The 284,417-nt window shown below is 39.8% G+C and overlaps 3 protein-coding genes, 1 non-coding gene and 1 pseudogene across 4 annotated transcripts; 2 read left to right on the top strand and 3 right to left on the bottom strand.

Moving 5' to 3' along the window:
* The first annotated feature begins 97,677 nt into the window (after nucleotides 1-97,677).
* Eif3m (eukaryotic translation initiation factor 3 subunit M) lies at nucleotides 97,678-121,168 on the top strand. Its single transcript, XM_004660836.3, has 11 exons — nucleotides 97,678-97,812; nucleotides 100,003-100,135; nucleotides 101,099-101,237; nucleotides 101,459-101,582; nucleotides 102,133-102,227; nucleotides 112,621-112,704; nucleotides 114,098-114,197; nucleotides 115,376-115,457; nucleotides 119,024-119,167; nucleotides 120,458-120,518; nucleotides 120,976-121,168. Exons 1-11 carry the CDS (start codon nucleotides 97,771-97,773, stop codon nucleotides 121,094-121,096), a joined length of 1,125 nt encoding a protein of 374 aa, XP_004660893.1. The 5' UTR covers nucleotides 97,678-97,770; the 3' UTR covers nucleotides 121,097-121,168.
* A 153-nt stretch (nucleotides 121,169-121,321) lies between these two features.
* Ccdc73 (coiled-coil domain containing 73) lies at nucleotides 121,322-255,905 on the bottom strand. Its single transcript, XM_045156599.1, has 17 exons — nucleotides 255,765-255,905; nucleotides 233,836-233,907; nucleotides 219,905-219,976; nucleotides 217,426-217,461; nucleotides 215,479-215,553; nucleotides 211,956-211,994; nucleotides 195,802-195,937; nucleotides 195,499-195,578; nucleotides 181,799-181,927; nucleotides 181,319-181,378; nucleotides 179,646-179,750; nucleotides 166,543-166,653; nucleotides 162,613-162,744; nucleotides 138,583-138,763; nucleotides 133,788-135,242; nucleotides 132,482-132,615; nucleotides 121,322-121,694 (listed from the first exon to the last, which is right to left on the bottom strand). The coding sequence occupies exons 1-17, from the start codon at nucleotides 255,903-255,905 to the stop codon at nucleotides 121,473-121,475; spliced, it is 3,180 nt and encodes a 1,059-aa protein (XP_045012534.1). The 3' UTR covers nucleotides 121,322-121,472.
* LOC105944181 (cytochrome b-c1 complex subunit 7) lies at nucleotides 126,274-126,698 on the bottom strand. Its single transcript, XM_045156600.1, has one exon. The coding sequence runs from the start codon at nucleotides 126,691-126,693 to the stop codon at nucleotides 126,358-126,360; it is 336 nt and encodes a 111-aa protein (XP_045012535.1). The 5' UTR covers nucleotides 126,694-126,698; the 3' UTR covers nucleotides 126,274-126,357.
* On the top strand, nucleotides 150,703-150,806 carry LOC123463113. Its single transcript, XR_006638725.1, has one exon. It is a non-coding gene; the product is annotated as a U6 spliceosomal RNA (small nuclear RNA).
* Nucleotides 156,741-158,164, bottom strand: LOC105944180 (annotated as a pseudogene).
* Nucleotides 255,906-284,417: the final 28,512 nt, after the last annotated feature.

The following is a 284,417-nucleotide window of genomic DNA, read 5'->3' as shown; positions in this document are numbered from 1 at the left end:
CCCAAAATCAAGAGTTCTACAGGTGAGAGGCTTTGTTCTATCCAATGCAAGCAAAGAGATTTAGGTAGTAACTGATTTTCATTGTTATTTATTGCAAATGATATGCATCCCTGGAAAAATAATAGCATTAAATAGGATTGGGGATGTAGCTCAGTGGTAGAGCACTTACTATCATAAGAAAGTCTCTGATTTCATTCCCAACACTGCAAAGAATGGAATAGTTGGATAGAATGTTTTTCATCATGTGACTAATAGAGTCTTTAAATGTCCCAACAGACTTGTCTATTCTAAAAAAAAAAAAAAAAAAAAAAAAAAAAAAAAAAAATTCTAAGAACAAAATGATTAGATTCACAAAAGTATAATTAGGAGGTTATAAGATTACATTATAGAGTTGGTTAGTTACATAAAGGTTACAGTGCTTTACAAAACTATAGAAACAAATTTTAAATGTTTTTGAGACAAGGTTTCACATTATAGCCCAGTCTGGCCTGCAGGTTATGGCAATCTTCCTGCCTCGGCCTCCTGAGTGCTGAGCTTATGGATAAGTGTCACCTTGCTGGGTTAACTTTAAAGTTCTAACACCCTAGACTACAACCCTGCAACACAAAACATTATAGGAGCATCCTTTGGTGTCAGAAAAATGTAAATTAAAACTGCTTTGTGATTCCATCTCATCCTAGCCAGAATGGTTATCATCAAGAAAACAAATGAGGGTCTGAAGAGATGGCTCAATGGCTAAGAGGCTTGCCTGCAAAGCCCAATGTCCTGGGCACAATTCCCTAGTACCCATATATAGCCAGATGCACAAAGTGGTGCATGAATCTGGAGTTGATTTGTAATGGCTAGAGGCCCTAGTGTGCCCATTCTTTCTGCCTCTCTTCTCCTTCTCTCTGCTTGCAAATAAATAAAATTATTTTTTAATGACAAAAGAAAAGGCTGGATAAGCAGAACCCTTATGGAAATCAGTATGGAGGTTCCTTAAAAAACTAAAAATATGGGGCAGTCATGAGCCCTAAGGGAGTAATGCCTGCTGTTGTCTGGCTAAATGCATGTATTATGCCCACCAAACTGTCCTGAAAGCACTTTTCTTAACATCTATGGCCATATATTAAGGCTCAGGGTCCATTGCAAAAGACATGATAGAAAGAATGTCAGAGCCAAGGAAGTGTACAACTACTTACAATGCAATCTTCCAGACACAAAAATGGTGTTGATATTCATAACTCTCAGTGCTTGACACTACCTACACAAGACTTTCATAATAGGAGAAAAAATGATGATATCAAAATAGAAGAGAGACTAATTGGAAAGTGGGATGGGATTTGATGGATGGTGGATTTGAGAGGGGGGAATTATGTTTTATTGTCTGTTCTTATGGAATCTGTCAATAAAAAAACTAAAAAAAATAAAACAGGGGGCTGGAGAAATGGCTCAGCAGTTAAAGATGCTTGCTGCAAAGCCTCTTGGCCTGGGATTTGATTACCCAGTTCCCATGTAAAGCCAGATGCACAAAGTGGCACATGCATTTGGAGTTTATTTATAAAGGCAAAAGGCCCTGGCATGCCAATTCCCTCTCTTTCTCTCTCAGTCTCTCTCTCTCCTCATATAAATAAATAAATAAATAAACAAGTAAGTAAATAAAGTATTTTTAAAAACACAACTAAAGAGCTGGAAAGATGGCTTAGTGGTTAAGTCACTTGCCTGTGAAGCCTAAAGACCCATGTTCAACTCCCCAGATCCCATGTAAGCCAGACACACAAGGTGACACATACTCAAGGTTGCACATGCGCACAAGGTGGTGCACATGTCTGGAATTCAATTACAGTGGCTAGAGGCCCTGACGTGCCAATTCTCCCTCTCTCTCTCACTCACTCTCTCTCTCTCTCTCTCTCATTAAAAAAAAAAGACCAGTCTGCTGTGCTTGCCTCATACCAAAAAAAAAAAAAAAAAAAAAAAAACCCAAAAAATAGGACTACATTATTACCAAGTTCTGCCACTCTGGGGTATGTACCCAAAGGGTTTTAAGTTAACATACTACAGAGATACTTAAACATCCATATTTACTGCTATACTATACATAATAGCTAAGAACTGGAACCAGCCTATATGTCCATCAACAGATGAACGAAGAAAATGCAGTACACATATACAATGACTTTTGAGCTCACTAGTCAGAAGTTAACTTAAAACATTAACAATTATAATCCAGCACCTAAGAACCCACCTCTGAAACCTTGGATGAACACTTGAGATTTTTATAGAAGGTTCTGCCTACATCTATAAAGTGTATAGCATAGGCTAAAAATAGAGTAAATCACCAGGAGTCTCCAGTGATATTTTACTAAGGATAGTAAATTCAAGTTTTAAATGTTACAGACTTGAGAGAATCTATAATTATCTATAACATAAATAATAATCTAATAGATCATCAGTTTCTTTTATTTCATGATAAGCTTTTGAAACTCAAGGATAAAGAAGGAAGAAAGCAATTAAAAACTTTTTAGAAAAGAAAATCAAAAGCTTTCCCCTTCTGTATCCCTTCCTCTAATCTCATCCAGTTTCCTCAGAACCCAGAATATTTCAAAGCATTTATTTCACAGTTGTAAGGAGCTGAAAACCCCACCATCTAATTTAGCAAAGTCCGGGCAGTTAACAAGAAAAACATTACAAAATTCATTATATCAATTTTGAAGTTTAAAGACAAGAGAAAAAAAATACCATTCATGGAGCGTTCACTGCTGTTTGCCAAACCTCCATTCACAGAATTTCCATACATTCCTTCAGCCAGCCACCACTGCTCATATCACAGTTGGTATGATGACTTATTTTATTTAAAAAAATATTTATATTGTTTGGGTGATACTGGAGATTGAATCCAAAACCTTGTGTATACTGTAAGCATACTACTAATGATATATATCCCTCATCCTTATTTATTATTATTATTTCTTGAGACAAATTCTCACCATGCAGCTCAAAAGCTGTCCTTGAACTTGCTACACATCCCAGGTTGACTTTGAATTCTCAATCCGCCTGCCTCAGCCTCCCAAGTCCTGAAACTGCAGGTATATACCTATAGTCCATCTATGTGATAACTAACAATTTTAATGTCAAGTTGACTATGCTACAGGAAGCCCAGCTACCTGGGTGAGTCTGGAAGAGATCAGCATTTGAATTGGTAGACTAAGGAAAGATGACCTGTTAACCAGTTGGTAGGGATCACCTATTCCACCAAGGACCTGAATACAACAAAAAGAGGGGAAGCAGGGTTTGCTTCCTGTCTGAGCTGGGACAGTCATTAGCACTCTTTGATTATCAGCCCTCTGAAGTAATGTTAATTATACCCAGTTTTCCTGGGTCTCTAGCTTGTGGACAGCAAATCAGGGACCTTGTTGGCTTGCACAATCACATGAATCAATGATGATAATACAATATATCTCTGTGTCTAGCTCTAGCCTATCTGTCCCACTTCTTTGGAGAACTCTGACTAAATGAAATGGGTGGGCAATTTTTGAAGGATGGTCAGGGGAAACATCCCTGAGAAGGTGGCAGACAAGCAGGTGGAGATATGAAGAAAGTATGAAAGCCAGCCAGGTATAGAGAGAAACTTCCAGGCAGCCAGAAAGCAAGAGCAGAAGCTTTGAGACAGGGGCAGGCCTACTAAAATACTGGAGGAAGAATCTAGAGCCTATGGCAGAGTAGGGGAATGAGTAAGAAATCAGAGCTCCCATGTCTTGAAAGCTTTGTAAGGGCCTTCCTTCTCACAAGAGATGGGAAGCAGCTGGAGGGTTCTGCCTTGCATACCTGATAGCATCCTTGATCTCTGTGTTGGGAAGAGACTGAAGGGGAAGGACAATGAGGAAGACATTCTAAAAATTAGGGCCCTGGGAGACGACTCAGCAGATAAAGGCACTTGCTTGCAAATCCTGCCAGCCCAGGCTCAATCCCCCATCATGCACACAAAGCCAAGTGCAAAAAGTGATGCAAGCATCTGGTGTTTATCTGCAGCAGCAAGAGACCCTGGCACAAGTGGGTGCACCCACACCCACACACAGAAGTGCAAATAAATAAATATTTTTATGTAATATTTTTTATTATGTAAGATATACAGATTAAGACCAAGGGAGTGGCAGGGTAAGTAGTTTTTAAACTTCTTCAGAGGTGGAACAGATCTCCATAAGAAAATAGAATAAAAAATGATTATTAAAAAGTATCAAAATCTCATTTCAGTTATGATTTTTTTTTCAAGGTAGGGTCTTGCTCTAGTCCAGGCTGGCCTGGAATTCACTATGTAGTCTTAGGGTGGCCTTGAACTCACAGAAATCGACCTACCTCTGCCTCCCAAGTGCTGGAATTAAAGGCATGTGCCACCACACCAAGCAAGTCACAATGGAGACTGGGAGTATAGCTCAATGGCAGAGTATGTTTAGCATGCATATGGCATTGGGTACCATTTCCCCCTACTCAAATTAAACACATACACAAAAAGATCTTACTGGCTCACATATATTTTGAAGGTATAGTCAATAGAATTTTCCAATTGATTGGATAGAGTATTAGGGGAAGAGAGGGGGGAAAAAAAATAAATAAACCAAGAACCAAGAGGAATACCAAAGTTTTTGGTTCCAATACTGGCATGAAAAGAGATTTTGCTAACAGATGGAGGGTATGAGAGGCTTGTTAGAGACCAGGATTAGAACAAGCCAGATCATAGGTTATCAGTGAATTTCAAAGCCCATCTGCTGGCTAATAGCTCAGAGCTTAGAAATTAAGGACTTGTCCCTGTGTCAGAGGTGGAAGGAACAGATCTCCATAAGAAAATAAGATAAAAAATGATTATTAAAAAGTATCAAAATCTGGGCTGGAGAGATGGCGTAGCAGTTAAGCGCTTGCCTGTGAAGCCTAAGGACCCCGGTTCGAGGCTCGATTCCCCAGGACCCACGTTAGCCAGATGCACAAGGGGGCGCACGCGTCTGGAGTTCGTTTGCAGTGGCTGGAAGCCCTGGTGCACCCATTCTCTCTCTTACTCTCTATCTGCCTCTTTCTCTCTCTGTCGCTCTCACAAAAATAAGTAAAAATCTTTTTAAAAAAAATTTTAAAAAATATCAAAATCTCATTTCAGTTATGATTTTTTTTCGGTTTTCAAGGTAGGATCTTGCTCTAGTCCAGGCTGACATGGAATTCACTATGTAGTCTCAGGGTGGCCTTGAACTCACAGAAATCGACCTACCTCTGCCTCCCAAATGCTGGGATTAAAGGCATGTGCCACCACACCAGGCAAGTTATGAATTTTTAACTCCTGATGATCTGGACTCTTTACATTTCCTAACTCTCCCACTCCAAATAAATCTGTCAGGACTAGTGGTGCACGCAACGCTTGAGAAATGGGAGCAAGAGGATTGCTAGTTGAAGGCTAACTTAAGCTATACAGTGAGAACCTGTGTCAAAAAAAAAAAAAAACAGGAGGTTGGAGAAATGGTTTAGCAGTTAAGGCACTTGCCTACAAAACCAAAGGACCTAGGTTTGATTCCCCAAGATCCACATTAAGCCACATGCACAGGTGGCGTATGTGTCTGGAGTTCATTTGCAGTGCTGGAGGCCCTAGAGTACCCATTCTCTCTCTGCCTCTCTCTCTCTCTCTCTCTCTCACTCTCATAAACAAATAAATATTTTTGTAAGAAAAATCCAGGGCTGGGAGTTGTAGCTCAATGGCAAAGATGCTTGTCTAGCATTTGTGAAACCCTGGTCACATCATAAATAAAATGAAACAAAGAAATAAATACATAAAATAAAATCTCTAGAAAGTAAAAGCCTATCTCAAAAAAAAAAAAAAAAGAAGAAGAAAAGGGGGACTGGAGAGATGTCTTAGCGATTAAGATGCATGCCTATGAAGCCTGAGGAGCCAGGTTTGATCTTCCAGGTCCCACGTAAGCCAGATGCACATGCTGGCGCATGCATCTGGAGTTGTTTCCAGTGACTAGAGGTCCTAGCACACCCATTCTCACACTCTCTCTCCCTCTCTGTCTCTAATAAAAATAAATAAATCTTTAAAAAAATTTTTTTAAAAAGAAGAAGACGTGAGTTCAAGGCCACCCTGAGACTACATAGTGAATTCCAGGTCAGCCTGAGCTAGAGTGAGACCCTACCTTGAAAATCCAAGAAGAAGAAGGAGAAGGAGAAGGAGGAGGAGGAGAAGAGGAAGAGGAGGAGGAAGAAGGAGAAGAAGAAAAAGAAAGAAACATCTCTATATGCTCAAGTAGGCTCTGGCATGATGACAAGGCCATGGCCCCCAGGGGAATGGATGTCCCTTTCATAGTAGATTTCACAGAAGCAGTGGCTCTGTGTTTGCTGACACCTTTTGAGAACCACCATGAGCTCAGGCACTCCTTCTACTCTGCTTTGTTGGGCTGACGACTGTCCTGGACCTCTTGACCATTTCAGAGTTCCTCTGGGCTGGCGAAGGAGGAAGACTGGGAGTCAAACTAATCATTCCCATAACCTTGCAATGTGTCAGGAGATTCATGTGTGCCCTTATCATTTGTGCGTTCTTATCTTGGTTATAAGTCAGGGTCACTGTGAGTTTCTAGACAGCATATGAAAGGGAAAGGCAATTGATCATTGAAGAAATAAAAGACCAGACTATACCCCAAAACAGATGTCTCTTCTCATTAATGCAGGAAATTTTATGTGCCCAAACCCTCATCATTCATTGCTTGGGGGTGGGGTTGAGACATCTGGGTTCAGCGACATTTACTGATTCCTACACTGCAAAGGTTAAGTGCTCTTGCTTATGTTAATCACATTTAATCTTCACAACCACACTGACAGGTGAACTTATTATATTTTAGTAGGGGAAAGTGAGGCTCAGAGAGTGTGGGCTTGCCCAGGGACACTGCCTGTGAGTAGCAAGAGCCCGGGGACATTATGGACTCATAGTAGGCTGATGACAGAAGCAAATAAGGAAATATTTAAGAGTAGAACATACAATGTCTAAGCCCACTGTTAGCCAAAGATAGACTGTCTTTGATTCAAAGTGGAATTACCGTGTAGCAGAAGTGCACTTTTCAACTTGGACACTATACTCTCCATTATCAAGAGGTGATAGTGGAAAATCAGGAGCAAGACAAGGGTGTCCACTATCCCCACTTTTATTTAATATAGTTTTGGAAGTCTTAGCCATAGCAATAAGGCAGGAGACACACATAAAGGGATACAAATTGGAAAGGAAGAGATCAAGTTATCATTATTTGCAGATGACATGATTCTATACATAAAGGACCCTAAAGACTCTACTAGCAAACTGTTAGAGCTGATAAAAACCTACAGTCATGTAGCAGGATACAAAATAAATACACAGAAATCAGTAGCCTTCATATATGCTAACAACAAACACACAGAGGATGAAATCAGAGAATCACTCCTATTCACAATTGCATCCAAAAAAATAAAGTACCTTGGAATAAACCTAACCAAGGAACTAAAGGATCTCTACAATGAGAACTTTAAAACACTCAAGCGAGAAATTGCAGAAGACACTAGAAAGTGGAGAAATATCCCTTGTTCCTGGATGGGAAGAATCAATATTGTGAAAATGGTAATATTACCAAAAGCAATCTACACATTTAATGCAATCCCTATCAAAATTCCAAAGGCATTCTTCATGGAAATAGAAAAAACAATCCAAAAATTCATTTAGAATCACAAAAAACCTCGAATATCTAAAATAATACTGAGCAACAAAAAAGAGGCTGGTGGTATCACCATACCTGATTTTAACCTATACTACAGAGCCATAGTAACAAAAACAGCGTGGTACTGGCACAAAAACAGACATGTAGATCAGTGGAACAGAATAGAGGACCCAGATGAAAGTCCAGGTAGCTATAGTCACCTGATATTCAATAAAAATGCCAAAAATACTCATTGGAGAAAAGACAGCCTCTTCAGCAAATGGTGTTGAGAAAACTGGATATATACCTGCAGAAGGATGAAAATAGATTCTTCTCTTTCTCCATGCACAAGAATTAAGTCCAAATGGATTAAAGACCTTAACATCAGACCTGAAACTCTGAAACTGCTAGAGGAAAAAGTAGGGGAAACCCTTCAACATATTGGTCTTGGCAAAGATTTCTGAATACAACCCCAATTGCTCAGGCAATAAAACCACAGATTAATCACTGGGACCTCATGAAATTACAAAGATTTTGTACTGCAAAGGACACAGTGAAAAAAGCAAAGAGGCAACCTACAGAATGGGAAAAAATCTTTGCCAGCTATATATCTGATACAGGATTAATATCTAGGATGTACAAAGAACTCAAAAAGGTAAATAATAAGGAAGCAAACAAGCCAATCAAAAAAAAAAAAAGGGCTACGGAGCTAAATAGAACATTCTCAAAGGAAGAAATACGAATGGCATTTAAGCATCTAAAAAAGTGTTCTACGTCACTAGTCATCAGGGAAATGCAGATTAAAACTACATTGAGATTCCATCTCACTCCTGTCAGATTGGCCACCATCATGAAAACAAATGATCATAAATGTTGGCGGGGATGTGGAAAAAGAGGAACCCTTCTACACTGCTGGTGGGAATGCAATCTGGTCCAGCCATTGTGGAAATCAGTGTGGCGGTTTCTAAAACAGCTAAAGATTGATCTACCATATGACCCAGCTATAGCACTCCTAGGAATATATCCTAAAGACCCATCTCATTTCCTTAAAAGTACGTGCTCAACCATGTTTATTGCTGCTCAATTTATAATAGCTGAGAAATGGAACCAGCCTAGATGTCCCTCAACTGATGAGTGGATAATGAAGATGTGGCACATTTATACAATAGAGTTCTACTCAGCAGTAAAGAAAAATGAAGTTATGAAATTTGCAGAAAAATGGATGGATCTGGAAGGGATTATACTAGGTGAGGTAACCCAGGCCCAGAAAGCCAAGCGCCACATGTTCTCCCTCATATGTGGATCCTAGCTACAGATGATTGGGCTTCTGTGTGAGAAGGAAAATACTTAGTAGCAGAGGCCAGTAAGTTAAAAAGGAGATATAAAAGGGAAAGGAAGGGAGGAGGGTACTTAATAGGTTAGTATTGTATATATGTAAGTACAATGATTGTGATGGGGAGGTAATATGATGGAGAATGGAATTTCAAAGGGGAAAGTGCAGGGGGGAGAGAGAGGGTATTACCATGGGATATTTTTTATAATCATGGAAATTGTTAATAAAAATTGTGAAAGGAAATAAAAGAGGTGATAGTGGAGACAGGACTTTTCCTTTTTCCATGGCTCAAGGGAGTATCCAAGTCTGAGGGTGCGGGGAGCAGATGTCATGCTGAGTGCTTTCTGTACACAATTTCTCAACCTCAGCACCAATTCCAGGGTTCAGATGCTGTTGTCTCCTCACTTGTAAGGTGAGGAAATGGTACCTTTCAGGTCAAGTATCTGCAGCTTGTAAGAGGCAGACTCAAGATTCCAGCTCTGGTGGCCAGGGTGTCAGCCGCTGTCTCTGCAGCCCAGACCACGCAATGTGAAACCAGCACTCCTTTCAAAATAGCTTAAATGTCACTCATGGATTTGGGAATTAGTATATGTTGGTTGATGCTTCAGCACTATTGATCCCATCATAGAAACAGACATATTCTTTTGGGCCAGAAATTTCATTTCTAAGGGTGTTTCCTGAGGAAATACCCGGGTACATGAGCAAGTAAGTGATATCTATTGTATGTGAATTACTTACTGTGTGGCTAAAATTGTTACTGCACTATTAGCTAAAGTTTTAGACCCAAATATCTAATAAGAGAAAGGCTAAATCCATTAAAGCACATCCATACTGATACCCACCTGGCCTTTGATCCATAAAAATGTCTTAAAGTCATATTTCAGAAGAATATTTGATCATGGGGAAAATATCTATGACACATTTAGTCAACAGCAGGTGACCTATGTGTACAGGGTACATAATATGCATTGAAAAGGTATTAAAAGAAACACACTCAACATCCCCGAGATGTGATGATGTTTCATTTGGTTTAACACTGACAAGGGGGACTGGAGAGATGGCACAGTGGTTAAGGCACTTGCCTGCAAAGCCTAAGGACCTGAGCTCAATTCCCCCGTATCCACATAAAGCCAGATGTGCAAGGTGGCTCATGCATCTGGAGTTCATTTGCAGTGGCTAGAAGCCCTGATGTGCCCATTGTCTCTCTCTCTCTCTCTTTCTCTCTCTCTCTCTCTCTCTCTCTCTCTCTGCCTCTTTCTTTCTCAAATAAATAAGTAAATAAATTTAAAATGAAAAGATTGACAAGAGGCTGTCTTTGTGCCGAGGTTCAAGGTGAGGATCAACATGTCCTCCCACCACTCATAGAACTCCAGACTTCTTAGTGGGCAGCCAGGCCCTCACAATGCCAGCCACTGACCACGTGTGCCCTGTACACGGCTGGCTCTGTACACGGGTCTTGTTGAGCTCCTGCATGGTACCCACTGTAACCTCTTCCCACACAGGGCCTTTGCACATGCTGTCCCTCAGCCGAGGTGCTTTTCCCTGCTCTTATGCTGCCTCCTTTCCTCAGGTCTCAGCTTAAATGTCGGCTGCCCAGGGCTCTTTCTTCTACTACGAAGCCACCCTTCTGTCCTCTCACATAGCCACCTGGCTTTTTTCCTTTTTAGTACATGTCACGCTTGTAAGGACATATTTGCATGTATTGCACTTTTTTCATGTCTGCTTTCTCACAGTCAAAGTTCCAGGAGGGGAAGACCCAGATCTGTTTTTGTTTTTGTTTTGTTTCGTTTTGTTTTTCGAGGTAGGGTCTCACTCTAGCTCAGGCTGACCTGGAATTCACTATGGAGTCTCAGGGTGGCCTCGAACTCACGGTGATCCTCCTACCTCTGCCTCCCAGTGCTGGGATTAAAGGCGTGCGCTGCCACAGCTGGCTCCCACATCTGTTTTCATGACCATATACTTCAGGTGCCTACTCATGGCAGACTCTGAATCGACACCTGTTGACCAAATTAGTGTGTTGGGAGCAAAGATAATAGAAAGTTCTTAGGCATGGAGTCTACCTAGCAAAGTTTCATGGAATGTTTAGAATATTGTTGAAGAAAAATGAGAGGGACTCAAGATAACACATGTCTGGTAACAGTTTGCACAAGGAAATGCTTCACTTATTTCTAGGCCATTTTCTATGAAGTGTGGCTTCCATCCTACAAATAATATGAGCTGACGAGAAACATCAGGAACTCAGGTCCCTGTTGCTGTAAGAGGATCAAGGGCTAGGTGGGTAGAAGAGTGTGGAGCCAGCCTGTGCCTCTGTGCCTTGGCTCACAGGGACAGGACCCTTTTACATTGTCACTCTACAGTCTTAAGCTTTTCCAAAATCCCTAAAGCAATGGCTCTGATATAGCAGTCACCACCCCCCTGTGAGAACCACATAGAAAGCACAAATGGGGGTTGGGGGTGGGGCTGAAGAGACGGCTCAGGAGTTAAGGCACTTGCCTGCAAAGTCTAATGACCTGGGTTTGATTCCCTAGTGCCCATATAAAGCCAGATACACAAAGTGGCACATGCATCTGAAGTTCTTTTGCAGTGGTGGACACTCTGGTGTGCCCATTCCCTCTTCCCTCTTCTCTCTTCTCTCTTCTCTCTCTCTCTCTCTCTCTCTCTCTCTCTGCTTGTAAATAAATAAATATGATGGGGCAAGGGGGAGAGCAAGTCACTCCTGTGATTAAAAAAACAAAAGCTTTAGCCCGGCATGGTCGCGCACATGTTTAATCCCAGCACTCGGGAGGCCTCCTTAAGACTTACTTCATAGTGAATTCCACTTCAGCCTGGGCTAGAGAGACCCTACCTCAAAAAATGACAATAAAGAGCCGGGCATGGTGGCACACGCCTTTAATCCCAGCACTTGGGAGGCAGAGGTAGGAGGATTGCCATGAGTTCAAGGCCACCCTGAGATGACAGAGTTAATTCCAGGTCAGCCTGGACCAGAGTGAGACCCTACCTCAAAAACCAAAAAAAAAAAAAAAAAAAAAAAAAAAAAACAATAAAAAAAGCTGTGTATATAAAGTAGCATAGCAATTTTGAGAAAATAGAAGAAATAATATAAAATACCACACATTAACTTCTCTTTTTTCCTGTATACTAGAACTGGAAACCTTTCTCTGGCTCCAGAGGAGGAGGCTCTAGGCCTAGCTTAGGCTACGCAGCGTTCTCAGGGCATGCTGCTCAAGGGCACCAGAATTGGGCATGTGTGGTGGGGGCTGGGTGTGGCATAAATATTTCCCAAACCCTATTCAAGCAGCAACGTCTATCTCCTACCATGTACTCTACACTGCTATCAATTTTTCCAACAGTTGATGGCAAATTCACCTCATAAATCAGTCTGTACAAGAGGTCAAAGGCCAACCACAACCAATTAAAACCGCTTTGCAATAATTCAACCAAGATCTCAGTCAGGATTTTTCTCAAGTCCTAAGAGGCTCTTGTTTATTCTAATCAGATCAGTAGAGGAAGAACTAAATTGAGTAGAACTCACATTTTTCTCTTATCCCAAGCCACAAACTCAAATGTTTTTCAAGAAATGTAAGAGGAGGGCTGGAGAAATGGCTTAGCAGTCAAGGTACTCGTCTGCTGAACCAAAGGACCCAGGTTCGATTCCCCAGGACCCACATAAGCCAGATGCACAAGGGGGGGCTCATGTATCTGGAGTTTGTTTGCAGTGGCTGGAGGCCCTGGCACGCCCATTCTCTCTCTCTTTCTCTGTCTCTCTCTATCGGCATATTTCTCTCATATAAATAGAAATAAAATATTTTTTTAAAAAAAAAAAAGAAATGTAAGAGGAAAGGAAAAGAGATATGAAGAAGTAATGGGCAGAAGAAATGGAGGCACCTTTGCCACTTAGAGTGATGTTACCAAAACTGCCCCACAGGGAGACCAGCTGCTGACTGCCTCGTCCTGGAGGCTCTGCCCAACTGTTTGTGATCTGAGACCTGTCAGCATTCCCTCCAACAAGTAAACTGAAGGACGACTTATATGCCTGTGACTTGTGAGGCGCTGTAGAGAATTAAAAGGACTTCTGTACATTAATTACTCTTCAGAGGACTTGAGTTGAGGGAAGGTTCCCCAGGCATGAGAAAGTCCTGGGGTGGGGGGGACAGGAGTCTATATAGCATGTTAGTATATAAATATATACCTATAATCACTTGCATCTAAGTCCAAGGGGTTCCATGTGGCCCAGCCCATTCTCACTGATTAGCAAGACTCTGATTTAATCCTCTTCTCAGAAGACTGCTTCAAAAATGCATTATTTTTTTCCTAAATTACATGTGAATGATCATGAGTATTTATACCTTTTCTGGGACTCAGTGCTGGGGACAGAACCCAGTGCCTGATGCATGCCAGGTGAGTGCTCAGATACTGACCTGCACCCCAGCCCCGCCATGAATAGATTTTTGCCATAGACTCACATTGCCCACAGACAAATTACTGAGCTCTCTGAATTTGTGTTTTTCAACCTATAACGTGGGCAATACTGGTAGTACCAGCTTATCAGCATGTGTAATTAAACAAGATCTTTGCAAAGTGCTAGCATGTTCTCCAGCCCTCAGAGTACCTGCTCAGGGCTGACTGCAACTCAAGGGACTGTTAGTCGCTGGGCCTGCTGCAGGCTCCCTGGCTATCAGCTCATTCAGACGAAGAACCTCCCTCCAGGCCCGGGTCGTGGTCAGACTCTTGAATCATCACTCACAGTGCCTGCGGTGACATCTGTGGAAGGTCAGGGCTGAAGAACTTCAGGCTCCTGCTGGGAGTTGCCATCCGCTGCCCTAAACCTCCTACCTGTGACAGTATGGCACAGTGAGCAGCTCCTGCCTGATCCAAGGGGCTTCATATCTCACCTGATTAGCAAGGTTCTGATTGAGTGTTCCTCTCAAGGAGACTGGGACACATAAGCAGCCTTTCAGTAACTTTGGTTTTCTTTTCTTTTTGAGAATAGGGCTCACTCTGTAGCCAAGGCTAGCCTCAAACCTGTGCTTCTTCATGCCTCAATCTCCCCAGTGATAGAATTAGAAGCAACTACATGTGTGTGCATGTGGTCTATGTCTGTATGTGTGGGAGGCACATACATGTGTGTGCACATCTGTGTGAAAATGCATGAGCCCCACGTGCGTACATACAGAGGACCAAGGAGGACATCAGTTGTCTTCCTCCATAGCTCCTCTGCCTACTTCCTTCAGACAGGATCTCATTGAATCTGGAGCTCACCATTTTCCTGTCAGACTGGCTAGCTAGTGAATTATAGTGACCCTCCTGTCTCTCCCTTCCTCACCACTGGGCTTTCAGGCATCTGTGGACATACCTGGCTGTTTAAAAATATATATTTGGGCTGGAGAGATGGCTTAGAGGTTAGGTGCTTGCCTGTGAAGCCTAAGGACCCCAGTTCAAGGCTCAATTCCCCAGGACCTACATTAGCCAGATGCACAAGGGGGCTTACACATCTGTAGTTTGTTTGCAGTGACTGCAGGCCCTGGCGCACCCATTCTCTCTCTCCCTCCCTCTCTCTCTCTCTCTCTCTCCCTCTCTCTCTCTGTCTCTGTCTGTCTCTCTCTGTGTGTCTGTTGCTCTCAAATAAATAAATAAAAATAAAAACAAATAATTTAAAAAAATTAATATATTTATTTATTATTTAAGAGAGAGTGAGAAAGAATGGGCACACCAGGGCCTCCAGCTACTGCAAACGAACTCCAGATGTATGCGCCACCTTCTGAATCTGGCTTATGTGGGTCCTGGGGAATCGAACTTGGGTCCTTTAGCTTTACCAGCAAGAGCCTTAACTGCTAAACAATCTCTCCAGTCCAATACCTGGTTTTTAACATGGGTGCTGACGATATAAACTTGGATCTTTGTGCTTGCATAGTAAGTGCTCACCTACTGAGCCGTCCCTCCAGCCCACAGCTACTTCTTAAGACAAACTATTTTAATCATCTACTCTTGTATTGCTATGCTAAACAGACGTGCTGTCAAGCTACCTCCTAAACACTTATCTTTATACCCACAGATCAGCTCTGGTCTGAAAAGCTTTTTGTTTTCTCGGCAGCGGAAGTCAGTTAATTCAAAGAACTGTAACTGAAAATAAGTGACTGATGAGTGCCTGGCCCTGCAAGGAACACATACATCTCTCCCACCAGGGCTCAGGAAATATCACAGAAAATGGGATGGAAAGAAATGAATGAAAGAACTGGAGAATGGGGAAGAACACTGTGGAACTCTGTCACCTGGACATGACAAGGCCATTGCACTCACGAACTCACAGCAGCTGTCGTTATCTGCATAACACCTGCACATGATGAGGCCAGACAGCATTCTGGTATGGACAGGGGATGAGCTTAAAAGGCCACTCTCCTCCCTGCTGAGCTAATGATGGAGATGAGAAGGAAAAAGCACTACAGTGGGACTGAGAGAGATAAGATAGTGGAGTACATATGCTCAAAATACAATGCATGAAAAAATCACATTTACAGATGTTTTAATTAAAAAATCTTGGCAAGTGTATATGTGGCATGTGTATAGACATGTTCATATATGCATGGGCACACATGGGTACATGTCTTTGGAGGCCAGCAGTTGGCATTATCTTTCTTTTGCAATTGCCCTTCTACCTTATTATTTTTTGAGCCAGCGTCTGTCACTGAATCTGAGACTAACTGATTCTACCAGACGGACCAACCAGCAAGTGTCAGGAGTCCCTCTGTGTTGCAGTCAGGTTTGCATTGCTGGTAGAAATCACCCAACCAAGAGCAGCTTGTGGGAAAAAGAGGTTTATTTTGGCTTACAGGCTCAAGGGGAAACTCTGTGATGGCAGGGGGAAATGATGGCATGAGCAGAGGGTGGACATCACCCCCTGGCCAACATAGGTGGGCAGTAGCAACAGGAGAGTGTGCCAAACACTGGCATGGGGAAACTGGCTTTAACACCCATAAGCCTGCCCCTAACAATACACTGCCTCCAGAAGGCATTAATTCCCAAATCTCCATCAGCTGGGAACCTAGCATTCAGAACACCTAAGTTTATGGGGGACACCTGAATCAGATCACCACACCATGACTGTCTCCCCAGCACTGAGATTATAGATGCATGCCACCACCCTGATTTCACATGGGTGCTGGGTATTGGAACTCAGGTCCTCATATGTACACAACAAGCACTTTCCCCCTGAACCATCGCCCCAGCCCTTAAGTTTAATTTTAATATTTTAGTCTTCCAAATTATAAATGTGAAAATCATGTACTCATAATAGGTGGAACAAATTTTAGCTGTATAAAGAAAAAAAAAATAAGACTTTCTCCACTTTCTTCTTTCCCATCCTACATACTCATTCTGAATAGCCAATGGTTAACTGTCTTCTGATATCCTTCTGTGGCTCACACATGTCTGGCCTTCTGTACTGGTAGGTTTTCTCTCTCTTTCTCTTCTTCTTTTGTGTGTGTGTGCATGTGTGTACACATGTGTGTGCACACACGTGTCTTTGTGTGTGTGTAGAGTATTCACATATATGTACCCACGCAGTGCCCCATGCATTCGCCTGCCACAGGACTCACTTGTGGCGTCTAGAGTGGAACCTCGATGTCCCACTCCATTGCCCGAACTTGTACTTGAGCTGGAGTCTCTTAACTCTTCTGGGAGCTTCTTTTTTTTTTTTTTTTTTTTTTTTTTTTTTTTTTTTTTTTTAGTTCTGGTGATTCTCAGGTCTCTGCTACCCAGTAGGACTGGGGTTACAGGCATGCGTGATTATGCCTAGCTGTCTATGTGGGTGCTGGGGAATTGAACTCAGGGTGGATCAGGCCCTCATGCTTGAGTGGCAAGCATTCTTACTGAGCAACTTCCTCAGCAACTCTCTTCAATTTCATTTAAGGAAGTCCAAGGTGTTGAGCTCTGAAACCTAGTTTGGGGTGAGGAAGTATGGAAAAGAATGCAGAATTGTTTTATTTTTCTGCAAAGCCAGCATAGCCTTTATAAAACCAGCTTTGTCTTTCCTATGACAGATTCTCTGTTCCTAGCTTCCCTCAAGATTTTAGGTATGTGCAAATGAGACAAGAAACATTTTCTCTCTCTTTCTCTCTGATGCCCAGGCCCTGAACTAGTGAACTGCACAGTGCCCTCCAGAAAACACATTAAACGTGGTATACCCAGGATGCTCAGCTCTCAGAACAGCTGCCATTTTACTGAAACTAGCTAGAGCGAGTACAAAAGTGGACTTAGAAGTCACCTTTCTCACCAAGCTTTAGAATTTTCTCAAGAAAACAAACACTAAGTGGTGTTCTGTCACACATCCAAGACTCCAGAGAGACAGGAAGGAAGAGCGGAGGTTCACAGTGGTCACATGATCCCAGAAGTCCTCTCCTGTTCTGTGATCACCTGTGTTGGCAAGGAAAGAACCATCTGAATCCTGTGGTGAACTCTGGCATCTCTCTTGACTTCACCAAAAAGACAAGACACTACCACGACCTCGAAGTCACCCTGCGCTGGCACGGGAACATAAATGAGAGTCACGATTGTGTGAATCAAGATAAGAGAAAAGAACAAGTCATGGATCTTGGGAGAGAAAGATGCTATAAGCCCCTAAATTCTGCCTTGCACTAAGCAGGACAGGAGGCCCCTTCCAGCTGGAAGCAGAGCAGCTCCCCTCCAGCTATTTATCACTCTCCCCGCCATGTTTATTACTGTCCCAGAGCCAGAGAAAGTGGCTGTGTTTACAGTGGGTTAGAAGGAAGTCAGGACACTTCACATGGGATTCATGAGTCCTGAGTCTAAGAGAGATTACAACGCAGAAGGCACACGGCCGGGAGGCCCTCGCTGACCAGCACACGTACACATTCTCTAACCGTGCCGTGTGTGTGTTTGTCACCAGCCAGGAATTTCTTGGAGATAGGGAAGGAGGCGTGTTGCCCGTGCATCCTGTATCAGTCATTCTGCAGCAGGAAATGAGATTTATGGAGCGGGGGCACAATAAATTAGTGTGAAATGGACTCAATCGGAGCACACAATCTGGAAAACACAACTTAGCCAACAGATAAGATTATTCAGAGTCTAGGGACTGGACTAGGCAGGCATGAGGAAGAGACAAACAGTAGTTAGCCAAGATGATGTTGTCTCCAATCTTCCCAGGGAGGTCAGCAGAGTAGCCAGCTGCTTTCCCAAATACATGGCTCCCACCGGTTTTTTGTTTGACATGTGGGGTGTGTGTGTATGTGAGTGTGGTGTGACGTGGGGTGTCTGCCTCAATGGCTCTTCTGTGTATATGTATACAGTGAGTATGTGAGTCTGTATGGGTGCATGTGTGCCACTGCACACGTGTGGAGGTCGCAGGACAACCTCATGATGTTGTTTCCCACCTTCCACCTTGTTGGAGGTAGGGTGTGTCTTGTTCGTTTGCCACTTGCAAATGAGTCTGGACCTTGCGGTTCAGAATTCTCCTCCCTTCTGACTCACCAACCACTGTTATAGGTGAGTTGGGATTACAGAAGTGCTCTGCTTTATGTCTAGCTTGAGGAGGGTTCTGGAGATCCAAACTCAGACCTTCAGGCTTGAGCAGCAAGGATTGTTAACCACTGAGCCATCTCTAGTCCCTTGACTACCCTTCTACCATATTTATTGAAGCAATAAATCCAGAGCTTGTGGGTTCAGCAAGTCTAGCTGGCCATCTTGCCCCAGGAATTTTCTTCATCTCCCACATGCTGGGAATTACAGGCGTGCCACTACGCTTACCTGGCATTTTTACGTGGGTGCTAAGGACTCGAACTCAAGGCATCAAATGTGCATGGCAAAGTTTCCCCACTGAGCCACCTCCCCAGCACCAACTCCCTTTGTTTAAAAAAAAAAAAAAAAAAAAAAAGATGTTTGGGTCGAGAGAGGTGGCTTAGCAGTTAAGGCGATTGCCTGTGAAGCCTAACGACCCAGATTCGACTCCCCAGAGCCCATAGAAGCCAGATGCACAAAGTGGCACATGCTTCTGGAGTTCTTTGGCTGTGGCTGGAGGCCCTGGCATGCCCATTCTCTGCACCCCCCTCTCACTCTTGCATAAGTAAATAAATAAAAATAAAATATTTTAAAATAAAAAGATGTTTAAGTTCCTCACGGAAATTCTTTTAGGGTGGTAGCCAGGTCTTCTCCATTCTTCCTTTGAAACATGAGGTTTTATGATCACATATCTGTATAAGCATACACAGGAATAAATGCAGACCTGTATCCCCTAGCCTAGTGTCTGGTCTTTGCTTCCAAGAGTGGATTTCCTTCTACTTTTCCCGACCCTAGAGCTTATAGCACTAAAGTTGAATACATTATGCAAATTCTTTCCTGTGAGCAGAGGGTATCTGAGAGTCAGGAGTTGAGGACCTGGAACAGGATATGCTGGGACGAATGTTCCCACTTTGTCACAAACAACAGTGTGTGAAGCCATCTGTCCCATCAAGGCTACTTGACACAGGAAGCCCAGGCTGAGCTGAGCAGGATTATTTCAAGGATCTAACCAAGTCTCTCCTAAGAAAACTATTTTCAATATACTTTCTTGTTGGTTCTAATGTATGCAGTTCTTCATTCCCCTACATTAGTGAAAAACCGTGTTTATACTTGATAAAGAATAAATGCCATGCTTAATTTCTGTGACCTATAAAAGCTGGCAATGGAGGATTCCCTATAAAAACAAATGATAAAAAGAGGGAGAACTAAAACAGAGGTGACAGAGAGAGGGGGACTGTAATAGCAGGTGATAGAAACACGGGGAGCCATAGCAGCAGGTGACAGAAATACAGGGCACTATAACAGCAGGTGACAGGAACAGGGGAAGCTTTCACAGCAGGTGACCATAAGAAGAGATGATAGAAAGATGAGGAACGATAACAGCAGGTGAGAGAAAGAGGGGGGATTATAAAAGCACATCATCGGAGAGAGAGGGGAATTATAACAGCAGGTAATAGAAAGATGGGAACTATAACCACAGGTCATAGAAGGAGGAGTTACTGCAACAGCAGGCAACTTAAAGAGGGGAAACCAGTCCAGCCAGATGCGGTGTCTCATACCTTTAAATCCCGTTACTCAGGAGGCTGAGGTAGGAGGACTGCTGTGTGTCCAAGGCCAGCATGGGCCACAGAGTGCCGCTGCAGATCAGCTTGGACTAGAGTGACACCTTCCTTCAACACCTTCCCCCAAAAGGAAGGGAACACTACCACAGCAGATAATAAAAAGAAAGGGAACTATATGTAACAGCATAAAATAGAAAGGGGGCACTTTCCTCAATTTTCACCCTCCCCCCAATTCCAAACAAGGAGATTCACATTATTTGGAAATATATTTGTGGCCAACTCTAACATTTCCTTAAGAAGTAATATACAGATAAAGTTTGAAAGGTCCTTAAATTCTTTTTAAAATATTTTCGGTGAGAATTTGCATACATGCACATACTGTAATTTGATAATATTCCCATCCAATTATCCTCTTTGGGCACCCTCCCTCACCCCAACTCCACTGAGCACTCTCTTCTTTCCAAGTAGTCCTTATTCTGTTCTGATGTCTCATTCTTTTGTCGTCCTCCATCCTCTATGTCCAAAATGTTGATGGGCTCAGAACTGTCAGGTATTGTAGCGGTAGCAATAGTCACTGAGAGGTCATGAATGCACCAGTCAGTTCTTATCTGGAAAACAGTACCTCAAAGTATTCCTTCCTCTTCTATGGCTCTTACATTCTTCCCGTCCCCTCTTTTGCAATCTTCCCAGAGCCTTGGACTAGGTGACAGAGGTGTCTCTTAGTGTTCAGCTCTCAATAGCCTCCTATTTTCAGCTTTGTTGAGTTTTGAGTCTTCTTAGCATCTGCTGCCATCTCCACAGAGAAGCTTCATTGATTAGGAGCAAGATCAGCATTCATATTCTTTCTGCTTCCTCCTCTGAATTGTTCCCTGAGCCCTGGAGCGTATGGTAGAGATAGATGACTTGTCCAGCTCTAAGCAGTGGGCTTTCATTTCTGCTTATCACCTTGATTAGGACAATGGGTCTCCCCTTTAGTCACCGCCATCTGTAAAAAGAAGTTTCTCAAACCAAACACTGAGATCAGCATTGATCTATGAGCATAAACATGTACGTTTAGAAGGCAGTTTGATGTGTTCAACATATCCATTAGTCAAAAAACAGTGGTAACTTCCCTCAAGGGTCTATGTCCTTCCAAGCCTTAGGCTTTTGATTTTATTTTTATTAGGAGGCATGGAATTCCTTCCCACTGAGTGGGCCTCAAGTCCAGTCAGAGAGCAGTTGGTTACCCCCATAATTTATATGCCACTATTGTACCTAGCCACCTCTTGCCTGGCTGGTTGATTGTGCAGCACACAGAATTCACTGCTGGTTAAGGCTGTTGATGACTGCCCTACCCTCAGCAGCCAGGACACCACTTTCTATCACGATGACAGCTAGCCAGCAAGGAGGTGGCTTCCAGCTCAGCTCCAGCTTAATTCTTCAGTGGCCTGTGACCTCAGCATGTGGTGTCTTTAGCAATAGGATCTTACCATTTAGTTCAAGTGGGTAATCAAGAGCATTGGCAATGGTCTGTGTTGCTTTGCGAACCTCATGGGCCTCTCTGATCAACAGCTCACTGGGAGAGAACCACATCTGGCCCTGGAATTTGCCTGAAATGACCTAAGGCTTCACCCCAGCATGGTATTTCTGTTCTCTTTCTCCCTCCCCCTCTCTTTGTGTGTGTCTATTTTTAAAATATTTTTAAACATACTATAATTTAATTTATTTGAGAGAGAGAGAGAGAGAGAATCGGTGCACCAGAACCTTTAGAGACTACAAATGAAGCCACTTTGCTGAAAGAGATTATCAGCTCTAAGTTTTCTGGTGGAGTCTTTAGGCTCTCTTAAATACAGAATCATATCATCTGCAAATAAGGATAGTTTGACTTCTTCCTTGATATTTTGTATCCCTCTTATTTCTTTCTCTTATCTTATCACACTAGCCAAGACTTTAAATATTATATTGAATAGAAGTGGGGAGAGTGGAACCCTTGTTTTGTTCCAGATTTTAGTGGAAATGCTTCAAGTTTCTCTCCACTTAGGATGGTATTGGCTTTAAGTTTGTCCAATGTAGCCTTCATTATGTTGAAAAATGATTCCTCCACCCTCAGTCTATCCAGAGTTTTTTTTTCATGAAGGGCTGTTGTGCTTTGTCAAAGGCCTTTTCTGCATCTATTGAGATAGTCGTGTGGTTTCTGTCCTTAACTCTGTTTATGTGATATATTATATTTATTAATTTTCATATGTTGAACCATCCCTATATCCCAGAGATAAAATCTGCTTGATTGAGGTGGATGATATTTTTAAAATTTATTTTATATTTTATCTTTTTTACTTATTTGAGAAAGAGAATAAGTGCATCAGGGCCTCCATCCACTGCAAACAAACTCCAGACACATGTGCTGTCTTGTGCATCTGGCTTATGTGGGTTCTGGGGTATCAAACCTGGGTCCTTTGGCTTTGCAGGCAATTACCTTAGCTGCTAAGATATCTCTCCAGCCCTGAGGTGGATGATATGTTCAAAATGCTCTTGAATTCAATTCAACAGTATTTTATTTAAAAAAAATTACATGTATGCTCATCAGGGATATTGGTCTATAGGGTTTTTTTTCTGTTATGTCTCTGTCTGGTTTTGCTATTAGTGTAATGCTGACCCACAGAAGTTAGGGAGCATTCCCTCCTTTTCAATTTTATGAAATAAGTTGAGAAGCAGTGGCTTCAGATCTTCTGGGTCTGGGCTTTTCTTAGTTGGGAGATATTATTATTATTATTATTATTATTATCATTATTATTATCATTATTATTGCTTCAGTCTTGCTGCTTATTATGGCCCTATTTAAATTATTAATCTTCTCTTGGTTTAGCTTTGGTAGATCATATATATCATGAAATTCACCCACTTCTTCTAAATTTTCCTGTTTGGTAAAATATAGCTTTTTAAAAAATATGGCCTAGGGCTGGAGAGATGGCTTAGCAGTTAAGCGCTTGCCTGTGAAGCCTAAGGACCCCAGTTCGAGGCTTGATTCTCCAGGATCCACATTAGCCAGATGCACAAGGGGACGCACATGTCTGGAGTTCATTTGCAGTGGCTGGAAGCCCTAGCGTGCCCATTCTCTCTCTCTCTCTCTCTCTCTCTCTGCCTCTTTCTCTCTCTGTCACTCTCAAATAAATAAATAAAAATGAACAAAAAAATATGTCCTAATGATGCTCTTTATTTCATTGGTATTCATTGTAGCATGTCCCTTTTTCATCACTAATATTATAGATTAGGGTCCTCTCTCTCTTTCTCTTGGTAAATTTGGCTAAAGGTTTATAAATCTTGTTTATCTTTTTGAAGTATTGACTATTTGTTTTATGATTCTTGTAATGTTCTTAATTTCTATTTCACTTGTTTCTGCTCCAGTGTTAATTATTTCTTTCCTACTAGTATTTTTGAGTTTGATTTGTTCTTGTTTTTCCAAGCCTTCAAGTGGATCATTAAGTTATTTATTTGTGATCTCTCTACTTTTATAATGAAGGCATTTAAAATTATATACATTCCTCTTAAGATGTCATTCCTCATGTCTCATATATTTTGGTAAGTTGTATTTTAATTTTCATTCAGTTCTAGGAAAATTTTAAATTCCCTTCTTGATTTCTTCAACAACCCATTAACTATTAAATGTGTGTTATTGGGGCTGAGAGATGGCTTAGCAGTTGAGGTGCTTGCCTGTGCAACCTAAGGACCAAGGTTTGATTCTCCAGTACCCACATAAGCTAAATACACAAAGTGGAACATGTATCTGGAGTTTGTTTACAGTGGCTAGAGGCCCTGGTGTAGCCATTCTCTTTCTCTCTCTCTCTGCTCCCTCTCTGTCAAATAAATAAATAAAATATTTAAAATGTGTGTTTTTGAATCTCCAGGAGTTTGTGTATATTTGTTGTTTGTCTTGTTGATTTCTAGCTTATTACATTGTGGTCAGTTAGAACAGGAGTTATTTCAATTTTCATAAATTCATTAAGATTTTTTTCTGTCTTAATATGTGATCTACTTGATAAAAAGTTCCATGGAGCCAGGCATGGTAGCACACGCCTTTAATCCCAACACTCAGAAGGTAGAGGTAGGAGAATCACCGTGAGTTCAAGGTTACCCTGAGACTCCATAGTGAATTCCAGGTCAGCCTGGGCTAGAGTGAGACCCTACCTAAAAAAAAAAAAAAAAAAACACAAAAACAAAAATGTTCCATGGGCTGTTGAGAAGAATATGTAATCTGTAGTGCTTGGATGGAATGTTCTGCAATTGTCTGTTAGGAACCTTTAATCTTTGGTATCCTTTAGTTACTTTATTTCTCTGTTTACTTTCTACCTAGATGACCTGTCTATTGGTAAGAGGTCATCCAATATCATTGTGTTGGGATTTATCTCTGATTTTATATCTAATAGATTTTGTTTTATAAAACTAGTGCACCTGTGCTTGATGCATGTATGTTTATAATTTTAATGTCCTCTTGGTTTATTGTTCCCTTGAACAGATGTTGTGACCTTTTTTTTCAATCTCTTTTGATTACTTTTAATTCGAGGTCTATTTTGTTAGATATTAGAATAGCTACACCTCCTTGTTTCCTAGTTCTCTTTACTTGGAATTTTCCACTACTTCATCTAAGATAGAGTGTCTTGTCAGTGAGGTGAGTCTTTTGAAGGCAGCAAAAAGATGGCTCCTGTTTTCTCATCTAGGCTGTTTAGCCTATGTCTATGTTAGCTGAGGCCATTAATATTCAGAATTATCATTGAAAAGTATGTGTTAGTCTTTGTTATATTGGTGTCTTTGTGGAGTTTGGTGTTTTCTTGGTCTTCACTTGTTTAACAAGTGTTCTCGCTTTGGTTATTGGGTTTTTTTTTTTTTCTTCCCTCCTGCAGCTTCTTGAATATGTTTATTCTTCTCTATAATGTGTAGTGTTACATTTGGTATTCTCTGTAGGGCTTGTTTAGCACTCAAAAATTCCTTTACCTTATTTTTAATCATGGAATGTTTTTCCTTTCTCCTTCTATTACAAGAGATCATTTCCTGGGTATAGTAGTTTGGCAGCTGTGATCTTTCAAAACTTGAAATATGTCATTCCATACCCTCTGGCTTTTAGTGGTTCCATTAAAAAGTCAGTTGCTCTTCTGATGGGACTGCCTTTGTATATGACAAGATGATCCTCTCTCATAGCTTTTAGTACCCTTTCTCTATTCTTTGTATTTGTTATTTTAATTATAGTATGATGTGAGGGATTTCTTTTCTGATCTGATGTTTGGTGTTCTGCATACCTCTTGTACCTAAATGGGCATTTCTTTCCCTAGGTGTGGGAAATTTTCTTCTATAATTTTATCAAAGTTATATTTTATGCCATTGGCCTGAAGTTCTCCTTGTTGTGTGCTCATAATTCAGACATTGATGTTTTCAAGCTGTTGCGCATTTCTTTTGTGTCACATTCATATTTTTGAACTTTTCATTGGATTCTACTAGCTGATCCAATTCCTCTTCTTTTTCTTCAAAACTTGCTGTTCTGTCTTCCAGTTTATCCATTCTATTGGTGAAGCTTGCCATGTAGCTATTTAACTTGTTATATTTTTCATTTTAAGCTTTATTTCAGCTTGGTTTTTCTTCATGATTTTTATCTTTTTGTTGAGTTACATTTTCATATCCTGGTTAGGCTTCGTTTTATGTAGTTGTTTGTTTGTGTCCTCTTCAAACATATTGGGGATTTTATTCATGTGTTCATCTGTGTCTTCCTTGAGTTCTTTGTACATATTTGTAATTATTTTCTATTGAGATCTTTGTCCAGAGTTTCTTCTAGGCACTCTCATGGTGTCTTCTGCTATAGGATTGGCATTTTCTTGGGGGAGACATATTGGCTGTTTTTTCATGTTGAGTTGAGACCCACCTGGAGACAGCACTTTGGTCAACTCTTCCGGGTACACTTGTGGTGGAGGGGAGGGGACTGCTGGGGCAGGCAGCTGCTGTGTCTTATGTGGGAGCCATCCCAGACAAGATGTTGGGTTCCCAGAGCTGGCTGGTGGGTGGGAGGGGATTGCTGGGGAGATCCAGCTGCTTGGATTTATGCACAAGCTGTTCCAGCCAACATGGCAGAAAGTTCTTTAAATTTGACAAAGACATACAAGAGATGGTGGGGGGTGGAAAGGCTACTTGGATTCCTTAGAAATAATAGGAATCAGGCTGGAGAGATGGCTTAGCGGTTAAGCGCTTGCCTGTGAAGCCTGAGGACCCCAGTTCGATTCCCCAGGACCCACGTTAGCCAGATGCACAAGGGGGCACACATGGCTGGAGTTCGTTTGCAGTGGCTGGAGGCCCTGGCGCACCCATTCTCTCTCTCTCTCTCTATTTGCCTCTCTCTCTCTCTCTCTCTCTCTCTCTCTCTGTCACTCTCAAATAAATAAACAAAAATGAACAAAAAAATAAAAGAAATAATAGGAATCAAGTCTGTGAAAATGGTATCATGGGTAACTCTGCTTTGTGGTTAACTTAAACTTCAATGTGAGCATCGCCCAGTATTTAAGAAGCCTTTGGCTTATCTTGTGTTTCTCAAATTTGTTCAAAGCACATTAGCAGTTCTGACCGAAAAAGGCATAGAAATCAGTCAGAAAAGCCGAACAGGTTCTGAGGCCATTTTTCCATGCAGTTTAGTTTGAGTCTGTTAATATTTGTTGTTTAAGGACTTTTATCACTGCCTTCCCAAGAAGCTGAGGACACTAAGATCTACTCTCTTAGGAAATTGTGTGTGTGTGTGTGTGTGTGTGTGTGTGTGTGTGTGTGTGTGATATGTAGGCACATACTTGTCATGGCACACATGTGCATGTCATGGAACAACCTCCTCAGGGTGTTGGTCCTTGCCTTCTACCTTGTTTGAGACAGAGTCTTGTTTTATTTTGTTTTGTTGTATTGTTTGTTTGTTATTGCCACTGTGAAAGCCAGAGCAGTTGGCCTAAAATCTTTGGGATACTGCGGACTCTGCCTCCCATAGCAGTAGGTGTATTGTGATGACAGATGCATGCCCTACTTGCATCCAGCATTACATAGGTTCTAGGATTCCAAACTCTGGTCATCATGCTTGCACAGTAAGCACTTTTAACCCCCGAGCCAGCAGTATCTGCCAAGATTATTTGCATTTGCCTTGACTCAGTGATCTCAATTCTAAGAATCTTCTCTGAAGATAAACTTCCACAATTATGAAGCAGTGCATGCACACGGTTATTCACTGTAGTGTTATTTAACAGTTCAAGATGGGAACAGCCCTTATGTCCACAATGGGGGGCAGTGTGAATCTTCTAAGCAATAGAGAATTCTGCAACCACAAAAGGGAATGGTGAGTCAACACAGGGAGCACTCCAGGATATTGTGTTAAGTGAAAAAAAAAGAGAGAGATATACAAAACTATATGTATATTATAACACATTGTATGTAAAAAAAAAAAGAAGCATGGCAGGAGAGACTACTTAGCAGTTAAGGTGCTTGCCTGCAAAGCCTAAGGACCCAGATTTGATTCCCCAGTACCCATGTAAGCCATTTGCACAAGGTGGTACTTTGAGTTCGTTTGCAGTGGCTGGAGGCCTGGTATGCCCACTGTCTCTCTATCTGCCTTTCCCTCTCCTGCTCTCTCTCTCTCTCTCTCATAAATAAATAAGCAATTCTCTTTTAAAAAAAAAGAGGGCAGAGTAAGAATAATCTTGCATCTTTGTCTAGTTTCCTAGAAAGGAATACATACCTAAACTGGTAGCATGAAATATTTATTTCTGCAGAGAGAAGCTGGGAACAGGAATGATTGTGACTTCTTTCAGATACACTTTTATTGTTTTAGCTTCTGAACCTCTTAAATATTCTAAATGTAAACTTTAAATGGAAAAAACATGTTCTAAAACTGAAGCACAAAAGAAACAAAAGAACCTAAATATACATTAAATTGATTTCATAATTGTACAGAAAAAAAAGAATTTTTCAAAGTGCCTTTCAAGCATAGTATTCTGTTTATCCTTCATGGTATAAAATAACATTGGAAATGGCTCAATGGGTAAAATATTCACTGAGCAAGCATAAGGACCTGAGTTTGTTATGCCCAGAACCCACATAAAGCCAGATGTAAAAGCACACATCTGTAATTCCAGCTCACCTACAGAAAGCTGACAGGAGGAGACAGGAGAATCCCCCAGAAGCTGACAGGCAAGCTAGCCTGGCTATGTAGTGGCAAACAAGAGACCCTGCATCAAACAAGCTGAAAGGTAAGAACTGACACCCAAGGCTGTCTTCTGATCTTAACATGCATGCCATGGTACACACATATCTGTGCTTTTGCATACAGACACATACCATACACACAACATGCACATATCACACACACTTGTACACACAAAGGTTAAAAAAAAACTGAAAATAAATACATTTTAACTTAACTCAGGTCAGGAGGTAGACAGAGCAAGAGAAATCAAAAGTAGCATATAGTAAAATTTTTCATATATATGTAAAGGATATGAAAGCCATTTTACTATTTTTTCTGCTTTCCTGTACATTTTAATTTATGAAAATAAAATATTTACTGATGTGGGTACTACGATATCTGGACTTAATGGTATAATCATGCTTAAGAATTGAACAAGTAATTTACTTTTTTTTTTTCCTCTAAAGTGAGAGTTGTGAGCTCTGTGCTGTCCCAGCTTCCTTCCAAAACTGTCTTGCCATTAGCTTCTACTTTGGGAAATCACTGCAAAATCTAGCCAGAGTCGGTGGCTCTATTTATTCTCTGTCTTCATTGCTTGGATCATGGCCTCTCTGAGACTCGGTCTCCTGTTTAGCCAAATGGGGTGAGGGTTTCAGAAAAGGACATAGTACGAATAAAAATCTGACACAGCTTATGCCAAAGTGGCGAAGAAAACTGGTGCTGATTTCTGAAAGGTCTAAGCTAACTCCAGCTTTCCTGCGTGCATTCTCACCGAACAATAAATTTATTTAGCGTGGCTGTGTGTGAGTGTGTATGGGTGCACATGGCACAGCTCATGTGAGGAGGTCTGAGGCCAACTTCAAGGAGTCTGTGTTCCACGGTCTTTGAGGCAGGGTTTCTCACCACTACAAATGAATTGCCAGGCTGCAAACAAACATCACACTAGCTGGCCCATGAACTTTGGATTCTCCTGGCTCTGCCTCCCTCTGTTGTAGGCACTTGGGATCACAGATGTGTGGGCCACTTTGCATCTGGCTTTTACGTGGGTGCTGGGAAATTGAACCTGTACTGGCAGGCCTTGAAAACAAGCTCCTTTAACCACTGAGCCATCATCTCCTTAGGCCCAAATTATATGCATTCTTTCCCATCACCCTAGGAGACAGTTGTTACACATGTGATCCTCATTTCACATTAAGAAAACTAAGATTTCAAAAGGTGGGAAAACTTGCCCTGGTTCACTCTGTCAATCAAGAATTTAAATATGCCGGGCGTGGTTGCACACACCTTTAATCCCAGCACTGGGAGGCAGAGGTAGGAGGATCACAGTGAGTTCAAGGCTACCCTGAGACTCCATAGTGAATTCCAGGTCAGCCTGGGCTAGAGTGAAACCCTACCTCGAAAAACCAAAAAAAGAAAAAAGAAAAAGAAAAAGAATTTAAATCCAAGGCTATCTATGACCAAATACTATGTTCTTGACTGTGTGTGTGTGTGTGTGTGTGTGTGTGTGTGTGTGTGTGTGTGTGTGTGTGTCGGGTACGGAGATCGCTAAAGAAAGACCCGGGCCTCAAATAGAATGTAAAAACAAAGAACTATTATTCTGCAAAATCAGCCAGCATGCAGGGCTCAACCATTCATACAAAATGGTGACCCAGAGAGGAGCACACAGGCTCCTTCTAAGCACAACTAGGGGAATTCCAGGTGGGGTTAGGTAATCTTCTAACCGTGATTGGCTAGGGAAGCAGCAATTACAGTTGAAGTCTCTGATTGGCTGGAGCAAAAGGAACATGTTTGGGCATGTCTGGATATGTCTGGGCATGTCTAGATATGTCCCCAAGAACTGACTCCGCCCCAGAGCACAAAATGGTAGCTATCTACCCCTGCCACATGTCAGGGTCACTGTTGGCTAGCAGCCCGCCCTTTGTGGTTTTTCCCAGAAGTCTTGCCAGCTTCTCCAGGAAACTGAAACTTAGGCATAGCTGTAAACTGGAGCAAATTTGATCCTCTCAGTGGATGAACATGTATGTGCCCATGAGATGCTTTGTGCACTAGTCTGCAGTGGGTCCGTTTGCCTGTGATGGTTGGAAGGGAACTTTAGGCGTCCCTCTCCATCACATTTTTTTTTTTTTTTTTTTTTTTTTGCCAGTTCTTACTTGAGCCCTGGTGTTTTATTGATCCTGGAGCTTCCTTTTGTTTGTTTCATGAGCCCTGGAGATTCTCCAGTCTCTGCTACCCTCATGACTTGGGGTTACAGATGTGTGTGGCCATGCCAACCTATTTATGTGGATCCTGGGGAATGAATTCCATCCAGCAGTCTCTCTGGCCTCCTCGGGCCCTTATGCTTGTACAGGAAGTGCTTTTAATAGCTGAGACATTTCTCCAGCCCTATGTTCTTGATTTTTTTTTTTAATGCCATGATACTTGTGGGAAAAGTCTATCAAGGATTCCTTGTGATCTGACAAAAAGGAATTAACTTATAAAATATCTTCCCTTTTAATGCTTTGAAAAATAGATTTATTAAGCCGGGTGTGGTGGCGCATGCCTTTAGTCCCAGCACTTGGGAGGCAGAGGTAGGAGGATTGCCTGAGTTTGAGTCTACCCTGAGATTACATAGTGAATTCCAGGTCAGCCTGGGCTAGAGAAAGGCCCTACCTTGAAAACCCAAATGAAAGAAAAAAATTAGATTTATTTATTTGAGAGAGAGAAAGAAACAGGCAGATATGCCGAATGGCAACAGCAGGTCCACTAGCCACTGCAAACAAGCTCCAGACGCATACACCACCCTCACCTTGTGCGCCTGGCTTTACATAGGAATTAGGAAATCAAGCCCAGGTCCTTAAGCTTTGCTGCCAAATGCCTTAACCACTGAGCCATCTCTCCAGCCCTAAAACATCTTCTTGGTATATTACTGAAACTCCAAAGGTGCTAGACAGTCCCCTCAGCTAGGTGGATAGAGATGGCAATACTCTAACCCAAAATGGTGACCAAAGATGGCTAAGAGGGTAATCCCACTTCCTCCTTCTTCATGGCCTAAGTGACTGTTCCCACCAGCGAGCTGGCTTGGCCAACTTTCTGGGACCTGCACAGTACTTCAAGCATCACGGACCAAGCAGCACTTCCCTCTTTGTTTTAGCTGACCACTCATGGACTCTGGATGGGCAGGCTTCCCTCCTTCAATAAAAGTCCAACTCCCACTGGGCCAGTGAATTTCCAGCTCTTGATCCCCATCCTCCCAGGAGTCTGTTCTCTCTGCTTTCTTTCATCTTAATGTTGAAATAAACTTTATTCTTTTAAACCCTTTCATGCCTTTTAATTTTCTAATCAGCAGAGAAAATGAACACAACACCTCTAGACAGGATCATTACCATTTAATTTTTTTTAACCACTCAAATTTTTTAAACCTTATTCCTACAAACCAGGAATTAAAAGCTGTTCTGGGGCTGGAGAGATGGCTTAGCAGTTAAGTGCTTGCCTGTGAAGCCTAAAGACCCCGGTTCAAGGCTCGATTCCCCAGGACCCACGTTAGCCAGATGCACAGAAGGTGCACGCATCTGGAGTTCATTTGCCATGGCTGGAAGCCGTGGCACACCCATTCTCTCTCTCTCTCTCTCTCCCTCTTTCTCTATGTCACTCTCAAATAAATAAACAAAAATGAACAAAAAAATTAAAAAATATTTTTTAAAAAAGCTGTTCTGGTGGCAAATTGTTGTAGTCCCTGCTCCTCCTTTTTGTCTGGCACCTGCCCTTGTTTCTCCTTTGACACTTGAGCTTGTGGCCTTGAGAAAAATTCTTTACATTACACACACACACACACACACACACACACACACACACATAGTGTTTTAAAAGACCTGATGCATCTACACAAATACAGTGAAATTTATTCACATTAAAGAAAAGATGAAATCCAGGTATGATGGCTCATGCCTTTAATCTCAGCACTCAGAAGGCAGAAGGAGGAGGATCACTGTGAGTTCCAGGCCAGCCTGAGAATCCAGAGAGAATTGCAGGTCAACCTGGGCTAGAGTGAGACCCTACTTAAAAAAATAAGAAAGGAGGGAGGGGAAGGAAGTAAGAAGGAAGGAAGGGAGGAAGGAAGGGAGGGAGGAAAAGAAAGGAAAACATGTATATGTGTACACAAAAAAAATATTTGGGGAAAGCCACAAACGTTTATCAACTCTGAAGACAACAAATTTGGCCCATCCACATAGGGGAATAACACTGACCAATGAGTAAGAAGAAATTACTAGTACATACAGCAAAGGGACTGCGTTTCAGAAGACACTTTGCTGAGTGAAAGAAGCCCACTATGGAAACTGCATGCTATATGATTCCTTTGGTGTGACAGTGTGATCTATAGTGATGGAAAACAGACCTGTGGTTGCCTGAAGCTGGAAAGAAGGATAGATGAATGGTGAAGATTGGGAGGCTCTGGGTGACAAAAATGTTTCATATCTTCATTGTACTGTTGGATATACAACCAAGTGTATCTGTCAAGACTCACTGAAGTTCATGCTTGAAAAAGATGCAGTTAAATGTATGTAAATTACATGTCAATCAAGTTGAATTTTTTAAAATATATTTTATTTATTTAGTCATTTGAGAGGGAGAAAGAGGCAGAGAGAGAAAGACTAGATGTACCAGGACCTCCAGCTACTGCAAACGAATTCCAGACCTTATGCATCTGGCTTATGTGGGTCCTGGGGAATTGAACCTAGGTCCTTTGGCTTTGCAGGCAAGCGCCTTAACCACTGAGCCATTTCTCCAGTCCCCCAAGTTGAATTTTTAAAACAGCATTCATGTGTATTTTTTTTTTTTTAAACTTGCCTGGCATGTGTTATGAAGGTGTTCTGAGAGGCCTGGGTGCTGGAGTTGCTGTGGGTTACAACCCAGATCTTTCTGGGCAGGATCAGATTGGTCTGTTTGCAAGTCACTGATGTTTTCCCATCACCAAGGTGATTGCCACGGAACATCGCCTGCAAGTTCATCATCTCAGCACTTAATGTTTCGTTTTTGTTTTTTCAAAATACAGAAAAGTAATTAGAAGACACGCTGAACAATAACCTCTCTGCCAAATTACCTTGTTTTAATTTTATGGTGCTTTTGAATTGTTAAAGCTCAAATAATTAATTTGAAAACTGCCAGTCTCCAGGCAGGATTTCTTTTTTGGGGGGTGGGGGACAGTGGTGTGCAGGGCCAAGTATTTTAAGGACTGTTTTTCATGGTAAAATCTTAACCCTGGAAGACACACAGTGACCACTGGCCCACTGATCTGTTCCAAAAACTCCATAGATGATAAGCCACAAGGAAGAAACAATTGTCCAGCCAACCTCTAGCAGCAAGGTTTGACTATCTCTTTAGTAACATTGAGGAAAGACCATTGCTTTAATCAGATCTTGAGAAGACTGAATCAGATTCACTCGGGTTTGGTAATTCAGCTCATTCCTGGCAGGCCTCTGGAGCATGAACACGCTAAAGTGAAACCTTGGAAATGAAGAATTCAAGTTGGGGAAATGGCAAACTTTGGTAAAGAAAACATTCCGACCTCATGGGACAAACTTTGCCAAAACCTAATGAGATCAATGGAGGTAAAAGTGAGGAAAAGACCATGGGGGACAAAGAGAAGGAGGAAAGGTCAACATCATTTGCATGGCTGTGCTGACAGTGACCCTGGGAAGGACCCTTGGTTGATCCCTCTTACCAAGACAGCACTGCGGGCTCCCGGCTCCGCGCACTGTCAACAGGGTTTGCATTCCATCTAGCTGGCCTCCCTAAATGAAACCACTGCAAGATTCCAGGCCATCCTTTGTAAATGTTTGTTCTTCACAAGGGCAGGGCGACTTCCTAACTGGGTAAGCTGGCTGAAGATCTGAGTGAGCTTAGAAAAGAAATCGAGGTTTGCCCTTGAACTCACAGAGCAGGGTACGGCAGCACACCAGGTCATCCTGGCGTGGGGCCCTGAAGCACAGCCTCAAGAGGCCTCAGAAAAATTATGTTGCTTCTAGAAGATTGGCTCACATCTCCCTCTGAGTCTCCGTCCTTTGGTTAAGGGGAGGTGGGGAACAAGCCTTTTAAAATCAGGGTTTTATTTTACTGATGGAGTCTTAAGAGACTGTCTCACACAACCTGGACTCGGAGAAAAGAGTGGCCTGGTTTTAATGTCACCTTTAGGATGGCTGGCAGAGCCTGGGCATGTATAGACTTGGCAATGGATTCTACACACCTAAGTCTCTTGTCCCAAATAGTTTAGTCTTCTTTTTTTTTAAATTTTAACTCATTTATTTGCAAGCAGAGAGAAACAGAGAGAGTGTAAGAGACAGAGAGAGGGAGGGAATGGGCGCAGTAGGGCCTCTAGCTGCTGCAAACGAACTCCAGGTGAGTGCATCACTTTGTGCCTCTGGCTTTACGTGGGTACTGGGTAATCAAACCCTGGTCACTGGGTTTTGCAGGCGAGAGCCTTGACTGCTGAGCAATCTCTCAAGTCCCCCAAATACTTTAGTCCTAATTAAGTTCTGCTAATAAGAAATATACTTTTGGAAAGTGCTGTGGTGGTTGGGGCTCACAATAGAGGTTTTGGATTGCCCCAGAACTCTGCGGCAACATAGGAATGAGATAGAAGGTGGAATTGAGGCTATTACCCAAATCTGAGCTTTAGAAAAGAGGAAGTTGATGTCAGGTAAATAAATTATAAGGACTTTTTTTTTTTTTTAAAGAATCCTATTATAGTCTGTCTTATGGTTACACCCCTTTGCTCTGCTATGGGTTCATGTGACATAACTAAATCATAAGACTCACACAGGTGATAAAACTCACAGAACGGCGGGCCAGGGGCAGAGGGAAGGTGCTTGGCGAGATGGCTCAACAGTTAAGGCATTGCCTACAAAGCCTAATAACCCAGGTTCAATTTCCCAGTACCCACATAAAGCCAGATGCCCAAAGTGATGTATGCATCTGGAGTTCATTTGCAGAGGCTGGAGGCCCTGTCACACCCATTCTCTCTGTCAGTCTTCTCTCTCTCTGCTTGCAAATAAATAAATAAATAATTTTTTTTTTTAAATCACAGAATGGGATAAGGAGTGTCTGTTTGTTTATTTAGAGCCTCTTCAAATGCTTACGCCTTGTTCTAAAGTCTTGGTTTCTGCTGGTGGGTGCCCACACCACTCACAAAGGCCTCTGGAAGCCATGGCCTCTCAGCCACGTGTAGGAACGTCAGTGCATCAGGGGGCTTGCAGTCATCCTTGCCTTCTGTTTGCAGTTTTCTCACCTCTTCAAGAATCATGAGAGGGCCAGGGAGATGGCTTCGTAGGAAAGTGCTTGCAGTACAAGCATGAAGACCTGAATGCAGATCCCCAGTGCACATGTAAAACGTCTGGTATGGTAGTATCTGCCTGTAATTCCAGTACTCAGAGGCAGAGACAGGATCCCCAGCAACTTGCTGGCTACCTAGACTAGCCAAATTTTGTGAGCTTTGGTTGAGTAACAGACCCTGTCTTACACTAAGGACACTCAATACGTATCAAAGCAGAGGTCCAAAAGTTGTAAGAGCTCAAAACTAACATAGACTAATAACACACCAGCCAAGGCTCAGGGAAGGTTGTAAGAGTCACAGGGTGGGAAAGAGTATCCTGGCCCCCAACCTGTCATAGGAACCCAAGGCTGCATTCATAACCCAAAATCCCATGATGAATACTAGAAACCACACTGAAAAAGGGACCTCAGTGGAATGGGAGTGGGGAGGAGAAGATATAATAGGATAATACTTGGGGAATGAGACCAACACATGTTTTGTCTATACAACAAAGTTTCTAATTATTGTTTTTTAAAGAGGGCTGGAGAGATGACTTAGTGGTTAAAGACACTTGCTTGCAAACCCTGATGGCCCAGATTCAACTTCCCCAGCACTCATGCAAAGCCAGATGCACGAAGTGGCACATGCGCCAGAGCAACAGCATCAAGAGGCCCTGGTGCATCCACACTCCCTCTGTCCCTGTCTCTGCCTCTTTCTCTCTATCAAATAAATAAAGTAGTGTTTTAACGGCACATGCCTTTAATCCCAGCACTCTGGAGGCAGAAGTAGAAGGATCACTGTGAATTCAAGGCCAGTCTAGGACTACAGAGTGAGTTCCAGGTCAGCCTGGGCTACAGTGAGACCCTACCTCAAAAGCAACAACAGCAACAAAAAGAGATTCTGTCGTAAAAAAAATAAGGTGGCGAGCCACTGCAATGACCATCTGACATTGACCTCTGCCCCTCCACTTGCATCCACATACACTCATTCGCATGTGTGCCCACACACATGTAAACATGCATACAAACACGGATGCAAAGCACAAATACATCTACATGCACATGCAAAAGTCATTGTGAATATTTGGCTTTGATTACTCTGCTGCACTACCCAACTGACACATTTTGTCTGGTATGCTGAGAAAGCCCATGTTTTTACTAGTTTTGTGTAATCCTCTGCACCTAACAACTAACCTTCCCACACTTCTGTCCAGCCACCTTGGGCTTGCAGCATCCCAGTCTCCACAGTCCTTCCCAGTGTTCAAAGTCCAGAACTACTTTGACTTCTCTGCTGAACCAACAGAGAGGCTTCACTTGTGATCTCCCTGTAAGCCACCTTCCTGATTACTACCTCCCTTGTCCCTAATATCCGCGCTTTTCTTCTCCATCCAGGGTCCACCCTGTCACTTTTCCACCCTCCCCCACACCTCTCCTTGTACTAGCTGTCCTGCCCAGATTTCACTCCACCTGATGGGGTGCATCATGTCTGGAACTCACTTTCTGGCCCTTACTGTCAGACAGTTGACAAGGCACAAAGAACCAATGATGGCTTGCAAGCCAGCGCTCCTGAAGCCAGAGTAAGGAGTTGGGGCTGTAATATCTGGATGAAGTTCTCACAAACAATCCACACAGTACTTGCTGATGAACCCCAACCTCCATGGAAAAACTTAACGTTAGCCCATTTAGTTCTTCTCCAAGCACAGCACTTCCTTACTTTCTGAAGTACACAACTTGATTTTGGTGTATTTATAGTTTTCCATCATTTTTCATTTTGCAAATATTTCAATATTGCATCAAAAAAGAAAAGGATTTACAATTTTTAAGGAGTAAGAGCAGTGTCCCACATTCCATGTACATATCGTGACAGTTTCAGGAGATGGCTGCCCTGATACATACTCAGGGCCTGGTCAGCGCTGCTTGATTGGCACATAGTTGTTTAAATTCAGCTATGAGCTTAGGGAAGTGGTGCAAAGGGTGTGGAAAATGTGGGCCTTGCTGGTAGATATGTGTCACTGAAGCTAAATGTTACCTCTGAAAGCTGAACTTAGCAAGCTGGGAGACTACACAGGACAGCACTCCCACATCCCTGGAAGGTACAGTTTCACAATTGCGGACAAAAGGGCAGCCCTTCCTGTTTTATGTGATGATTAGATTGTTCACGCATTTGTTAATTCAGTGAATTATTTTGAGTCATGTGCATGTGCTATGAGTGAGGCAATGTGGAAGACACACACAGAAATTCTGAGTCCTGCAATGTGGGGTGTCAATGCTCAGTGGAATTACAATCAGATAAGATCCTGGCTCTTCCTTCTGGAAGAACCTTGGAGTCAGGATCTGCAAACAATGGGCATCTTACGTCAGCATCTGGGCCACTGGCTGGATCCCTGCCTCCAGTCTGGACCATCCTGTCCCAGTGGAAAGAGAATCCATGGATTGGACCTTGAATAGGAACTCTTTGGAGCTTCCTTCTTCCTTTAGTGGAATGTCAAAAGTGTTTTAATCAAACATGAGCAGTGGGAAGAAATGAAAAGGATTTTTAACAGCTTGGTGCACACAGATCTTATCCTCAAATGAATCTGTAATTTTTGTCAATGTTTACACATCTAATTTAAAAAGAAGACTTCAAAATCCATGTCACTACACCATACATGCCAATAAATCAGCTGTAGTGGGAGCTGTGTTCAGCACCAAAGTTAAACAGAGGATTCATCCATCCACCATCCCATTCATCAATTCATCCATCCATTACTTTCTTTCACATATTTGTTCACTTAGCAGATGTTCAATGAGTATGGCATTGTGCTATGTACTGTGGATGACATGAAGATGAGCCACTATGTGTTGCCTTAAAGCATTTGAAGAAAAAAGAGGGCATAAACATGCACTTTAAAAAGTAGAGATAGGGGCTGGAGAGATGGCTTAGTGGTTAAGGTGCTTGCCAGCAAAGCTTAAGGACCCATGTTTGACTTTTTATTTTTTACTTTTTAAATTTTTTGGTTACTTTTTATTTATTTATTTTAGAGTAACAGACAGAGAGAGAACGGCAGGTAGATAGAGAGAGAGAATGGGTGCATCAGGGCCTCCAGCCACTGCAAACGAACTCCAGGCATATGTGCCCCCTTGTGCATCTGGCTAACGTGGGACCTGGGGAATCAAGCCTCAAACCGGAGTCCTTAGGCTTCACAGGCAAGCGCTTAACCACTAAGCCATCTCTCCAGACCCATTTTTAACTCTTTATATCCCATGTAAGCCAGACACACAAGGTAAAAGTGTACAAGATTGCACATGCGTACAAGGTGGCACATACGTCTGGAGTTCGATTTTGGTGGCTGGAGACCTTGTTGGGCCAGTTTTCTAAAGGCCCGTCTGTTGGGCTTGCCTCAAAAAAATAAAATAAAATAAATTAGATAAGGCTGGAGAGATGGCTTATTCGTTAAGACACTTGCCTGTGAAGCCTAAGGACCCAGGTTCTATTTCCCAGTACCCTGTAATCCAAATGCACAAAGTGACACATGTGTCTGGAGTTCATTTGCAGTGGCTAGAATGGCATGCCCATTCTCTATCTGCCTCTTTCTCTTTCTCTCTCCTACTCTCTCTCTCTCATAAACAAATAAATAAGATATTTTTAAAGTATAGATACACACATTATAAACAATCTGCCTTAGTTACTGTACTGTTGCTGTGACCAAATACCTGACCACAGGCAATCTCAGAAGGAGAGGGTTTATTGGAGCTTACAGTTTAGAGGAGATCCATTCCATCGCCGTGGGGAAAGCGTGCAGCAGGAGCAGGGAGCTAGAGTCAGACAGCAGAGGATGATCAGGAAGTGAGACTCAGTTATAAACCTTGAGCCCAGCCTCTAATGACTCACTTCCTTTTGCCTTCTCCCAAAAAGTCCACAACCTTCCCAAACAGTGCCACCAGCTGAGATCCAAGTGTTCAAATTCATGAGCCTCATGAGGATATATTCAAGCCATCCAAAAAACTGAAAGGCCAGGATGCCAACAGAGATCTAACTACAGAGAAAGGCTTCATAGAGGAGGTAATGGGTGGGGTTTGGAGAAAGGATAGGAAACCAGAATATGGAATGAGGAATGATAAATTGTAAAGGGAGATGATGGTGGTCCTGCGAGGAACCATTAGCCACCAAGAAAGAGGGACCAATGGTTAAATGCTACTCCTTTCTGTGCCTTTAGAACTATTGGCAGAGGAAATGAATGTGGTTCCTCAGGTAACCCATTGGGATTGACTGAATGAGTAACATGTACTTGTGGCCAACTTTGATATCACTTCTATATGGTGAATCACTCTATTTTCCTCCATTGGCTTTCTTTTCCCTTATTCCAACTTCCCAAATCACATTCATCAAAAAAATATTTAAATATGAAAATCTTCCCTTTAGGGCTGGGGTTAGCAATTAAGGCATTTGACTGCAAAGCCAAAGGACCCAGGCTCAATTCCCCAGGACCCACGTTAGCCAGATGCACAAGGGGCACATGAATCTGGAGTTCATTTGCAGTGGCTGGAGGCCCTGACGTGCCCATCCTCTCTCTCTCCTCTCTCTCTCTTTCTCAGTCAAATAAATAAATAAAAATCTTTCCTTTAGAGCTGGGGAGATGGAAAGGTTAAAAGTGTTTGCTTACAAAGCCTGATGGCCTTGGTTTGATTCCCCAGTACTCACATAAAGCCAGATGCACAAAGTGACGCATGCATCTGGAGTTCATTTGCTGTGGCAAGAGGCCCTGGTGTGCTCATACTCATTTATTCTCTCTCTCTCTCTCTCTCTTTCCAAATAAAAATAGCTTAAATTGTTTTTTTCCTTTATGAAGAACCTAGGCCAAGATAAGTCAAGCTGAGTAAAGTTAATTAATTTTTTGAAGTCTTCCTTTAAAGAATAACTCACAAATACAACTTTATAGATGCCTATAATTTTCTGCTTTAGGCACAATCTTGTTAAAATATAACTGAATATTTCTTTAGCATATTTATGTCATTTGGTTTCGTGAGTCAATGGTATCACTATGGAATGAATAATTCACAGCAAATGTTCACAGCTATGATGAGCATGTTATAAGTTCATAATGTTCTTGAAATATACAGAAACAACATTTCATTTTTCATGAGCCAGGTTTCCTTTCTTCCTTCCTCCCTCCCTCTCTGACTCTCCTTCCTTTCTCACCTCCTCCACTGCTACTGTAGTGGGTTCTGTGGTGTGCTGCTTAGATGCCCCTGTGGGTTTGGCCATGGTTACCCCAACTGCTGGCAGTGTAGGCAGCTCACAACACACCCACCTCCAGAAATGTTCCTGGATCATGGTGCCTTTTCCACTAGCCTCTCTCCCTGGGGACAGCCTCTGTCCTCGACTACGTCAATGACAGAGACGGAAGTTAGAGGGAGAAAGAAATATCTGGCTCCCTTGTCTCATTTCAGCACAACCCTGCCAGGCCACCCAGCTCCAGGACTCCCGTGGGCTCCGAAATGGCCTTGGCTGCACTAAATATCCAAGTTCACTTTCTCCCTGTGCCTGATCCAGCTGCCCTCTCCCCTTCACAATTGTTCCCAAGAATCTCCCTAAAAGAGTCCTTCAGCAAAACTTCCATTTCAGTTAGTTTACTGTTGGTTGCAATATTTAAAAACAGTTGCCAGGGGCTGCAGAGATGGCTCAGTGGTTAAAGGTGCTTGTTGCAAACCCGCTGGTCAGAATTTGACTCCCCAAACCCGGCGCATAAAGCCAAGTGCAAAGCGGCACAGTTTTCTGTTATTAAACACACCTGCAGCAATGGGAGGCGGAGTTAGGAGAGTTCAGAAGCTCATAGGCTGGCTAGACTGGCACACAGGAAGTGGCAAAAACAAAATAACAAGGGGGCTGGAACGATGGCTCAGTGGTTAAAGGTGCTTGCTTGCAAAGCCTGATGACCTGGGTTTGATTCCCTGGTACCTACATAAAGCCAACTGCATAAGCCAGTGCATGAGTCTGGAGTTCATTGGCAGTGGCTGGCAGCCCTGTCATGCCCATACGTCCCTCCTCTCTCCTATAAAAAATAAATAAATAAAAATAGTATCAATAGAAAAAGGCTATAAGGGAGGGAGGAGAGGGAAGGTCTTAAGGGGATTGTATTGTATATATGTAAGTAGAACAGATTACAGGGAGGGGAAAGGCCTAAGTGAGGTCAGGGGAAGAGATTGTATAACAGAAAGATGGGGGGTGGTCAATCAAAATTCAAGATATTCTGAATAAGACATATGAAAATCTATTTTCTTGAATAATGACATATCCAGAAGCCATAGATTGTTACTAGAAAATTTTTAGTGCCAGGGATGGGATACCTTTCAGTGAGTTGTTGGCCAGGGAGGTCCCTGTTGCCTCCAAAACATTATAGGCTATTGCCAAGGCCCTTGGTTTCCCATTAGAAAGAGATGGTAAGACCCTATTACTGAAGACTTCACATGCCTGAGCAGCAGAGTCACTGAGTAATCAGCCTGGTACTGAGCAGAAAAACCTTCTCCCTGTGGCCTAGCCAACTGAAAGCTGGAAAAAGCTGCACTGTATGCAGCCTTATGGGAGACAGAAGTCATCAGCAGTGAAAACAGTGAACAGTGGAAGCCTCAAGTTTGGCCAGAAAGGCCAAATGACTGGACAAGTGCAGTAGTGGCATGTCTGTTCTGGGGGAAACAAACTGTTCTCTGATCAGACTGAAGGCCCACTCTACGGGAGGGAATACATGCCTAGTACTGGAAACTTAATCAAAAGCCTATGGCAGGGGAGGTCATGAGCCTTAAGGGTATAAAGCTTGCTTTTGCCTGGATAAATGCATATATTACTCTCACCAAATTGCCCTGAAAATGCTGCACTTAATGTTTGTACTCATATATTAAAGCTACTTTCCCTTCTAGTTAGAGAAGCTTCTCTTTTCAGATGGTGATGACCACTGGGATGACCCAAAAGGCAACATAGTGTTGAGAAGAAGGGATGGAGGAGTGTCCAGCACTGAAACATCTCTATCACACCCTCCAAAGTTCAGGGTCCATTGAGGAAGAGATGGCAGAAAGAATGTAAGAGCCAAAGGAAGGCTATGACTACTGACAATGCAGCTGTCCAGACAGAATTTGGCCTCTATATCCAAGACCTTGCAGTGCCTAGCAATACCTACACAAGACCCTCTTAATAGGAGAAAAACATGATGACATCAAATTAAAAGAGAGAATAATGGAGAGAGGGAGGGAATATGATGGAGAGCAGAGTTATGAAGTGGGGCGGGGGAGGGAAATACCATGGCTTGTTGTCTGCAAGTATAGAATTTGTATATATATATATACAAAAGTAACTTTAAAACACAGCATCACCACTCAGACTCCATAGTGAATTCCAGGTCAGCCTGGGCTAGAGTGAGACCCTACCTCAAAAAACCAAAAAAAAAAGCATCAAGTGAGACCCCATTTTAAGCAAGGTGGAGGGAGAGGACCAACCCAGAGGTTTTCCTCAGACCTCCATCTCAAGATTATCTTCAGACACACACACACACACACACACACACACACACACACACACGTGTCATACACATCCCCGTATACATAAAGACATATACATGCATAAAATAAACTGAACCAGATGCAGTGGCACATGCCTATAATCCCAACACCCAGGAGTCTCAGGCTGGAGGATCACAACTTTGAGACCAATGTTAATTAATTAATTCACTAGAGTAGCAAACAATGAAGTAAATGCAATTTTCATCATGTGATAATGATCAAACCCCTGCACTGAGTTCTCAGGTAACTGTACATTTTTTAAAATGTTTTATTCATTTATTAGAGAGAGAGAGAGACAAATGGGTGTATCAGGGCCTCTAGCCACTGCAAATGAACTCCAGATGCATGCACCACCACATGCTTCTGTCTTACATGGGTGCTGGGGAATTAAACCTGGGTCCTTAGGCCTCATAGGCAAGTACCTTAACCTCTAAGCCATCTTTCCAACTCGACTGAATCTTTTTGGCAGGACTGCTCAACCTGTGTTTCCCATGCTTCTCTTGGACCTTCTCCATTTCTTTTCGACCCCGGCCCACAGCTGGTCTGGCAAATACAATATACCTAAAGACCAGCAGGCACAGCGTCACTGATCTCCCATGATCACTGCAGATGGGAGAAATTTGCTGTCACTAGCTGCTTCTGTCCAAGGGCAAGTTTGTTTTTCTCAATAAGTGATCTGCACACCGCCTTTGAAGGGCCAGGGTTGACTGGCTTTGCACACTGACAGAGTATCCTAACTAAAGGAAAGTGACTGTACCAGACGGAAGCAGACATTCGTTCCATGTGCTACATGTACATCTCATGTACATTAGAAACCACAACATGAGCTTGAGATGGCTCAGTGGACAAAGCACGTGCCACACAGGTGTGAGCACCCGAGTTTAGATCCCCAGCCCCCACAGAAATGACAGGTGAGCATGACAACCTGACCATAATCCCAGCGCTCAGAAGGCAGAGACAGGGGACTCCCCAACACAAGCTGACTAGCTAGACTAGCCAAATTGGCAAGCTTGGGGTTCAAGTGAGAGATCCTACCTATGTAAATAAGGTGGGAAAACCCCCATATCAACCTCTGGCCTCTATACACACATGCACATGTAAATGTGTACCTACACACATGTGAACATGCATGTACACCCAAACACATACCATACACCCACCCACAAGAAAAAAGGAAGAAAAGATACCCACAGCAAACCCGGATGTTCAAAGTGAAGGTCTGAAGCAGAGCATGGTGGCTCATGCCTTTAATCCCAGCACTCGGGAGGCAGAGGTAGGAGGATCGCCATGAGTTCCAGGCTACCCTGAGAATACATAGTGAATTCCAGGTCAACCTAGGCTACAGTGAAGCCCTATCTCGAAAAACCAAAGAAAATAAAGTGAAGTCTGTCCAAAAATATCTCAGAATGGAGGGCTACCAAAGCCATGTGCCCAAGAGTTTGATCTCATTCCATAACCTCAAATGGATGGCATGTAATTTGTTATTGATTTTGTATTTGAAATAATGAGAAGTGTGACAAGACATTCATGAAGTAGACAGTTTAGAGGGAATTTTCCAGCCACCATTCAGAAATCTGCATTTGAGATTTTCCTATTGCTCATTAGTTCACCGAGCAAGCTTTTGTTGAACACTTCTTCCTGGTAACTGTATAGTCACTGTCATTTAATCTCATCAGCAAATTATCAATGCAACCTTATTGCTGCATCTTGTTCTTCCACCATTCTTAACTGAATTCTATAAAGCATACAATAATAAAAATTTAAGAAGAAATTAGTTTTTAGATTAAATGAATTCATTCTGGTGTTCAATTTCCAGACAATAATTGCCCTTCAGAAATGCCAGCAGGATACAAGAAGCTGTAAAGTCAGAGAAATGTGAACATTAACAGGACAAACATCTCAGTTATGATGTCATTAAGTAAACACACACTCACATAACCAGAAGCCAAGTAGACCATAAAACAGCTGATTTTTTTTTTTCTCACAAAGACCAAGTACACCTACTTTTAGAGTAAGGACTTATTTTACCGATTAGCAAGGTTCCATCAATTCAATGAAGATATTCTGAAGTCCCAAGGAGTTAATAAAAAATAAAGTATGTGGCAATCCCAAATTAATTTAGCAAAAAATAGCATACTAACAAAGGAGTACTGAAATAAAAACACACTGTTATTCCCTTCTCATCTGAATGCAGTGAGTTAAATGAGACAGATTATGGAATAAGTGAAAGATTTGCTTTAATGAAAAAAGGTTGAAATTAACAAAAAATAAAACCAACCTAATGTGGGGGCACACACTTTTAATTTCAGCTTTTTGGTAGGAGAATTTCTGGTAGTTCAAGGCCAGCCTAGGGCTACAGAGTGAGTTCCAGATCAGCCTAGGATACAGTGAGACCCTACCTAGAAAAAACAAAACCAAACATACAAAAGAAAACTTTAAATTTATATTTGAGGAATTGAAAAAAGTAAGTAATGCTAACAGCTGAAACTCAAGCTTTTTAAAATAAGATTAAGAGATAAAAATCTAAGCAGGGCTTTGTGGTGAAGGCCTGCAATCTCAGGCTCTCCAAAGGCTGAATCAGTTAAAACACTGTAGGACGGAAGTAAACTCATCAATGGAGCCAGGAGCTGAGTGTGTCATGTCACTCCAACCACTGTCTCTTGGGTAGGTCTGAGACTAGAGCCACCAAGAATGTCCCTAATAGGCTCTCTCTCTCTGTGCTTCAGAGAGGCAAGAATAGGGCTCTGCACAAGGGCAGACAAGGCATGAGATGCCTGGGACCCTCAGGGGCCCAGCAGATGCCTCCCTAGCTGGAGCTTAGAACAGACTCACCATTAGCCAAGTGAGTTCATAAACAAACAAAGCAGCACAATGTACGTCTTAGATATGTGCGAATATTGTTGTCAATAAAGCAGGGTAGGGAAAGGGCGCTGGGGACATCAAGTTAGAGAAGTATTTAAATGCCACTGGATGTACAGTAGTAGTCAAACAGTACTGTTGCTGACAGCTCCTCCTTGCTGCAACAACCAGACATAGCCTATGGGAGAAAAGGGGTTAATTTCAGGCTTAACATATTTCAAACACCATCCATGGCACAAGCAGCTGGCTCAGTTCCATAGGTCAATAGCAGACAGCCATCATCACACAGCCAGCACCACCAGCAAGCACGAACCTCCAGAGCTCCAACGGCTCTCTCCACACCTTAGGAGTGGACTCAAGACCTGCCCCAAACACACCTCAGGGCTGGACTTCAAGGCCCGCCCTCAGGGACAAGACTGGTAGTTGGGATCTGCTGGCTAAGGCCTCAAGTAGGAAGTTTATTCAAAAATGTCTGAGGCTATGGGACCATACACTCAAACTACCAGCTTCAAACTGCTAGCAGAAACCACCCAACCATTTTATTTCCTTTTAAAGGAGCTTTATGAATTCCTTATAAAGGAACTTTAAACCAAAAAAGAAAAAAAAAAAAAAAGCACCCAACTAAAGCAGCTGGTGGGAGCATAGGGTTTATTTTTGTTTATATTCCAGGGGTAGCTCCATGATGGCAGGGGAAAACATGGCATGAGCTGGACATCACCTCCTGGCCATCAGGTGGACCACAGCAGTAGGAGAGTGTGCCAAACACCGGCAAGGGACAGCTGGCTGTTAACACCCATTATCTCATCTCCAACAATACATCACCTCCAGGAGGATCCAAGTCCCATATGGAGGCCTAACTTTCAGAACACTTAGAACACATGAGTTTTTGGGTGACACCTAATTCAAGCTACCGCAACTACTATGGCAGTTTTATGTTTAAATATCCATGTTGATAATGATCCATATATTATATTATACCTTTTGCAGATAAAATATCTAAATTTAGTATAACATCTCCCAACCACACATACACACACACATACACACACTGCCCATAATGCCAAGGATGGAACCCTGGACTTCACACATGATAGGCCAATGCTACCATTAGAGCCCAGGCAAATACTTTCTAATGGCATTCATTATGAAAGACGTTACATAGTTTTTCAAAATTAGTTTAGTATATTGTGGTAGATTGAATAGATGGCCCCCAGTATATTCAGTGTTTTATTTGTACTGTGCATCTGCAGTCACCTGGCTGGAGGCGGTGTCACTGGAAGGATCTTAAGGTGTGTTGGTGGGTTTGACATTTCAATCTAAAGATATGCAAAGTGTGCCTCGCTGGAGTTCCTGAAGTGTGCTGTGCTGTGGTGGCTTTTGGCTTTTGACTTTAGGCTTGTGCTTCTCTCTGCTGGGACCTGGGAAGGAAAGCCAGCTTCTTCGGCCATTATGGAATTTCCCCTGGAGCTGTAAGCTTTAATAAATATCCCTTTCTCCATAACTGTGCCTGGTCTGGAAGTTCATCTCAGTGAACCTGAATCTATCTGCTATATATATACCAATTTTTTACCTTTTGCTGTGGCACTAAGGTGAAGGCCAGGCATAGGAGGGCAGAGAAGACACAGGTACATCAAGAGAACTGAAGAGAGTTTCACAAAAGAGATTGACAGCAGTGTGCACTGGATTTCAAGCATCAAAGGTCCACTGATGAATCTGGCAGAAACTCCACATAGTAGTGCAAGCAAGAAATGTGGCCCTTGCAAGAGTCAGAGGAGGAGATGAGCCCCCAGGCGAGGGTCCATGCAGCTGTGGGAACTCGGGTGTTCAAGAGCACCTGGAGGAGCGCACGCTTCCATGGGCGCCATTTGCCAGCTCAGCCCCAACAGCCTTTGGCTTCTGGATTTCTAATCATGTTTCAAACTTTCCTGTTCAACGTGTCCTTTTTGATCATTAGCCACTGCAATGGAGTCTGGTCAAACAGCGAAGAAATGACCAGAGTGAGCCTATTCCTGTAAACTGTACTGAATTGCAAGAAGGGTAGCACTATGAGCTGAGAGCCACTTAGAGCCAACTGAAGTTCTTGCCTTGGCAAGAAAAGAGGTGCAGACTGCAGACTTCAGAAAGAGAGGTAAGAAAGTGTCTTTTTATTTTATTTTATTTTTATTTATTTATTTTTTGGTGGTTGTTGTTTTGTTTTGTTTTGTTTTGTTTTGTTTTGTTTTGTTTTGTTTTGTTTTGTTTTGTTTTTTTCAAGGTAGGGTCTCACTCTGGCCCAGGCTGACCTGGATTGGAGTTCACTATGTGGTCTCAGGCTAGCCTTTAACTCATAGTAATCCTCCTACCTCTCCCTCCTGAGTTCTGGGATTAAAGGTGTGCACCACCACACCCAGATCAAAAGTGTCTTTTAAAGCCTTAAAAAAAAAAAATAGAATTTAGCCATGATAGGCAATCGAGAGGGAAGATGGTGACCAGTGGAGGGGTCACTAGGGGAACATTCTATAGATAACAAGTGTTCTCCTTCTACCCAGTGCATTTAAGAATCTGGACTGAGCAGGGTGTGGTGGCACACCCTTTTAATCCCAGCACTCAGGAGGCAGAGGATCTGCCTTCTAGGATCACCATGAGTTCGAGGTCATCCTGAGACTATATAGTGAATTCCAGGTCAGCCTGGGTCAGAGTGAGACCCTACCTCAAAAAACCAAAATAAATAAATAAATAAAAGAATCTGGGCTGAAAATTCACTAGTAATGATTTCTCAACATGCCTGAACCCTCAAATAGAAGCCATTGTGTGACATTCGGGAAACAGCAGACTCTGCAGCCAATGAGACCTGGATTTGGGTCTTGAATTATTCTCCTTAACAGATGAATAACTTTGGTTGCTTAGTTTCTCCAAATCGCAAGTTTCTAATACGTAAAATATGCATAATAAGAACTGTGGCATGATCAGATTATAAAATTTATTAAAAGTTATATTTATTTTATAATTTATTATTTTTATTAATTATATCTTTATATTTATTTATAGTAATTTCTTTTATAAAAATTTATTAAACTGGAAAAAGCAAACAGTACCACGACACATTGTCACATGGGCATCAACAACAATGTTTTCACCCATCCTAAAATGCTCTCAACTAGTTAGGCTAATAATATCTTTTGTTTTGGAAGACAGAACTTTGGTGCTGTAAGTCATTGCAATTATCTAATAAGACTACCTTATTTTATTTTATTTTTTTATTATTATTTTTTTTAATTTTTTAATTTATTTGTTTGAGAGCGACAGACACAGAGAGAAAGACAGATAGAGGGAGAAAGAGAGAATGGGCGCGCCAGGGCTTCCAGCCTCTGCAAACGAACTCCAGACGCGTGCGCCCCCTTGTGCATCTGGCTAACGTGGGACCTGGGGAACCGAGCCTCGAACCGGGGTCCTTAGGCTTCATAGGCAAGCACTTAACCGCTAAGCCATCTCTCCAGCCCTTTTTTATTATTTTTTATTTATTTATTTTATTATTATTATTTTATTTATTATTTTTTTTTTTTTTGGTTTTTCAAGGTAGAGTCTGACTCTAACCTGGACTGACATGGAGTTCACTATGTAGTCTCAGGGTGGCCTTGAACTCACAGTGATCCCCCTACCTCAGCCTCATGAGTGCTGGGATTCAAGGTGTGCGCCACCATGCCCGGCTTTATCTAATTGTATTAAAAAGAGCTGATACTCAGACCGTTAAGTCTGAGTTTTAAGTCCAAGGTTACATGGCGAGTGAGGGATGGGGTGAACGGGACGAGGCGCTCCCGGCTCCTAAGCTCCCTCCGACCCCCTCTACTTCCTGTGCCACTATTCACATATGATTTGTATGTTGAAGCACAACATGCTGCTTTGTGATGTTTCCCTGTAGTTTTTCCACATTACAGGGAAATTTGCCTCTCTTAGTGAAGAGAGGTCTATACTACATTGTCTTGATTGGAAACAAAAAACTTCCTATTAGGTCACAGTGAGCTTGGCATCGGGATGTGGGGAGAAAGAAATAGGCCAGCAAAGCTGAGGGCATGGCTGTGAAGGGTCTGAAGCATGGCAGGGTCCACATGTGAGCTTAACCTTTCAAGGCAGGTAAATTGAGTCCCTGTTTAGCAGATGCATAGGGTTCGTTCAGATGAGTGAAGCTGGGTCTCCCCAAAGCCAAAGTCTGGGATAGGAAGTTGAGTCAGTAACTCTTAATTTAAAGGGGATAAACGGTTGTATTATTTGTTTATGGCAACATTACATTGCAAAGTTCAAAAACTACCTACACATTCAAAACTTAAGAAGTGTTGAGGTAAATTTTGATTCACTGCTAGGAGAGAATATGTTATAGATAAAGAATACTTACAAGCCGGGCGTGGTGGCGCACGCCTTTAATCCCAGCACTCGGGAGGCAGAGGTAGGAGGATCGCCGTGAGTTCAAGGCCACCCTGAGACTACAGAGTTAATTCCAGGTCAGCCTGTACCAGAGTGAGACCCTACCTCAAAAAAAAAAAAAAAAAAAGAATACTTACAAATCAAGCACCCAAGCAGGGCATTGTGCACACACCTGTGACTCCAGCAGTTGGGAGGCTGAGGCGGGAGGACCAGAAGTTCAAGGCCAACCTGGCTATGGAGTAAGATCATGGCTCAGAATTTAAAAGTAGCCAGGCAGGGTGGTCCACACCTTTAATCCCAGTACTTTGGAGACAGAGGTAGGAGGATCGCTGTCAGTTAGAGGCCAGCCAAAGACTACAGAATAAGTGCTAGGTCAGCTGGGCTAGAGTAGGCCCTCGAAAAAGCAAAACAAAACAAAGTAATAACAATAAATTAAATATAAAAATAAAATGACTAGGGATATAGCTTAGTGGTAGAAAATTGGTATAGCATGCTGGAAGCCCTGAGAGATAGGGATGGGGGGGTAAAGGAGAGAGGGAGAGAAGAAAGAAGGAAGGAAGAGAGGGAGGGAGGAGGGATTAAAGGAATGCAAGCACCTTAAGTGGCTAAAAAAGAAGTAGCAACATGCACTTGACAAATGTTGGCACAGAACTGACCCAGCCCCAGTGAGATCTAGTATGAGTTCTTTATAATGTTTCTATTTGCCAGACATCATGGTATGTCATCCATCTTGCAGCCTCCTAACCATGACTTATAGAAAACTTCTCTCCCAATGGGATTTATGGGAATGTGGGTATAATTAATCCTAGAATTGGTTTTTAGTCCTTTATACTATACTGAAAGAGATGAAGCTCTTGAAAAAGTAAATACATATTTACTCAAATGACAAGTCTGTCAAATATATTTCCTAATAATTATTTAAATAAATTATAATAAGTAACCACTGCTTTCCAGTCTAATGCATTTTCAGAGTCCACTCCTGATACCATAGCAATGGTACAAATGCATTCAGAGACTACAATCAAAGACTATAATGAAGCTGGGTATGGTGGCACATGCCTTTAATCCCAGCACTTGGAGGCAGAGGTAGGAGGATTACCATGAGTTCAAAGCCACCCTGAGACAACATAGTAAATTCCAGGTCAGTCTGAGCTAGAGTAAGACCCTATCTTGAAAAACCAAAAAACGAACAAACAAAAAAAAAGACTATAATGACACACTCCACCACGGATGTGGAGAAATCAGAATTCTCATCCATTGTTGGTGGAAAGAATGTGGCAATTCCTCAAAACATTAAATACAGAGTTACCATAGGACCCCAAAATTCTACCTCATGACACCCCAAAGAAATGAAAACATGTGTCTGCCTAGAAACCTGTACATTTTTTAATTTTTATCTATTTATTTGAGAGAGAGAGAGAGGCAGATAGAGAGAGAATGGCCTAGGGCTTCTAGCCACTGCAAACAACCTCCAGACACATGCTCCACCTTGTGCCTCTGGGGACGGGGGGTCATCAAACCTGGGTCCTTTGACTTGGCAGGCAAGCACCTTAACCACGAAGCCATCTCTCCAGCCCAAAACCTGTACATAAGCACTGTTCATGTGAGCCAATAAATAAATAAATAATACCCTAAAAATGTCAAATTTCCATCAACTGATAAAATAGTGCATATCCATATGATGGAATACTACTGGGGCATAAAAAGAAACAAAGTCTCAGTGAACCCTACAATGTGATGACTTTGAAACACTGTGTTTAAAGAAAGATGCCCTCCAAAGATCATATGTAATATGATAACATTTATATGAAACAGACCATAGAGTCAGAGCATTTGAAAGAAATGGGAGTTTCCTTTTGGGATGATGAAATGGTATAACCCACTCTGAATATATGAAAATATTAAATGGCACTTTAAATGGGTGAATTGTATAGTATGTCAATTACATCACAACAGAACCATTTTTTTTAATTTTTACAAAATATTTTTTTTTATTTATTTAAGAGAGAGGCAGATAGAGAGAGAGTGAGAGAGAATGGGCGTGCCAGGGTTTCCAACCACTGTAAATGCATGAACCACCTTGTGAATCTGGCTTATGTGGGTCCTGGGGAATTGAACCTGGGTCCTTTGGCTTTGTAGGCAAGGGCCTTAACCGCTAAACTATCTCTTCAGTCCCAAAGCTGTTTAAGAAGTAAGCTCAGCGTTGGAGAGAGGGCTCAGCAGTTGTAGTGCATGTGCATCCAGAGTCCATTTGCAGTGGCTGGCACCCCTAGTGTGCCCATACCCTCTGCCTACCTCTCTCTGCTTGCACACAAATAAATAAAAATATATTTTAAAAGATAAACTTGACGAATAAACAAACTCAGAGTAAAATGCTCTTTGACTAAATGTAAAATCTTATACAGTGAGAAATAGATGTCTTATTTCTTTCCTGAATTTGAAGTTGGAGGCACCTAAAAGTCAAGATTTTAAATGCACAAAGGAAGGGACATTGAGAGTCAGCAGTATACATTTGAAAACTTAAATTGAAAAGGAAGACACTTAAGCTGATTTTTTTCTCAAGAGAGAGAAATTGAGAATGAGCACACCAGGGTTTCCTGCCCGTGCAAATGAACCCCAGATGTATGTGCCACTTTGTACATCTGGCTTTATGCGGGTACTAGGGAATTGAACCCAGGCCATCAAGCTTTGCAGCAAGTGCCTTTAACTATTAAGCCATCTCCCCAGCCCCACCCAGACTGATTTTAGGCTATCACCAACCAGTAACTGATGAAATTAATGAATTGAAACAAGTTAATGTGCTGATTTGTACCTTTTTTAAAAAGATTGTCTAAGCCATCACAGAATTCAGTGGAAAACCATAATTTGCATGGTATTTAGTGGTACCAGCTCTGTGATTGCCTTAACCAATTGATCCTAATCTGCTTATCAGAAGTAAAGCAATTCTGACATCTCTTTCGCTTTAACCAGGGGGAGGAAGACATTCCCACATCCTTATAGAAATTGAAAACGTATGTTCAAGTCATGGTGGTCCTGCAAAAATATAAACTCATATAGGGTTTCTTGGTTCATTGTCACCATTCATTTTGTTCAACAGAGTAGTCAACGTTGGACCAGCCTATACAATGACTGATAGTTTTTTCATAAAAGGATATTTTTACAAAATATTGAAATGTAACCCATTTCTACCTGATAAATGCCTGGACCTGTAAACTTTGAACCCAGGTTGGCCTCTGTTGCTTGTGACCTTGCTTAAATGATTAATGTCCTTTTAACAACGGCAGGCCTTGGAAGGCAGCATGCACTCCCTGTGTGCAGATTCTTTATTTGTGGCAAAATGAAATGACTCAAATGTAAAACTGCTAATAATATCCCCCCCCAGAGCATATTTTATTTCAGATATCTCATTAAACAGCAGCGGTTTATCTCAGATATCTTATTGAAAGGCAAGAGTTTTTAGGTTATGGATTGTTTGAAATACATACTTTTAATTTTAAGTTGAAAAGGGTCCTTTGGGTTGGTTGCTTGTTTGTTTGAGACTGGGTCTCAGTGTGTAGCACAGGCTGACTTCAAACTTGTAATGATATTTCTACCATAGCCACCGACTTTTTTTTTTTAATTTCTGTAAAAGAATATGAACAATATGTTGACACAACTCATTCATCATCTCTAAATCCAAATTATGGATAATTATAATTGGACTACCGCAACTATTACTGTTTTATCAATGTTTTGTAGCATTTGGTACCACTTTGCTGTTATCAAGTTGATTAATTATAATTAATTAATTATATTATATAAATTAACACATAAAATATTATAATTAATTACTGAGCTATGTGAAGCCTCAATTCCTTCCTCAACTCTACCTACTGTTCAAATCAAAACCTACAGGTTGGGCCAGAGAGATGGCTCAGTAGTTAAGGTGCTTGCCTGAAAAGTGTAATGACCCAGGTTCAATTCCCCAGGACCTACATAAAGCCAGCTGCACAAAGTGACACATGCACCTGGAGTTTTTTGCAGCAGCTAGAGGCCTTGAAGTGCCCATTCTCTCTGTTTCTTTTCTCACTATTCATCTCTGCTTGCAAATAAGTAAATAAAAATAAATTGAAATTTCAAAAACTACAGGTTGAAGGTGTGACTTATTGGTAGAATGCATACTTAGTTTGTACAAAGCCCTGGATTCATTCCTTATAACCAAAACAAACAAAACCTCTGAGTCTTAAAAATGTGCTTTTACCAGAGCCAGCAGTATTTTGGGGGAAAGGGGGGACCGGATTAAAATGGACTGGATCTTTCTTAACTAACATGAGCTATAGAGAGTGAAAATATAACGAATTTCCCTCATTGACTTTATACCAGCTTTGAAAGCAAGAGCTAGTTAGAAAACAAGAGAGCAAGAAAGAAGAAGGGGAAAGGTGGGGGCCATTCTCTTGGCTTACAGAATGTTTTATGACCCCATGTCTCCTCAAAATGTTCATAGGAAATAAATTAAATGTCTTTAGCAACATGCTTAGTATACATCACTATTCCCAGTGGGTAAGAGGATATTTGCAACTCTGCAAATGAATGTGTTTGATAGAATACATTTTCTTATGACTTGAGCAAGGAAAGTCCTCCTTGTTTAGAAACAAAGGATGGTGGGGGTGAAGAGAAGCCTGGCGGTTGGGAGTGTGGCTTTGTTTAAAAGACCCCATCTGCAATGAAATCAGTGGATTACGGCATCAACACTATAAACAAGGCATTTCCTACCTCACCAGGACCCACATCACTATATGGAGAGTTTTTTGTTTGGCAATTTACATGAAACATAACTAACAGTTTTCTTCTTCTTTTTTTTTTAATGACTCTTGGGGTTAAAGTTGAAAATACCAACTTGAGGCTATGCAGCGATGTGGCCATATTGAATGTCATTTCCACGTTCCCCACTAAATCATTTCATTATCCATAATAATGATCTTCACTGGCTTTACAAATAATTGCTTTGCTAAACTTAAAGGAAGTCAGATTTAATATGCTATCTACATCTACATTCTCATATTCTTTTTATAGATTTTTTTTTAACCAAGTTATCGGTAGGATCTTCCTCTGCTCAAACATAAGTGAAAGTTTTATCTATCTTGAGATATCACTAAAATAATTTATTGCTGGGGAAACAAAACCTTTTGTCTCAAAGTATATTTCTTCCCGACAGCTGTGGTATTTCAGGGAAAACACCAAAGTCATGATGGTCTGGATTGCAATCAACCATTCTTAATAGGAAATTTTACAGACTTTTAATAAGATATCCTCAAATAATTTATGGGGAGAGGTTTTGAAGTGAAGAGGCATTGTTTGGCAATATGTTCTTCCTCTAATCTCAGGAAATTTAAATAAAAGAGTACTCATTTCCTCTGAACTCAGCAGCTCTTCTTAAAAAAAAAAAAAGATTAAGAAAAACACCTGCTACAATAGTCCCCAAACATGGCTTACATGTATCAAACACAATTGCGCTAAAACAAACAAACAAACAAATACTTCAGCACTAGGGCTTTCTTACAGACTTCCCAGTTAGGAATTTCTACTTAAGAAACAGTAAGGAAAGGACTGTTTGAAAATCATCAGAGAATCTCCTTTGTTTATAAAAAGTGCAGATGAATCTCTGTGATTCTGCTGTCTTGGGCCAGTGGGTCCTAATCTGTCCCATATGATCATGTTCATCTCCTACACTGCTGTGTTTTGTTTGTTTGTTTGTTTGGCAGGGGAGAGGATACATGTATGGTCATATGTGTGAGTAGGGATGCGTATGTCCGTGGACAGAGGTCAGAGGACAACTTTCAGTTGTCACCCTCACCTTGTTGTTGGGGGCGGTATCTCTTTGTTCATCACTGCATTCACCAGGCTAGCTGGACCACAAGCTCCCAGGACAACCTCCTGTCTTCACCTCCCTTCTCACCACAGGCACGCTGGATTACAGACGTGTCCGCAGCTTCCGCTTTGTTCATGGATTCTGGAGAGCTGTACTCAAGACTCACATTTCTGTGGCAAGCACTTTCTCTGCTGAACCATCTGCCCAGCTCTGTTTTCTTGATATTAATGCCATGCTATTCTTAATTATTCAATATTCCATGTTTGCTGTCCTTTTTTTCCCTACCATTTTGTTGTAGGGGGTTGTTTGCTTTAACTTTTACTGTTGTTTTCCTACTTAAAAATGGAATTTGAATTCTCCTCACCTATATGCGTAATGATAGTTTCATCACCTTAGGTCATACCTGTGTCTAGTCCGTGAAATTCTTACACAGGCTAGAAGATGGACTAAACATGCTTTTTTATTTAAAAAATTAAATGTTTTACTAAAAATATATATACACCTGATGTACCCTGATCATAATCCCCTCTCACGACCCTTCCTTGTCACCCACTTCCATCTCTACTCCACTGAACCCATTCTTCCCACCTAGTCCCTCTTCTGTTGCTTGTTGTTTATTTGTTCTCTTGTTTTTTCAAGGCAGTGTTCACTCTAACTCAAGCTGCCCTGAACTCACATGATCTTCCTACTTCAGCCTCCTGCGTGCTGGGATTAATGGGCCACCATGCCTGGGCCTTTTCTTCTTCTTCTTCTTCTTCTTCTTCTTTTTTTTTTTTTTTTTTTTTTTTTTTTTTTTTTTTTTTTTGGTTTTTTTAGGTAGGGTCTCACTCTAGCCCAGGCTGACCTGGAATTCACTATGGAGTCTCAGGGTGGCCTCGAACTCACAGTGATCCTCCCACCTCTGCCTCTCGAGTGCTGGGATTAAAGTGCACCACCACGCCCGGCCACTCTTCCTCTTTTTTAATGTCATTGTTTTCCCTCCTCAATCCTCCATGAAATATGTTGATGGGCCCAATATCATGCAGCTCTTGTGCAATTAACAACAGACACTGTGAGGTCACAAATGCAGATATCACTTTGTGTCTGCAAGACAGCCTTCTAAAGCACATCTCTCCGTGCTTTGGCTCTTACATTCTTTCTGCCACCTATCCCAAAATGGTCCCCAAGCCGTGGAGGATGTGGTAGATATGGCTTATAGCCATTTAGCCAAACAACAGTAGTAGCTCCTCCACTAGGGCTTATGACCTTCCCAGCTCAGGTTTTCAGTATCAGACATGAATTCCCTCCCATGGAGCAGGCTTAAAATCCAATCAAATGACCTACATAACTAACCTGAGAGTTTTCAAAACACATAAATGACCTATAAATATTTTACTTATTAGCAAGGAGGGAGGGAGAGAATGAGACAGAGACAGAGAGAAAAAATGAGTTTCTGGGCCTCTTGTCACCAAATTCCAGATGTATGCACCAATTTGTGCATCTGGCTTTACATAGATACTAGAGAATCAAACACAGGCTATCAGGCTTTGCTAGCTAGTGCTTTTAATCACTGAACTATCTCTCTAACCCCAATTTTTTTTATATGTTCAACATCTTTAAGCCACCTGGAAAATGAAAATTATACTACTTTGAGATTCCATCTCATTCTAGTCAAGATGGTTATCATCAAGAAATCAAATGGCAATAAATGCTGTAAGGTGTGATAAAAAAGGACTGCTTGTCCATTGTTGATGAGTATATAAACTGCTTGCTACAGCCCTTGTTCACATCAATATGAGGGTTTCTGAGATAACTAAAAATAGATCTACCATAGGAACCAGCTATACTACTCCTGGACACATTATCTAATGACTCGGCACTTTTCTGTAGAGATACTTGCTCAGTCATGTTTATTGCTGCTCTATAGAATCAGCCTAGATGCCCATCAACTGATAAATGGATAATGAAGATGTGCTACATATACAAAATGATGTGTAATTCAGCTGTAAAGAAAATGAAATTCACTGGAAAACGGATGGATCTGGAAAAGTGAGGCAACCCTGGCTCAGAAAACACAAAGGCAATATGTTCTCTCTCATATGCGGATACTAGCTTCAAATTTTCAGATTTGTGTGTGAGTAGGAATAAGTTGGTAGTAGAGGAAGATAGAAAGGAGCCATGAGGGATGGAGGAGAGGGGAGGGCTTGAGGGGAAGAGACAATAGCTTGTGTTTTTCATGCTTTAATGATTCAGGTCACTTGAACTCCTTGTTTAAAAGGTGGTTCTGGGGCTGGAGAGATGGCTGAATAGTTGTGAAACCTAAGGACCAGGGTTTCCCCAGAACACACATAAGTCAGGTGCACATGGGGGTGCATGAAGCTGGGGTTTGTTTTGCAATGACTAGAGGCCCTGTCATGTCCTCTCTCTCTTCAAATTAATTGATTAATTAATTAATTATTTTTAAAAAAGAAAAGCATAGTAGGGGCTGGAGAGATGGCTTAGCGGTTAAGCGCTTGCCTGTGAAGCCTAAGGACCCTGGTTCGAGGCTCGGTTCCCCAGGTCCCACGTTAGCCAGATGCACAAGGGGGCGCACACATCTGGAGTTCGTTTGCAGAGGCTGGAAGCCCTGGTGCACCCATTCTCTCTCTCTCCCTCTATCTGTCTTTCTCTCTGTGTCTGTCACTCTCAAATAAATAAATAAATAAATAAATAAATAAATAAATAAATAAATAAATAAATAAAAATTAAGAAAAGCATAGTAGGTCTGATTTAGGGCCAGAAATCCTGCATCTCTAACCAGCTTGTATGATGCTACTGCTGCTGGTCCTGGGACCACACTTTGATGACCAAGGAGTAGATGATAACCAAAGGTCCTTTCCAACTCTAGATGCTATAATCTGGGGTTCCAGTGGGATTCCTGTAGGGTCACTGGAGAGTATAAATGGCCCAAAATCCTGATGAGAAAAGTTCAGAAAATTTGACAACCACACATTAATCACTCGTTTCCAGGAAATGCAGTTAGGAAAATTAAGAGAAAACCAACACCAACTGATTAGCAGTGAATGTAACATTGAGTTTTCTTTTCTGTGGGTCCAGAAAATATTATTCATTTTCATGCCATCTCTTTCTCTCCCTCTCTTCATTTTCTTCAAATAGACTTGACCCCTTTCCTCTACAAACATTCAATTGGGCAGCTCCTATACTTACATGAATTTTGCTTTCATAATCAAACATCATTCATAAACACACAGCTGTAATGTTAAAAAAAATACCAAACAAGATCTCTGATAAGATGTACACAAATATATTCAAAGCAGGAAGCAAGGCAGTATGGGAGGGAATATGAATAATCTTATATGTTCCCAAGATATCCTGAGGCTTTGATCACATGCAAGAGACTTCTTTCTTCATTATCTGTTCATTTCTATATCATCCATGCTATGTCTATAGCTAGGAATGGATGGCTTTTAAGCCTTCAGTCAAGAAAGGAATAAAAGACTCCCTCCAAGTTCAAAAATCAATTGATTAACTCAAAATCCATTGATGTGAGCTGGGGTTCATGGGTTTTTCTTTTCTCTGTTGGATAGGAAATATGTTACCTTAAAAAGATAGAAAACTGAGATTTCAGTTTTCTTCTCTTTGTTTCCATTATCTGCTTTTATTTTTCAACAGAGATCAAGGCTAATATTGACCTTACTTTCCCACTTCACTTTGTAGATGAATATCCAGTTTAATAAAACTTCAAGACCATTAATGTTCATTGGGCACATGTAAATGGAAAGGATTCTCAAGAGACTTTTTTTTTTTATTTTTGGAAAATTTCCAAATGCATTTGCATAAGCCTTAGGTCCTATTAAATTATTCAGAGATCAAGACAACTATAATGCCTGACATCAACCCAAAGGCCTTAGCAACTACAACAAAACAAACAAACAGAAGGATGGACAGGAGAGAGGAGGGTGGGTGACAACCAGGAGTCGTCTTTTCCTTAGGAGATTTCCCTTTGAAGGAACATGGGAGGGAGACTTGGCCCATGTCATCAACCTAAGGGACCTACAGTAACAGATGATGACAGATGGCCTGGGTTTAAAACAATGGCTCTCACCAGTTGTGGTTGTGCACACCCATAGGAAGTTGCTGAAGAGGCAGAGGCATGAGGATCAGGAGTTAGAGGCCAGCCTGGGCTACATATTTTTTTAAAAGGGGGGCTCTCTATTATATCTCACACATTGGTGGGTCAGGGTTTCATCAAGGCTTCTCTTATGTTAAGAGAGGCTCCTGGGAGTCTTCATCTGGGGGGTGATTTCATCCATTTGAGCCACGGTAAATTCACTGACCTGTCTGGTAACTCAACAAAGATGCCTCAGCTCTACTGGGGTTTATGACTAGAATGCTTTCCAGAAACTTCTCCTGCAACACAGCTTGAGGTGCTAGACTCCTTAATGGTGCCAATGGGGCAGTGACAGGGAGGAATTGATGACATTTTATGGCCCAACTTTGGAGGACACAAAATGTCACTTGTAGGGCTGGAAAGATGGCTCAGTGGTTTAAGGTACTTGCCTATAGAGCCTAAGGACCTAGGTTCTATTCTCTAGGACCCACATAAAGCCAGATGCACAAGGTGACACACGCATGTGGAGTTTGGTTGCAGTGGCTAGAGGCCCTGGCATGCCTCTCTCTGCCTGCATCTTTCTCTCAAATAAATATATAAAGAAATACATCACTTCTCTGGATTTTTTTTGTCAATATAGTCATAAATATACTATATTTAAAAAGAGGAGACACAAACCCCACCTCTTAGAGGAATGTAATTCTTGAAAAATTCTATGGCCATTTTAAAAACTGTCATACCCTACGACCCATTAAGTACTTCTAGAAGTGGTGGTGATCAATAGTTACCTTCTTCAGATTTCTATGCATAATTACTATGGTCAACATAAACTCAAGCAAATAAGGAAATATATACTTTTTTCCTCGGTGTATGCATAAAAGGACATATTTGAAACAAAAATATGCATGATATTTAGATGTGCAAAATCAGTCCTTTAAATGGCAGAAATTCAGTTATGACATGGTAATTCTTGCTAATAATAATACCTTTAGCTATTGTAAAGTACTTTTCATTGTTAGAATTTTATTCATTTCCCTTGGGGGAAAAATAGATAATTAGATTAGAAAGTGTTTTAAACTGAGTGTGGTGGAACATGACTATAATCCCAGCATTTGGGAGGTAGAGGCAGGAATATCAAGAAGTCAACGTCATGCTCAGCCACACAGTGAGTTCTAGGTCTGAACGAGATAAGACTCTGCCTAAAACAAAACAAAACCAGAAAGTGTTTTAAAGTCAGGCACATTGGTGAGTTCCTGTAATCCTAGGATTGGGAAGGCTAACGCAGGAGGATTGTAAATTTGAAGGCAGCCTGGGCTATACAATAAGTTAAAGGCTGGGTAAGCAGGGCAAGAAAAATTTGAGTTTTGAATTAAATATTTTATTGGGACACAAATTAGTATCATCAGTCACAGTACACAAGGTTTGTTTAAGTTTCATTTTTCTTTACAGCTGAATAAAACTCCATTGTATAAATGTACCACAGCTTCATTATGCATCCATCATTAGATGGCCATCTAGGCTGATTCCATAGAGCTTTGTGCCAGTTATTATATTAGATCTATACTTAATGCTTCCAAAATCCTGCCCACTTCACCTACTTTACAGAATAGGTGCTAAAGGTATTGCTGTTATTGTCTAGTAAAATAATCTAAGGAATATTTTTATTCATTTTTTTGTTTACTTATACATGCAGGGAGGGGCACACCAGGGCCTCTTGCAAATGAACGCCAGACACTTGTTCCACTTCTTGGGTCTGGCTTATGTGGATGGCTTAGGATTGAACTGTGTCAGCAAGCTTTGGGAGAAAGTGTGTTTAATTTCTGAGCTATCACCTGAGTCTCCCCAAGGAAGATTTTTTAAGGGAAATGATAGACAATAAGATGTTTACACTTTTGGTTGTTGGCTGTCTGTGTAGCATTTCCCTGCTCTGACAGTCAATTGGATTTGCACACAGTTATTAAAAGTAGATTTGGGAGGATGGAGATATGGCCTAGCATTTAAGGTGCTTGCCTGCAAAGCCTAAAAATTCATGTTTGAATCTCTCTAGGTCCTATGTAGCCAGATGCACAGTGATGCAAGCATTCAATGTCATATATGTGCACAAGGGGGTGCACACGTCTGGAGTTCATGCCCATTCTCTCTCTCTCTCTGTGTGTGTCTCTTTCTCTCTCTCTCTCTCAAATTATGAAACTAGACCCATTCATCTCACCATACACGAAAATCAAGTCCAAATGGATTAAAGACCTCAATATATGACTTGAAACTCTTCACCTGTTAGAAGAAAAAACGATAAGAATAACTCTCCATGATATAGGAATGGGGAAAGACTTTCTAAACAAAACCATAGTAACCCAGGAAATTAAGCAATCACTCAGCCAATGGCATTTCAGGAGCTAAAAGTTTTGGCACAGACAAATATACTATAAGCAGAGCCAATAGATTACCCACTGAATAGGAGAAAATCTTTGCCAGCTATGCCACTGGCAGAAGCCTAATATCTAGAATCTACAAAGAACTCAAAAAACTAAACAATAAAAAAAAAATCAAACAACTCACTCCAAAAATGGGGCAGAGAACTGAATAGGCAGTTCTCAGAGGAAGAATTACAAATGGATAACACATACTTATGAAAATGTTCAACATCCCTAACCATTAGTGAAATGCAAACTAAAACAGCCATGAGATTCCACCTTACTCCAGTAAGGATGGCAATCATTAAAAAAAAATCAAACAACAAATGTTGGTGAGGATGTGGGAAAAAGGAAGCCTCATTCACTGTACAACCACTATGTAACTATGTAAACTTGTACAACCACTATGGAAATCAATTTGGAGATTCCTGAAAAGGTTGAACACTGAGCTATCAACAGACCCATTATTCCCTTATTGGGCATTTGTCCTAAATGCTCCATACATCAATACAGAGACATGTGCTCAACCATGTTTATAGCTGCTCAATTCCTTATAGCCAAGAACTGGAAATCAGCAATAAGAAAAAGATTGATAAAATGAAATCTGTACAAATACGGACAGATCGGGAGCAGATAATACTCAGCAATCTCATACAATCACAGAGAAACAAACGCTGCATGGTCTCACCTGTGACCCCTAACTTGGACCTGCTAGACTTGCTGACATACCTGATAGGCAAGTCATGGCCCAGACCATAGGAATGGAAGGGTTGGGGCAGGAGGAAATGGAGGGTGGCAAAAAACAAACACAAAAGTAAATCCAAAATGAACTGGTACCTAGAAACCTTTATCCTTGGAAATAGACTAAAAGATACAACCCTCAACAGGAGTAAGGGGGGAGCACCTGAAAATAAGGGGCCTGCAGAGGATGGGATGACACCTAAGCTTAATGTTTTTTAAGCTGGGCGTGGTGGCGCACGCCTTTAATCCCAGCACTCGGGATGCAGAGGTAGGAGGATCGCCATGAGTTCAAGGCCACCCTGAGACTACAGAGTTAATTCCAGGTCAGCCTGGACCAGAGTGAGACCCTACCTCGAAAAACCAAAAACAATGAGCTGTTGATGGCAGAAACCTACGAGGTCCCCAAAACAAGACAGATTTCTGTCAAAACACTTGCTTCCCCATTTGAGGCAAAAGGTAAGACCCTATTACTGAAAACACCATATGCTGCTGACACAGAATGGGGAGACGTAGCTGGAATCCAGAACAGAGCCAGTCCCCAGACAGCCCATCTAGTGCAGGAGAGCACTACATGAGCTAGTGGGGGAAAGTGGCCAACAATGGCCTGAACAACCAGAGGTCTAAGATACTCATAAGCAAACACCCTGACAGGATGTACACGCCAGTGCAATAGTGGCACACAGCCTTTGTGGGCAACCCAGAGCTTTCTGATTGGCTAAGAGATCTGCTCAGTGTAAAGGAACCCATATCTGGAATTGGGATCCAGATCAGAACCCTATGGAGACAAAGATTATGGTCTCCAGTGTCAAATCTTTGGCTAAAAGAGGGGTTACATATATCAAATTCTCCTAAATTAATGCTTATCCCATTTGAACTATGCTGACTTCATTCTCCATTGGAGAATCTGTTCTCCTTTTTCAGAAGGTAGCGAGACCCAAGGAGATAAACTACCCCTCACACTTCAGCCAAGCCCCTGCTGAAACCACAGAGGAATTGGGGAGATGAGCAAGAGTGCTGCTTCCATCAAGAACCTGACAATCAGCACCAGGGTAAAGGAGACAGACCCTGAGGATACTCAGCACCTGCCAAAACAGAGAACCAGAGGCTCCTAAGAGCTCATCACTGAAGTAGATTTAAAACTCACCCACCACGGCTCAGGGAATTTTGTGGAACAAGGAGCAGAAATACTGTAAGAGCCACATGTTAAGACATCATGCCCAGAGGCACTGCCTCCCCCTAAAAAACTGACTGCTGCTCCCACAATGCAGAACCCACAACTCTGTGGGGAGTACCTACAACCCCATTGGGTAGGGTCTCCAGCAAAATGGGGGCAAGGATGAGGGAAAAGATGGTATTCAGACATGATGTATTCATACAAAATATGATGTAAATAATAATTAATTAATTTTAAAAAAGAATTGGGGGCTGGGGAGATGGCTTAGTGGTTAAGGTCCCATGTAAGCCAGATGCACAGTGATACATGTATGCAAGGTCGCTCATGTACACAAGGGAGCACGCATGTCTGGAGTTGGATTGCAATGGCTGAGGCCCTGGTACACCAATTCTCTCTCTTTCTCTCTCATAACAAAGGCCACTCTCTTGGGATTGTCATAAAGGAAGAAAGAGAGAGAGAAAGAAGAGAGAAAGAAAGAAAGAAAGAAAGAAAGAAAGAAAGAAAGAAGGAAGGAAGGAAGGAAGGAAGGAAGGAAGGAAGGAAGGAAGGAAGGAAGGAAGAAGGGAAGGAAGGAAGGAAGGGAAGGAAGAAAGGGAGAGAGAGAGAGAGAAAGAGGAAAGAGAGAGAGAGAAAAAAGAAGGAAGGAAGGAAGAAAGAAAATTAGTAAAAATACAAAAAATTGAGGACCTGAAATAGGCTGATTAATGAGAGAAATAGATACCCTCACACCAACTTAAGCATACAGCTCAAACACTTAGCCCTCTTAATGATGTCTTCCTAAGTAACCTTTATCTGGCTTCTTATGTAAAAATCAATTAAACCTAAGTATGCTTGGTGTGTGATAGCCAGGATTCCTTCTAGGGGTGATGAAAATGTTATAGAATTACATACATGTCATGGTTGTTCAGTTTTTGGAAACAGAAAGCATTGAATTGTGCATTATAATTTTACAGTAAGTGGATTATATCTGAAAAAATAAAGTATAAATAACACCTTAGCCTTATGAAAATTAGGAAAAGGATTGTTATGGCCTAAAACCTGGTAAATGTTAAGAGTTTTGCTAGCTGAAATGTTTTAACTAGTGGCAGTATTATGTATAATATGTTATGGCACACGGTCTAATTTATATTTTCTACCATGTGTGTTGACAGTACCAGCAACAGTGAGGTATTAAATTCTGCAGTCAGACAAAATGAGTAGTGAGTTAATCTTTGCCACTTGTCCCCACTTACTATCACCTCACCAGCCACACTCCCTAAACTGCTCATTAAAATGTCATGGAAAGAATGTGACCCAACCTCTTCGACCTTGTTCTAATAGGACTATCAGCGCTACCAAATCAATATGGGAACTCACATACTCTGTTTACTTTGAAACTTATTTGAAACCAGCATACCAAAAAAAAAAAAACTAGAAAAAACAAACAAACAAAAAAAATCCCCCAGGACACTCCCATACTCTAAACTGCAAACTCATGCTATTCATGGTTATTAAGATTCATTTGTTTATGCATAGCTTCTCTTTTGTTTTTCATCTACTGAAATAGTTCTACCCATTATTAAGCATCATATTATGCTAAAAAAAAAAAAAAAACAGGGGGGGTATGTTTGTTTTTCAAGGTAGGGTCTCACTCTAGCCCAGGCTGACCTGGAATTTACTATGTAGTCTCAGGGTGGCCTTGAACTCATGGTGATCCTTCTACCTTGGCCTTGAGTGCTAGGCTTAAAGGCCTGCACCACCATGCTCAGAAAGTTCATACATTCAAGTGTCTAAATACTTGTGTTTTAAGTATAGTTCACCATACTCTTCCACAACAAAAATATGACTTGAGATTTTTGCCCCAGTAGGGCTGGATTGGCCTCTGAAGATGCCAGGGACCATGTGTGGAGGACAATGAGAGAAATCCAAGTCATATGGTAGGGCAGCAGTACACCATGCTCTGAGTGTGACCCTGAGGTCCGCCTTGCCTACTCTCGCTGTGGAGCTCCATCTCTGAGTTCTCAGGCACCTGTAAGCTCTGGGTTCTCTTGTGGTAACTAGAGTCCCCTGGTGTGCTTCTCCACTCCAGCTGTCATTTCTGACCATGCTCAGTGCTCCCAAATTAGTCCTCCCATGTCTCCACCAAAGCTCCAATTTCCTCACTGACTTCTCCCAAGTGCTGTCAGAAAAGTGATTTGGACAATGTGTTAATTAATGCTCTGAAAACAGCACAGCTTGATAGAGCCAGCCTTAGCTATTGTAAATAACCTGTTTTCCACTCAATGTGGCTCATGTGCATGTTAAGAGGCTGCTTGCAACACTACCTTGGCCCAAGGGGTAAACTATAAGGTAAGAATGGTAAATGGAAGCCAGCCACAAGTCATATCACACACATGCTATGTGCTATATGATAATGTTAAACATAGGCTTCTAAATTTTATTAGTTTGTGGTCCACGGCTGATCTATATATCTTTAATGCTAAATTGTTTATTATGGGGCTGAGTGCTACTGGGTGGCAGTGAATAACAAATAAGTAACAATAAATGATAGTGTATATTTGTCAAAGCCCATAGATTTTCTATGGGCATGAAATTCTCAAGCCTTTATTTATAAGGCTGAGGGAATGTAGCAGTCACCTTCTCATTGCTGGGACAAAATACTCAACCATCTGAGACTACAGAGTGAATTCCAGGTCAGCCTGGGCTAGAGCAAGACCCTACCTAAAAAAAAAAAAAAAAAAAAAAAAAAACCACAACCAGAAGCATCTTATGGAGGAGAGGGTTTATTTTGGCTTATGTTTTCAGGGGAAGTTTCATCATGGCAGGGGAAACATGGCAGAGCAGACAATGAGGACATTATATCTTCTCTCCATAGCTGGGGGATAGTAGTCTGAGTGAGTTCTGAACAGCCAATGGGGCTGGACTAATAAGCCTCAAGCCCCATACCCAGTGACACACTTCTCCAGCAACATGTCTCTTCCCAAAGGCTCTGCCAGCTGGGGGCCAAGTTGGAGGCTCAATCACAAACACTTGAGGCCATGGGGGACATTTTACATTCAAACCACCACAGAGATCCTCCTGAAGAATGTGACAAAGTAATCTTCACTACTCTATTAAAATTTTATGAAGGTCTGGAGAGATTGCTCCGTAGTTAAAGTGCTTACCTGAAAAGCCTGATGACCAGAGTTCAATTCTCCAATACCCACATAAAGCCAGATGCACAAAGTGGCACATGCATCTGGAGTTGGTTTGCAATGGCTAGATGCCCTGGCATGCTCGTTCTCTCTTTTTTTTTAATGTTTATTTATTTATTTGAAAGTGACAGACAGAGAAAGAGGCAGAGAGACAGTGAGAGAGAACGGGCATGCCAGGGCTTCCAGCCACTGCAGACGAACTCCAGACGCATGTGCCCCCTTGTGCATCTGGCTAATGTGGGTCCTGGGGAAATGAGCCTTGAACCGGGGTCCTTAGACTTCACAGGCAAGCGCTTAACCACTAAGCCATCACTCCAGCCCTCTCTCTCTCTTTTTCTCTGTCTATCTCTCTCTTCTATCTCTCCTGCTTGCAAATAAGTAAATAAAAATGTTTTTAAATTGTAAAAAAAATATATTTTTAAATGTTTTCTTTAGACAAGCCCAACAGACTGACCTTTTTTTTTTTTTTTTTTAATGAGAATGAGAGAGAGGCAGCACGAATTGGCATGCCAGGGCCTCCAGCCACTGGAATCAAACTTCAGACATGTGTGCCACCTTGTGTGCACGTGCAACCTTGCACGCTTGCGTCACCTTGTATACCTGGCTTATGTGGGACCTAGAGAGTCTAGAGTTCATTTGCAGTGGCTGGAGGCCCTGATGTGCCCATATTCATATTGTCTCTCTCTCAAATAAAAATAAAATTAGTTTTTGGTTTTTTTTTTAATTTTTTTTTAATTTATTTGAGAGCGACAGACACAGAAAGAAAGACAGATAGAGGGAGAGAGAGAGAATGGGCGCGCCAGGGCTTCCAGCCTCTGCAAACGAACTCCAGACGCGTGCGCCCCCTTGTGCATCTGCCTAACGTGGGACCTGGGGAACCGAGCCTCGAACCGGGGTCCTTAGGCTTCACAGGCAAGCGCTTAACCGCTAAGCCATCTCTCCAGCCCAAAATTAGTTTTTAAAAGAGAGAGAGCTGACTGAGCAGCAGCCTTCACCACTCTGCTTCCTCACTGAATAGAATGTGACCAGCTCTGCTTCAAGCTCCCGCTGCCACTCCTTCGCCTCCATTTTAGACAGGAACCTGGAGCTGTGAGCTCAGATAAACCTTTCCTCCTTTAAACTGGTGTTTGTCAGGTATTTTATCAGCAACAAGAAGGTAATTGATACACCTGTCCCCATAGTCTACCTCCTCTCACCCATTCCCCATCTTGCAACCTCATTTTACCCCTACTCCCCAACTTTTCTTAACTTGCTCCCTATTGTTCCAGAGGAAGGTAATCCGACCATGCATGTATGGCTTAGCATAGCCTGTTAGCTACTTTCCCGTTGCTGTGAACAAATTTGTGGTACAAAACTGTGACCAGTTGGAGGGTACAGTCATTCATGGTGGAGAAGTCGTGGCAGCAAGAGCTTGAGGCAGCTGGTCACATTCAGTCCACAGTGGCAAAGCAGAGCAATGAGTGCTGGCACTTAGCTACTTTTTCCTTTTTCTGCAGTTCATTTAGGTTGGGCCTTTCCACATCAAACAACCTAATCAAGAAAAATCTCTCACAGATATGGCCAGAGACTTGTTGTCATGGTGATTCTAAATCCCATCAACTTGATTAACTATCAGACATAGCTTTTGTCGAGCTGCAGAAGCTACAAAAGAGAATTTAAGTGTGAACATTTAGTGACAGCATTCTGAGCATGGAAAAGCACATTCTTGTCCAAGAGACTTTTCATCACCATTCTCTCTGTTCATAAGATAGACCTTGAGTACATCCTCTGTAGGAAAGTTTGCAAGACAAAGAATTTTGTTTTTCTTACCCTGGACACAGTAATGGTGAAACATACCAACTAGGGAGCCTTTACTGTTGAAAAGAACTCATTAAATTTATTGATCCTTTGATGTCTGATTCATGGCAAAACTCTCATAGTTATTTTGCCAAAGGAAGTCAAGGTCATCAAGTTGTGTTTTTTAATGGGGATTGACATACTTTTATGAAAAGAACTTGGTGGAATTTTTAGAGAACATCTATTTCTGTTCCTCCTAAGTACAGTAACCTTGCCTTGGCCCCTTGCAGCAACTCAACACCAATGTGAATTTGCCACTCTCTGATGAATTGCACAACCCATCTGATAAAGTATTCTGGCTTTTCACCTAAATGTCAAAAACTTTCAGCTATCCAAGAGAAGAAAACATCATTATCTAAAGCCTTTTTCATACCAATTCTATGGAAACCACTGACCATATTAGGGAAAAATAACAGGCAGGCAAAGTTTAGATGGGGGCATTCATCTTTCCTTCGCGATCAAAACTTCGCCTGGGACTTGGGAAGTCACTGCACGCTTCATTGGCAGAAAAGCTCTCTTTCTGCTTGAAAGCGTGGGGACTTCACATGGGCCTCCCCTTGCTAGGATGAGTAAAGACAATATCACTTTCCCTGATTGCTGCTGAATTGAAGGCAAGGATTATTTATTTAAACTTCTGAAGCATGAAGCAAAATGCACCCAGGGTATACTGTGTCTGTCTCAGAAGCCATAAGTCAGCGATAAGAGCTTACCAAGCATGATTCCCACTTTCTCATGGAAAGTGCACAGGGCAGACAGCATGCAGTGGCCCGCCTTCTTGAATCCTCACTAAAGAAGCAGTTTCAAAGCCTGGCGTGGGGCACACATGTTTAATCCCAGCACTCTGGAGGCAGAAGTAGGAGGATCGCCATGAGTTCGAGGCCACCCTGAGACTACAGAGTGAATTCTGGGGTCAGCCTGTGCTAGAGTGAGACCCTACCTGCTGGGGGGTGGGGGGCATACAAAACAAATCTCTGAATTATTCCATTACTGATGGCCTATGAAAGGCTCTTTAAAACTTGCTAAAATTTGTTGTTATTATTAAGAACAGTGGCATCCCACTGCCAGCCCACAGAACACCTAGCACTGAATTGCTCCAGGGAGTTTCCCTGCACTGCCTGAAGCCTGATCTTGCAGTCAGAGCCTCCAACCACCTTGTCTCCAGGGCTGCTTCAGCCAAACTTCCAGTTGCTAAAATACAGATGACAGGTAACATTTAATGACCTGTTAATGACTGTCAACCAGTTTTACTTTCATCTGAGCCCAGGCCCTTCACCAGGTCCCAGTAGACTTCTAGAGCTCCCAGTTCTCATATTTTCTGTTATTTCCCCAAAATGTAGTGTCTCTGCTTCTCTCCCACTTTTCTGTGAGATTCAATATTACATTCTATCATTACTCTCATAAACATAATAGCTTGAAACAAAACGTCAATATTGTCTTACAGTTCAGAAAAACAAATACAGTAAAAGTCTCATGGTGCTAATCCAACTGTTGGCATAAGTGGTTCTTTGTAGAGGCCCTAGGAAAGAATCCGTTCCTTGTCTCTCCCAGCTTTTAGTGGCTGCTGGCATTTTGGGGCTGGTAGCCACATCACTCCAACCTCTGCTTTCAATGACACACTGTCTGCTCTTCTGTAATCATAGCTCCATCTGTCTCCCTGTCAAAGTTACTTGGGGTTACGTTTAGGGTTTACACAGATAATTCAGAATAAGTTCCCTATTTACAAAGCTTTTAATCACATCTATAAAATTTCTGTTGTACCTGGCGTGGTGGCTCATGCCTTTAATCCCAGCATTCTAGAGGCAGAGGTAGGATGATTTTTGTGAGTTTGAGGCTACTCTGAGACTACATGATGAATTCCAGGTCATCCTGGGCTAGAGTGAGACCCTACCTCAAAGAAACAAAAACAAAACAACAGTTTTTGTTGTTATATAAGGTAACACTCACAGGGATATTCTGGGGTTAATTAGGACATAGACATCTTGGTGAGATGGGGAACTTAACACACAACACACATTTGGCCTATTAGAGGCCCCAAGTGTGAATCAATGATATTACAGTTATTTCTCTCAGATAATGTGTTTTCTTCTTGAAATTGGAAGTTCAAAGAACAATGCTTTTTAAAAATAGTATGTTTCTAAGAACAAGATGTTCAAGAATCTTAGATGGTACTCTAAATGCCACCTAAATATTCTAAATACTCAGCCTGAGCCAGAGTGAGAACCTACCTTGAAAAACCTAACCAAAAAAAAAAAAAAAAGAGGGGGTGCTGGGCATGGTGATGCACACCTTTAATCCCAGCACTGGCACTCGGGAGACAGAGGTGGGAGGATTACTGTGAGTTCTAGACCACCCTGAGACTACATAGTGAATTCCAGGTCAGCCTGAGCTAGACTGAGACCCTACCATGAAAGACCTAAAAAAAAAAAAAAAAAAGAGAGAAGGAAGAAACTTTGTTGTATAAACAAACCATGGGTTGGTCTCATTCCCCTCCTCCCACCTCCATTCCACTGAGGGCCCTCTGAATAGTTTTTCCACACCCTGTGGCTCTTATGATCTTTCTGCCCCCTCTTCTAGAATGTTCCCTGAGCTTTGGCCAGGTGTGTTATGTCTACTTTTGTGTTAAGCTCTCAGCAATTCCTGGATTTCTGCTTTGATATCACAGGTTTTGATATTAAAAGAGTTGTTTAATTCATAGAAATTCTACCATACCAAATTTTCAAACTGGTTTCTAAATACCATTTCCCTTTAAAATGAGTCTCATCTCCTTGAGGAAATAGCTGACTCCATGTTTGGGATACAAAATTAACTGATGAACCCAAAACACCTTTCTGAGAAAGTCAAAGATTTCTGAGGTCTCTGGAAAGGATTCACAAGATGACCATACAATCAGCCACTGGTCAATAGTCTCAAGGAACTGAGATATAGCAAGTATATAGAAATCCATACAGACTGATAATTAAGAGCAACCCCCTTCCAAGCCATCTTTATAGAATGCTACAAAGCCAACTTTCTGCCTTAAAATCTGATAAGGGGGATAATGGCTTGGTAATTCATTGGTTTTTAGGAGTAAAGAACAGACTATTGACTGGATATGTTATAGTTCACTTATGGATGCTTTGAAATTGGGGCAATTATGAACGGAAATTTCTTGAAATAATCTTGAGCTAGTTTTTGTGTGATTGTAAGTTTTCAGTTCATTTGGATAAATACTAAAGAACATGAACGCTGGATTACATGGTAATGATAAGCTTAGTTTATATAACACTGGCAGACAGTTTTCCAAAGTGGCTGTATTGTCTTGCATTCCCACCTGCAAAAAAAAGGAGACTTCCTGTTGCTGTACTTGCTGACCATCATTCTGCATTGTTAGTGTTCTGGATTTTGGTCTCTGCAAAGGCATGTAGTGATGTCTCATTCTTGTCTCAACTTGCATTTCCCTAATGACACATGACACAGACTATCCTTGTATGCTTATTTTCCATTTGCATATCTCTTAGTGATGTGTGTAAGATCTTGGACTCATATTTGTAAAAATCTAGGCTTAAATTCTTTTGTCTGTACATGTGGTATGCATGTGTGCAAATGCATGTTCATGTATGTGTGGGTGCATAGGTGTGTGCATATGCATATAAAGGCCAGATGTCAACATCAGGTTCTTTCTCAATTGCTCATCACCTTATTTTTTTGAGACAGGGTCTCTCACTGAACCTGAGGCTGATGATTCAGCTAGACTAGCTGGCCCACAGTCCCCAGGGATCCCCTGTGTTTATTTCCTCACTGGTAAGATTACAGGTGTGGGCCACTATGCCCAGCTTTAAATGGATGCTTGGGAAATGAACTCAAGTCCTCATGTTCACAGGGCAAGCATTTTGCCAACTGAGTCATCTCTCCAACCCCCCCTTTTTGTTATTGTTGAGTTTCATAATTAATATTTTATCCATAAAAAACTGGAAAGTTCTCATTATTTAGCACTATTTATAGACAAATGATATGATATATGGAACTTGCTTCAAACTAATCTGGGTTGGAGTAAAGATTAATAGATCAGCCGAGCATGGTGGTGCATGCCTTTAATCCCAGAACTCAGGAGGCAGAGGTAGGAGGATTGTCATGAATTTGAGGCCATCCTGAGAATCCATAGTGAATTCCAGGTCAGCCTGGGCTAGAGCGAGACCCTACTTTGAAAAACAAAACAAAACAAAAAGATTGATAGATGAAACAAATTAGCTATAAATCAATAGATGTGGAAATTTTAGATAATGAATACTGAGAGTTCATCATATTATTTCTTCCACTTGTGTATATTTGAATTTTTGATATTTGTCTTTGGGGTTAAATCTTGCTTTTGTGCTGGACTTACAACAACATTCATAATAACAAAACCATACCAAACACAAATCATTCATGGCATTTTGTTTTATATTATATGCAGTTCAGTGTGCTAACCAGAGTGCATCAACCATCCAAAATTCCCCCATGGACTTGTTAGTAGGGAACATAAGATTCTCAATTTGCTTTCTCCTCCATGCTCTTTACATTCTGCATGGAGCTTTACTTGTCCCACTGTGTTTTCTTATATATTAAGCTTAGACACAAGATTTAAACATACTATAAATCCCACCAAGATCATAGATTATTATTACCTGTTCTCAAATATCTTGATAATATTCAAAGCTATAAATCTCATATCAGCTTATTCCCTATGTGCCTTGCAAGTGAAAAGAAACTATAAACAAGTTCAGCACATATCCTATGGCAGATTTTTATTAGGAAAATTTTTTTTTAAACTTCATAGCAGTAGTATGCTTCCTGAACTGTAAAGATATTCCACATAAAGTGATAGCATTCTCTCAACACATCTTTCTCTCAATATTGAACTCAAAACCTTGGAATCATCATTGCTATCATATCTCATGTGACCTCTTTGACTGCTTTTGTATTTAAGTAATGAATATATATCTATCTGGTGGTGGGAATTCAGAAGGGATATAACACATTCCTGTTCACAAAGATGCAAGCTAGAGGGTAAGGAAAATACACGAACAAAGACACCTGGTAATTGCTTGCCACAAATGCTTATTTTTGCTCAAAAGGCACAAACTTTACCTTGTAAGGATGAATAAGTCCTGGGGTCTAGTGTACAACCATGGTGAGGATGGATATTATAACTTAGATATGATAATCATTATGATAATCCTTACACACACACAGTTTCATGTACATTTTTACTTTACACACTCTTTGTTTGCCAATTAAGTTCTCCTTTTTGATGTAGGATGTTAGAAACAGAAAATATCTTGCAAAGGTTCTGATGGAAGTCCCCATGTTCTACAGCTCTTGCATGTCATGACTTCCCTCTGGTTCTGTGTCCATTGTCAGAACCATCATCCTTTGTGACTGCCAACAGTATGGTCCCTTTCAAAGAGACATGAGACATGAGACACACAAGCAGAAGCACAGGCTTGGGCACCAGGCTGTGTAGGCTTGAGTCCTGGCTCTAGAACAATAAGAAACTTAGCGGCACATAGCATTGTTCTATCACTCTTTCCTCCCCAACATGTATTACTCATGGTTCTCCAGAAGAACAGAACCAGTAGAATGAATTGCTATTCAAAAGGGGAATTTACTAGATTAGCTTACAGCAGTCCAGCAATAGCTATCTGCAGTCTTGAGTCACAAGGAACCCAGTAGCTGTTCAGCCCACATGGCTGGATGCCTCCAAAGTCCCCACTTGGCACTGAGAGCCTGGAGGCTGCCTGGACAGCCGCTGGCTTCAGTCCATGCTGGGAGACTGATGAGATTTTGTTCCAATGCTGATGAAGAACAGCTGAACAGAGTTCATGCATACATATGTACAAGTGAGTAGCAGGGGCAGCTAGGTCAGTGAGTAGAACAGGTAGCCAGGTGAGAACCGACTGTGTTCTCTCAGAGCTTCCTTGTATATAGCTGCTGCCCACTCTGGAGGAACACTTTCTCCTTCAGTTAGTCCCTCCTGAAAGCAATCTCAGAGACCCACCCAAGAGGAACATCTCTGGATTCCTAATCTGATCAAGCTAACAAGAGAACTTAACCATCACACAGTATGTACCACCTCTTAAGGTTGTTGCTATGGTAGATGAGTCAGTATCTAGAAGAAGCGTCAAAATGGCATTTGATGTAAGGACCATACAGGCGCTCACTCATCATTGCTTTTTGTGGGAATCCTCAAGCACCCTTCTCTTTCATCACTGCTTACACACCGTTGACCGCCTCCTCTTGAGTCTTGCCGTGATTCAGGCTGCAGTCCTGGCTTTCTTTAATTCCTCAAAGCCTTGCTAACAAAAGATTCTCATGCTTGCCAAACCACTCTTAGAACCTGGAGCACACTGATGAAGACCCCTTTCAAAAAGTTACTTAAAGGATATCTCTGTCCAGTTCTCAACCATCTGTCTTCTCTTAAATACAACACAGGGGTGTACAGACTGCCCCCAGTCCCCACCCCACCAAGGTGTGTCAAAATCTCTTTCTTGGCCCCAGCAAGTATTCGCTCTGTTTCAGTAATGGCTTCTGTAAGAATGCTCCCTCCTCCCAGGAACACTGACCTTTAGTGTTCAGCAACACAATTTAGTGACTCATCTGGAGCCACTCTATGCTGAAGCAGCTTTGTCTTTTCCTCACCATTAAAAACAATTCTCAAGCCAGGCGTGTGGCGCATGCCTTTAATCCCAGCACTTGAGAGGCAGAGGTAGGAGGATCGCCGTGAGTTCAAGGCCACCCTGAGACTACAGAATTAATTCCAGGTCAGTCTGGACCAGAGTGAGACCCTATCTCGAAAAAAAAAAAAAACAATTCTCCAGCCACCTGTAGAGTAATTGCCATTAACTGCATTTCTTTCCTTTTGGTCCATATGTATAAAATATAAGTACAAAGGGCGGATTCTGTAAGCAAATCTAGGAAGGCTTCTGACTCATTGTTATATCAATATTCTTCTCTCCAAGCATCTGTAATGGGGTGCTAGGGGTTCATGAAAGTCCTTGAACCCCAAACCCTAGGTTCATGTCTAACTTGAAACAAAGAATTGAATAAAATAGGACTGAGAAGGATAATTATTAAATTATTTTATTTATTTAGGGAAGTATAGTTAGGGAAGTAAAGAACCAGGGGAAGACACCCACATAGCTTGAGAGGCCACATGGTGGACCTGGAAAAACCATGGGAAGGACAGAAAAGAGAGTTCAAAGAGCTCCTGCCATGTGGAGAAAGAGCCCAAGTGGAAAGTCAGGGCTAGGGGCACTCTCCCCTCAACTCGGAAAGTCACCAGCAGCTGGAGGTTCCCAAGTGTTCAGGCAGCTCAGAGATCTTGTACTCCCCTCAAAAATTTATTTATGGGCTGGAGAGATGGCTTAGCGGTTAAGCACTTGCCTGTGAAGCCTAAGGACCCCGGTTCAAGGCTCAGTTCCCCAGGTCCCACGTTAGCCAGATGCACAAGGGGGCGCACATGTCTAGAGTTCGTTTGCAGAGGTTGGAGGCCCTGGCGCGCCCATTCTCTCTCTCTCCCTCTATCTGTCTTTCTCTCTGTGTCTGTCGCTCTCAAATAAATAAATAAAAAATTTTTTAAAAATTTATTTATAGGGCCCTATCTTCCAGCTCAGATGAGCTGAGGGACAGCTGATTGGTTAGTGCCAGGGACTGTCTTAGGAAGAGGCTGGCAATGACACTAAGTTCTGGGGTCTAAGCTTGACCCATCAATATTTAGGGTAAGATTTAAGTCCTAGGAAAGACCTCCCTCCCAGGAGGGGCCCAGGTTGCTTGTGGAAAAACAAGTCTCCTTTAGGCAAGAGACCAGAATCCAGATCATCTTTTGATCTTTAGCAAGTGTAGACTGCAAGGATAGGCCCAAAGACATTCTTGTTTCTTACTTTCAGGGGCCCAGTCACCCTAACTGCCTAAGAGAGTTGCCTGACTCCCTCTCACATCTATCAAGGATGATGAGCATGGAGAGATGAGGACACATGTGGCAAAACAGAAGCAGCCAGCATCTCAGAATGAAGAACTTTCCATGGCTATTTTCTTCTCTATATTTATTTTTCAAATTGCTGCAATGCATGTGCTACATTTAGTAAAAGAGAAAAATGGTGTTTAAACAAGTCTCATCTGAATTTTTCCTTTTGATTCCTATTACCCCCACCTGCTCCATTCTTGTCCCTGCAACTTGCACTTCCTTACTTATACCTAGAGATAGCCTTCCGTGGCTTTTCTTGCCCAGCCCTTTGAACTGTGTACAGCTCTCAAGTGTAACTGTAATGTGTCCTACCCAACTATCCAATTCTATTCCCCCTTCACACAGTCATCATCCGGTCTTAAGTTTCCAAGGGAAAGTGACTGCTCTTTCCTTGGCTATGAGGGCTGTAAAGAAAATACCCTTCAGTATTTGGATCCCAAGCACCTTGTAAAAGCAGGATGGAATGACATGCATGTGTAATCGCAGCATTGGGAGGCAGAAACAGGAGGATCCATGGGGCTTGTTGGCAGCTAATCTAGCCAAATTGGGAGTCCCAGGTGAAGCATGATGGAAGAAGACACCTGATGTTGACCTCTGGCCTCCACACACACTCACACAATATGTGCACACTCACAAACACATTATACATGAACATATTACACGATATACACAAAGAACTTCATTTTAGTTTAACACTCGCTTTATCAAAGACTATACTTAAGGGGCTGGAGAGATGTCTTGGTAATTAAGGCATTTGCCTGTGAAGCCTAAAGACCCAGGTTCAATTCCCCAGAGCCCACATAGGCCACAAGGTGGCTCATACATCTGGAGTTCATTTGCAGTGGCTGGAGGCCTTAGTGTGCCCATTCTCTCCCTCCCTCTCTCTCTCTCTCTCTCTCTCTCTCTCTCTCTCTCTCTCTCTCTGTGTGTGTGTGTGTGTGTGTGTGATCTGCCTCTCTCTCTTTCAAATAAATAAATAAAGTATATAAAAATACTATAGTGAAGGTTATATAGTTCCTGTTTAAAAGCTTAAAGTAAAAAGATAATAGGGCTGAAGATATGGCTCAATGGTTAAGTATGCTTTGTGCGCAAGCACAAGGATCCAAGAAGGCCTGAAACTGCTGGAGTTCAAATCCCTAGAACCCATGTAAACATCTGGGTGAGACCAGGTACACTGGTAACCCCAGGCGTGCTAAGGAAAGCAGAAATCAAGGAATCCTCCAGTATCAGTAGGAGACTACCAGCTTAAATAAGGGTGGGGAGAAAATAGATGGAGCTGGACACCCGACGCTCTGCTCCAGCCACTGCAGGCCCTGCTGCGGGTGAGTACGTGGAGCCCTGCAAGGGCACACGCATGTGCATACACACCACACACACACACACACCACATTACACACACATACAAGCAAAGAGAGAGAGAGAGAAAAAAGAGGGCTGGAGAGATGAAGCAGTGGCTAATGGTGCTTGCCTGCAAAGCCTGCCAGCCCAGGCTTGAGTCCCCAGCACACACTCAAAGCCAGATGCACAAAGTGACACATGCCTCTGTAGTTTGTTTGCAGTGAAAAGAGGCTCTGGCACACCCATTCTTTCTCTCTCCCTCTCCATTTCTCAAGTAAATAAATAAACAAAATATATACTATTTTTGAAAAAGAAAGAGAAACTATATAATAAATTAATGTATTTCAAAGGCTAGGAAAAAGCTAACAGATCATTTATTATATCATTTTCTATCAATATTTTCCACATACTGAAGTTGCTACCACTTTAATAAAGATATATAGCTTGTCCTTGTAATCTACAAATGGAAATATAATTGAAAATTGAATATATTCACAGAAGGACTTGGGATGGCAGGTGTGGTAGTTTGAGTGGATGTCCCCCAATAGATTCAGGAGTTTTATTTGGATTTCCAGCCTCCTGGCTGGAGGAGGTGTCACTATGGGCAGATCCTGGGGTCCAGCCCTAAGGTGCATTTGGGGTGGATCTGGGATTCCAGCCTGAGGTGCGCAGAGAGCAGCCTGAGTTCTGCCCGCTGCCCTTCTGCTTGGCTGCAGGTTTTTGCTCTTGCTTTTGGTGGTGGGTTTTCTCTTTTCCACCATTATGGAACTTCCCTAGATCTGTAAGCTTCAATAAATCCCTTCTTCCCATAAACTGTGCCTGGTTTGGATATTCATCCCAGCAACGTGAAGCTGACTAGGACAGCAAGGTATAGAAATATATTACTTAAGAGATGTGAAAACAACTCAAATGGGTATGCACGAAGGAACACAAAGAGAGTCTTTAGCCACGCTGGGATCTATTGCTATTCAAAAAATACCCAAGACAGAGAAAGCACTCGGTAGACTAACCCAAGATGCTTCTGTAATGAATTGTTACCAAGCAATTCGTGGTTTAAAATATCAAAGTATCAGAATTTGTTAATAAAGTACTGATTTTGGAAGGATGGGCTGCACAATACAACCAATTATGAAATGAAATCTTCTACCAGGTGAGACGTGTCTCTGTTTTCTTATTGTACCGCATGAGAGGGAATAGGACAACAGAGGTGTCATTTGGCAGATGACTTCATTAGGACAAATTTCATGACATTGCTTTCTTACAAGGAGTCTTGACTCCTCCAGTCTCCACCCCTTCTAGCATTTTCCTTTTGGCTTGGATTCTATTTTCACTGCTTATGTACCTGTCTTGGTTTCTTGGAGGGATTACATCTCTCCAGTTAGACCATATACTCTCCCAGTGTTGATTTTCTCTATTTTCCATAAAAATCCCTTTATCTCTTTGTGCAGTGAAGTGCCAAAACAGGCATCCAATAAATTAAAGTCTTACTGGTCTTTGTTTTCGGAGGGAGACAGGACTGGAGCCCTCTTCTGCTTTGCGCCTCGCGTCTGTGGACTCATCTAACACCACATTCCCACACACCAGCCAGCTGAAATAACAACAGCACTACTTACATTTTTATAGTACCATATACTTTTCAAAGTGTTTTCACATCTCTTATCTCACTTGTTCCTCGCTAGGATCCTGTGAGGTAAGTAGAGCAGATAGGGTTGGTCTTACTTGATAGATGGTGGAACAGAGGAAGAGAGAGGTTAAGTGACTTGCCCAGTCTCTCACCACCCCACTACATCTGCCAGAATTATCTTCCTCAGAATAAATATAAACACGTCATTCCTCTGCATAAAATCATCAACAGGACTCTGGCTGTCTGCAGGGTAAAGTGCAAACGCCTTAGCAGGGCATGTGAGTCCTCCACATCCTGGCCCTCTGCTCCTCGGCAGCTTCATCTTCCCTGACTACGCAGCACGCCACACTCCTCCAACTCATCCGGATCCCTCCACTCCCCCCAGCCTCATCCACTGTCAAGACGCCAGCCCATGGGCAATGGGGCTTCCTTGACTGGAATGGCCTTTGAACTTAAGGCTCTACTACTGCCTGAAAACATGAGAAATTCTGACTCATGTCGCCGTGTGTAAGTGAAATAAAATTTTTTCTACCACCTCCCCACCCAAGCTGGAGAAGTCAGTCACTATTCATTCACTCAATCAATCAATCAGAGAATCTTACCACATAGCCAGAATGACCTCAGACTCATGATTCCACTGCTGTAGCCTCCCCAGTGCGGGGGCTGCAGAAATGCACCAACTTGCCAGGCAATTCAGCCACCAACTAGACACAAGCAACCCTACATTGATACTCAGCCTTACCTTGCCCTCGATGTTCTTTTCCTTTTTCTCCATAGAACTTCTTACTTTGTAATATAGTATATGATTTGCAGGTGTATTAAGTCTCTAAGCCTGTCTTCCTCTGCTAGAATGGAAGCCCCACACTGGCAGGGACCTTGGCTGGGTTTGCTCATTGGCATATTTCAGGCATCTGCAACAGGGTCTGACTCATAAGTACCTTCAAAAGCACCAATTAGGGGCTTGCAATGCAATCAATGCTTGAATGCTTGCCTAGCATACAGAAGGAAGGTTTGATTCCTCGTGCCACAAACAAACAAACAAATGGCATTAATAAAGTAACTGCTGTTCAGGCATTGATGATCCCCACATGACAAACAGTCCCTTCAGCTTAGATCACAGAGAAATGGTCTAAACTATCACCACACACTGTTAAGTGAAGTGACAGAAAAAGTGGTGTGTTCTGTGAGAACTGAGGAAGGAAACAGACAAGGAGCAGTCAAGGAGCCAGGACCCAGGGGCAGGATGTAAACGAAAGCAGCACACAGGAAAAACTGAGATTCCTCCAGCCAAGGAGCTAGGAAAGGCATCCGTGGCCCCCTTGCAGCGGCCTTGGTATCCACAGGCAAATCAGTCAAGCTGTGAGGGAGGGAGGAAGAACCATTGTATTGGAGGAGTTACAGGTAACCTTTTCCATAGCTTGATTAGGATGCATACGGGGCAGGGTAAAAATGAGACAAGTATTATCTGTTTAGTTCTGTGTAGCAAAGGGAGTCAGAGCTCATGAGCAAAGAGGGCCTTGTCTTGGCTTCAGAGTCACATGAGGTGGGTTGTTTCAACCTCCAGAACAACACAGCTTCACAACACCCTCTCATTGTAATGAAAGCCTGCCAGAAATGATTAATTCTGATGTGATTAGTTTAGGGAAGAAAACAGTCTGGATTCAAGACATTTCACCTTGATTCCCTGCAACTTTAAAAAGAATCTCAGAGCTCCTATCTTGAAATATTAATCCTGTTCAATTCTTGGAACTTCTGGACCATAGAAATTTGATAGCATTTCTTTTATGAGAGCCCTTTCTTTTGCTCTCTTTTTTAGTTTGAAATGAAGTTTCATAGCTAGAGTTATATCTAGCTAGAGATGAATTGTGATGTTTGGCTTAATTTCCAGAGGCTAGTATTTTTATTCTTTGACTAGCTTGACATTTTCAAGCTATCTAATGGATATCAGGAGTTATGCTAGACCTCTTGCTCCAAAGACGAATGACCAGGTCACAGGTATGGCTATCAGGGGCTCATAGACCGACAAGGAAAAGCAGACATTGAAGTGTAATATGATGTTACAGAGATTAAACATAGAAACAGGTCCAGAGGGCAGACAAAGAAGGGAGTAATTCATTTGTCTAGAGAGAGAGAAGAGGAAGAAGAGAAGGCCTCTGTCTTCGAAGAGATAGAGGTCTCATCGGAGTCTTGAAAGGCTGTGTGTGTTCATCAGTGGATGTTGGACATTGAACACTCAAGGTAAAGAGAGAAGTATGGGTGAAGCTTGAGGTCTGAGCCAGGCTGACATGCTCAGGAAACTACAAACTTCAGCAAGTCTGTAAGGAGTTGGCATTTTATTCAATAGGTCAATGTTTCTCAAACTGTGGTCTGAGATACACCTGCCTCAGACTCTTTTTGAGATTTCTTGTTAAGACATAAATCTCTAATGATGCCAGGTGTGGTGGTGCAAACCTCTAATCACCGCACTCAGGAGGCAGGAGGATCACTGTTCAAGGCCAGTCTTGGGCTGCAGGGTGAGTTCCAGGTCAGCCTGGTTTAGAGTGAGACCCTACCTTAAAAAACTTAAAAAAAGATATAAATCTCTAATGATTCAGAATCTTGAGATTGATAGACAAGTGGGAAAGAACAGAATCTCCACACCTCTTGTGGTGGTTGGATTCAGGTGTCCCCCATAAACTTAGGTGTTCTGAATGCTAGGTGCTCAGTTGATGGAGATTTGGGAATTAATGACTCCTGGAGGCAGTGTATTGTTGGGGGTGGGATTACGGGTGTCATAGCCAGTTTCCCTTTGCCAGTGTTTGGCACACTCTCCTGCTACTGTTGTCCACCTGATGTTGGCCAGGAGGTGATGTCCACCCTCTGCTCATGCCATCATTTTGTCCTGCCATCGTGGAGCATCCCCTCGAGTCTATAAGCCAAAATAAACCCTTTTTTCCCCAAAAGCTGCTCAAGGTCGGGTGTTTTCTGCCAGCATTGCAAACCTGACTGCAACGCCTCTCCAGGTGATTCCAAATAAAATGAACAGTTGAAGACTGCTATCATGAGCAATGGTCAACCATGCCAAGCTTTCTTTTTAATGTTTTTAAATTTTAAAAATTAGACTTTCTTTTTAAAAAATTTATTGAAAACTTTATGACAATATTGCAAATTGGTCATATTCCTATTGAGTTATACTCTCATGTCCCCTTTTCCCCCACCCTACTTCCGGATTACATGAGTGTTGCTCACACAACTAGCCTGAAACCTCTTCCCAGGAGATATGGTGGTAGATACCAAAGAGACTCAAAACTCATCAAAGCAGAAAATCTGAGGCTGCCGAGAGTTCAACACTAAAGGAGACTTACAACTTGCCCTCTTAGGCCCAGGGAACACTGCAGAATTGATTTTACCAAGAGTTTTCTCTGAGCAAGAACATTGTGCAAGACTCTAACTCGGATGCTTACAAGGGTTAGGCACGTAATATAAATGACTGAAGTCAGTTGCAAAGATAATAAAATGGGGACTAGTTGGAACAGAGGGAAAGAAAAGAGCACAGACTTTGCTAAAGGAAGCAGTGACCATTGCTCAGCTAACTGTTGACTAGGAGGAATTTCAATCCAGGGCAGTCAGACTTTTCACTGTTTCAAAATAAGTGACTTGGTCTTAGCCCTGCACTGCTGCCTTAATAGAATAGAAGATTGGAGGCTCAGTAGCTTGTGAAGAAAAGCAGTTTATTGGGCTCACCGGTCTGGATACTGGGAAGTTGAAGGATACGGTGGCAGATTCTGGTGAGAGCTTCTGTGCTGCATCATAAAAGGGTGGAAAGAGAGCCAAGCAAGCAAGTACATGAGAAGAAGGGAGCAGGGAAGGGTACCAGATCTGCTTCATAACAACCAGCCCTTGTGAGAACTCATCTACTACTTCAAGAAATGTTTTAATTACCCTAACAATCTACTCACATCTTAAAGACCTTACCTGTCGACACTGCTACAGTGGTAATCAAAGCTCAATACATGTTTCAGACAAGACAAAAGAAATCCAACCATAGCATAGACCATACATATTTAACATAAAATCTCCCATTATTTAAAAAGCAACTATCTCAGTGAAAGTCTAAGTTGTAAGGAACAGAAACCTTTGGGGTGATAAAGCAGAAAATAAATTTATTGGGCCACCAAGATGGCTCAATGGTGAAAAGCCCTTCTGGCACCAGCCTGTCCAGTGGAGTTCAGTGCCCCCAGACCACATAATAGCAGATGCAAGTAACATATCACAAGTGTCTATAATACCAGTGCAGCTACAGCAATGGGATGCAGGGCCAGGAGAGTCCTGAGGCCATCGGGCCAGCTAGTCTGTCATTTGCAGTGGCAAAGAAGAGAAATCTTGTCTCAACCAAGGTGGAAGGTGAAGACTGACTCATCAAGGTTGTTCTCTGACTTCCACATGCACGCCCCAGCACGAGCACACCAACACAACACACACAGAGATGGTTCGTATATGTTATCAACTTAACAGGACCTAGCATCATCTAGGAAACAAGCCTCTGGGCATGCTTGTGAGGGATTATCTGGGTTAGGTCAGTTGAGATAGGAAGATGGGAGACACAACTTAATGGTGGGCAGTACCGTTCCATGGGCCGGAGTCCTAGACTGTATAGAAAGAGAGAACTAGCTGAGCACCAGCATTCCTGCTCTCTGCTTCCTCACTGCAGATGGAATGCGTCCAGCTGCCTCAAGTTCCTGGTGCCATGTCCCCTCACCCTGACGGACAGTGCCCCCTCAAAACTAAACCATAATGAACCCTCTTCTTCCTGAAGCTGCTTCTTGTGAGGTATCTAGTCACAGAAATGAGTCAAGCAACTAGTACACACGCCATCCACACATCCACACATACGTACCGCACAAAATACTACAAATATGCACACAAAGAAAGCATTTGTTAAAAATGTATTTGAGGGGCTGGAGAGATGGCTAAGTGGTTTAGGCATTTGCCTGCAAAGCCTAAGGACACAGGTTCGATTCTCCAGAACCCATGTGAGCCAGATGCACATGGTAGTGCAAGCTCTTCCTCTCCCTCTTCTCTCTCATAAATAAATAAAAATAAAATTTAAATGTATTTATTTTTAGTTTTCATTTGTTTTTATTTCTTTGAAATAGGATCTTCCTGTATAGTTCAAGCTTGTAACATACTGAAAATCTCCCTGCCTCAGCATCCTGAATACTAGGATTACAGGCATGTACTACCATGCCAAGTTTCAGGTTGGTCCTCACCTATACACCTTATTCAAAGCAGAATTTCTTGCCCTGAATTTTTGCTCTGCTGTTCTTGGCTGTGCTTGCCATAAGCTTATGGGTAATTTTTCTGTCTTCACCTCCTATCTTGCCTTCAGCGTCAGAGTGCTGGAATTACAGAAGCTTACCATGGCTTCCAGCCTTTTATGTGGAATTTGGGGAACAAACTTTGGTACTCAGTCTGAGTGGTGGGTCCTTTATCCACTGAGTACACACAGACTCATATATATATATATATATATATATATATATATATATATATATATATATGCACATATATGATATATCCTATATTCCAATGGCCCAAAAATCTTACAAAAATGGGAAGCCATCCAAATGTTCCATTAACACTAGAAAAGACAACACAGCAGAACATGCTTACATGATGGAGCCTACATGTAATAAAAATCATGATATATGACTACACAGAGAATATTGACAAGTCTCACAAACACGATGTGTTACTTTGAATGTCATAGATTCATATGTTTATGATTAAGCATCATACTTGGTCCCCAGCTGGTGGCAATTTGGAAAGTTGTGTGTTTGGGAGGTGGAGCCTTGCTGGAGGAGGCGTGGCCCTGGCATCAGGCTTTTATAGCCCAGCCCACCTGCCAGTGCTGGCTAGCTCATCTCGACTTCCTCCCTGCTGACACATAAGATTCGATGTCCTGCTGTCCGCTCTTGCCATGATGTTCCCCACCACAATGAAACTTTCCCTCAAAACTGGAAGCTGAAATAAACCCTTTCCTTCCATCAGCTGGGTTTGAGTACAGTGTTTTGTTCTACTAACAAGAAGGTAACTGCTACACATGACATAGAGCAAGAGAAGACAGACACAAGGGACAGGCACGTGGTATGATTCTGTTTATCATAAAAATAAAAGTAGATAAGCTTTATTCATGCTGCTAAAAAATCAGAATGGTGGCACTGGAGAGATTGCTCAGTGGTTAAAGGTAATTGCTTATAAAGATTCACAGTCCAGGTTCAATTTGCCACTACCCATATAAAGGCAGATGCACAAAGTGGCACACCCATACTGAGTTCATAGGCAGAGGTATGAAGCCCTGGTGTGTTAACAGACTTTCTCAACTAAACAAACAAGCAAATAAATAAATAAATATGTCATGATGGTGATTCCTGGGTAGAAGTGTTATGATTTGAGGAAGGTCCTATATTGTCTCTTGATATGACTGCTGGATAAAATGACATATTCAGGAGCTGGAGAGATTGCTTAGTGGTTAAAGGTGCTTATTTGCAAAGCCTGCTGGCCTGGCTTTGATTCCCTAGTACCCATGTAGTTTGTTTGCAGTGGCAGGAGTTCCTGGTATGCCCATTTTCTCTTCCTTTTTGGCTGTTTGTGAACATAACTAAATAAATAATTTAAAAATGACACGTTCAGCTTTTACAGATTTATTGTCCATATGTTAAGAATAAAGAGTAGGCACAACTGGGCATGGAGGCTCATGGCTATAATCCTAGCACTCAGGAGGCTGAAGTAAGAATGTCACAGTTCAAGTCTAGCTTGGGCTATATAGTGAGACCTTTCCCCACCCTTCAAAAAAAAAAAAAACAGGTGTTAAAAAAATATCTTGGGAAGTTCACAGAATTTTTTTTATTTATTTATTTGAGAGCAACAGACACAGAGAGAAAGACAGATAGAGGGAGAGAGAGAGAATGGGCGCACCAGGGCTTCCAGCCTCTGCAAACGAACTCCAGACGCGTGCGCCCCCTTGTGCATATGGCTAATGTGGGACCTGGGGAACCGAGCCTCGAACCGGGGTCCTTAGGCTTCACAGGCAAGCGCTTAACCACTAAGCCATCTCTCCAGCCCTTCACAGAATTTTGAGGGAAGTTGGACAAAAGGCTGAGGTTATTGTAGAAAGAACACCCCACATGGCATGAATGTACTGACCTAACAAGGAAACCATCACTGTTGCAGCTCCAGAGAGCAGGGCAGGTGGCCACTGTCACTCAGGTCCAGGGAGCAGGAGAGTCAGTCCTGTCACCCAGGCCCAGGGGCCCTGCCAGCACTTTTGCTGGGCAGACTTTACATAGGACTGTCTTCTTCATGTGGGTGTATTGAGCCCAAATGATACAGCCCATGTCAAGGTTTGGGAATTTGGTGCCTGGGTTTCTCCTTAGGGGAACTGGTCCTCAGAGTGCTGGTAATCATAACAAGTTTTCAAAAGGTGTCAGATGGCCAAACAATTGTGAGGAGGTCGATTACAATACACACTTAAGCTGTTGAGCATTGAGATGTGTTGACTCTATGTTTAGAACTCTGGAGGTGGATACAGGGAAGCCCTGGGCAAGCTGGCTAGCAGGTCTAGGCAAATCAATGAGAGAAACCCTGACTCAAGTAAGGGGGAGAGAGATTAAGGAAGATACCTGACATTGAGGTCTGGCCTCAACACAGGTGCACCCACACACAAGCGAACACACACATACATGCACACACATATAGACATGTGAAGAAAAAAGAAAGAAAAAGAGAAGAAAACTGCCTCCAACACAATGAAGATACTGATGGAGGAGGAGCCTGAAGGTCGCAACAAACCTGAGGGTGGAAAGGAGAGGCTGAGCAAAGAACAGCTGGAATGGGAAACACTGTTGTGACAGAGAGGACAAGGACTGCCCTGGTGGCACAATTTGATCATTGTTAGCTAGCACTTCAGAGGCTCCCAGCTCTGCCCTCTGGGTGCCTCTTAGTCCCTGATGAGCCATAACTTCATCTGAGAAGGGCTTTGGAAGAGATGCCCTTGCCAGGGTCACCACAGAACCTTTCTGGACTACTTCTAGTAGATGTGAGTCTACGAGCCTGGCCTGACCACAGGAGTTGAAACATCAAAGATGTCTGGAGTTTCCTTGATAATGCCGATGGGTTCTCAAGTCATGATGGTTCAATTTCGGATTGTTCTGCTTCATAATGGTGCAAACGAAATATACATTCAGTACTTTCAATTTTTTTAAGTGTTTATTTATTTATTTATTTATTTATTTGAGAGAGGGAAAGAAGCAGATAGAGAGAGGGAGAGAGAATGGGCAAGCCAGGGCCTTTGCCCATTGCAAATGAGTGCCAGATGCGTGTACTACATTGTGTATCTGGCAGATGTGGGTCCTGGGGAATTTACAGGCAAATGCCTTAACCACTAAGCCATCTCTCCAGCCCCATACTTGCAGTTTTGAATTTTAGCCTTCAGTGTCCAGCTGACGATATGCAAGGGATGCTCTCTCGTAACATCAGGCAGCTGTGGCAAACCAGAGTTCCCACAGCTGTGTGCCCATGAGTGTGAATGCACACTCTGCAGTGTGCTGTGTGACTAAGCTAGTCCATTCTGTGGCTTAGGTGTACTAAATCCCCTTTCAACTTAATGATATTTTCAAATTATAATTTGAGCTGGGTGTGGTGGCACACACCTTTCATCCCAGCACTTGGGAGGCAGAGGTAAGAGGATCACCATGAATTCAAGGCTATCCTGAGACTACATAAGTGAATTCCAGGTCAGCCTGGGTTAGAGCGAAATACTACCTTTAAAAAAAAATTGCAAATTGGGTTTATTAGAATGTAACTCCACAAGTATCATAGTGCTGGGAGACAACTTCCCACGGGTCTCTTGCAGGCAGTCGCTCCATTTCAGATGGTCTTTTCAGGAGTACTTGATAGCAAAAAGCACAGGACAGAGACCACATGTCCATACTAAGCAAAGAGCAGGTATGATTGTTGTGTATTATAAAATATTTGGGTTCCCTGAGCTTCTGTTCCTTTCCTTTAATGCAACCCACAGTGCAAGGTGACATCTGGGCCCATCCACACAACTTCAGGAGAACTGATGCTCCTGCTGTGCTCCTGCTGTGTACCAGGAGGGCTGAGGTAGTAAACCCATTATGAGGCGGGGCCTGGTGCAAGGTACTGAGATACAGCTGCTCTCTCTGGACGAGTGTGGTTTAAAGAAAGTCCGCCTCATCTTCTTGGTCCCTTCTGCATCACCCAGCTTTCTGCTTCTGTTTCACGTTCGGATGCAAAGCAGAGGACCCTCACCAGGACAGTGGCACTCTGTTATCGGGTCTATAGAATTATAAGCAAAACAAATCTCTTTTCTCATGAAATCCCAAGTCTTGGGTATTTTGCCAGAACAACTCAAAATGGGCTAAGACAGGGGATCTTAACATCTTTGCCTTACCGTTCATATCCGCTTACTAAGTAACCAGCTCTAGTTTGAACTTACCCATGTCCTTTAGGACTTTGGGGACTGAAAGTGGCAAAAAGTAATCAGGCTCTGTCAACATAAATTATATCTACTCTTTCCTGTAACAACAACATAAAACATCATGGTTTATGTCCCAAGAAACAAAAGGAGACAGCTTTCCATGAAGAATGTTTTTATACCATGTAACCAGAGTCCTGCGCTTTCTAGCCTGTGAAATCAAGTCCTCATTATCAAAGCTTTATGCCTCTCATTAAGCTGATGCCATATTTTAACACTCTATTTCTCCCATACCACATGTCTCAGTAAGGTTATCTAAAAGTAAGAAAATCAAATGAACGCATAGTGGTTTGGACAAACAAGTAGCTTATTCTTGAAAAATTAGAAACTACACATATACTTCCTGGACTTAAAAGACAGCTCCCTAATGAACCAGGACTCAGGCTGCATTTAACATTTTACATATATTTTTATTTATTTTTAAGCAGAAAAAGAGAGAATGGGTACACCAGGGTATCTTGCTATTGTAAATAAACTCCAGATGCATATGTCACTTTGTACATCTGGATTTCTGTGGGAACTGGGAAATTCAACCCAGAACTACACGCTCTGCACACAAGTGCCTTTAACTGCTGAGCCATCTCCACAGCCCTGCTTTTAGCTTTTGACTCCATTCCTTTGGTTTATGAAGTTCATCCTCAACTTGTTGCCTTGGGGTTGCAAAATGGGTGCCTCACCACCAGCACCGCATTTACATTCAGTGGAGAAAAGATAAAGGGGGGGGGGCTAGGGAGATGGCACAGTGTTTAAAGGCACTTTCTTGTAAAGCCTGCTAGCCTAGGTTCGATTCCCCAGTGCCCATATAAAGTCAAATGCACACATTGATGTATGTATCTTGTATCTGGAGTTTGTTTGCAGTGGCAAGAGGCCCTGGTGTTCTCTCTCTCCCTCTGTCAGATAAGTACATAAATAAACAATTCTTCAAGATTCTGTTTAAAGGAAAACTTTGCAGAAACCCCCACACAGCAACTTTACTTTTATCAGATAGATGTAACATCCCCACCCCAGCTGCACAGGAGGTCAAGATACTGTGCAGGCCTACTGGTATTACAGTCTGGATCTCAAATGCCTCCCAAAGGCATATGTGTTGGAGCACTGGTCCTCAGTCCACAGCACTGCTTGGAAGTGGTAGAACCATCCTTTAAGAGGTGAGGACTCGGGCTGGAGAGATGGCTTAGCGGTTAAGCGCTTGCCTGTGAAGCCTAAGGACCCCGGTTCGAGGCTCGGTTCCCCAGGTCCCACGTTAGCCAGATGCATAAGGGGGTGCACGTGTCTGGAGTTCATTTGCAGTGGCTGGAAGCCCTGGCGCGCCCATTCTCTCTTTCTCTCCCTCTATCTGTCTTTCACTCTGTGTCTGTCACTCTCAAATAAATAAATAAATAATGGACAAAAAATATTAAAAAAAAAAAAAGAGGTGAGGACTAGTTGGAAGTCCTCTAGCTGGACATACAGAGATGTACCCTTGATGGAAGTGCTGGAACCAGTAACCAGCGCTTTGCTTTCCAGCCACCATGAATTGAGAGGCTTCCTCAGTTACACTCTCCCAGCAGGATATACTGTCCTGCCAAAGACCCACAAGCAATGGAGGCAACCATCCATGGACTGAAACTGTTCAAAACCGTGAGCCCAGGTAAACATTTCCTCTTTGTGAGTAGATCTCGCAGGGATTTGTTATAGTAACAGAAAACTAACTTACTTACCTAACATAGTGAAAAGACTGAACACACTGCAGATAAGTTATCAGCAGCATTAGCAATAAGTTATCAGCAGCATTAGCAAGTATTCTAACAAAATAAATACTACACAGGAAAAAGAAAAAAATATATATTTATATATTTAAGCTATGTCTGTTCTGAAGGTCCTCTGAACACATCTCAGCTATGTATAGCAAGGCAGTGACAATGGGGGTAGGGAAAACACAAGTTTTCAATAGTACTGACAAGAAACAAGCGGAGCATGGTGATGAAATCCTCTTATTCCAGCACTAGGGAGGTAGAAGCAGGCAGATCAGGAGTTCAAAGTTATCTTAACTACATAGTGAATTTGAGGCCAGGTGGGCTACACAAGACCTTGTCTAAACAAAAATGGGGGGCTGGAGAGATGGCTTAGCAGTTAAGCGCTTGCCTGTGAAGCCTCAGGACCTCGAGGCTCAATTCCCCAGGACCCACGGTCAGCCAGATGCACAAGGGGGTGCATGCGTCTGGATTTTGTCTGCAGTGGCTGGAGGCCCTGGCGCGCCCATTCTCTCTCTCTCTATCTGCCTCTTTCTCTCTGTCGCTCTCAAACAAATAAATAAACAAAAAATTTTTTAAAAAATGGAGATGGCTCAGCAGAAAAGAGTGCTTACCACAAGCATGAAGAGGCCTGGAAGGGCCTGAGACCAGGGAGTTCAATTCCCCAGGAGCCATATAAACAGCTGGGTGTGGCCACCAATGCCCTGTGGGGAGCAGAGACTGGAGACTCACTGGAGTGTGGGAGGACTGCAACTGTGTGCTCAGGGAGACACCTAGCAATAGGCCAGAGGGGAATCTCACCAGAGTATACAAGCTGGATTCCCCAAGAGGATGGGATTTTTATGGCTGCCATTGTCTGTAGAGATGAGGCTGCAGCTCCTTGGGCTCCCACCAGCCACTCTCCTACGAGTTTCCAGACCATCAACCTGGAAATGGGGCTGCGCGTTGGTCCCTCTTGCTCTGAGGCTTTCAGCTTCTTGGACTGAGCAGCTCTGGTTTCTCTAGCTCTCCAGCTTGTGGAAGGCCATTGTTGGGACTGCCAGCTCCTGATGGTGCAAGCCAATCTAATGTCACCTCTTACAAGTATATGCGTATCCCGGTGGTGCTGTTTCTAGAGAACCTTCACTGCTACAGCAGGGTTAAGGTTGTGTGGCTCATATTGGAGCTCAAAATAATATTTTTCTCTAAAAGAGAAAAACTATTAGCACATAAATCTATTTTTGTATTTGCATTGTTTGCCGTTGCTAAGCCTTTTGACTGGCACGTTGAGGTTTTTTCCTCTGGAACACACATGCCTTTCTGAAGTCAGCTTAAAAGCATGAATAATGAATGAATGTGTCTTCTTTGGACCCAGTGGATTTATGAATACTTCAGAAAGTGAAGAGGTTAACCTTAGGAATTTTCTCCTTCCACAGAGACTCATGGGAATATTAATGCTTTCTTGTGATGAACACATTTGAGACATCCAGTACTGTGTTTGTTCTATGCTATAGCTCAGGTACAATATATTTCAGAAGGGCACCAATCAACTGGTATAAACACTATTATTTCACCTATAAAGTCACTAGAATCATATGTTGCATTGCTGGTATAAAATTTAATTATTAACTATAAATCTCTGCGATTCTAAAATGATAGTAGCTTTCTAAATTCAGCATTACATCACAACAGCCATGAGAGTCCAAGATTCCCACCATAAATTCACACTATAAAAATGGGTTAACATCACTTACATAAAAGCCTTTTATTTATAAAATTATGACTTAGACCAGACTACTCTGAGTCAGCCAAAATGAGGTTCATCCATATATGAGAAAGCTAGTGTATATGCACAGGAAATAAGGTGAAGGTTTATTTTCTCTTATGTCAAAACAAGTCCAGAGGAAGGCTGGTGTTCCTGATGCCAGGGTTATGGGCTCCTTTCACCTGTCCTTCATGTCTTCTACCTTCAAGGCCACACCTTGATTTCAGTTAGATTTGCTGTAGCTCCCACTGTTAAATTCATGTTTTATGCATCAGAAAAAGAGAAAAGGGACTATGGAGATAGCTTAGTCAGTAAAGTGCTCTACTTGAAAACACAAGGACCTGAGATTGATCCTCAGGACCCATGTACAAAAAGTACATGCTGGCATGTGCTTAGAATCCCAGTGCTGGGAGCATGGAGACAGGAAGATCTCAGGCCCTCCCTGGCCAGCTAGTCTATCCTACTTGGTGAGTTCCAGAACAGCGTGAGACCCTATCCCAAAAAAGGTGGCTAGGGCCCGAGGAACAACACCTGAGGTTGTTTTCTGGACACACACACACACACACACACACACACACACAAAATAAAAAGAGCAAAAGTCAGCTTCCAAACTGAGGTTTCCTTTAAATTTTAAAAGCACCCTCTCAGAGGCCTCACTCAAGATTTTTATCTATGTCACATTGACCATGTCTAGCTATAAGAACTGAGTGATTCCATGTCATAGGAAGGTCATTGCTCCCTACAATTACACCCTAGTTTTCTAGTAAGAACAAGAAGATGGACACCGGGTGTGGTGGTACATCTTTAATCCCAGCACTTGGGAGACAGAGGCAGGAGGATTGCAATGAGTTTGAGGCCTCCCTGAGACTACATAGTGAGTTCTAGGTCAGCCTGGGCTACAGTGAGACCCTATCATAAAAAATGAAAGAAAAGAGGGGGGAGGGAGGGAGGGAGGGAGGAAAGAATAAGAAAGAAGGAGGAGGGAGGGAGGAAAGATGGCTGGGTGTGGCAATGCACACCTTTTTTAATCCCAAGCACTCAGGAGGCAGAAGTAGGAGGATCACTGTGAATTCGAGGCCAGCCTGAGACTACATAGTGAATTCCAAGTCAATCTAGGCTAGAGTGAGACCCTACCTCAATTTAAAATATGGCTAAATTCAGAATTCCTAGAATATTGAATCACAAAGAAGAAATAATAACAGAGGGAGGCAGCCCTGGTTGCAGATGTTTATAATCTCAACATTTGAAGTTCAAGGTCATTCACAGCTATGTAGAAAGTTTTAGGCCAGCTTAGGCTATATTATACCTTGTCAAACAACAAACAAGCAAACAAAAATCCCATACAAATAGCAAGAAAGTAAAAAAAAAAAAAAAAATTAACCAAAAAATTGTATTTAGCCAGGTGCGGTAGTACACGCCTTTAATCCCAGCACTCAGGAGTTAGAGGTAGAAGGATTGCTGTTGAGTTTAAGGCCACCCTGAGACTGCATAGTGAATTCCAGGTCAGTCTGTGCTAGAGTGAAACCCTACCTTGAAACCTCGCCCCACATTTTTTTGTATTTATTTTTATTTTTCACATAAAAATGAGCTGAAGAAATTTAACAATTTTTGTCTTGCAGAGTATTTGGAGCTTTGTTCAACTTCTTGGATGGACCATGAGTTGCACTGAGAGCTCAGGATTTTGGAGATGTGAGGACTGTGGGATGGCTGCCAGGGAAAGATGCTCACTGAGGCACAGATAGCTCTGTCCTGGAAGCAAGTCATGAAGGTTGGATGGGAAGAATTTGGAGCCGAGAGGTTTCATCATGGGTCTCAAATGCTGGAAATGGAGCTGCAGGATTTTGTTTATTTTATTGGTTTTCTATCTTGCATTGGTCTAATCTGTCCTTGCTATACCTTCCTTTTGCAATGGGAATGTTTACTCTGTGCAAAAAAAATTTATGTTGGAAGTATTTAGCTTGTTTTGATTTTACAGGCTCATAGTTAAAATTGTCTCAGATGAGACTTTGGAATTTGAACAGTGTTCAATTGGTGAAGACTATGGAAACTTTTAAATTTGTAAGGACTGCATTTAGCATTGTGAGATGGTCATGAGTCTATGAAGACCAGAAGCAGGATGCAGTATGTGGTAGTTTGAATAAAAAAAGTCCCCCATAGCCTCACATGTTTGTGATTAAGCCTCATATTTAACCCTGCTACTATAGCCTTACTCAAGGAGGTATATAACTGGGGGCAAACCTTGAGGTTGACTAGCCCAGCTCCAAGCCCAGTACTCAGACTACTTCCACCCAGATATGTGATGCTCTGCCATGTTTTCTCCACCATAATGAAATTTCCCCTCAGAAATATAAGCTGAAATAAGCCTTACTCTCCCATGAAAATAAAGAATGAAAGAAAAAAGGAAAGGAAACTGTAATGCTTTAAAGAAAGCTTTTAAAACCTGCAACAAATATGGTAAAAGCCAAAGGAGGGGAAGGAATGTTTTGCAATACTGTCTTCCAGACACACCACATTCATGACCTCAGAATGGCTGACACTACCTACACAAGACCTGCATAGTAGGAGGGCGAGAAAATGATGATATCAAAATAGGAGACTAGTTGGAAAGAAGAAGGGATTCAGTAGAGGGAAGACTTAGGAAGGAGAAAAGAGAGGGAAGTGGGAGGGGATTATGGTCAGGGCATATTGTCTATATAGAGAGAGATTATCAATAAAAAGCCTAAAAATCTTCAACAAACAAAATACATATAAATAATTGCATGGATATGCACATTCATTTGTCTTGGGTAAATACTTAATAGTAGAATAGCTAGACGATATGTGTACACTAAACTTTTTGGGAAACTATCATTATCCTAAAAATATTGTACCATTGTACATTCCCAGCTGCCATACCCAGTACTATACACACCCACCAACACTTGATATAGTCACTCTTTTTAAAAAAATATTTTTAGTTGCAAGGAGAGAAGAAGGAGAGGAAAGGGAAGAGAGAGAATGGGCATGCCAGGGCCTCCTGACACTACAAACAAATTCCAGACACATGTGCCACTTTGTGCATCTGGCTTTACATGGGTTCTGGGGTTCAATCTTAATCAAAACCCACCTGCGTCTATGGGGCCATACATTCAAACCACCACATAGCTCATTGTTCTAATTACATTTTCCTAATGATTGATCATATTAGTATGTTTTCTTGTGCTGAGTATCTGATATTCTTTGGTGAAGTTTGTTCAAATTTTCTGCTCAGTTTTTAAATGTAACTAAGCACCTTTAACCACTGAGCCATCCCTCCAGCCCCATCCAATTTTCATCGCATTCTTTCTTTTCTTTTTTTTCTTTTTTTTAATAATTGAGTCCTCATAGTTCTTTATACAGTTGGTCCTCTGACCTGCAGATTTTGTATGGAGTCAATCAACAGCAGACTAAAAATATTCTGGAACAATATTGTGCCTTTGCTGAATATGCATAGACTTTTACTTGTTATTGTTCCTTAGACAACACAGTACACCAACTATTTGCACAGTATTCACATATATAGGAAGATTACACCATTTTATACCAGAGATTTGAGCATCCATAGATTTTGGTCCTTGGAGTGGGGAACCTGAATCAATCCCAAACACATCCTGAGAGACAACTGTGTATTCTGGATCAAAGCTGTTACTCGTTTTATATGATTTACTAATACTTTTCCCAGTCTGTGTTTTGTCTTTTCATCCTCTTAATGTTTTCTTTTGAAAGAGTACAAGCTTATCCGGCTTGTAGAGATGGGTCAGCAAGGTTATGTAAGTGCTTGCTTGCCAAGACAAGTTCTCAACCTGGATGAAGCGACCTACTTGTGCCAGGCAGGCCCACCTCCTAAAGTTCCACAGCCTCCTAAAACAGTGACACCAGCAGGAGAACAGACGTTCAAAACAAGTGCGCCCCAGCCCGTGGTATGTAAGGTGCACGCCCCATCCGGAAGGCTCGCAGTTTGACTGGTCCCGACGACTACTCGGGTCCCAGAAATCGTCAGCCCAACAGGCCTCCAGCGGCCGGCGGGAGGCGGGCTCGCGTTCGCCGCTCCCATTAGCCCGGCCCTGCTCCGTGACCCCGCCCCACGCAGACCTGCGCCGCGTAACCCGGAAGCAGTTTACGGCAGCGCCGCGCGGCTCAGTTCCCTTTTCCGGTCGGCGTGGTTTTTTTGCGAGCGGAGTGTCCGCCGCGCCCGGGCCTTCACCATGAGCGTTCCGGCTTTCATCGACATCAGCGAGGAGGATCAGGTGTGCCTGGCCGCGGGCCCCGCGGGGTTACGGGGGTGGGCCGAGGGGCCGCCGCGCGGGGGGCCACGGGACGTCCGGGCCCCGCAGCTCGCGCCCCGCACGTGTGCCCCGGGTCGGCGGGCGGGCGCGCGTTCCCGGCGTCGGGGCGTCACCCGCGGGCGCGGCCCGGGCCCGACCCTCGCGGACCACCCAGCTTGCTGGTGGGCGTCTGGAGTCGGCGCGGGTCGCTCGTTGACGACCTAGTCCCCACTGCTTAGGAGCGGCGTCTGCTGCCGGGTCTCCGATGCAGCCACCTGCGGAGAGTGGATCCGCAGTCCCGGGGAAAATCACCTTGTACTGAAAACCAAAACTGGGGAGTCACCGAGGCTAGGGTGACGCGTGTTTTCTTTCCAGCCCTGCTGATGGCAGAATGACAGCTCTGTAACCCCTTCGTGTGCTCTGAGGCATATACCCCATGGACCATCCGAACTTGGAAGTTCACGGATAGGGTCAAAATTTTGGTTGTCTACGACTGATGTGTCACTTTTTCCCCATAACAGAAGCATAGCTGTTAGAAGCCAAAAGCTAAGTTAAACGTGGAACGACACACTTAGGATACTCTTAGGTTAGGTTATAACCAAAAACTATTCATTGACGATCGAAGTTTGAAGTTTCCCTTTTTTTTTTAATTCCATATCTTAATCAGAAAGGAATAGGAAGATATGGGAAAGGAGTTGTGCACAGATAGGAAGATAATGAAGACGAGAAAGACTATTTGATCTATGGAAGTATGTTACCAACATTGGCCAACAATTACTGAAAACATATTTTAATATGCAAAAGGAATTGTGAATGGAGTTCTTGTCATTGATCATATTTTACAGTGTCGTTTCTTGGGTTATAGTACTGTTCTTGTGATACATAGGTTTCATGCTAGCCCTTTTAGGGAAATCATCTATGTGATGCATCAGGAGCTTATGTTTGACAAATTAAGATGGGGTTCATAATTTTGTTTTTCTTTTCTACTGCTCCACCACCTGCAGCTAGTAGGAATGATAAAAAAAATATTAAACTTTATTAGTTTGTAGAAAAGGCTTTGTAATAGCAGAAAGTGAGCAGTTGAATTTTTTTATTGGACCATATTATGTTTACAGGCTAGGGAAAAATAATTTCCAGAAGTGTGTTTGTACTCTCTAATATGACAAGTTTTTAAAGAAAACATCGTAATAGTAACATGAAGTTACTCTGTTCTTTTCCAGGGAAAATAGCACCACTGACTGTACAGGTTTATATTTCTTGGGGTAGCTAAACACATTTGTGTGTTTAAAACTATGGATGCCCACCAGAGTTCTTTGATTTACAAATTCTGGTACCAAAGATACCTTAGATTTTTATTCCTCATTTTGTTATCTTTAAAACCATCTATCTTCATGAATGCCATGCCATCAAAGAAAACAAAATACTAAATATATAGAGGCAGTAGGGTGGGAAATGTCAAATGACTGAGTCTGGTATTTCAGTGGTTTTGATTAGTCAAAAGGCACTTTCTGATCCAAATACCCATGTTGCATTTTAAGGGACTAGTTAGGCAGTAGATCAATCAAAGCAACACTCACAGACATCTTTATATATTTGTATCTTACAAAATGCTTGTCTCAGATACACCGAGAAGTAATTAACAAGTAATTGCCCTCTTGTCTAGCTAATAGTTGTAGCTTGCAAGTAGCTGTATTTATGTATACACCATGTCTTTAAAAAAAGCCGGGCGTGGTGGCGCATGCCTTTAATCCCAGCACTTGGGAGGCAGAGGTAGGAGGATCGTGGTGAATTCGAGGCCACCCCGAGACTACATAGTGAATTCCAGGTCAGCCTGGGCCAGAGTGAGACTCTATCTCAAAAAAAACAAGAAATGTTGAATTTGCCTATTTAGGTTGATCTCTCCAATCCCCATCCATCCCCATGGAAATCCTTTAATTATAGATATCTAGAGTTATAGGTGACATCAGAGACTGAAGGTGGCCCGTGTGTGTGTTTATATTGTCCTTGTGGCAGGAACATAGCTCTGGAGGAGGAGTTGGGGGTCATCAGCATAATTTGAAGGAGATGAGTATTTGCATTTTATTATTTCAGAAGTAGGGCAGATAGGTTTGGTATTTTGTATTTGGTCATGTTGGTTTTATAAAGATTCATTAACCCTATTTGATTCAACAGGCTGCTGAGCTTCGTGCATATCTGAAATCAAAAGGAGCTGAGATCTCAGAAGAGAACTCAGAAGGTGGACTTCATGTAGATTTAGCTCAGATTATTGAAGCCTGTGATGTGTGTCTGAAGGAAGATGATAAAGGTTTGTTTTCATTTTTTAAACAGTTGTTACCAATTATAAAAGAGCCAGTCTACAATTTTTCTTGTTGTATGCTTCGTATTTCAAATCTTAAATTTTTAAACAGTTGTTTCTAATATATTTTCATATAGTTTCAGTTTACTGTTAGATCCATAAAGTATGCCAATTTTGAGAAAACCTTTTACATCATTTATTGTACATACTGGTATTGATGATTTCAGAAACTGAAGAAAAAGTTCTAGCACGTTAGATATATATAAATGTCAAACATGGTACTTCAAGTAATCTAAAAGTCATTTAATTATTAAGCTGATTCACCATTATTCAGATAAAGCAGGGAATTTTTATATTGTGAGTTCTGAATCTCATTAAGGCTTAGAGGTTATACTTTGTGTATAATAAGTATAATACTTGCAAATGGGTTAGCCAACTATAATTTTTTTAATTGAGAAGTTTGATATATGGATACACTTTAATTTGGTCATATTCTCATCCCATTATCCTCTTTTGTCCCCTCCCCCAACTAGAAATTTAACAGGTTTCATTTCTTAAATACTTCTCTATATGTAGTACAAAGTTTTCCTCAATTGACACAGTATGGTGGCTTAAAACCCAACTGGTAATTTTCTGATGATTGGCTATCATGTCAGTAAAAATCAGGAGTTTTTATACAAATGTGTAAATCAGCCCTTTGTTTACTGGTTCAAAACCAACTCTTGGATAACAGTTTCCTTTCCCTTTAATAAAACGTACAACTTGCTTTCTGAGTGTCGCTGTGCACAGAGATGGCTTACTGTAATATGTTTTGCTGCTTTCCCTTGAAGGAGAGTGACCTCCCATCTTTTTTCACAGTAGCCAGATTATATATCTAAGTGTCCTATGTATTGAAACCCTGGAAATACATATTTAAGTAGACACACTGAGTATTGTAGTGTCTCTGTTGACTGTGCTGTCATACCCGTGTAGATGTTGAAAGTGTGATGAACAGCGTGGTATCCCTCCTCTTAATTCTGGAGCCAGACAAGCAAGAAGCATTGATTGAAAGCCTGTGTGAAAAGTTGGTCAAGTTTCGGGAAGGTGAACGCCCATCCCTGAGACTGCAGTTGTAAGTTAAGCGCCGAGAGTGATTTCCCAAGGGGCTACTCACATGACACTGCTTTTTAATGGTTAAAGTAGAAATTCTGGAATGTGGCTGTGAGCTGTGACTTGGGCAGTCCTTTAACTCTATGCCCAGTGCCCTCGTTTGTAAATGGTGAGAGTTTACTGAGTGAGCAAACCATCTCAGTGTGTTGCTGATTTCACTATTGTTCCTTGTTTGTTAACCAGGCTTAGCAACCTTTTCCATGGGATGGATAAGAGTACTCCTGTCAGGTACACAGTGTACTGCAGCCTCATTAAAGTGGCAGCGTCTTGTGGAGCCATCCAGTACATCCCAACTGAGCTGGATCAAGTGAGTTATTATATGGAATACTGTTCTTTTTATAGAAATGTCATCTGTCATATATATGTGTGAGTGTTTGTGTGTGTACGTGCATGTGCAGGCCAGAGACATGAAGTGTCATCCTCAGGAATGTTGTCTACATTTTCTCTTGAGACAGTGTCCCACTTGCATGGAGTTGTCAATTAGGTTAGATTGGTAGGGTAGCATGCCCCAGAGATCCTCCTGTCTCTTCCCCATCACTAGGATTACAGGCATGCACCACCACCCTTGGCATTTTCACATGGGTAATAGAAATCAGACCAAGTCCTTGAGCTTGTGAGGCAAGCACTTTACTGACTGAGCCATCTTCTCAACTCCCTTCATGTGATTTATTTATATATTTATTTTCTTGGATTGGTGTTTTGAGAAAAGGTCTCATGTAGCCAAAACTAGCCAGCCTATTTGCTGTGTAGCTCATGATGACCTTGTACTGTACTCCTGTCAAGTGCTGATATTGTCTTTTAAGTTAGAAAATGGTGCTCAGTAAGTTATTAAATTTTGTCCTTTCTAAATCTCATAGGTGCGAAAGTGGATTTCTGACTGGAAGCTCACCACTGAAAAGAAACATACCCTCTTAAGACTCCTTTATGAGGCACTTGTGGATTGTAAGAAAAGGTATTGAGAAGTACTGAATTAACAAACAATTTAACAGGCACTGTAAGTAGGTGCTGATGTTTATTAAAGACAAGTAAAAAGCCAGTAATTTTGCTCTACTTTGTTCTCCACAGTCATAAATCTATTCCTGTCAGTTTTACCTAAGTTAAAAGATACTTCCAGAGATTAAAGTGGTTTTTCCTCATCTTTAAACTAAACTTGCTTTTGTTCTAAAACTATGATTGTAAATGTCAAAAGTGTCTGTGGCATTAGATTAATGTCCCTGTACAGGGTAGTGCTATCACTTTGGATGGTGCGGAGGGCCACATGAACTCTAGATGCACACACCATTGTGCATCTGGCTTTGTATGGGCATGGAGGGAATTGAACTCAGGCCAGCAGGCTTTGCAAGCAAGCACTGCTGAGCCATCTCTCCAGCCTGAGGTCTGTGTTTTATATGTGCATACTTTGTAGTCAAACCACCACAATTCAGATCTTGAATTTACCTATTGTATGACCCTGAATAAATGATTTTACATAACTGTCTTATTTCACAGTAGAAATAATACCTCTGGGATGCTAAGAATATTACATAAAGCATTCTTAAAGCCTTCATTATTTGGGATATAGTCAGTAAATATTGGATATTATTTTTCTTTTATCTTTAATTTTTTTAGTTTTTTTGCAAGGTAGGGTCTCATTCTAGCCCAGGCTGACTTGGAACTCACTCGGGCCTCAAACTGTGGTGATCCTCCTACCTCTGCCTCATTTTTCAGTTCAACTTTAGGAATTTAGTTGATTGTTCTGGCGCAGTATTAAATAATTCTATAGCCTTCAAGTGTTATTTGAGGCTGGTACTCTTTGCTGGAGGATTTCTCTTCATTGCTGCTTAGTTAGTCCTTAGTCTGTTATGTGTGGAAAGTAACTGATATCTTAGTGAATTGCAGAGCTTTTCCCAGAGAAATCTCAACAGAATATGGGCACCCATCTGGGCTCTACTGGACATACCCCAATGTTAGCATGTTAGAACACGTGCAACATATGCCACAGACGATCACTTCTCCTCAAAGCACTTTTTTCAGTTGGTTTTTAAGGCCCCTTATTCTTCCCTCTTTCACAGCTTCTTGCCTTTGCTAATATTTGTCTTTACTTGTCTCCTATTGCTTTATTTTTATTTCTTTACTGAGGAAAGCTGGGGACTAAATGCATTTTGAGTGGTCTAATTCTTTGTGCTGCTAATTTATGTTAGGTTCACTGCAAGGCACTCTGCATTGGCCTATACCTGTTTCCTGCACCTGCTAAAATGCTAGTAGCTGTCTGCAGCCTTGACAATTCAGGTTGCTTCTGTACACTTGGCCAGTGCTTTGGAGGACTCCTTGAGAACTTTTCAATACTATCTGCCTGTTGTTAATTTCCAAGTTCACTTCTTCTGTTCCCGGAACTCCAGGTGTCCATTCTAGTCTCCAACATGTCTGCTTAGGTGTCTTAAAAAGCATCTCAAACTTAAAAGTGACCTGTAGATGGTTCCATCTAAGTCTGTTCTATTTACCCTAGCTCGGGAAACAGCTATATCCTTTTTTTTTCAGTTGCTTAAGGCCAAAACCTGGAGTTCATTCTTGACTTCTGCCTTATTTTCACATCTGACCCCTCAGCAAATCCTGCCAATGTAGAACAAATATAGTCAGATCAACTTTTAATCATTTGTGTTGCTTTCGTATGGTCTAAGTCACCATCACTTCTTACTTTCTTTAAGTAGGCTCTTAACCAGTCTTATTTTTTGGTCCTTGTCTCCCTTGTATGGTGGGCTACTTGGCTTGGAACAACTATACAATTTTGTAATGGCAAACTATAAAAACTTTGTTGATGTAGTTTCTTGGAGTGTCTGTGTTTCCCACATACCTCTGTACCATTGTAGTTTGTCACACCCTAGACAAGGCCATGTTCAAAATCATGCATTTACAAGTTCTGCACAGGAACTGGACCTTTTCTGTAAGCCAACAGTGTTTTTCACATGTTTAAATGGTTGGGGGAGGGAGTCAGAGGAAGAGTAATATTCCATGATGTAACCATTCTGTGAAATCCAAATTTCAGTGTCCTTAAGTTTCATTGCTGTATATCTAGGCCTGTTTGTTTATATATTGTCTCACTATTTTTGCCAAGTGTTGCTAGATGGACAGAGACTCAGTAGCCTGCAAAACTCACAGTATTTTGTCTCTGGCCCTTTATAGAATGTTAGCATATTTCTGTTTGAAAGGGTCTACTCCACTGAATTTTATTTCTGCTCCATCATACTTTGGTTATATATTTCTCTTTCATAGCACTCTATCATAGGATTTAACTCCCTTTGTTAAAAGTAAAGTTGGATAAAAAGCAGGGAACTGAAAGAAAATAGTCATTTAAATATTAACATGTCTTGTTACTTTGCTAATTTAAACCCTGATATATGGTTTTCTTCTTTAATATACATAAAGTGCATATTTCTACCTTTAAACAGAAAAATTCAAAGATTGACTTTGCCCTGTTATGCTAAACATTTTTGAGTGCCTCCCTCGTGGTTCTATTTTTGTGGTGGTGGTAGTGGTTGCTAAGTGCAGACTGGTACATTTTCAGAGTCATGCTAGTTACCTGAACCCTGATGATATATCCCATGAAGTGCACTTTAAATGGTTTGATTTTTGTGAATTAAAAAGACTTCCTTAGGGACTGGAGGCTTGGCTTAGCGGTTAAGGCCTGCAAAGCCAAAGAACCCAGGTTCGATTCCCCAGGACCCATGTAAGCTAGATGCACAAGGTGGCTCATGTATCTGGAGTTTGTTTGCAGTGGCTGGAGGCCCTGGTGTGCCCATTCTTTTCCCCTACCCCTTTCTCTCAAATAAATGAATAGAATGAAATACATGGTGGCTGCTGAAACTGTAAGGTGCAGTGTACCTTCTTGTGTTATGGACCAAGATGAATGTGTGGGACGTTTTCCTTAAAATCATTACAGTTACACCACTGGGATATTAGGCACCATTTAATCATGTCTATCAATGTATCTATCTGTCTGGTGAATCTTAATTTTTTTTTTTTTTTTTTTTTTTTAAATTTTTATTAACATTTTCCATGATTATAAAATATATCCCATGGTAATTCCCTCCCTCCCCACCCCCACACTTTCCCGTTTGAAATTCCATTCTCAATCATATTACCTCCCCATTACAATCATTGTAATTACATATATACAATATCAACCTATTAAGTATCCTCCTCCCTTCCTTTCTCCACCCTTTATGTCTCCTTTTCAACTTACTGGCCTCTGCTACTAAGTATTTTCATTCTCACACAGAAGCCCAGTCATCTGTAGCTAGGATCCCCATATGAGGGAGAACATGTGGCGCTTGGCTTTCTGGGCCTGGGTTACCTGACTTAGTATAATACTTTCCAGGTCCATCCATTTTTCTGCAAATTTCATAACTTCATTTTTCTTTACCGCTGAGTAGAACTCCATTGTATAAATGTACCACATCTTCATTATCCACTCATCTGTTGAGGGACATCTAGGCTGGTTCCATTTCCCAGCTATTATAAATTGAGCAGCAATAAACATGGTTGAGCATGTACTTCTAAGGAAATGAGATGAGTCCTTTGGATATATGCCTAGGAGTGCTATAGCTGGGTCATATGGTAGATCAATCTCTAGCTGCTTTAGGAACCTCCACACTGTTTTCCACAATGGCTGGACCAGATTGCATTCCCACCAGCAGTGCAGAAGGGTTCCTTTTTTTCCACATCCCCGCCAACATTTATGATCATTTGTTTTCATGATGGTGGCCAATCTGACAGGAGTGAGATGGAATCTCAATGTAGTTTTAATCTGCATTTCCCTGATGACTAGTGACGTAGAACATTTTTTTAGGTGCTTATATGCCATTCGTATTTCTTCCTTTGAGAACTCTCTATTTAGCTCCTTAGCCCATTTTTTGATTGGCCTGTTTGATTCCTTATTAGTTAACTTTTTGAGTTCTTTGTATATCCTAGATATTAATCCTTTATCAGATATATAGCTGGCGAAGATTTTTTCCCATTCTGTAGGTTGCCTCTTTGCTTTTTTCACTGTGTCCTTTGCGGTGCAAAATCTTTGTAATTTCATTAGGTCCCAGTGGTTAATCTGTGGTTTTATTGCCTGAGCAATTGGGGTTGTATTTAGAAAGTCTTTGCCAAGACCAATATGTTGGAGGGTTTCCCCTACTTTTTCCTCTAGCAGTTTCAAAGTTTCCGGTCTGATGTTAAGGTCTTTAATCCATTTGGACTTAATTCTTGTGCATGGCGAGATAGAAGAATCTATTTTCATCCTTCTGCAGATATTTATCCAGTTTTCAAAACACCATTTGCTGAAGAGGCTGTCTCTTCTCCAATGAGTATTTTTGGCATTTTTATCGAATATCAGGTGGCTATAGCTACTTGGGCTTACATCTGGGTCCTCTATTCTGTTCCACTGATCTACATGTCTGTTTTTGTGCCAGTACCATGCTGTTTTTGTTACTATGGCTCTGTAGTATAGGTTAAAATCAGGTATGGTGATACCACCAGCCTCTTTTTTGTTGCTCAGTATTATTTTAGATATTCGAGGTTTTTTATGATTCCAAATGAATTTTTGGATTGTTTTTTCTATTTCCATGAAGAAAGCCTTTGGAATTTTGATAGGGATTGCATTAAATGTGTAGATTGCTTTAGGTAAGATTGCCATTTTCACGATATTGATTCTTCCAAGCCAGGAACAAGGGATGTTTCTCCACTTTCTAGTGTCTTCTGCAATTTCTCGCTTGAGTGTCTTAAAGTTCTCATTGTATAGTTTCTTTACTTCCTTAGTTAGGTTTATTCCAAGGTATTTTATTTTTTTTGATGCAATTGTGAATGGGAGTGATTCTCTGATTTCATCCTCTGTGTGTTTGTTGTTAGCATATATGAAGGCTACTGATTTCTGTGTATTTATTTTGTATCCTGCTACATTGCTGTAGGTTTTGATTAGCTCTAACAGCTTGCTAGTAGAGTCTTTAGGGTCCTTTATGTATAGAATCATGTCATCTGCAAATAGTGATAACTTGATTTCTTCCTTTCCAATTTGTATCCCTTTTATGTGTGTCTCTTGCCTTATTGCTATGGCTAAGACTTCCAAAACTATATTAAATAGAAGTGGAGACAGTGGACACCCTTGTCTTGTTCCTGATTTTAGTGGAAAAGCTTCCAGTTTTTCCCCATTTAGTAATATGTTGGCTGTAGGCTTGTCATAAATAGCCTTTATTATATTGAGATATGTTCCTTCTATTCCCAGTCTCTGTAGGACTTTTATCATGAAGGGATGTTGGATTTTGTCAAATGCTTTCTCTGCATCTAATGAGATGACTAGTGATGTGGTTTTTGTCCTTCAACCCATTTATGTGATGTATTACATTTATAGATTTGCGTATGTTGAACCATCCCTGCATCTCTGGGATAAAGCCTACTTGGTCAGGGTGAATGATCTTTTTGATATACTCTTGTATTCTGTTTGCCAAGATTTTGTTGAGAATTTTTGCATCTATGTTCATGAGGGAGATTGGTCTGTAATTTTCTTTTTTTGTTCTATCTTTGCCTGGTTTTGGTATCAGGGTGATGCTGGCCTCATAGAAGGAGTTTGGTAGGATTCCTTCTTTTTCTATTTCCTGGAAAAGCTTAAGAAGCAATGGTGTTAGCTCTTCCTTAAAAGTCTGGTAAAATTCAGCAGTGAATCCATCCGGGCCTGGGCTTTTTTTAGTTGGGAGATTATTGATAACTGCTCGGATCTCCATGTTTGTTATAGGTCTATTTAAGTGATTAATCTCATTTTGATTTAATTTAGGTAGGTCATATAGATCAAGGAAATCATCCATTTCTTTCAGATTTTCATACTTTGTGGAGTATATGCTTTTATAGTATGTCCCTATAATTTTTTGAATTTCTCTGGAATCTGTTGTGATGTTACCTTGTTCATCTCTGATTTTATTAATTTGTGTCTCTTCTCTCTTTCTTTTGGTCAGATTTGCTAAGGGTTTATCAATCTTGTTTATCCTTTCAAAGAACCAACTCTTTGTTTCATTAATTCTTTGGATTGTTCTTTTTGTTTCTATTTCATTAATTTCTGCCCTAATCTTTATTATTTCTTCCCGTCTACTACTTTTTGGTTTGCCTTGTTCTTCTTTTTCCAAGGCTTTAAGGCGAAGCATTAGGTCGTTTACTTGCGACCTTTCTAATTTCTTAATATAGGCACTTAAGGCTATAAATTTACCTCTTAGAACTGCCTTCATTGTGTCCCAGAGATTTTGGTATGTTGTGTTCTCATTATCATTTGACTCTATAAATTTTTTGATTTCCTTTTTGATTTCTTCATTGACCCACTCATCATTTAGTAGTGTATTGTTTAGCTTCCATGATTTTGTGTATGCCCTGTAGCCTTTCTTGCTACTGATTTGTAGTTTAATTCCATTGTGGTCAGATAGAATGCAAGGAATTATTTCAATTTTCCTGAATTTGTTAAGATTTGCTTTGTGTCCTAATATATGGTCTATTTTAGAGAATGTTCCATGTGCTGCTGAAAAGAATGTATATTCTGCAGCCTTTGGATGAAATGTCCTGTATATATCTGTTAGGTCCATATCTTCTATGACCTCATTTAGTCCAGATGCCTCTCTGTTTATTCTTTCCCTGGATGACCTGTCAATTGATGAGAGTGGGGTGTTAAAGTCACCCACCACCACCGTGTTTGGTGTTATCTGTGACCTTAGTTCTAATAGTGTTTGTTTGACGAATTTGGGAGCCCCCATGTTAGGTGCATATATGTTTAGGATTGTAATGTCCTCCTGTTGGAGTGTGCCCTTAATCAATATAAAGTGACCTTCCTTATCTTTTTTGACTAACTTCGGGCTAAAGTCCACCCTGTCTGATATTAGGATAGCAACCCCTGCTTGTTTTCTAGGCCCATTTGCTTGAAACACCGTCTTCCAACCTTTCACCCTAAGATAATGTCTATCCTTTGTAGAAAGGTGAGTTTCTTGAAGACAACAAATTGTAGGATCCTGCTTTTTAACCCAGTCTGCAAATCTATGTCTTTTCGTTGGGGCATTGAGACCGTTGATATTAAGAGATATTATTGAAAGGTGTGTATTTATGTTTGCCATTTGTGTGTGTGTGTGTGTGTTACTTGTTCTACCTGTGCTCTCTTCTGTTAACTGGTATTTGAGTATGGCTGGTTTTTTCTAGGTTCCTTATATGTGTGCTTTTCCTTTTGTTCAGCATGGAGGATTCTATCAAGTATTTTCTGTAGAGCTGGTTTTGTCTTCAGATATTCCTTTAACCTGCTTTTGTCATGGAATGTCTTTATTTCTCCATCTATTTGGATGGATAACTTTGCAGGATAAAGTAACCTTGGTTGACAGTTGTTATCTTTCAGAACTTGGAATATATCACTCCAGGCCCTTCTGGCTTTAAAAGTTTGTGTTGAATAATCTGCTGTAATCCTGATGGGCTTGCTTTTGTAGGTAACTTGATTTTTCTCTCTAACTGCTTTCAATATTTTTTCTTTGGTTTGTGTGTTTGGAAGTTTGAGTATAATGTGGCGAGGAGAGTTTCTTTCTGGGTTTTGTCTGGCTGGGGTTCTAAAGGCTTCCTGTATCTGTATTGGCACCTCTTTCCCAATTTGGGGAAAATTTTCCTCTATGATTTTGTTGAAGATGCCTACTATGCCTCTGGAGTGGAATTCTTCTCCTTCTACTATGCCCTGAATTCTTATATTGGATCTTTTCATAGTGTCCCGAATATCTTGAAATTCCCACTCATACTTTTCTATAAGTTTGTCTTTCTCTTTGTTGGACTGCATTAGGTCTGCCACCTGATCTTCTAGCTTAGATATTCTGTCTTCTCCCTCATCCATCCTACTGGTGAGATTTTCTACAGAGTTTTTTATTTCATTAACTGTGTTCTTCATTGCTAGTAATTCTGACTGGTTTTTCTTTATTATTTCTATTTCTCTATTTATGTCTTGTATTGCCTTCTTTATTTCATTAAATTGGTGTCCTGCCTCTTCTTTGATTCCTTTGATTTCCTCTTTGATTTCCTCTTTGATTTCTTCTTTGATTGTTTTCATGTGTTCTTTGACCTCTTTGAACATATTTATAATTATTCTTTTGAACTCTTTCTCAGGCATTTCCTCTAACTCTTTCTCACTGGAGGACATTTCTGATGCATTAATACTTTTAGGTGGATTTATATCGTCTTGCTTTTTAGTGTTTCTTGTGTTATAATGTATATATTTTTGCATCTTGGATTAAGTGAATGCTTGGATTTTCTAGCTAGCTGTGTATTCTTAGCTGTATCAATTGATTTGGTGTAATATATTTTCAGGGTAGGACCTTAAGGTAGTGGAATAATATACTGGTAGATTCTAAAATTTAGCTAAACACTGTACCCATTCCATCAAAAACAGCCCCGAGTATGTATGCAAGAGTAGTTATTATAATGACCAGATCCTCTATCAACAAAGAGGTTTAGATTTCTGGTCTGTTGAGGTATCCAAGTCAGCTTGTGACCAAGTGAGACCCTTCCCTGGTGCAATCCCAGTTACCTTGGGTGATTGTGGTCTCAGTCAAGTTGCTGCCTGGGTCGTCGGGCTGCTGTTCTGATTTCTGGAGCTGGGCACTTGCTTTTCCTACGGGGCAAACCGAGCCGCTGCCGCCGTCTCTGCAGCTTTTGTAGGCGCCACCCCCGGAGCCCCCACCGCTGCTGAAGCTGCCGTTGCCGTGTCCACCGGTGCTGCTCCCCCGAAGTCGCTGCTGTGGGATCTGTCACCGCTGCCGCTCCTGGGTCCGCTGCTGCTGGGGCCACTGGTACCGGTGCTGGAGCCGCTGAAGTTGCTGCCAAATTCTGCTCCTGCTTGGGTCCCGCCGTCAGCCCAAGTTGGCGTGGCCGGGTCCCGGGCCGCTGCTGTGTTCGCTGGAGCTGGGTTCAGGCGGCAGGGGAGGGGAGGGAGCCGCGCTGTTCTGGTTGTATCGTGTGCTTTTACTTCGCGGTCTGCTCCTCCCTCCGTTGCTCGCTGCCGCTCTCCCCTCACGTTTCCCGAGTTGCGGAGAGCGCGGTGTGAGGGGAAAATCCCGCACCTGGCTTGTCCTGCGGCTCGAGCCAAGAGTCCGGCGGTTTTCTGCCGCTCCGCGGTTGCGGCGGGTAGTCGAGCGGCCCGGAGCCGCTGTTCCCGCCTGTGCAGGCTCTGGATGCTCTGGAACTCTTCTACTTCTCCGCTGCCGCCTCAACTTCCTATACACCTCACTTTTTAGTAAAAGTGTGTATTTTGCTGAGTTTTTTTTGGTCTTCCCCCCCCAGGCTGTTTTGGCGTGGTACCTACGCCGCCATCTTAACCGGAAGTCTGAATCTTAATTTTTAAAGAAGTTTTAGAGTAGCATTTAACTTTAAGGTTAATAAATAATACAGTTCCAATTGAGCTTTCCAGGTTTGAATGCAGATGGGAAGGAAAAAGTATTTTAGAAAAAAAGGAGGAGGAGCCTATTTCTCCCAATTCTGCTCCATTTTTTCTGAACTGGCTAAAGATTCTTTGGTTAAAAGAAGTAATATTGTGAAGATACTTGTGTTTTGGAGGAACTGAGGGTGGAATTTGGGGCCTTTCACATGCAGGGCAAGCATTCCATGACTGATTTACATCCCCAGCCAAGATGAACATTTCATAAGAGTCTAAGTAATATATTTTATTATTTTACCCTTTTGTGACAATAAGACTTGATATGTGTATAATTTTAAGGCTTTTGTTGTTGTTGTTGTTATTGTTTCTCAAGGTTGGGTCTCCCTCTAGCCAGGCTGACCTGGAATTCACTATGTAGTCTCAGGCTGGTCTCGAACTCATGGCAATCCTCCTACCTCTGCCTCCCCAGAACTGGGATTAAAGGTGTGCGCCACCACGCCCAGCTAATTTTAAGGCTATCTTAAGCAGTCATTTCAACTTTGGGTTTTGGCTTAACGGCCATGTTATCTTAATAGTTTACCACCTTGGGCCTTTATACTTGGTCTTGCTGGCAAATCATCTCGTTCACAGCTTCCATCCTGTTTTCACAGGCACTGGGCAAGAATATAAAGGTAGATTTTAAATCTTTTTGGTTCTCAGCTTACCTGTTCCATCCTCAAAGAGAGACTGTGCTTTTACTCTGAAATAGCCTCTGCTTTCTGCCCTTCATACCTTATTGATTACCTTCTTTTTCTTTCATAGCACTTACTCGTTTGTGACTTTCACTTGAAAAGTTTCATGATTTTTGTAATAGATGACTTTTCACTAGTAAAGGATCTGACACTTAGTATGCATTTTTTAGCAAATGAATAATAGTGATTATATATTAGATTGCTGAAACAATATTTCTTCTCAGTGATGCTGCTTCCAAGGTCATGGTAGAACTGCTCGGGAGCTACACAGAGGACAATGCTTCCCAGGCTAGAGTCGACGCCCACAGGTAATGTCACTCATTGCTCTAATGAGGACTTGTCAGCTGCTTAGAGGTGAGCTGTAGTATTCAGTTATGTGATTGTGAAGTCTCTACAACCACCAGTGAGCCAAAGCTATTTGCCAGTGTGTTCCCTGGTGAGTGCAGTAGCTATTCAAACTCAAGACTGTATATTGCTCTTACTGGAATAATAACCACAACCTTAGAACTAGAACCTAATCTTGGGTCCATTTACCTTAATACTAAGGTATAAAGATGGGGGAAAGTTTGGTTACTTGTCAGAAGTGTGCCCATTGCTACTGAGAAAATAAAGATTTTAACACTCCTAGATCTAACTAGTAACAATGGAATCAGGTTTTCGTGGAACTTCTATTAAGGTTATTGCTGTAAATGGACCCATACATAATTAGTATAAGGAGGAGATAATGGACTTACAGGTAAGACTGCCTGCATCCAAATTTTTACCCCACCCCTCCACTCACAGTTACTGGGTAAATTACTTGTTTACTGAGCCTCATTCATCATTTCTGAATGGTCATGGGAACACTGTCTACTAGGGTGGTTGTGAGGAATGAATGAGACATAATGCTTGTCAAGTTCTTTGGCACATGGTCAGTGCCAAAAGTGTTGTTATTTGCTGTTTATTTGGTGCTTTCTTTAATTTTTTTTCTGTTTTATTTATTTGAGAGGGACAGAGAGAGAGAATGAGGCCAATATAGAGAGAGAATGGGCACGCGAGGGCCTCCAGCCACTGCAAACAAACTCCAGACATGTGTGCCCCCTTGTGCATCTGGCTAACGTGGGTCCTGGGGAATCTAGCCTCGAACCAGGGTCCTTAGGCTTCAGACAAGCACTTAACCGCTAAGCCATCTCTCCAGCCCTATTTGGTGCTTTCTTCAGCGATGTTTTTGTCTACTACTTTTATTTCATTATGTCAAAACACATTACTTGCTTTTTAAAAAAGATATATTGGCCTGTTTAAACTATTTTTTATACTTGTTCTATGGTGTTAAATATTGAACTCTTTTTTTTTCTTTTTTTTTTTAATATTTTTATTTATTTATTTATTTGAGAGCGACAGACACAGAAAGAAAGACAGATAGAGGGAGAGAGAGAGAATGGGCGTGCCAGGGCTTCCAGTCTCTGCAAACGAACTCCAGACGCGTGCGCCCCCTTGTGCATCTGGCTAACGTGGGACCTGGGGAACCAAGCCTCGAACCGGGGTCCTTAGGCTTCACAGGCAAGCGCTTAACCGCTAAGCCATCTCTCCAGCCCAAATATTGAATTCTTAATTTAGTGATTAAGTATTGTTTGTGATTTGCAAAAAAAAAAAGAAAAGAAAAAAATCAGTGGAAAGCTAGGATTTCAAGACTCTTACATCTTTTTTTGTTTTCTAATGAAGGTGCATTGTACGAGCACTGAAAGATCCAAATGCATTTCTTTTTGACCATCTGCTTACTCTAAAGCCAGTTAAATTTTTGGAAGGCGAGCTTATTCATGATGTAAGTAATTTGTCCTTTAATGTGAATAATGTTCTTTTTTTCCTAAATCTTACATACTGAAGCAGAAATACTCCTTTTGTATTAATGAAGATGATTATTGGAGAGATCCTGTTCTATCAAAAGCAGACTGATGTTTAACACTATTCTCCAGCCATTGAACAGTCTTGTCCCTTCATCTCCTGCTCTAGTCTCTCTGCCCTGGACTTGGATAGTACATACTTAATGTCATGACTCCAAATTAAGATGAACTTCCTTTTTAAAAACATGTGCAGCTGGACATGACTGCATATGCCTGAAATCCTAATATTTGCAAGGCTGAAGTAGGAGGATTGAAACTTCAGGACCAACATAGGCAATATAACAAGACCTTCTATTTATTTATTTGAGAGAGGGTGAGTGAGAATGGGTGAGCCATTGCTTCCTGCCGTTGCAAACAAACTTCACATGCATACACCACCATTTTGTGCATCTGGCTCTATGTGGGTATTGGGGAATTAAACCACTGAGACATCTCTCCATCCCCAATACCCTCTATAAAAAACAAAAGTTCCAGCACTCGGGAGGCAGAGGTAACCTCATCACTATGAGTTCGAGGCCACCCTGAGACTACATAGTGAATTCCATGTCAGCCTGGGCTAGAGTGAGACTCTGCTTTGAAAAACCAAAAGGAAAAGAAAAAGTTTCTGGGGAGATGGATGAATACCTGAGTTTTCATCTCCAAACCTGATATAAAAACTGGAAACTGGTGGACCTCTGTGATGTTAGTACACCTGTGGCAAGAAGGGCAGCAGAGGGAATTTCCTAGGAGCTCACTACTGGAGCAGTGAATGAGAGACAATGTCTTAAATGAGGTAGAATGTAAGACTTACCCAAAAGTTGTCCTCTGATCTGCAAACACATGCCGTGACTTATGCACTAGGGCACACATACACACCTAATAAATATATACTTACAAATACAGGCATAAGTATTTCTGGATCATTTTCCATTTGCATTGGATGATTGAGAACTCACAATATTTACCTTATTGGTTCATTTTAAAAAATTAGCCATATGAAAGCAGGTGGTCAAGTAGTAATCTGGGAAAACATACCTGTGCTAAATAAAGGTAGACGCTTGTTGGGATCAGTGTTTTAAAAGTCTTGATACTGTCTTCTCTTGTCTACTTATCTGTATAGCTTTTGACCATTTTTGTGAGTGCTAAATTGGCATCATACGTCAAGTTTTATCAGAATAATAAAGACTTCATTGATTCACTTGGTAAGTGTTGGGGATATACTTTGAGGGACAGAGAAGAGGGGAACATGCTACTCTAACAAATAGTTACGCACTGTTGAGAGCCTGAAAATATGGTGTGTGATAAACAGCAGTAAACACAGGTAGGCAGTTGAAAAGATGGTGAAGAATGAATTGGGAATCAAACAAAGAATGATTCAAACATTACTTCAAGACAAAACGAAACAAAGCCATGAGTAGTGGCTCACGCCTTTAATCCTAGCACTCAGGAGGCAGAGGTAGGAAGATCACCGTGAGTTCGAGGCCACCCTGAGACTCCATAGTGAATTCCAGGTCAGCCTGGGCTAGAGTGAGACCCTACCTTGTAAAACCAAAAAAAAAAAAAAGGCCAAAACGAAACACAAACTAGCAGCCAGATAAAAATGCCTGGGCTTTTCCTGTTCTTTAAGAGCTTAAGGGAGTTTCAGGCCATTGCAGCTCCCACTGTGATTCTTATTAAGTAGCAAGAGCAAGGTACCTGAAGAAACTGGGATAGAAATGGTTCCACTGATGTGCCTGTTTTTAAATTTGGGGGATGGGAGAGGAAACATGCTCACCATTACTTTGATCATAATAATGACTCAAAGTGCTAGTGTGTGTGTGTGGTTTTTTGAGACAGGGTCGACCTTTTTAGCTCAGGTTGGCCTTGAAGTACTAGTGCTTTTCCTACCTCAGCTTTCTATAAAGGCATGAGCCACCATTGCCTGCCACAGAATTACTCATTTTAGTAGCTGATAAAATTTGATAATAAGGGGCTAAGATTGTGTCTTTGTATATAGTGACTTAAATAAGATGCAGTTACAAAATTTTACTAGTTTTCCCCCTGTATTATATGAATGCCTTCACTGTCAGAAAAAATTGAATTGCTAATTAGATCTGAGAAATTAGAAAAAGATGATATTAGAAGACTTACTAACTAGATGGCTGAAGACAACAGATGAACTCTGATTACCTTTGAATTTAGTTGTATTAATACATCTCAGTTTGGTTGAAGTATGCCTGATTGCATTATCTAATCATAATTGAGCAACCCTCATAAATGTTCAGTATTGTAATCATAACATACTGATACTACAAAGATAATGCTTAGAAAATTTGCATTTGAACAGGATTTTAATGTAAAACTCAAGGTTCTTTTGACAGTGAATTCAACTATATTAAGGGGCTTTAGTTTCCTGTCAAGCAATAATCAAAATAGAGCAGAGGTTGATTTTATGTTGTACATTAAAATTGAATTATTAGTCTGTCTTACTGGTTGGTTGAGATGTAGAAGAGGACAGTTATAATCTACTTAATTATACTTGGTTCACAATTTGGTAATCATTAATTCCTGTCATCAGTAAATTTTGTACAGCCATTGATTAACTTATATGAACATAAGGCATTTGAAATACACCAAGATCAAGTAGCTGCAAGAGTATTTGTAGAATACTTGGCCAGGTGCAGTAGACCCATAAACCACATTCTGTCCCATTTAATTTGCTTTGTGGCATGAAGCTATGTGATGGAATGTTAATGTCAGCAACCTCTTTATTTACACACCAAGGCAAAAGGAGTAGTAATTAACACTTTGACACTCCCCCATTGATGTGTAATTGACTGTTTCAAAGGAGCACTGGTTCATAAGCTATTGCATGCATTAAAGCTGCGTTTTCTATATTGCAGCATTTTAAGACAAGGGTCAGTGACAATGCAGAAATTGCTCAATGATGCACATTTTTTTATTACTGCATTAAGGTTTTGACATATTAGTAATGAATAAATGTTTCCATAAAATTAGATTTTTTTATAACTTTAAAATTGAAATATGGTAGAGAACACTGCCTTCCTCTTAGAAGGAGTCTAGTTTTATGAAACAAAGCACTGCTTGCTTCCTTCAAATGTTTAACTCATGCTTCACTTGCTGAATAATTTAATTTTTCTGAACAAGAGTATTAAAGGCCCTAAGTTTGGCTTGTTTTAAAGTAATGACTTAAATATTAATTTAAGTGTTTTTATACACAAGTAAAATTGATAATTTTATGTAATTCATTCTAAAACTAGTCCATTTCTTTGATGCATTATTTTTTCACTCATGGTAAGATTGTAACTGTACAAAGAGCAGCAGTAAAACATTTAAAGAACATTTCTAATATCATAAATTTCAAGTTTCTGTCATTTACCCACAGAACTGAGAATGGTAAGGAACTTTTTGAGGATTTTTTAATACTAGTTGTTTATTAATTACATTTTTAATACTTTGATAGGAAGAAATTCATAGCATTGTTAATGTATTGTGCCATCTAGAAATCAAATGTCTTAATATGCCTTTGTTTTCAAACATCTATGCAGATTAATGGTACTTAGAAATCTGTTTTACTACGTTGTTTTGGGAGAAGCGTGTTACTAGGTGTTTGGGTTTTAAATGTATTGTTAGGCATCTGTTACAGTGAAGGTCATGTTGCAGGTAGTAGATCCCACAGGTTGCATCAGTTGTCAAAATAGTTCTTATTAACACTGACAGCTTGGGCCAGCAGTATCATTATCTGTGTCAACCATATTGCCCTAACATGTCCACATGTAAATCTGGTGGTATCCAGTTGTTACCTTCTTGCTTCAGAAAGTTAATCAGCATCTGATTTGCATTTGCTAATTAGGGTTAATGTGTGCTAATTGATTTTTTTGATGCTTGTAGATTACCATTAAGCCCAGTTAGCAATACTTACTTGTGTCCCTCATTCATTTGAGTTATGATGACCATGTTTTTGTTGAATCTGTGCCAAATCAGAAACCTGTATCATAATTACAACTAATTAACAGATAATCATGCCCTATATTAATGGGTTTCTCCAGGCTTCCACTAATGTATGAATGTTATAAATTACATTTTATGCATGGAGTGCTTAGACAGGTAACTTTTTTAACAGTATAAACTTGAGACTTAATTACTAGAAGGCATAGAATCAATCACTTGCTAAGGTTACATAATTGGAAAGTTCAAAGAAAAGGAACATGTAAGTATAGTTAGTTTTTAAAACTTGTTTTTATGATGCAGTCTTATCGGAAGAAGTATATATGGCGTTCTTACAGTCTGCTTAGGACCTTAGGTAGTGATTTGGATTTTAGAGCTAAAACTCAGGGTTTTGCACATCCTAAGCTACATTCTCAGTCCATGAAAGTACTTTAGAACATCATGTTTACTAGTAAAGTGACACAGAAGACATAGTCAATAGGTAAAGAACCTCTGTGTTTAAATGACCAGCTCTTGATGAAAATAAACTTAACTAATCAAGTTATGGTGTTCACTTTGTAGGTGTTAGCTCCTAAAATATGTAAATTTTAAAAATATAAAATTTATAAAACTTTTAGGGCTTAAAAATAGTTGCTCATAACTGAATCACCTATGTTCTTTTTTTATTTTTCTATAGTAGTTAAAGAAATGTAGTTAAAAAATTTTTTTAATATGTCAGTATGTAACTTGTCAAAATTGGTCTGTATATGTGTTCAGATATTGTAACTGCAGGTCTTTTGTTAGTATGGCAACTCAGCAGATTTCGTATTATGTTATTCAGGCCTGTTACATGAACAAAACATGGCAAAAATGAGACTGCTTACTTTTATGGGCATGGCAGTGGAAAATAAAGAAATTTCTTTTGATACAATGCAGCAAGAACTACAGATTGGAGCTGATGATGTTGAAGCATTTGTTATTGATGGTAAGGTATTTATTCTATGTGGAACATACGATTTTTATCTTGATAGGACCCTTATACTGACAAAGCTAGATTGTGTGACAGCAAATGTGTGTATTTGGGAGGTAAGCAAGTTTATAGTGGAATGAAAATTCAATGACTATATAAATTGGGTGGATTTGAGTGTTCATTCTGTCTCCTTAATCACACAATAAATACTTTAGCTAGTATACTGTAGTGGTTTGGACTAATCCTAACACTTGTGAGGCTGAGGCAGGAGGACTGCAACAAGTTCAAGACCAGCCAGGGTACATTGTGAGACTGTCTCAAAGTGAAACAAAAAGCACAGATTATAGCATCAGAATTTTTTTGTTGTTATTGTGCTTGTTTTGCTTTTCGGGGCAGGGTCTCACTCTAGCCCAGGCTGACCTGGAATTCACTGTGTAGTCATAGGGTGACCTCAAGCTCATGGCGATCCTCCTACCTCAGCCTCCTGAGTGCTGGGATAAAAGACATATGCCACCACACCCAGCTTAGTTTTGAGAATAGGTCTTCCATGACAAGAATGTAGAAGTTCCTTTGTGATTTTGAGGATTAAATTAATGCAAATATAGCATGATGTGTGACACATAAATGAAGTGTAAATGTACCATTGCCATTTTATTATAATTAGCTCAAAAACAAACTTTTTCATCAACAATTATATTATAAAGTGACATAACTGTTAACCAGGATTTTTTTTCCTTAAAGTTGGAAAATTGTGCAAATAAGATAATGAACTAGGGCTGGAGAGATGGCTTAGCTGTTAAGGCATTTGCCTAAAGGCTCCTGGTTCAACTCTCCAGGACCCATATAAGCCAGATGCACAAGGGGGCACATGTATCTAGAGTTTGTTTCTCTATCTCTCTTTCTCTCTCTCTTAAATAAATAAATAAAATATATTTTTAAAAAGATAATGAACTACATAGATTTATTAATACAACTTCGAATGATGCAGGTTTCCAGTAGTCATTTAACATTCTCCGACTCCCATGTAGGACAGAACTAGTACTCAGTATCTGTTCATCATGCCCAGATGGAAGATTAGGCTTCTTAAGAAAAATTGCATATATCATTGAACAGATTGGCCTAGCATAAAGACCAACATCACATAACCTTCCTCTTGGCAGCACTATATTTGTTTACTAGATTCAAAGAGCTGGTGTGAAGATTAATGTTGGGAACACTGTAAAGTTGTATTTAGGTCGGTTGGGCACACCTTAGGTGTTTTTCTTACAAATCCTCTCTGTCATACCATGTAAACATCTTTTACAGCCGTGAGAACGAAAATGGTGTATTGCAAAATTGATCAGACCCAAAGGAAAGTAGTCGTCAGGTAAGACATCCAATACTTTGCTGCATTTTTGTAGAGTTTAGTGTGTTCTGTTAATTTCTTAAAGTGTTTAGATGACCAAGATGCTGTTCTTGCCAGTTGACTGTAGTTAAATGGTGGCTATTTATCATAATTTTATTAAAGTTCAGACTGAATGTGATTAGCTTATTTAATGAAAGAGTCCTATTTTCCAGCACATTTCATTTAATGGCTGTGCACTGGCTAGAATACTAATGACTTTCATGTCTGCTTTATATAGTTGAGGAGAATAAAAGATCTAGGATCAGTAAAGTGAAAATACTTTTTTAAAAATAAGCATCTGATGCTTAAATTCCCTTATTTAAAAATCATCTATTTTATGTATGTTTATTGCTGTGAACAGAATTCAAGTGTATAGTGTTATAAAAGGATACCCAGAGATTATTAGAAAGTTGACTTATACTTTGCTTTTCATTTTCAGTCATAGCACACACCGGACATTTGGAAAACAGCAGTGGCAACAATTGTATGACACTCTTAATGCCTGGAAACAAAACTTGAACAAAGTGAAAAATAGTCTTTTGAGTCTATCTGATACCTGAATTTTCAAGCATATAATTGTTCTTTTTGGAAAAAAAAAAAACTCAATCATAGTAAAACATTATAAACTAAAATTTGACTAGTCTGGGTATTTCTTGTGTTGAGTTTGATGTAAAAAACCACAAATTCTAGAGAACAGGAAGTAATAAGTCACAAAGGGCCACCTTGTCTTAACATAATCCATGAGTAATATCAGGATACTGATGGCACCACAAGCTCCAGGAGGGAGTAGACACCATTAAAGGATCTGGATGCTACCAGCAAGCTGAAAGTATAAGCTGTCTTTAAAGGATCTATGTGCTGAACAGATAACATCTTCATCACACTAGACAAAGTTGGGGAAGTGGGGAGTCATTCTCATAACTGTTCACCAACATTTTAATCTGTTATTTTTTCCACCATCTCTTCTGCTTTTCTTTTTTTAGGTTGGTTGTTGTTTTCTAAGTTTACATACTTTGCAGTTTCAGTTAGCTGATTTGTTACAAGGCTCTGCCAGTCATCTTTACCAGGAGTAGAGGCAGCCAAATCGGGCATTTCTTTAACCTTGGCTGCCTGGAAATGGCTTTGTGACACAGTTGAAATCAGAGACTCTGCTTTCACCTAGAAAAGATAACATTGATTTTACCATTGAAGTTACTGTACAATCGACATTAAGGGAAATCTAGTAAGCTTCTGCAATTATAAATACACAAATAAAGCTATTTTTGTGGTGGATTGACAATTAGATTTTTTTTTTTTTTTTTCGGTTTTTTGAGATAGGGTCTCACTCTAGCCCAGGCTGACCTGGAATTCACTCCATAGTCTCAGGGTGGCCTTGAACTCTCAGTGATCTTCCTACCTCTGCCTCCTGAGTGCTGAAATTAAAGTCATGTGCCACCACGCCCAGCTGACAATTAGAAATTTTGACAGCAAAAAATCTATACAGTGTAAATGTATACAGGTATACCACATGTTCTCTAAAAAAATGTCTTGAATGTAAGATGAAATAAATTTAAACTATGCAGATAAAAATCAATGTTGCCTTCTATACGCTTCTCTTTACAAGCATGCTTATGTTTTCTATCTTCAAACCTAGAAAAAATTAAAAAAATTATTACAGATGTAAAGTATAAAAACTGTATTTTATTAGCATGTTTCCTCTCATGCTGTCAGCACCATTGTTGAAGAAATAGGAAAGAAAATAAAGTATTTAGAAGTTGACTCAAGATGCTGTGTTTTAAAAAATAACTTTTTTACCACTATACAGCTTTTTGTCAGATAATAAAATCCCTGACTAGGATTTAGAAAACAGAGCCAAAGATATAAAGAAACTAAAGATCACTAATCATCCATTCCAGGGACAGGCCAGTACTACTACTAGTCCATTCCTCTTTTGTTAGCATATTCATTCTCTCTAGATTTTTATATTTTGCCTTTTCCTCCTTGAGCAGATTCTGGGGTCTTTAAATTTTTTCTTAAACAATTGCAGTAGCTGTAAAAATAGTTCTTTTTATGGATGTGTGATTTGACTTCTGTTGCACTGTTTCCATTTTATCCCATCAAATTTTAAGTAATTTCATTTTTTAAAAATTGCCAGTTTGGGGCTGGAGAGATGGCTTAGCGGTTAAGCGCTTGCCTGTGAAGCCTAAGGACCCCGGTTCGAGGCTCGGTTCCCCAGGTCCCACGTTAGCCAGATGCACAAGGGGGCGCACGCGTCTGGAGTTCGTTTGCAGTGGCTGGAAGCCCTGGCATGCCCATTCTCTCTCCCTCTATCTGTCTTTCTCTCTGTGTCTGTCACTCTCAAATAAATAAAATAAAAAATGAACAAAAAATATTTTTTAAAAAAATTGCCAGTTTTTTAAGATTCCCAAGTAAAGTCTTGTTTTCAAAGGGCAAGTTACAGTTACTAAGTTTTAGGTATAAGGAAAATATATGTATAATCTAGAAATAGAGAACAGGATAGATTTACATAAAAATCACCCAGGATCCCAACCATTAAAATATTTTTTTAATTTTTTATTTATTTATTTGAGAGCGACAGACACAGAGAGAAAGATAGAGGGAGAGAGAGAGAGAATGGGCACGCCAGGGCTTCCAGCCACTGCAAACGAACTCCAGACGTGTGCGCCCCCTTGTGCATCTGGCTAACGTGGGACCTGGGGAACCGAGCCTCAAACCGGGGTCCTTAGGCTTCACAGGCAAGCGCTTAACCGCTAAGCCATCTCTCCAGCCCTAAAATATTTTTAAATTGTTATCACACTTGCGTGTGTGGGCACAGCAGAGTTTTTTATAGCGAAACACACACACACACCAGATATTTGTGCCACTATTTGTGTCTGGGTTTACATGGATGCTAGGGAATTGAACCTGGGCTGGTAGGCTTTGAAAGAAGAGCCTTTAACTGCAGAGCCATCAATGTAGCCCTAAAATACTTGTATGTTTTTATCAGTTTGTATTGTGGTATTATAAATGATTTTGCCGGGCATGGTGGTACACACCTTCAATCCCAGCATTTTAGAAGCTGAGGTAGGAGGACTGCCTGAGTTCCTGAGACTACATAGGGAATTCCAGGAGAGCCTGAGCTAGAGTAAGAGCCTTCCTTGAAAGAAAAAAAATTAGCATTTCTGCCTGTTACTGAAAGTATTGAGATGATGTTTCCATATTTAAATTAGTAATGTTGCCAGATACCTAACTTGTGAAAAATAAATGACTTATAACAAAATTAGACTATTATCATTTATTCACTTATTTCTTTGAGGATTTTTGAGTATTGCCTTACATTACGACCCTTTTCCTATACGGTCAAAGTAGCATTTTAGTAATATTGTTGTTTTCAATATGTAATTGTACAGGAACAAATTTTTTAAAGATCTCAAATGTTTAGCTATAAACATAATTGCCTGAAAATTATTCCTTTTGAATTGTTCTATATGAAATTTTCCTAAAAATTATTGTCATCCCTAGTCTACTAAGTCTAATAACTGCTAATGTTCTTTGAAAGCTATTGGTGTAATAAAGGTAATAGTATAGTCGAGATTGAGCATGTTTTGTTCAACTTTGCTAGGCCTCAGATTTTTCTTCAGCCTCTTTAGGTGGTGGACACTAGTACTATAAAGCTTGCTGTTTGGCATGAGTAGCAGTTACCTTCTTATTGCTGGGACAAAACACCCCACCAGAAGTAGCTGATGAAAACAAAAAGTTTATTTTGGCTTATAGTTCTGAGGGGAAATTCATGACAGAAAGCATAACAAGATAGGCATCAAATCATTTGGGAGGAAGCAAGAAGAGACTACTGGCAAGGAGGGCTGGATTATAAAATCCCAAGGCCTATTTCCAATGATACACCTCCAGAAGGCTACCCCTGCTAAAGGCTCCACCAGCTGGGGATTAAGTATGAAGCTTAAGTCACAAATTTAAGGGGAGCATTTTTACATTCAAACCGCCACATTCCATCCCTGACCCCCATAGACTCATAGCCATCTCATGATGAAAATGCATTCAGTCCTATGTTGAACGTCCCTTATAGTCTACCAGTCCCATCTGAAAAGCACGACAGTCTTTTTAACTGTGAACCCTATAAAATCAAACCACAAGTTACATACTTCCAACATAATGGCAGAAAGCCAGCATTCTCATCAAAAGTGGGTAATGGAGGCATAGCAAGGGCAAGTGGACGAATCAAGATAGAAAACCAGTAGGGCAAACATCAAAACCTACAGCTCCATGTTCAAACCTGGGACTGGTGACAAAACCCTCTGAACTCCAAAAGTCTTGGGCAATTCCTCCCCTTGAGCTCTGCTGCTTGCTTCCTGAGCCAGAAACTCCTTAGTTGTTGTGTCCCACAGTCCTTGGTTCTTCACTACTACCTATTGTTTATTTCACAGCTCCCTCATGGCCTCCATGCAGGAACTCAGCAACCATGTCCAGAAAATTATATTTGCCACACTAACAAAACCAGTATCAAGTGACCTGCCAAATTTGTTAATCCAGGCGGAATAAAGGCTGACTGAAGGCCAAAAAACTCCTTTAGCATTCTTCCTTCAAGCTCATTCCTTTCACAGAAACAACAATACTGTACAAAAAAGTAGCTGGCCCATCCCTCAGTGGTGTTCATCTTAGCAGCTAAACCAGCCTAAAATCAATCCACATTTCTTCCTGTGCCAAATTTCACATCTTTTATACTCTTTTTTTTTTTTTTTTTCCTGAGGTAGGGTCTCACTCTGGTCCAGGCTGACCTGGAATTAACTCTGTCATCTCAGGGTGGCCTTGAACTCATGGCAATCCTCCTTCCTACCTCTGCCTCCCAAGTGCTGGGATTAAAGGCGTGCGCCACCACGCCCAGCTCTATACTCTTTTGCTCTATATTTTCCTCCAAATACACCAGTCCATTGCTTTTTGAATTTTATTTTTATTTGACTGAGAGAGAGAATGGGTGAAACAGGGCCTCCAGCCACTGCAAATGAACTCCAGACATGTGCGCCCCCTTGTGCATCTGGCTAATGGGGGTCCTGGGAAATCAAACCTGGGTCCTTTGGCTTTGGCAAGTGCCTTAACCACTAAGCCATCTCTCCAGCCTTTTTTTGTTTATTTTATATTTTTATTTCATTGCTTTTAAGTTCAACTTTGCTCAAGTTCTCAGGACATGGGCAGAAAGAATGCAGCTAAAATACCACATGAGTTACCTCTAGCTCAAAAGTCCTCTTTCTCTGAAGACAAATGAGTCCTCATAGTCAACACTTCTCTCTGCATTTTAGGTCTTTCAAACTCACCAGAATGATCCATCAAGCTCTGCTTACAGAACTGCAAAACTGTTCTAAAGTTCTAAATCTTCTCTTACTCCTCCCACAAACTAGTTCCAAAAGACCAAAAACCACAAGTCAGGCTTTATTGCAGCAACCACTCCACTTCTTGGTACCAGTTTGTTGTGTGGGTTTTTTTTTTTTTTTTTTAAGATTTATTTATTTGAGAGACAGACAGAATGGGTGTGCCAGGGCCTCCAGCCACTGCAAACATACTCCAGATACATGCACCACCTTCTGGCTTACATGGGTCCTGGGGAATCAAAACTGGGTCCTTTGGCTTTGCAGGCAAACATCTCAACTGCTAAGCCATCCATCTAGCCCATTGGTGCCAGTTTTTTTTTTTTTGTTTTTTTTTTTTCAGTAATCAGAATTAGATTTAGAATTCAAAAATTCCAACAATGATTACAATAGACATTTATTGTGGTTCAGATTTAACCAACTTCATAAAAATACAGATGCATCTGTAAATCTCAATTACAAGATTACTTCTTTGCCCATTCTTCTCTCTCTTTTCTTTCCTGAATAACCTCTTTCAGATATGGTTCAAGGTAGAATTTATCCTCCTCATATTTTGTCCACTGCTCCCGAGGCAAAATCTGATGCCTCAGTGACAGGTCCAGTGCCCTCTTAATGCGAAACATCCTGTCATTATACAGCTTCTCAGGAAGCCGCCTTATGGCTTCTTTCACATCTTCATCCTCATATATTGTATCATCTCGCATTAACCCCAGTTTATTGAATCCTGCAGCATTGTAGTACCATTTTCGAATACCGTCCAGCCACCGGCCTGATGCTGAAACAGCAGACCTGCCAGCCATTTTGACCCGAAAGGTGCCAGTTTTTTTTAATAGCAGTTACTTTCTCATTGCCCAGACAAAAACACCTGGCTGGAAGCAGCTGATGGAAGCTAGCTGGACTATAACATCCTAAGGCACACCTCCAGCAAGGCTACCTATCAGAGGCTCTACCAGGTGGGGATGAAGCATGAAGTTATGTGGGGCATTTCTTACAACCACCACACCATGGAATAAAAATGTACATCAATATATAAATGTTCTTTGAAAACTATTAGTATGCTAATGCCTGCAATGTGTATTTGGCAAACCTTATTTAGCTCATGACCAAAGTGGATGCTAAGTTACCCTACATAGTGAGAACAGGTGAAAAAGATCAAATTTAAGCCTAATTTCAGTTGAAATGACTGATCTGTATGATTTAATGTTACTCTTTTGCCACCAAAATCCTGGATGCATTTGGCATCCAAGCAAAAATTAGCAATTTCCCAAAATAGTCTTTAACTTTTTATCTTGATGATGATGGAAAAGAGGTTATTGTAGTTTGAACATATGGCCTCCAATATATTCAGTGTTTTGTTACCTTGTAGTTTGGATCTAGGGCTACCTGGCTGGAGGCAGTGTCACTGGGTAGATCTTAAGGTGTGGTCATGGGTTTGAGATTTCAATCTAAAGATATGCAAAGTGTGCCTAGCTGGAGTTCCTGAAGTGTGCTGTGCTGTGTGGCTTTTGGCTTTTAGGCTTATGCTTTTCTCTCTGTGTTTGGTCTTATAAAAGCAGGCCAGCTTCTTCTGCCACTATGGAACTTCCCCTGGATCTGTAAGCTTCAATAAATCCCTTCCTTCATAACTGTACCTGGTCTGGAAGTTTATTTCAGTGAACCTGAAGCTGTCTGCTATAGGAGGCATATTGATACATACCTGCTTTATTTTTTACTTAACCACCCAATGGTGGAAAAAGGAAGAGTGGAGGTTAGCTGTAGACAAACAAGACTGTTGGCTAATGTTTGACTTAACAAAACTTGACCTATTTAGTTGAGGTTTCTGTAGCCCAATGCAATGTTAGTGCCAGTTGCTACCAGACATGTTGGCATGTATTTTTGCTTTTTCTCTTCCTACATTTTAGCAAATTCTTCATTGCTTCCTCTTTCCCCCTCATTATTTCCCCTAGTGTGGTATGAGTCATTTTATTTCATCGTAAGATTGGATGTCCTTACTCTGGGCCCTCTCCATCTTCATTCCTGGATATAGTCAAGATTGCAGCCAATGACATACCTAAGTCCAGGAACAAGGACAAACAATAGACCCTATCCTTCAAGTTGCTCTGAAGCTGTAGGTAAAGTGGTTGGACACCTAACACCTGCTTTGAGTTTATAATAATAGTGTTGGTGTGGTGAGTATGGAAAAATAAAATAACTTCTATTCTTTATAATATCCACTTGTCTTCATGGTGTGACAGAGGATGATAACCCTTCTGTAAAGCTTCATGCAAATATTGTCAGGCAGATTGCCTTACAGCTGCTTAATTCTATCATTCAAGCACAAAAGCAGACAGGTACTAGTTTATAAAGGAGTGAGTGGTTTTGCTGTGATGAAATTTTCTTTACTCATAAAAAGATTACTCTTTTTACAAAAAGTTTGGGCTAGAGCAATAGTTAGTAGTAAGGCACTTGCCTGCAAAACCTAAGGACCCAGGTTCAGCTCCCCAGGACTTACGTAAACAAGATGTACAAGTTGACACATGCACACAAGGTTTTGCATTCGCATAAGATGGTGCACACATGCACAAATCTGCAGTTTGATTGCAGTGGCTAGAGGCCCTGACATGTCAATTCTCTCTCCTGCTTTCTCTCATAAATAAAACAATAAAATAAAATTCAAAGTTTAAAAGTTAGGGAATAGGAAGATGGCGTAGTAGTTAAAGGCACTTGTTTACAAAGCCTGTCAGCTCAGGTTTGATTCTCCAACACCCAAGTAAAAGCCAGGAGCAATGTGGTGCATTCATCTGAAGTTTCTTTGCAATGGCAAGAGACCCGGGTACACACACAAGTGTGCATACACAGACACGCACATGCATGCTAATAAGTTGGTTTTTTTTTAAGTTTATTTGCTCTCAGATTTACTCGAATTTTTCGTACATGATATAATTAGTAATTAAACTCTAGCTGGAATAATGATGTTTAGCATATTATTTGGCACATAGCAATTAGTAAGCATTTAGAAAGTATCCAACCAGAGAACTGTGATTATTTTACACACACCAGTGTCTTTAAACTTTTTTTCTGTTATGAAAAGCCTAACATTTGACTCAGAGCCAAGATATCTAATGTAAGTCCCCTGCAGATGACCATGTCTAAATGACATGAAGAACTACTCACATTTCTATCACTGTTTCCTCCTCTACAAAAAGAAGAAGATACAGGATGTGGCAATATTTCTTAGAAAATATTATAAATTTTATAAATGTAAAATTTTAAAACATTAGTTGCAGGAAGAACATTAAGAATTAGATACAAAGAGCTTTCCTATTAGGTTAACTACAAATGTGGATTTGAAGGATAATGTGAATTTTTCATTGCATTCTTAAAATTCTTGAAGGTAGGACAGTCATAGCAGGTTATATATTTGATCTGATTGGCAATGTGGCATCCAGCTTTTTAAAAATCCCTGTAATAGGCCGGGCGTGGTGGTGCATGCCTTTAATCCCAGCACTTGGGTGGCAGAGGTAGGAGGATCGCCATGAGTTCAAGGCCACCCTGAGACTACAGAGTGAATTCTAGGTCAGCCTGGATAAGACCCTTCCTCGAAAAACCAAAAAAAAAAAAAAAAAAAATCCCTGTATCTTTACTTTGTTGTTTTGTGTGTCATATGTGTGGGTGTACATACAGGTGAGGTACACATATAAATGGTAAGCCAGAGGTCAATGCTGGGTGTCTTCTTCAATCACTCTCTGTCTTAGTTTTGAGACAGTCTCCTGCTGAATTTAGAGCTCACCCAGTAGGATGAGTAGCTAAGCTAGCAAGCCCCAGGAATTTCCCCCATCTCTTATTCAGCTCGGGTAACAGAAACACGTGGCCATGCCCAACTTTATTTTGTTTTTTTATTTTTGACTCATTCATACACACACACACACACACACACACACACACACACATATGTATGTATATCATATGCCAGTAACTTCAGCCTCTGTAAACAAACTCCAGATGCATGTGCCACTATGTGCTTCTGGTTTTATGTGAGTACTGGGGAATCAAATCCAAGTTGTTAGTCTTTGCAGGCAAATGTGTTAACTACTCAGCCATCTCCCCAGTTCCTCCTGCATTGCTTTTTGTTTGTTTTTGATCTGAGTTACATTGGGGTCAGTTGCCCAAGGTAGGAACTTAATTTCTAGTGGAAATTTGCTGCTCTCCAGTGACCTTATTTTATAGATATTACTTGCTGAGCTTGTTTGAAAAGTAGGTCCTGGGCTGGAGAGATGACTTAACGGTTAAGGCACTTGCCTTTGAGCCTAAGGACCAATGTTTGACTCTTCAGGTCTCACATAAACCAGATGTACAGTGATATAAGAATTCAAAGTCAAAAGCCAGGCATGGTGGCACACTTCTTTAATCCCAGCACTCGGGAGGTAGAGGTAGGAGGATCACTATGAGTTTGAGGCCACCCTGAGACTCATAGTGAATTCCAGGCCAGCCTGGGCTAGAATGAAACCCTACATTCAAAAACCAGAAAGAAAAACAACGAATTCAAAGTCACACGTGCATGCAAGTGGGCGCATGCGTCTGGAGTTCAGTTGTAGAGGTGAGGCCCTGGCATGTCAATTCTCTCTCTCCTTTTTATTTTATTTGTATTTTTCAAGGAAGGATCTTGCTCTAGGCCACAATGACCTAAAATTCACTCTGTAGTCTCAGGGTGGCCTCGAATTCAAAGCAATCCTCCTACCTCTGCCTTCTGGGTGCTGGAATTAAAGGCGTGTACCACCATACCCATCTCTATCGCTCACTCTTGCTCTATTAAAAAAAAAAAAAAAAAAAAAAAAGGCTAAGGCCAAATGAGCCAACGAGTGCAATAGTAGCATGTCTATCATGGTGGAAACCAATTGCCCTCCAATTGGACTGGAAGCCCACTACATGGGAGGGAATACATCCCTGATACTGAAAACTTAAAACAGGGGTAGTCATGAGCCCTAGGGGTGTAACATCTGTTGATGTCTGGATAAATGTATATACTATGCTTATCAAACTGCCCAGTAAGCACTTCTCTTAATATTCATACACTTATATTAATGCTACTCTCACTTTGGGTACAGAATCTTCTCTTTTCAAATGGCAGTGACCTTGGGACGAATCAAAAGTTATCATAGTGCTGGAAAGAAGTGACTGGAGTACTGAGTAACATCTCAATCACACCTTCCAAGGCTCAGGGTCTAATGCAGAAGAGTTGGCAGAAAGAATGTAAGAGCCAAAGGAAGGGTAGGACTCCTTACAACGTGCTCCCTCCAGACATAAAATGGCCTGGATATCCATGACCTCATAGTTCCTGACACTACCTACAGAAGACCATCATAAGAGAAGGAAAAGATCATGACATCAAAATAAAAGAGAGACTGATTGAGATGGGAAGGGGATATGATGGAGAATGGAATTTCAAAGGGGAAAGTCAGGGTAGAGAGGGTATTACCATGGGATATTTTTTATAATCATGGAAAATGTTCATAAAAATTGGGGGGGGGGGAGGCTAGTTTGTTGGGCTTGCCTCAAAAAAAAAAAAAAAGAAAGAAAAGAAAAAGAAAAAAAGTAGATCCTAAACCAGACATGGTGGTAAATGCCTTTAATCCCACTTGGGAGGCAGAGGTAGGATTGCTGTGAGTTCAAGGCCAGCCTGAGACCACATAGTGAATTCTAGGACAGCCTGGGCTAGAGTAAGACCCTACCCTGAAAACCAAAAATAAATAAATAAGGAGGTCCTAATAGCTTTGCTTTTATTTTTCCAGAGGAAGAGTTACATGATCTCATTTGAGGTTTCTCCAATTTGAAAAGAGCTGTTATTTGTTAAGAACTATAATTGTTGTGAGTGCTGAAGATAGTTGCTTAATGTGTTTCTAAAGTTTAGAATATACAGTAACCTAGAAGCTACAACAAAGTGTACAGGTTCCATAGTAATTATTTCTAACTTCCTAAGCCACCTTTTATCAATTATATCCGCACTTGTCATTTGTTTTTTAGACTGAACAATTTTTCTTGGCTACAGTTTTACACACAAAGATATAAAACTTAGAAATTTAACCAAATAGTCTGTCAGCTCTAGTTAGTTGGTCTTCTTATGACAAATGGACTCCTGGGAGCCCCACAAATTACAGAAAACCTTGGCTCAATTCATACATATGTACTTATCATAAGTTAAGGATATTTTATCCTTCCATACATTGTATTCTAATTGAAATTATACTAAATTTCCATCTGTTTCCAGAAATAATATAAATTAAATTCGGCATTAAAAACTCAACAGTTTTCAAATTTTTGTTCAGTTACTACTATTTCTGTATTTAGGTGACTAACAAGTAAGAAGTACATAATGGGATGTCTCATACTCCTTCCCCAAACAGGCTGGATTATATCTATGTGATTTATACACTGTGAGTCTTTCCTGCTGTTTTCTATCAACCTTAATTGTGAAAAATGGTGCCATGTTGCCCTCTTGATATGATTCTGGAGATCAGTTAGGTCTTAATGCATCCAGATGCATATAGCACTACACATGTCTATAGACTTAGCTCACCAAGGTCTGCTCAGCAATATTTTTAATTGACTTACATGTTCTGTGGGAAAAGAAGAATCATAAACAGTCTTTGCAATTGCATTCCTCTCTTCACGGAGCTCTCCTTTGGGATATGGATGGGTACTCCAGTTACTCAAAGTGTCAGCAACTCTCTCAATGCTGGCAGTATCTGATTGACAAGAAGGAAATGGCAGCAACGGAACTTTATTCTCTAGACACTCATCTTAGTGGTTAAACTTTCTCTCTGATCTTGTGCTTTTGTACTTAAAAATCAACAACTATTTTCATTTTGAATCTTACATTTTTCCTAGATTTCCTTCATTATTACATATTTCACTTCAGAAAACAATATTTTCTTGTCATTCTTTCCTAAAATGTTAAAAGGAGTAAGGTACAAATATCTTCTAAAACAAATCTACATAAAATATCCCTATTCCACCCTTAAATTACCCACATGTGTAAACACTGATGTAATAACCACTTACAAATTCAGACTAATACCAAACATTGAACACCAGGATTTATAATCCATATTTGAAGAAAATGGCTGTAGTACCAAAGCCAAAAAAATGGCTATTTAGAAGGGGGTCATTGGGCTTTAATAAATAGGTAAAATGATTTTCAAAAATGCATGATAAAGGTTGAAAGAAAAGACATCCTTCATAAGACTATTCCCAGCCTTGGCCTCATAGTGAGACTTGGGGAGGCAGGAGTAGAAGGATCACTGTGAGTTCAAGGCCAGACTGGGACTATGAGTGAGTTCCAGTTCAGCCTGGTCTAGAGTGAGACCCTACCTTAAAAAAGAAAAAAGGAAAGAAAGAAAGAAAAAAAAAACACTTAAAAATACTTTTACCCTCAACAACTTTGACTAGGAAGTTGCTGTTTGCAAAGTATACATTTCCTTATGATCATACACTTTAATTTACAGCTATATATTAAATCTCAATGTAGCTACCACCCATCTTCAACATCCCTCAATATCAATTCATCTTTCCTCAAATTACTACTCTTTCCTGAGAGATTTTAAAACACAAGTTTATTCTGTCACTTCATGTGTGCTTATTTTAAAACTCAAACAGCCTGTCAGGTGTGGTGGCACATGCCTTTAATCCCAGCACTTGGGAGGCAGAGGTAGGAAGATTGTCGTGAGTTCGAGGCTACCCTGAGACTACATTGTGAGTTTCATGTCAGCCTGAGCTAGAGCAAGACCCTACCTGGGAAAAAAACAAAAAAACAAAACAACAACAACAAAAAGCAGCCTCTCTATTTGCTAAGGTAATAAACATGTGACCATATCAACTATATGTATGTATTTATCACAAAATTAAACTGTTTTTTTACCTGATTCAATATTTTTTCTGACATCATCCATGCCAACATTTTTACAAAGACTCAAAGTTACAGTTTTGCCTTCTGATGTACCTATTGGTCTCTCATTTAGTAACAAAGGAATGCTAGTTGAAGTGCTCATTGTTTGACTTCTAATTTGATTTACTTTTGACCAAGGACCATGGTCTAAGAAATTCATGTATACAGGATTTTTCTCCATTTTTGTATCTGAAGTAGAAAGATCAAAGGTTGACCTTCCACTTCTGTTTATGAAGTCTCCAGATGGCTTTATGTGCTGACCTTCACTGGACATTTCTTCTGAAGCTATGTCATTTGATGACTCTGTCTTCTCTGTATTATTTAACAATGTATGCTGTCTTTCCCTAACATTTACAAAAGAGAAGAGGCCTTTCTTTGTAGCATCAGTTAGATGATTCTTACTGGAAAACTGTTCATCTGTGGACATTTTCATGTGAACAACAGCTTTTAAATCTTTGTCTTTTGAAACATGACTGTTTTCTTGGTTAACCTCGGGGTGGCAAACAGTTATGTTGTTTTTCATATGTCCCAAACAGTTCTTAAACTGATTGTTTGACACATCATCCATATTTTTCCATATATTTCTTTTTACAGGGCTTGAGTTATGTTTTACCAATATTGGCATGATATTGTTTTCCACGTTCTTAGATATTTTTAAATTATCACTAAAGACAACAGATAAAATGGGTTGGTTGATTACGGAGCCACTGGGAATATGTTCAGGCTTCTCTAAAATATTACAGGCTTGCTGAAAATTTGACATTGATTTAAAAGGCAGTTTGCTGCAATCGTTTTGATTTGACAATGGTATTTCTTTTATTTTACACTGTTTATCATCTAATAAAACATTAGTTGAATCCTGGAAACTATATTTCTTACTTTGAACAGGATTCATTTTTATAACTACAGATGAATCTAAATCTGTTTTGGTGTGATCACTATTTGTAATCTCCTTATGTATAAAATTTCCTTGATCCCCTGGAAGCAAACTGAATTGTTTGAATGGTTCATTTTCAGAAACATCCTTATTATGATTTCCTTTGTGAGCCATCTCCTTTAAGATACTATTAAATGATGCTTTGCTATTTTGAGTGTCCAGAGGTTCATCTGGACCCATGTGGGGAAGAATTGATTTTTCAGTTCTTTGCAGGTCTGTCTTTCCTGTTTCTATTGCTGTGTCTACTGATAAAAGGAGATTGTTTGGTGATTCAAATTTTGAACATATACTGTCTTTTTCCAAGCACTCCTTGTTTTTTATGTCCATAGTAACTGATTTTCTACAGTCATTAACACTCAAGGTTTGTTCTTGACTATGTACATCTTTATCTAGGGAAAAGGGGTTTCTTAAGGAGATTTCACTTTGACTTCCATCCTGAAATGCAGTAGTATTAATTTCATTCTTGAGGCTTTTCTCAAAGGTCTGGAAACCTGTCATGAAAAGAACACGGCAAACTTTCATATTGTACAACAAAGCCTATTTTTATAACGTGTACAATATCACCTACTTTAAAAAAAAACAAACGTATTCAACATTACATTATCTTACTGGCTACTAACCACATAACCATAATTACAATGATTTTACATATATGCTGGGTTCCCTTGATTCTGAAAGTATATTTTGATGCTAAATGTTTGATTCTGTTACATTTATATTTGATAAGAGCAAAAGTACTTTGATTTAATGGGGGAAGTAGCATAAAGTATTACAAAATTGTTTTATTATTTCTCTACTACATTGCTTTCTTTGGGGCACTTAGTACAATACCATATTAAATGCATATCTGATAAAATTAACATATTCTAACAGTATATACTCTAATTTCTGTTGCCATCAGGTCTAGTGATATTCAGAAGTTACTAGTGGATTTCTTTACATTTGTCAGTTATCACTAACCTTTAATGTTTTTTAAAAAAAAATTAAATCTTTGCATTGATTTTGGTCAAATGTGTGGAATATTTACTTAACCCAAACAATTTTATTCACCCATGTTTTAACTGTACACAGCAAATCTTAAGTATAGTTAAAATAATCTAGATTATAAATTTCAGGTTTTGAAGGGCTTTTTTAATTCAATCATTCTTTCTTCAATGTCTCCACCAAGTGGTTGTTCAGCCTCAGGTTGGAATGCCTTCTATCATTATTTCAATATGGAAGAATTAGTAAATTGTTTCAGGAGTTACAAACAGTCATTTTAATGAAGAAAAATGCTATAGTCTGGTAACCAGATGCATATTGGTGACCCAGAAAACATTCCCAGCAAAGAACTGAATGTTTAAAAAAATGTAGGGCTGGAGAGATGGCTTGGCGGTTAAGTGCTTGCCTGTGAAGCCTAAGGACCCCGGTTCGAGGCTAGGTTCCCCAGGTCCCACGTTAGCCAGATGCACAAGGGGGCGCACGCGTCTGGAGTTCGTTTGCAGAGGCTGGAAGCCCTGGCGCGCCCATTCTCTCTCTCCCTCTATCTGTCTTTCTCTCTGTGTCTGTCGCTCTCAAATAAATAAATAAAAAATTTAAAAAAATAAAAAATGTAAAAAGCCAAGGACAAAGAGATGAGACAGAAATGTAGCTTTTCCAAAAAATATATGGATTGTAAATATTGATTGACAAAGAACCTGGAGAGAGGGCAGAGTGGCCACAGTGCTTGCCATGCAGGCAGGAAGACCTACATGTGAATGAATGCCCAGGATCCATATAAAATGGTGCCAGGTGCCTATAATCCCAGACCTGGGGGTTAATGGTTATCTAGCCAAATTAGTGTACCCCAGGTTCAGTGAGAGACTCTGTCTCAAAAAATAAAGTGGGACTGGTGAAATGGCTTATCAGTTAAGGCACTTGCTTGCAAAGCCTAAGGACCCATGTTTGACTCTCTAGGTCCCACGTAAGCAAGATGCACAAGGTGATATAAACACGCAAGGTCACACATGCACACAAGGTGGCACATGCATCTAGGGTTCAATTGCAATGGCTGGAGGCCCTGGTATGCCAATTCTCTCTCACTCTCACTCTCTCTCTCCTTCATAAAAAATGTGGAGATGGCTCAGCACTTAAGGCACTTGCATGCAAAGCCCAATGACCTGGGTTCAATTCTCCATACCCATGTAAAACCAGACATACAAAGTGGCACATGCATCTGGAGTTCATTTGCAGGGGCAAGAGGCTATGGTATGCCCATTCTCTCTCTCTCTCTCTCTCTCTCTCTCATTCTCTCTCTCCTTATACTTTCATAAGTTAAAATATTTTAAAAAACAAAGTAGAGAGCAGCTGAGGAACCTGATATCCACACCTGGCCTTCATATACACACACATAGACCCACACATGAATACCTATGTATATTATACACACATATGCATGTACAAAACAGCCTGAGAAATTTGGGGTTTTTTGTTGTTGTTGACATGCAAATACAAAGATTTTCCCCAGGTACACTACAAGGTCTTTAAAGACTTTGATATTCCCTGAAATTCCACACAAGACCTACCATTGTACTTTGATAGATCTGTCAAACAAAAATTCTCAGCCAGACATAGTAATTACCATCTGCAATCCTAGCACATGGGAAGCTGAGGTAGGAGAATTACTGTGAGTTCAAAGCCAGCTTGGGCTAGAGTTAGACTCAGAAAACACAATGTCCTTGTCAAATAATTGTCATAGTGCTGGAAGGTGCTTTGTGAGCGGCTAGAGAAGAAAAGTACAATCTGAACAAACAGTGGATCCTAAAAGCTACAAAAATCAACCAGCCAAGCAAGATGGACCCATCAGTGTAATAGTAGCAAGTAAGTTATGGAGGTAACCAACTGCTTTCTGATTGGATAACAGGCCACTCACTGGGATACCTCCCAGTAAGTGGTATTGAGAACCAAGTCAAAAGCATATGGCTTGGGAGGTCATATACCCCAGAACTTCACTGTTCTTTGGCTACACAGGGACACTAGACTTGTCAAACAGCCTCCTAAGTTTGGATGTTTAAATCATGTGATTAATGCTGTTCTCACTTTGTTGTTGTTGTTGTTGTTGTTTTTCGAGGTAGGGTCTCACTCTGGTCCAGGCTGACCTGGAATTAACTCTGTCATCTCAGGGTAGCCTTCAACTCATGGAAATCCTCCTACCTCTGCCTCCCAAATGCTGGGATTAAAGGTGTGCGCCACCACGCCCAGCTCATTTTTCTGTAGAGAACCTGCTTTTACAGATGGTGGCAAATACCAGGAAGACCCAAGACCCATAAAAATGACAAGAGGAGAACACCTGAGGCTTAGGACTGCAGAGTCATCTCCGGCACACCCACCATGGGCTCAGGGAACATGGCAGAGGATGCTGTGGAATGAATATGAGTGCTATTTTCAGTGATTGCCAGAGAACTGACTCTATGGAGATGGCGGTAAACACAGGAAACTCAAAACTCATCAAAGTAGAAAACAAGAGGCTAATGGGAGCTCAACACTAAGAGCAACTTCTACCACTCCCTCAAAGGTTCACAGGACACTGTGGAAGAAGGGGCTGAAGAATGACAGGCAAAAGGATGGGAAGGTTTACTCTGAAGCACTGTCTTCCTGGTATGAACTGACTGGTGCATTCATGACCCTATATTGGATACTGGTACCCCTTCAAGACCTGCACAATTCTGAGCCTATCAACATTTTGACATGACGCATGGAGGAAAACAAAGGGAAAGGAACACAATCAAATTACTATATGGTCATATATTAAAGTTCCCAATAAAAAAATCACAATTTCCAAGTTATAAAACAACAGTATAATTTTGAGGTTACCTTCTCTGATTTCTTCTTCAGGAAGGTCTTTCTTTTCTTCCTTTTCATTGTCTTCAATATCTAAATAAATAGTCTTAGGGTTTTCTCCCTTTATTTCTTGCTCAGAATTATATTTCTGTGTGACGGTGTTTTCTGCCATTTTAGTTGTTTCACTATTTTCATTATTTGCTTCTGGAACATTCTGGTATAAAACAAGAAAACATTATTTTAAAGTATTACAAACATTTTAGCAAGCTTTGCCATTAAAACTGAAATATAAAAAATGAAATATAAAAATAATAAAGACTACATATGACAAACCCACAGCTAGCTAACATTACTTTGAATGGGAAAAAATGAGAATATTTCTTCTAAAATTTAGAATAAGACAAGGGTTCTCACTGTCTCCATTCTTTTTTTTTTAATTTTATTTATTTATTTATTTGAGAGCGACAGACACAGAGAGAAAGACAGATAGAAGGAGAGAGAGGGAATGGGCACGCCAGGGCTTCCAGCCTCTGCAAACGAACTCCAGATGCATGCGCCCCCTTGTGCATCTGGCTAACGTGGGACCTGGGGAACCGAGCCTCGAACCGGGGTCCTTAGGCTTCACAGGCAAGCGCTTAACCGCTAAGCCATCTCTCCAGCCCTCCATTCTTATTCATATAAGAACTCTTATAGTTCTCTAACTTCTGGCTAGAGTAATAAGACAAGAAAAACACACAAAAGAGATAAAAACAGGAAAGAAAGAAGCTAAACTAACATTATTTTCAGATGACATGAGTCTATATTTAAGAGATCCTACAGAACCTACCAGAAAACTTCTAGCTTTAATAACCCATTTTCAGCAAAGCTGCAGGTTACAAAATCCATACAAAACTCAGTACTAGGATGGAGAAATGGCTCAGCAGCTAACATGCTTGCCTGTGAAGTCTAAGGACACATGTTTGACTTTCCAAGTCCCACATAACCCAGATGCACAAGGTGACACATGAATCTGGAGTTAGGTTGTAGTAGCTAGAGGCCCTAGCATGCCAATTTTCTCCCTCTCTCTCTCTCTCTCTCTCTCTCACCTTCTCTCATAAAAATTGTAAGAATTAGTAGCTTTCATAGTCCAACAATGAACTTGCTAAGAAAGAAATTAGAAAAATATCCTCTTTATAATAGCTCCCTAAAAATAAAGAACCTAAGAATAAGCCTCACCAAAGATAAGAAAGACCTCTATAAAGAAAACTTTAGGGCTGGAGAGATGGCTTAGCGGTTAAGTGCTTGCCTGTGAAGCCTAAGGACCCCGGTTCAAGGCTCGGTTCCCCAGGTCCCACGTTAGCCAGATGCACAAGGGGGCGCACGCGTCTGGAGTTCGTTTGCAGAGGCTGGAAGCCCTGGCGCGCCCATTCTCTCTCTGTCCCTCTATCTGTCTTTCTCTCTGTGTCTGTTGCTCTCAAATAAATAAATAAAAATTAAAAAAAAAAAAAGAAAACTTTAAGGGCTGGGGAAATAGATCAATTGTTAAGAGCACTTGTCATTTAAACATATATATATATATATATATATATACACACACACATATATATATGTATATGTGTGTGTGTGTGTGTGTGTGTATGAGTTTTATTCACCTGTTAAGAAAAATAAAGTTATGAATTCTATAGGAAAATGGGTGGGACTGTAAAACTTATGTTATCTGAAGTCACCTAAGTGCAGAAAGCCAAGAACCACATGTTCTCTCTCAAAGGGAGATCCTAACTTTTTTTTTTTTAATTTATTTATCTGAGAGCGACAGACACAGAGAGAAAGACAGATAGAGGGAGAGAGAGAGAATGGGCGCGCCAGGGCTTCCAGCCTCTGCAAACGAACTCCAGATGCATGCGCCCCCTTGTGCATCTGGCTAACATGGGACCTGGGGAACCGAGCCTCGAACCGGGGTCCTTAGGCTTCACAGGCAAGCGCTTAACCGCTAAGCCATCTCTCCAGCCCCAAATTTTCAGAGTTTTTTGAAGAAAATAATTATCTATTTCCTTTTTTGTTTATGAGCAAAGAGAGCTAGAGATAGAAGAGACAGATAGAGAGAATGAGAGCACCAGAGCCTCCAGCCACTGCAAATGAACTCCAGATACATGCCTCTCCTCTCCACATTACAATTAAACTAATAAACACACAAACCAAAGAAAATATTCTGAAAGCAGTAGTAGAGAAGCATCAAATCACCTATAATAGAAAGCTCATCAAGACAACAGCAGATTACTCAACAAAACCTTCACAAGCCAGGAGGGGTAGTAATGAAGTATTCTAAGTTCTGTAAGATAACAACTGTCAACCAAGACTACTATATCTAGCAAAGCTATCCATCATAATTGATGGAGAAATAAGGACGTTCCACAACAAAAACAGGCTAAAGAATATATGTCCACTAAGCTATTTCTGCAGGAAATACTTGAAGGGATCCTTAATGCTGAAGACAATGAAAAGCACATATATGAGAAAGCAGGAAAAAAAAACCATATTTGAATTATACTTAATACAAAAGAGCAGAGGAAAAACAGGAAGCACTGCAAAGCAAGAAGAGTGGCAAGAATAAATATATACCTTCCAATAATAACTCTTAATATCAGTGGCCTCAATATCCCAACCAAAAGACACAGGCTTGCAGAGTAGGTTAAAAGGCGGGAGCCTCCTGTTTGTTACCTCCAAGAAACGCACCTTTCCATAAAGGACAGATAGTATCTTAGGGTGAAAGGATGAAAAATGGTATTTCAAGCAAATGGGCCTAGGAAACAAGCAGGTGTTGATATCCTAATATCTAACAGGATAGAATTCAAATCAACATTAGTTAGGAAAGATAAAAATGGTAATTTTATATTGATTAAAGGAACAATTCAAAAAGAGGACATTACAATTCTAAACCTATAAGCACCTTACATGGGTGCTCCCAATTTCACTAAGCAAACAATACTGGACTTAATGTCAAAGATAACAATAAGCACAATTGTAGTGGGTGACTTCAATACCCCACTTGCATCAATTGACAGGTAATCCCAGCAAAAATAAACAGAGAAGCATCTGGATTAAATGACATCATGTAATAAATGGACCTAACAGATACATATAGAACATTCTATGCAAACACTACAAAATACAAATCTTTTAGGTACCACATGAAACATTCTCTACAGTAGATCACAGAGGCTGAAGGGATGGCTTAGCGGTTAAGAGTCCTGCCCATAAAGCAAAAGGACCCATGTTTGGTTCCTCAGGAGCCACACAAGCCAGATGCACCAGATGGCTCATGCATCTGGAGTTCATTTGCAGTGGCTGGAAGCCCTGGCATGCCCATATTCCTTCTCTTCTCTCTCTCTCTCCCTAAAATAAATGAATAAAAATAAAATAGACCATATGTTAGGATACAAAACAAATACAGGAAAATTTAAATAATTCCTTATATTTAATCTGATCACAATGGGATCAAACTACAAATTAACATTTAAAAAAGCATGTACACAAAATCATGGAAAATAAACAGTATACTACTAAACAACGAAAAGGAAGAAATCAAGAAGGAAATCAAAAACTTCATAGAATCAAATGATAATGATGACACAGCATGCCAAAACCTATGGGACACAATGAAGGTAGTCCTAAGAGGGAAATTTATAGCTTTAAGTGCTTATATTAAGAAATTAGAAAGGGCTGGAGAGATGGCTTGGCGGTTAAGCGCTTGCCTTTGAAGCCTAAGGACCCCGGTTCGAGGCTCGGTTCCCCAGGTCCCACGTTAGCCAGATGCACAAGGGGGCGCACGCGTCTGGAGTTCGTTTGCAGAGGCTGGAAGCCCTGGCGCACCCATTCTCTCTCTCTCCCTCTATCTGTCTTTCTCCCTGTGTCTGTCGCTCTCAAATAAATAAAGAAAAAAAGAAAAAAAAAATTTTAAAAAAAAAGAAATTAGAAAGAGTGCAAGTAAAAAACTTAATGCTTCACTTCAAGGCCTTGGTAAAAGAACAAGGCAAACCAGAAATCAGTAGAAAGGAAGAAATAAAAAGATATTAGGGCAGAAATTAATGAAATAGAAACAAAAAATACAAAGAATCAATGAAACAAAGTGTTAGTTCTTTGAAAGGCTAAGCAAGACTGATAAACCCTTAGCAAATCTGACCAAAAGCAAGAAGAAACCCTTAGCAAATCTGACCAAAAGAAAGCAAGAAGAGACACAAGTTAACAAAATTAGAGATGAAAAAGTCACCATTACATCAAATACTAAAGAAATACAGAAAATTATGACAAACTTTAAGAACATATACTCCTCTAAGTTTGAAAACCTGAAAGAAATGGATGGTTTCCTAGATTTATATGACCTACTAAAATTAAATCAAGCTGAGACAAACTATTTAAATAGACCTATAAAAAGCACTGAAATCAAAGCAGTTATAAAAAAAAAAAATCTCCCAACTATAAAAAGTCCAGGCCTGGATGGATTCACTGGTGAATTCTACCAGAACTTCATGAAAAAACACCAATGTTTCTCAAAATTTTCCATAAAATAGAAAAGGAAGGATTACCCTGATACCAAAATCAGACAGAGAGAACAAGAAAGAAAGAAACAGGGGGGGGGGAAGGAGAGGAAGGGAGGGAGGGAGGGAGAGAGAGAGAGAGAGAAAAGGAAGGAAGGAAGGAAGGAAGGAAGGAAGGAGGGAAGGAAGGAAGGAAGGAAGGAAGGGAAGGAAGGAATAAAGAAAATAACAGACAAATCTCCCTCATGAATACAGATTCGAAACTTCTCAACAAAATGCTGGCAAACTGAATACAATAATACATCAGAAAAATCATTCACCCAACCATATAAGTTTTATTCCAGAGATGCAAGGATGGTTCAACATACACAAATCAATAAATGTAATATGCAGGCTGGAGAGATGGCTTAGCGGTTAAGCACTTGCCTGTGAAGCCTAAGGACCCCGGTTCGAGGCTCAGTTCCCCAGGTCCCACGTTAGCCAGATGCACAAGGGGGCGCACGTGTCTGGAGTTCATTTGCAGAGGCTGGAAGCCCTGGCACACCCATTCTCTCTCTCTCTCCCTCTATCTGTCTTTCTCTCTGTGTCTGTCGCTCTCAAATAAATAAATTAAAAAATTTTTTTAAATAAATGTAATATGCTATATAAATGGAATGAAGGGAACAAAATTTCATGATCATTTCAATAGATGAAGGAATGGTATTTGACAAAATCAAACATCCCTTCATGGTAAAAGACCTAAAGAAACTGGGAATAGAAGGAACATATCGTAATATAATAAAGGCTATTTATAACAAACCTACAGCTAACATTATACTAAATGGAGAAAAACTTGAAGCATTTCCACTAAAACCAGGAATAAGACAAGAGTGTCTACTGTCCCCTTTAATTTAATATAGTACTGGATGTTTTAGCTATAGCAATAAGGCAAGAGACATAAATAAATATAGGCACAAATAAATAAAATAGACATAAATAAAAAGGGATACATAAATTGAAAAAGGGATACAAACTAGAAATGAAGAGATAAAATTATTATTTGCAGATGTTATGATTCTATACATAATAGACCCTAAATCTATCAGCAAACTATTAGAGCTGATAAACACCTTCAGCAATGTAGCATGATACAAAATTAACATACTGAAATCAGTAGCCTTCCTATATACTAACAACAAACATACTGAGGATAAAATCATGGAAACAGTCCCATTCACAATTGCCCTACCCCCCTCCCAAATAAAATACCTTGGAATAAACCTAACCAAAGAAGTGAAGGATCTCTACAATGAAAACTTTAAAACATTCAGGAGAAAAAAATTGCAAAAAACACTAGGAAATAGAAAGAAATCCCATGTTCTTGGATTGGAAAAACCAATATTGTGAAAATGACACTCTTACTAAAAGCAATCTACATATTTAATACAATACCCATCAAAATTCCAATGACATTCTTCACATAAGTAGGAAAAAAAATCCTAAAATTCGTTTGGAAGCAGAAAAAAAGCTTGAATACCCAAAACAACTCTGAGCAAAATAAATAAATAAATAAGGCTGGTAGTATCACCATACCTGATTTTAAGACATATCGCAAAACTATAGTAATGAAAACAGCATAGTACTGGCACAAAAACAGACATGTAGATTAACTGAATAGAATAGAGGACCCAAATGTAAACCCAGGCAGCTACAGCCTTCTGTTTTGTTGTTGCTGTTGTTGTTGTTGTTGTTTTGAGGTAGGGTCTCACTCTAGTTCAGGCTGACCTGGAATTCACTACGTAGTCTCAGGGTGGCCTCGAAGTCACAGTGATCCTCCTAACTCTGCCTCCCAAGTGCTGGTATTAAAGGCATGAGCCACCACACCCAGGTTCAGCCTTCTGATTTTTGAACAAAATGCCAAACTACTCATTAAAGAAAAGATAGCCTCTCTAACAAATGGGGCTGGGAAAACTGAATATCTATATGTAGAAGGATGAAAGTAGATACTTCTCTCTCTCCATGTGCAAGAATCAAGTCCAAATGGATCAAAGATCTTAATATCAGACCTGAAGTTCTGAAACTACTAGAGGAAAAAGTAGGGGAAACACTTTAACATACTGACATAGACAACAATTTTATGAATATAATCTCAGTTGCTCAGGAAATAAAACCACTGATCAACCACTGGGACCTCATGAAATTAAAAAAAAAAAAAAAACTTCTGTAAAGCAAAGGACACTGTGAATAGAGCAAAGCTGCAACCTACAGAATGGGAGAAAATCTTGCCAGCTATATATCTGACAGAGGGTTAATATCCAGAATATACAAAGAGCTCAAAAAACCAAATAACAAGAAATCAAACAACCCAATTAAAAATAGGCTATCAGGGCTGGAGAGATGGCTTAGCGGTTAAGCACTTGCCTGTGAAGCCTAACAACCCCGGTTCAAGGCTCGGTTCCCCAGGTCCCACATTAGCCAGATGCACAAGGGGGCGCACGCGTCTGGAGTTCCTTTGCAGAGGCTGGAAGCCCTGGCGCACCCATTCTCTCTCTCTCCCTCTATCTGTCTTTCTCTCTGTGTCTGTCGCTCTCAAATAAATAAATAAATTTAAAAAAAATAGGCTATCAAACAAAATAGAGACTTCTCAAAAGAAGAAACACAGATGGCATATAAAAACCTAAAATAATGTTCTACATCCTTAGTCATCATGGAAAAGCACATTAAAACTACTTTGAGATTTCATCTCACTCCTGTAAGAATGACTATCATCAAGAAAAAAAAAAAATGACAATAAATGCTGGCAAAGATGCAGGAAAAAAAAAAAGAACCCTCTACATGGCTGGTGGGAATGTAAACTGGTACAGCCATTGTGGAAATCAGTGTGGAGGTTTCTAAAACAACTAATAATAAAATATGACCCAGCTATGCCACTTCTAGGCATATATCCTAAGGACTCTTCTCACTATATTAGAGTTATTCGTTCAACTATGTTTATTACTACTGCATTCACAATAGCTAGAAAATGAAACCAGCTTAAATGTCCCTCAACTGATGAATGGATAATGAAGATGTAGTACCTTTATACAATGGAGTTGTATTCAGCAGTAAATAAAATAAAATTATTAAATTTTCAGGGAAATGAGTAGATCTGGAAAGAATACTAAGTGAGGTAACCCAGGCTCAGAAATCCAAACATCACATGTTCTTTTTCCTGGGTGGATCCTAGCTACCAATGTTTAGACTTACATGTGAGGTGAAGTAAAAATTTGTTAGCAGAAGCCAGTAAGCTACAAAGGGGCTATAAGTGAGGGAGAAGAGGGGAGGCCTTAAGGAGATGGTATTCCATATATTTAAGTTAGTAAACAGATTACTGGGGGTACAATGGCCTAAGTGAGGTCACGGGAAGAGATTGAGTAAAAGAAGTGTTGGAGAAACATTAATAAAAATTAAAGATGTTATGAATAAGCCATATGGAAAACTACTTTTTTAGATAATGGCATACCTAGAAGCCATAGGCTCTTACTAGAAAAATTTCAGTGACAAGGATGGGATACCTTCCAGTGACTTGTTGGCCAGGGAGGTCCCTAATGCCCTCAGAACATTACAGGACATTGTCAAGGCTCTTTGTTTCCCACCAGCAATAGATGGTAAGACCCTATTGCTAAAAACTTCACATGCATTGGCTGTAAAGTCACTGATAGATCAAGCTGGAGCTGAGCTGAAAACCTGCTTCCTGTAGACCAGCTGATGACAACCTGGAAAAAGCTATGCTGCATGAAGCCTTTTGAGAGACAGAAGTCATCAGCAGTGAAAACAGTGGACACTACAAGCCTTCAGTTTGGCCAGCCAGGCCAAATGAGCCAACAAGTGCAATAGTGACATGTCTGTCATGGAGGAAACAAACCACTCTCTAATTGGACTGGATGCCCACTCCATGGGAGAGATTACATGCCTGATTACATTACTGAAAATCTAATAAAAGTCTATGATGGGGGAGGTCATGAGCCTTAAGAGTGTAACATTTGCTCTTGTCTAGCTAAATGCACATATTATGCTCACCAAACTGCCCTGCAAGCACTTTTCTGAATTTTCATACCCATATATTATTAATCTACTCTCTTTTTTTGTTTTTTTGAGGTAAGGTCTCACTTTCTAGCCCAGGCTGGCCTGGAATTCACTATGTAGTCTCAGGGTGACCTCGAATTCATAATGATTCACCTGCCTCTGCCTCTTGAGTGCTGGGTACTCTCACTTTTGGGTAGAGAAGCTTCTCTTTTCAGATGTTGGTGACCATTGGGATGTCCCAAAAGGCATCGTAATGCTGAGAAGAAGTGACAGAGGAATATTCAGTGCTGAAAACATTTTTATCATACCTTCCAAGGCTCAGGGTTCATTGCGGAAAAGGTGGCAGAAAGGACGTAAGAGCCAAAGGAAGGGTAGAACTGCTTACAATGCAATGATTCAGACATAAATTAGTCTCGATATCCATGACCTCACAGTGCCTATGGCACTACCTTCACAAGACCCTTATAATAGGAGGAAAAAAAATGACAAAAAAATAAAAGAGAGACTAAATGAGAGAGGGAGGGGATATGATAGAGAGTGGATTTGTGAAGGGGAGATGTGGGGAGGGGAGGGAATTATCAATGGCTTATTGTCTATAATTATGGAAGTTGTTAATAAAAATGTTTAAAAAATAAATACAGCAAATAAGACTGGGGAAACAGCTGTGTTTGAGAGCACTTGACACTCAAGCATAAGAGTGTCTCAGGCTGGAGCTCTCCATATGTGATTTTCTATAATACAAGCCACAAGCTGCACATGGGCACACACATCCATGGGGGCTAGACACTAGAGAACTAGAGGCTCTTTGACAGACAGCAGCTCTGGGTTAAAACAGAAGATACAACTCAAAGAAACACACAAATAAATGATAAGAAAAGGTCATCCAATCTTCTCCTATGGCCTCTGCATGCATGCACATGGGTCATAGGCATCTGCATGCACATGTTCATATTACCACATATTACACATATCGTGCATGCCCTCTCATAACCATACTCTATACACAAATACATGGAAAAAATCAGAAAAATAAAAAATAAAAAATACTACATTGTGGGATTTATAATGAGTAACAGTAGAATGTATGTTAACAATAGCACAAAGAACAGAAGGAGATAGCATTAGAGGCTTCTGAACAGCACAGCTTTGGTGTATTATCATTTGACATATGATCAATAAAACCCTAGAGCAGGAATTGGCAAACTATGTCCAGATGGACAAATCCAGCCTAATGCCTTTTTTCATAAATGCCTGTTTTCATAAATACAATTTTCATGGTGCTTAACCATTTTCACTTTAATTAACACTACTGAATTATTTATATAAAATAGGACTGGGGAGATGGCTCAGTGGTTAAATATGCTTCCTGCATGAGCATGAGGACCTAGGTCCACCCAACAAATCTCAAGAACCCATATAAACAGCTGGGCATGACCACACACACGTTATAACAAGAGCCCTATGGGGAATAAAGACCAGAGAATCACTGGCACTTGGGAATAGCAAATGCTAAAATTAGTAAGGAAGTCCATCACAAGGAAAAACAGAGGCACAAGTGATATTTCATTGGGAAGGGGTACCTGATATTTTCCACAGCTGCAGAAGAACCCCCAAGCACCACAGATAAGCACCAGGGGCCCTGCATCAGTATATACATGTGAATATACTATACACACCAAACATAAAAACTGAAAATAGTAAACTATATATTATGTATATTTTCTATAATAATAAAATATAAATAATATTTCTCAAAAAGATTAGAAGTCTTCCTTACATTATTACTTAGCATAAAAAAATACTGGGCTGGAGAGATGGCTTAGCAGTTAAGGAACTTGCCTGCAAAGCCTAAGTACCCAGGTTTGACTCCCCAGAATCCATGTAAGCCAGATGCACAAGGTGACACATGCACACAAGTGGCTCACACGCACAAGGTGGCACACAGATCTGGAGTTCATTTTCAGTGGCTAAGGCCTTGGTGTATCAATTCTCTCTCTCTTACTCTGTCTCTCTCCCTCATAAAAAAAAATTGTAAAAAAATGATTGGAGCCAGGAATTGTGATACATGCCTGTAAATCCTAGCAATTGGAGAGGCAGAAGCAGGAGTATCAGGAAGAAAGCTCATCCTTGGCTACACAGCAACTCTGAGGCCAACTTGAACTATCTGAAAAACATAACCACACACAAAATAATAGAAGAGAGGGAGTTAAAGAGATAGGGAAAGAAAAAGAGAATGAATGTAGACAATATTAAACAAGTAACAGAATAAAAATATAGAAGGCAAACACTAATCATAATAAAATAGTTGTGTTCAGTATCAAACAGCATAGACCTCAGGACAGAAATATTATTAGGATAAAAATATATATTTCATGATTAAAAGGTCAATCAACATGAAAGCCATAGTAATCATATACCTACTAACAGAACTCAGAAAAACATAAAGCAGAACCTGAATGATAAAAAAAGAGAAAGGGGGCTGAAGGGATTGTTCAGTGGCTAAGGTGTTATCCTGCAAAGCCAAAGGACCCAGGTTCGATTCCCCAGGATCCACGTAAGCCAGATACACAAGGTGACACATGAGCATCTGGAGTTCATTTGCAGTGGCTAGAGGCCCTGGCACACCCATTCTTTCTCTCTGACTCTAATAAATGGGTAAAAATAGATTAAAAATCTTAAAAAGAAGCCGGGTGTGGTGGCGCAAGCCTTTAATCTCAGCACTCAGGAGGCAGAGGTAGGAGGATTGCCATGAGTTCGAAGCCACCCTGAGACTCCATAGTGAACTCCAGGTCAGTCTGGGCTAGAGTGAGACCCTACCTTGAAAAATCAAAAAACCAAAAAAAAAAAAAAAAATCTAAAAAAGAGCCGGGCATGGTGGCACACGTCTTTAATCCCAGCACTCGGGAGGCAGAGGTAAGAGGATCACAGTGAGTTTGAGGCCACCCTGAGACTACAGAGTGAATTCCAGGTCAGCCTGAGCTAGAGTGAGACCCTACCTCAAAAAAACAAACAAACAAAAAAATCTTAAAAAGAGAGAAAGAAAAGTAAATACCCAGTTATAATTAAGGATTTAACACTCTCTTTCCACTAACTGGTAAAACAAGTACATTTTTAAAAAAAGAAGAAAAGTAGGGTTGGAGGGATGACTTAGTGGTTAAGGCATTTGCCTGCAAAGCCAAAGGACCCTGGTTCAATTCCCCAGGACCCACGTTAGCCAGATGCACAAAGGAGTGCACGTATCTGGAGTTCGTATGCAGTGGCTAGAAGCCCTGGTGTGCCCATTCTCTTTCTCTCTCTCTCTCCCTCTTTCTCTGTCAAATAAATAAATAAATACATAAAATATTTTTTTGAAAAAGTGAGGCTGGAGAGATGGATTAGCAGTTAAGCACTTGCGTGTGAAGCCTAAGGACCCCAGTTTGAGGCTTGATTCCCCAGGATCCATGTTAGCCAGATGCACAAGGGGCCACACACATCTGGAGTTCCTTTGCAGTGGCTGGAAACCTTGGTATGCCCATTTTCTCTCTCTCTCTCTCTCTCTCTCTCTCTCTCTCTGCCTGTCACTCTCAAATAAATAAATAATAAAGAAAAAAGAAATGTGCTCGCTTCAGCAGCACATATATTAAAATTGGAATGATACAGAGATTAGCATGGCCTCTTCAATAGGATGACATACAAATTCATGAAGTATTCCATATTTTTGACCTGCATCCCAAATGAGAAAAGCCTCTCCAGAAAAGGGACAGGGAGAAGGGAAAGGTCAGTACCAATATATGTTGTTTACATACTAAATATGTCCATATATAATAAAAATATGATTAAAAAGAAAAGAAAACAAAACAACATCAGGCCAAGCATGGTGGTGCATGCCTTTAATTCCAGCACTTGGGAGGTAGAGGTAGGAGGATCGCTGTGAGTCCAAGTCAGTCTGGCCTTGAGGAAGCCCTATCTTGGAAAACCATAAACCAACAACAGGAAGGTAATGACTTGAACATTACCACTAGCTTTACTTTTGATTGACATCTACAAAACATTCCACAGACCAACAGCAGTATATGTATTCCTTTCAAGGGTATGTGAAATACTCACCAAGATGGAAAAGATGGTTAAAAAAAAAAGTCTTATATAGTTAAAAGGATTAAAAGTCTTATGTAAAATGTTCCCTCACTAGGATACTTAATAGGTTGATATTGTATATATGTAATCACAATGATTGTAATGGGGAGGTAATATGATTGAGAATGGAATTTCAAACGGGAAAGTGTGGGGGTGGGGAGGGAGGGAATTACCATGGGATATATTTTATAATCATGGAAAATGTTAATAAAAATTAAAAAAAAAAATGTTCCCTCACTACAACCAAATTCAATATGAAATGCATCATAGAAAGGCTTTTGGAAAACTCACAAACATTTGGAGACTAAACAACACACTAAAGTGTCATAACCATGGGTTAAATAGTACTTCACAAGAAAAGCCTTAAAATGTTTTGCACTGGTAGGTATGTTGGGACATCCCTGCAATCCTAGCACTCAGGATATAGAGGCAGGATGTACCAGGGAACACAGGGAAACTTCCTCTCAAAAAAAAAAAAACAAGAGCTAGAGATGTAGCTCAGTATTGGGATGCATAAAACCCTACACTAAAATGACAGCATTAAGAGCAAAAGAAAATCCATATCAAATCTACAGGATGCAGCAAAAGAAAGTGCTGAGAGAAAAATTCATAGCTTTAAATATACACAAATAGAAAGGGAAATAAGTAAATAGTCAATGTTCTAGGTTGCATCCACAAGCAGCTAGAGAATAAATTAAATCCAAAGTAAATAGAAAGGAGAAAATATGAAAGTTAAAAGCAAAACTCAACAAGAAAAAGCAAGTGAACAAAAGTTTTAGGAAATAAAGGAAGCCACAACTTAGTTCTTTGAAAAAATCAATAAAAGAGAAAAACTTAAATTAATTAAGAAAAAGATACAAACTGCCAACATCAAGAATGAAAACAGCCCTAAAGACGAATAACTATACAAACACTTGCTCATTCATGTTTATTGCTGCTCTATTCACTAGCTAGGAAATGGAAGCAGCCTAGATGACAATTAACTGATGAATGGTTAATGAAAATGCAGTCTATTTACACAACAGAGTTTTATTCAGCTGTAAAGAAAAATGAACTATATGAGTCAGGGAAAAATTGTATTAAGTGAGATAACGGTTAGAAAGTCAAATGCCGCAAATTCTCTCACATATGTGGATCCTAGCTTCCTATGTTTAGATTTGAATGTGAGTTGGAGTAAGAGTCAGTAGTAGAGGCTAGGAAGCTAGAAAGGGGCCACGAGGGAAGGAGGATAGAGTAGGGCTTAAGGGGGAGGTATAATCAATATGTAAGTAGGGGGGCAGAACACTGGGGGTGAAGTAGTCTAAGTGGGGTCAAGGGAGGGGATAAAAGTGAGGAGGGATAGGAAAAGGGTTTATCAATCACTAGCTAAATAATATATATGCTGAAAAAGAGAGAAAGCGAGACATGGTGTCGCACACCTTTAATACCAGCTCTTAGGAAGCCCAGGTAGGAGGGCTGCCATGAGTTTGAGGCTACCCTGAGACTACAAAATGGATTCCAGTTTAGCCTGGGTGAAAGTGAGACCTTACCTCAAAAACACAAAAAGACAGTGTTTGAGCAGAAGTACCCCATAGGAGTAGATAATGCTGTGCCTAGAAGCCATAGATTGTTATGACAAAGATTTCAGTCCATGGGTAGGATACTTTCCAGAAAGATGTTAGTCAGAGAAGCCCCCGATACCCCCAAAACATCACAGGCTATTGTCAAGGCTCTTAGTTGCCCAACTGAACTAGATGATAGGACCCTACTGGTAAAGACACCACATGCTTGTGCTGCAGGTCAATGAGAAGCTAAGCCAGAGCTGAGCCAGAAGCCTCTTCCCTATTGACTAGCTGTCATGTTGCTGGAAAGAGCTATGTAGCCTGTTGGGGGAGGAAAGCCATCTGCTCTCTGATTGGACCAAGGCTCACTCCATGGGAGGAATTTCTTCCCTGGCTCTGAAAAAGTAATCAAAAGTCTTTGGCTGGGGAGGTCATAAACCCTAGGGTGAAACTACTACTATTATCTGGTGGTGTCTGCTCATCAAACTACCTTCAAAATGCTTACATTTATGCCCACATATGAATGCTGCCCTCACTTTGAATTAGAGAAACTTCTCTTTTCAGATGGCAATGACAAGTGGGCAGACTTAAGAACTCATCAAAGTGCTGAGAACTGACAGTACTCAAGACTAAGTAGACCCTCTATCACACTCTCCAATGTTCAGGCATTGCAGAAGAGGTAGTGGAAGCCCTGTTAAGAGTCAAAGGAAGTGGAAGAATGCTTTGGATTACTGTCTTCCACATACAAAGTACGCATGGTATTAATGACCTCACAGTAGCTGATGCTACCTACATAAGACCTGTATAATCAGAGGGGAAAAAAAAAATAGAAATAGAAGAGACTAGTTAGAAAGGAGAAGGAATTCAGTGGATGGGCAATAAGGGAGGGGAGAAGGGAGGATGGTGGAAGCGGATTATGATTACAATGTATTTTACATACATACATATATAGATCTAGAAAGAGAGAGATTATAAATAATGGAGATTATACATAAAAAGTTGAAAGAGAAGGGGCTGGAGAGATGGCTTAGCAGTTAAGGCATTCATTTTCAAAGCCTAAGGACCCAGGTTTGATTTCCCAGTACCCACATAAGCCAGATGCACAAGGTGGTACATGCACCTAGAGTTCATCTGCAGTGGCTAGAGGCCCTGGCATGCCCATTTTCTCTATATACTTTCATTTTTCTCTCTCCACTTCTCTCTCTCACCAATAAATAAATAAATATCTTTTTAGTTTCAGTTGGGCCCCTTTTGAGGTATGTTGGGGCAGCTCTCTTCTTAGGATCTGCATCTATCTGGAAAAGAGAAGCAGATTCTCCAACGGAGAGTGAGTTAGCACCCAGAGAATTGAGATAACACTTACTTTTTTGACAGACAGTATGATAGGTGTAGGCCCTCTTATACCCCGTGATTGATGGTAGCTTGATATTGTAGAGTGGGCTTGTGCTTGGGTATGGTTCTGACTTGTTTCCCAGCTCCAGCTATGGGTCTAGTACCACTGAGGGGATCAGTTAGCCAAACCAAGAGCAGTTGGTTCCCCACCATGGCTGTGTACCACTATTGCACTTGTGTGGGCATCACATCCAGTTATTTGTTGCTAATTAGGTTAAACAATGTGTTGCTTGGACAGATCTTGGTCATTTCCCCCAGTTGCCTATGTAGCATCTTCTGGCACTAGACATGCTGACTGTCTGGGGACTGACTCTCTCCTGGCTTCCAGCCATGTCATTCCATTTTATGCGTCAGCTGCATATGGAGTCTTCAGCAATAGGGTCTTACCACTGGCCTTTTGTAGGTCATCAAGTACTCTGACAGAAGTCTGTCATTGTTTTGGGAAACCTTGTAGGTTTCTCTGATTAAAAGCTCATTGTGGATGGTAGGCCCAAGCTGGAAGTGGGGGTTATAGGTCAGTGTCCACTAAGAAATTGAGGAGAAACATAACTAATATACAAGAGTTAGAGAGAAGAGAGATAGAGGGGAGATGGGGAGAGGGAGGGAGGGAAGATGTAGGAGATTTAGGTCAGTCTTGATCCTACCCTCTCCAGTGTCTTGTGGCTCAGGTGTTTCCTGTAAGGGTCTAGTGAAGGTTCAGCCATTTGGTCTGTCTTTTAGGAAGTAGAATTTTATGGTACCATTGCCTTTTGGGTCCGGATTACTGTTTTCCACCCTTCGATTCCCTCCCCGCCCTCCCATCCAGCACAAAGGGGAAGGAGACCAATGCAGAGAAAAATCAACTCCTACCAAATCAGAGAGCCAGAGCCTCAGAGGCCCCCAACACCTCAGCACTGAAGCAGACCAAAAATGAACCCAACATGGCTCAGGGAAATTTTGCGGAAGAGGGGGCGGAAAGAATGTCAGAGTCACATGTTGGGTCATGATTTGCAGAGACATTTATCATACCAATAACTGGGGGCTAACTCCACAATGCACGACCCATGTTCATTAACAAGGAGGGTCTAATGGGAGGGAGTAGATCACAGATGAGCCTAAATAATGGTACCAAACTGCCTGTATTTACTGAAAAGAAAACTAATAAATTTTAAAAAAAATATATTTTTTTAAAGTTGAAAGAGCCAGGTGTGGTGGCACATGCCTTTAATCCCAGCAATTGGGAGGCAGAGGTAGGAGAATTGTCATGAGTTTGAGGCCACCCTGAGACTCCATAGTGAATTCCAGGTCAGCCTGGGCTGCAGTGAGACCCTACCTCAAAAATAAATAAATAAAATAAAAAGTTGAAAAAGAAAAGAACAATTATAAAAATGAATGAAATTGGATTATTACAACTGATACCACTGAAATCCAGACATTCACTAGGGACTATTTTGAAAACTTACAGCCCAATAAATTCACAAATCTAGAATAAGTGGACACATTTCTAGACAAATATGAACTACCAAAATTGAATCAGGAAGAAAATTCAAAGAGAAGAACAATAAAGTGAGATAATAAAAATAAATCTCACAAAGCAACAATGGAAATGCCTAAGATCAGATAGACTCTGCTGAGTTTATCAGGTCCTTAAAGAATACCAATACTCTTCAAACTGTTCGTGAAACAGAAAGGGTAGCAATGCTTTCAAATGTATTCTAAAAATCCAACCCTGATACTAAATCATGCCAAAGAACCAACCAGAAAAGAAAATTAGACTAATAACTTTAGTGAACATGAATGCAAGAATCCTAAATAAAATAACTGAGGGGCTGGATAGATGGCTAAATGGTTCAGGTATTTGCCTGTAAAACCAAAGGATCCAGGTTCAATTCCCCAGTACTCATGTAAGCTAGATGTACAAGGTACAGCATATACTGGAGTTCATTTGCAGTGGCTAGAGGCCCTAGCATGCCCATTCTCTCTCTATCTGCTTCTTTCTTTCTCTCTCTCAAATATATAAATAAATAAAGTATATTTTAATAAAATATTTTTCAGGTTTTACATCATTTTTATAAAATCTGAGCTGGCTCAGTTTTGGGGTACAGCAACAGCTCAGGGAAAGACGATCTGCTGGTCCCCACCTCCCAAAGCCAGGTGAAGGAGGTTTCATACCAACAGGTACAACTCCTTTCAGCTCCCAGTCTATGCTCAAGGCTCAAGCAGGGGGAGAAGAGGGGCAGGGGAAGGGGAAGTTCCCGAGCATCCGACACTGCTTACTTCTCCTTCTCCCCACTCCCTTCCCCACACAGCCTAGCTAGCTATATCAGCTGGCCAGAGTCACAGAAAGGCCCAGGAGCAGTCGGAGGGAGGAAATGGGAACAGAGCACCAAGGGGAAGGGGCCCTTGGCCCAAGGGAGGAGAGGCCTTACCTTCCCCCTTAAATTCCCCACTAAATTCACAGCATAGGAAACCCCTCTAGTCCAACAACTCCACATGGAGGTATACTGAGTCCAGGGTCCAAAGGGGCAGGCAGGTGACAGATTTGGTGGGGGGGGGGGGCAGTGAAGACAACAGCAGGCTCAGAAGGAGAGACAACAGAAAATTCCTCCTATCCATGGGAGGAGTTGATGGGGTGGCTGATATTGCTGTTGGTAGTCATGACATTGAGCTCCCACCTGATGTCATGGGGTTTATACTGAATCACTACTAGTTTACACAGGGTTTTCAAACTAGGCCTAAAGTCTAAAATATGTAGTCAGAATGACCTATGAGGTCAAATTCATCTCCAAGGCCTTCCTCAGGAGATGGGCTGGTACCCCCAAAGAGGACAATCTTGTCACCAATACAGCAGCACTGGCACCAGCAGGGACATGGCCCTTTCCCCTTTAGTTCAATCTTTTTCCAGGTAAAGGACACAGGGTTAAATTTCCAGAGGTCATGGAAGTGCCAGTTCAGCCTTGCATTACAGCCACCAAAGATGTATCCGACACTGCTCCATGTGGAGTTGTTGGTTCACCATTGTAGCCAAAGGCTGTGTGGCTCCAGCACAGTCAAGCCAGGCCTCAGTTCTGGTGTCAAAGACTCAAATTCAGTTGCAGTAAATCTCACTGTTGGAATGAAATGGCCCAAAGCTGTCAGCACAGCCGCCGAGGACATACATGCGATTGCCCAGCATTGTGGCTGAGTGGAAGTTCCTCCACAGTACAGGGTTGCCCTTTGTAAAAACAAGGGTCCATGTCATGGTGGCAGTATCCAGCTTGTGTATGTCATTGGAAAAGCAGTCCACCAGCTGCTCATAGCCCTCCAAAATGTACATGATCTTGCCTAGGACACAAACTGAATGTCCATCCCGGGTACCCTACACTGTTCCTAACACTCTGGGTATGGACCACTTGTGAGTATTGACATCAAAAGCATAGAGTGCATTAGGTTCCTTCAATGCCATAATACCCACCACAAAGGAAGTCTGTGTCATCGATGAGGACAGCTGAGTATCCATACTGCATGTAGGGTACCACAGGAGCCTGTCCACGGATGGTAGGCCTCACTGGGGGCAGCTCTGTCCAATGCAAGGACACTGCATTGAAAATGTGCACATCTATCTGCTACAGGGTCTCGTAGTCTTCACCAGAGCAGTAGCCCCCAAAGGAGTACACTTGGTTCCTAACAGCCATGGCGGCATGGTTCACCCTGCGTGGCCCTCCCTCCAGATGCACTGTCCACTGTAACACCCCTGGGCCCCAGGTCACAGCAACATTCCCACCCCACCCCCCACCCCCCCACCGCACACACCCACAGCCTGCTGCCTCTGCTACCTGCCAGGCCAGGCTGAGGTGGGGCTGTGGGTCCTTGCACAGCCTGCAAGGCTAGAACCCGGCTGCATGTCAACCAATCCCTTGGTTCCCCTAAAATATTTGTTTAAATAACAGAAAACTGAATTCAACGCCACATTATAAAGATCATACAGCATGATCAACATTGTTGCATTTCAGAGCTGCAAGGATGGTTCAAAATACACAAACCAATGGCCATCATCCAGCACACAAACAGAATTAAAGATAAAAGCCACACAATCATCTAAGCCTTTGACAAAATCCAACAATCCTTCATAATATAAGCCCTTAAAAAACTAAGTATAGAAGAAGTACAGATGAACATTATGAAGGCTCATATGATAAACTCATAGCCAACTGTGTTGGCTTCATTCAGGTGTCCCCAATAAACTAAGGTGTTCTGACTGCTAGGTTCCCAGACAATGGAGATTTGGGAATTAACACCTCCTAGAGGTAGTGTATTGTTAGAGGCAGGCTTATGGGTTTTATAGCCAATTTTCCCTAACCATTGTTTGGCACACTCTCTGTTCCTGTTGTTCACCTGATGTTGGCCAGGAGGTGATGTCCACCTTCTACATTATGTCCACCCTCTGCCATTATGGACCCTCCCCTCAAGTCTGTAAGCCAAAAAAATACTACCTTTTTTCCCCACAAGCTGCTGTTGGGGTGATATCTGCCAGCAGTGCAAACTTGAGTGCAATACCAACATTATACTAAATGGGAAAATTTGAAAACATTTCCTCTAAAAACAAGATGATGATGTCCATTGTCACCAATATTGTTCAATAATTTAAATTTTAGCTAGAGCAATAAGAGGAGCAAAAAATGATACAAACTGGAAAGGAAGAAATTAATTTTCCCTACATTTAGAAAATACTGAAGATTCCACCAGAATGTTACTTCTAATAAGCAAATACAGGTGAAATCAAGATACACAAATCAAAAGCTTTTCTATATACCAAGAATGACCTCACAAAGCCATCCTATGCAAAAAGAAAAAAGTCTCCAAAATACCTAGTGGGGCAGGGAGGCTGGGAGAGAGTTCAGTGGATGCAGCACTTGCTACCAAGCAAGAGGATTTCCAAAGCTAATATAAATGCTGGGTGTGCATGGAAGCCCACCTATAATCACAGCAGTCAGGAAGCAGAAACAGAGGACACCTAGACAAGTTAATTAGCTAGACTAGCCCAATCTGCAAGCCCTGGGCTCAAGTGAGAGACTTTGCTCCAGTAAATGAAGTGGAGAGTGATCAAAGAAGACACCCGGTATAACCTCTAGCCTATACACACACACACACACACGTGCCTACACAAATGCACACATGAACACACATACACAGAAACATAAAATATATATATATATATATATATATATATATATATATATATATATAACACACACACACACACACACACACACACACACATATATCTGCCTCTTTCTCTCTCAAATAAATAATAAAAATAAAATACAATTTATTTTAAAAAATACATGACAGAGCCATAATAACAAGACAGCATGGTATAGGCCTAAATATAGACATGTAGACCAATGAATCAGAAGATTCACACAGTTACAAAAAATAGACAAAAGGTGCCCAAAACATACTTTTGTACTTTCTTATTTACTTATGGTAAGTAGAGAGAGAAAGGAACAGTTAGAGAGGAAAAGAGAAAGAAGGAATGAGTGCACCAGGGCCTCTTTCCACTGCAAATGAACTACAGACACATGTGCCACTTTGTGTATCTGACTTTACATGAGTACTGGGGACTCAAACCCAGATCGTGAGTTTTTGTAAGCAAGCATTTTTAACCACTGAGCAATCCCTCCAGCACCCCCACACACAACATTTCTGAAATAAGGAAACCTATATAACAAATGGTACAGAGAAAACTAGATAGTGAGATGGCTGAAACTAGAGCCTATCTCTGACCCTACATGGAAATCAACTCAAAATGGAGCAAGGAATTTAATGTAACACCTAAAAGTGTGAAACTACTAACCAGAAGAAATACCTCAAGACATACGCCTAAGCAATGACTTCCCAAACAAGACTCTTTGTTTGTCTGTTTTTTCAAGGTAGGGTCTCACTCTAGCTCAGGATGATCTGGAATTCAGTATGTAGTCTCAGGCTGGCCTCAAGCTCACAGTGATCTTCCTACCTACGTCCTGAGTGCTGGTTTAAAGGCGTGTGCCACCACACCCAGCTGAACAAGACTCTTAGTAACTCAGAAAATAACAGCAAAAATCTATAGAGAGGATTACACCAGAGTAAAAGGCAAAGAAAATAATGAGTGAAGAGACAACCTGCCAGATGGGAGAAATTTTCTGTCAGCTATTCTTTAACAGAAGAATACAAAAGAAACTATAATGATGAACACAAAAAGAATAATGAATTCAATCTGTAAACAAACAAAATGAGCAGACACTTCCCAAAAGAAATAAAAATGTCAAATAATTACATGAAAAATGTCCAACATCTTTGGCCACCAGGAAATTGTAACTAAAAACTGTACTGAGATTCCTTCGACCTCAGCCAGAATGGCAATTAAGAATAAAAAAAAGAAAGAAAGAAAGAAAGAAAGAAAGAAAGAAAGAAAGAAAGGAAGGAAGGAAGGAAGGAAGGAAGGAAGGAAGGAAGGAAGGAAGGAAGGAAGGAAGGAAGAAAGAAAAGAAAAGAATACAAAAAGCCAGGCATGTAATCCTGGCACTTGAGAATCTAAGATAGGAGAGTTCCATAATATGGAGACCAGCCTGGGATATATGGAAAGGCCTTGTGTTACACCTACACCTACACCTTTCTACATACACACACACACAATTCAGGTGTGATATGCATGCCAGTAATCCTACAACTCAGGATGTGGAGGGAGATGATTTCAAGTTTAAGGTCATGGCAAGTCCCAGGCAAGCCAAAACAAAACAAAAAATACAATTAAGAAATAAAACAGGGCTGAAGAGATGGCTTAGTCGTTAAAGATGCTTGCCTGAGAAGCCTAAGTACCTATGTTGGACTCCAGATTCCATGTAAGCCAGATGCACAAAGGTGAGGCGAACACAAGGTCACACATAACCACTAGGTGGCACAAGGGTCTGGAATTTGCTGACTGAGACCCTGGCACACCAATTCTTTCTCTCTCTCTCTTTCACTCTCTCTAAAAAAAAAAAGAAAAGAAACAAAACAAAACAAAAAAGCAAGAATTCAAAAATAATAAATGCTGATGAAGCTGAGGGGGAAAAGAATGTAAATAAATTCAGCTAAAACAGAACCACCATATAATCCAGCTGCATCACTTCTCAGTATCAGTCATGTTCATTCACAATATCCAAGTTTCAGAATCAGCCTAAGTGCCTAACAGTGGATAAACAAGCATAGAAAATGTGGTATATATACAATGAAGTATTATTCACTCATAAAGAAGAATGAAAGCATATAATCCACAGGAAAATGGGGGATTGGACAGCATCAGGTTAAATGAAAAAAGCCAGACACAGAAAGACAATTATCTTATGTTTTCTTTCATATGTGAACTTTAAAATTAAAAGATGACAATAGCAGGGAAAGTGTTAGAGAACAGGAGCAAAATGATGAGGAGAAAGTGGAAAGTAAAGGAAGTAAGAGAATAAGTATGATCAAATTATATTACAGGCATTTATGAAATAGTCACATTCCTCTCTATAATATATGCTCATAATAGAAAAGAATGCAAGACATGAATATAGATATTATAGAATAATGGAACATTATCAGCAACTGAGTTAATAAATTTGACAAGTTATAGGAAGAAAAAAATTCCTTGTAATTCAAAAATTATCCAAACTTACTGTTGAGGATCTCCAAGACTACCTGTACCAAGATTAATTTCTTAGCAGAATTCACAGGACTCAATGTATGGTCATACCCCAAACTAAAATTTATTACAATGAAAGGATAAAAAATGGGCAAAGGAAAAAAATTATCTATCTGCTCCTCTCTCAAATAAATAAATAAAAATGTTTTAAAGTGATGTGGAAATATTAAAAATCTTACAATAACAAACAACAATTTTGAAAAGTACAACAAAATTGAAGGGGATACACTATATCTTGATATATCTTAAAGAACTATACAAATAAAAATGCTGTGGTACTGGTCAAATATAGAAGTCTAATCAATATAACATCAATACAACAGAGTTCAGAAATAAACTCATGTATACTTGGCTAAGTGATTTGCAAAGAAAGTACCAAGGTACCAAGGAGAAAGAATGGATTTAAAGTATCCTGGGGCAACTGAAATCCATATCCAAGTATGTTATACTATACACAAAAGCTAACTTAAAATGCATTAGAGATAATTTAAAATATAAAGAGTGGGCTGGAGAGATGGCTTAGCGGTTAAGCGCTTGCCTGTGAAGCCTAAGGACCCCGGTTCGAGGCTCGGTTCCCCAGGTCCCACGTTAGCCAGATGCACAAGGGGGCGCACGCGTCTGGAGTTCGTTTGCAGAGGCTGGAAGCCGTGGCACGCCCATTCTATCTCTCTCCCTCTATCTGTCTTTCTCCCTTTGTCTGTCGCTCTCAAATAAATAAATAAAAAATGAACAACAAAAAATATTTTTAAAATATAAAGAGTAACCAGAGATAGTCCAAACATTATTTAAATTATACCTGACATTTCTGGTCTTCCTCAAACTTATGATCACATAATTTATTGTAATGTCCATGTAATTTAGTAGGAGTTTCTTTAAGTAATGATAATTCTCTTTTCATCTCAGTAATTTCTCCATTAAGTTCTTCAATCTAGTATAACATTGAATCAAAATTAGCAAGTATATAAACATGAATTTTTTTTCTTTGGTTGGTTTTTTCCAGGCATGGTCTCACTCTAGCCCAGGATGACCTGGAACTCACTCTTGTAGCCCCAGGCTGGCCTTGAACTCTCCTACTACCTCAGCCTTCTGAATGCTGGGACTAAAGATATGCACAACCATGCCCAACAAACATGTTTTATCTGAAAATATTAATGTAAATTTTGGTAAACTACAAAAAGCAAATCAAAATAATAAAACTAATATTAAGAAATAATATGAAATAGTGCTGAGGACTTAACAAACATAATTACATACTCATAAAAATTTTAATATAAATTTACAGGTAAAAATTGTGAGACTTATAAAAACTAGGTAACTTACCTCAAATAATGCAGATATAAAATAGCAGTCAGGAATCAAATCTGAAACTAAACCTACTGGCTGTGTTCCTAACTGCTACATCAAACCACTTCTTGTTACAATTAAAAGTACCTTGAAGCCGGGCGTGGTGGCGCACGCCTTTAATCCCAGCACTCGGGAGGCAGAGGTAGGAGGATCACCGAGAGTTCGAGGCCACCCTGAGACTACATAGTGAATTTCAGGTCAGCCTGAGCCAGAGTGAGACCCTAACTCGGAAAAAAAAAAAAAAAAAAAAGTACCTTGACTTTTAATCATAAAAATCCTGTCAAAGTTATACCTTCATTGCTTTCTTAAATTTTTATTGTTGTAAATTGGATGTGCAACTTTTAACTCAGGCATATACAGAGCACTGAGCACTCGGTGGCACTAACAGAAACTGGTGCTTTAGCCTCACAGTTACATCCACAAAGTGGACTTTCATTGCCTATTACCCACAGAGTTTCAGAATATTTTCCTGAGAGAATAGTCTTCCAGAGAAACTTGAAATGTGACATAATGCAAGTCCCATTAAAGACTGAAAAGAGGCCTTTTCCATGAAAGTACAATTTTCTCTTAAAATTTTAAAACTCCTACCATAACTCTCACAAATGTGCATAATATTCCTTAGAGACTGGCAGGTATAAGCTTACATTGTTTTTCCTTCATATCATCTACTTTAATTATCTTTCAGTTCTCTATAAGGTGCACATTTCTTTCCAAGGCAAAACTCAAGTGCTTTTATCCTTTCTTATTTCCCTCAGTTTTTATTTTTCTCCTCTCATATGCCTATTTTCACTCTCATATCATACCAGCAGTTTTTCCTCAGTCCACAAATATCCTTTATTCACATTCCTAATTCTCTCTCATAAACAATCAGCATTTGCTACTTTCAAATTCTAACCTTCGATTACTTCTTAACCACATAACTTCTACCATCATTGATTTATGGACTATTTTCTTAACTAGTACCTGTAATTGAAAAAAAAAATGATGTTTTTCATGTTCCTCCTTCCTTCCTGTCCCAACACACACATGAACATCCAACTCAGAAAAATGCTGCCATTTCCCAAGATTCTTTTGTATTTCACAATCTCCTCTTCAAGCCCTCCACTCCTTCTATAGATGGGTCTTATTTACTGGGTAAGTCTGAATTTCATTTCTATGCAATATATCTTTATCTCCTTCCCAATTTTCTTCTGAGTTGAGAAACATATAGTATGCATTTCAAGGAAGATGTCCTGCAAGAACCATAAATTCACCCCTTTTTCTCCTCCTACATTCTTCATATCAATTAAGGACAGTATCATTCTATGAGTTATACCAACTGTCAAGTCATATTTGACTCCTTTTCAGATTCTAATACCCATTCTATATAAGATGCCACTAATCTTGCCAATTTCTATCCCTAAAATGCCCTTGCGTGCTTCCTTTTTTCTGTTCTATAAGGTCACATTATCATAGGCTAGTTATTTATATTAGTACAATATTCTTCCAGAAACCCATCCTGAATTCACTATGTAGTCTCAGGGTAGCCTCGAATTTACAGCAATCCTCCTACCTCTACCTCTCAAGTGCTGGAATTAAAGGCATGCACCACCATACCCAGCTTCCTATAGCCATTTTGATTCAATCACAATAACTTATACTATTCACTCAAGAATGGAGAAAATAGAGAAAGACAAAAGTATCTAGATCTCATCTCCCATTCAAGGAAATTCTTATAGAACCAAAGCAGCTTTTTCTTACTTAATTATAATCTGTTTGAATTAAAGCTTCATAAAAATAAAACTATTGTAGGATCTAAAAATTCTAAGATTAAAATAATTTTATCTAAAAGTATAAATTATAGCATCATCAAGGACCCTGCTTATTTTTCTTAATTCAATTTTTTTCTTATGAGAAGGTCATCATGTTGTCTTTATTTAATATTCTTATTTAGTTGAGAGAGAGAGAAAGAGGGATAGAAGCAGACAGAGAGAAAGAATGAGTATATCAGGGCCTCTAGCCACTGCAAATAAACCCCAGACACATGTGCCACCTTGTGCATTTGGCTTACATGGGTACTTGGGAATCAAATCTGGGTCCTCAGGCTTCACAGGCAAGCATGCCTTAACCACTAAGCCATCTCTCTAGTGCCATCTCATAAGAGAAAATGCTTAATTTTCTTAGCTTAGATGATTCTTTTCTTGACATATTTGACATATTTAGGTTTATATCTCCTTTTCACTTTATAATGTTCCATAGCCTCACAGAACTATTTGTATGGTCTTTTAAAGATTGGAAGTAAGAAGGAGGTACAGGATGCTAATAGATTAACTTAAGTTACTATAGTTTTCGCACAATGATAAATGTTATTGAGATTAATAATTTTTCAGTATTATGCTGTAATTAACTATAATTTTTTTTCTTATATTTGAGTGAGGCTGATAAAAATCACCAATGTCAGCTGGGTCTATACAAACCATAAGTTAAAAAAACATGTTAGCTATAAATAAGTCAAATTGAGAGTTTCTTACATAATAACTAAATCAAAGTCTCCTACAGATAATGTTATCAAGCTTATCTTCCCAGATACATTAATATAATAAAGCAAATAGTATAATTAATGAAGTAGTCTAAAAATATAATCATATATTTCTAAAACACAGCTTTGTAAATCCATAGTCACTTTCTATTGTTTTAATTCTTTTCTTGGAGTGACTACAGCTAGAGCTCTGCATATGCTGCAACTGTAGACAATTATGTTAATTCTTTTAAAAGAACTAAAAAGTAATAAAAAACTGATATTAAGATAGAATAATAAATTTTTTCATTTATCAAATTTCAAAGTGAACATTTATGTTTCACAACCTGAATTTATGTCATTTATATATTATTTTAACAACTTCATGGAAATTAACATTTAGTGTAAAATAAATAAATGTGGTTTAAGGAAGTAGATATGGTCACCACATATCAACTCATAATATGTTAATGTTAATACAATGGATCTTAAGTACTGTGTACATTTTCTTAAACATGGCTGTAATACATCACAACAAAACTGCTGAGAAAATCAAAATAGATGAGCTAATGATTGGTACCTATATACCTAATTCTCTAAAATGCATTGCACCCATTTTATGAACTGTAGATTAATTTTCCTTTGTCACATATCAATATATTAATATATGTGCCTTATATATGTACACAGACATGTATATTCATGATCTTCCATGCAGAAAAATATCACAGGGAATTTTATTAAATTTATCTTTTAAATTAAGATTGCAAGAAAAAGCCTAACTTTATTACTATATTACTTTATATTTTCTTAACATTTAAAAGTTATTTTAAATGTCTGTATCTATTTAAAATATTTTAATACTTTACAGTTTAACAAGCCTACATGTCTCTTCCAAGTTCCTACTGCTCTTTCATGCTCATTTTGAAGATGAAGGAACTTTTCTTCATTTTCTTTTACCTTCTCCCTTTGCAGCTCATTATCTCTTTCAAGGGTCTGCAATAAAATTAATTATCCAAAAAATAATCAATACCACATTAATGAATTTTGATGTGTTTTATGTTGCTTGGACCTTTGCTTTGAACATGCTGAAAGTGCCATACAGATCAGTGATAATGTACTATCTCAACAATAATTTTCATAAATTAACAGAAAGGTGCTTATAGTTTAGCTAATAGGAAATAGGGGGAGGTTATGATAAAGAAATGGCTATAAAAGGGTATAAAAACATTGCCATTATTCAGTTTCACTGCATAAGTTTTAATGTACTGAAAAGTAATATAAAGTACAGCACTGAAAAGCATGAAATGTAGCATAATCCAACCTAAACATACTAAAAGAATTTAACTACCAAAGAACATTTTTATCTGTTTACTTTAGAAATTAACTGGCCTTAAAAAAGTTTTAATTTCAAAACAATACTTTTTAGCATCACATAAATATTTACCAAATTTATTTAATTACTGCATTGAATTAACGTAACAGAATCACTACCACAATATCCTATCTCCAAATAGATCTTTAAAAATATTTTTTAAATTGCTGGGTATAGGAGACAGAAGTAGGAGGATCATATGAGTTCAAGGCCAGTGTGGGCTACAAAGTGAGTTCCCGGTCAGCCTGGGCTAGAGGGAGACACTGCCTCAAAAAATAAAATAACTAAGAATAAAACCACGACCAAGTGTTTTCTAAGCCTAGGATTTTAGAGCTATTAATTCAGTATCACTAATATTATTAGGTTTCTTTAATGTCTATTCAAAGAAACTTCTGAAAAAATATTATCTACATGTCTAATATATATAGAATTTTAAACTAATTTATTTATCATTATGTATGTCATATAGGGTAAAAACTTCAAGTCATATAGGGTAAAAACTTCAAGCCATATAAATCAAGATAAAAGAAAAGGTAAAATTATCTATCAATTTTCCTCCCAAAAAGTAACCAGTGCAATTTGTGTAATTAAATAATAACCTATAAGCAATACATTTATAATGACTTTTATATATGTATGTGTGTGAACAGGTGTGTGTACACCTATGTCAGTATGGGTGGGGACCAAAGGTCCCTGTCAGGGGTCTTCCTCAATTGCTCTTCTAAGTTTTTTCCATGAGACAGAATCTCTTAATGACCTGGAGATGCCATTTTTGGTCACAGTGGCTGATTAGTGAGCTCCAACAATTTTGTGGTCTCCTCCCCACCACCCCACCTCAGAAATGGAGTTACAATGAGGAATTAAACTCAGTTTCAGGCCCTCTAAAAGCATTCATGCTTGTATGCCAAGCACTCTTACCCAGTAAGCCAACTCCTCAAACCCTCTTACCTTATTCTTTGAGATAGAGCTCACTGAACAAGGAGTACATAGATTCAACTAGACTAGCTAGGGACTCTCCTATCTCTGCCTCCTCAGAATTTCTTTAATTCATTAATAGTAATAAGACAGTTTCTAAATTTGTACAGTGATATTTGCAATAATAAATGTTCGGTATTTCAGCATCCTAACAAATACTTTGCAGGGTGTACATGGGCTGCATATTCTGTTTTAGAAGATGAACAGATCAGCATTTAAGGAAGAGGTTAAAGAGCCTACCACCCTATTCTACCAACAATAAATGATAGAACATTGTGTCCTTTTTCTTTTCTTTTGTTTTCTTTTGAGACAAAATCTCATGTAGTCCAAACTGACCTCAAACTCATTAGGTATCCAAGAGTGACCTTAAATTTCTTATCATCCTACCTCCACCTCCAGAAGGCTGAGATTACAGGCATGTGCAACCATATCTAGTTTATGTGGTGCTAGGATTGAACTCAAGGCTTAGCGTGTGCTAGGTAAGCACTCTATCAACTGAACGACGTCACCAGCCATGTGCTTAAAATAGTGTGTACTAGATATATCAGTTGTTTCTTGTCCTGACCCATATCCCATTTAAAGAAACTGCCTCCTACAGGTATCCTCAGTTTTATTTTTGAATGATTGACCTACTGTTGTCAGCAGGCTGCACAAATTGGGTTATCTGTGAGGATTCCTGTATCACTTCTGGAATGTCCTGCTTCTAAGATCCCAGTTTCTTCTTGTTTTATTTCATTTCTTGGCATAGCAAACTTGATTACTTCTTGATAAGAGTGCAAAGATGATACTTTTTTTTTTAAAGACTTTGCATGTCTGAAAATGTCTTTAGTCTACTGATAAGTGGAAACTTGGTTAACTGAGTACAGTAAAACTCTGCTTTGGAAATCAATTTGTCCCCAATCTCTGCATATGATTGTATTTTTGTTTTTCTATCTTCCATTGTTGCCACTGAGAAGTCGCAAAAAAAATATGTGATTCTTGTTCATAATCCTTTGCATGCCAGAATTCCCTATAAACAATTTTAAAATAATCTCTTTATTTGTAGTACAAGATTCAACAATGATATACATAGATATTAAGCAAATAAACTGATATCCTTTGGACCTGGTTAATATTTTTGTCTTGTTTTTTTTAATTTCTTTATTTATTTGAGAGAGAAGAAGAGGCAGAGAGAAAGAGAGAATGTGTGTGCCAGGGCCTCCAGCCACTGCAAACAAACTCCAGATGCATGCCCCCCCCCCCTTGTGCATCTGGCTTATGTGGGTTCTGGGGAACTGAACTGGGGTCCTTACGCGTCACAGGTAAATGCCTTAACCACTAAGCTATTTCACCAGCCCTGTATTATTTCTTTGATCATACTTTTTCTCTCCATTTTCTTTGTTCTCTCTGAAGCTCTCCAGATTTCCTGATTCTCATTCATTTCCCTCCCCACCCCCTTTCTCCCCCATCTTCTTATTCTTTGTTTCTTCTTTCTAAGACTAAGTCAACATGTGTTCCAACTTTTCCACTGTTATATCTCATGTTTTAGAGGAGCTCTCATTCTTTTCTTCTAAGCTTTGTTTCATGGATTCATAAATATATGTTTAAATACATATTAGTTTCAACACAGCTTTTAAAATATTTTTTAAATATTATTTATTTACAAGTAGAGAGACAGACAGACAGACAGACAGATAGACAGAGACAGAGACAGAGAGAAAGGGTGCACCAGGGCCTCATGCCACTGCAAACAAACTCCAGATACATGTGTCACGTTGTGCATTTGGTTTATGTGGGTACTGAGCAATTGAACCTGGGCCATTAGGCTTTGCAAGAAAGTACCTTTAACCACTGGGCAACCTCTCCAGCTAGCTCCTACATTACACACACACACACACACACACACACACACACACACACACACACAAACACGTATAATATTTATTTTTTACATAGATTATATCCTTGTACCCCTTCATCCCTGGTCTCCATTTCCCTGAGAGAATCCTCTATTGTTCTCTAGACAAGTTGAGTGGGTATCCTCCTATATTGGTTTTTTTCCTGTATAGTTTTAAAATCATTCCCTTTTGTCTGTTTTTTTTAACATGGGAATTTTAAATGTCCAGTGATCCTTAACAACCTGATCATATTTAAAAATGACATATTAAGCCTTGGAAAAAGAAGAACAAGGCAAACCAAAAATCAGTAGACGGGAAGAAATAATAAAGATTAGGGCAGAAATTAATGAAATAGAAACAAAAAGAACAATCCAAAGAATTAATGAAACAAAGAGTTGGTTCTTTGAAAGGATAAACAAGATTGATAAACCCTTAGCAAATCTGACCAAAAGAAAGAGAGAAGAGACACAAATTAATAAAATCAGAGATGAACAAGGTAACATCACAACAGATTCCAGAGAAATTCAAAAAATCATAGGGACATACTATAAAAGCATATACTCCACAAAGTATGAAAATCTGAAAGAAATGGATGATTTCCTTGATCTATATGACCTTCCTAAATTAAATCAAAATGAGATTAATCACTTAAATAGACCTATAACAAACATGGAGATCTAAACAGTTATCAATAATCTCCCAACTAAAAAAAGCCCAGGCCCAGATGGATTCACTGCTGAATTTTACCAGACTTTTAAGGAAGAGCTAACACCATTGCTTCTTAAGCTTTTCCAGGAAATAGAAAAAGAAGGAATTCTACCAAACTCCTTCTATGGGGCCAGCATCACCCTGATACCAAAACCAGGCAAAGATAGAACAAAAAAAGAAAATTACAGACCAATCTTCCTCATGAACATAGATGCAAAAATTCTCAACAAAATATTGGCAAACAGAATACAAGAGTATATCAAAAAGATCATTCACCCTGACCAAGTAGGCTTTATCCCAGAGATGCAGGGATGGTTCAATATACGCAAATCTATAAATGTAATACATTATATAAACGGGTTGAAGGACAAAAATCACTTGATCATCTCCTTGGACGCAGAGAAAGCATTTGACAAAATCCAACATCCCTTCATGATAAAAGTCCTACAGAGACTGGGAATAGAAGGAACATATCTCAATATAATAAAGGCTATTTATGACAAACCTACAGCCAACATATTACTAAATGGGGAAAAACTGGAAGCTTTTCCACTAAAATCAGGAACAGGACAAGGGTGTCCACTGCCCCCACTTTTATTTAATATGGTTTTGGAAGTCTTAGCCATAGCAATAAGGCAAGAGACACACATAAAAGGGATACAAATTGGAAAGGAAGAAATCAAGTTATCATTATTTGCAGATGACATGATTCTATACATAAAGGACCCTAAAGACTCTACTAGCAAGCTGTTAGAGCTGATCAAAACCTACAGCAATGTAGCAGGATACAAAATAAATATACAAAAATCAGTAGCCTTCACATATGCTAACAACAAACACACAGAGGATGAAATCAGAGAATCACTCCCGTTCACAATTGCATCAAAAAAAATAAAGTACCTTGGAATAAACCTAACCAAGGAAGTAAAGAATCTCTACAATGAGAACTTTAAAACACTCAAGTGAGAAATTGCAGAAGACACTAGAAAGTGGAGAAACATCCCTTGTTCCTGGATTGGAAGAAACAATATTGTGAAAATGGCAATCTTACCTAAAGCAATCTACACATTTAATGCAATCCCTATCAAAATTCCAAAGGCTTTCTTCATGGAAATAGAAAAAACAATCCAAAAATTCATTTGGAATCACAAAAAACCTCGAATATCGAAAATAATACTGAGCAACAAAAAAGAGGCTGGTGTTATCACCATACCTGATTTTAACCTATACTACAGAGCCATAGTAACAAAAACAGCATGGTACTGGCACAAAAACAGACATGTAGATCAGTGGCACAGAATAGAGGACCCAGATGTAAGCCCAAGTAGCTATAGCTACCTGATATTCGATAAAAATGCCAAAAATACTCATTGGAGAAGAGACAGCCTCTTCAGCAAATGGTGTTTTGAAAACTGGATATATATCTGCAGAAGGATGAAAATAGATTCTTCTCTCTCACCATGCACAAGAATTAAGTCCAAATGGACTAAAGACCTTAACATCAGACCGGAAACTCTGAAACTGCTAGAGGAAAAAGTAGGGGAAACCCTTCAACATATTGGTCTTGGCAAAGACTTTCTGAATACAACCCCAATTGCTCAGGCAATAAAACCACAGATTAACCACTGGGACCTAATGAAATTACAAAGATTTTGCACCGCAAAGGACACAGTGAAAAAAGCAAAGAGGCAACCTACAGAATGGGAAAAAAATCTTCGCCAGCTATATATCTGATAGAGGATTAATATCTAGGATATACAAAGAACTCAAAAAGTTAAATAATAAGGAATCAAACAAGCCAATCAAAAAATGGGCTATGGAGCTAAATAGAGAGTTCTCAAAGTAAGAAATACGAATGGCATATAAGCACCTAAAAAAATGTTCAACGTCACTAGTCATCAGGGAAATGCAGATTAAAACTACATTGAGATTCCATCTCACTCCTGTCAGATTGGCCACCATCATGAAAACAAATGATCATAAATGTTGGCGGGGATGTGGAAAAAAAGGAACCCTTCTGCACTGCTGGTGGGAATGCAATCTGGTCCAGCCATTGTGGAAAACAGTGTGGAGGTTCCTAAAACAGCTAAAGATTGATCTACCATATGACCCAGCTATAGCACTCCTAGGCATATATCCAAAGGACTCATCTCATTTCCTTAGAAGTACGTGCTCAACCATGTTTATTGCTGCTCAATTTATAATAGCTGGGAAATGGAACCAGCCTAGATGTCCCTCAACAGATGAGTGGATAATAAAAATGTGGCACATTTATACAATGGAGTTCTACTCAGTGGTAAAGAAAAATGAAGTTATGAAATTTGCAGAAAAATGGATGGACCTGGAAAGGATTATACTAAGTGAGGTAACCCAGGCCCAGAAAGCCAAGTACCACATATTCTCTCTCATATGTGGATCCTAGCTACAGATGACTGGGCTTCTGTGTGAGAATGAAAATACTTAGTAGCAGAGGCCAGTAAGTTAAAAAGGAGACATAAAGGGTAGAGAAAGGAAGGGAGGAGGATACTTAATAGGTTGATATTGTATATATGTAATTACAATGATTGTAATGTGGAGGTAATATGATGGAGAATGGAATTTCAAATGGGAAAGTGTGGGGGTGGGGAGGGAGGGAATTACCATGGGATATATTTTATAATCATGGAAAATGTTAATAAAACTTTAAAAAAAAAGAAAGAAAAACAAAAAAAATGACATATTAATAAGCTAGCTGAAAGTTTGTTAAATGGTGGATTTCATTGTACAATGGGGACATGGCTGAACTATTTCATTTGTAGAGCTAAACTGAAGCAGCCATGGTCTTTTCTCTTGGGCATGTTAGTTCTTCTAGAAAGAAATCTATTCTCCTTCAAGGGAATTAGTATAGCTACTCTGTAACTAAAGTAACTTTATGGGAGACCTCATTTACTATTTAGACTTTTGACCTTATTTGCAATACATTTCTAATGGTATATTAACGAACTGAGAGGAAGAAAAGGAGGCTGGGAGGAGACAAAGATTGAGATTAATTTCAGTATTTTCTATTTTTGTTAGTGGCATGGTAAACTTTAGGCCACTACTATTTTAACAATCAATTCACAAACTACATACAAGGTGTCCAGTATATCACTAGATTCCTACCAGCCTCAACTTTCTCTAGAACTCCAAGCATTAACCTCCAATCCTCTGGCAAGCAGAGGTGAGCCAGTAGAGGTTGGTAGAGAATCTGGAATTGTAATGGCTTCTTACACAGATGTTCTAGTTTGTAACTTTCCATTACATACTTCAAGAAACACATGATACTTAAAATTTATGACCATTTCTGGGTATTTTTGGTGGGTGGAGCTGTTTATTTGGCAGTGGTGTTTTGTGACTGCTAGGCAAGGATGCTACCACTGAACCACATCTTAGCCCCTACTTCTGCACCTTTGACTTGGGTTTTGGTTTCCTCTTATGTGCTAACAAAATGACCAGTTACCCCCCTGATTCACTTTTTGTTGTTTTTGTTTTTGGTTTTTTGAAGCAGGGTCTTACCCTAGCCTAGGCTGACCTGTAACTAATTTTGTAGACCAGGCTAGCCTCATACTTATGGCAGTCCTCCTACTTGACCCTCCCAAGTGCTAGGATTAAAGGCATGTGTCACCATTCCTGAGCTGGTTTACACTCTTAAAACTTAATCTGTATTGTTTTTTGTCCTTGTGGATTTATTGCCATTTATTGCTGTTTCAGAAGAATATAGACGTGAATACAGATTCAATTTAATATGGTTAACCAGAAGCCCAGACCAGACAATTTGTGAACTTGGAAAGAGTGTGTATTTATTTATTACACCTCATCCAATTATTTAACAAAACGTAACTGAGGTCCCACTATGTACTTGGCAGTATTTTTTGTTCCTATGTTAGGTCAATGAAGATGTTGCTGACTTAATGGAGTTCAGAAAATTGTTTATTATTTCTAACTTTATTAATAAATCTGAAAACTAGCAGTTTAAGAAAAAGGATATTGTAGGAGATCAGAATAAAATCATTTGCTAATGCCTTAATCTTCAAAAACAAGTAAATTGTCCTAATCAATACATGCTAACACTGTAAGTATATGTATAAGCTATAGAAATTATTCTTCTTAATATTATCACTGTAAGAACATTAGCTTATAAATAGACTTTAGGTCTCTATGATCTAAAATTCACTGCTAAAAGAATACTACAGATGACAGTATAATTGCAGAGCACTGAAAAACAGTTGGCCATTATCAAGAGTAATGGTCCCTTTTAGTACAGGTGGAATTAGAATGCTCCTCAAGAAAACACATGCCATATCTATGCAGCATAATCCTTAGCAACAGTTCAATGATAATACTTTGTTATGCTATATATCAGTGGTTCTCAGCCACCAGTCTGAATATTAGTACCAATCCATGACAAAGCTTTCATCAGTCCATGGCAAAAATGTCATAACATAAGAACTGTCCTTTATCATGTGCTTATGTCTTTAATACACCTTTGTGTTAAAATGTTGTTTAATTAAATGATAGTAGTGATGGATGATATTTGCTTTCTCAGTGTTTGTACTTATCAAAAGAAACTAACAATTCTGGTTTTGAGATATTCTTGAAATTTCCTGCATGAAATCTAATTCTATATGTAATATCAAGGGACAGGTAATAAATAATTGGGATAATTATAGAAAAGGCATTTAAATTATATAACATACTGGTACTTAATAGTTAGATCATAGAACCAATCTTATAATCATAGTAACAACAAAAGAAACAACAGAGCTGGAAAGATGGTTTAGCCATTAAGGTGCTTGCCTGTGAAGCCTAAGGACCCATGTTCTACTTTCCAGATCTCATGTTAGACCCACGAAGGTAGGCAAGTGCAAGGTTACACATGCCCACTAGGTGGCACAAGTGTCTGGAGTTGGATTTCAGTGGCTGAGGACCTAGCATGCCAGTTCTCTCTTTCTCTCTCTTTCTTTCCCACCCCCGCCCTGTCTCCCTCTGTATCTCTCTCACTCTCTATAAAAAAAAAAAGTAACAACATATGACTATATGTTTAGGACCGCTATAGGCATCACAGAATTCAACAATATATGAACATTGGATTTGGAGCTCAGAAAGAGGCAATTCTAGAGCTGTGGTTTTAGTAAAATTTACATAACACAATTGGCAGTTTGTATATATCTAGGAAATATTTTCATCATATAATGTAAAAATAGTGCCAGGACAAGACTTAATTCTGTTTTTGCCACAAGTTTTGAGGTCCTAGCCAACAATTTTTTCTGGGTCTCTATTTCATTATGAAATGAGTTGGATAAATTAGCTTGCCTCTAATATTTTGTTCACCCCAAAAACTATATTTCAACTCCTTTATGGAATTATAAAATAATCTTGATAACAGCTATTCATAATGAATTTGGGTAAGACATGGTGATAGATGCCTGTAATCCCAGTATTCCATAGGATAAGAAAGCCAGAGCTACAAAGTAAGACCCTGTATCCACAAAGTGATAACACTAATGACAGCAATAATAATCATAATTTGGTCAAATTACCATTTACCCAATTATAGAGGGGGATGGGAAAGACCACTTACTGTAACTGGACTTTCAGAGATTGTTATTTACTAGTCATTTATGAGAATCAGCAAAGGTATGAAGGGGACCAAGAGGCTGGGCTCTAACATGTCACCTCTTCCTCATCTAATCCCCATAACACTGAGGGCAGATAAAACTTTTAACTTTTTTAAATTGTACTTATTTTGATCAATGTATGTATGTATGTGATGTATTTTGATTATTTTCATCCGCATTACCTTCTCTTTCCTATCCCTTTCCTCCTTCCACTGGCCCTCTTCTTCCCAACAACTTCCCATCATGGTTGTCCTTTCTGGTTGCCCACTGAGTTTAATTAGGTTGTTTACAAGAGTATGAGTGGGGGTTAGTTAACAGAATATGGTTAACTACTGCCCACTGTAAAAGGAGGCCTCACTCCTTGCCCCAACAACCATTAACTGTCAACAGTTCAATCAGAAGGAGCAGGGCATCATAAGCCTCTCTCCATCCATGACTAAGTCATGACAGGAGCTCAATTTCATGAAGATAACCACAGATACTGTGAATTTATGAATGCAAAGGCCACATCATTCCAGCACCAAGAGTCCCACAGCACTCTTCCTCGACCTCTACTCCTTACATTCTTTCTACCTTCTCTTCAGCTATGGTCCCTGAGCCTTTTAAGGAGTGGGACATATTTCCATTTTAAGGATGGCCACTCACTTATTTTCAGAACTTTGACCAGATGAGTCACTGTAGTAACCACTGTTCACTGTAAAAAGAGGCCTCTCTGATCAAGGCTGAGAGTAACTGTTAATCCATGGCCATACATGTAAATATTTAGAAGTTAGTCTGAGAGACACAACATATTCATTTAAAAAACAACAGTAGAAGCTTCCCACTTTAGGCCTGTGACCAGCTATTGAGCAGGTTTATAGTACTAGGCATGAATTCCTTCCTTCTAGGCTACAAATTCAATCAGAAGTTGGTTATCCCCATAACAGTCATGTCACTTACAGTTACCAGTGGACACAACTTGCTTGTCAGATTGGTTGTGTAGCATGCAGGGTCCACAGCTGGGTAAGAAGACTGTTGCCCTTTTCTACTGCTCACCTTCACAACCTACATATCACCTTCTGGCACTATGAAAGGAAGCCAGCAGAGAGGAAACACCCAGTTCACCTCCAACTTGATTTTTCTATGTCTTAAGCTGCTGATTTAATTCTATCAGTTCCTGGATCATATTATATTGATGTGCTGTTTCTCTATCAACACTTTCAAATTCTCACTCTAGCCCAAGCTAACCTGAAATTCACTATGTAATCTCAGGTCAGCCTCAAATTCACAGTGATCCTCCAACCTTGGACACCCGAGTGCTGGGATTAAAGGCATGCACAATCACACCCTTCCTGTCTCATTTAAGAAAAAAAATTGGGGCTGGATGAATTGCTCAGTGGTTAAGGCATTTACCTACAAAGCCAAAGGACCCAGGTTCAATTCCCCAGTATCCACGTTAGCCAGATACACAAGGGGTCACATTTATCTGGAGTTCTTTGCAGTGGCCAGAGGCCCTGGCATGCCCATTCTCTCCCTCCCTTTCTCTCTCCCTCTTTTTCTGTCAAATAAATAAATAAAAATAAATTTTTTTAAATTTTTTATTTATTTATTGGCAATGAAAAAGAGAGAGAGAGAAAGAAAGAATGGACTTGCCAAGGCATCTTGCCAGTGCAAATGAACTCCAGATGATTGTGCCACTGTTTGCATCCAGCTTTACATGGATATTGGGTAATCAAACATAGACCCGCAAGCTTTACACACAAGTGTCTTCAGCCACTGACCCATCTCCCCAGCCTTTCTGCCTCATTTTTTGGGATGAATTCTTGTCAAAAACGATGAGACATTTAAGATGTGTTCTTCTGACTACACAAAAAGATAATACACTGTTCATCATCAACAGTACATTCATACTTTCCATTCTGCTCCCTCCTGCTGTCTTTCAATTATTTTTATTTTTATTTTTATTTATTTATTTATTTTAATTTTTTGGTTTTTCAAGGCAGGGTCTCATGCTGGCTGGCCCAGGCCAACCTGGAATTCACTATGTAGTCTCAGGGTGGCCTTGACCTCACGGTGATCCTCCTACCTCTGCCTCCCAAGTGCTGGGATTAAAGGTGTGCACCACCACACGTGGCTTCCTGCTGGCTTTCAATTATTTTTTCTGATAAATGACTGCATTCCTAGGCTTTAGGGAATACCACATATGTAGTTGTGGTTTGTTTTTTTTTTTTTTTAGAATCCAAAGAAATAGAAAACAACAATCAAATAGGTTGCCTTCCTCCTTTCTCCTCTGCAGGGCAGCCCTGTTATTGAACCTGAGGACCCTGATGCAATGTGTTACATCCTGACCCTCCTGCTGATTCTGAACATGCACATGGAGCAACTACCAGACTTTTTACACCAGTGATCCCACATATGGGCCTCATTCTATACAGTATAGCACCAGGGTGTCCTACAGGATTATGGATCCCCAGCACCCACACAGAAGCCAGGCATGCTGTGCAGGGTGGGGGTAGGGGCTGCAGAGATGGCTTAATGATTATGGCACTTGCCTAAGAAGCCTAAGACCCATGTTCAACTCTCCAGATACCACGTAAGCCAGACACACAAGGTGATGCAGCACAAAGGTCATACATGTGCACAAGGTGGCACAAGTGTCTGGAGTTCAATTCCAGTGGCTGGAGGTCCTGGTATGCCAATTATCTCCCTCTCTCTCTCACAGATTCTCATAAAAAATGTAAATATATAGTGGTGAGTGATTAAAGACACCCAACATCAACCTCTGGCCTCTATATGCACATGCACACATGTGCACATACACCTGCATAAACACATGCATACACACATGTACATATGCCAAAATAAACAAACATATTAAATATAGTTTATACTTTCATTTTTCATTTTCATCTTTAGACCTTGAGCACCACTAAGACCAAAAAAATTCCGTTTATCCCATTAGAAAATAAAGTCAGATATTTAACTATTACTGTACCTAAATGTTTTTAAAAAGACATTCATGGGCTGGAGAGATGGCTTAGCGGTAAAGCGCTTGCCTGTGAAGCCTAAGGACCCCTGTTCAAGGCTCAAATCGCCAGGACCCACATTAGCCAGATGCACAAGGGGGTGCAGGCGTCTGGAGTTCGTTTGCAGTGGCTGGAGGCCCTGGTGTGCCCATTCTCTCTCTCTGTCTCTGTCTCTGTCTCTCTGTCTCTGTCTCTCTCTCTCTATCTGCTTCTTTCTCTGTCACTTTCAAATAAATAAATAAAAATAAATAAAAAATTTATTCATTATTTAGACATTAATACCAAAAGTAGAAAGAATCTATAGCTTACTTCTAAAATGATTCAAAACATCTTTATAAAACTAGACACATGAATACAACTAAACATGGGAAGTTCATTAGACAGAAATATACTGAAATAATATACATATAACCTGTTTATTTTCCTTTAGCACCTTCAATTCTGCATTCATTTCAGAATTATCTTGAATTTGCCGCTGAAGTAACTGTTGCATATGTTGAAAAGAAATGATGATATCCTTTCAAAATATATAAATTTGATATATTTCTAAGTTTATTCTTCAGATATATTTTCTATTTTCTTAACCTCCTATATTACAGCTTAATTTCAATATCTTATATCAAACTAATGACACATTTTAAAAGTTATTGTCTAAAGTTATTTCTATTACATTAGTTCTTACAAAGTACTATTTCCAAACTCCATTAAATCATTAATATTTTTAAATAGATCATATATTCAGACATTATTGAAAAATATGAAGAACCCAAAACTAAAAAGTTAACTTTGGTTGATATTTCCTACCCTTGAATAGTAAATATCTTTCTACTAAAATATTTTATAAGCTATATTATAAAGTGCCATAATCAGGCTGAAGAAATCACTTAGTGGTTAAGGCACATGCCTGTGAAGCCTAAGGACCCAGGTTTGATTCCCTAGTACCCACATAAGCCAGATACACAAAATGGCACATATATCTTGAGTTCATTTGCAGTGGCTGGAGGCCTGATGTGCTTATATACACACACTCTCTTTTTTTTTTTTTTTTCACTATCTCTCCCACTTTTCCTCTCTCAAATAAATAAGCTAATTAAATTAAATAAATAACATAGTAGATAAGGGAATCATGAATCAAATGGAGAAAAAATAGGAGATAATAAAGGACAAAAGTTTTCACAAACTTTTCTTCAAATAGAATAATTATAAATTTCCAATAGATTCAAATGAGAGAATAAAAGCCTACATTGTGGGCTGGAGAGATGGCTCAGTAGTTAAAGGTGTATTGTGGCAAAGCCTGACTATCTGGGTTAAATTCTCCAATATCTATGTAAAGCCAGATTCACAAAGTAGACTATACATCTGGAGTTTGTTTGCAATGGAAGAGGCCCTGGCACTCCCATATTCATAGTCTCTTACTCTCTAAACAAAAATACTTTTTTTAAAAACCAGCAAGGTATATATGAATATATTTCAATAATTATCTGCCAGGGCACCACTGTTCTAAACAAAAAGCCTGACTTTTTACAAATGGAAGCATAGCCAGGTGTGATGGCTCACACCTAAAGTCCCAACACTTGAGAGGCTGAGACAGGAGGATCACCCACAAGTTTGAGACAAATCTGGCCTATACAGTGAGTTCCAAGCTAAGCTGGCCTAAAGCGTGAAGCCTTGTCTCAAAAAAACCAAAACCAGGTCTGGAGAGATGGCTTAGCAGTTAAGGCACTTGCCTGCAAAGCCAAAGGACCCAGGTTCAATTCCCCAGGACCCATGTAAGCCAGATGCACAAGTGGTTGCATGCATCTGGAGTTCGTTTGCAGTGGCTGGAGTCTATTCCCGCACCCACCCCTGCCTATTTCTCTCCCTCTCTCTCAAACAAATAAATATAATATTTAAAAAAACAAAAACCAAAAAAAAAATGGAAGTACATATGTGAAAGTATACATATTTCCACCCAACATACATTAACTGAATGCTTACTCTGTAACATTGCCAAACATGATTCCATTTGTAATTTAGTTTATTTGCTTTCCACACTATAACTGATTTTTAAAATATTTACTTCTAAAATATCTTATGGTTGCTTACCTGTTTTTCTTCTTGAAGATGGATAATCTCCTCATTAATTTTCTTATTTAATTCCAGTTCCTTCAAAATTGAAAATTTTTAAAGTTTTAATAGCAAATTCTGTATTCAACTCATTACCCATATTTATTTAGTTGAAAGAATGGCTTTAATGAATTGAGGAAAAGTACCAGAACCCAATGTAGGCTAGCACAAACATAAATATAAAAACTATAAAATGTTTCATCTCCAAAACTGTGTAGAGCCTCCATTGTGCCACAAAGCTACCTGAAGCCATATTAAAATGGGAATAAAATGGTTATGGCCAAATTTCATTATCCTAAGGTCTTACAAATGGCAAAAATTTGTCTAGCATCTTTTGAAAAATATGCTCACCCCTTAATGTTTTACTTGTTTAACTTTATAAGAAAATATTTTATGCTGAAATTCTCATACATCTTATTACAAAGTATTAATTTTATAAATGTATATTTAATCAAGTACCATGTTGAGCCTCTCTTGGAGTTCTTCACATCTTTGTTCTTTAATTGTTAGGTTGATGTTTTCTTCTTCTGCCTTACACTGACATGCAGCTTTGGACTTTATCAAGTCTGAAGCTACATCTTTTAGTTCCTAAACATAATAAGTATAAAAAGGAAATATCAAAGCAAGGGATTTTCATGACAGCTTCAAAGTCAACCTTTATACATATAACCTATCAACTTAATATTACTGATTCATCAAAGTCGACTTCCCCTGCCTCCCTTGTAAGATGAGCTAGGGTACGAATGCTATGCATGGTGATGGAACAGGCATGGCCAATCACATGGGGATAGAGCACATGACTTGGGGTCATAGTAAGACTAGCTAATGAATGAACTCAACAACCAGATGTAATATGTTTTAATTCTTTGATTATCAACCAACATCAACAAACCTCTTAGATTCTTAAGTTCATTAGCATCTAGCAAAAAATTTATGTATGAAATAATTACAATATAATGTGATGAATGTTTCATTGTAGAAAAGTACATTTGCTTGCAAGCATCAAGAAGGCATACAAAAAAGTGGTGTCTGAACTGAGTCTTTAAAGATAAATTTGCAAAGAGAACAAAAATGAATACATTCTAAGCAAAATGTCCTACATGCAAAAAGTCATAGAAACATGAAAAAGTACAGTATGTCGCAAGGAAACAGAAATATGACCTGGCTTTTTAGCTATTGGCTATAGATTGGTGAGACTCCAATACTGTTGAAAGGGATCAGTAAGTCCTAGAATTTTTCATTTTATCTGTGGTAGTGGGAAATTACCAAAGGACTCAGAGAAGGAAAATAGCATAACCAGAGTTACACTTTAGAAAAATAATTCTAGAAGTGTTGTGAAGGAGAGAACTGAGGAATGGAAGTCTTTATTTGTGAACTTATCCAGTAAGTTTACTATCAAAATCCTGATAGGTCAACTTCTGAATGGGTATACAATTGATTATACTGTAGTTCCATGTACTTAGTACTGAATACTAAATATACCAGGATCTGATCTTTAAAGTTTTGACTATATAACATGTGAGTTGTCTTCATATTTTGGAAGAACTCTACATTATAAGGGTCCACTGCCCCCATATCCCCAAGATACTAAATACTTGCTTTATAAGCATGAGGCCAGACTTGGCTCCAATACATCAGGACCTGGTGTCACACAGAATAACACTAGGCAGACAGTGGAGGCAGGACTTCAAGCTTCTGTGTACAATAGTGACAGCTCTGCAACCACAGCAGCAACCACTGGGGTCAGTGCTGATGGAAGAGCCATGTCCATAGTAGGGAGAAGAAGCAACTCGTTTTGTGCTGCAGTGTTAGATACTATACAATCTCTTTTGTTTCTAGACATTTGTCAAGTCTCACATGATCAACTTTTTCCAAATCACTTTTTGCTAAGTCAGCCAGCCTGCAATTAAGAATCCTGCATAATGTTAACACCTTAAATTTTAAAGATTTAGGTTAACCACTATGTAAGTAACAAACTTGACTCTTTAACAGAAAAAAATTGAGGTAAGAAGATAGTAAGATTACCAAAATAACCTATCTTTTCATTATGCTTTATTTTCTTCCTTCCTTTCCTCCCTCTTTTCTTCCCCTCCCCTACCTTCCCTCTCTTTTTCTTTTTTCATTCTTTCATTTTCTTTCTACTGGGGATTTTACCCAGGGCACTGTTCATGCTAGGCAAGTGCTCTACCACTGAGCTATTATTGCCAACCTTTTGTTGTTGTTCTGGGGACTGTAGCTGAGGCTTTAATTGACTATGTAGCTCAGGCTGGCCTTAAGCTCAGCAATCTGCTTAGCTCCCAGCTAGTGGCTATTTTGGAGGAGTGTTGCGGGGGGGGGAGGCTTTGGGGTGTTAGACCCCATCTTCTCCCTTACCAGAGCTCAGCTCATTGTCCTGCTGTTTTCTGCCAGCTGCTATAGCAAGAAGAGATGTCCAGCTTCTGCTCTACCAGGCTTTCCTTCCATGGTAAGACTTCCTCTCAAGACTGTAAGATGAAATAAACCTTACCCCTAACCCCATCAGTTGCTTTTGGCCCGGTGTTTTGCCCCAGCAATGTGAAGGTAACTACTATGCCATCCTCTCTCCACACTGCCCTGTGCCCTATAGGGCAAAGGACAAATGATCTTCTAGCTCCCAAGTGAGTTAAATCTGTAGGACATGTCAGTAAGCTAGAAAGCAAAAGAAATCAATGTACTTCCCCACCTCCTACCCTCTCTGATCACAATCTGGCAATGGTTTGGAATCTTTACATAGCCTCTACCTATCTTCTACTGCTGTAGCTACAGTTCTGTCCAAACTGCCCCAGCTCTTTCACTCCCTGTCCTTTCAGGTATAGTAATCACCCCAGGCAACATTTTTCCATGAGGTGCTTCACTGTCCCTTGTTTATTCCCCTAACTGTTCACAGTGATAGAAGTAGCCTCTTCAGCAAAGTTCCCTTGGCTACCATTTCCAATATATCACCTGTTTCCTGCCCAAGCCTGTTTAAGACATATAAAATGAAAAATAGGGCTGGGGAGATGGCACAGTGGTTAAAGGCACTTCATGCAAAGCCTGACAGCCTGGATCTTATTTCCCAGTATTCAAGTAAAGCCAGGTGCACAAGAGACCCTGGCACACCCATATGTTCTCTCCCTCCCCCTCCCTCCCCCCTCCCTCCCTCCCTCCCTCCCTCCCTCCCTCCCTCCCTCCCTCCCTCCCTCCCTCCCTCTCTCTCTCTCTCTCTCTCTCTCTCTCTCTCTCTCTCAAATAAATAAAAAAATTTAAATGATATTTCAAGAATAGGAGAGCTTTTGTATAAAACACAGGGTGAGAATATCACTTAGGATACTTTGATTACCACTATAAAAAAAACCTCACAACTAGTTGGACATGGTGGCGTGGCATATGGCTTTAATTCCAGCATTCAAGAGGAACAGGTAAGATGATTGCTTTGAGTTTGAGTCTAGCCTGGAAACTGCAGAGTGAGTTCCAGGTCAGCCTGGGCTAAAGTGAAACCCTAACCCCTACTCAAGAAAAAAAAAACAATAAAACTCATAGCTAAGCCATCAGATCATAAAGAAGTTTTCTCCTACATGACAGGGAGCCCAAAGTTAGGCAGGTTCTAGTGTTTGTTGATTTTTGGATTCAGTGTATGTTACTGAAGACAAGTCATTTTAATTTTTTTGCTTTCCACTTGTAGGACTCTTCTTTCTTAGACAAGTCATAAGAGCCAATTCAGAATTGTATGATGACTGGGATTTTGTTTTGTTTTGTTTTTGTTTTGTAGATACAGTCTTGCTATATAGCCCAGGACAGTCTTAAATTCACACTCCTCCTGTGTCAGTTTCCTAAGTATTGGGATTGCAAGCAGGCTCAGCTCTTGGGACTCTTCATCAAAGAACCAACATCAACATAAAGGTTTCCTGGAACCACCTTCTGATTGATAGAAATGACCATATGCTCATTCTTGAACCACACAGTGACATGAGGAATAGAGTGACACTGGCTTACTAGACTGAACATGTACAAAAAAAAAGAAAAGCTGCTTAGAAGACACCATGACTATTACAAGAGGCTCAGCTAACATTTTAAATTCAGAGTGTTTAAATTTTCATTCATTACAAAATACTATGCATAACAAAGTAAAGGCAAATGGAAAATATTTTTGTAAGTTGCTTAACTTTGACTAATTTACCTACTCTGCTTATGTCTCTAAACAAAGAAGCTATTGGATCCAGTTAGTGGTCTTCAAATTGTGCTATGAGAATACTTAACGGTTCCATGTTAAGAGTTTCTTAAAAAGGAAAGCCAACAGGTATAGCTCCAGAGATAATCCAAATATAAGAGTTATGAAGTCATGGAGGCTTCCACCCAGACTTCAAAGGCTTTAACGGTCAGGCAATGTGTGGCAGATCAGGATCCTTTTAGGTAGCCCTGAGAGAGCAATACAAGAAGCTGTGATAGTAAAGCTAAAGATGCAAAGAAGCCTCAGAAAGCTAGAGAGGCCAGGCACACGGGAAGCCTGTGGAGAGTCCATCTGGGCTGCAAATGAAGAGACCACGTGGTAGAACAGCTCAAACCAAAAGAACTTAGGATGCTATGTGCTCTGAATGCTAGACAGAGAGCTATAGGACTTAATGTTTGCTCTATTGGGTCTTGGTCTAATTCCTCCTTTCCATGCCTTCAATTCCTCCATTTTGGAATGTGAATGTTTACTCTGCCATTGTAGGTTGGAAATATGTAACTTGTTTTTAACTTTTACAGGAGCTTATAGCTAAGAGTTGCCTTGAGTCTCAGAAGAGATTTGTACTTGGACTTTGAGAAACATTGGGACTGTTAAAACTTTGGGGAACCTTAGAGAATGGCTAAATTTTGCATTTTGCATTATGAAATGAACATGAACATTTGGGAACATGAGGTGAAATATTTTGATTTGAATAATTGTTCAATCATCAGGCTCATTTATTGGAGGCTTGGTTATTAGCTGACAGGTTTAGGTGATGTGACAGGAACATGAGGACTCTGCCTTCAGGAATGAAATAATCCTCTGATGGATCAAAACTGTGAATAGTCTATGGTGAGGTGGTGGAACTGCGCATGGTAGGGTCTAGTTAGAGAAAGTAGGTCACTAAGGGAGTGTCCTTGGAAATTATATCTTGCTCTGTCCCCTTCCTGTTACTACTCTCTCTGCTTTCTGTCAACCTTGAGGTAAGGAGCTTCTATTACATAGTCCTACACCCAAGATATTCTCTCTCACTAGAGGCCCAAAACTATGAACTAAAACCTGTAAAAGTGAGAGACAAAAAAATTCCTTTCTTTAAGTGGTTTATATAAGGTATTTTGTCACAGCAATTGAAAGTCCAACAACACCCCTATTTTAACAAATATATGATTTCTGATGGACAATTCAGGAGAGAAAAACTTACAGCATGAATTGTATATGCTGCTATTATCTCTGGAATTATTAAGATCCCAAGTATTAGAGCCAAATTTTCCTATATTCCAATCTTGGTTCTACTTTCCTTGCTGTGAAATTTTAGGCAGTAACTTAACTTCATTTTTCTTCCAAGTTTCTCATCTGTAAAATGTAGATAATAAACTTTTTTAAATCCTTGGGAGGTAATAACCCATGCAGCAGTGTTTTCTCAGTATCTAGTTTGTGCTGGACATGGTACCAGCTATTACTAATGTACTAAATAAAAGGGATTCTGTGCTATAGATACAATGTAATGTACAAGTATATTTCCTGCTTGTAAAATACTCTGATACATTAATAAATGTCATGAATCATTAAGTGGTGTTTTATTTATTTAAAGAATTAAGGTTCATTCTCTCTAGCTAATGACAATGAGTTATTCCTTTGTGTAAGTAAACTCATTAAGAAAAAGTACTTTGTAAACTGGGTGTGGTGGCTCACGCCTTTAATCCCAGCACTCAGGAGGCAGAGGTGGGAGGATTGCTGTGAGTTCGAGGCCACCCTGAGACTCCATAGTGAATTCCAGGTCAGCCTGGGCTACAGTGAGACCCTACCTTGAAAAATAAAAAAAAGAAAAAGAAAAAGTACTTTGGAGCCGGACATGGTGGCGCATGCCTTTAATCCTAGCATTCAGGAGGCACATGTAGGAGAATCGCCATGAGTTCAAGGACACCTTGAGACTACCTAGTGAATTCCAGGTCAGCCTGAGCTAAAGTGAGACCCTACCTCAAAAAAAAAAAAAGAAAAAGAAAAAGTGCTTTGTTTCATACTTAATTTATATCCCACAGTACATTAACATATTCAAGAAACCTTTAACCACTGAGCAGTCTCTCCAACCACACATTAATATATTCATAAATCTAAGAGTAACTAAAATTGTATTAATATATGTGATAAAGAATAATAAGCATGAAGAAGATGTGACCTACCTTCATTTAAAATAAAATTTGATGATGTTCAGCATGGTCTTCAACCATACCACCATGAACATACCAATCTCATCTGATTTACTCAGCATAAAATAAACGGCAGCCAAACTGAATATATTAATGATATAATAGTTGGTTTGCAAGGTTGCTAAGACAACAGAAGGCACATGTACAGTGCCAAGGGCTTAGCCACTGACTAATTCAGGGAGCTTTAATCCATTCAATGAGCACAGCACTTCAGATTACTATGTTACAGAAAAGTACACCTGGTTTAAGCATGAATAGACCAGTGCAGTTGTGTTAGAAATACTTGAAAAATAAAGCTTAGCAGATAGTAATTAACTATGTTAACTTTGAAAGAACATCCTATTTTATGACTAGAAAATAATCTTGATTATTGTAACTCACATCCCTTAATGGTGAGTTTAAAATGAGCGAATTGTGCATTTTAACTGCAAATTCGAATATATTCTAGTCAATAGTTATAGAAATAAGACAGTGTAATAAATCAGTATTCTAGTTCACAAGCTAAGTGGTCTTTGATGGAACACACTGAAAAATATAATTTATTGTTTTCACCACTTACAACACTAGTAAATATTCAAAGAATAAGGTGATAGTTGAAATAACTATAAATACTAATAGTTGGAAAAACAAACCTTACAATTTCAGTATCTTAATTTCTCAGAATTTATGAAATTAACTGAAAGACAAAATATCTGCTAAAGGATACTCAAGTTTTAGTCTCAATTCAGGTTTAGAGACTGTTCAACCAATATGTATTGTTATGCAGTGTTTAATCAAACACTCCTAGAGTAATAAATGTTTTATGTTCAAGTGCTTCTATCTTTTAAAATAGATACCAATGATATTGACTTTAACATAATGTATAACTTTCTTTACAAAACAATGTTCCTAAAATCATTTTCAAGATACTTTTTAGGAAGAAAGGTAAGTTTTAGAAAATTGACAATGTTTGGGTTTTTTAAATTGGGTTTTCATAAAGCAAGATATACCTATATGAAGTAAGTAAGCATTCAGTTATTATAAGGCTTGCTTTATGCTCATGATGTGTTCAAGGCTCACTCCTAAGCTACAATATTCTACTCATAAGAAGTACAAGGCTAAAACTTACAGTCAGTCACTTATATTCCTTATAATTCAGTAAGTAAGGATTGGCTTTCGAAAGGTTTTTCCTCTTAAAAGTTACAAAATACAACAAACTTTGATTTTTTTCTGTATTTTTCAATAACTGAAAATGTGTAGCTATTGGAATCAGCAGCCTTTAAGAGATATCCTAAAATATATCAGTTTCTATTAAAATACTTTTTATGAAATAATACAGGTGAGAGGAATAGGGATTGAAGACAAATACATAGCTCACAAATGTAAAAATTTAAAACTCTTTCTCTTCATCATATATATTAATTTTTAGAGCATAATAAGTTAAAATCAAAGACTTCCATGAAATGATTTTCTACTGAAAAATATTCTTTTGATTTTACTACCTTTATAAGCTTTTAAATATCCTGAACTTTTAGTACATTATCTGTTTTCTAACCATTTTATTCAAAGCTGTTAGTGTAGCAAATAAACAGCACATGCTTTGATCTCATCAAATTACAACTTATAGTGTCTACAGTCATAAATACTGAGCTGTTTTCTCCTTCACCCCTCCTTTCTGGCATGGGGTAGTCTGTTTAGCATCACAATCTCCTTGAGTGTTCTGACATTTACTCAGAAAAACAGCAGAGGTTATGAATGCTGCTCACAGATCCTATCAGGAATTCTTCAAGACTGCCATAATAATGAACTCTCAGACAGACCTGGAATACCTAGTTTTATCTAACAACTGAGTTTGATCTGTTTAACTTTGCTGCACAAAAAAAGGAACACCACCTTATCACAACCAGTGACTTAACTGTTCTGGACAAGATCAAAAAACAGTATAAAATAAAACTGAAAATTATCTGAGAAAATTAAAGACCTGAGGCTTTAAATGAGTGATATAACCAATGGTGATAGACTTGACTAACTTCTAAAAAATATATTCTTAAGATTAAAATGAAAACTACATAAAATTTACAAAATTAGTATATTAGAATGTCAAAATATTTTTTAAATATTTTATTTACTTACTTGAGAGAGAGGGGGAATGAAAGCAAGAAAGGAACAGGCAGCTAGAGAATGGGTGTACCAGGGCCTCTAGCTACTGCAAACAAACTCCAGACACATGCACTACCTTGTGCATCTGGCGTACATGGTACTGGAGAATCAAACCTGGGTTCATAGGTTTCATAGGCAAGCACCTTAACCACTAAGCCATCTCTCTAGCTCCAAAAATATTTTAAAATTAGCTGTCACAATGCATTTTATATTCCTCACTCTAGTAGTTATTCTGACTTTGAAGTCTCAGAGGTAACAAAATCCTTTCCTTTACTCCATATGATTCTCTTACAAGAACAATTCAGCAACATGACACCATTAGGGTTTAGATGTGAAGTACTCTCCAGAAACACACATAGGCTCATTGATGAAGGCTTGGTCCCTACCTAGTGGTGCTATTTTAGGAGGTTCTAGAAATTCTAGGAGGTAAGGGCCTACTTAAAATATATGCCACTGAGGTCATGGCTTTGGTGCTATATCTTCTTTCAGACCCTCTGTGTTTTCACCATGAGATGAACTACTTTGTTCCACTACACTTCTTGTCAAGATGTTCTTCCTTACCAGGACTCAAGCAATGGTGCCAAGGACTATGGGCACCATATGAAAGCCTTGAAACTGTAAGCCAAAATGAATCCATCTTCCTCCTAAGCTCATTCAGCTAACATACACACTGACACGAATGTTTTCTATAGTGCCAAGAGGCCACAAATACATGACTACAGTATATTTAGGTGGCCCTGGCCAAGGCTCCAAGGCTTAGGGAAAAATAAGACAAGTGTTTACAAGCAGTACCATTTCACTCATGCATAAAGACACTTTTCATCTTCAACCAAGGGTATCTCCCAATGGCCTTACATGAGCTTCAGTGTACTCAATAGGTCCAAGTCTTAAAATATATGTTAGAAACTGTCTATTTTGTTATAATGAAATATGTGTTTTTATTTAATATAAAAAAATATTACTTTGGTACAGAGGAGCCTCAGATAGCTGATTCTAAAAGGTAAGCCAAGCCAGATGTGGTGGCCCATGTCTTTAAATACCAGGTCTCAAGGAAGCAGAGGTAGGAGGATCACTGTAAATTCCAGGCCAGTGTGATAATACACAGTAAATTCCAGGTCACCTTGTGATACAGCAAGACCCTATCCTGCAAAATCAAAAACCAAAAACAAAACAAAATCACCAAAAAAAGGTAAGCCAGAAGAAAACTGAGCAGACCAATACTGAGACAAGATCAGGCACATTCAAAATGGTATGGCAGGTAGATCAGTCCTATCTCAGGACAAGCCCACAGGTCTTATGAACCTCAAGTACAGGTGTGTGTTTGGATGACACAGTGATTCCACAGTGGATGGGTCAATGACATAAAGGAATCTTTTTTGTCATTCTATGTGACACTGATGGCAGCAGTCAGTCGCCATCTTGAAAGAGAATCTATTGTTAAAAACCGAAGGGTTGAAGAGATGGCTTAGCAGTTAAGGCATAGGCCTGCCAAGATTCAACCCTCCAGGACCCATGTAAGCCAATGCATGTGTCTAGAGTTCATTTGCAGTGGCCTAAGGCCCTAACAGGCCCTTTCTATCTGTCTCTTTCTCTCTTTCTCTCAAATAAATAAAATAAGTAATAAAAATAAAACTGAGCCACCCCTTAGGCCTGAGATCAAGGACCCTCAATCTGGCTTGCCACAATCCCCAGGTGACCGAGCCCACAGAAGCAGTTATGGAAAGCACAGGAGTTAGGAGACTGGCTCAGGCTGGGAAGTACATAAAGAGATGGCCCTCCTCCCAGTGTCCAGGGACTATATCATCAACTGAGAATTATTTGAGAGATCTGGAACAGCAGATGAATCAAATTCTAGAGGTACCTATCTGTCATTTATTGTTGTTGAGCCTGAGAATTTGAAGATCCGAGGGTATACATGATACCCATAGCAGCATCCCTTTAGCAAGAAGCCTGGCAACACAAAGGCAGGTCCCCTGCCTCTACCCATCTCAGTACTGTTGTTATTTCCCACAGTCTCAATGTACTTAGGAGACATACCCTCTGGTAAAACACCCCCTAGAGGTATGAGGTGAGAAATCTGGGAAGAGTGAGATAATCTGCTTCCAAGAAAAGCTGCTACTGTACAGCTCAATTATTCCATGGGATTTCTTTTTTAATAATATTTTTATTGATTTATTTGAGAAAGAGAGAGATAGATAGAGATATAAAGAATTAGAGAATGAGCCTTCAGCCACTGCAAACGATCTCTAGATGCATGTGCTACCTTGTGTATCTGGCTTATATGGGTCCTGGGCAATCAAACTCTGGTCCTTTGACTTTGCAGGCAAGCACCTTAACCATTAAGCCATATCTCCAGTCCCGGATTTCTTTTTTTATTTTCTACACATGGAGTAAGATTTTTACTGATTGTGTTTGTTTTAATTTTATGTTTTTATTTACTGTTCTCCTTCATATACTCATCTTTGTTTATGTTTTTCTTCCATTTTGGAGCATTTTTTTCTTCTCCTTGTTTCTGTTTTTCTTTTTTGTCCCCTGTGATTCCTGACCTTCCTACATACAGTCACACTTGGACTTATGCTTTCTGGTTTTAAGAAAACTATTCATGGGCTGGAGAGATGGCTTAGCGGTTAAGCGCTTGCCTGTGAAGCCTAAGGACCCCGGTTCGAGGCTCGGTTCCCCAGGCCCCACGTTAGCCAGATGCACAAGGGGGCGCACGCGTCTGGAGTTCGTTTGCAGAGGCTGGAAGCCCTGGTGCGCCCATTCTCTCTCTCTCCCTCTATCTGTCTTTCTCTCTGTGTCTGTCGCTCTCAAATAAATAAATTAATTAATTAATTTAAAAAAAGAAAACTATTCATTTTCTTACTGTTTATTATTCTTCTTACATTTAACTAAATTTGCTTTTTTCACTACTAGGAAGTATTTGTTTTCCTTTCTTTTTAAAATTTTATGATCTTTTGCTCTTTTCTGCCCCCATTCATAACATTCTTCCCTATTCCTTTTCCCCATCAACTCTGGGGTTGTATCAATAAATCAAATAAAAAGCACAGTGGAAAACATTATCAATAGATTTTACCAAGCAGAAGAAAGAATATCAGGAATGGAAGGTCAAGTTAATGAAATGCTATGTTCAAATATCAATAAGGGGGAAAATCTAAATGAACATGACCACAATGTCAATACCTCTGGGATATAATCAAGAGATGAATTTTACAGATTCATGTGATAGAAGTTGAGATAAACACTAAAGGTAGAAATAACCTAGCCAATGAAATTATAGCAACAAAATTCCCAAATCTAGAGAAGGAAGTAAACATTCAAACATGAGGCATTTAGAATTTCAAATAGACATAAGCAGAAAAAAAAAAATCTCTCCTTGACATACTAGTGTCAAGATGTCAAAAAACAGCTGCCTGTAATCCCAGCACTCAGAAGATAGAAAGCAGGAGGATCAAAACTTCAAGGTCCAGTTAAGGCCCTTGCCTGCAAAGCCCAAGGACCCAAGTTTGATTCCCTAGTACCCATGTAAGACAGATACACAAGGTGGAGCATTTGTCTGCAGTTCATTTGCAGTACCTGAAGGTGCCAGCACATCCACATTCATTCTCTCTCTCTCTCAAACTCTATCTCAAATAAATAAAATAAATAAATAATTTTTTAAGTTCAAGGTTATCCTTGGATATAAAGCAAGTCTAAGGCCAGCCTAGAATTCATTAGGCCCTGTCTACTAAAAAAAATAAAATAAGTTAAGCTGGGCATGGTGGTGCATGCTTTTAATCCCAGCACTCAGGAGACAGAGATTGGAGGATCATCGTGCGTTTGAGGCCAGCCTGAGATTACATAGTAAATTCCAGGTCAGCCTGAGCTAGAGTGAGACTCTGCCTTGAAAAACCAAAAAAAAAAAAAAAAAAGTTTCAGGATATGAGGCTAATATATAAAAGTCAATTGCTTTCATATATACAACAATAAACAAGCTAAATTGAAAACATATTAACCATTGATGCTATTATCTTAAAATGATATACTTAGTTATAATCTAACAAATATGTTCAAAATGTGTAGGAAGAACTCTATAAAAGTCTGATGAAAGATATTAAAGAAGACCTTTGATAAAACTAAATAAATGAGAAGATGGTCCATGTTCCTGGAGAAGACAATATTGCCAAAATGTCAGCACTTCCTAATTTGATCTATAGATTCAATACAGTATCAGTCAAAATGTCAGCATAGTACTTTATGGATATAAACATGCTGTTTCTAAAGTTCACATGGTAAGGCAAAACTTACATAATAATCAACCCAATATTAAAGAAGAACAAAGGCTACATGATTTCAAGATTTAAGACTAAAGTAGCTCTTGGCAGCCTGTTCATTACTCGTGAGTCTCCCCCTTGTCTCAGCCTAGCTGGGCTGAGGTGAGGGGAGAACTCCCTGACCCCAACTTCCCACATGGACTCTTTACCCTCTCCTGCCTTCCATGTGGCAGGAGTCCTTTGTGCTTTCTTTTCTGTCCCTCCGTATGGCTTTTTTGAGGCCCATCACATGGCTCTCAGGCCACATGGGTGAAATCATTTTCCTTCCCTTGGTTCTATTCTTCCCTCAATAAATGTAATAATTGAAAAAATAAATAAATGAATAAAACTAAAGTAATCAAGCAGGATAGTATTAAAAAAAATAACTGAAAAGTCAGGTAGTAGAAGATGTTGATCCACAGACTCAACAATGTCATCAAAGAATAGGTACCTTTATGCCACAACAATATCAACATTGTTGAGTTCCTCCTCTTTTGCTTCTCTCATGATTGTAGGATACCCACCAGCATTACATTTTTTTCCCTCATTTATAAAGTAGGTAAGGCCATTTGTCCATTCCTGAACTAACCAATAACTGTGGCCAGAGGAAAGAAATATGTTTATGGCCTTCCACTAAAATGAAGTTGGGAGCAACAAAATAAAAAAAAAAAATGGGTAATGTTAGGAAGGAAAAAAAGAGATACTGGTATTTACCAAGCAACTAATAAATGTTCAATATGTTCAATACTTCATTCATGATGCTATAGCCATACCCAACTTTTTCTTGATATGCAAATATACTAAACTCCTCTCAAGGCTTTGCACATAATGTTCTCTTTGAAACAATATTCCCTTCCCTCCTCAATCTTTTTACCCTCAATCTAATAACCCTAACTTCTTTATAAATCACAACACTGAAAATTATTTGATTATAAATATATCCCATTCAATTAGAAACTTCATAAAAGTAGTAACATGTTTTATTTTCTTCATAGTTGTATCTCTAGTGTCATATATTAGCTGACACATAGAAGTCACTCAACAAATACTGAATGAATAGATGAATAAATGAGCACTAATGAAGCTGACATATCGTCAACTGGCCATTCATGTTTCCCTAAGAATATATACCACTGATAACAAGTCAAAGAAACAATATTCTTAATAAACTGGATTAAATTCACCTAGAATCAGAACAGAATAGAATAAATAACAAATAGAATACTTCTACCAAAAATAGTTATCCAACTGTTTTCTAGTAATATTTCATTAGACCAACTATTTTTGATTATCATTTTTTACTTACTATGTCAATCATACCTTCTTTAAACTGTGTATTTTAGATTCATGCTTCTTATTTAAAGTTGAAAGTCTTTTGTTAACTTGTATTGCTTCCTGTACTATAATGTAAAAGATAATAGGAACAGATTATAATCATGATACATTTCAAGGAAAGTATCACTAACATGAACAGAGAGCTGTGCAATGGATATAATTCCAACTTAATTTAATATACATTCAACTTCCATTTACTAGTATTGGCTAAGTCCATTTTAGTCATGACAAATAAGACCATTTAAATATTTCACACTGGACATGTACTTGAAATAAGATGGCACCTACCATTCTGTTCTAATTTTACATGATCCTCTTTCAACAATCCAAACTGATTTGTTACTGTAACATAGCATTTCTCAACTTCATTCAGTTGCTTATGATAATCTTCTTTAGCTAGAAGATGTAGCTGGACCTTTTGTTCCTATTTTGAAGAATATTTTTTAAAGCTTAACATATAATACAAAGATGCATACACATATATAATATAGTAACTACTGCTAATAATATACCAACAACAAATGATAGGAAAAAGAACTCTCAGAATACAGTATAGGGAAGAAATATTAGTTAGGCGATATTTCTAAATCTATATAAAACTAAAGCAAACATTTTCCTATAACAAAATAGTCATAACAGATTATGAGTCCCTTGTTTCCAACTGTTTTTCAAAATCAACCTTCTTAATCAACTTTTTTCTAGTCAGTCTAGTACTAAATAAAATGGGAGCAGTTCAAGCATTAGTCATGATACTCAGAAATATTTGTTTTCGCTGGGCATGGTAGCACACGCCTTTAATCCCAGCACTCGGGGAGCAGAGGTAGGAGGACTGCTGTGAGTTCGAGGCCACCCTGAGTCTACAGAGTGATTTCCAGGTCAGCCTGAGCTAGAGTGAGATCCTACTTTAAAAAAGAAAAAAAAAACAGAAATATTTGTTTTCTTTTTCTAAATCATAATAATCAGGCTCATTGTTTTGATGCTTCCACCCAAATGAGATGAGACCTCTGTTGTGGATTCCTGGGTCTCATTTCACAACTCTGGGCCTTGTTTATTTCCAAACCCATTCTCCACAGTCTGATTTGACTATGAAGATCATCAATAAATTTCCATTTGTGTAAGCTAACCAGTCATCCTGTATTACTTAAAGACACAGTGTAGACAGAATGGCACAGTAGTCAAAAGCAAGTCTGCTCAATGACTCAGTCAATGTGATCTTGGGCAAATTATTCCCCATATTTCCACAATGGAAATGACAGAAGTGATCTTGGTCCAATAATTCCTCATATTTCTAAAATGGAGATTACAATAGTTTTTCCATTACGGAGTTACCATCATAAGAAAGTGAATTTACAAAGAGCACAGAACAAAACTCATCACATAATAATCACAATATAATAATTAGTTGCTATTCCTTTCCTTTAGAATAACACAGCTTTCTCTAATATTAATAGAGAAGATGCAATACGATTTAAACTTTACATAACTATATTATCCTGGAAAAACCTGATGGAATTCTTTTTCTAAGTTATTTTTAATGATTTTAAACAAAATGATAATTTGTGATTATTATGATACATCATCTGAAAGATTCTCACACACTTCCCTGAGCTTTTCAAAGCCTCTATTTATCCATCTGCATTATGTGTCAGTTACAAAGTAAACAAGTTGACATGTAAACTTAACCCTTATATCTACTTGTATCTAGTTGGGTACTTCTATTATGAATCACGAAACAATGAAAAATAATGAACCACAGTAATTTTTTACAAAATACCATTAATTCCTGACGTAGAGAATTATAACTCTTAGCAGATGTATAGGAACCTAATATGATTTCATTGAAACTGGATTCTAATGGCATTTTTTCAAGTCAGGGAATTTCTCAATTTTAATCACTATTTATATAGCCTTTTAGAGAACAGTCTACTATAGGTTAATATTTAATCCCACAAAAGCTTTCTTAACCTTTTAGCTAAAAACTAGTAAAATGTAGTCAATACCTACAAAGGTTACAATCCAATTCATGAGAATGCAGCAAAGACCAGAGGTTGCATAGGAATACTCCACTCATAGAGCTCAATATACATCAATTTGGAATTAATCTATTCCAATATCCTTTGTTTGAAATTGAATTCAATGAAATGCAGTTTCATAGTTTACATGACATAATTCAGTTTTTCAAATATATCAGCCTACTCAATGGCCATGAGAGTAAAACTTCTAATCACATATGCACCTCTATATACCTCAGTAGCCCACATATGCCCATTTGGATGCTGCACTGATTTTGTTTTCAATAATAATATGAAGAAGTCAGTTGTCAAGTTTGCCACTAACTGAACGATTGTCAATGAACAGTTTAAATTTAGGAGAAAGCAAAAACAAAAAGTAATTGGTACTAAGTGGTTGAAAGACCTAAAAACACTTTTAAGAATATCAAAGTAGTAATACTAGTATTCTTATTACTCTGATTCTTAAAACTGTAATATTGCATACTGTATCACAGTAGCAAATAAAGATTGTTATTGAAGTAATTTATAGTTAAGTATATATTCTTTTACTTCTGTGAATTAATTCGTTATTTTTTTCCTTTTCACAATTTTACTACTAAATGTAAGACTTAGTCAACAAGAAAATATCAGCATATGTACCTCAGTTTTAAAAAGTATTTTTATTTATTTACAAGCAGAGGAAGAGAATGTGTGTGTGTTTGAGTGAGTGAGAGAGAGAGACAGAGAGAGAGAATGGGTATGCCAGGGCCTCCAGCCACTGCAAGTGAATTCCAGCTGCATGTACCACTTTGTGCATATGGCTTCATGTGGGTACTGGAGAGTTGAACTTGGGTTGTTAGGCTTTGCAGGCAACCACCTTAACCACTGAACCATCTCTCCAGCCTGTGTACCTTACTTTAAATAAATCTAATCTATGAAAATCTAGATTTCCATATAACACATACATTTACAGCCTTGGTACATTTAAAGTAGAACCAAATTAAATAGTCATATATTTTTAGAATAAAATACATAACTTCATACTTCCCCTTTCCCTATTTACTTAAAATGATTACTCTGAAAACTTTTGGAGACAACTTAATTTCTCTTGAAACAATTAGTTATGGATAAGTTATAAAGAAAAAGATAAAAATATTCACATAAACCATATATTCTTTTTTTTTAATTTTTATTAACATTTTCCATGATTATAAAATATATCCCATGGTAATTCCCTCCCTCCCCAACCCCACTCTTTCCCATTTGAAATTCCATTCTCCATCATATTACCTCCACATTACAGTCATTGTAATTACATATATACAATATCAACCTATTAAGTATCCTCCTCCCTTCCTTTCTCTTCCCTTTATGTCTCCTTTTTAACTTACTGGCCTCTGCTACTAAGAATTTTCATTCTCACGCAGAAGCCCAATCATATGTAGCTAGGATCCACATATGAGAGAGAATATGTGGCGCTTGGCTTTCTGGGCCTGGGTTACCTCACTTAGTATAATACTTTCCAGGTCCATCCATTTTTCTGCAAATTTCACAACTTCATTTTTATTTACCGCTGAGTAGAACTCCATTGTATAAATGTGCCACATCTTCATCATCCACTCATCAGTTGAGGGACATTTAGGCTGGTTCCATTTCCCAGCTATTATAAATTGAGCAGCAATAAACATGGTTGAGCACATACTTCTAAGGAAATGAGATGAGTCCTTTGGATATATGCCTAGAAGTGCTATAGCTGGGTCATATGGTAGATCAATCTTTAGCTGTTTTAGGAACCTCCACACTGTTTTCCACAATGGCTGGACCAGATTGCATTCCCACCAGCAGTGTAGAAGGGTTCCTTTTTTTCCACATCCCCGCCAACATTTATGATCATTTGTTTTCATGATGGTGGCCAATTTGACAGGAGTGAGATGGAATCTCAATGTAGTTTTAATCTGCATTTCCCTGATGACTAGTGACGTGGAACAATTTTTTAGATGCTTATATGCCATTCGTATTTCTTCCTTTGAGAACTCTCTATTTAGCTCCATAGCCCATTTTTTGATTGGCTTGTTTGATTCCTTATTATTTAACTTTTTGAGTTCTTTGTATATCCTAGATATTAATCCTCTATCAGATATATAGCTGGCGAAGATTTTTTCCCATTCTGTAGGTTGCCTCTTTGCTTTTTTTTTTTTTTTTTTTTATTTAATTTATTAGTTTTCTTTTCAGTAAATACAGGCAGTTTGGTACCATTATTTAGGCTCATCTGTGATCTACCCCCTCCCATTAGACCCTCCTTATTATTGAAAATGGGTCGTGCATTGTGGAGTTAGCCCCCAGTTATTAGTATGATAAATGTCTCTGAAAATCATGACCCAACATGTAACTCTGACATTCTTTCCGCCCCCTCTTCCGCAAGATTTCCCTGAGCCATGTTGGGTTCATTTTTGGTCTGCTTCAGTGCTGAGGTGTTGGGGGCCTCTGAGGCTCTGGCTCTCTGATTTGGTAGGAGTTGATTTTTCTCTGAATTGATCTCCTTCCCCTTTGTGCTGGTATCCAGTTCACAGGAAAACATCACCCTTGCTTATTTCGCCAGTTGTCCTTAGTTTCAGTTGGGCCCCTTCTGAGGTATGTTGGGGCAGCTCTTTTCTTAGGATCTGCATCTATCTGGAAAAGAGAAGCAGATTCTCCAACGGAGAGTGAGTTAGCACCCAGAAAATTGAGATAACACTTACTTTTTTGATAGACAGTTTGATAGGTGTAGGCCCTCTTATACCCCGTGATTGATGGTACCTTGATATTGTAGAGTGGGCTTGTGTTTGGGTATGGTTCTGACTTGTTTCCCAGCTCCAGCTAAGGGTCTAGTACCACTGAGTGGATCAGTTAGCCAAATCAAGAGCAATTGATTCCTCACCATGGCTGTGTACCACTATTGCACTTGTATGGGTATCACATCCGGTTAATTGTTGTTACTTAGGTTAAACAATGTGTTGCTTGGACAGATCTTGGTCACTTCCCCCAGTCGCCTATGTAGCGCCTTCTGGCACTAGACACGCTGACTGTCTGGGGACTGACTCTCTCCTGGCTTCCAGCCATGTCATTCCATTTTACGTGTCAGCTGCGTATGGAGTCTTCAGCAATAGGGTCTTACCACTGGCCTTTGGTGGGTCATCAATTACTCTGACAGAAGTCTGTCATTGTTTTGGGAAACCTTGTAGGTTTCTTTGATCAAAAGCTCATTGTGGATTGTAGGCCCAAGCTGGAAGTGGGGGTTACAGGTCAGTGTCCACTAAGAAATTGAGGAAAAAGATAACTAATATACAAGAGTTAGAGAGAAGAGAGATAGAGGGGAGAGGGGGAGAGGGAGGGAGGGAAGATGTAGGAGATTTAGGTCAGTCTTGATCCTACCCTCTCCAGTGTCTTGTGGTTCAGGTGTTTCCTGTAAGGGACTAGTGAAGGTTCAGTCATTTGGTCTGTCTTTTAGGAAGTAGAATTTTATGGTACCATTGCCGTTTGGGTCCGGATTACTGTTTTCCACCCTTTGATTCCCTCCCCGCCCTCCCGTCCATCTTATTGTCTAGTCCATGAGGTACTTGCTGGGTATGTAAGGCATCTTGGGCAAATTCAGGTTAGGTGTTGCAGATGAGTGAGACTATGTGTCGATTTTTTTTCTGTGATTGGGTAAGTTCGCTGAGAATGATCTGTTCCAGGTTCAACCATTTTTCCTCAAATTTCTTTATGTCGTTTTTTCTTACTGCTGTATAGAATTCCATTGTGTAGATATACCACATCTTTGTTATCCATTCTTCTAATGATGGACATCTGGGTTGATTCCAGCTTTTAGCTATTACGAATTGAGCTGCTACAAACATGGTTGAGCAAATCTCTCTGGCTTTTGGTTTGAAGGTTTTAGGGTACATGCCCAGTAATGGTATAACTGGGTCTGTTGGTATTTCTATAGTCACCTTTTTCAGGAGTCTCCATATTGCTTTCCAAAGTGGTTGTACCATCCTGCATTCCCACCAACAGTGAATGAGTGTCCCTGCTTCTCCACATCCTCGCCAGCATTTATTTTCATTTGACCTTTTGATGTTGGCTATCCTTATTGGGGTAAGGTGGAATCTCATAGTTGTTTTAATTTGCATTTCTCTGATGTTTAGGGATGATGAACATTTTCTTAGGTGTGTGTTTGCCATTTGCATCTCTTCCTCTGTGAATTGCCTGTTTAACTCTGTGCCCCATTTTGTGAGTGGGGTATTTGTCTTCTTATTGTTTAGACTTTTGAGTTCTTTGTAAATTCTAGAGATAAGGCCTCTATCAGTTGGATAACCTGCAAATATTTTCTCCCACTCTGTGGGTATTCTATTGGCTTTGTTTATTATATGCTTATCTGTAAAGAAACTCTTCAGCTTCATATGATCCCAATGGTTGAGTGACTGTTTAAGAACTTGAGCCACTGGGGTTTTATTCAGGAAGTCTTTTCCCATTCCTATATCATGGAAAGTACTTCCTAAATTTTCTTCCAGTAGTTTTCGAGTTTCTGGTCTTATGTTGAGGTCTTTGATCCATTTGGATTTGAGTGTTGTGCATGGTGAAATGTGTGGATCAAGTTTTAGTTTCCTGCATGTGGTTATCCAGTTTGTCCAGCACCATTTGTTGAAGATGCTATCTTTTTTCCAGTCTATATTGTTTGGACCTTTGTCGAATATCAAGTAGCTATAGTTGCTTGGCCCAAAATCCGGGTCCTCAAGTCTATTCCATTGGTCTATACTCCTGTTTTTATGCCAGTACCATGCTGTTTTTATTACTATGGCTTTGTAGTATAACTTTATATCGGGTATGGTGATGCCACCAGAGGTATTTCTTTTGCTGAGGATATGTTTGGATATGCAAGGCCTTCTGCCTTTCCATATGAAATTTGAGATCATTTTTTCTATGTCTGTGAAGAACATTGTAGGGATTTTAATTGGAATTGCGTTAAATCTATATATTGCCTTTGGTAGGATTGTCATCTTCACAATGTTAATTCTGCCTATCCAGGAGCATGGGAGGTCTTTCCATCGTTTCAAGTCCTCCTCAATTTCTTTTTTGAGAGTTTTTATATTTTCGTTGTATAGATCTTTTACTTCCTTGGTTAACGTTATTCCAAGGTATTTTATTTTATTTTTTGCTATTGAAAATGGGACTATGTCCTTTATTTCTTTTTCTGTGTCTTTGTCATTTGCATACAGAAATGCTTCCGATTTTTGTGCGTTGATTTTGTATCCTGCTACTTTGCTATAGGAGTTAATCACCTTTAGGAGTTTTGGGATGGAGTCTCTCGGGTCTCTTACATATACAATCATGTCATCAGCGAATAGAGCTAACTTAACTTCTTCCTTTCCAAATTGTATCCCTTTTATTTCCTTCTCCTGTCTTATTGCTTGAGCTAGGACTTCCAGAACTATATTGAAAAGGAGAGGTGAGAGAGGACATCCCTGTCTTGTTCCTGATCTCAATGGGAATTCCTCCAGTCTCTCTCCATTAAGAATTATTTGGGCCTTTGGAGCTTTGTATATTGCCTTTATTATATTAAGATGTGAACCGGCCATGCCGATTCTCTCCAATGTTTTGATCATGAAGTGATGTTGTATCTTGTCAAAGGCCTTCTCTGCATCTATCGAAATGATCATGTGATTTTTATGTTTAAGCTTGTTTATGTGGTGTATTACATTGACAGATTTTCGTATGTTGAACCACCCTTGTGTTCCTGGGATAAATCCCACTTGGTCAAGGTGGATAATGCTTTTGATGTGTTGTTGGATTCGGTTTGCGAGAATTTTGTTGAGGATCTTTGCGTCTATGTTCATTAGGGAAATAGGCCAATAGTTTTCTTTTCTTGTGGCGTCTCTGCCTGGTTTTGGGATTAGCTTCATAGAAGGAGTTGGGTAGTTTTCCCTGTTCTTCAATTGTGTGGCACAGTTTTAGGAAGATTGGTTTGAGTTCTTCCATGAAGGTTTGATAAAATTCGGCTGGGAATCCATCTGGTCCTGGACTCTTCTTTTTTGGGAGGTTTTTTATTACTTTTTCAATCTCCATGAGCGTGATGGGTTCATTGAGGTGGTTGATCTGCTCTGAGTTTAGCTTTGGTAGATGATATGCATCCAGGAATTTATCCATCTCCTCCACATTTTCCAGTTTTGTGGAGTAGAGGTTTTTGAAATAAGTCCTGATGATCCTGCCGATTTCACTGATGTCTGTTGTAATCTCTCCTTTTTCATTTTGAATTTTGTTAATTTGGAGTCTGTCCTTTTTTTGCTTGATCAAATTGGCCAGAGGTTTGTCAATCTTGTTTATTTTTTCAAAGAACCAGCTCTTTGTTTTGTCAATTGCCTTAATTGTTTCCTTGGTTTCCAATTCATTAATTTCTGCTCTGATTTTAATTATTTCCTTCCTTCTGGAGCTCTTTGGGTTGGATTTTTCTTGTTTTTCCAATGCCTTTAGGTGGATGGTTAAGCTATTGATTTGGGATTTTTCTGTCTTTTTTATGAAGGCATTGAGTGCTATGAATTTTCCCCTGAGGACTGCCTTCATTGTGTCCCACAAGTTTTGGTATGATGTGTTCTCATTGTCATTCAATTCCAGGAATTTTGCAATTTCATTTTTTATTTCATCCACTATCCATTTATTGTTTAAGAGTGTGCTATTCAGTTTCCAGTTGCCGTTGGGGCTCTTGTTGGTTTTTTTGTTGTTGATTTCTAGGAATATAGCATTATGATCTGATATCATGCAGGGAATTATGTCGATTTTCCTAAATATGTGGAGGCTATCTTTGTGACCCAGTATATGGTCTATTTTAGAGAATGTTCCATGGGCTGCTGAGAAGAATGTGTAGTCTGTGGATTTGGGGTGGAAAGTTCTGTAGATGTCTGTTAGGTCTAAGTGCTCTATGGTTTTGTTGAGCTCTCTTACTTCCCTATTGAGCTTCTGTTTGGATGATCTGTCTATTACTGATAATGGTGTGTTAAAGTCCCCAGCTATGATGGTGTTGGTGGTTATTTCTGTTTTATTGTCAAGTAGGTTTTGTTTTATGAACTGCGGTGCCCCTGTGTTTGGTGCATACAGATTTATGATTGTAATATCCTCTTGATGGATTGTTCCCTTTACAAGTAGGAAGTAGCCTTCTTTGTCTTTTTTGATTGTTTTTGGTTTGAAGTCAACTTTATCTGATATTAATATAGCTACACCTGCTTGTTTCTTATTCCCATTTGCTTGGAATATTGTTTTCCACCCTTTCACCCTGAGGAGGTTTCTGTCTTTAGTGGTAAGGTGGGTTTCTTGAAGGCAGCAGATTGAGGGGTCTAATTTTTTGATCCACCCTGTTAGCCTGTGTCTCTTGATGGGTGAATTAAGGCCATTAATGTTTAGGGTGATGACTGTGAGATTTGATTTGATCCCTGTCATTTTGTGATGGTAGAGGTGTGTTGGCATTTCCATGGAATTTTTTTTTTTTTTTTTTTTTTTTTGTATCTACTCTAGGTTTGATTGCTGTGATCTTCTTCTTGTAGGCATTTGTGTTTGGGTATTTGTTTCCTCTCTGTGGAGAATTTCCTGGAGTACTTTCTGTAGGTTTGGTTTTGTGTTCATATAATTGTAAAGCTGAGTTTTATCATGGAAAGTTTTCCTTTCACCATCTATTATAAGGGAGACTTTTGCTGGGTAGAGTAGTTTAGGTTGAAATCCATAGTTTCTTAGCGTTTGGAGAGTATCATTCCAGGCCCTTCTAGCTTTCAGGGTTTCCATTGAGAAGTCTGAAGTAATTCTGATGGGGTTTCCTTTGAAAGTGGTGTGCTGTTTTTCCCTAGCTGCTTTTAGGATTTTTTCCTTGGTGTCAATGTTTAGAGTCTTAATGATAATATGCCTTGGGGAGTTTCTCCTTTGGTCTAGTCGGTTAGGAGTTCTGTTTGCTTCTTGAATCTTGATGGGCCTTTCTTTTAAGAGACGGGGGAAGTTTTCTTCAATTATTGTGTTAAATAAGTTCTCCATGCCTTTGGTCTGAAATTCTTCTCCTTCTGGTATTCCAATGATTCTGATATTAGGACGTTTAAGGGTATCCCACAATTCTCTCATGTTCTGTTCACAGGAACTTTTGAACTTACTGAAATTTTTGGACTCTCGAACTGTTTCTTCCATCCTGTCTTCCAGATCAGAATTTCTATCTTCCACTTCGCTGACTCTATTCTTGAGAGCCTCTAGTGAGTTTTGGACTTGTTCAATTAAGTTTGCATTTTCTACTACTTTCCTATGTATCACTTCCATCGCTTTGTCCAGCTCCCTTTTTGTCTCATTTTCTGATTTTCTTGCTGATTCTTGGAAATCATCCTTGCATTTCTTTATGTTTTCATTTAGTGTGGCCAGCTGATTTTTAAGGTCCTCTTTTTTTTCATTCTCCCTCAACTCTCTTAGCTCTCTTTGTATTCCTTCCAGTGTCTTATCATATTGCTCTAGCTTAGTGATGGTAGCATCCATACGATTATCTATCCTTTGTAGCTTTCCTGTCAGATCTAGCAGTAGTTTGGTCAGGGTTGCATTGTTCATTGCTTCCACTTGATGTTCTGATCCTAAACACTCTTCTATGTTTTGGTTTGTTGTGATCCTTGTTGGACTGGGTGATCTGTCTGGATTTTCTTCCATTTTATTTTTCGTGTTATTTCTTTTGCGCTGTGGTCTACCCATGTCAGTGTATGGGCAGGTAGGTGGGTGGAGCAGCCTGGGATCTAGCTTAATACAAATCCAAGGCAGCCTGGGGCAGTTGTAAGCAGCCTGGGTTTTTGCTCACTCTTGCCAAAGCCGCCTACCTATAGCCTGACAGGGGCACCAAAGTTGCCTGAATTCTCACCCAGTAATGCACCTAAGCTGCCTGCCTTTGAGCTTGAAAAGGGACTGAGGTAGCAAGCCTTGAAGGTGCCTAGATTCTGGCTGGGTACACTGGGGTCTGTAAACAGTCTGTGCTCTTCCGCCTCAGGGGAGTGGGGGATGGGTGGCGATGTACAGGTAGGGGATGGCACCTGCGCTGGCGCTAATGACTCAGTGTGGACTTATGTGGCTCTTGCTGTGGGACTGGGCCCACTGCACGTGCAATTGTAGTGCAGAGGCAGATGATGTGGATATGGAATCAGGACACAGCAGAAACTGACCGGTGGCAAGTGATGTGAGAACAGCAGGGCGTGAGGGGAGGGGGGGCGGCTAGGAGCGTGGGGCGCTGTGGGATACCGTGGGGTGCTCTGGACTCGCAGGGGGGGGAGGGGGCGGATCGCGCGGGAGAGGGGGCTGAGGGGGTCCAGGGGGTCGCGGGTAGCGCAGGGGGCGTGGAGCACGCTGAGGTAAGATGGAGTGCTGGATGCTGTGGGACGCTGCGGGGCAGTCTGGGCGCGCGGCGGGGGTGGGGTGCACGGGGGGGGGGCTCGAGGAGCGCGGGGGTGGGGCGCGGGGAGTCTCGGGGCACGCGGGGGGGGGGGATCGGGGGACACCTGGGCGCCCGGGCGCTGGCTGCTGCGGGGCGCTTTGAGCGCCCCTGTCGCGTGTGGGTAGGGAGCGTTGGGCGCGCGGGGGGGGGAGGCGGGGGCGGGGCGCGCGGGGGGGGGGCTCGAGGCGCGTGGGGGTGGGGCGTGGGGGTCTCAGGGCGCGCGGGGGGCGCGGGGGTGCGGGGCACGCCTGGGCGCCCGGGGCACGGGGCGCTTGGGGCGTGCCTGCTGTGTGTGGATAGAGAGCACGGAAGGCGCGGGGGGTGGGGCGCGCGGGAGGGTGGGGCGGGCGTGGGGTGGTCTCGAGGCACGCGGGGGTGGGGCGCAGGGGTCTTGGGCGCGCAGGGGCGCGGGGCAGGCCTGGGTGCCCGGGGCGCGGGAAGCCTTGGTTCGCTTGGGCCGCGTCTGCCGTGTGTGGATAGGGAGCGTGGGGCGCGCTGGGGGGGAGGGGCGTGCTGGGGGGGTGCGGGGGGTGCGGCGGGTGCGGCGGGTGTGGGGCACGGGGGTTGTGGGGTGCGCTGGGCCGCCGGGGCGCGTGGGGCTTGGTGTGTACGGGGCGCCGGGCCGCTGGGCGCGGGGCCGCGCCCGATGCAGTTATTCGCGGCGGGCGGGGTGGCGGGGCGTGGGTCGCGGGGGTGTGTGCTTCCCTCTTTTATCCCGATCTGTGCCCTCCCTCTTCAGAAAGTTCCTAATTTCCTTTGAATACTTGCCTTTTTTTCCCTCGTTGTTTGTAGTGCAGCTAGGCGGTCGCCATCTTGACCGGAACCTCCAAGCCTAATAATTCTTCTCTTTGCTTTTTTTCACTGTGTCCTTTGCAGTGCAAAATCTTTGTAATTTCATGAGGTCCCAGTGATTATTAATCTGTGGTTTTATTGCCTGAGCAATTGGGGTTGTATTCAGAAAGTCTTTGCCAAGACCAATATGTTGAAGGGTTTCCCCTACTTTTTCCTCTAGCAGTTTCAGAGTTTCAGGTCTGATGTTAAGGTCTTTAATCCATTTGGACTTAATTCTTGTGCACGGCGAGAGAGAAGAATCTATTTTCATCCTTCTGCAGATATATATCCAGTTTTCAAAACACCATTTGCTGAAGAGGCTGTCTCTTCTCCAATGAGTATTTTTGGCATTTTTATCGAATATCAGGTGGCTATAGCTACTTGGGCTTACATCTGAGTCCTCTATTCTGTTCCACTGATCTACATGTCTGTTTTTGTGCCAGTACCATGCTGTATTTGTTACTATGGCTCTGTAGTATAGGTTAAAATCAGGTATGGTGATACCACCAGCCTCATTTTTGTTGCTCAGTTATTATTTTAGATATTCGAGGTTTTTTGTGATTCCAAATGAATTTTTGGATTGTTTTTTCTATTTCCATGAAGAAAGCCTTTGGAATTTTGATAGGGATTGCATTAAATGTGTAGATTGCTTTAGGTAAGATTGCCATTTTCACAATATTGATTCTTCCAATCCAGGAACAAGGGATGTTTCTCCACTTCTTAGTGTCTTCTGCAATTTCTCACATGAGTGTTTTAAAGTTCTCATTGTAGAGATTCTTTACTTCCTTGGTTAGGTTTATTCCAAGGTACTTAATTTTTTTTGATGCAGTTGTGAATGGGAGTGATTCTCTGATTTCATCCTCTGTGTGTTTGTTGTTAGCATATATGATAAACTTCATATATTCTTAATTTCCAATTTTGAAATTTACTTTTTAACTTCTTTAAGATGAAGACAAACTAAACCTAGTTATAAAATTCAATTTGTAAAAACCAACAGCATCTTTCTTATTATTACTTTTGTAGTCACGAACACCAGACCTATACTACTGACAAAATCCAAAGCCTTTAATCCCAGCACTAGAGAGGCAAAGGTAGGAGAATTGCACTGAGTTTGAGGCCAGCCTGTAGCTACAGAATGAGTTTCAGGTCAAACTGAGCTATAGTGAGACCCTACCTCTAAAAAATTAAAGAAAAAAATCTAGTTACTAGAAATTCTGGCAATATATGTATGTAAAGATACACACAAATTGCTCATAGTTATGAAGGTATTTCCAGACAAGTCATCACTCTACAAAATTTCATTTTGAAAGAAAATGTATAGTTACTCTGAGTATCAAACCTTCAATATTGAAATTTTGTTGTAAATTAATAAAGAAAAAGAGCTATTTCCTACAGCCTTTTCTCTAAAGGAAAGTGATATAAAAAAATGAAAGTAAAAAATGACTAAAGGTTACTTGATAAAGGTTTACTTCATAAAAGAGTAGATAATATTTATATGATACCATCATATATAACTTAAATTATTTTTTAAAAAAAATCTAGGGCTGGAGAGGTGGCTTAGTGGCTAAGGTGCTTGCCTGAGAAGTCGACAGACTGATGTTCGACTTGCCAGGTCCCACATAAGCTAGACACACAGGAACACAAGGGCATAAAGGCACACATGTGCACAAGGGGGCACATACCTCTGGAGTTCAATTGCAGTGGCTGAGGACCTAGCATGTCAATTCTCTCTCTGTCTGTCTCTCTGTCTCTCTGTCTCTCTCTCTCTCTCTCTCTCTCTCTCTCTCTCTCTCTATCACACACACACACACACACACACACACACACACACACACACAGAGCCCAGTCTGTTGGGCTTGCCTCAAAAAAAAAAAAATTTATACAGTGACTACTAAATGCAACAGGATTCCTCAGTGACAAAAATACAGTAATGGCTAATTTAATATCCCAAAATTTTCTTTAATATGTTTTGGTATTACATTCTTTTTAGTGGTAATTGCTATGATAGTTTTGAGGGAAAATTTGGGTAGTTTCATGGATAGAAAAATCTTTTTATTCATGATGTATTGATTTATATAAGAACCTATCATCATTTCTTCAAGAAAATTAGCTTCTTGAATTCCTAATGTAAAAATTTACTATGGTTAAGTGGAGACCAAGGACATCCTTAAAAGTTTCTGAATACTGAAGGTTTTTGTTTTGTTTTTGTGGTACTGTTTGGGATTTTTTTGTTTTTAAGGCAGGGTCTCACTCTAGCCCAGGTTGACCTGGAATTCACTCTGTAGCACCAGGCAGACCTCGAACTCACAGTGATTCTCTCCATCCTCCTGAGAGACTAAAGGTGTGTGCTACCCTGCACCACTGAATATTGATTTTGGAATAAGTTCTTTTAGGATACTGTACTGTTCTACAAGTCCTGCCTGTATATCACTTGTTTCCTGGCTGCCCATAGAGTCAAATAGTATAAAAGGATAATGTACACCTTTGATAAAATAAGGTTAACTTTGAATAACAAAAAGGTCATATAAATTATATAAGAACAATAAGACAAATATATTCAAGAAATGTTTAGAAAAGATTGTTTTTAATTTTTAAATAAAAAAAAATCTCTAAAAGTGAGTATAAAATGATGCATAATCTAATCAATTTTAAAGTAATTTTAATGAAGAGTTTTGAACTGTAAGAAAAATATGATTTATAACTTACATTAACAAAAAGCTTACAAGATATTTCCAATTTTTTAATATTATAAGTATCTGTTTGATGAGATCTTAAACTGGAATAAAATAAAATACATTTTATGTTGCCTTTGATCTTTAACTTGTAGCCTTCTCTCCTAGGTCGAAGGGCACATTATTCAATTTCACTATATTTTGTGTAAAACCACTGTAGCGTTAAAAATGACTTTCAGTACAAATGTCACGGTACTTAAAGCTAAACTGAAATCTAGTTTTTCAGCTTCTTAATTAAGATCACAGTTTAAAATAGTCTGACAATATTATCTTTATTCTTTCTAGTTGAACAACAGAATTTTCACATCTTTTATTCAATCAACCTTAGGAATCATTCTGTGGTCTTTTATTTTTTAACACAGCAAAATAATTTCGTAGAGAAAAATATTTAATATTTTACATGTATGTTCTAAGCATAGTGACCTAATTTCTTGTTTATATGTATGACATATGAAGTATGCATAAAAATTCATTTTTACCTGCTTCATACTATACTCCAAAGAAGGAACATTAGAGTGGATATAGTGGAAAATTTTGTTCAATAAATGAGCATAAAAGCCTTCTGAATCAACAGAACAATAAATGGATTAACAGAAAAATAAATATTCTATGGAATGTCATGCTATAAAAATAAAATATTATTTTATAGGCATACAAATAGAAATTAACAAAAATAAATGCTTGCTGAACAAACATTTGAGGGCCATATCCTAAATATAGACCATAAAGGTTGAATACCATATCCCAAAAGTGGCTACATATATATTAATAATTTTCAATGTATAATAAATGCATGTTTACCTTGATACCTAAAAATCATTAAAATTAATCCCAGCACTTGGGAGGCAGAGGTAGGAGGATCACCGTGAGTTCGAGGCCACCCTGAGACTACATAGTGAACTCCAGGTCAGCCTGGGCTAGAGTGAGACCCTACCTCAAAAAAACCAAAAAGAAAAAAAAATCATTAAAATTAAATATTTCAGAATTTATTTTATAATAGATAAGCACTATGTAATCTGCAAATAAATTTGTAAAACTTACTTAAGCTACACTGTATGTGAAATTATGACAGGCCTTTAAGCAGGACAGCGATATCCAGTTTCAATGGTTCCTGATTTTGTGGTGGGAGGTTGTGGGGTTTTTTGTTTTTTTGTTTTTTTGTTTTTTTTGGTTTTTCAAGGTAGGGTCTCACTGTAGCCTGGGCTGACCTAGAATTCACTATGGAGACTCAGGGTGGCCTCAAGCTCATGGCAATCCTCCTACCTCTGCCTCCTGAGTGCTGGGATTAAAGGCATGCACTTTACCCAATTCAGCTCCTGTTTTTAACTATACATGTCACATACACTACTAAATGTATCTTATGTATTGTACATGCCACAATATTGAATATCTTACATACTAATCCATATGGTAGAAACATATATTCTGTAATTTTCTTACCATTTCACTTACTTTCTTCTGTAAAGAATATTTAGAAACCTTGAAAAATAGAAGAAAATAAATAAAAATTGTTTATTACAAATCCTTTCTTATAGTAAAACTGCCAACTGTGGCATTTGTCTTCTATGTGTAAGCTTTAGGGATTATTTTCAAATTTTTAATTACTATAACTCTATTCCCTATAGTAAGACCAATACATACAAGCCAGGTATGATGTCTAATGCCTATAATCTCAGCACTTGGTAAACTGAGGTAAGAGGATGCCACAAGTTCTAGGCCAGCCTAGGTATATAGTTCCAAACCACCCTGGACTAACAGAGTGATAGCCTTTCTCAAAAATATAAATATTCACTGATTTATCCAGCATATATTTATAGCACCTATTATTTGCTAGGCCTTTCCTGGGTTTCTGGAATATAACAAGGAACAAAACAGAACCCTCTCTTGAGTTGTCTGGTTTCTAGGTGAGTTGTAGGAGACAGATGATGGTCACAAATAAGCATGTCAGAGTGGTAACCACTAAGACAAAGACAAAGCAGGAACAGCAGCATCCAAGAGTGTGCTAGTTCACATTAGCTGGTCTTTGGCTGAGCAAATAAACACAAGAATAAAAATCATTATATACTCTTGGGCTGGAAAGATGGCTTAGCAATTAAGGTGCTTGGCTGCAAAGCCAAAGGACCCAAGTATGATTCCCTAGGACCCATGTAAGCCAGATGCACAAGGTGGCAAATGTGTCTGGAGTTTGTTTGCAGTGGCTGGAGGCCCTGACATGCCCATTCTCTCTCGCTGTCTCTCTCCCTCATAAATAAATAAATCTAACTGCTTCATTCTCTCATATAAGTAAATAAAATATTTTAAATTTAAAAAAATGCTGGATATGGTAGCACAAACCTATAGTCCTAAAACAGATTCAGGAGGCTAAGGCAATAAGTTCACAAGTAGCCAGTCTGAATTACACACTGAGGTCCAAGATAGCCTGGGCTACATAGAAAAGTTCTAAAAACAATTTTTTTTCTGTTTTTTCTAGGTAGGATCTCATTCTAGCCCAGGCTACCTGGAATTCACTCTGTAGTCTCAGGGTGGCCTCAAACTCACAGCGATCCTCCTACCTCTGCCTCCCAAGTGCTGGGATTAAAGGCATGCGCCACCAGGACTGACTCAAAAAAAATTATTTTCTGACCAAGGGAGTAAACTAAAAAAAATATACATCTAAGACCTTTCTTCTAAGAATTATCTCCATCTCTTTCTAGATTAACCAATTTTAAATGTTTTACATAGTTTTTTTTTGTACACATACGCATTTTTGTTTTTGTTTCTGAACTAAACAAAAGTAAGATATAGCCATCAAGAAACTTTACATAGGTAAAATTCATGTGTTTCTTAGTGCACACTAACAGTGGACTTCATAAAAAATTGTAATTATTGGCCGGGCATTGTGGCGCACACCTTTAGTCCCAGTACTAGGGAGGCAGAGGTAGGAAGATCACTGTAAGTTCAAGGCCACCCTGAGAATTCAGAGTAAATTCCAGGTCAGCCTGGGCTAGAATGAGACCCTATCTCAAAAAAAATTGCAATTATTAACAATGCTTTATTTGATCTTCAGGCTTCTTCCATTCCATTTATATACATATATATGTATATTAATTGGTATATTTGTAATGAATATACTAATTACAAAAGGCAATATATATTATATATATTACAATATATACATTATATATATATTACAAAAGGCAATATATACATATTGCCTTTGTAATTAATGTTACAGCAATACTCTGAAGTGAAACCATCTTCTTCAACAATATTTGTTTTTACTTCATTTTGGTTTTTGTAGACACCACAAAAGCATAAAGTTTTGTCTTTTTATATTCACTGCTACATCCTCACTATTGAGAAATGTGTTTGGCACAGAATAGACTTTCAACAGAATATGAAATATATCCTGAACGAATCATCATTAACCAAACACTTCTGAATTCTCTGAGACTCTATGAGACTGCATGATTTAAGGCAAAGGTGATTTATTCTCTAGTCTTTATATTTGCAGAAAATAAACACTTAACACATTTTCTCTTAATCTTTGTGCTTGATATGTGTGCATGTGTGAGGGCATATATGCCACACAGGCATGGAGATCAGAGAACAACCTTAGGTGTCATTCCTTGCCTTCCACCTTGTTTGAGGCAGGGTCTCTTATAATTTACCACTCTATTTGCCATGCTAACTGGCTCCTAAGCTCCTCCTATCTCCTCCTTCCAACTCATTGTAGTACACTTGGATTACAGATGTGCACCACTGTGACTGGCTTAAGACAGGTTCTGGAGATCAAGACTCAGGTTGTCATACCTGCACAGAATGCACTTACTGACTAAGTCATCTGCCCAGTACCTGTTTTTAAATATTTCATTTTATTTATTTGAGAGAGGAGAGAGATAAAAAGAGAATAGGCATGCCAGGGCATCCTGCCACTGCAAACAGTCTTCAGATGCATGAGCCACTTTGTATATCTGGCTTTAAGTGGGCACTGGGAAACTGAACCCAGGCCATCCAGCTTTACAAGCAAGCACCTTTAACCACTGAGCCATCTCCTCAGCCCTGCCAGCACTTATTTTAACATAGATTCTGGAGATATAGACTCAGGGCATCATACCTGCACAGCAAGTGCATTTAACTGCTGAGCCATCTCCCCAGCACCTATTTTAATTTTTAAGGTCCATGGATAAATAAATTGTAACACAGAGGTCTTACTTATTCTCCTCACATATGAAGGGTTAAAAACTATAGCTATTTATTTAACTATATTGCTATAAGAAATAATGAAAGTTATTTTAGTATTTTTAAAAATAAAACATGAAAACAAAAATCCTAATTTGAAATTATGGTTCTCAAATGAACATATTAAATTATATAATATACTGTGAATTTTAGTTAGCTTTGCTTTGCTAGCTGTTGTATTTAATGGTGTCTTAATGGTACAATGCTAGAATAGCAAACTGCTTTTTAAAAATACCAAGTTATGGGGAGGGAGGGAATTACCATGGGATATATTTTATAATCATGGAAAATGTTAATAAAAATTAAAAAAAAAAATACCAAGTTACAGCCAGGCTTGGTGGTACACACCTTTAATCACAGCACTTGGGAGGCTAAGGTAGAAGGATCACTATAAATTCAAAGGCAGCCTGAGTCTACAGAGTAAGGTCCAGGTTAGCATGGGTTACAATGAAATCCTACCTCAAAAAAACAAAAAAGGGCTGGAGAGATGGCTTAGCGGTTAAGCGCTTGCCTGTGAAGCCTAAGGACCCCGGTTCGAGGCTCGGTTCCCCAGGTCCCACGTTAGCCAGATGCACAAGGGGGCACACGTGTCTGGAGTTCGTTTGCAGTGGCTGGAAGCCCTGGCGCGCCCATTCTCTCTCTCCCTCTATCTGTCTTTCTCTCTATGTCTGTCGCTCTCAAATAAATAAATAAAAAATGAACAAAAAAAAAATTTTTTTTAAAAAATATAAAGTTGCTTTACCTGTAATGACTTTAATGTTTCCTTTAATCCTTCTATTTCTTTTTCTTTTATTTCTGTAGCAAGTTGATATTTTCCCTTTAAGTAAAAAACTTATTTAAATACTATATTTTTAGTATAGATACTATAAAAAGAGAAATTTTAAGAGCTCAAGAACCAGAATCTTTAATCAAAATAATTTAGAGGTTTTAAACTTACATGTACATGACAAATTATATTCCTAATGGCTTTAAAATAGCAAAGTCCTACAATAATCTATAATTATAAAATGAAATATGTTAATATAATGACAAATTTTAATATCATCTTAACAGTAGAGCACTTATAAGAGAACTTACAGATACTACATAATTATTTAATTCTTACAGTTAAAAGATACAGCAATTTCTCAGAAAATACAAGAGTTCATAAATACCAAAATCTGAGGATGCTCAATTCATTTATATAAAGTGGCATAGCATTTACATATAAACCAAAGACATCCTCCTGTATACTTTAAATATCTCTAGGTTATTTATACCAATACAATCTAGATACTATTTAGTTACTATAATGCATTGTTTATGGAATTGTTTATGAAATGATCAAAATCTGTATGTCTAGTACAGATGTATTTTCTCTTTCCTAATATTTTTAATCAACAGAGGGCTGAACCCATAGATGCAACACCCATAGATACAGAGGCTCAACTCTATTTTAATAATAAAGTATGAATGCATTTGTATCATAAATATAAGGACAAAGGAGAATTTTCTTTTAAAGTCTCTTCCTTAAGAATAATGACTATAGGGCTGGAGAGATGGCTTAGCAGTTAAGGTGCTTGCCTGCAAAGCCAAAGGACCTGTTTGATTCCCCAGTACCCATGTTAACTAGATGCACAAGGTGACACACAAGCCTGGAGGTCATCTGCAGTGGCTGGAAGCCCTGGCATGCCCGTTCTCTCTCTTTCTCTCTCTATCTCTCTCCTTCCCTCTCTCAAAAAAATAAATAAAAATAAAATATTTAAAAAGAAGAATTACTATAAATTAATCAAAAGTTGTATGCTCATTGGTATGATAAAAAAAGAATTAGCTATATTATCAAAAGAAAATATTTAGTACCAGTTGAATTTCTTTGTTAAAAGTTGTATCTACTTTCCCAGTTGTTTGGCAAGCAGATACAAGTCATTTCAATGTTTTTAAATGTAAAGGAAGATGACTATATTGAAAATGTACTAACAGCAGTAGGGCATGGTGGCTCAGGCCTTTAATCTCAGCTCAGAGGCAGAAGTAGGAGAATCTCCATAAATTCAAGGTCAGCCTGGGATTACTGAGTGACTCACAGGTGAGTCTGAGCTAGAATGAAACCTTACCTCACAAAGAAAAAAAGGAAAGAAAGAGAGAGAGAGAAAGAGAGAGAGAGAGAGAGAGAGAGAGAAAGAGAAAGAAAGAAAGAAAGAAAGAAAGAAAGAAAGAAAGAAAGAAAGAAAGAAAGAAAGAAAGAAAGAAAGAGGGAGGGAGGGAAGGAGGGAGGGAGGGAGGGAGGGAGGGAGGGAGGGAGGGAGGGAGGGAGGGAGGGAGGGAGGGAGGGAGGGAGGAAGGAAGGAAGGAAGGAAGGAAGGAAGGAAGGAAGGAAGGAAGGAAGGAAGGAAGGAAGGAAGGAAGGAGGCAGGCAAGCACGCACACACGCACTAAGAACATAGTGCAGTTAATGTAAACATTGCAGTAAAGTACAAAAGAACATTAATCTGGGAGCCAAAGAGGTCTCAATTCTAGCCAGTTTTGACATGTAAAATCCATATTGTTAGGTCAGAGTATTATCAATTATAAAATCAAAAAATTCAAGTAACAAGATTAGCTCGGGTCCCTTCTGCCATTATTTCATCATTAAACCTCATATCTACTATAGTGAACAGCGATAATTAAATTCATTTATCTATACTTTTAAGTTATTTCAAAAATTAATAAATACCTTTTCTTCTTCCAGGACATACATCTTCATTTGCAACTGACAATATTTAAAATTAACACACAGGTAAGTAAACTGTTAGCAGTGATTTATACTAGTCTGTAAGAATACAATTACATTTTACATTTCTACATTGTTTAAATTTAATATGTTTATATGCTACTTCTACATTCAAAAAATAATGTATAAAAAGGAGACATAAAGGGAAGAGAAAGGAAGGGAGGAGGGTACTGAATAGGTTGATATTGTATATATGTAAGTACAATGATTGAGATGGGGAGGTAATATGATGGAGAATGGAATTTCAAAGGGGAAAGTGGGGGGGGAGGGAATTACCATGGGATATTTTTTTAATAAATTTTTTTAAATAAAAAATAATAATAATATAGATAGAAAGAGGGAAAAGGAAATAATCAAATTAAATGAACTAAATCATACCTAAATAACAATCATTCCTCAAAGTTTAGTGTTACCCTGCAGAAATCTGAACTCTGAATATTTTACCAAGTACTCCTAAGTAACAGCAGGTAGCATTTTCTGAAGGTATTTCTGAAGGTGGCTGCTACACCCAAGGTGTACAGAAGGTTGCTTAGTTCCCTGTGATAGCAAAACTACAGACCTGCTCAATCCTAGAGAACATTATGCTGCAAGTTTGGCTTCTGCTTCCTTTCTGTTCAATTAAAACACTTGTAACTTTGGTTAGGGCTATTTTAGATTAAATAAAGAAAGTCAGTCATCTGTTTAAATAAATTCATATTAGGACTTAAATTATCCATTACTTTAACCAAATAGTTATGCAACTTGTATAAGTTTATTTCTTTTTTTTTCTTTTTTTTAAAATATGTAGCCCAGGCTGGCCTCAAACTCCTAATCCTCCTGTCTCTGCCTCTTCAACAATATCCTACTGGTGTGCACCACCACAACTAGCTAGGTTTACTTCTTTGTGTGCATTTCTTTTTCTCAACACATACATTTGTATGGAAATGAAGACTAAAAGATGGAAAGATAAAGGAATAAAAATGAGAATATTGTGTAACAAAACTTCCAGAGGATATATTTTTTAATATTTTATTTATTTATTTGACAGAGAAAAAATAGGCAGGGAGAGAGAGAGACAGAGAGAATGGGCACACCAGAGCCTCCAGCTGTTGTAAACAAACTCTAGACGCATGTGCCCCCTTGTGCATCTGGCTTACATGGGTCCTAGGGAATTGAACCTGAGGCCTTTAGCTTTGCAGGCAAGCACCTCAACTACCAAGCCATCCCTCCAGCCCCCAGAGGATATTTGACATAAGTGCATTTTCTACTTTTTTGTTTGTGTTTTTGAGGTAGGGTCTCACTCTAGCCCAGGCGGATCTGGAATTCACTTTGTAGTCCCAGCTGGCCTTAGACTTACAGCGATCTCCTACCTCTGCCTCCCAAGTGCTGGAATTAAAGATGTGCACCTCCATGCCCAGCACAAGTGCATTTTCTTAAACAAATATTTTCTAGGGAATAAAAAGGAATTTGAGAAAGCCAAAACTACAGAATTCAAATTAAAGATGTTGCTTTCATTTCATTAAAAGCTTTTATTTTAGAAGATGTGGTACATTTATACAATGGAGTTCTACTCAGCGGTAAAGAAAAATGAAGTTATGAAATTTGCAGAAAAATGGATGGACCTGGAAAGTATTATACTAAGTGAGGTAACCCAGGCCCAGAAAGCCAAGCGCCACATGTTCTCTCTCATATGTGGATCCTAGCTACAGATGACTGGGCTTCTGCGTGAGAATGAAAATACTTAGTAGCAGAGGCCAGTAAGTTGAAAAGGAGACATAAAGGGTGGAGAAAGGAAGGGAGGAGAATACTTAATAGGTTGATATTGTATATATGTAATTACAATGATTGTAATGGGGAGGTAATATGATGGAGAATGGAATTTCAAACGGGAAAGTGTGGGGGTGGGGAGGGAGGGAATTACCATGGGATATATTTTATAATCATGGAAAATGTTAATTTAAAAAAAAAAGCTTTTATTTTAATTTTGTTCATTTGTCTGCCAATCTTTTTTCATTCCTGGTGGGTCATATTCAGGAGGCTTGTTGAAGAGCTGAGATATGACTAAAAAGACATGAAAGATAAGGAGAGATGACAACCACAATGTTAGGATTGACTGTGGTAAAGGGGGGAATGTGGAGAAGGTAAGATCCTACCTAGCACACTCTAACAGAGGAAAAAATAAAAGATAAAGAAAGAGCAAGAACACATATACCTAAATTATTTAGCACAGATCAAAACGTATCTCTATCTCCAAGGAAACCATTGTCCCAATTTCCTTTACACTATTACCATTTATGACTCAAAACAACTTGGTCAATTCCCTACTTTCCATAACACCATTTTCCCTTTCTTGTCTTCTGAGAGTATAAGGAATAGCTTCACTGGAGAGAGAAGAAACAACATGGTTTAAGTTGCAGTGTTTGTCAACCATTAGGAAGCTTACCTGCTTCTTAAAACCCTCCATTGCTTCTCTGTGCTGCTTTACTAATGCTTCCTTTTCATTCTCAAGACTTTCCTATTGTAAAAGTTATGAAAGAGGAGGAAAAAGGAAAAAGCACAAAATTAGGAGATGCAAAAGCAAATTCCAGGAACCTTTTCAATTTTAACTCTTAAACACTTGCCTGACATGATGGCACACTCTAATCCAAGTACTCAGGAGGCAGAGGTAGGAGGATTGGCACCATAAGTTTGAGGCCACCCTGAGACTACAGATTGAGTTCCAGGTCAGTCTGGGCTGAAACAAGACCCTACCTCGAAAAACCAAAAAAAAGAAAAAAGAAAAAAAAATTTAAAAATAAGAATAAATAAAAAAGTATAAAATAATTATCTTGTAATCCAGATGTAGCAGCACACTGAAACTGCAATAACCAGGAAATAGAGGTAGGAGGACCAGTAGTTCAATGTTAAACTCAGTTACACAGCAAATTTAGGGACAGCCTAGGATACATGAGACCCTGTCTCAAAAAGAAAAAGAAGGGCTGGAGAGATAGCTTAGTGATTAATCACTTGCCTATGAAGCCCAAGGACCCCAGTTCGAGGCTTGATTCCCCAGGACCCACATTAGTCAGATGCACAAGGGGGCACACGCATCTGGAGTTTGTTTTCAGTGGCTGGAGACCCTGGCACACCCATTCTCCCTCTCTCTCTCTTTCTCTCTCTGTATGTCACTCTCAATAAATAAAAATAAACAAACAAAAATCTTAAAAAAGAAAAAATATTGGGCCTTAACCACTTTCAATTTTTTTTTGTCTCAAGATTTCAAAATACAATGACTTAGAAATTTTAACTTTATTTATTGACTACTTACTTACCTGTTGGAAGTTAGCTTCCTTGTACAACATTACCTATATCGTCTATTACTCAAAAGTTTATATCAAAATTATACTTGAAATTAAGTATTTTTATTATTATGACTGTAATTATTCAATATGGTACCATGTAGTATACCAAGATAGTATTTTTATCAACATATTTCATTTTTCTGAAGTTTATAATTACCTTAAAATATTTAGGTTCTCATCAGTAATTAAAAATAACACTCCTGGACTGGAGCAATGACTTAGCAGTTAAGGTACTTGCCTTTGAAGCCTAAGGACTCATGTTCCTCTATCCAGGTCATATGTAAGCCAGACGTAGGGTGACACAAGCATGCAAGGTTGCACATACATACAGGGGGGAACACTCGTCTGGAGTTTGACTGCAGTGACTACAGGCTCTGGCATGCCAGTTCATTCTCTCCCTCTTTCTCTCTCTTTCTCATTAAAAAAAAAAAAAAAGGCAGTCTGGGGCTGGAGACATGGCTTAGCGGTTAAGCACTTGCCTGTGAAGACTAAGGACCCCAGTTGGAGGCTCTATTCCCCAGGACTCATGTTAGCCAGATGCACAAGGGGGAGCATGCATCTGGAGTTCATTTGCAGTGGCTGGAGGCCCTGGCACGCCCATTCTCTCTCTCTATCCGCCTCTTTCTCTCTCTGTCTGTGGCTCTCAAATAAAAAAATAAAAATAGCAACAACAACAAAAAAAGGCAGTCTGAGGCTGGAGAGATGGCTTAGTGGTTGAGCACTTGCCTGTGAAGCCTGAGAACCCTGAACCGAGGCTCGATTCCCCAGGACTCACATTAGCCAGATGCTCAACGGGGCACACGCATCTGGAGTTTGCAGTGGCTGGAGGCCCTGGTGTGCCCATTCTCTCTATCTATCTGCCTCTTTCTTTCTCTGTCACTCTCAAATAAATAAATGAAAATAAACAAAAATTTATTTTTAAAAAAAAGGCAGTCTGTTGGGCTTGCTTCAAAAAAAAAAAAAAAAGAATGGAAAAGAGAAGATCTCAAGAATGACTTGGAAACTCTCCAACTGGATAGGAAACAGAAAAACTAGATGTTGAACATTCCCTAAGTTTTTCCTAAGAAGATAGTGTAGACTAATACAGTCCAGCAACAAAGGAAGAGAAGTTAAATCTAATGGAGATTTGAGGAGTAAGTTCTTTGAGGAGTAGATTCTGATGATGTCACCTATGGCTCTGTTTTGTTTTGTGAACAGCCTTAAATCCAAAAATATTGAATTTAATATGCAACAAAAATTGGAATGAAAATAATTCTATTACCATATCTGCAAATCTAGATCTTCAAAAAAGGCTAAAGGCAAAGGCAGAGTAAGATAATGAACACTCAGACAAAACACCTAGATGCTATCACTACAGTTATTAAGCAGGAAGCCTGCTAAACAGTTTGTAGATACATTTAAGCAGAAAGGACACTGGTTAAATACCTGTTCTGGCTTTATAAAAAAAATAGAGAAAAGGTCCAGTGTGATGGTACATGCCTTTAATCCCAGCACTTGGGAGGCAGAGGTAGAAGGATCTCCATTAGTCCAAGGCTGTCCTGCCTGAGACTACATAGTGAGTTCCAGGTCAGCCTGGGCTAGAATGAGACCCTACCTCAAAAAAAAATAAATAAATAAAACAAGAGGCTGGAGAGATGGCTTAGCAATTAAGGCACTTCCATATGAAGCCTAAGGACCCAGGTTCAATTCCTCAGTACCCACATAAGCCAGATGCACAAGGTGGTGTATGCATCTGGAGTCTCTGTTTGCAGTGGCTAGAAGCCCTGGCACACCTATTCTCTCCCTCCCTCTCTCTCTCTCTCCCTCCCTTCCCCCCCCCTCCTTCTCTTTTTCTCTTCTCTCTCTCTATTTCTCTGTCTCTGTATTTCTATCTGTCTGCCACTTTCTCTCTCTCAAATAAATAAATAAATAAAATATTTTTTAAGTAAAGGAATAGACAAGGTTAGGAGCTCATACCTATAGTGTTTTTACTCATTTGGGTAAAGCAGGATAATTACCATGAATTCCAATTCACACTGGGCTAGATTGAAGACCCAGCTTCAAAACAATAAATAAAGGGCTGAAGAGATGGTTTAGCAATTAAGGTGCTTGCCTGCAAAGCTTCAGGACAGGCTCAATTCCACAGAATTCATATGAAGCCAGATGCACATGGTGGTGCATGCATTTGGAGTTCATTTGCAGTGGCTAGAGACCCTAGCACACCCATTCTCTCTCTAATAAATAAATATATATAAATACTTTTTTTAAAACAAATGGGAAAGGCTGGAGGGATTGCTTAGCGGTTAAAGTGTTTGTCTGCAAAGCCAAAAGACCCAGGCTCGATTCTCCATGGCCCACATTATCCAGATGCTCAAGGGGACACACATGTCTGGAGTTCATTTGCAGTGACTGGAAGCCCTGGCATGCCCATTCTCTCTCTCTCTCTCCCTCCCTCCCTCTTTCTCTGTCAAATAAATAAATATAAAAAACAAATAGGAAGTCAGGCGTGGTGGCACACGCCTTTAGTTCCAGCACTCAGGAGACAGAGGTAGGAGAATCACCATGAGTTCGAGGCCACCCTGAGACTACATAATTAATTCCCGGTCAGCCTGGACCAGAGTAAGACCCTACCTCAAAAAAACAAAAAAAAAAGGGGGGGGGCTGGAGAGGTGGCTTAGCAGTTCACACACTTGCCTGCAAATCCTAAGGACCAATGTTCGACTCCCCAGATTCCATGTAAGCCAGATGCACAAGGTCACACAAGCGCACAAGGTTGTTCATGTGCACAAAATGGCACACATTTGGAGTTCCATTACAGTGGCTGGAGGCACTGGCATGCCAATTCTCCCTCTTTCTTTATCTCTCATTAAAAAAACCATTCTGTTGGATTTACCTAAAAAGCAAACAAATAAATAAGGCCTGTACCCATCCCCCCACACATAAACAGATGTATTAAAAATAAGGAAGGGACAGGCATGATAGTGCACACCTTTAATCCCAGCACTCAGAAGGCAGTGGTAGGAGGATCACTGTGAGTTTGAGGCCAACCTGAGACTACATAGTGAATTCCAGGTCAGAGTGTGACTCTACCTCAAAAAATAAAAATTAAAAATAATTTTAAAAACATAAGGAAGGCTAGGAAGTGAAGACACAGGGCAAGAGAATACATGTGACAGGAAAGCAGAAGCTAATGGGGCAGGAAAGAAAAACAGCAAAAAGTGGGTAAGATTGCCGGGCATGGTGGCGCACGCCTTTAATCCCAGCATTCGGGAGGCAGAGGTAGGAGGATTGCCGTGAGTTCAAGGCCACCCTGAGACTCCATAGTGAATTCCAGGTCAGCCTGGGCTAGAGTGAGACCCTACCTCAAAAAACCAAAAAAAAAAAAAAAAAAAAAAAGTGGGTAAGAAATATCAACAATAGCAGAGCATATATGAAAATACCATAATGAAATAAAGTTCATGCATAAGTTAATTATTTTTGTAAAAAACTAAATGTATACATAAAAATAAATCAATATGTAGGCATGGTGGTACACATCTTTAATCCTGGCACTCAGGAGGAAGAGGTAGGAGGATTACTGTGAGTCTGAGACCAGCCTAAGACTAAAGAATGAGATCTAGGTGGTTCCAGTGAGTACCTTAAAAATAAAATAAAGAAAAGGAAAGGAAAGAGGAAGGGAGGGAGGGAGGGGGGATAGAGGAATGGAGGAAGGAAAGAAAGAAGGAAGGAAAGAGGAGGAGAGAGGGAAGGAAAGAAGAGAGAGAGGAGAAAATCAAGTGGACAAATCAATGAAATTGTTCATGGGAGAAATTGTGTACTCAATTTTTCATTTTATCACCAAACTTACAAAGATAATTTGTTCTAAATATTAAAACAATTTTCAGGGGAAGGCTGGGGAGATAGCTCAGTGGATAAAGTGCTTATCGTTCCAACTGGAATATCCAAGTTTGATTCCAAGACCGTACTTAAAAAACCAGAAGCACACTGAAGCTGAGAGTGAAATGGGAGACAAAGACAGGCAGATGTCACAGAAACTCTTGGCTAGCACAGCAAAGAACAGCAGAGCGAGAAACCCACCTCAAATGAGATGGACAGGCAAGAAGAGACCTGAATGTTGTCCTCTGACCTCCACAAGTGTACTGTGGCATGCACACCCCCTATATTCCCACATTCTTTCTTCCTTCTTCTTCCCTCCCCATCTCTCTCTCACACACACATATAAATAATATAAAATTAATTTAAAAGTGGTGGAACAGCCAGGCATGGTGGCGCACGCCTTTAATCCCAGCACTTGGGAGGCAGAGGTAGGAGGATCACCGTGAGTTCAAGGCCACCCTGAGACTACATAGTGAATTCCAGGTCAGCCTGAGCTAGAGTGAAACGCTACCTTGAAAAAAAAGTGGTGGTGCATGCCTTTAATCCCAGCACTCGTGAGGTATATGTAGAGGATCACTTGTGAGTTCAAGGCCACCCCGAGATTACTAGAGTGAGAAACCAAAAGGAAAAAAAAGGGTTCAAGTGGGGCATGGTGGCACATACCTTTAATCCCAGCTCTCAGGAGGCAGAGGAGGAGGATCTCCATGAGTTCAAGGCCATCCTGAGACTACAAAGTGAATTCCAAGTCAACCTGGGCTAGAATGAGACCCTACCTCAAAAAAAAAAAAAAGTTCAAAGCTAACCTGTGCTACATAGCCAGCCAGCTTTCATTTATGTAAAAAAAAAAAATGTATATATGCAGAGAGTCAAACAATTCTCTCCTTCAGGGTCAATGAGCTACTCATATAGTAAGCATCTCTAAAACTCCAGATATTAAAAAATAAAACTCTAGAGATTTGCCCTGTTCTACCTTGTGAGCTGCACTGGAGTCAAATTAGAAGATTTTTTTTTTTTTTTGGTTTTTGGTTTTTGGTTTTTTGACGTAGGGTCTCACTCTAGCCCAGGCTGACCTGGAACTCACCATGTAGTCGCAGGGCGGTCTCAAACTCATGGTGATTCTCCCACCTGTGCCTCCCAAATGCTGGGATTAAAGGCATGAGCCGCCACGCCCAGCTCCAAATTAGAAGATTATAGTCTCCTTTATGATACCATGTCCATTACCTTAAAAGAGACTGCTGCATGACTTTTCTATAAAAAGGTGAATATCTATCCAACCTAGATAAGGGATAATGACAGACCAAGAAACTGTTCCACTCAAGTCTAGCTTGCCCCCAGTGACCTCAACTGGGGTTACTTACAGGAGTACAGGCAACTTACAAGGGGCTGTACCACTTAAGAAGAGTCTTCCTTCTCCATATACATGCCAACAGCATGCATATCCTTGGGGAAGGGGAAAGGTCTCATGCTCCACTTTGTATGCCACCTTGTAAATCCTCTTTCACTTCCATAAGCAAATGCTAGTGGGCCTTATCTTGTGAAAGTCTCCTATAGGTAATTAGAGCTACTGAAATTTCAAGTTGGTGATGGTCATATTATGCCCAAAGAACATAGTTCCACAACACTCTACTCTTTCCTCTGGTTTTTACATAATTTATGCCCATCTCTTCCATGATTTTCCCCGAACTTTGAAGGGGGTACAACAGATATATGATTATTTTAAATCAGCATTTAAGCTGAGCATTGGTCTGCTATGCTACAGTAACAGTCATTGATTTTCAGCAGTTTTTGACTAGTTATAAGTGTATAATCTATCCATCACAAACTTTAAAAAAGTAGCTTCCCTGACCAAGGCCAACTGCAGCAGTAATCTACATAAACATAGATGTCTAGAAGAAAATCTTACAGGTATATGATACCCATATAGCAAAAGAAGAGCAGTAGGTCCCCTCCAGGCATAGATTTTCACTGTGGCATATAGTGCTTAATATGGGTTCCTTAGTGTAGAGCTTTGAGAAATTCAATCAAGAAGCACTTGCCTACACCTATAATGGTTCGAGCATTACTGCACCAGTAGACACATCTTGCTTGACATACTGATAGTACAAAACATGGAGTCAATAACAAAGTAAAACTGTTGGTGACAATTCTCCCAGTCATTTAGTCAAGTAACAACTGCATCTTACCCAACATAAAACTTCCAAGAATTCACAATTGACCCCCTGTACCTGGTACAGATTAATTCTCTATCCTTACTTCTTCAGGTATGCTATAATGAAATCTTTTCACAGAGGATGAGAAGGCTCTCTGCCTACTGCTGTCCATTTCAGGTAAGTGCCAATTAGTCTTTGAATTCAAAGGGTACATTAAAAAAAAGTTAGAAAGGAGGGCTGGAGAGATGGCTTAGCAGTTAAAATGCTTGCCTGTGAAACCCAAGGACCCAGGTTCAATTCCCCAGAACCCATGTAAGCCAGATGCACATGGTGGCACATGTATCTGGAGTTCATTTGTAGTGGCTACAGGCTTTGGTGTACCTATATATTCCCTCCCTCCCCCCCCCTCTCTCTCTATATATATATCCCTTTCTCTCTCTATTTTAAAGTTATAAAGGATAAACACAGCATGAAAAGACCCCATTGCTTCTACTGTTTCTTCAAAAGGGCAATGTTGGATATGTGGTATGGATGAGATACACTACCTTGCTGCACTCTCTATAATCCACAATCATTCTTCATGAGCCATCCAGTTTCCTCACCCTGGGGCACTGCCATGGGGCCACTGCACAGTTCCTCACCTCTGAGGAGCCTCATAAGGCTGGTTTGTGCTTCTCTGCCTAGCCATTGCCAGTGAACTGAAGGACTACACAGCTCTTCATTGACAACACATGATTGCTCAAGGGGCCCAGGCTGCACAAAGAATTTACACTTCCATATACTTTGTCATTTATTTATTTATTTATTTATTTATTTATTTATTTATTTATTGGTCTTTTGAGGTAGGGTCTCGCTCTAGCCCAGGCTGACCTGGAATTCATTAGGTAGTCTCAGGGTGGCTTTGAACTTATGGTGATCCTCCTATCTCTGCCTCCCCAGTGCTGGGATTAAAGGCATGCACCACCACATCCAGCTTTTTCCATATACTTTATTGAAAGAAGAAATGTACATAACACCACTGGGACAATTACCCACCCCTGGAACAAGTTAAATCTTTTTCATCTATAATGCTGTCATTAACTCTTTACTTCACCACTTGGAGGAATTGTTGCTCAGGGTTAAAAGCCTTCCAGAGGCTCATAAATACTGTATTTGGCTTCTGGTCAATTTCTTTCCTAGTAACTAGCTTGACATACATCTTACCACACTTGCTTTTGAGTGACCTGGACAGGTTCCTGTGTCTGCTTTCCTGTTTCTCAAACCTTCTTCATCATTTTATCACTTTATAAAATCAATTTATTTGCCTAAGTCACTCAGACACACCACAGCCATTGGACTCAACAAAGCCACAAAGGCCCCCATACTAGTCCTAAGGTCCCTGGGGAGTTAAATTTCTGCTTAACATTCAGGTGAGCATAGTCCTCCCTATGTTGGTGAGTAAGGTATCACAAACAACCTCTCTCATGCCCAGTTTCCCCACTATCATTTTGACCTCATTTCTTCCCTCTTCATTGTTTTGATTCTTCCCATGGGTTCTAAGATTTTGGCTCCCAGAAGAGACTATTTAACATAGATCTTACTTATATTCTCCTTTCCTTATGCCTCCCTCCCCTAGCCACAAGGAATGGTAAACCAATGCCTTCATTTAACTTCTCTATGCAATTTACCTGCCAAATCAAAGGCTAGCATAGAAGATGCAACTTGCATGTCTATGTTCCATTGTAATCCCACCAACAATTGTTAGCAGTTTATATGTCCTTGAGGAAGGGAAAGATCTCTGTGCCACACATCTCCTCATGAACTATCTCATGAGCCCTTTCTCCCTTCCACAAGGGAATGGAGTACACTTAGTCCTATGCAGGTAATCACAAGTGTTCTGATTTCAAGACAGTAACAGCCACCAAGCACGCTGGCATGCTGGCCTTTAATCCCAGCACTTGGGAAGCCAAGGTCGGAGGATTACTGTGAGTTCAAAGACAGCCTGGGACTACATAATGAACTTCAGGTCAGCCTAGAGCAAGACTCGACCTCAAAAAAAAAAAAAAGAAAAGAAAAGAAAAGATAGCAATAGCCATAGCATGCCTGCAGGACAGCCTTCTATGACTTACACACAAAAATACACTTTTGAATATGTTATTTATTTTATAGTCATACATATGTACATATTGGTATTCATTTTATACATATATATGTAAGAACTTAAATGAAAACTTGAAATGTGCTGGGCGTGGTGGCGCATGCCTTTAATCCCAGCACTCGGGGAGGCAGAGGTAGGAGGATTGCCATGAGTTCGAGGCCACCCTGAGACTCCATAGTGAATTCCAGGTCAGCCTGGGCTAGAATGAGACCCTACCTCGAAAAAACAAAAAAAAAACTTGAAATGTTTCATGTTCTAATGAAAAAAGAGCAAATACACTAATGTAAGAAAGATTGAATAATGATAAACTTTCATGAAATATTTTGGGCTGGAGAGATGGCTCAGCAGTTAAGGTATTTGCTTACAAAGCATAATGACCTGAGCTCAATTCCCCAGTACTCACGTAAAGCCAGATGCACAAAGTGGTGCATACATTCCACATGCATCTGGAGTTTATTTGCAGAGGCTAGAGGCCCTGGTGCGCTCGCTTGTGTGTGTACGCGCACACGCACTCTCTCTCTCTCTCGCTCTCTCACTCTCTCTCTCTCGCCTTGCAAATAAATTTATAAAATTTTTAAAAACTTAAAAAATATTTTGATGATCAGCAACTTATGTGAAATGTATTTCTTTGAAATTTAGTTCTAATAAATACTGTTTATAAAGAAACTTTTTAAAGGCTGTTACACTTTACTATCCAGAGAAGGGGGAATCCATGACAATCTGGTCTCTAAATAAGGGCTACAGATTTATTTATTGTAATTAAAATGTGAAAATTATCAAACAGGATATAGTACAATAGTTTCAACTGACATTAACATTTATGGTTCCTTAACAAAAGTAAAATCAGCCAAGATAATAACTTCTACTCAGCAAAGGTAAGAGTGAACAACATTAACAGCACTATGCCTTTGGAGACACCCATGATTCTACATCATGTACAGTGAGGGTTTATAACCTCAGCAGGAATTCCAATTTAAAATGACCAGCAATTTCAGCACTCTGGTGCCTTCTAAAAGAGGTGATCATCATATCTTCACACTAAAAGAATAACCAAAAGGCAAAAGGAAATGTCCCACTAATCATGATACATGGTCTTAGGTTCAATGATACTCTAACAGCTAAAATATTATAACTTGGAATCTTTAAATCTAAAGACTTTAAGAGGCTATTTTAGAAGGTCCAAAACAGACTCCAGGGTTATGAAGACAACATGATTATAAATTACAAAAGACATCTGTTTCAGGACAAACAGTGGCACCAGAGGACCTCAATGAAACTATAAAAATTTACATGACATTATCCATCAGAGCAATGACAGATTGAAACTCAATTAGAAATGAAGTTTTAATAAAACTGCTGAGGATGCCTTAGTTACATATCTCATCTGCCACCAAAACCATCCTGATGAAACTGTTGTCCTTGAGAATCCAAACCTTGGGGTCCCAAGAAATAAATTTCCTAACTTTAACCCTGAAATGGGTTGAATGTGTTCTCCTCACTGCTAACTTCCTCTCAGGATGTACTGAAACTTCCAACCAGAGAGCTGCAGTTCTGAGAGTGGGAAAAAATTGCTTAACTTTGTTTTCCCAAACAGGATTGTCAGTGAGAGGCACTCACTTTACTGGCATTGTTATTAGAAAACTTTACAAAGCCTCCTTATTTCTTTAGAAATCCACTGGCCCCATCATCCTAAATCCTAAGAAAAAAAATAAAAGCTAGCCAGGCGTGGTGGCACATGCCTTTAATCCCAGCACTTGGGAGGCAAAGGTAGGAGGATCACCATGAGTTCAAGGCCACCCTAGGATTATGTAGGTCAGCCTGGGCTAGAGCAAGATCCTACCTTGAAAACCCCCCCAAAAATTGAGAGCTAATAGTATATTACCTTTGACTCATAAGATTATTAAATCCATTTTTCCCATATACTCATTGTCTGTTACCATACAAACTTATTAGACTAACCTGTAAAATTGGCTACTTGTTCCCCGAGTTGGGGTATTTCCTTTCTTCAGACAAACCTGGTAAAGAATCCCAAAGGATTCATGCATCTGCTTCATTAAGTGTAAGTTATAGATCCTTTACAGAACCTAAAACTCAAAGATGTCTTCTGGGAGTGACCCCATGCTGAGGAGATTGCTCAATGGATAAAAGTGCTGGCTTAGAAATGACCCCAAAAGGGCTGGAGAAATGGCTTAACGGTTAAGGGCTTGCCTGTGAAGTCTAAGGACCCTGGTTCAAGGCTCAACTCCCCAGGACCCACGTTAGCCAGATGCACAAGGGGGCACATGCATCTGGAGTTCATCTGCAGTGGCTGGAGGCCCTGCCACGCCCATTCTCTCTCCCTCTCTCTATCTGCCTCTTTCTGTCCCTCTCTGTCTCTCTCAAATAAATAAATAAATAAAAGAAAGAAATTACCCCAAAAACAAAACCAAACACAAAGAGCCATGACTAAGAGATAATGTTAGGCATTTTGACAACTAGCACAGCAGACCAAAAATGAACCCAACCTGGCTCAGGAAAATTCTGCAGAAGAGGGGGCAGAAAGAATGTCAGAGCCACATGTTGGGTCATGATATACAGAGACATTTATCATACCAATAACTGTGGGTTAACCCCACAATGCACGACCCATATACCTGAACAAGTAGGGGCCAATGGGGAGGGGGTAGGTCATGGATGAGCCTAATAATGGTACCAAACTGCCTGTACTTGCACAATAGAAAACTAATTTTTAAAAAAAGAAAATGGACTGAACTTGTGATTTGGGAATGGCTTTTATTCTCTTAGTTTAATTTGAATGTTTGTTTTGTTTCTTTGTTTGTTGAGATAGGGTCACAGGTGTGTACATACCTATAATCCCAGTGCCGTCCCTACTGAAATCCCAAGACTATAAAGTGTTCTCACTACAATGAATTCTAATAGCTAGTTGTTTTTTTTAGCAGGTTGTTTGGAGACCTTCTGGTGAATACAAGGTGCTTCTGATTTATGCTGCTGTCGGTGTATGAAAGTCTCTTCATTTGTATAATTCTTTTGTAAAGTAATAGAGGGATCTGGGGTTTTTTTCTTTCAGGTGAAACCCAGCTCTATCACTATTAAGCAATACAATGCTCTTCATTGACTTGAAAGCCACTTCAATCACTAATTTGATTATTTTATGTATTTGGCTGTTTCTAAACCCTTAAGTTCTACTAATTAATTCACATGTATACTTCCAAGTTGCTTTAATTATTATAGCATTATAAAACTTAAGAATCAAAGTACTGCTATGCCCTCTTCTTTCTTTCCCAAAACTTTCCCAACCACTCTTCTATATATATTTCTATACAAACCTTAGAACCAGCCTAAGTACTCCCAAACATGCCCTTGGTATTTTAAATGATTATGTAAATATATTGATTAACTGAATTACTGAATCCCTTCCTAATATATTTATATTGTTGATTCTCCTTATCCAAACTTGAAACATAGCTGACCATGACTAGAAAACTATATTACATACCAGCTACTCAGAAAGATGAACTGGAAGGATTACTTGAGCCACAAGTTTGAGAGTACATTGGGCTATAGGATCTAGTCTCAAAACAAACAACAGGGATAAAATATGACTTTACATTATTCAGTCTACTTTGAGCTTAGTTTTTACTTACAGTCTACCTGTTCTTCCTCTCCATGGACAGACATATAGTAAGTACATCTGTCCCTCATATAGCCTAACCCCGGTTTTATTCCCATATTCCACAACCATGGGGGTCAGCCTGGCCTTGAAATTTCAATACTTCCAAATTCAGTTTAAACTCTGTCATTTGAATTCTAATCTGGATATGGTGCACCTAAGTTCCTGTTTCAATCTTGCTGAATGGAAAGAGGAATCACCACCATTAAGCTTTCACTTTTTTTAAAACACTTTTATTTTTACTTATTTATTTGAGAGAAAGAGGCAGAGAGAGGGAGAGAGAGAGAATGGGCACACCAGGGCTCTTGCCACTGCAAACAAACTCCAGACGCATGCACCCCCTTGTGCCTCTGGTTTACATGAGTCCTAGGCAATTAAACCAAGGTCCTTTGGCTTTGCAGGCAAATGTCTTAACCACTAAGCCATCTCTCCAGCTCCCTAAGTTTTCACTTTTGAGCTTTAGTATTACTTCGAGGGAAAAACATGAAAAGCACTATAATAAGTGCTTTAGGGTAAAGTTAGAGATAAAATCAGAGTTAATACTATTTATTTTATTTATTTATTTATTTATTTATTTATTTATTTATTTATATGTGTACATGTATATGGGCATACCAGGGTCTCTACCCCAGCTTTATGTAAGTGCTGGAGAATCAAACCTGGAACTTCAGCCTTTGTATGGAACTGTGTCTTCAACTACTGACCCATCTCCCCAGGGCCATAATACTGTTTGTTTTTTTCTCTTTAATTATATTATATAATACCACTTTGAGAAAATATGGTAGAAATTTTAAACTATCACCACTTTCAAAATATTCTCATTCCCCTATTAGTATACTATGTTTCTTAGATACAAAATGGAAGTTTTCAGAGCCATCCTCAATGTTACATCACATAACCTAAAAATGTAAACTCATAAAACTTATCAGCAGTGTTAGTGAGAGCTTTCAGGAAGCTCTGTTTCAAATAACACACTATCCCCAGATTTATTTAGGATATCGTGATTTTTGTCATAAGAATTAAAATATATTTTAGCTAGACATGGTGGTACATGCCTTTAATCCCAGCACTAAAAGGCTGAGGTAGGAAGATCGCTGAGTTTGAGGACAGCCTGGGCTACAAAGTGAGTTCCAAGTAAGCCTGGACTAGATTATGACCCTGCCTTGATAAAAACAAATAGATGATACTAAAAAAATGCTAATCTGAGTGGGAAATACTTACTTTTTGCCATTTAAGTTCTTGTGCCTCCATAATAATTTTAGCAATCTGCTCTTCATATTGAGTTTCTGCTTCCTAAGAAAAAAAAGAAAAATGATATGAAAATTAGAACTTCAAACATTTAGTTCCAGCTCTTTCAGAAAGGTAGAAATGGAAGCCTTTCATACATGCATGGAAAATATTGGAAACCTTGCAAAGTAAATGGACAAATCCAGCAGAGGACCGGAACCCAAAATCTAAAACCTGGCTAGAGACAGGTAAATCTCCAGCATTTGTTTACCTGAGACAAGAGGCATTGAGCACTGGTAAGAAGATTCAGGCAGCTGGGCACTAGGGAAGCCAAGGCAGGAAGACACAAATTTGTGGGCAGTCTGAATATATAGCAAGACTCTATCTCAAAAAGAAAAAGACAGCCGGGCATGGTGGCACATGCCTTTAATCCCAGCACCTGTGGGCAGAGGCAGAAGGATCACAGAGAATTTGAGGCCAACCTGAGACTACATAGTGAATTCCAGGTCCGTCTGGACTAGAGCAAGACCCTACCTCAAAAAACCAAAATAAAGAAAGAAAAGGAAAAAGAAGCTGGGTGTGGTGGTGCACACCTTTAAACCCAGCACTCAGAAGGCAGAGGTAGGAAAATTGCCATGAGTTCAAGGCCACCCTGAGACTATGTAGTGAATTCCACATCAGTCTGGGCTACAGTGACACCCTACCTTAAAAAAAAAACAAAAGAAAAAAGAAAAAGAAAACCACTAAGATTCAACTGAATGAGAAAGAAACCCCTTACTAAGTGGCTAAAGGCAGAGTGTGGACTATGGTAGAATATGAACCCCCTGAGCAGCTTTTAAATAGCATGGGAGAGGATCCTTTCCAGCAGGGTTTCCTTTCAGGAACCCACCAGGGGCTTACAGAGGAGGGCAAAAGAAATTCCGAAAAAGTTTTCCCCTCAGATACTAGCTGTTGAAGAAGATAGCTATCACAAACTGTCTTCTCTCCCTTACAGACAAAAACCTTTCAACTGTATGTAGGGGAACGGCAGTCAAGGACCCAGTGGACCAACAGTGATCACTGAACACTCTTCTATATTTCCCAAAGAACAAAAGCCTGCATCTACAGGAGAAAAGGGCAATAAGAACTATGAACTGAAAATGCTTGTGGAAACCTGCTGCAGGTGGGAACTCGGAGAACAAGAAGACAAAACTGCAGTTCTATCATGAGGGAGTGGGCAACGGGGATGTGGGACCAGAATACTCATGAATATCTCATCCTGAGACTGAGACTCACCTAAGAATAAGTCTTCATGAGAATAACCTAAATGCTCCCTTCCTCCAACCTGCCATTACCACATTGACAAGCATCCATTAAAGTTCTACCCTGCAAAATCTCCAGGCCTACATAATTTTGCTAAAGAATTCTTTTTTTAATTTTTTAAAAAATGTATTTATGAGAGACAGAGAATGGGCATGCCAGGGCCTCTTGCCACTGCAAATGAACTCCAAACGTTTGTGCCACTCTAGGGAATTGAACCTAGGCCAGCAGGCTTTGTAAGCAAGTGCATTTAATGACTAAGTCACCACTCAAGCTCTCACTGGAGAATTCTACCAAACATTTAGAAAAGCATTAACACCATTTTAGAGTCATTTCCAAAAAATAAGTAAATAAATATGTATGTATGTATGTATGTATGGATGGATGGATGGATGGATGGATGGATGTAAAAGGGCATAACAGGGGCTGGAGAGATGGCTGTGGTGGTTTGATTCAGGTGTCCCTCATAAACTTAGATGTTCTGAATGCTAGGTTCCTAGCTGTAGAGATTTGGGAATTAATGCCTCCTGGAGGCAGAGTATTTTGGGGGGTAGGTATATGGGTATATTAGCCAGTTTTCCCTTTTCAGTGTTTGGCACACTCTCCTGTTGCTGCGGTCCATATGTTGTTGGCCAGGAGGTTGATGTCTATCCTCTGCTCATGCCATTGTTTTCTCCTTCCATCATGGAGCTTCCCCTTGAAACTGTAAGCCAAAATAAACCTTTGTTTTTTCCACAAGCTGCTATTGGTCAGGTGATTTCTGCCAGCATGCAAACCTAACTGCAACAAAGGTTTAGCAGTTAAGATGCTTGCCTGTACAACCTAAGGACCCAGGTTTGATTCCCCAGGACCCACATGAGCCAGATGCACAAGGTGGCACACAGAGTTTGTTTGCAGTGGTTGGAGTCCCTAGTGTGCCCATTCTTTCTCTCTTTATGTCTTATATCTCTACTCCCCCTCCCCCGCCTTTCAAATAAATAAAAATATTTTTTAAAAGGGCCTTTCATCCATCCCTGCCTACCCTGCCCAGGGCTATCATGTTTCCTTTCTTAAAAAAAAAAAAAAAAAAAAAAAGAGGAGTAGATAGATGGCTTAGCAGTTAAAACACTTGCCTGCAAAGCCAAAGGACCCCAGGTTCAATTCCCCAGGACACACATAAGCCAGACGCACATGGTAGCACATGCATCTGGAGTTCGGTTTGCAGTGGCTGAAGGTCCTGGTGTGCCCATTGTCATTCATTCATTCCCCGTCCATCTCCCCCCCGCCTCTCTTAAATGAATAAATAAGTAACAGAGAAAACCCAAACATTTCTCACAAATCTTAACACAAAATTCTTAAAAATTTTTTGTTTATTTTTATTTATTTATTTGAAAGTGATGGACACAGAGAGAGAGGCAGATAGAGAGAAAGAGAGAATGGGTGCACCAGGGCCTCCAGCCACTGCAAACAAACTCCAGACACATGCGCCCCATTGTGCATCTGGCTAATGTGGGCCCTGGAGAATCAAGCCTCAAACGGAGGTCCTTAGGCTTCACAGGCAAATGCTTAACCACTAAGCCATCTCTCCAGCCCACAAAATTCTTTAATAACATATTAGCAAAAGAATCCAATAATAGCTCAATAAAGTGTAACTTGAAAATCAAGACAGTATACACACAGCAGTAAACTAAAGAAGAGGCTCTAGAGATGGCTTAGCAGGTAGAGGAACTTGCTGCACAAACATAAGAACCTGAGTTTGGTCCCCAAGGCCCATGTAAGAAAGCATGGTGGCACATGCCTGTAATACTAGCACCAAGAGGAATGCAGACAGAGGATCATTAAGGCTCCCTGGTGCCAGCCTAACCAAAAAATTGGAAGCTCAGGTTTAATAAGAAACTCAGTCTCAGGGAAATAAAGTGGAAGAGCAATACAGGAGGACACCCAATGTCTTCCTCTGGCCTCTGCACATATGTGCATGAGGCATACATATCTATACACACATGTGCTACAACATACACACACCACATACTGTGCACACATACCCCAAAAATTAGCTAAAGAAGAAAATCAATTGGCACTGAAGAACTGTTCGACAAAATCCATCACCCATTCCTGCTGATAAAACAAAGGCAACAGGTAGCCAAGCAAGCACATGCCTTTAATACTAGCATTCAGGAGGCAGACATAAGAGGATCACTGTTAGTTCAAGCCAGACCGGGACTACAGAATGAGTGTCAGGTCAGTCTAGGCTAGTGTGGGACCCTACCTTGAAAACAAAGGCTACAGGTGTGGCAAAACATTTGCCTAGCATATGTGAGGTCCTGGGTTCTACCTACTAGCACCAAAAGAAACCTTTACAAATTAGGAATAGAAAAAATTACTGTTATTTTTCCTAAAGAGATTTACAAAACCACTGAATGCTTTCATCTTAAGATCAAGAACAACACAAGGATGACTCTTTCCACTGCTTTTATCCAGCATAGTACTGAAAGTTCTAGCCACTGAGATAAGGCATAAATTACAAATAAACACTGAAAAGCAAGAAATAAAACTTTATTAGCCAAAAAATTAATGTATAGGGCTGGAAAGATGGTTTAACAGTTAAGATGCTTGCCTGTAAAGCCTAACAATCAGGGTTCAATTCCTCAATACCCACATAAAACCAGATACACAAAGCAGTGCATGCATCTGGAATTCATTTGCAGTGGCTAGAAACCCTGGTACTCATAATCTCTGTCTCCTTCCTTCCTTCCTCCCTACCCCCCCATCTCTCTGCTTGAAAATAAATATATTTTTTAAAAACAATGTGCACATAAAAATTCTAAGAAACCTACAAAAAGTCTCCCAGAACTAGTGAGTTCAGCAAGATCAACCCTTCAGACTCTTGATCCCCCTTGACTCATGCTGAAATGACAGGTATGGCCATCATACCAAATCCCTTTATAACTCCACTTGATCTTTGTCCCTCACAATAATCAGTGAAGTATGTTTTTCTTTCATCATTGTCACTTTTTCACTCACCAAAAGGGCCTCAAGGCAGCTACCCCATCACCTGTCCATTGATGACAAGAATAGCCCAAGGAAATAATGCTCTTTGCTCTTGAGGTTTCCAAACTGAGAAACATCTCATGACTACATATTAATATCAGATGTAACATGCTTCAGATCCAATTGCATGTGAGGCACTTGAATTCACACCTTCATCTATGAAAAGGTGCTCACCAACCTGTGATCATCTGCTTCCCCTATAAAACAACCCCTAAATCAGTATTGGAAGGAGATAATCCTTTAGAATGAGATGGTCCTCCATCTTCCAATCAGCAAACTCATCACAAGTTCTTTCTCTGTTATAGCCCTAGCTCTGTACTAATCTCATGCTTATGCTAACAATGAACATAGAAAAATAAAAATTTAAAATCCAACTTAAAGTCATGCCAGAGAAAATGAAATGCCTAAGTATATACTTAAAAAAATTTTTTTAAAACATGTGCAGGGGCTGCCTAGCTTATCAGTTAAAGGTGCTTGCTAAAGGATCCAGGTTTGACTGCCCAGGACCCACATAAGACAGATTCAAAAGGTGGTGCATGCATCTGGTGTTTGCCATGGCTGAAGGCACTGGGAGCCTATTATTTATCTGCCTCTCTCTTTCTCTTTCTTTCTCTCTCTCTCGCTCTCTCTCTCCTTCTCTCCCTCCCTCCCTCTAATAAATAAATAATAAAATAAACCCATGTACAGGATGTTTGCTTAATACCCACAGCAAATATGGATGTCAGACAAGAACAGGTATATTCAGGTTGGTATCATATATGGATTTCAACACATACTCAGCAAAAGTACTCTTGCATGTATATGTGTGTGTTAGTGTGCATGTGTATAGAGGCCAGAAGTCAATGTTGAGTTTATATGTATATGATTACACTTATATGAAATGCTAGAACTAACAAAGCTAATAAAGTACTAAAAATACCAGAAAACTAGGTACCTCTTTGAAAAAGAAGGAAAAGGTAGATGGGGAAAGTGTTGGTAGAAATATTTTTACATTTTTTAATTTTTTTCCTTTTAAAAATTATTTTAACAAAGGTTGACACATTATAAGTGTATTATATGTCAAAACTTGACAGGTGTGAGGGCTGGAGAGATGGCTTAGCGGTTAAGCGCTTGCCTGTGAAGCCTAAGGACCCCGGTTCGAGGCTCGGTTCCCCAGGTCCCACGTTAGCCAGATGCACAAGGGGGCGCACGCGTCTGGAGTTCGTTTGCAGAGGCTGGAAGCCCTGGCGCGCCCATTCTCTCTCTCTCCCTCTACCTGTCTTTCTCTCTGTGTCTGTCTCTCTCAAATAAATAAATAAAAAAAATAAAAAATAAAAAAAAAAAAGGTGTGTGCCATCACGCCTGCTTAAAAAAAAAAAAAAACTTGACAGGTGTGGTTGCACACGCTTTTAATCCCAGCACTTGGGAGGCAGAAGTAGCAGAATCACCATGAGTTTGAGCCCACCCTAAGGCTACATAGTGAATTCAGATCAGCCTGGGTAGAGTGAGACTCTACCTTGAAAAAAAAAAAAAAAAATATATATATATATATATATATATATATATATATATATACTATTAAAACATACATTTCACTTTATATAAATTTTAGTATATAAAAGAACTGGGGAAATGGCTCAGTCAGTAAAGTGCTTGCCACACAACCATGAAGACCTGAGTCTATATACCCAGCAACCATATGAAATGCCAAGTATGGTAGGTAATCCCAGAACTTTGAAGGTGGAGACAGGCAGATACCCTGGGCAAGCTAGTCAGCTAGACTAGCTGAATTAGTGTATTCTGGGTTCAATATATAAGGTGGAAAACAATTGAGGAAACCACTCAACATTGACTTCTGGCCTCTATCTATACACATGCACACTAACACACACACATATACATGCAAAAAACAATTTAAGGCTGGAGAAATGGCTTAGTGGTAAATATGAATGTCTGTGAAGCCTAAAGACCCAGGTTTGACAACCCAGCACCCGTGTAAACTGGAAGCACATGGTTGTACATGCTTCTGGAATTCCTTTGCAATGGCTAGAGGCCCTGGCACACCCATTCTCCCTCTCTCTCTCTCTCTCTCTCTCCCCCCCTGTCTCCCTCTAAGACACACATACACACACACACACATACATTCATAAATACATAAGTAAAATATTTTTAAATGAAGTATAGTGAAAGAAAAAAGCTAGAGGGCTGGAGATTTAACTCAGTGGTACTTGCTTACAAAGCCTGATGGTCCAAGTTCAAATCTCCAGTACTTATGTAAATCCAGATACCCAAAGTGTCACATGTGTCTAGAGCTCATTTGCAGTGGCAAGAAGCCCTGACATGCTCATACTCGCTGCCTCCCTCCATCTCATCTCTCTCTCTGCTTGCAATTGTGTGTGCACATGTGTGTGCATGTGTGGAGGACAGAAGACAATCTTGGATGTCATTCCTCAGAAATGCCATCTATCTTTTTGAAACAGGGTCATTCATTGGCCTGGAGTTGCCAATTAGGCTAGACTAGATGACCAGTGAACCCCAGGGATCTACCTCTCTCTCTGTCTCCACAATGCTAAGATTACAAATACACACCACTACACCACTTATATGTATGGTGTAGTGGTATGTTCTTGTAATATACATACATATATATATGTTCTAGGTATGGAACTTGGGTCCTCATGCTTACATAGTAGTGAACACTCAGCCACCTAAGCTGTTTTCACTAGTGCAACAATATGCTTTCAAATCATCAAAGAATGAAGTCAAAAAGTCATATAAAGGGGTGAAAAATAATCAAGGTACATATAATACAAATAAAAATATCACATACTTCGGCTGAAAGGTCACTGAGAAATCAAGCTGGAGCTGAGCTGAAAACTTCCTCCTTATAGACCAGTTGACAGAAAGCCAGAAAAAGCTACATTGCATGTAGCCCTATGGGAGACAGAAGTCATCTGAGGTGAAAACAGTGGACAATGCAAGCCTTGCTTGGCCAACAGGTCAAATGACCCAACAGGTACAATAGTGGCATGTCTGTTATGGGGAAAACCATGGCTCTCTAATTAGACTGGAGGCCTACTCCATGGGAGGGAATACATACCTGGTACTGAAAACCTAATCAAAAGCCTATGGCAAGGAAGGTCATGAGCCATAGGTGTGTAACACCTGCTCTTGTCTGGCTAAATGCATATATTATGCTCACCAAACTGCCCTATGTGCATATTTCTGAACATGCATACCCATATATTAATGCTACTGTCACTTTTGGTTAGAGAAGCTTCTATTTTCAGATGGCAGTGACCACTAGAATCATCTAAAAAGTACCATAATGCTGAGAAGAAGTGACAGAGGAGTGTTCAGCACTGAAACATCTCTATCATACCTTCCAAGGTTCAGGTTACATTGCAGAAGAGGTGGCAGAAAGAATGTAAGAGTCAAAGGAAGAGTATGACTGCCTATAATGCAATCATTCACACTCAAATTGGCTTGGCTATCCATGACCTAGCAGTGCCTAACACTACCTTCACAAGATCCTCATAATAGGAGGAAAAGATGATGACAAAGTAAAAGAGAGACTAATTGAGAGAAGGAGAGGATATGATAGAAAGTGGATTTGTGAAGGGGAAAGTAAGGAAGGGGAGGGAATCATTTGTTTTATTGTCTGTTTTATTATTATGGAAGTTGTCAATAAAAAATGTTTAAAAAATCATAATCAAGTTCATAATTTTACAAGCAAGTGCCTTTAACCCCCAAGTCATTTTCCCCACCCCAAATTATAATTTTGTACAATGTTTGTTATTAAAGGAAAAGACAGATATATCATCTAGGAGAGTAAAGTTTAATAGTGTGTAAGTATTCTGAGTAAAAGTTTTTCATTTGCCATTTTATAATTTTCTTTTTTTAGGTTTTATTTTTTATTTATTTGAGAGAGAGAGAAAGAGACAGAGAGATGGAAGGAATGGACACTCCAGAGCCTTCAGCCATTGCAAACAAACTCCAGACACATACACCACCTTGTACATCTGGCTTAGGTGGGTCCTGGGGAATCAAACCTGGATCCTTTGGCTTTGCAGGCAAGTGTCTCAACTGCTAAGCCATCTCTCCATCCCTGCTATTTGATAATTTTCATAACAAAATGTTGAAGACAAATAGAGGACGTTAGCAGACAAGATGTGTACTATTTAATGAAATATTTTCCTAATAACTCATGCACATGTTCTTTGCTTCACTATACATTCACATACACATGCAAACACTTATACTATAAACACTTATGCTAGTCAGAGACAGACTTCCATGAAAATTGTCTCATTTACAATGTTTTTAGCAGCAAAAAAAACAATGACAAAACACACATGACAATGATTATGGGCATTATCTTCCATGGAATCTAAAGGAAGAGAACTTCTATGATGATTTCCATGGCTCACTCAACAATGTCAAAAGGTATGATTAAATTCTCTCTAAAATAATAAGTTATCCCATTTATCTGGTGCTGACTTCACTCTCTGTTGGAGAATTTGCTTCTCTTTTTCAGAAGGATGCAGAACCTGAGAAGAAAATCAGCCCATTGCACCTCACCAGGACCCCAGCTAAAACCATAGGGGAACTGGGTAAATGAGCAAGAGTGCTGCTTTCTTGGGGAACCTAGTACCAGCACAAGGGTGAAGGAGACAGACACAGAGAACACTCAACTCCTACCAAACCAGATATCCAGAGACATACAGCCTCCCAAGATCTCATCACTGAAGTAGACCTAAAACGAACCTAACTTGGCTCAGGAAAATTTGTGGAAGAGGGGGCAGAAAGATTGTTAAAGCCACATGTTGGGACATTATGCACAGAGACATTACCTCCTTCCCATAACTGATGGCTATCCCCACATTGCACAACTCACATTCCCCAACAAGGAGGGTCCCTTGGATGGGGAAGGATAGGGAGGAGGCTAACTATGGTACCAACATAGCTGTATACACACTGTGTATATAACTAATTTTTTAAAAGGGTATGATTTTTCCCATCTTTCCAATTTTGTTGTAGCAAAGTGATTTTCCTTGACCTTTGCATCTCAGCCTGCATGGTTACAGAATGGCTCCCATAATTGCAGGCATTAAAGACAGACCAGATAGTAACTTGCACTAGGAAAGTGTATTATTTTTAAAAGTATATTAACTGGGCTGGAAAAATAGCTTAGCAGTTAAGGTGCTTGCCTTCAAAACCGAAGGACCCAGGTTCAATTCCCCAGGACCCACATAAACCAGATGCACAAGATGCCACATGCATCTGGAGTTTGTTTGCAGTTGCTGGAGGCCTTGGCATGCCCATATTCATTCTCTCTCTCTCTCTTACTCTCTTCCCATACCCCCCCCTTTTTTTCCTCTCTCTCTCTCTTTCTCTCTCAAATAAATAAATAAAAAGATTAAAGAATATGTATTGTCTATCCTGGAAACTTTCCAACACACATATCCTAATAATCTCATTGCCACAACTGGGTTATTTGCCCATTCCTAAGCCAGTCACTAGCAGGTTGAGTGCATTGAACTTCATAAATAACCATGACCAGTGAAGATTATCTGATTCATACTAGTGAGAAGTCAAACTTAAGATACAATGAGAGTTCTTCCAATACAGAAGAAAGGAAATATATACCAACGAATTTCAATATGGTATGTGCTGCAGTTAGGTTCCCAGTGCTGGCAGAAATCACCTGATCAAGAGCAGCTTTTGAGGAAAAAAAAAAAGGTTTATTATTTTGGCTTACAGACTCAAGGAGAAGCTCTATGATAGCAAGGGGAAACGATGGCATAAGCAGAGGGTGGACATCACCTCCTGACCAACATCAACAGGAGAGTGTGCCAAAAACTGGCAAGAGGAAACTGGCTATAATATCCATAAGCCCACCCCCAACAACAATACACTGCCTCCAGAAGGCATTAATTCCCAAATCTCCATCCACTGGGAACCTAGCATTCAGAACACCTAAGTTTATGGAGGACACCTGAATCAAACCACCACATTCTGCTCCTGACCCCATAATCTGATAATCACCCATGATGTAAAATGCAATGCATGTAGTCCAGCTTTATGATGTTCAAACATTCCCATAATCTGAGATCATTTAACTGAGCCATAATACCAACCCCCCCCAAAAAAAAAACATAATGGCACAGAATAAATATTCACATTGCAAAAGATAGCACTGGGCATAGCAAAAAATATTCAACCAATAGAAGATTTTAAACAACCAGGGAAAACATCAAACTCTGTAGCTCCAAGTCCAACAACTCTAGCCAGTGACAAGTCTCCAAGTCCGATAGTTTTAACCAGTAACAAGTCTGTGGAGTTCCAACTCCATCCCTCCAGATAGGCTACTCACAGTCCTAGAAAACCTCATCCACCTCTCCTTAGCAGCTATCTCATGGTCCTGGCATCTCCACGAGGTCTCCACTGCAACCCATGGTTCATCCTCATGGCAGGTCTCCATGCAGGAATCCAGCAAACCTGCTTCACACTGCCCATAGCTATCTCCAAAACACAAGACCATGTTAAAAATTCAATGATCCTATCTTTCCTGTATTACTTATACTCCACAATACCTTGTAGCATGCCAATTTGCTAATCCAGGTTGGTGGAGGGGGGGAATAAAGTAGACTTTGAAGACAGGACATTCCTTGAGCATTCAGGCCCCTTCAAAAGAGTCTATATTCTTCCTGTTGCCCTAATGTAAGTCAGCAGGTCCAATCTCAAAGGTTTTAATCTCTCATATAATTGCAGCTGAATGGGCAGAAGTTTAAGCCCAAAGAATTTATTTCTGTGCCATATCCCTCTGCTCACACCAGTCCATTTCTACACAAAGCAACCCTGCACAAGTTCTCAGGACATGTGCATAACAGCAAGCCTCACACAAACTACTTCTAGCCCAGTCTTGACAAAGCTCTTTCTCACCCTCATAAGCCAAACCTCACAGTCCTTAGTTCTTACTGCATTCAAGTCTTTCAACTCTGACCAGAATAGTCCATCAAGCTGTATTTAAAGCATTACAAGGCATCTCTTAGCAAGTTTTCAAATCCTTCCACATTCCTCTTGAAAATGAGCTCCAAAAGGCCAAAACCACACAATTAGGTTACAAGCAGCAATGACACCACTCTTTTTTTTATTATTATTATTAGTTTTGTACTCAGTGAATACAATCAAGTTGGTACCATTGTTAGCCTCCTCCCTGACCTCCCCCTTCTTCAGGGATCCTCCTTGTTGTGGAATATGGGCCGTGCATTGTGGGGTCAGCCATCAGTAATGAGTAGAAGGCAATGTCTCTGTATATCATGACCCAATATGTGGCTCTAACATTCTTTTCGCCACCTCTTCCACAAATTTCCTTGAGCCATGTTGGGTTTATTTTAAGTTTGCTACAGTGATGAGGTCTTGGGAGCCTCTGTCTCTCTGAATATCTAGTTTGGTAGGAGTTGATTATTCTCTGTGTCTATCTCCTTCACCCTTGTGCTGGTGCCAGGTTCACCAACACAAGTGCAATAGTGGCACACAGCCATGGTGGGAAATCAGCTGCTCTTGATTTGGCTAACTGATCTGCTCAGTAGAATGAAACCCATAGCTGAAGCTGGGATACAAATCAGAATATCCAAAAATGAGACCACTCTCTCCATTATCAAGCTCCCACCAATCATGGGCTACAAGAGGGCCTACACATATTACATTCTCTCTTTTAAAAAAAGGGGGGATTGGTTATGTCATTTTTCTGGTGCTAACTTTACTCTCCATCAGAGAATTTGCTTCTCTTGTTCAGACAGATGCAGATCCTAAGGAGAGAACCAGCCCATCATACTTCAAAAGCAATGACACCACTCTTGGTACCAACTTTACTATTTGCATTACTGGCAGAAATCACCCAACCAAGAGTAGCTTGTGGGAAAAACAAAGGTTTATTTTGGCTTACAGACTCTAGGGGAAGCTTCATGATGGCAGGGAAAAACAATGGCATGAGCAGAGGGTGGATATCACCTCCTGGCCAACATCAGCAGAAGAGAATACCAAAAACTGGCAAGGGGAAACTGGCTATAATACCCATAAGCCCACTCCCAACAAAACACTGCCTCCAGGAGGCATTAATTCCCAAATCAGCTGGGAACCTAGCATTCAGAACACCTAAGTTTATGGGGGACACCTGAATCAAACCACCACAGTATGCTATATTAAAAGTGAAGCAGAAAGAGACAGAGATCTCCTGCAGTAATGCATGCCAATCAATAATCAAAACTCCCTGGCCAGATATGGTAGTACAGGCCTGTAATCCCATCAACTCAGGAAGCACAGAGAGCCTAGATGTGCACTCAAAATCCTCCTAAATGACATAGTGAGTCCTGTTTTTAAAAAATACAATAGGAGAACCAGCCATGGTGGCACATGCCTTTAATCCCAGCATTCAGGAGACAGAGGTAGGATCACCATGAGTTCAAGGCCACCCTGAGACTACATAGTGAATTCCAGGTCAGCCTGGACTAGAGTGAAACCCTACCTCAGGAGAAAAAAAAAAATGCAATAGGGCAGGGGAGATAGCCAAGTGGTTAAAGGTATTTGCTTACAAAGCCTGTAAGTCCAGGTCCAATTCCTCAGCACCCTCATAAAGTCAGACACAAAGTCACATCTTTCTGGAATTTTTTGCAGTAGTAATGGCAAGACACCCAAAAGTGTACATACACATGCATGCAAATAAATAAAATTTATTTTTAAATGCAATATACATGCATTTCTTCCCAAAAATAATTGCATTAAAAATGTAGAAGATAGGGGGCTGGAGGGATGGCTTAGCAGTTAAGGCATTTGCCTGCAAAGACAAAGGACCCAGGTTCAATTCCCCAGGACCCACATTAGCCAGATGCACAAGGGGTACACACATCTGAAGTTCGTTTGCAGTGACTAAAAGCCCTGGTGTGCCCATTCTCTCTTTCTCCCTCTTTCTCTGTCAAACAAATAAAACTAAAATATTTTTTAATGTAGAATATAGGGCTGTAAAGATGATTCAGTGGTTAAAGATGCTTGCTTGCAAAGTCTGATGGCCCAGGTTCAGTTCCCTAGTACCCACATAAAGCCAAATGCACAAAACAGTGCACGCATATGGAGTTTGTTCACAGTGGTGTGAGGACCTGGAGTGCCCATACGCACTCTCTATCTGCCTCTTTCTGTCTCCAGGGTCTCTCAAATAAATTGTTACATTATCTTTAAGACATTGTAGATAGTGCTAAGGGTGGTGGTGCATGCCTATAATCCCAGAACTTGTTGGAGGAGGTGGAGATAGGAGGATCAGGAGTTCAAGACAAGCCTCAGCTTACATAGTGAGTTTCAGACTATCTGCGGCTACATGAGACCCTGTCTCAAAACAAACAAGAGAGTGATTGCGGGATAACATGGGTTGCTATGTACACACCTCCAGCAACTTCAAAATTCAACCTTCACATCCCACAGAAGTTTACAAAAACCATTCAAAATCATTTTAACTATGCCAAATATACAAGTTAATTCTGACTTTTGGTAGAACATTTTAAGATAAAAAAAAATATTTGTTTCATGAAAAACAGAAGAATTTAAAAATGGCTATACATGTTTTAATACTATTTTTCCATGACAGAAATTTTCATAAGAGATTAAATTCACTAATGTGAAAAATGCTTTAAATACTATTAAAAGGAGACTTTTAATGAACTTTTAAGCTATTTCGTGAATATTAGATATTTATCTTGAACACTTTTTAGCTATAAGACCAAGAAAAAATAGAATACTCCATATTTTACGAGACAACATAAGAAACTAAATTGAGTAATTTTATTGGAAGTAGATTAAGTAAGTTTGAAAAGGAGAATAAAAGTAGCCACTTAGAGTTTGGGCTTCTTGTACATGTGCTTGCTATATGTACTCTGTTCTAAATCTGTTCAGGGTCAAGAACTGAAGAGGTCTGACCAACACACAGCCCATCTTGTAAACTACAGCCTGAAGCAAGCACTTTAAAAGAACATGACACTTTCTAAAGGTTATAAAGAGTAAATAAACCATCAAATTACTCCTCTTTTATTGTTTTTGTAGAAACACTTAAATCCTTGTAGTCCTAAGGCATCTAATAAAAAATAAACACTTTTAGAATTCTATATTCTGGGATACTTTATTGAACTTATAGATAGGATTTTCTTACTAAATTTAATATATTTTCTCTCATCAATAATTTCACAGAAATTTTTATTAAAACTTTTAAAAGTTGTTTGATGGCTAAAAGAAAAATGAGTGCTAAAAAATAAAAATATTAAAACAAGTAATTTTGATAGTATGAAAATAAAATCCTAATTAAGTAGAAACAGTTATATGCTATTTTGGGCAATGTGGCTAACATTTATTTTATCAGTTTTCCATGTAACATAGCGATACGCATTCTGTAAGTGACAATAATTAAAAAGAGATATGATTCCATTCACGAGCAATTCTACTAATTTTATGGGGAATTGAAATATTGCTTTATTTACCATAGAGTATACCATTACGTGGCCAGCTTTCCCTCATAATTTCTCTAGTAAATCATTGTTACTTTAGATACACAAACCTCTACTGACTTATTTATTGTTTATTTAGAATTCAAGGACTTACTCCTTCTGAGATATTTAACAAACTTAATATACTTTTAAACTAAATTACCACAGTATTTTGTTTATAATTGGATCACAATACAAAACATATATATTGCAGCATTATAGTCATTAATTTCCATATCATATTATACTCAATAAATTTGCAGTCTTTTAAAGTACAGATCATGAAATGATTTATAAGGCTGGAGAGATGGCTTTGCAGTTAAGGTGCTTGCCTGCAAAACCAAAGGACCCAGGACTCACATAAGCCAGATGCACAGGTGGTACATGCATCTGGAGTTTATTTACAGTAGCTGAAGGCCCTGGCCACCCTTTCTCTCTCTCTCTCTAATAAATAAATAAATAATTTTTAAAAAATAATAATTTTTACAGAAAAGAAATGACTTGTAGAAAGGTTATGAAATGAGTGCATATTTTAATACAATAGTCTAAAGCCTTCATAGTAGAGGTCTTTTATCCCCACCATACTAATAATTGGATCAGAAATATACTGTTTAAAAACTCTCGACCCACCTCTAATTTTTAGAATCTAATATATTTAATGGTGAATGCTGAATTTCTAATTTCTTTCAGTATGATATAGGCTCTCCAGCCCCACATTTCTTCCCTACTCATATAACGTGCCAACTACATGAATCCTAAGCATGTGGAATTTGTCACACCTGTACTGTTTTTGTTCATCTCTACTTCTTATTAGCTAGTCTATGAATGTGTCTGAGTATTTATCAGAAATGACATCTAGAGGCTGGGAAGATGGTTCAGTGAATAAAGCAGTTGCTGTGTAAATGTAGAGAACAGAGATATAGAATGTAGATGGATGAGAATAGAGAATGTAGATGGATGAAGCAGCCAGCCTGTAATCCCAGCACTCAGGAGGTAAAGACAGTGCATCACCAGGGCAAGCAGCTAGCTGGACTAGCCAAATCAGAAAGCTCTGACTGAGTTCAAGTGAGAAATTCCAAGTGGTGGTTTGGATATGGAATATCCCCCATAGCCTCACATATTTTGAATACTTGGTCCTCAGCTCATGACAATTTGGGAAAGTTGCAAGGCCTTTGCTAGAGGAAGTATATCACTGGGAGAAGACCTTGAAGTTTATTAGTCCAGCCCACTAAGTGTTCAGAAGTAGTTCACTCTGACTACTTCCATCCTACTGTTGTGACAAGATGTGATGCCCCAGCTGACTATTCTGCCATGTTTTTCCCACCATGATGAAGCTGGCAGCTGAAATAAACCCTTTACTTCCATCTACTTTTGGTCAGGTTATCTGTCCCAGCAAGAAGAAAACTGCTATACTCTGCCTCAGTAAATAAAGTAGTGAGCAATCGAGAAAAAAAACAATGTCAACCTCTGGCCTACACACACATATGTGCAACCACACAGACATGTGTGTGCACAAACAGACATACAAAGATGCATACACACATAAACATATATACATGAAAGAAGGAAAAAAGAAAAAGAAAAGAATTAAGTTGAGTCTAAAGCTAAAGAATAGTTACCTATCATTCTTGAAGGCCTAAATTCAATCCCCAGCACTGTATTAACCAAACATGATAGCATATGCCTATAATTCCAGTACTTAGAGGTAGAGGCAAGAGGATCAGAAGTTAAGGCCATCCTGGGCTACATAGCAAGTCTGAGCCCAACTTGGGCTATAGGACCCTGGAGAAGAAGGGAGGATCACTCCAACTTTTACAGCAACTATTTTTTTGATTCAGATGGTGATTTGTATCTTTATTAATTTAAAACATGTCATTGCTTTCAAATATTAGCATTACCAATTTAGATACATAAAGAAAAAAATGAGCAATATCTTCTTGTATTAATTACAGTACAGTTAGGTAATGACAGCCAGTTAGGAGACTAAAAATAAATCTTGACTTTATTTTGATGTTTATTGTGTTTTATTTATTTTTACTAAAACCATTGAAATATTTAACTCTTTACAGTTCAGGACAAACTCTGTTGGCCACAATATGCATTCCAACTACTTTAGGAGCACTGAACAAGGAACAGAGCAATATGAATCTCTTAAAATCGTTGGGTTTCAAGTTGGACTCAGTTGGCCTTGAGTGAAGAGGATGAGGTTTCTCTTTGACAATTACAGATCGTTGTCATCTATACTATTCTAGTCCTTGCTCACACACCAGACTTCACATTTTACACACCTTTTTGCTCTCTCCTTATAGATCTGAGTAAAAACAGTGAGCAGGGGCTGGAGAAATGGCTTAGCAATTAAGGCACATGCCTATGAAGCCAAAGAACCCAGGTTCGATTCCCCAGGACCCACATAAGCCAGAGGCACAAGGTGACACATGGATCTGGAGTTTGTTTGCAATGGCTGGAGGCCCTGGAGCGCCCATTCTCTCTCTCTCAAATAAATAAAATATATTTAAAAAAAAAAAAGAACAGTAAGCAGTAACCACACTGCACTATAAAGGTTATCATGCCTTGAAATTTCCTGTCAAACACGAATCCATTTGTTTTTTGTTTATTTTTATTTATTTATTTGAGAGTGACAGAGAGAGAAAGAGGGAGAGAGAAAGAGAGAGCGAGAGAATGGGCATGCCAGGGCCTCCAGCCACTGCAAATGAACTCCAGATGTGTGTGCCCCCTTGTGCATCTGGCTAATGTGCCTGGAGAATCAAACCTCGAACCAAGGTCCTTAGGCTTCATAGGCAAGCACTTAACTGCAAAGCCATCTCTCCAGCCCTGAATCCATTTCTTTTGAAATAAGCTTCACTCAAGTACACAAAACAAATTCAAATTCATTGTCAAAGTTCATATGAACTGCCTTTGGCCCAGTTCCCAAGTATTTGCTCCCCTCTGAAACCTCAGGAGCAGAACCTCCACTGTCTGCATTTCTCTTGACATTCTGCTCTTCCAAACTCCCACAGAAATGACTTATTCAACTCTGCTGACAGCACTGTAAGGCAATTCTAAGCTCTTCCACATGCTTCCTGTAAACCAAGTCCAAAGTCCTGTGAACCACATGGTCAGGTTTATCACAACAATGGCCCTACTTCCTGGTACCAAATTTTTGTATTAGCTAACTTTCACATATGCTACAATAAAAGACCGGTAAATATCTCATTTGGTAAAATGTTTGCTGTGCAAGCAAGAATATATAAAAGTTCAGAACCCTAGAACCCACATAAATGCCAGGCATGGTGACACATGCTTGGAATCCCAGCACTCAGAAGCTGGTGACAGAGAGATCCCAGGGGCAAGCTGGCTAGCTGGACTAGCTGAATAGGTGAGCTCTGGGTTCAGTGAGGGATCCTGTTTCAATAAATAAGGTAGAAAGTGATTGAGGAAGACCCCAATACCAGTTATCTATCCTCCAACCCCTGTACACACAGGTGCATGTATACATGCACATACATATACACACATATGCACACCACACATAAGCCTTAAGAAACTCATAAAAGCAACTTAAGGAGGTAGGGGAGACATGATAAGGTATTGTCATCAGGGTATATATGAAAACCAAATTCTGCCTTCTTCCAATGGGGAAAAAAAAACCCTTTTAAGGAAAAGAAAGCTCCTCCTTTTTCAATAAGGAATATCCTTGAAAATAATGTATATACTCTTATATTTGGTTATTTTAAAACATTATTCCTGGGCTGGAGGGATGGCTTAGCAATTAAGGTTCTTGCCTGCAAAGCCAAAGGACCCAGGTTTGATTCCCTAGGACCCACATAAGCCAGCAGCACAAGGTGGTGCATGCATCTGGAGTTCATTTACAGCAGCTGGAGGCCATGGTGCACCCATTCTCTCTCTCTCTCTCTCTCTCTCTCTCTCTCTCTCTCTCTCTCTCCCTCTCTCTCTCTCTCTCTCTCTCTCTCTCTCACACACACACACACACACACACACACACACACAAATAAATTTTTAAAAATTAAATTAACAAAGAAACATTATTCCTCCTATCTTAAGTACACTGCTTAGAGGCATTTAGAATGGATCTGTATTTGACATATCATCATAGGATTTCCTACAGTACAGCTATAACAAAACTAAGCTGTTCTGAATACCTGAGGAGAATTGTTTACCTTTACACCAATATGGAAAGTGGAAGAGTAGCAAACTCTGCCTCTGGCATACTTCAAAGGATTCAGACTAAAAAACTAAAAGTTCCTATTTGAAAAACATGTATCAGCATCTATGTCTGTTTAATGAATCCATGCTTTCCCAATCAAGGAGAAGAAGAACACTATTGTGAGAGGTTGAGCATATAAGTAGGATCAGAAAGATAAATTTTAAAATGAAAGTTTTGAAATATTTCAAAATAAAAAAACAGGGCATGGCTAACCCTAAATATTTCAGATTCGTTTTTTGAGACAGTCTCATATCAGGCAAGTTAGCCTTGAATTCAATATGCAGCTGGGGATGATGTTGGACTTCTGATCCTCTTGCTTCTACCCCCTGAGTGCAATGATCACAGACATATACCACCAAGCCTGGTTTATGCAGGGCTGGAAATTGGCCTAGGGCTTTATATTGTTTGTATTTGTATTTCTTTATAAATATAATGCTTATCCAGGATACCCTTTTCCTGCAAGATTTCTTCTTTACACAGATTTTTGTTAATACTCAGTAGTTTTTATATAGGATGAACACTGCAGTATGAAATTTTATTTAGGCAAGAACTACTGAGTTACAACCCCAACCTCTCAGAAAAACTTTTCAAAGAAGCTTGCTTATCCAAGTTGGAAATATAAGCAAACCAATATAAAAGATTTGAAACATAATAAACAGAATGTTTTACTTAGGAAAGATGAGCTTTTTCTTTTTTTCAGCAAGATTTTTTTTTGGGGGGGGGCTCCAAAGTAGGGTCTTGTTCTAGTCCAGGCTGATGGCAATCCTTCTACCTCTGCCTCCCAAGTGCTAGGATTAAAGGCATGTATGAATATGCCCAGCAAAAATTTCTTCTTTAACAGATTTTGCTAGCATCTTTTACATAGAATGAGAATTATAGTATGAAATGTCATTATAACAAACCAGTGATTTTAAGTCCCAGAACAATGCTGGTGTTATTTTCTTCCATATGTCTTTTGCTCTGACTTGCAGCTTACTGTCAAGTCATCAAATCTTCCAGTGCTTCTTTGTGTTTATCTTCTTGACCATGGCCTAGTGAACACATCCCTAAAGTCTGCTGCACCAGCTGTTTCTTTCCTTCTCTCCAGAACAAGCTGCAATATATCCTGTGCAGAGTTAACAATATTATATTAAAATTTTTAATATTTATTATGCGAGAGAGAGAGCATGGGTATTCCAGGGCCTCCTGCCACTGCAAACAAATTCCAGACACATGCACCACTCTGGCTTTTTGTGGGTACAGGGGAACCTAAGCCAGAAGTCAAGATTTGCAAGGAAGTCCCTTTAACCACCAAGTCATCTCTCCAGCCCTCATATTCAAATTTACATCAAGGCAATCTTAGGGATATTTTTTAAGGAGACTTGCATAATATAGATAATCCTATCATTTATTTATTTATTGTTTTGGTTTTTCAAGGTAGGGTCTCTTATTCTAGCCCAGGTTGACTTGAAATTCACTATGTAGTCTCAGGGTGACCTTGAACTCATGGCAATTCTCCTATTGCTGCCTCCCAAGTACTGGGATTAGAGGCATATGTCACCATACCCAGATAGATATACTATTAAAACTAATATTTTAAATAAATTTAGTTTCTTTGGTATGTATATGTTAATTTGTGTGCACACACTAATGTACATACCATTGCATACATGTGGAGGTCAGAAAAAAACTTTTGGGTGTCCATCCTTACCTTCCACCTCCACTCATTCTCTACTGCATTTGCCAAACTAGCTAGTTTATGAGCTTTCAGGAAAGTCTTCTATCTCTTCCTCCCTTCTCACTGTTGAAACTCTGGGATTAGAAAAGACTACCATAGCTGGGCATGGTGACACATGCCTTTAATCCCAGTACTCTGGAAGCAGGGGTAGAAGGATCACTATGAGTTCAAAGCTAGCCTGGGTACAGAGTGAGTTCCAGGTCAGCCTGGGCTAAGGTGAGACCCTATCTCCAATAAGCCAAAAAAAGAAAGAAAGAAGGAAAGAAAGAGGAGGGGAAGCGAGGGGAGGGGAAAGAGAAAGGGACAAAATGAAATGAAAAGAAAAATGGACAATAGTTTATAACTTTTATGCTGGAGTCTGGAGATTCAGACTCAGGTGCTCAGGCTTGCAGATCATGCTCTTAATCTACTGAGTCTGAGCCATCTCTCTAGCCCCAAAACTAATATTTTTATAATTCTTATGCCAGATAGCTCTCCTTCTTTCAAAGACAATATCAAGAATTACCACCTTAAAAAATATTTTTTTATTTATTTATTTGCAAACAGAGATAGATAGAGAGAAAAGAGATAGAAAAAGAGAGAATGGGCACACCAGGGCCTCTAGCCAGTGCAAACAAACTTCAGACACATGTGCCACTATGCTTCTGGTTTTGTATGTGGAATGGGGAATGGGACTCTGGTCGTTAGGCTTGCTTTGCAGGCAAATGCCATAATTGACAAGCCATCTCTCCAGTCCTACCACTTTAAAAAATACACACATTTGGTTATTTGAACTCAGAATACCTAGTACATATATTTATTACCTACTCATGTGGTGCTTGACTGTTAGGTAATCATTTCATAAGCACCAATCTTACAATTATTAGCAACAATGTCATCTCCCCAAAAGCTATTCTCTTTATCCACCATGGTGGCCAATTAAAATAATATCACTGCATTCCCAGTGACTTATCAAGTATTTAATCTGAAGATCCAGGATTATTTTATGTTATAGTTTCCAAATCTTCAGTTCCATGATATGAACTTAACCTACCCTACCCTCTTGTTATTATTTAGACTGTATATTTTCTAAGCAACAGGTTATTTTTGCTTTTGTCCTTAAAAAAAAAAGTTTTTCATGTAAAATGTTTTTAAAGGAGAAGCTTACCCTTCTCATACGCAGTTCTTCTAATGCTTCCAATAAACCTGTTTTAAAGTCTAGTAGCTGAATAGAAACTATTGTCTCTGAAGAAGATCTCTGAAGAGTAAAGGAAGGTGATGAGGATTCAGTGTTGACAATACTCTCCATGTTCGTATTTGTTTCCTGGAATACAAAAAAAGGTTCAACTGACCAAAAAAAAAAAAAAAAAAAAAAAAAAATCCCTTACCCAAGTTCTTCCAATAAAAGCATAGTTCCCATAAAATGTAACAACCTGTACCTCATAATCCTCCAGGTTCAAGACTAAATAACAATTGTGTTATCATTCATACTCAACCTTCATACACAAACACTTAGCAGTAATGGTGTTACTCTATTTCTCTTTCAAAAAGCTGAGGCTTTTTCTGGGAACTGAGTATTTTTACATACTCTTTTTCTGCCCCTAAATAACACTCTCCTCAAGACTATGTTCCTCACGTTACAGGAAAGGAACGCTTGGCCCACATAGGTTGCTTCACATTCTCTTCCTGAATGTGGCATCTATGGAAGGCTACTTTTCAAGGTTGATGTAGACACTTATTAATAGTACTGCAATCTTTAAATGCAATATACTTGGAAGAGGTGGCTTTTTACTAAAATTCAAGCTGAGGAAATGGCTTAGCAATTAAGGCATTTGCCTATAAAGCCTAAGGACCATGGTTCGATTTCCCAGGACCTACATAAGCCAGATACACAAGGAGGCACATGCATCTGGAGTTCATATGCAGTGGCTGGAGGCCCTGGGGTGCCCACTCTCTCTTTCTCTCTCTCAAATAAATAAATAAAATATTTTTAAAATTTCAAAGTACTTAAAAGATCTTTCAACTTAGAAAATGAATGACTCGGGCTTTAAGAAATTTCCCTCTTCATATTTTCAATTTGAGCTAATTATGTTCAAAAGTAGTTACATGGATATGTAAAGGGAAGGTGGACATTGTGATACATGCCTTTAATCATAGCATTCCAGAGGCAAAGGTAGGAGGATTGCCATAAATTTGAGTCAGCCTAAGACTACAGAATGGGTTGCAGGTAAGCCTGAGCCAAAGTAAGACCTAGGTTTGGAAAAAAAATTAATGTAAATGGAAAAACTTGGGTAAATGATTTTTTTTCATCAGTTAAACATTTTTGTGTGTGTTACAGGAAACAAATATGAAAAAAACAATGTAACATCCACTCAGTCATCCTCAATGTTGACATCTTATATAACAATAATACTATATTAAAAACCTATATCTGACATTAGGTAAAATCCACAGAGCTTGTAAGAATTGTGTTAACTATATATGCATTTATTTGTATGAGTAAATTTATCATATGAGGGGCTGGAGAGATTGCTTAGTGGTTAAGGCACTTGCCTGAAAAACCAATGGACCTCAGTTCAATTCCCCAGGGCCCATGTAAGCCAGATGCACAAGGTGGCACATGTGTCTGGAGTTCATTTTCAGTGGCTGGAGGTCCTGGCGCATCCATTCTCCCTCTCTCTGTCTCTCTCTCTCTGCCCCCCCTCACCCCCCTCTCAAATAAATAAATAAAAATACTTATGTAAAGACAGATGCAAAGTGGTATATGCATCTGTAATCCCAACACACCTATGGCAATGAGAGGCGGCATGAGGAGATTCCACAAGCTCACAAGAAGCAGCAGCAGTAGAGATAAAACAAGAAATATTCTGGGAGCTAAAGAGATGGCTTAGTAGTTAAGGTGTTTGCCTACAAAGCCTAATGATCTGAGTTTGATTCCCCAGTACCCACGTAAAAGCCAGATGCACAAAGTGGTACATATATCTGGAGACCAATCGCAGCAGCTAGAGGCCCTAATGGGCCCATTCTCTCTGACTATCTCTCTCTCTGCTTGCAAAAAAAAGTAAATTAAAATATTATTTAAAAAAAGAGTAAGCCTGGCTTAAATGAAGGTGAGAGAAGAAGAGAAACACCCCACTGTTGACTTCTGACCTCCACACATGTCCCATGCCTTACACATGTCCATATACACATACATACATACATACATACACATAAACATGCATATACAAATATTTTTTAAGATTGAAAATTGATATTATTTAAAGATGAGGTGTAACTTAAAAATGATTTAATGTAGTAGAAAACAGACATGTTGATAAAAACCTAGAATGCACCAAAGCGATAAAAAATATAAAGCACAGAAAAGTAGGTTAGCAAAAATAAAAGACAAAATGAAAAATTATACTATAGTTCAAGCAAGAAAAAAGAGATAAATAATTTGAATAGATGCTAGCTGAGAAATTCCTAGACCTAAACAAGATTTAAAGATAAATAAAAAACCTGGGGATATGGCTCAGTGGATAAAGTGCTTGCAGGCAAGCATAAGTCCTTGAATTTAGATCTCCAGAGTCCACTTAAAAGCTGAGTGTTGTAGGTGGGTGTCTGTAATACCAGCATGCCTCCAAGAAGGGACACAGTGACAGAAGAACCCCTCCAGATGAACAAGGCCAGCTAGACAGGCAAAGGGAAATGAGAGACCTCAAATAAAAGAACACACTGGGGCTGGAGGGATGGCTTAGCAGTTAAGGCGTTTGCCTGCAAAGCCTAAGGACCCAGGTTTGACTCTCCAGGACCCACGTTAGCTAGATGCACAAGGGAGCACACGCATCTGGAGTTCATTTGTGGTGACCAGAGGCCCTGGTGTGCCCATTCTCTCTCTCTCTCCCTCTTTCTCTGTCAAATAAACAAATAAATAAAAATCAATTTAAAACTTAAAAAAAAGAGAACATGCTGAAGTTGTCCACTGACCTCAACATTCACATGCACCATGGCACATACATGAACACATACACACAAAGCTTTGAGAGCTACAGGCCTATTGCTCCAAGCTTTAGAAGCTAGAGCTATTCCTCTGGGTATTCTTGTTGGAAACTCCTTGCTGTGGTCTTGAACCACCCATAGCCCAGATACTTGTCAACTATTGTAATCATCAGCTTCCAGCAGCAGTGAGCACCAACAGTTTCCAGCAACAGTGCCTTCTAGTGTTCCAGCTTCTGGACAGGCCTCAAGTGTTGGGTCCTCGGTTCCTACAGCAAGTAGTATTAGAACTCTGCTGACCAGAGCATCAGAATCCTTGGCATTCGACAGACACTAGTGTTACAGCTCTCAGGCCTAGACTTTCAGGACCCATGACTCTTTTTTTTTTTTTTTTTTTAATTTTTATTTATTTGAGAGCGACAGACACAGAGAGAAAGACAGATAGAGGGAGAGAGAGAGAATGGGCGCGCCAGGGCTTCCAGCCTCTGCAAACGAACTCCAGACACGTGCGCCCCCTTGTGCATCTGGCTAACGTGGGACCTGGGGAACCGAGCCTCGAACTGGAGTCCTTAGGCTTCACAGGCAAGCGCTTAACCGCTAAGCCATCTCTCCAACCCTGACCCATGACTCTTAAAGACTAATATCTCCCTGGAATTCTTCCAGTTATTGGGGCCACCAGTCTTTTATCTCTGCCCTGTAATTTCTGCTTCACATCATTTCTGCCCTCAATGTTCTCTGGAACTCTCCAGCCACACTCTCACCATTGCTGCTGCCACTACCACTGCCACCATTAGTTACCACTGCTACCACTCTGCTGCTGCTTTCTTCATGTTGCCAACTTAGCCTGCTCTGCTAATTATAAAAGATCAAGCAGCCAGGTGTGCTGGTGCATGCCTTTAATCCCAGCACTTGGGAGGCAGAGCTAGGAGGATCCCCAGGAGTTCAAGGCCACCCTGAGACTACATAGTGAATTCCAGATCAGCCTGGGCTAGTGCAAGACCCTACCTTGAAAAAAAAAAAAAATCAAACAAAAACAAATAAGGACAAGATCACTTTAGAAAAGGCTTTAGGCTAGAAAGATGACTTAGCATCTAAGGTACTTGCCTTAAAGCCTAACAACCTGGGTTCAATTCCCCAGTATCCACATAAACCACATGCACAAAGTGGTACACACATCTGGAGTTCATTTGCAGTGGCTAGGGGCCCTAACACACCCATACTCACTCTCTCTCACACACACACACTCACTCTCTCTATCCCTCTGCTTGCAAATAAGTAAATAAATAAAATATTTTTTAAAAGAAAAGGCTATTAAGGGTCTGAGGAGATGGCTCAGCACTTAAAGACAAAGATGCTTCAGTGGTTAAAAGGCTTTCTTGTACAGTCTGCTGGCCTTGGGTTCAAAGGTTCTATTCCTAACTACCTATATAGAACTGGTCACAGGAGTGGTGTGTCAGACAAATGGTATTCCATTTGCAATGGGAAGACACCCTGGTACATGCATGCACACACACACAGAGGCAAATAAATTTTTTTAAAAATTTAAAAGTCAGGCATGGTGGTGCATATCTATAATCCCAGAACTTGAGAAGCAGAGGTAGGAGGATGGCTGTGAGTTTGAGGCCAACCTGAGAGTACACAGTGAATTCTAGGTCAGCCTGGGCTACAGTGAGATCCTACCTCAAAAAACCAAAATAAAATAAAATAGCCTTTAAATGGACCAAGGAGTACATAAGGGTATCACTAAGTTGACTTGCAAACCAAATAGCTCAGGGTGTGTGGCAAGGGTATTTGTATCAATCACAGCACAGCCCTTCATGCAAATGAAGGACTACATTTTCCCCATCTGCTGGGTTGCCAGCATCATTTCCACAATGGCCTGAGTGAAAACAATTGCTCAGAGTCCACTGAGGTTTGTGACAACCAAGTATGGCACTAGCTATTTGCAATAGTCAAGGATAGAATAGTGCCTTCTAGAGCCAGAGTAGTACAGCTGCGGTTGTAGGGTAGCTTACTGAAAGCATCCAAGGAACAGGGCTGCGAGGAGGGAGGTCTGACTAGCTGCCCAAAGAAAGCTGCTTGGCTGAAAGTTCTCCATTCAAAACAACTGAGCACAAAGAAAGGGTCCAACAACTATCAGGTAAGGAATCAAATTCCCTTAGCCCTTAACATCTTAGCTTATTTAAAGGAAAAATAAACATTAAAAGTGTTTATAAAAAATGCTTCTTAATAACATTAACAATACCTAACCAGTAACTAACAGTGCTCTATTCTCAAGAAATACCCATGGCGAGAGTTAAGTCATTTTGTCTGTTTCATTACTACCAACCTCACATAAATATAAAAAGATAACAAAGGAAGACTATGACCATGGCAACAAGTTAGGTAACCTGAATAAAATAAAATGGACACATTTCTAAAACAAATAAATTTCCAAAACTGACTCAAGGCAAAATCTAAATAAACCTTTCATATGTAAAGAGACTGGATTAGTAACCAGAAAATTTCCCACAAAGTAAAGTTCAAGACCAGATGACTTCACTGGTGAATGTTATCAAACACAGAAGGAAAAATTAACACTAAACTTTCACAGAATTTTCTACAAAATAGTACAGAAGGAAACACTTATTACTAATTTTATGAAGGTAATATTATCCTTATTTCCAAAACAGCAAAATAATCACATGAAGGCAAAACCATAAACCAACATCTCCTGTGAATAAGGATACTTTTTTTAACAAAATGCTACCAAAACCATAAAAGCAATTACACATCATAAATAAGATTTACCCTAGAAATGTAAATTGGCTTGATATATGAAAATCATTCAAAGTAATAAACCATATTAGCAAAGGGAAAACTAACAGGAGCATCTCAATAAATACAAGAGAAGTATCTAGCAAAGTCCAATACTTTTTGTGATAAAAATCCTCAACAAACTGAGAATAGAAAGGAATGTCAACTTCACAGAAAGAATCTATACAAGCCAGGCATGGTGACACATGCCTTTAATCCCAGCACTTGGGAGGCAGAGGCAGGAGGATCGCAGTGAGTTTGAGACCAGCCTGAGATTACATAGTAAAATCCAGGTCAGCCTGGGGCTAGAGTGAGACCGTACCTCAAAGAGAGAGAGAGAGAGAGAGAGAGAGAGAGAGAGAGAAAGAAAGATCTATATAAATGCACAGCTCCCATCACATGCTGTGGCTTTTGTGTTTAAACACTTGGTCCCCAGATGAAGGCACTGTTTTGAAGAAGTTACGGAACCTTCAGGAGACAGAAACTGGCTGTAGAAAAAGGATCACTGGAGGGGAGACTTGGGGGTTGTAACCCAGCCCCATTTTCTGGTCAGTTCCATGTAATAAGCAGCTGCCATAGATGGAGGCCCAGATGCCATGCCTTCCCACCACAATAGACTGCAGCCTCTCAAACCATAAACCAAAAAAAAATCCTTCTTCTTTTAAGGTGTTTCTTGTCAGTTATTCAATGACAGATTACAGACTTGGTCACACACAAAAGTGACTAATAAAAAACTTAAGGTGAAAGACTGACTCTTGCCTCTAAGAACATGAGCAATGGATAGGACAAAAATATCTGCTTTTGTAGATTAGATTTCATCAAATTAAAAAGACTGTACTTCAAAGAACACTATCAAGAAAGTCAAATAATCATCAAAAAGGGAGGAGGGCTCGAGAGATGGCTTAGCAATTAAGGTGCTTGCCTGTGAAGCCTAAGGACCCAGGTTCAATTCTCCAGGTCCCATGTAAGCCAGATGCACATGGTGGAGCATTCATCTGGAGTTCATTTGCAGTGGCTAGAGGCCCTGGTGGGCCCATTCTCTCTCTCTCTCTCTCTCTCTCTGTCTCTAATAAATAAATAAAAATAAATTTTTTTTAAAAAGGGAGGAAATATTTACAAAGCATATACCTAACAAAGGTGTACTATCCTGATTATATAATAACTTCATATAGCTCAACAATAAGACAAAATAGGAAAAAGATCAGAATAAAAATTTCCCCAAGGCATATATATAAATGGTCAGTAAGCACATGAAAGATACTTAGGATCAATAGTTTTTAATATTTTAGTATCATTAATTTTTAAGAAAATGCAAATCAAACCACAAAGAGATACTACTTCACATGCACTAAGATGGTTATAATAAAAAAACAAGGGCTGAAGGGATGGCTTAGTGGTTAAGGCACTTGCCTGCAAAGCCAAAGGACCCAGGTTCAAGTCCCCAGGACCCACATAAGCCAGATGCATAAGGTGGTGCATGCATCTGGAGTTCATTTGCAGTGGCTAGAGGCTCTAGCATGCCCATTCTCTTTCTTTATCTTTCTCCCTTTCTCTCTCTCTCTCTCTCTCTCACTCTCTCTCTCTCTCTCTCCCTCCCTCCCTCTCCCTCTCCATCTTTCTCTCAAATAAATAAAAATATTTTAAAAAAAACAAAAATTAGAAATGTAGATCAGTGACAGAATGCTTGACTAGCATATATGAGTCATAGATTCACTCCCCAGAACCCCCAACAACAACAACAAAAGCACAAACATTAACAAGTTTGAATACAGAGAAAGTAGAACACACTCTAAAAACTAGCTTGGCAAGTTCCCAAACATAATGAGTTACTACCTGACCCAGCAATTCTGCACTGAGTTATCTGTTCAATAAAATGGAAACATAACCACAATAAAAACTATACATGGATATTCACACCAACATTATTCACAACAGGCAAAATGTAGAAACAAATGTCCATTGACTAATGAATGAATAAACAAAATAAAATGCAGTATGTCTATATAATGGATATTATTTGCCATAAGAAAAAGCAAAATACTGATGATGCATGCTATAAAATAGATGAACTTTAACAATATTATGCTCAAAGAAGCCAAAACAAAAGACCATGTGTAGTTTGAGTCCATTTATATAAAATATCAAGAATTACAAAATCAATACAGATTTTAAAAAAAAAAAATTGGGCAGGAGGGATGGCTTAGCAATTAAGGCATTATACTGCAAAGCCAAAGGACCCAGATTCAATTCCCCAGGACCCATGTAAGCCAAGGTGATGCATGCATCTGGAGTTCATTTACAGTGGTTAGAGTCCCTGGTCCACCCACTCTCCCTCTCTCTGTGTCTCTAATAAATGAATAAAAATAAATAAAATGTTTTTAAACATTTTAAAGTTTAATGGTTTCCAGGAGCTAGGGGGACAAGAAATAAGAAACAGGTACATCAGGGCTGAAGCAATGGCTCAGTGGTTAAAGGTACTTGTTGCAAAGCCTGCTAGCCTGGATTCAATTTCCCAGTACCCACATAAAGTCAAACACACAAAGTGGCACATGTATCTGGAGTTTGTTTGCAGTGGCAAGAGGCTCTGGTGCACCCTTATTCTCTTCATGTCTCTCTCTCTCTCATAAATAAAAACTTTTAAAAAGAACAGGTACATCAGTTTCTTTTTGAGATAATTAAATAAAAGCTCTGGAATTTGACAGTGACAGTGGCTGCACAAGTTTCAGAATGCACTGAGCTGTATTGTTTAAACATAAAAAAATTCTATTTCAGTAAAAATATGTTTAATAATAAAAAAGACAGTGACATTGGAGCAGGAGACCTTTAATGAATCTGTTTTTGTTACCTGATCAGCTAGTAGTGAAATTCATTGGTCAGTTTGCCTTTCCTCAGGGTTTCTGTTCATCTTTTTGGTTTATTCTTTCACTAAAAAAAGCAGTAGCAGGATTACTGAGAAATATTTTCCAATATTTTTAGAGAGAGAGAATGGGTACACCCAGGCCTCCAGCTCTGCTACAAGCAAACTCCAAATTCATGTGCCACTTAGTGTATCTAGCTTTACATGGGTAAATGAGGAATCAAACCTGTGTCCTTTGGTTTTGCAGGCAAGCACATTAACCGCTAAACCATCTCTCCAGCCTGAAAGTAAAAATTGTAATAATGAAAAAGCCATATCTTTTCAGAGAAAGGGAAACATCAAATTTGTCAAAAGAAGAATTTCAAAAGAATGAAACCAAAAGGGGAAAGTTGGGGGGGGGAGGGGATTTTTTTTATAATCATGGAAAATGCTAATAAAAATTAAATATATATATATATTTAAAAAAACAAAAAAAAAGAATGAAACCAATCTCATAAGAAAGTTTGGAATACAAAACTGATGAGTAAAAAAAGATAACAGCAAATATGTCAGTAAACTTGACTGAATAAGATTTATAAAATGATAACAATAGTGTCTTGTGAAGGCAAAAATTGATAAGCAGAATTAAAATGTTCAATGGAAACATGTAAAATCAGAAGAAGAAAAAAAAAGAAACCAAATATAAACTACAGTCATGCAGGAAAAAAGAAGTAAAATCTTTGGGCTGGAGAGATGGCTTAACCATTAAGTGCTTGCCTGTGAAGCCTAAGGACCCCGGTTCAAGGCTTGATTCCCCAGGACCCATGTAAGCTAGATGCACAAGGAGACGCATGCATCTGGAGGTCGTTTGCCGTGGCTGGATGCCCTGGTGCGTCCATTCTCTTTCTCTCTCTCTCCCTCCCCCCCCCACTCTTTCTCTGTCTGTTGCTCTCAAATAAAATAAAATAAATCTTTCTTTTAAAAAAAAGAAGTAAAATCCTTGATTAACTTCAATAAGCCTACATATCACCAAAATATAATCAATAAACACTTACTATGTTCCAGAATAGGCAAGCTCATAGAGACAGAAAATATATCTGGTTATGTAGGATAAGAGGGTAAGGGGAATTGCAAGGGATCAAGGAGTTACTGCTAATGGATATAGAGTTTCTTGGCTGGAGGTAATGACAATGTTCTAAAACTGATTGTCATGACCATTGCACAACTGGAAATCTACTAAAAATACTGAATTATACACTTTGAATGAGTGAACTTCATAGTATGGAAAATATTTCTCAATAATACTGCTGGTACTTTTTTAGTGAAAGAATAAGCCAAAAAGATGAACAGAAACCCTGAGAAAAGGCAAACTGACTAACAAGTTTCACTAGTAGCTGATCAGGTAACAAAAAAAACAGATTCATTAAAGGTCTCCTGCTCCAATGTCACTGTAGCAATTACCTTCTTATAAAACACCAAGCCAAAAGCAGCTTTTGGAAGCTTACAGTTTTGAGGGGAGGCTTCCCTATGGTAGAGAAAGGATAGTAAAATCAGGCAGTTGGATATCATACCTCTACACAGCAGCAGAGAGGGCAGAAAGAGAGTGAAACACTCTAAACACCTGATGGGGCAAGGCTAATAAACCTCAAGGTCTACCCTCAGTGGCCACCTCCTCAAGCAAGGATCCACCTTCCAAAAGATTTACCAGCTAGGGATTAATCATGAGGCTAACACAAATACATGAGACTACAGGGGACACTCCACTCCATATTGAAAAAAACACATTCTGCCCCTAGCCCCCACAGACTCATGACCACTTCATAGTGCAATTTTAAAAGTCCCCATAATGTCTACCAGCCCCAACTGTTCAAAAGTCCAAAGTCTCATCTGAGACCAAAGACAGTTTCTCAACTGTGAGCCCTGTAAAATGAAAATACAAGTTATATCCTTCCAACACAAAACGTCACAGCCTTTAGCTAGTGTAGTACAAAATGTCACAGGTAAACATTCTCATTCTCATTCCAAAAAGGAAGAATAGAAAGAATAGGAGGGAAGGATTGGGCCAATGTGATATCAAAGCTAACAGGGCCAACATCAATCCTGTAACTCCATGAGCAGCACAGAGACTTAATGAGTCATCTGGGCTCCAAAAGGCTGAGGCAGTCAATATGGAGACATATTTTCTCTTGAGCCACTCATTTTCTCCAGAGAAGAATTCTCTCCATTCGCCTTTCTGAGTGAAAGAGAAAAGGGTAGAGGATTTTATCTGGCAATGTGCATTCTGATAGAAACATTATAGTTAAATGTAAGGACTCCACAGTTCAATGAGATTTGTAGTCAGTTTTCATTGCCAGCTCCATGCCACATTCCTGCCTATGCTTTAGCTAGTGAACCGACAACTACTGCCACTGTTTAGAGTTTGTTTGTTTCTGTCAGAGCATTATCTATCTTCTCCTTGAGAAGACCTGAGAAGGTCAAATGCTTTATGCAGATTTTCAATAAATCTGATTTATTATGGCCAAACCTTATTCCTGTCTTCCAGAATACTTGGTGTTTCCAAGTGCAGAGCCTAGTTCCAAACTTTTAAGCCAGGCACACCACTACTCTGACAAATGTTATTGAATCACTTCTCTCTTGTCCCTGTGAGTTAAACTCTTTTTATGCATTACAACAAGTGTGAGGGGGTTGTTGATGTGATCCATCATGTTGAAATAGAAGCTTTGAACAGGATTTCTAGTCATAGCTCCTACTTAATTATATAAACTCTGGTGTGTAGAGACTGTCACCCTGAAAATTTTGGTCCTCAAAAATATGTGATTATGGGCTGGAGAAATGGCTTAGCAGTTAAGCACTTGCCTGTGAAGCCTAAGGATCCTGGTTCAAGGCTCGATTCCCCAGGACCCACGTTAGCCAGATGTACAAGGGGGTAGACGCATCTGGAGTTCGTTTGCAGTGGCTGGAGGCCCTGGTGTGCCCATTCTCTCTCTCTCTGCCTCTTTCTCTCTCTCTCTGGCTGTCGCTCTCAAATAAATAAATAAAAATTTTAAAAATATGTGATTAATTGAACAGACTACTTATTAAAGAAACATTAATTGGGGCTGGAGAGATGGCTTAGTGGTTAAGCGCTTGCCTGTGAAGCCTAAGGACCCCGGTTCGAGGCTCAGTTCCCCAGGTCCCACGTTAGCCAGATGCACAAGGGGGCGCACGCGTCTGGAGTTCGTTTGCAGAGGCTGGAAGCCCTGATGCACCCATTCTCTCTCTGTCCCTCTATCTGTCTTTCTCTCTGTATCTGTCACTCTCAAATAAACAAATAAATAATTTTTTAAAAAAAGAAACATTAATTAGCTTCCTAGTATATGCAAAGTACAATATAATTTTTCAGGATATAAGTTCATATTCTGGTTGGATAAACATAGAAGCCAAGTGATAAGCCCTAAAATTGAGGTAAAAGCAAAGTACCCATGAAAAGCAATTAATTGAATCTATAGAATCTATACAGTGTGTGACAGAAAAGATATTACTACACTAGGGCTCACTGCCCAACAATGACTATGGAGAGAAAATGACATGGGCAAAATTTTAACTATAACACAGTGTGTCCTTTACAGTAACTACATGAAGAGAACTGTACACCTGGTGGTGCCACCAAATATAGATGATTTATATGTTCCTTTGCTTTGGGAGCCAGTGTTACTCAGTTCTTTGGGGTGGGGATTAAGTACATGTATGTGGTAGGAGCACATGTGTGAACATGCACATGTGTACAGGTCAGAGGTTGACCTTAGGTCCTTGATCACTCTCCTCTTAATTGAATCAGGGACTCTTGAGCTCAGAGCTCACAAATTTAGCTAGTCTAGTTAGGTAGCTTGCCCTGGATCCCGTCTCCACCTGGAGAGCTCTGGGATTATAGATAGATCATCACATCCAGACAGCATTTACATGGGTTCTGGGGATCCAAACATGAGTCCTTGGGCTTGCACAGCAAAAATTCTAACCATAGGGCTGGAGAGATGGCTTAGCAGTTAAGCGCTTGCCTGTGAAGCCTAAGGACCCCGGTTCGAGGCTCGGTTCCCCAGGTCCCACGTTAGCCAGATGCACAAGAGGGCGCACGCGTCTGGAGTTCGTTTGCAGAGGCTGGAAGCCCTGGCGCGCCCATTCTCTCTCTCCCCCTCTATCTGTCTTTCTCTCTGTGTCTGTCTCTCTCAAATAAATAAAATTAAAAAAATTTTAAAAAAAATTCTAACCATAGACCCACCTCCCCAGCCCCAATATTGCATTTTCATATCTGCTAATCTATCATAATGTCTGGCATATAGTAGACATTGAATAAATTTTCCTTCAGCTTGAAACATATGCAACTTATTCCACTTTCAAGGCCTAAATACTAGCTGGCTGGCTGTCTTGAACATTCGACCTCAACGTATTATCACAGAACTCCATGTTTTTCTGGTCTCAAGCAAAATGTTACTTCATCAGAAAGCACCATATCTAACGACCCTTTGGGACATTATCCTATTTTTTTCAAAACACTTACCACTAGCCAAACTTATGTGTTAATTATGTGCTGACTTTATCAAATTTTTCCTGTTTTTTGAGAATAAAAGCTCATTTATCTTGGTCATGCTATGTTTTCAGCACCTAGGACAGGGACTGGTATGAATGTCTTTAAAAACTGAATATTAAATGAATTTACCTCAATTTATATACTAAGGGTATTTATTTCATGACCCTCCCCCACTATAAGCACATACTAATCATTGAAAGAGTAATAGATTGGGAGTTATTTGATATTAAGAAATCCGTTAATAGGTAGCCATGTGATGACAAATTGACCATTCTGGAATACTTGTGGTGGTTTGAATGTAAAATGTCCCCCATAGACTCATGTGTCTGAAAACAATCTCCAGTTGGTGGTGCTGTTTGGGAAGTTTAGGAAGCCTTTAGGATATGAAGCCTTGCTGGAGGTGGTGTGGTGCTGGGAATGGGCCTTATGGTGCTATAGCCCAGCCCGGTTGGTGTGTCACTGACTATCTGCTTCTGCCACATGGGCACTTGCTCTCAAAATTGGAGGCTAAATAAACCATTTCTTCCATAAACTGCTTCTAATCAGGTATTTTGTTCCTGCAATGAGAAAGTAACTGATAGAACACTTTATCTCTAAATTACTTTGAGCTCCAAAGTTCTATCACATAACTACCATGCAATTGACTCCTAGTACATCTTCAACAATCTCAGAAGCATTCTTTTTACCTTAAATTTAATTAATCAAATCTTTCTAGCTCCATTTCTGTCAGCATTTTTACATATTTTATTTAAATCTCTAGTGAACAGACACAAAATCTTTTATATCTATTATTTTTGTCCACCCACACACATTCATTCTTGCTCGTGCTCTCAGTTTCATTCTCTTTGACTCTCACTTTCTCCTTCATCCATAAATTCTATTCTCCAACAAAACTGTTAGGTTTGCCTCCTAAATTGCCCTAGATGCACTCTGCAATACTACTCCCACTATTAACAATCTAGTTAGATTCTCACTGCCTCAGACACCTGTGGTAATTTGAATGTCTAGCTCCATAGACTTGGGTGTTTTACTAAAATTGAGCTTTCAACTTCAGCCCCTAGCATACAAATTCATGGTACAGGGAACATGTCACTGGGGGCAGATCTGAGGTTAGCCCTACTGGGTATGTTCAGAACAGTTTGAACTCTGGCAGTTTCTAATTGTTTTGTGGTGCTAACTATTGGTGGTGTCTCTCTTTCTGCTTCTTTCTCTCTCAAATAAATTTTAAAAACCATATTTAAAAAATAATTATTTTTAAAATATATTTAAAAAAACAAAAAAGTCAAAAAATAAGAATGCCTATATGTAGAAATCATGTCATTCTGGTCATTGAAAAGAGATATGGGGGTTGAAGAGATGGCTTAACAGTTAAGGTACTTGCCTAAGAAGCCTAAGGACCAATTTTTGACTCTCCAGGTCCCACGTAAGCCAGATGCACAAGGTGACACAAGCACACAAGGTCGTACATGTGTACAAGTTAGCGCACAATCTGGAGTTTGACTGTAGTGGCTGGAGACCCTGGCCCACAGATTCTCTAGGAAGAAAGAAAAGAGGGAGGGGGAAGGGAGGGAGGAAGAAAAGAGATATGGGAATGGGAAGATGACTTAGCAGTTAACGGGCTTGCCTATGAAGCCTAAGAACCCAGATTCAATTCCCCAGTATTCATGTAAGCCAGCTACATGAGGTGATACATGTGTCTGGAGTTCATTTTCAGTGGCTAGAGGCCCTGGTGTGTCCATTCTTTCTCTTTCTCTCTCTCATTTTCTCTGCCTCATTCACTCTCTCTCAAATAAATAAATAAATAATATTAAAAGAAAAGATATTAATATTTAATTTGAAGCTTCATCTGTATTTTATTCTTCACAGGTCACAATATTCACACATTTCAATACTGATTTTCTATAGGAATGTCCAAAAATGCCTATGCTCTCCCATATTTGAAAACCTACTTTGAAAAAAATTCAAACAATCCAGATTCCACATAAGCCAAAGGAAAAGCAAGTACAAGGTCACACATGCCCACTAGGTGGCGCAAGTGTCTGGGAATTCAATTGCAGTGGCTAAGGGTGAGGCTCTGACAAGCCAACTCTCTCCAGGCTCTCGCTCTCATGCCCTCTCTCTCTAAAACAAATTTTTTCCTTAATTTTTAAAAGCCTGGCTATGGGGCTAGAGAGATGGCCTAGCACTTAAGGCATATGTCTGTGAAGCCTAAGAAACCATATTTAACTATCCAGATCCCACGTAAGCCAGATGCACAAGATGGTAAAAGTGTGCATGGTTGCACATGTGCACAAGGCGGCACACACCTCTGGAGTTCACTACAGTGGCTAAAGGCCCTGGATCACCAATTCTGTCTCTCTCTCCATAACTTCAATGAACTATTTGTAAGTTTTCTTGTGAAAAAAAAAAATCCTTACTATGTTCTAGAGAGATGGCTCAGCATTTAAAGGCACTTGCTTGCAGAGCCTGATGGTCTAGGTTCAAGTCCCCAGTACCCATGTAAAGCCAGATGCACAAAGTGGTGAATGCATCCGGAGTTCATCTGCAGTGGCAGGAGGCCCTGGCAGCCCATACTCATTCTCTTTCTCTCTGCCTCTTTCTGTCTCTCTCTCAACTAAATAAATTTTCTTAATCCTGACTACAGTTACTTCTAATTGTTACTAATGAACTATTTTAAGTAGCTCGCTATTTATAGTAATTTAAAATAAATCTATTATTCATAATATTCAAATATGTATAATATATTGATAACATAATAAATACCTTCTTTATATTATAAATAGTTCATTATTAAAAACACTTTGTAAAAGTAAAACAGATAAATTATAAAATGCTTACAGCACTACCTCAGTACTCACCAAATTATTGATATTATATCAGTATTACATTTTTTAAATAGATTTTCAAAAGCACATATTATAAATCTATATTGTACTACAATTTAAGCATTATAAGAGTTTTTAAGGTATTTATTAAAAATTACATCTTAAAGACTTTATAATGAAAAGTAAGTTAGCCTAGAATCCTGATAGGGGTCAGAGTAATAACATAGAATGGACAAATGACACTGTCATTCTGCTTAAATTATTTAAGTTATTTAATTTGACCTGTAGATAGTCTCTTTTCTTCTCATCATGCCTGACTTTTAAGTGGGAGGTCTTCATTCATGATGATCCTTTAATGGAAGTAAAGCTTTCTCCATTTAACCCATGCTGTTATCAATCATGTACAGGGATAAATGAGCCTGTAAGATTTTGCCAGTATCACAAATGACACTGTGACCTGAGGCCAACATCTTTATTTGCTTCTCCAGTGATTCACTTCAGCAGATATTAACCAATTTTATAATCCATGAAAGGCAAAATTAAAGGACACCATCCATAAAACAGAATAATTCCTATCAGCAACAAAGTGATGTGTGTATTATCTTATAAATTATATGGCCATACAGTGTGGTAATGTAATGAAGTAAGGATGGTAATAATCAAATGCCTAGGGCAAACGCTAATATGCATTTAATCACACAGCATGAAGTCATTTGTCACTACAGTTGAATGCATGTGTACATAAAATACATGAGTCACGTCCTTACTGTTATACTATAACAGGATCAATTTCACACTATCATTTCATAGAATGGCAATCAGTAGTCTTTGACATTAGATAAAACATTCAAAGAATATAAACAAAATTAATAATGATTTCACAAACATAAGAAAGAATTTCATTTTTCAATAACTAAAATATTTTCACCAAAAATTCTTTGCTAAATATCCATAACCTCTGGGTTTCTGTTCTTAAGTGTCACCTAAGTTGGTTTTACTACATTTCCTTGTCTTCTTAGGAATACTCCTAGACTAACGCTGAGTATCAAGTCAGTCTGATAAATATCTATCTTATAAGTTAACATATCTAGTATTTAAGTAAAACTACGGATCACCTTTGTCACAAAAGTTGAAATTTGATACAAAACTCGTCGTATATATCTACTAAATGTGTATATTTAAAAAGATAGGAAAAGCCAGGCGTGGTGGCGCATGCCTTTAATCCCAGCACTCGGGAGGCAGAGATAGAAGGATTGCCATGAGTTCAAGGCCACCCTGAGATGACAGTTAATTCCAGGTCAGCCTGGACCAGAGTGAGACCCTACCTCGAAAAAAAAAAAAAAAAAAGATGGCACAAACTTACAAACTATAATTTTAAAATACATAACCACTAATTATCTAATCTTAGGTGGAAACAAGATTCACCAGAAACAACCTCAGTCCATCAAGACCTCCTATCTAATAGTAGTATAAATACGACATTTCTAAGTTGTTCCCCCTATGAAAATAAGTAATTTCAAGGTCCTTTATGTCCCATATTACACCAGAGCCAAAATGGAACTGGATGTATTTATACTCACCACATTCTTTTATGTTATATAGTGCCTTGGCCATTTTTTAAAAAAATTTTTGTTTATTTTTATTTATTTATTTGAAAGCGACAGACAGACAGAGAAAGATGCAGATAGAGAGAGAGAATGGGTGTGCCAGGGCCACTGTAAACGAACTCCAGACACATGCGCCCCCTTGTGCATCTGGCTAACATGGGTCCTGGGGAATCGAGCCTCCAACGGGGGTCCTCAGGCTTCACAGGCAAGCACTTAACCACTAAGCCATCCCTCCAGCCCTTGGCCATTATTTTTTAAGTTCTTAATCAATTACCAAGTCTTACTTTTGTATTCTCACACTGACAAATACAATAATGTACAAGAGGCAGGTACTTACTACCTGCTGCAGTGCATATTACACTGAACAGATCATTCATACCCTTGGAAAAGGGTGAGAAAGGGAAATATGGATGCCATGAGCTAAAGAGCAGCATCTGCAATCAGTGATACCCATAACTAAGATAAATTCTAAAAAGATATTTTAAAAACTTAAAAGAACCCAAATAAGAACATTTTTTACAAGTATCCTAGGCTGGTCTTGAACTCCTGATTTTCCTGCCTCCACCTCCAGCAAATTCCTACAGGTATATGCCACCACAACTAGCAGAATAGTATGTAATGAAGGAAATTGGAAAAATGTCTACACACTGATTTTTTTTTAAGACAGGATCATACCGTATTTCCCAGGCTGACCCTGAAGTCCTAAGCTTAAGTGAACCTCTTGCCTCTAAGAACTAGGTGTTACAGGCTGCATGCCATCATACCTGGCTGGATTGACTTGTTTTGTTATTTGCTGAGGATTGAACTCAAGACCTCACTCATGCTAGGTAGATACTCTACAAGTAAGGTACACTTACAGCCTTTGTTTTAAAAGAAAATGTAGTTTCTTATACAGAGATTTAAAAAAGGAAAATACAATAATTCACTAAATCTTTCTGCTCAAGATATGGGAAATCCACCTACTGCTGAAGAGTCCATGTGCTTGGGCTACAGGTCACTGGGAAATCAAGCTGGAGCTGAGCTGAAACTTCTTCCCTGCTGACCAGCTGACAGAAAGCTAGAAAAAACTACACTGCTTACCTATGGCAAGGGAGATAGATCATGAGCCGTAGGGGAGTAATGCCTGCTGTTGTCTGGCTAAATGAATATGCTCACTAAACTGCCTGATAAGTACTTTTCATAATGTTTATACCCATATGTTTTTGTTTTTTGAGGTAGGGCCTCACTGTAGCTGAGGCTGACCTGGAATTCACTATGTAACATCAGGGTGGCCTCAAACTCATGGCAATCCTCCTACCTCTGCCTCCCAAGTACTGGGATTAAAGATGTGCACCACCACGCCTGGCTTATACCCATATATTAATGCTACTCTCACTTTTGGTTGGAGAAGCTTCCTTTTCAGATGGTGGTGACCACTAGGAGGACTCAAAAGGTACCACAGTGTTAAGAAGTGACAGTGGAGTATTCAGCACTCAGACATCTCTATCACACCTTCCAAGACTCTGGTCCACTGCAGAAGAGGTGGTGGAAATAATCTAAGAGTGAAAGGAAGGACTGCTTACAATGAAATATTTCCAGATACAAAATGTCCTGCATATCCAGGATCTTGCTATACCTGACACTACCTACACAAGACCCTCATATTAAGAGGAAAAGATGATGACATCAAAATTAAAAACAGACTAATTGAGAGTGGGAGGAGGTAAAATGGAGGGTGAATTTGTGATAAGAAGAGTGGGGAAGGGAAGGGAATTACGGTTTATTGTTTATAATTACAGAAACTTTCAGTGAAAAAAAAAAGTTAAAAGGGGCTGGATAGATGGTTTAAGGCGCATGCCTGTGAAACCTAAGGACTCAGGTTGGATTCTCCAGGTCCCACGTAAGCCAGATACACATGGTGGCACATGCATCTGGAGTTCATTTGCAGTGGCTAGAGGCCTGATGTGCCCATTCTCCCTCCCTCTCCCTCCCTCCCCCCCCCTTCCTCTCTCTCTACCTCTTCTCTCTGTCTCTAATAAATAAATAAAAATAAAATCTTTTTTTAAAAAGTTAAAAGGAAAACCAAATGGGTCATCCAAATTTGAGTTGATGGTCTTTATCTGAAAGGTACTTACAATATAGAAGTGGTAGCAGATATATTCAAGTGTGTGTAACCCCAAACATAACAAGCATAATACCAGGCATGATATAAAGGACAGTAAGTAAACAAGAAAGCAAAATAAGAAAAAAAAAAGTACTGCTTTTAATACCAATACTTTGAAGGTAGGAGGATCCCTATGAGTTCCAGGGCAACCTGGGCTACAGTGAGACTCTACCTTCAAAATACAAAAAAGAAAACTTTTAAGTGCCCCCAGGCATCAAAAAACCCCGTGCTCCAAGTCTTGTTAACTTCAGTTAACTTCATCTGGAAAATAAATATACTAAACTAAAACTTTTGGTGCTCGCTTCAGCAGCACATATACTAAGTTTAAGATTTCTGTTGATTTGTAAATATCCTGTCACATTGTAAAAACAGTTTCAAGTATAATAATAGATTAGATGACCAGTATAACTCTGGCCATGAAGTTCTCATTTTATTAAGCTATTGTGAAAAAAAAAAAAAAACTTTAGAGTAATGAGGAATTCAAGAAATAGTTCAAATAGAAGGATTATGAGACAGACACTAATTTGACTGAAGAATAGGACTGTAGTTGTTATTGCCACAAATTTATATGGAGAACAGTGAACAGTTTTCACAAAATTATGTAAGAAATGAGATATAAGGTATTTGTTTAAGGTCACAAGGTAAGGTAGATGATAGGAAAGAAGCAAATATCTTACATCTTGTAGAAAAAACCAATGAAGATCAAACAAAACAGGGAATAATCAAAGAAAGATCTAAGGGTTGGCTAGAGAAGAGATAGATCAATGAGTATGTAGCTTTGTGGGAAAGAGACTATACTCTTCCTTGGAAAGTAGAATGAAGGATAAATTAAAGGGCCAAGATACAAGGATCAATAGATAACAAAATTAAGTGTAAACATAAGCACAATAATGTGTACCTATAATACCAGCTACTGGGAAGGCTGTAATATTGTGAGCTTGAAGCTAGCCAAACAACCATGATGAGAACCCATCTCACAGAAAAAAAATTTAAGTATAAACCTAATCTTGTTAAACTTCAAATTACCACAACTAAGAAGTACTTTGGGAGACTGGGAAGAAGACTCAGCAGATGAAAGTGCAGTGGCTGAAGGTCCTGCTGTGCCCACTCATTCCCTCCCTCCCTCTCTCACTCTGACTCTCTCTCTATCATCTCTCTTTCTCTCTCTCTCCCTGCTTGCAAATAAAGTAAAATAAATATTTTTTAAAGTGATTGCTTGCAAACGTCTGTCACTCCAGCTTCAACTCCCCAAGCACACATGTAAAACAAGACAAACATTTGTTTGTAGCAGCAACAGACCTTGGCATGCCCATGCACATACACACACACATAGTACTTCAAAAGTCTGAAAACATTAAAGTAATCAAATATAGGAAACAAAGAATAACAATTCATTTGTCCATCAACATCTATTGAGTCCCTTCTACATTCAAGATGCAATGACTTAGCTGGGCGTGGTGGCACACGCCTTTAATCCCAGCACTCGGGAGGCAGAGGTATGAGGATTGCCATGAGTTCAAGGCCACCCTCAGATGACAGAGTTAATTCCAGGTTGGCCTGGACCAGAGTGAGACCCTACCTCGAAAAACCAAAAAAAAAAAAAAAAAGATGCAATGACTTAAAAGCAGCAGCAGCACCTGGCACTCAGCCTGAGGCAAAAGGGTGTTGAACTTGGGCTACATAGAGAATCTGAGGCCTTCCCGTGCTATAACAGCAAGTCACTGTATTAAAATTAACTAATTAAGAGACTTGTCCTTATGGAACTCCAGTAGAGAAATAATTGTAACAATGTGAGCATGTGCACTGGTAAAGATCTGCAAGTGGGGTTGGGGAGATGACTGAGCGGCAAAGTACTTGCTGTACAAGCATAGGAACATGAGTACCACTCTCCAATACACAAGTAAAAGTTGGGCACGGTAATGCCTGCCTGGAATTCCAGTACTGGGGACATGGAGACTGGAAGATCCTCGGGCTTGTAGGCCACCTAGTCTAGCCAAATCAGTGAACCCCAGGTTCAAAAAACAACTGAGGAAGACCAATGTTGACCTCTGGCCTCCACACACATATGCACACATGTACAAGTGCACCCATACACACACATAAGAACATGCATACATACATGCAGACACACCACAACATATGCACATGCAAAAAAATCTCCACAAGAAAGGGGTTTCTAATACAACATAGAAAAATAAGGGACATTCGCACTTCCTGAGGAAGTTGACTCCCAGGCAAGACTTGAAATAATAAAAGTTACATTAGTAAAATGGAAACAGGTAAGGATATTTTCAAGGACAGAAAAGAAAAGGCACAGATGAAAGAAATATATTAAATGAAGAACTATACTTCTGGTTTCTATTCAGATAACCTTTTAAATAAGAAACTCTATGCAGTACAGGGAAGTTGGAGTCTAATCACAAAAGCTTGGAGAAAGATTCTAATGAATCCAACACACACATCTTTCTTTCTGAACTACTTTTTTTTTTTTTTTTTTTTTTGGTTTTTCAAGGTAGGGTCTTACTCCGGCCCAGGCTGACCTGGAGTTCACTATGGAGTCTCAGGGTGGCCTTGAACTCACAGCAATCCTCCTACCTCTGCCTCCCGAATGCTGGGATTAAAAGCGTGAGCCACCAGGCCCAGCTTCTAAAATACTTTTATTGTGCAGATATTAGCATCTTATTGGTTACACTGACCCATTTTTTAAAATATTTTTATTATGTATTTATTTGTGGGGGGGGGAGGGAAGGAGAGAGACTCTTGCCACTGTAAATGTGCCACTTTTTCCATCTGGCTTTACATGGGTACTGAACAATCAAGCCCAGGCCAACAGGTTTTGCAAACAAGTGCCTTTAACCACTGAGCCATCTCCCCAGCCCCTAACCCATCTTTTTATTTTCTGTTCCACATAATGTTGTGCTTTATCAATTTACCATGCTGACATAAGTAATGCTACTTTTCATTAGCTGTTTCATGTTTGTAAATGGTTCATTAGGTCCTAAGTGGGAAACAAACCTTGAGAATACATCAGATATTTGATAAGTACTTGACTAAATTACGAGTTATAAAAAAAAGTCAAAATATTTAGAGCTTTTTGAAATAATTTACACCATTATGAGTAAAATATTCCCTGTTCACAGTAAAAGTCCTGGCAAAATTCTCCTTATTTTAAGAAAAGGAATAGAGATTTAAAATATATGTATTTTAGAAATTTAAAAATACCAAAACTTGGGTTGGAGGGATGGCTAAGTGGTTAAGGTGTTTGCCTGCAAAGCCAAAGGACCCAGGTTCAATTCCCCAGGACCCATGTTAGCCAGACACACAAAGGGGCACACACGTCTGGTGTTCGTTTGTAGTAGCTGGAGGCCCTGGCACACCTATTCTTTCCCTTCCCCCCCTTCTTCCTTCCCTCCCTCTTTCTCTATCAGATAAATAAAACTAAATACTGAAACTAAATATGAACAGTCTGACACATGTAAAAGAAACAAGACAACTAAACACTTTCTTCATTAGGGATCATTATGAAACCCTAACAGCGTGAACTTAGCTACTAAACATACTGTAAATTCAAATCTTCAAAAGCAACACAACAGAGCCGGGGTAGTGCACACCTTTGATCCCAGCAACAGGGAAACGGAGGTAGGAGGATCATGGTGAGTTTGGGGACAATCTCAGACTACAGAGTTTTTATGTTTATATTTTATTTTTAAAAATACTGGGGGAGCGCTGGAGAGAGGGCTTAGTGGTTAAGCACTTGCCTGTGAAGTCTGAGGACCCTGGTTCAAGATTTGATTCCCCAGGACCCACGTGAGCCAGATGCACAAGGGGGCGCACGCATCTGGAGTTCGTTTGCAGTGGTTGGAGGCCCTGGCACATGCCCATTCTCTCTCTCTTTCTCTTTCTCTCTCTCTGCCTCTTTCTCTCTCTGTTGCTCTCAAATAAATAATGAAAATAAACAAAAAAATTTTTTCAATGCTATATACAAATATTCTCAGCCTTAAAAAAATATATTGGGGGGAGGGCAGGAGAGATAGATTAGTGGTAAAGGCACTTGCCTGCAAAGCCTAAGGACATTATGTTCAATTCTCCAGGTCCCACATAAGCCAGATGTGTAAGGTTGCACATGCACACAAGGTAGCACACATGCCTGGAGTTCAATTGTAGTGTCCGGAGACCCTGGTGTGCCAATTCTCTCTCTCCCTCTCTCATAAAAGAAAATAAAAATATATATGTTAGGGGATGAAAGGGAGTGTGTATGAGTACACCAGGGCCTGTTGCCACTGCAAACAAACTCCAGATGCATGCACCACTTTGTGCATCTGGTTTTATGTGAATACTAGGAATCAAGTCTGGGCAAGCAGGCTTTACAAACAAGCACTTTTAACATTGAGCCATCTCCCCAGCCTGTTTTTTTATGTTTTTATTTTTCAAGGTAGGGTCTCTCTCTAGCCCAGGCTGACCTGGAATTAGTCTCAGGCTGGCCTGGAACTCACAATGATCCTCCTACCTCAGCCAAGTACTGGGATTAAAGTAGTGCATCACCACACCCAGCTTGGGTTTTTTATTATTACTGGTGGTGTTTAAAATTTCATATGTAGCCAGGCGTGGTGGCGTACGCCTTTAATCCCAGCACTCAGGAGGCAGAGGTAGGAGGATTGCCGAGAGTTCAAGGCCACCCTGAGACTATGGAGTTAATTCCAGGTCAGCCTGGACCAGAGTGAGACCCTACCTACCTCGAAAAACAAAAACAAAAAAATAAAATAAAATTTCATATGTATATTTCAGGGTCCTACTCTGAAGGCTGCAATGCCAGTTTTACATGAGTGGCTGGGGAACTGAACCAGGGCCAGCAGGCTTAGCAAGCAAATACCTTTAACTGCTGAGCCACACATCTCCTCCTCCCCCTACCAGCCCCAGGAAATTTCTTAAAAGACTTCTTAAAACAATTACAACTTTTCATTGAACTCAAAATATGAAACAATTTATAAAATCCCTCCATAAAAACTGATCTGAAGCCTGGCATGGTGGCACACACCTTTAATCCCAGCATTCAGGAGGCAAAGATAGGAGGATCGCTGTGACTTCAAGGCCACCCTGAGATTACACAGTGAATTCTAGGTCAGCCTGGACTAGACTGAGACCCTACCATGAAAAACCAGAAAAAGAAAAGAAAGAAAAAAGAAAAACTGATCTGAAGCAAACACCCTGACAGGATATACACACCAGTGCAATGGTGACACACAGCCTGGGTAAGTAACTAATAGCTGTCTGATTGGCTAAGAGACCAGCTCACTGGAAAGGATCCCATATCTGGAATAATGCTATGGAGACAAAGATTATGCCATTCACTGTCAAGGTCCCACTAGTCTTCGGCTAAAAGAGAGGCTACATCCATCAAAACCTCCCAAAATTAGTAACATTTATCCCACTTAACCTATGCTGACTTCACTTTCCGATGGAGAATCTGTTCTTCCTTAGAAGGGATTGAAACCTGAAGAGATAAACCACTCCTCACATTTTAGCCAAGGCCCAGCTGAAACCACAGAGGAAGTAGGGAGAAGAGCAAGAGTGCTACTTCCATGGTAAGCCTGACAATCAGCACCAGAGTGAAGGAGACCCTAAGGATACTCAACATATACCAAAGCAGAGATCCAGAGGCTCCTAAGAGCTCATCACTGAAGTATACTTAAAACATACCCACCATGGCTCAGGAAACTGCAGAAGACGGGGTGGGAAAACTGAAAGCCACAAGTTGGAACATCATACCCAGAGACATTGCCCCTCCCACAATAACTGACTACTGTTCCCATAATACATAACCCACAACCCCAAGAGGAATACCAGTAACCCCACTGAGGAGGGCCCCCGGCAGAATGTGGGGAGGGACGAGGAAAAGGATGGTACCAGCACATAATGTATCCACACTAAGTATGTCCATAATTTTTAAAAAAGGGGGAGATTAGAAAGTTTAAAAAAATGGCAGCATACATTTAATGATAAAAAATTTTTCTCCTTAAGTGAGGTTTAATTAAAAACATTAATTTCCATCAAGAGAAAAAAACCTAATCTGAAACAAATAGAAATGCATTGCTTATTACATTTATATTGAAAATAATAGTTTTCATTTAATATGAAATTAATTCATAACAGAAAATTTCATTGACTCTTCTTAACAAAAATTTTCAGTATCTTAAGAAAATGAAACATATCGTAAGAAAGCTAAATGTCTTCTTGATCTATTTCTGTCATGTCAGTGTTAGCAGATACAGTAAGTAGATTAAAAATTATAATTTACAGGTCAAGTGTGGTGGAGCACACCTTTAATCCCAGCAGTTGGGAGGCACAGGTAGGAGAACTGCCAAGAGTTCAAGGCTACTCTGAGACTACATAGTGAGTTCCAGGCCAGCCTGAGCTACAGTGAGACCCTACCTCAAAAAAAAAAAAAAAAATTAAAGAACAAAAAAATTATAATTTACAATAAAAACTATTAGCTAAATGTACATTGTAACAACTTAATCTTACTTTAATCTTACACAAAATTACTTCCCCTGGCATGTCCTAAGGACAAAAGGTCCACAAGATACACCTCAAAATAAAGATCTCATAGTCAAATATATCTGAGAAATGTTGTAAATTAACTCTCCACCTTAGAGATTAGTAGTCCTATTGACTTTGTTAGAGCCTGTTTAGTCCATATTTTCCAAGTTTACCTTAATCCAATAAATACCTTTTCTCCAATAGTTCATGAGATAAAACAAATATTCTAAGAAACATTGATTCCAAAGAGCATACTTTGGGGAATTCTGAGCTAAAAAATTGTGCTATGTTATTTCACTAATGACATGGCCTGATTTAATATTATAGAATAATTTCCTAATAAATAACACTTTATTCATTTGTTACCAAAATGTACAGAAATATATTTTGTCAGCAAGGATATTTACCACTATATTATTCACTTTCTTGGACAATGGCCCTTGAAGTATGATCCATTAATAAATACTTCACAAAATACAGCAAAATCATATGACTTACTCATGAGTAAGTAAATCAATGTGGGGTTTGGTAGGATTGCTCAGTGGGTAATAACTCTTACTACATAAGCATGAGAATATGAGCTCAGTGACCAGCACCCACATAAACAGCCAGGCATGGCCAAGCATGCTGAGAACTCCAGCGCTATTGAATAGGGCACACACAGGAGGGTTCCAGGTCAGCCAGTCTAACCAAAACAGTGAGTTTCAGATTCAATGAGATGGTCTTAAAGCAGAAGTGGGATAGGGGAAGACACCCCGTGTCCTTTGGCCTCTGTACGCATGCATGAGGGCATACTTTTATACACACACACAAGCAACATACATACTACACACAGCAAAAAATAAATAAATAAATAAATTTAGAAGTCAATGTAATATGTCTTTACCAAAACTTTTTTTTTCTTTTTGGTTTGTACAGCATCTCCCATGACTAATGCCCCTTTGAACAAAAATGAGGAAATATTATCTTTTAGAAACCACACTCCCCCAACTGTCTTGAGCCACATTATATAAAACCAATGCTCAATTTTCATTTTCTTCAAAATAAAGGGGGGGCGGGGATAAAATTACCAGGGCTGGGGAAATGGCTCAGCATTAAAGGCACTTGCATGCAAAGTCTGCTGCCCTAGGGCTCAATTCCCCAGCCACCCATATGAAGCTCAGTGGACGTTCACTTGTAGAGGCAAAAGGGACCCTGAAGCACAAACCACACACAAACTAATAAGTTAAAAAAATAAAATTACTGCCGGGCGTGGTGGCACACGCCTTTAATCCCAGCACTCGGGAGGCAGAGGTAGGAGGATCACCGTGAGTTCGAGGCCACCCTGAGACTACATAGTGAATTCCAGGTCAGCCTGGGCTAGAGTGAGACCCTACCTCAAAAAACCAAAAAATAAAATAAAATAACTGAAAGAATAGAAAAATTTAGAAATTTCTCTGGGTGTTTGCATACTTGTATGATGTGAACAACTAAGCTAGAATTTTTGCACTCTGCTTAAAATATTCTGCAGTGACATTTGTAAAAACTTAAGTGTTTGTACAAATCAAATTTCTCAACTGTGGATCCTTCACAATGTGGTCAAATTTACAGTAATTTCAGTTTGATTAATATGAGTAGCATAAGTCCATAGGGTTTTTAGTATTTTATTTTTATTTATTTATTTGAGAGAGAGAAATAATGGGCACACCAAGACCTCCAGCCACTACAAACAAACTCCAGATGCATGTGCCACCTTGTGCATCTGGCTTATGTGGGTCCTGGGGAATTGAACCTTAGTCCTTTGGCTTTTCAGGCAAGTGCCTTAAGCGCTAAGCCATCTCTCCAGCCCAAACACGTAAGTTTTAATTCTAGCTCCACAACTTATTGTCTATGTAGTTACTGTTTTGGTATTATTTATTCTCTCTCTCCTGGTGTGTTTTAAGGTGAATAAAAGAAATACCAATGTCCATGGTCTAGAACCTGTTTTTTATGATTGAGATAAATCATTTAATCCAGGTCCTGACGTTATAAGAAGCATTCAACATACGATATCTATTACTGCCAGAATTAGACTAGCACGGCATCAGCATGGTCATGACAAGCAGCAGTAAAGAAACTAAGCACCATGCTGCCCCCTAGTGGACACTATGATTCAAAAATTTGCTGCAGCTATTATGGTCCCCCCTGAGAGTAGAAAAACTAAACATTTTCTCAAACCAAATTAGCATCCTTTATAGCTTGGCAAACCTGAGTTTTCAACTTTTATTAACTACCTCATAGTTAACTCATAAACCTTGGAGGAGGGCTGGAGAAATTGCTTAGTGGTTAAGGTGTTTGCCTGCAAAGCCAAAGGACCCAGATTTGATTCTCCAGGCCAGATACACAAGATGGCACATGCGTCTGGAGTTTCTTTGCAGCCATTGAAGGTCCTGTTGCACACATTTTCTCTCTCTATCTATCTATCTACCTACCTCTCTCTAATAAATTAGATAAAATATTTTTTAAAATGAAATAAAAACCTGGGAGGATGGTCCTGAACCAAACTGGAGCTGCAGA

The sequence above is a fragment of the Jaculus jaculus genome, chromosome 8 (genome assembly GCF_020740685.1).
Source record: "Jaculus jaculus isolate mJacJac1 chromosome 8, mJacJac1.mat.Y.cur, whole genome shotgun sequence".
Lineage (NCBI taxonomy): Eukaryota > Metazoa > Chordata > Mammalia > Rodentia > Dipodidae > Jaculus > Jaculus jaculus.
Note: the sequence above shows the minus strand (reverse complement) of the source record. Positions and strands in the feature narration are given on the sequence as shown.

What these genes read in the sequence shown, in the direction of transcription:
- Eif3m (XM_004660836.3), top strand. Translation starts at nt 97,771, where the DNA reads ATGAGCGTTCCGGCTTTCATCGACATCAGCGAGGAGGATCAG. An exon ending in TCTGAAGGAAGATGATAAAG is followed by an intron (nt 100,136 to 101,098) that starts GTTTGTTTTCAT and finishes ATACCCGTGTAG; the next exon opens with ATGTTGAAAGTGTGATGAAC. An exon ending in TCCCAACTGAGCTGGATCAA is followed by an intron (nt 101,583 to 102,132) that starts GTGAGTTATTAT and finishes TAAATCTCATAG; the next exon opens with GTGCGAAAGTGGATTTCTGA.
- LOC105944181 (XM_045156600.1), bottom strand. Translation starts at nt 126,693, where the DNA reads ATGGCTGGCAGGTCTGCTGTTTCAGCATCAGGCCGGTGGCTGGACGGT.
- Ccdc73 (XM_045156599.1), bottom strand. Translation starts at nt 255,905, where the DNA reads ATGGAGAGTATTGTCAACACTGAATCCTCATCACCTTCCTTTACTCTT. An exon ending in TCCAAGAGAGGCTCAACATG is followed by an intron (nt 181,379 to 181,798) that starts GTACTTGATTAA and finishes TCAATTTTGAAG; the next exon opens with GAACTGGAATTAAATAAGAA. An exon ending in ATCTTCAAGAAGAAAAACAG is followed by an intron (nt 179,751 to 181,318) that starts GTAAGCAACCAT and finishes ATATTTTGAAAG; the next exon opens with GATATCATCATTTCTTTTCA.